Source organism: Tachyglossus aculeatus, chromosome X1 (assembly GCF_015852505.1).
Source record: "Tachyglossus aculeatus isolate mTacAcu1 chromosome X1, mTacAcu1.pri, whole genome shotgun sequence".
Classification (NCBI taxonomy): domain Eukaryota; kingdom Metazoa; phylum Chordata; class Mammalia; order Monotremata; family Tachyglossidae; genus Tachyglossus; species Tachyglossus aculeatus.
This window is the reverse complement of record NC_052101.1, coordinates 50,243,554-50,531,911: the sequence shown is the minus strand read 5'-3', so window position 1 is coordinate 50,531,911 and position 288,358 is coordinate 50,243,554. Positions and strand designations below refer to the sequence as shown.

The following is a 288,358-nucleotide window of genomic DNA, read 5'->3' as shown; positions in this document are numbered from 1 at the left end:
AAACCTTGTACATGAACAAATAGGAGACTCACACCCCAAACCCAGGCCTCTTTTTTTCTCCTCACACTGTCTCTGTGTGTTTCTCCATAGGGGTCCATTTTACTGTAACCACCTCCAGAAGCCCCAGGATTAATTCAGCACTTATTCAATCAAGGGATTGCTTCCAGTTCCCCTCAGAAGGGGGTTGTTACAGGATAAATGGGCTTTTCTCTAAGCCTGAGTCATCACCCTGGTCACTAAAACAATAATTTCCCAGAGCAGAATGGCTCTCACCCCCTCAAAAAGCCTACCTGAAGGGAACACCGGGAAATGATTAACGAGGCTGTGGATTCTGACACCCAATCTTAACTCGGTAAGATTCTAGGGAAAGGCATTTTTGGTTGGGCATGTGTTGATGCTGGAGATGTAAACAGTTGTCTCCGGTTGGCTACAGATAGGCTTACAGCCACAGAGGGGAGTACTCCCTTTCCAGACCCCCGATGGAAACCCAGGGAGACTAATCCACCTGGAGAAGCCCCTTCTGGTCTTTTCTTGGGGTTCCCAGGTGTTATCCTCTATAACACCCTCCATGGATACGGCAGGCACAACTAGAAAGGGTTAGGATATCTAGTGATGTGCCTTTAGTTAGCATGCTTATCGAACACTGGGGTAGATACAAGATCATCGGATCAGACACCATCCTGCTCCCAAGTATCTTAGCCACATATTAAAGATGAGGAAACTGAAGCCCAGAAATGTTTACAATAATAATATAACGATGGCATTTGTTAAGCGCTTACTGTGTGCAAAGCACTGTTCTAAATGCTGGGGAGGATATAAGGTGATCACGTTGTCCCACGTGGGGCTCACAGTCTTAATCCCCATTTTACAGATGAGGTAACTGAGGAACAGAGCAGTTAAGTGACTTACCCAAAGTCACACAACTGACAAGCAGTGGAGCTGGGATTAGAACCCCTGACCTCTGACTCCCAAGCCTGTGCTCTTTTCACTGAGCCACACTGCTTCCCAAGTTTAGTGACTTGTCCAAGATTACCCAGCAGTGGCAAAACTGGGACAAAAATCTAGGTTTCTTGGCTCCCAGCCCTGTGTTTTTTCCACTAGTCCATTCTGCCCTTCAACCATTAGGGGAGGCTTGCGTGGGTGTGTGGAGGCTAGGGTTGGGGGAAAGAGTAGTATCAGTCAAATGGTATGCCTCCATCCCAAAGCACCAGAGAGCAAACTGGAAAACTAAAATATCACACTTATGGTGACCTTTAACAGCCAACAGCCCTTTGAAAGGGGCCCAACAATCACAGAAAGCAAATGCAGAAGCAAGGAAATAATAATAATAAATAAATAATTATGGTATTTAAGTGCTTATTTTGTGCCAGGCACTGTACTGAGCGCTGGGGTGGATACAAGCAAATTGGGTTGGACACAGTCCCCTGTCCCACATGGAGCTCACAGTCTCGATCCCCATTTTACAGATGAGGTAACTGAGGCCCAGAGAAGTGAAGTGGCTTGCCCAAGGTCACTTATCATCATTATCATAATCCAAAGGAAAACCAAGGGATCAAGTACTATGTGTGGTGCCCTAATAAATTTGGATTGTAATCCATACAATCCGTTTTGTTGCTGAATTGTACTTTCCAAGCACTTAGTATAGTGCTTTACACAGTAAGCGCTCAATAAATATGATTGAATGAATGAGTTGTAATCCACTGACTGTAAAGTCCTTAAGGGCTGGAGTCATGACTACCAACACTATCGTATTCTACTCTCCCAAGTGTTTAGTGCAGTGCTCCCCGGACATTAAGCACTGATGTACATATCTGTAATTTTATTTATTTGTATTTTATGTCTCCTCACCTCTATTAATGATGGGATTTGTTCAATGCTTCCTGTGTGCCAGGCACAGTACTAAGCGCTGGGGTGGATACAAACAAATCGAGATGTACCCAGTCCCTATCCCATGTGGGGCTCACAGTCTCAACCCCCATTTTACAGATGAGGTAACTGAGGCCCAGGGAAGGGAAGTGACTTGCCCAAGGTCACACACCCGACAAGTGGTGGAGCCAGGGTTAGAACTCATGACCTTTTGACTCCCAAGCCTGTGCTCTATCCACTACACTATGCCGCTTCTCTAGACTGTAAGCTTGTTGCGGGTAGGGAATGTGTCTGTTTAGTGTTGTACTCTCCTAAGTGCTTAGTTCAGTGCTCTGCACACAGTAAGTGCTTCATAAATATGAATGAATAAATATAAGCACCCAATGTCATTGATTGACTGATTGATTGATTGGCCAGAGTACCACCTTGTGTTTTGTAAAAAATCACTAGTGGCACTAGAACAAAGGGGTCCTTATTTACTAATGGCATTCTACTAGGCAACTCAGTTATAGTGTACTCTCCCTAGTGCTTAGCACAGTGCTCTGCCCACAGTGAATACTCAATAAATACCACTGATTGATCGATTAATAGGCACACATTGTGAACGTAAGATATGGTTCTGCCCCTAAGGACCTTACCATCTAATGTCAACCGTATTAACTAGTTCATTCATTCATTCATTCAATCATATTTATCGAGCGCTTACTGTGTGCAGAGCACTATACTAAGAGCTTGGGAAGTACAAGTTGGCAACATATAGAGACGGTCCCTACCCAACAGTGGGCTCACAGTCTAGAAGGGGGAGACAGAGAACAAAACAAAACATATTAAACTAGTTAATATATTGGCAAAAGCACCTTCCATTGTTTTGGATTCTATGTCTTCCTGTTATTGCCCAGCACTCGGTTGACCCTTCGGGTTGCTACTGCCCATTGGACAGGTAATTTCATAAATTCATTTATTTATCTATTGGATTATTTCATAGTTTTAGTATTGCCTTCTACTCTCATTATATTGTATTCGGTTAATAAGAACAACAATAATAATAATAATAATTGTGGTATTCATTAAGCGCTTTCTCTGTGCCAAGCACTATACTAAATGAGGGGGTAGATAATCAGGTTGGACACAGTCCCTGTCCCACGTAGGGCTCACAGTCTTAATCCCCATTTTACAGATGAGGTAACTGAGGCCCAGAAAAGTGAAATGACTTGCTCAAGGTCACGCAGCAGGCCCTTCTCACTTCCAGGCCCGTACTCTTCCCTAGACCATGCTGCTTCTGTCTCCCCTATTAGACTGTAAGCTCCCTGAGATAAGGGACCATGTTTTTTACTTTTATTTTACTCTTTTTACTCTCTCGGGCACCTAGTATGGAAGCTGCATGGTGCAGTGGCTACAGCACAGGCCTGGGAGTCAGGTCATGGGTTCTAATCCTGACTCTGCCACTTGTCTGCTGTGTGACCTTGGGCAAGTCACTTCACTTTCCTGGGCCTCAGTTACGTCATCTGTAAAATGGGGATTGAGACTGTGAAACCCATATGGGACAGGAACTGTGTCCAGCGTGATTTGCTTGTACCCACCCCAGCGCTTAGTACAGTGCCTGGCACACAGTAAGCATAACTTACTTAGGCTTAACAAATACCATAATTCTTAGTAGTAGTAGTACAGTGCTTCATACCCAGTAGGTACCCACTAAATACTTTCGGAGAGAATGGAGGATGAGGAATGATGGAGATAATGGAGAGGAAGGCAGAATGGGGACCTTGGGAAAGTTGCTGGAGGATGGGGAGGATGGAGGATATGAGCGATAGAAGATAGGGAGGAAGAAGAGGATGGAGGGTGGAGAAGATGAAGATTGGGGAGGATGGACAAGATGGAGGATGGGGAGGCTGAGGGTGGGTAGAATGGAGGATGGAAAGGATGGAGAATGGGGAAGATAGAAGATAGAGAGGACGGAGGATGGAGAATGCGAGGATACTGAAGATGCTAAATGAGGATAAGCTTGCCCCCAGCCAATGATCTGTTGTGACAGTCTCCCTAGGTCTGAGGTTTCCTACCCCAACCAACCTCCCTGCTCTAACTCCATAGGTAGATGGAAAGAAGCATACGGCCTTTGCCAAGATTCCAAAGCCCAAGTCATCCATTCCTTATCCTTCTCCCAAATGGTACCCTAATTTTTCATTTAGAGGCTAGAATTGGGGACAGTGAAATGGGCAGCAGAATGTGGAGCCCCTCTATTAGTTCTTATCCAGAGAAACAGCGTGGCCTAGTGGAAAGAGCACGGGCTTGGGAATCAGAGGTCATTGGTTCTAATCCTGGCTCCACCACTTGTCAGCTGTGTGACCTTAGACAAATCACTTAACTTCTCTGTACCTCAGTTACCTCAACTGTAAAATGGGGATGAAGACTGTGAGCCCCACAGGAGACAACCTGATTACCTGTTTAGAGAAGCAGCGTGGCTTAGTGGAAAGAGGTCATGGGTTCAAATCCCAGCTCCACTGCTTGTCAGCTGTGTGACTTTGGGCAATTCACTTAACATCTCTGTGCCTCAGTTACCTCATCTGTAAAATAGGGATTAAGACTGTGAGCCCCCCCATGGAACAACCTGATCACCTTGTACCTCCCCAGCACTTAGAATAGTGCTTTGCACATAGTAAGCACTTAATAAATGTCATCATTATTATTATTGTTATCTTCTATCTACCCCAGCACTTAGAACAGTCTTTGGCACATCGTAAGCGCTTGACAAATACCGACATTATTATTATCATTATCCATGCCAGGTTCAGTGTGGTGGGAATGCCTACAGCACATTCAATCCTTTGTCTCCAAACAAAGGGAGTGCTCAAGTCCTTGAGTCTTGGAGACTCTCAATCGCCCTTCAAAGATGTATTAAACTGCCTTCCTTCTTTCCGAGTTCCCTAGACCACTATCCCAAATCCTGGCCCCAGCTCCCCGGACCCTGGAATGGTCTTGAGAGGGGCTATTTTCTCAACTGGAGAGGGAGTGAGGCTTAGTGGAATCAGTACAGTGTAGGAGGGAAGGGCTGTCGGGGAACCCAGAGTCCTAAACCCAGTCTGGCCTGCTGGGTGACCCAGGGTAGATTGCTGAATCTCTCTGGACCTCAGTCTTCTCATTCTTTAAGTGGGGATAAGATCCCTTCTCTCCCTGTGGTGAGCTCCTAGTGGGATGGGGGCTGTGCCCAATCTGATGATCTACCCCAGCGCTTAGTACAGTGCTTGCCACAGAGCAAGCACTTAAGAAATACTATTTCTGTAACAGTCCCAAGACCGTTCCAGGGCATTCACAGCTGGGGTAATTTAAAGGAGCCACCATGTTAAATTCCCCACTCAGAGACCCAAATACCACTCCCCTGGCTCATCACCACTCCCTCTTTTTGGGGGTTTCAGGTCTGTCATTTAAGAGGAACAAAGGACTTCTTCTTCACACTCCACCTGGGAAGGACTTGACCGCCAAGGGCTTGGACACCCAGGCCCCCACTATCTCCAAGGAAGCTGTCTGTTGGGACAGCGACATCCCACTGGTCATCCTGCCACCCCGTCTATTAGGCCGGCCCTCTGGGCTAGAAAGCTGAGCAAGTCCTCAGCATATATCTACTCCCACTCCTTGGCAAGACCTCCATTCAGTAGGAGGAGCTGAAATAATGAGGAAAGGGAGAAAGGTGGAGGGAGGTCAGACTGAGTTTCCTATAGGGCTGGACTTTTATCTTCCTCCAAACAAAGGTTAAATCCTCCTGCTCCTTTCTGTGGGGTCTCCTGCTGCTTGGGGATAAACCAGAGGGAACAAAGGACACTAAGGTTGAGTTGCATTTTAACTCAACTGCTGAGAATGGGGATCTATGAGGATGTGGATACAAATCTTTCAGTTGGTAAATTACAGTGACAATTGCAACAAACAACAGGATAAAGCTACCTAAGTTTTTAAAAATTCCCATTTTTTATGGTATTTGTTAAGCACTTACTATGTGCCAGGCACTGTAATAAGCACTGGAGTAGATATAAGATAATCAGGTTGGACCTAACCTATGTCCTACGTGAGGCTCACAGTCTTAATCCCCATTTTACAGTTGAGGTAACTGAGGCCCAGAGAAGTCACACAGCAGACAAGTGGCAGAGCCAGAATTAGAACCTAGGGCCTTCTGACTTCCAGGACTGAGTTCTATCCACTAGGCCATGCTGCTGTTTTTCATTTCCTGGGCCGCCATCAAATTTCTATTCATGAATCTGGAGTCCTTTGCTTCTGACAAATTAGTGAACTGCAGAGTTTTCACCTGATTCATTCATTCATTCATTCAATCGTATTTATTGAGCGCTTACTGTGTGCAGAGCACTGTACTAAGCGCTTGGGAAGTACAAGTTGGCAACATATAGAGACGGTCCCTACCCAACAGAGGGCTCACAGTCTAGAAGGGGGAGACAGAGAACAAAACAAAACATATTAACAAAATAAAATAAATAGAATAAATATGTACAAATAAAATAGAGTAATAAATACGTACAAACATATGTACATATATACAGATGCTGTGGGGAGGGGAAGGAGGTAAGGCAGGGGGATGGAGGGGGGAGGAGGGGGAGAGGAAGGAGGGGGCTCAGTCTGGGAAGGCCTACTTTTCATTCATTCAATCGTATTCATTGAGCACTTACTGTGTGCAGAGCACTGTCCTAAGAGCTTGGGAAGTACAAGTTGGCAACATAGAGAGCCGGTCCCTACCCAACAGTGGGCTCACAGTCTAGAAGGGGGAGACAGAGAACAAAACAAAACATATTAACAAAATAAAATAAATAGAAAAAATATGTACAAGTAAAATAGAGTAATAAATACGTACAAACATATATACATATATACAGGTGCTGTGGGGAACGGAAGGAGGTAAGGCGGAGGGGATGGAGAGGGGGAGGAGGGGGAGAGGAAGGACAGGGCTCAGTCTGGGAAGGCCTCCTGGAAGAGGTGAGCTCTCAGTAGGGCCTTGAAGGGAGGAAGAGAGCTAGCTTGGCGGATGTGCAGAGGGAGGGCATTCCAGGCCAGGGGGTTGACGTGGGCCGGGGGTCGACGGCGGGACAGGCAAGAACGAGGCAAGGTGAGGAGATTAGCAGCAGAGGAGTGGGGGGTGCGGGCTGGGCTGTAGAAGGAGAGAAGGGAGGTGAGGTGGGTGGTGGGGGGGGCGAGGTGATGGACAGCCTTGAAGCCTAGGGTGAGGAGTTTCTGCCTGATGCGTAGGTTGATTGGTAGCCACTGGAGATTTTTGAGGAGGGGAGTAACATGCCCAGAGCGTTTCTGGACAAAGATAATCTGGGCAGAGGTGTGAAGTATGGATTGAAGAGGGGAGAGACAGGAGGATGGGAGATTGGAGAGGAGGCTGATACAGTAATCCAGACGGGATAGGATGAGAGCTGGAACAAGCAGGGTAGCGGTTTGGATGGAGAGGAAAGGGCGGATCTTGGCAATGTTTCGGAGGTGAGACCGGCAGGTTTTGGTGACGGCTTGGATGTGAGGGGTGAACAAGAGAGCAGAGTCGAGGATGACACCAAGATTGCGGGCTTGTGAGACGGGAAGGATGGTAGTGCCGTCAACAGTGATGGGAAAGTCAGGGAGAGGGCAGGGTTTGGGAGGGAAGACAAGGAGTTCAGTCTTGGACATGTTGAGTTTTAGGTGGCGGGCAGACATCCAGATGGAGATGTCCTGAAGGCAGGAGGAGATGCGAGCCTGGTGAGGTCTAGGGGAGGGATCCTATGTAAGGGAGCCAAGAGATCTGGGTTCTAGTCCAAATCTGTCCCTGGCCTGCTAAATGGATTTGGGCAAGGCATATAGCCTCTTTGGGCCTCAGTTTCCTCAACTGTAAAATGGGTATAACATATTTGATCTCCCTACCTCTTAGCCTGGGACCCCCATGTGGGACAGGGACTGTGTCCACTCTGAATATCCTGTACCTACCCCAATACTTAGCTCAGTGTATGGTCTAGAATAAATGCTTATTAAATGTCATCATTATTAAGGCCAATAATCAACAAGCAAAATATTTTTCTAAAGAAGAATAATCAATCAGTGGTATTTATTGAGTGCTCACTATGTGCAGAGCTCAGTACTAAGCATTTGGGAGAGTACAATACAACAGAATTAGCAGACATGTTCCCTGCCTGTAATGAGCTTACAGTCTAGAGGGATAATAATAATAATAATAATAATAATAATAATAATGGCATTTGTTAAGCGCTTACTATGTGTGAAGCAGTATTCTAAGCACTGGGGGTGATACAAGGTAATCAGCTTGTCCCACGTGGGGCTCACAGTCTTAATCCCCATTTTACAGATGAGGGAACTGAGGCTCAGAGAAGTTAAGTGACTTGCCCTAGGTCACACAGCAGACATGTAGTGGAGCTGGGATTAGAACCCATGACCTCTGACTCCCAAGCCTGGGCTCTTTCCACTGAGCCATGCTGGATTAGTGAGTAGGTTGGCATTAGAGGAGTCAAGTGTGTGGGCTGGGTTGAATTTTTAGACCTAGAAATACCTTCACCTCACGTGAAAAATGAATAGGAGGACATCTGTATATATTTGTCCCTTGTACTCAAAGAAGATGCTTCCCATGGTGAAATTGACCTGTGGGTGCATTTGTGTCTGATAAAACAGGTGTGGGATCTGTAGTCCGCATCTCAGTGGATGTGTGCACAGTTGGTCATTTGCTCTGCTGACATGTTTATTGTTTATAACCCATCCTGTACAGGTGAGCTCCCTCTGAAAGATCTTCTATTTCATATACACACACATATGTATTCACACACACAAAATGAATGGCAACTGCAACTCAGTCTATGTTTGGACAGAGAAACAGATTCATTTCCCAATAACAAAGAGCCAATAACTCAATGTATTGTGATGAACAACCTACCTCCCAGTTTGATCATCTTCAGTGCTCTAGACCTCAGTTACCTCATCTGTAAAATGGGGATTAAGACTGTGAGCCCCATGTAGGACAGGGGCTGTGTCCAAACTGATTACTTTGTATCCACCCCAGTGCTCAGAACAGTGCTTGGAACAGAGTAAGTGCTTAACAAATACCACAATTATTATTATTATTATTTATTATCACCATAACACAGAGGGTGACAGCATTGATACCAGAGAGGGGCAAGGCCAGCTGAGTACCAGAGAATTGCTGCTCTGCGAGCTGCCCTTCCAAAGGGCACTGCCATCCTGGCCTTTAAGCACTAGGTACCAGGTGCCAAGCCCACAGCACCTCCAGATAGTCATTCATTCATTCGTATTTATTGAGCTCTTACTGTGTGCAGAGCACTGTACTAAGCACTTGGGAAGTACAAGTTGGCAACGTATAGAGACGGACGGTCCCTACCCAACAACGGGCTCACAGTCTAGAAGGGGGAGACCGACAACAAAACAAAACATGTGGACAGGTGTCAAGTCATCAGAACAAATAGAATTAAAGCTAAATGCACATCATTAACAAGATAAATAGAATAGTAAATATGTACAAGGAAAATAAATAGTAATAAATCTGTACAAACGTATATACAGGTGCTGTGGGGAGGGGAAGGAGGTTGGGGGGGGGGAGGGTGGGGAGGAGGAGAGGAAAAAAGGGGCTCAGTCTGGGATATTTTCCCCCCGCCTGGTGGAACCCTCCCCTCCTAGGTGACTGGTCAGATGGTTCTTGCTGCTAAAAGTCACTTTCTCTAGGTTTTGTCTCCCTCTATTGGACTGGGGGGTGGTCTGAGAGAGCAGGGACCCTGTCTCTCTGGCCTAGTAACTTGCCCATGGCTGGAAGCAGTGGAGCGGTTCCATCTATGCTGCCGCTGTTGATCATGATGATGGTGATAGCGGATCTTGTGCTAGTGGAGAAGTCACTCTGCCCAGGAAGGCGGGGGGCTCTTTCAGCTGGCAGGACATGGCCTCCAGACAGGTCCAAGGACCGGCAAGGCTTCCCTCGCCTACCCCAGGCTGCAGGACTGTAGTCTGGCCACCACTGCTGCTGCCATTTGAAATGCTTGTTTTACCAATCCTGGATGCCCTCCCCTACCAACACCCTGCTGCTCTCCAGTCGGGCAGTCTTCTTAAAATGCCCCAGTCCCTACCCCCGACCCGGTCTGGTATGAATCACAGGACCCTCAGCCTGGCTGCCTACTCTCTGGGTGTCAGGGAGGGAGCTGGGATTCAACGTTGGAGCTCCATGGCTGCCCATTCCCCCTTCTCCAGGGCCTGGGTTGTCTTACCTGGGAAGCCTCCAGGGAAGCCAGAGTACCACAGCCTGGAAGGGGCAGAACTGGGGCCTTCTTCCATATTTCCCGTTCACCACCACTAGGATCTCCTCCCTCAGCCCTGGAAAGAGCATGGGAGTGGGTGTCAGATGACCTGAGTTTCTAATCCCAGCTCTGCTCCTGGAACTGTTGTGAGCTTCCACACCCTGCTAGCCCTAAGCCCCATAGGATCAGCTCCATTTAGGTGGAAGGTTTGGAGTAGCAGAGAAACAGGAGAGGGGTGGCCTAGAAGGTAGAAAGAATGCCAAGAGCTGGGCAGAGAACATGTGCTTTGCTTCTCAGTTAGTCCATCAATGATATTTATTTAGCCCTTACTGCGTACTGAGATTGAGGTAGAATGAATAGGTTGGCATTAGATGAGAAAAGTATGCAAGTTGGGTTGCAATAGGAGTTCAGCAATTAAAGGAAAGAGAAGCAGCATAGCCTAGTGGATATAGCACGTGACTGGGAGTCAGAAGGACCAGAATTCTAATCCCAGTTCTGCCACTTGTCTGCTGGACAACTCACTTAACTTCTCTGTGTCTCAGTCCCCTCACTAATAAATGGAGATTAAGATTGTGAGCCCCATATGGGACATGGACTTCCTCCAAGCTGATTAGCTTGTATCTACCCCAGCACTTAGTACAGTGACTGGTACATAGGCAAGTTACTTAACAAATGCCATTAAAAAAAAGAGGTAAGCTGAATGAACGGTGTACACTTCTGGTGTACACTCCCAGAAGCTCTGCACAGAGTAGATGCTCAGACAATAACACTGAATGGTGCGTTGATGTGCCATTTCCCTGGGGGAGAAGCCCCAAACTGATGAACTCCTTAGAAAAGAAACACTTTCCCCGGAGCCTAGACACTCTCTGAGGACAAGCTGCTCCCAACCCTGCACCCTGAAGCCCTGGGCAGGAGGCCAGACTGAGGAAATGTGCCCTGGCCTCAAACACTTCCTCTAGTTTTCTCCCGGAGTTGCTGGGCACATGGGAAATTATGGGGTCCATTGCTCCCCCCCACTCTCAGCACTGCCCAGGGTAAGAGTTGCCCTCTGGAGAGGCGGAAAGGACTAGAGGGAAGAGCACGAGATAGGGAGCCAGCAGGCCTGAGTTCTTGTCCTATATCTGCCTACTAGACTGCTATGTCACCTAGCCTCTGCCTCGGTTTCCTCATCTGTAAATTCGGGATAAATTGCCTACTCTCCCTCCCTCTTAGACTGTGAGCCCCATGGGGGACAGGGACTGCATCCAATCCAATTGTTTTGTATCTATCCTAGCACTTACAACAGCACTTGAAATACCATAGTAACAATAATAACCTTCGTCGTCGACATCTCAATATAAGGAAATTCCTTCAAGCTGGCAGGACAGATGTGGGTCAGAAAGGTGACCGAGTGCAGGTCAGCAGTGGCCCTGTTGAGGGACATAAGAAAATCACCAGAGGAAGCGCAAACGTGGTCCCTCCGGCATCTTGTCACAAAACCCAGGGCCGGCAGCCGTTCCCCCTCCAGCCATGACGCATCAGATTAGCTGGCTCCAAATGATCCCATCTGCCTACTAGTTTCTCAGATTTTTTTTTCCAGCCAGGGAAGCGTCCCTCCCCCTTTCTCTTCTGGCATGGCCCAGGGGGGGTGCAGGGCATCCGAATAGGGGCCGAGCCCCCTCCCTCCACAGAGGCTTCCCAGGCAAACGGCGCTTGTATTACTTTTTGATGAGTTTTCAATTTGGGCCTCGCAGACAGAGGGGAGGAAGGGGACTTGAGAAAGAGGCCGGGAGAGAAATAAACGCAACAGATGGGGTCAATTGTGCTCGCTAGGCAAATTAAGGAAGACATCTGTAGCTCCCAAGTACTGGTGGTCTAAAAAGCAATTAGTCCTCTATGAAAAGGGGCCTCTCCGTGGCTCCCTCCTCCAATCCCCACCGAGGCCAGGCTGGGCTCACGTTACAATGGCCTTGACCACAATTCATTGAGCCAAAGGGGGAAAAAAAGAAGAAGAAGAAAGATTAATCCAGGAGGAGCTATGCAGCAAGGCTGGGTGTTGCTGGGCTCCAAAGGGGAAGGTTACTTAAGTTTCTTCCTTCCAGCCAATGAGCCCCTGAATGGGTCTGTTTTGGGCTCTGCTTAGGGAGGGGCTTGGTTTTGGTCACTGGTGTTTTGGGTGGGGGAGGAAGGGGTGGGAGTGGGGGACCTGCATTGTGCCCAGTTAGTAATCTGTAAATTATTCAGAGATGTCAATTTTCCACTGACTTGCTTGGAAAATAATAACTAAAGGCACCGGGCCTTGAGGTTGGAATTGTTGGCCTCCACCCACTCTCTGCACAAGGTAGAAAACAATAAAAAGAGAGAACGCTGTCACCGGATCAGGGCAAGCCCGCTTCTGTAGGTGCTAATTATAAGGATTGGTATGATTTGGGGATGCTGCCCCGGGTTATTTGGGCTAGGCATTCCAGCTGAGCTGATCCAGTAGTGTGGTCTCTGGATTTTGGTCCGGACTCCCGGGTCAGGGAACTGGAAGGGAAAAATTCAGATGGGATTTTGAGACCCGTACCTCAGGAGCCCACAGTCTCCCATCTTTATGCATATTAATTAGGGGTGAATAGTGGGGAGAGCTATGTCCCAGTGGTCAGGTACCTTCCTTTTTAACTACCCATCCAGATTGTGACCCCCATGTGAGTCAGGGACTGTGTCCAACCTCATAATCTTGTATCTACTCCAGTGCTTAATATGGTGCTTTGGCTTGTAGTAAGTGCTTAACAAGTCCCACCATCATCATCATTATTATTATTATTGCTGGCTAAGCTCAACACAGTGACACCAGATGATGGGAAGAGCCCTGTGCTCTCCATGAGAAGCAGTATAGCTCAGTGGGCAGAGCCTGGGCTTTGGAGTCAGAGGTCATGGGTTCAAATACCGGCTCCGCCAATTGTCAGCTGTGTGACTTTGGGCAAGTCACTTCACTTCTCTGTGCCTCAGTTACCTCATCTGTAAAATGGGGATTAAGACTGTGAGCCCCCTGTGGGACACCTGATCGCCTTGTAACCTCCCCAGTGCTTAGAACCATGCTTTGCACATAGTAAGCGCTTAATAAATGCCATCATCATCATTATGAGAGAGAGATGAAACCCCACCAGCATGATCTCTTATTGGAACATGTCCTTGGCCTTTATTTTAATCCGGGGTGGGTGGATCTTTGTGAGTGAAAGGAGGGGGCAGATTTCAGCCCCCAGCTCATCCTGAACGTGCAATCTTTACCCTCTGAGCTGCGCTCTGTGCATAAACAGAAAGCCCCAATCTAGGGAGAGATATGGGAGAGGCCACAGCCTTCACCATCTGCTGAAATCACTTCTGCAATCCAGGGGTCCTATATGTAAATGTGATATTAATGTAACTCATCAGTTTAAATGTCATTTTTCAGAGATGCTGGGTCTCTGCACACCTCCTGAGGAGGTAGGGAGAGTCAGGTATTATTATCCCATTTTATGGCTAAGGAAACTGAGGTCCAGAGATGTTGAGTGACTTGCCCAACGTCACACAGCAGACCAGATCAGAACTGGGAATAAATTCCAGGCCTCCTGATTCCTAATTCCATGTTCTCACCTTGAAGCTTCATTGCTCGAGTACAACAGTCTTCCCTGGGAATTGTATCAAAAAGCCATCAATCAATCATACTTATTGAGCACAACATGACAGTATAAAAGACACTTGCCCTGCCCAAGATGAGCTTACAGTCTAGAGGGGGAGACGGACCTTAATAAAAATGAATAAATTACAGATATGTACATAAGTGCTGTGAGTCTGGCAGGGAAGGAATGGTGAATAGAAGCAGTGTAGTCTAGTGGATAGAACTTGGGCCTGGGAGTCAGAAAGGCACGGGTTCTAATCTCTGCTCCACCGCTTGCCTGCTGTGTGATGTTGGGCAAGTCACTTCACTGCTCTGTGCCTCAGTTACCTCATCTGTAAAATCGGGATTAATAAGACTGTAAGATCTATGCGGGACAGGGACTTTGCCCAACCTGATTTGCCTGTATCCCTCCTAGCACTTAGGACAGTGCCTGGCACATAGTAAGCACTTAACAAATACCACAGTTATTATAATTATTATAAAGGGAGCGAGTCAAGGTGATGCAGAAGGGGATGGGAGAAAGGGAAATGAGGGCTTAGTCGGGGAAGGCCTCTTGGAAGAGATGTGCCTTCAGTAAGGCTTTGAAGGTAGGGAGAGTAGTTGTCTGACACATATGGAGAGGGAGGGAGGGAGGGAATTCCAGGCCAGAGGCATGACATGGGTGAGAAGTCAGCTGCGAGATAAATGAGACTGAGGTACAGTGAGTAGGTTGACATTAGAGGAGTGTAGTGTATGGGCTGGCTTGTAGGAGGGGAGCAGCGAGTTGAGGTAGGAAGAGTCAAGGTGATTGAGTGCTTTAAAGCCAATGGCAAGGAGATTCAGTTTAATGTGGAGGTGGATGGGTAAGCCCTGGAAGTTCCTGAGGAGTGGGGAAACATGGACTGAACATTTTTGTAGAAAAATGAAGTATGGACTGGAGTGGAGAGAGACAGGAGGCAGGGAGGTCAGCAAGGAGGCTGATAGAGTAATCAAGACGGCGTAAGATAAGTGATTGGATTAACGTGGCAGAAGTTTGGATGGAGAGGAAAGGGCAGATTTTAGCAATGTTGTGAAGGTCGAACCAACAGGTTTTAGTGATGGATTGAATATGTGCGTTGAAAGTGATAGAGAGGAGTGAAATAATGCCAAGTTCACAAGCCTGTGGAACAGGAAGGATGGTGGTGCTATGTACAGTGATGGGAAAGTGGGAGGACAACATTTGGGTGGAAAGATAAGGAGTTCTGTTTTGGACATCTTAAATTTGAGGTGACAGTAGGATATCCAAGTAGAGATGTCTTGAAGGCAAGAAGAAATGCAGGACTGCAGAGAGGGAGAGAAATCAGGGCTGAAGATGTCGATTTGGGAATCATCTGCATAGAGGTGACAGTTGGAGTCATGTGAGTGAATGAGTTCTCCAAGGGAGTGGGCGTAGATGGAAAATAGAAGGGGACCCAAAACTGAATTTTGAGAGACACCCACAGTTAGGGGGTGGGAGGCAGAAGAGGAGCTAGTGAAAGACACTGAGAATGAGTGGCCAGAGAGATAGGAGGAGAACCAGAAGAGGACAGTGTCAGTGAAGCAGAGGTTGGATAACGTTTCTAGAAGGGGGTGACCGACAGTGTAGAAGGCAGCTGAGGGCTCGAGGAGGATTAGGATGCAGTATAGGCTATTGGATTTGGCAAGGAGATTATTTGTAACCTCTGAGAGGGTGGTTTCTGTGGAGTGAAGGAGATGGAATCCAGATTGGAAGAGGTCAAGGAGAAAATTGGATGAGAGGAACTTGAGGCAGCGGGTGTGATAATAATACTACTAATAATAATGGCATTTGTTAAGCACTTACTTTGTGCCAGGCACTGTACTAAACACTGAGGTAGATACAAGGTAATTGGGTTGGATACTGTCCCTTTCCTACGTGGGGTTCACAGCTTTAATCCCCATTTTACAGATGAGGGAACTGAGGCACAGAGAGGCAAAGTGATTCGCCCAAGTTCACACAGCAGGCAGAGCTGGGATTAGAAACCCAGCTCCTTCTGACTCCCAACCCCATGCTCTATCCACTAGACCATTCTGCTTCTCAACTCATACAACTAAAAATCTCTCTCGATCACTGAGAGCTGAACACTATCACCAAATTCTACTATCTAGGCAGCACACACTCAGGCAAACAGTGTAAGGAAGGATGAGGAGGTGGAAAATGAAATTAAGAGAACTAGTTTGTCTTCCAGAAGACTTACAGAGTGTGGTATCAAGAATTAGACCAAATTGAAAGTTTATAGGATGAGTAAGGATCCAAACTTTTCCACCTTGCCATAGACCCAGACTTGCCATAAACACCACTTCTGTCACTTACAGAAATCAATTGCATTTAATGAGCACTTACTGAGTGCAGAGCACTGTACTAAGCTCTTGTGAAAGTACAATATAACTACATCAAATGACAGGTCAGGTTTACAAACAGCAAGGTTCTGGGATGCAGTTAGAACATCAGTTGGGCTCCCACATAGCACCTTCCCAGGGAGGAGCATGTGTGGAGAACAGAAGAACACACAAATACAGCTGCTCTATGTTGAGCTGAAAAGGGGACGCTATAAACTGGGAGGCCCAAAGAAAAATTCTAAAGCCATGAGGGCAGAGAAGCAGCATGGACTAGAGGAAAGAGTATGGGACTGGGAGTCAGAGGACCTGGATTCTAATCCCAGCTCTGTCAACTGCTTGTTGTGTGACCTGGGGCAAGCCACTTAACTCCTCTTTGCTTCAATTTCCTCGTCTGTAAAATGTGAATTAAGTATCTGTTCTCCCTCTCCTTAAACTGTGAGCCCCATGTGAGACAGGGACTGGGTTCGCCCTGATTAACCTATATCTGCCCAAGTGCTTAGAACAATGCTTGATACATACCATGAAAAAAAATTAAGCACACCTCCATTAGGCTGTGGCAGAGCTGCAGACAGGTGGGAGGTAGCAGCAGCAGTGGCAGCAGGCATCTTGGCCTGGTGTGCCACAGTCAGAGACATGGTGATTGTCTTGGAGCAGAGACTTCAGGAAGATGACAACACAGAGACAGCCCCAAGGCACTTTGAGTATCAAATGCAACAGTGTAGCAGGGGATGCTCTTTCCCTGCATAGAATGAGGAAGAGATTGTCAGTTATACATTGGTGTTTTCAACCACAGCAGTGCCTGCTGATAAAATGGTGTGACCTTGAGCAAGTCGCTTCCACTTCTCTTTGCCTCATTTTCCTCATCTGTAAAATGGGGGATTCAATACTGCTTCTCCCTCTGTCATAGGCTGTTAGCCCAGTGTGGGACAGGGACTGGTCCTGATCTCCATATATTGTATCTACCCCAGCACTGAGTACACAGTGCTTGGCACATAGTAAGTACTCAAAAAAAAATAATAAATGTATATATATACATATCTATCACCTTCTGTAGCAACATTTTTGAACCTGAAGACAGTTATTGATTTATTATTATTTATTACTAATCATTACCTAATTAAAAAATTTCCAATTGTACAGCTATGGGTGGTTTCATTTTGATTTGAGTATTTTAATAATATGCAAATACAATATGCAAATACTGAATTTCATGCTTCTGAAAACCTTCTAAAAATACTATTGGTTTATGGAAGAAACAGGATCCCCTCCTCACTTGGCAAGCATTATCTGGAAGGAATCTCTGTCTCAATCAATCAGTCATCAGGCAAGCAAGCAAGCAATTGTTCTTATGCGCTTACTGTATACAGTACTAACCACATGGGAGAGGATGCTACAATTTATTCTATGTGATCCCTGATCTCAAGGAGCTTATAATCTAATGGGAGACATATGCTAAATTAAATTGTGGTTAGGTGAAATTAATAGAGTAAAAAGATATGTGCATAGTACTCCAGGAGGTTTTGAATATTTAAGTGGTTGGGGGTGAAGGAGGGCTGAAGTGGCATTGGGGGATATAGGCTGTAGAGATGCGCAAGTAATCCAGGAAGGCCTCCTGGAGGAGATGTGATCTCAGCAAGGCTGAGGAGATGGGGAGAGCGGGGGAGTTCCAGGCAGGAGGGAGGTTTTGAGTGAGAGATTGTCTGTGGAAGAGATGAGAACAAAGTACAGTGGCAAGGTTGGTTATGGTCATGGTCTGGTAGATATGAAATGGTCCAAAGAATAGTGTCAAATCCTCAAATAATGTGATTTTTTTCTTCAGATACCTAACATGACTAAATTTTCCTTTCCATTTATCTGGATTACGGGGCTAGTGGTTTGTTGTTGTTGTTGTCTTATGCTGTCGAGTCACGTCCGACCCTTAGTGACGCCATGGACACATCTCTCCCAGAACGCCCCACCTCCATCTGCAATCGTTCTGGTAGTGGATCCAGAGAGTTTTCTTGGTAAATATACAGAAGTGGTTTACCATTGTCTCTTTCCACACAGTAAGCCTGAGTCTCCGCCCTCCACTCTCTCCTGTGCCACTGCTGCCCAGAACAGGTGAGTTTTGACTTGTAGCAGATTGCCTTTCATTCATTTAATCATATTTATTGAGCACTTACTGTGTGCAAAACATTGTACTAAGCGCTTGGGAAGTACAAGTCCACTCACTAGCCACTGCCAAGCTAAGAATGGAATGGACAGGCCTCTGCTTGACTCTCCCTCCCATAGTTGAGACTGGTAGAGTACTGGACACTCTCCAGGTGAGACCCTGAGAGGTGGCTAGTGGTTTGCCCAGCACTAATCAGCTCTCCTCTCCCCAACACCCCCAACCCCCCCCCCCCCCACTGGACTCCCACCAAGGCACAGAGAAACATAATAATTTAAAAAGATAATAATATTAATAATGGCATTTGTTAAGCATCTACTATGTGTCAAACACTGTTCTAAGTGCTGGGGTAGATAGATGACAATAAGGTCAGCACAGTCGCTGTCTCACATGGAGTTTACAGTACTTAGTCCTCAGGAGGGAGGCCAGTACTGAATCCCCATTTTACAGTCGAAGAATCTGAAGCACAGAGAAGTGACTTACTCAGTGTCACACAGCAAACAGGTACCAGAGCAGAGATTAGAACCCAGGGTCTCTGACTCCCAGGGCTGTGCTTTTTCCATTAGACCATGCTGCTTGAGTGATGAGTGAGAAGACGGGCAGCGCACTGCCCGAAAGTTCCTCAGGATTTTTTCTTAGATTGTAAACCTCTGAGGATCAGGAGGGACTTTGTCTAATTCTACCCCGTATGCTTTCTCATCCCCTCCCAAGGTCGCACCTGGAGAGTTTCCAGTTCTCTACCAAGTCTCGACTGTGGGAGGGAGAGTCAAGCAGAAGCATTTCCATTTTTAGCTTGGGCAGTGCCTAGCAAGTGGAAGGGAATCCGCTACAAGTCAAAACTCACCTGTGCTGGGCAGCAGTGGCATGGGAGAGAATCGAGGGTGGAGACTAAGGTTTACTGCGTGGAAGGTGGCAATGGTAAACCACTTCTGGATTTTTACCAAGCAAACTCTATGGATACACTACCAGAATGATTGCATATGGAGGTGGGGCATTCTGGGAGAGATGAGTCCAAGGCGTAGCTACCAGTCCGGAGACCACTCAATGGCAAAAGACAAGACAAATGCTTTCTCAGTGCTTAGTAGAGTTTTGCACACACACTATTACTCCTCCTTCTCCTCCTCAGTCAATCAATCAAGGGTATTTATTCAGCACTTGCTGAACTTAAGCATTTAAGTACTTAATGAACTAAGTGCTTTGGGGAGTACAATAAAACAGAGTTGGTAGGCTCTCACAACAGTTATAAGCTCCCTGCCCATAGTGAGCTTACAGTCTAGAAGGGCAGGCAGACATTAAAATAAATTATAGATATATTCATAAGTGCTATGGGGTTGAGGGTGGGATGAGTATCAAGTGCTTGAAGGGTACAGATCCGAGTGCATCGATGACTCAGGAGGGAGAGGAAGAAGGGGAAATGAGGGCTTAGCTGGGGAAGGCCTCTTGGAGGAAGTGTGATTTTAGTAAGGCTACTATTATTAATTCGCTGGACTCATTTATGGCCAAAGTGACCCCAGCCCGGTGCTGCTGCTGTGCAGAAGCACAGTTGCCAGGCAGTGCCTCTGTGGTCTGCCACCGTTAGCCAGCTCTTTTTCAGGATTCCTGTTGGGCCTTCCCCTTCATGGATCACTGTAGGTGGGTTTTGGGTCAGAAAACTGCACCACTAATAGTATATTCCCAGAAGACATCCCTTTCTTGTAGAGTTGGGGTCAGGACCCCTGTTTCCTGAGTCCCTGAGCCAGGGGATCTGACCAACTCCAAGTCTAGGCACGGGTAAGGAATCCCAAAATCCACTGAACAATCTTAGATCAGTAAGAATATATTAATTTCATCAGCTTATTCCAATAACAGGGGTCCAGATCCAACTCCTACAATGACTCACTGTTTGGGTGCTAGGGTTTTTCCATTTGTATAATGGGCAAAATAATACCTGTACTTTGGTCCCCTTAAGGCTAGATAGAGGAGCATGGGTCTTTCGTAGGGGTGCTCCATAATTGCCCTTGGAGAGAATACATCTCCTGTACAGTAGACCATCAAGAGCCATGGTGAGTCACCATTGCCTAAGTGGAAAGAATTCAGGACTGGGAGTCAGGAGACCTGGGGGCTATTCCCAGCTAGCTTCTTGGCTTGCAGCGTGAACTTGGGCAAGTCATTTGGGGAAACAGCGTGGCTCAGTGGAAAGAGCACGGGCTTTGGAGTCAAAGTTCATGGGTTCGAATCCCAGCTCCACCAATTGTCAGCTGTGTGACTTTGGGCAAGTCACTTAAATTCTCTGTGCCTGTTACCTCATCTGTAAAATGGGGATTAAGATTGTGATCCCCCCGTGGGACAACCTGATCACCTTGTAACCTCCCCAGCGCTTAGAACAGTGCTTTGCACATAGTAAGTGCTTAATAAATGCCATCATTATTATTGTTATTATTTAACCTCCCTAGGCCTCAGCTTCCTCTGGTTTGCCAGCCACATGTGCGTCAGGGACTGTATTCGATCTGTACCACATAAATATAGTCCAATATGATTTACCTATATCCACCTCAGAACTTTGCAAGGTGCTTGGCACAGAGTGCTTAATAAGCACCATAATCAAAGAGAGAGTGTGAGAGAACCATGGAGTCCTACAATGCTCAGAGGAGAACTCAGGAAGAAGCAGTGTGGCCTAGTGGAAAAATTATGAATCTGGAAGTCAGAGGAACTGGGTTCTAATCCCATTTAAGCCACTTGCCTGCTGTGTGACCCTGGGTAGGTCACTTTTAACTTTTCTGTGCTTCAGTTTCTTCATCTGTAAAGTGGGGATTAAATACTTCTTTCCCCCTCTTAGTCTGGAAGCCTCATGTAGAACAGAGACTGTGTCTGACCTGATTAGCTTGTATCTATACAGCGCTTAGTATAGTGCTTGGCACAGAGTAAGCAGTTAACAAATATCACAATTATTATTATAAGAAAAGTCATCCCAGTTTTCCCCTGGCTGCCAATTGTATAACAATGTCCCCTCTGGAACTCCCGTTTCCCATCCTTTGGAAGCCACCAGGCCCTGGATCTGGCAGCATGTGTAGTTTTGTAGCCTGCACAGAGGCCATGGAGGTCTGCCAGGACTGGGAGGCTGCAGCAGAGTCCTGGAGAGAGGACCACTGGCTGGTGCCCCTCCCCAATCCAATCACCCCTCCCCCTCTCCCCAGCATGTTCTCCACAGGTTGCTCTGAACCCGCTCTGCCCAGAGGCAAGCCTGGACTCGGTGGGCAGTGACTGTGTCTTAGGCTGCAGCACCACAGGTGGATTTTTTCTAGCCGATTAATGGCCAGTCTGGCCCCGGAAAGTCAATCAATAATTCATTCCAGCATCTTTCTCAGTGGGGCTACCCTGAACAGCTGCCTCTCCTGAGCAGGGCCGCCCCACCCCCAACCTGCGGGGCAAGCTGGGAAACTGGCCAGGCAAGCAGAAGCCTGGCCCAACAGATTTGCCTTCTGGACCAAGCCCAGGCCATTCACCCGGTCACCTGGAGGCCGGGACACTGGTGAAGTGGATGTGGAATCCCACCCTCTGTTCTCTGGGCACAGCACTCTGCAGAGGAACCCTAGCCCAGATCTTGGCCTGGACCCTCGGGATGCTAATCCACGGGCCAGCCAGCCTGCTCTGAGGCTCAGAGGTGGAGGAAGAGTGGCTCAGCCTCGCAGTTTGGGAGAAGTCAACTGTTGTAGGAGAGACTCCCTACTGGTGGAGCATGGAATCCAAATGCTGAGGAATCAGTACAATGGAACCTGGGACACAAACGTCCATTCTGAGACAATGTATAATTCATGCACCATCGTCATCTGTCTTGTGCTTCATGCATGCAGCCAGCTAGATCAGGTGGGTGCTCTCTCCCCACCCACAACTCTCTTTTCCCTCTCATTCTCTCCCCTTTTCCCCTCTTCCTTCCCCCTTCATCTTTCCCTGATTCTCTCTCCTCTCCTCTCCCCCTCTTCCTGCCTTCCTCTCTTTCCCTCTCCCCCTTCTCCCTCTCTCCCCTTTTTCCTCCTCTCTCCTTCCCTCTACCTCTCTACCTCTTCCTCTCCTGCTCCCCCTCTCCTCCTCTACCTCATCTTCCTCTCTCCCTGTCTCTCCTCTCCCCCCTTCCTTTCTTCCTCTCTCCCTTACTCCTTTTCTCCCCTTGTCTCCTCTCTTCCTCCTTTTCTCCCTCATTCTCCTCCTCTCCAACTCTCTCCCCTCTTCTTCTCTCCCCCTTGAGTACAGATAGGGGAAACAGTAGAGTTCAAGGGTCTGTACATGGGTAGTGTGGGAGTGCGGTTAACATCAAAGTGCTTAGGGAGTACACTGCCAAGTGCAAAGTCGACAGAGAGGGCGGATTAGGGAAATGAAGGGCTTAGCCTGGAAAGGTCTCTTGGAGATGTGATTTTAGGAGGGTTTTGAAGATGGGGAGAGTGGTGGACTATAGCTTATGAAGCGGGAGAGAGTTCCATATCGGAGGAAGAATGTGGGCAAGGAGTTAGTGGTGGGATCAAGGTGGGATCAAGTAAAAAAGATCAAGGTCCAGAGAGTAGGTTGGTATTAGAGGAGCAGAGTATGTGGATTGGGTTGTAATAGGAGATTCGCTGGGTAAGGTAGGAGGGAGAGGGTTGATGAAGTGCCTTAACAAGGAATGTGTCTACCAACTCTACAATAGTTTACAGCCCCAAACGCTTAGTACAGTGCTCTGTACTCAGTAATTGCTCAATAAATACAACTGGTTAATTGATTGATTCCTTAAAACTTATGTTAAGGAGTTGCTTTTGATGTGGAGTGTAACCACTGGAGGTTTTTGAGGAGTGGGGCAGCAGATTGAAGTGTGGACTGGAGAGGGGAGAGTCGGGTAACAGGGAAGTCAGCGAGAAGGCTGATGCAGTGGTTCTTTATTTCTATCTCCATTTTGAATGAACCCCGATGAGCCTCAAGAAAACCAGACACTCCTTTAATGTTCCTCTCTCCACACCAAGATCACGTTTTAGACATGCATGATTTCAAGGGAGAACCATGGGGACTGGGAGGCATTGGGACTGCCAGTTTGTGGGCCATACGCATATACATAATTCTGTTGTATGTAGTCTCCCAAGAGCTTAGTATAAGTGCTTTGCACATGGTAAGTGCTCAATAAATACCATTGATTGATTGATAGATCGATTGATACACACACACACACACACACACACACACACAAACTCTCACACAAGAAGCCGCTTGACCTAGTGGCAAGAGCATTGGCTTGGGAGTCAGAGGACATGGGTTCTAATCCCAGCTCCACCACTTGTCTGCTGTGTGACCTTGGGCAAGTCACTTAACTTCTCTGGGCCTCAGTTACCTCATCTGTAAAATGGGGATTAAGACTGTGAGCCCCGTGTGGGACAACCTGATTATCTTGTATCTACCCCAGCACTTAGAACAGTGCTTGGCATATAATAAGTGCCTAACAAATACTATAATTATTATAGTATATATATATATATATAATGATATAGTATATATCATCACACACACACACACGCACCGTTTGTTTTCACTCTACCTTTTGGCTAGAAGACAGTGGCAGAATTAGAGAACCTCTCCGACAACACAGGCTGTCTTGATATAGCAAGACACGATCTTGGAAGAAGTGGTTGCTTGCCTGTGTGTAGTGTTGGACTCAGTAACCCACTATTATGACAGACATAAAACCGTACGATTGTTTAACCTACCTCCTTTCTTATGAAGGGACGATTGCACAGCTCATGGGCATAAGTTGTTCTAGATCTCCAATCATCCCCCGTTTTCCTCTCCTCGCCCCCCACCCCCCACCCTACCTCCTTCCCCTCCCCACAGCACCTGTATATACGTTTGTACAGATTTATTACTCTATTTATTTTACTTGTACATATTTACTATTCTATTTATTTTGTTAATGATGTGTATCTAGCTTTATTTTTATTTATTCTGGTGACTTGACACCTGTCCACGTGTTTTGTTTTGTTGTCTGTCTCCCCCTTCTAGACTGTGAGCCCGTTGTTGAGTAGGGGCCTTCTCTATATGTTGCTGACTTGTACTTCCCAAGCACTTAGTACAGTGCTCTGCACACAGTAAGCGCTCAATAAATACCATTGAATGAATGAATGAATCCAGCCTAATCTTTCCTGTCTATATAGCTAAGATAAAGCAGACACAGTGCAGTTTCTGGGGGAATTTAGGGTGTAGAAGCAGCCATGATACATACACTGAGCCTAAGGATAGGTCTCAGCTAGTCATAGAACTAAGACAGGGCCAAATGTAGTCTAATTGAATTAGGTTACCAAGGCAGAGGTTGACAAGGTCAGGAGACTTTGGTGTTAATCCCAGCTCTTCCACTTGCCCTCTGTGTGACCGCGGGCAAGTCACGTAGCTTCTCTGGACTTCAGTTCCTTCATCTGTATGTATTATGTTGCCAACTTGTACTTCCCAAGCGCTTAGTACAGTGCTCTGCACACAGTAAGTGCTCAATAAGATTGATTGATTGATCTGTAAAGTGGAGATTCAATACCTGTTCTCCCTCCCCTTCACTGTGAGTGCCATGTCGGTCAGGTCCTGTGTTAGATCCGTTTGAATGGTCTCTCTCCCAATCCTTAACTTAATGCTTGGCACATCACAAGCACTTAATAAAACCACCATTATCATTGTTATTATAATTATTTTTTTAAAATCATCCATAGGAGAAACATAGACATTGTGATCTGCCAGTACCATGAAGATTATTCCTCCTGTGCCCTGAGAGTATACATCACCAACCCTCAACATGCCTTCATGGCGGTCTGAGGAAAGCAGCTGAGGAGAGACTCAGGGTGACCCCCTCCCTTTAACCCCCAGGCTGGGCCCTACATCTCTGCTGAGGGAAGCCGCGGGGCCTATTGGAAAGAGCACAGGCCTGAAAGTCAGAGAACCTGAGTTCTAGTCCCAGCTCTGCCTCTAGCCCACTGTGCGACCTTGGGCCAGTCATTTAACTTTTCCGTGCCTCAGTTTCTTCATCTGTAAAATGACAATAAAATACGTGTTCTCACCCCGTTAGACTGTGAGCCTCAGGGCCTGTGTGTGATTTGATTGTCTTACATCTTCCCCAGCACTTAGTTCAGTGCCTGGCACATAGTAAGCACTTAATAAATGCCTCAATTATTATTATCATTATTATGTATTGTACTCTCCCAAGTGCTTAGTCCAGTGCTTTACACACATTAAGTGCTCAATAAATATGATTGAATTAATGAATTAATTTATTATTATAATAATTATTATTATTTCAGCCTTCAGTCCATATTTTCACTCTGCTTCCCAGATCATTTTTCTCCAAAAATGTTCAGGTTATGTTTCTCCACTCCTCTGGAACCTCCAGTGGTTGCATCAGACAGAGACCCCTTAACATCGGCTTTAAGGCACATAATCACCTTGCTCCTTCCTACCTCAACTCGCTACTCTCATACTATAACTCAGCCCGCACACTAGCTCCTTTGACACTAACCTTCTCACTTTACCCCAATCTCATCTATCTCACCTCCAACCTCTCATCCACATCCCGCCTCTGGCCTGGAACGTTCTCCCTCTTCATATCCAGCAAACTCTCCCCACCTTCAAAGCCTTATTGAAGGCATATCTCCTCCAAGGGGCCTTCCCTGACTAAGCTCTCTTTTCCTCTACTCCCACTTCCTTCTGCACCATCATCATCATCATCAATCGTATTTATTGAGCGCTTACTATGTGCAGAGCACTGTACTAAGCGCTTGGGAAGTACAAATTGGCAACATATAGAGACAGTCCCTACCCAACAGTGGGCTCACAGTCTAAAAGGGGGAGACAGAGAACAAAACCAAACATACTAACAAAATAAAATAAATAGAATAGATATGTACAAATAAAATAAATAAATAGAGTAATAAATATGTACAAACATATATACATATATACAGGTGCTGTGGGGAAGGGAAGGAGGTAAGATGGGGGGGATGGAGAGGGGGACGAGGGGGAGAGGAAGGAAGGGGCTCAGTCTGGGAAGGCCTCCTGGAGGAGGTGAGCTCTCAGCAGGGCCTTGAAGGGAGGAAGAGAGCTAGCTTGGCGGATGGGCAGAGGGAGGGCATTCCAGGCCCGGGGGATGACGTGGGCCGGGGGTCGATGGCGGGACAGGCGAGAGCGAGGTACGGTGAGGAGATCAGCAGTGGAGGAGCAGAGGGTGTGGACTGAGCTGTAGAAGGAGAGAAGGGAGGTGAGGTAGGAGGGGGCGAGGTGATGGAGAGCCTTGAAGCCCAGGGTGAGGAGTTTCTGCCTGATGCACAGATTGATTGGTAGCCACTGGAGATTTTTGAGGAGAGGAGTGATATGCCCAGAGCGTTTCTGGACAAAGATAATCCGGGCAGCAGCATGAAGTATGGATTGAAGTGGAGAGAGACACGAGGATGGGAGATCAGAGAGAAGGTTGATGCAGTAGTCCAGACGGGATAGGATGAGAGCTTGAATGAGCAGGGTAGCGGTTGGGATGGAAAGGAAAGGGCGGATCTTGGCAATGTTGCGGAGCTGAGACCGGCAGGTTTTGGTCACGGCTTGGATGTGAGGGGTGAATGAGAGAGCAGAGTCGAGGATGACACCAAGGTTGCAGGCTTGTGAGACGGGAAGGATGGTAGTGCCGTCAACAGAGATGGGAAAGTCAGGAAGAGGGCAAGGTTTGGGAGGGAAGACAAGGAGTTCAGTCTTCGACATGTTGAGCTTTAGGTGGCAGGCAGACATCCAAATGGAGATGTCCTGAAGGCAGGAGGAGATGCGAGCCTGGAGAGAGGGGGAGAGAGCAGGGGCAGAGATGTAGATCTGGGTGTCATCAGCGTAGAGATGACAGTTGAAGCCGTGGGAGCGAATGAGGTCACCAAGGGAGTGCGTGTAGATCGAGAACAGAAGGGGACCGAGAACTGGACCTTGGGGAACCCCCACAGTGAGAGAATGGGAGGGGGAGGAGGAGCCTGCAAAAGAGACTGAGAAAGAACGACCGGAGAGCTAAGAGGAGAACCAGGAGAGGACGGAGTCTGTGAAGCCAAGGTCAGATAGCGTGTTGAGAAGAAGGGGGTGGTCCACAGTGTCAAAGGCAGCTGAGAGGTCGAGGAGGATTAGGACAGAGTAGGAGCCGTTGGATTTGGCAAGCAGGAGGTCATTGGTGACCTTTGAGAGGGCAGTTTCCATGGAATGTAGGGGACGGAAGCCAGACTGGAGGGGGTCGAGGAGAGAGTTGTTGTTGAGGAATTCTAGGCAGCGAGTGTAGACAACTCGTTCAAGGAGTTTGGAAAGGAATGGTAGGAGGGATATGGGATGATAACTAGAAGGTGAGGTGGGGTCAAGAGAGGGTTTTTTTAGGATGGGAGAGACATAGGCATGTTTGAAGGCAGAGGGGAAGGAACCAGTGGAGAGTGAGTGGTTGAAGATGGAAGTTAAGGAGGGGAGAAGGGATGGAGCGAGAGATTTCATGAGACGAGAGGGAATGGGGTCAGAAGCACAGGTGGCCGGAGTAGCACTTGAGAGGAGGGAGGAGAGCTCCTCTGAGGACACTGCTGGGAAGGATGGGAGAGTAGCAGAGAGTGTTGAGAGCCGGACTTGCTCCCTTCATTCAGCTCCCCTCCCAGTCCCACGGCACTTACATACACGTATCTGTAATTTTACTCATTTATATCAATGCCTGTCTTTCCCTCTAGACTGTAAGCTCATTGTGGACAGGGAATGTGTCTGTTACATTGTTACATTGTACTCTCCCAATTGCTTAGTACAGTGCTCTGCACACTGACTGACAAGGCTATGTCTACTCCCAGTCTCTTCCTCCCAACAGAGGGGCACCCCCACTTAAAGAGACACTCCTCTGTGGAGTCAGGAGGTATGCCACGGGGGTCTTGTCTACACCTCAGGCCTTAGCGCAGTGCTCAAAACAAAGTAAATGCTTACCCAACGCCACAATTCTCAGGATTATGACGATGATGATGGCGTTTTTAGGGCGCCTCGGCTCCCCACCCAGAGGGGCTGTGCTATTGGGCTGGTGCAGCAGGGTGGGGTGGGCTGTCTCTCTCCCTGCAGCATTAATGGAAACCAGTGATGGGTCCCCTGGGATCCAGAAGGAAATTGGAGGGGGACCCTGGCAAGTCTGAACTTAAACCTCCTGCCCAGAGCAAATGCAGCTTACCCTCTGGGAGAGGAGGTGTGAATTCAGTTCCCACTACCAGAAGGCACCTGTTCTGCCTTCTTCATCTGCTTTTAATGAGGCAGCTCAAAAACATGCACATACACACACACACGTGCACGCTCTCTCACACACACACACACATACACACACACACAAGCACGCACAGAAGCTCTTGAACTGTGGCTGTGGCACGATTTTCCAAGGGGACCGGACTGTAAGGGTACATTTTTAAAGGAGAGAGAGATGACATAAGCGTCCCTCTTTGTCATTTAAATTTCATGAAAATCGGCTATAGATGGTGTGTAATTGAGCACAGAATGGACCCCCTAAATATATTCCACAATAATAGAAGTCCTTTCATCAGGTAACATATGACCAAAAAATTCGGGAAAGAAAAGTCTCCCTGCAAAGTTTTTCAAATGAAAGGGACGGAAAGAGACAGAATGGAAGATGAAATCATGCTTAGTGCCTGCTTCAGAGAAGTGTGATTTCAGAAAGGAAGAGATAAGGGCCCTCTGTGGGGAAATGGGGACTACCAGTTGTTGGACACACACATACACACACACACACACACACACACACACACGCACACACACACACCCCACCACCACCCCGCCATTTGTTTTCACTATGCCTTTTGGCCAGAAGGCAATGGCAGAATTAGGGAACTTCTCTTCTGACAACATGTGTCTGACTGGATACCAACAAGTACAGCTGACCAACTGACTGACAACTTCAGAAGAAGTGGTTGCTTGCACTTGTGGTTGTCAGATACATAATAAAAATAAATGCTGTTGTATTTGTTAAGTTCTCACTTTGTGCCAAGCACTGTTAACTTCTGGGGTAGATACATTAAGGTTGGACAAAGTCCCTAACCCATTGGGGAATACAGCTGGGGAGAGAACAGGTGTTCAATCCCTATTTTACGAATGAAGAAACTGAGGCACAGAGAAATGAGGTGGCTCCAGGTCACACAGCAGGAAAGTGGAGGAGCTAGGATTAGAACCCTGGCCCACTAACTCTCAGGCCCGTGCTCTTTCCAATAGGCCATGCTGCTTGTACTTATGTTGCCAGCTCGTACTTCCCAAGTGCTTAGTACAGTGCCCTGTCCACAGTAAGCGCTCAATAAATATGACTGAATGAATGAATACTTCTCACAGACACGGGGTGAATATTACAACATGGGTTGTAATAATAATAATGGCATTTATTAAGTGCTTACTATGTGCAACCCCCACCTTCTCAGAGACCCAGATGTGTACCCCAGCCAGAACTGGCTAGCTCCCCTTCATATTCAAAGATGATGCTACTGACTGTAAGATCCTGTGTGTACTGGTGTGGCTGAGAAAACTGTTGTATGACTGATGGTCCTCCCGACTTGATGTGCATGAAAGGGTAGATCCTTGTCACGGTGATGAGCTTCCTCTGGGTTTGAACTTACCTCCTGGTCTCCCACTCTTCACAAAGCCTCTGCTCAAGAAGAGCAAGCTCTCTTCCATTTGCTGCTCATCCAGGTTGGCCTACAGGCAGCAGCGTGGCTCAGTGGAAAGAGCACGGGCTTTGGAGTCAGAGGTCATGGGTTCAAATCCCAGCTCCACCAATGGTCAGCTATGTGACTTTGGGCAAGTCACTTCACTGGGCCTCAGTTACCTCATCTGTAAAATGGGGATTAAGACTGTGAGCCTCCCATGGGACAACCTGATTACCTTGTAATCTCCCCAGCGCTACAAACAGTGCTTTGCACATAGTAAGCACTTAATAAATGCCATTATTATTATTATTATTATTATGGGATAAAGACAGAGCTGTGTGAAGGGAGGACATTCCTGAGAGCCACTGTTAGATCCCTGGCTGGAAGAGGTTAAGGTTAGGTGGCAAGGAGCAGCACCTGAAACATCCTTGGCAGCAAGGATGCCAATGAGGATGCCAATGATGCCTGAGCCTCGTCGTCACCCTAATGCCAAGACGTTCTGCCCAGCTTCCCCTACCTGAATCCAAGATCCTGGTTGATCCCATCTGGCCAAAGGGTGGGCTGTGGAGTTTAGTGGACCATTGTAAATGGAGGTGTGATTTACTCGGGAAATGCTGGCCAAATTTACTGGGAAGTGTGGGAAACCCTCCAATGTGTTCTCAGCTCTTCCCTCCTCCGTCTCTGCCCTGACCTCATCATGAGGGGGCAGAAAGGCTGAGTCTGTTTTGCCTGGAGGTTGAGTAGAGCAAACTGCAAATCTGCAGGGTGCCTTAGCGCTCCTACCCCTTGGCAGAGATTACAGAGAAAACAGCAGGATATGACATTACCCTGGGGAAAAGGCAGAGCCTTCCTAGAGATGTGATGAGAGAAACCTATTAACTATTGAGAGTGTTGAGAGTATATGGAGAGATAGGAACCACCTAAGCCATGCGCTAAGACAGCTACAGCTGCCGTGGCCAAGCACCTAAGACTTGAAACAGGACGTCGATGAGCTGCGGGCAGCCCACCTCTTTGAAACTCCTCCAACATGGGATCATCTACACCAAGACTTGAGGAAAACCAGGATGACGACGAGCTGAAGGCAGTCCGACTCCTTGAAACTATCATCTTCACCAAGACTTGGGGAAAATGAGTTGGACTGGTAATTATAGGTGTTGTGCACTGTGTGTGTGTGTTTGTGTTATGTGTGTGTATGCACCTAACCCCTGTTTTAGTATAAAATAAAGCTTTCCGCTGTAACGGTGGTGTTTGGTTTTACTTTTCGAACATGTCATTTGAGCACCTGAATTAAAAAGGGAGTCATCCCCAGTTAAGGGCTCATAGGTCGAGTGCCTGATATTGTGGGGGAGTAATCACTGGGAGGGGCTCATGACAGGTCAGGAGTTTGGGAAGGGGTTTAGGCACTGGGGTCCCCATAAAAAGTCCAAGATGTGTGTGTATATAAAACATGTGTGCCATCTTTGAGCACCCCTATACAAGTTCATCAAGTGCCACAAATCATAAACGTGTGTGTGTGTGTGTGTGTGTGTGTGTGTGTGTGTGTGCTTGCAAACAGTGCATTCTGGACTCTGTGTCCAGCATAGCCCTTTCCAGCCACACGCTCACCCAAAGATGCACCACGGGTAGTATCTTCTTTGAGTACAAGAGACAGGTGTTCCTGAAATTAGGGAGATCAGCTGTCTTATCCCTATTTTAAAATGAGGAAATGGAAGCCATATAGGTCAAGTGACTTACCCAAGGTCACACAGGAGGCCATCACTTGAAGTGCAAGCTAGACAGGACTGGAAGCTCCTTGTGGGCAGAGAATGAGTCTACCAATTCTGTTATATTGTACTCTCCCAAGCACTTAGTAATAAAAATCATAACAATTATAATAATGGCATTTATTAAGTGCTTACTATGTGCAAAGCACTGTTCTAAGCACTGGGGAAGTTACAAGGTGATCAGGTTGTCCCATGGGGGGCTCACAGTCTTAATCCCCATTTTACAGATGAGGTAACTGAGGCACAGAGAAGTTGTGACTTGCCCAAAGTCGCACAGCTGAAAAGGGGGCGAGCTGGGATTTGAACCCATGACCTCTGACTCCAAAGCCCCTGCTCTTTCCACTGAGCCACGCTGCTTCCCAGTACAGTAAGTGCCCAATAAATATGATTGATTGATTGATTGACTGATTGACTGTGTGAGTGAGTGAGGGGGTGAGACGGGCTTGTATGAGGTCAGTCATAGTGGAGATATGCAGCCTGGGGAGTGGTAGAGGAAGTGATAACTTCGAAGGAGGAGCAAACCTCTTCCTGGAATTCCCTTCTCCTACAAATCCCTCCTGGACTACCATGTCCAGGCCCGCTCAACCCAGGGACAGCTCTCCCAATGAATCCTACTAGTAAGTGCTCAGTAAGTAGCATTGATGATGATGAGGATGATGACAACGATTGATGATCCTACCAGCCCCAGCCTAGAGCACTAATACTTCACTCTGCTGCCCGGATTATCTCTGTACAGAAACGCTCCGTGCATGTCACTCCCCTCCTCAAAAATCTCCAATGGTTGTCAACCTATGAATCAAGCAAAAACTCCTCACTCTCGGCTTCAATAATAATAATAATGGCATTTATTAAGTGCTTACTATGTGCAAAGCACTGTTCTAAGCACTGGGGAGGTTACAAGGTGATCAGGTTGTCCCACAGGGGCTCACAATCTTAATCCCCATTTTACAGATGAGGTAACTGAGGCACAGAGAAGTGAAGTGACTTGCCCAAAGTCACACAGCTGACAATTGGCGGAGCCAGAATTTGAACCATGACCTCTGAATCCAAAGCCCTTTCCACTGAGCCACGCTGCTTCTCTGAGCCACACTGCTTCAAGACTCTCCATCACCTCGCCCCCTCCTACCTCACCTCCCTTCTCTCCTTCTACAGCCCAGCCCACACCCTCTGCTCCTCTGCCGCTAACCTCCTCACTGTGCCTCATTCTCTCCTGTCCCGCCGTCAACCCCAGGCCCATGTCCTTCCCCTGGCCTGGAATGCCCTCCCTCCACACATCCGCCAAACTAGCTCTCTTCCTCCCTTCAAAGCCCTACTGAGAACTCACCTCCTCCAGGAGGCCTTCCCAGACTGAGCCCCCTTTTTCCTCTCCTCCTCCCCTACCCATCGCCTCCCCCACCCTACCTCCTTCCCCTCCCCACAGCACTTGTATATATTTGTACATATGTATTACTCTATTTTACTTGTACGTATTTACTACTCTATTTTATTAATGATGTGCATTTAGCTATGATTCTATTTATTCTGACGGTTTTGACACCTGTCTACGTGTTTTGTTTTGTTGTCTGTCTCCCCCTTCTAGATTGTGAGCCTGTTGTTGGGTAGGGACCATCTCTATATGTTGCCGACTTGTACTTCCCAAGCTCTTAGTACAGTGCTCTGCACGCACATGAATGAATGAGACTGTTTCATGGAAAAAAATGAAAGAATTGAAAATGTTTTCCATTTATCAGACCTAGTTATGGTATGTGTATATATCTATATGTATATATATATATACAGATACATATGTATATATGTATATTTTTTTCCTCAGTTGCAATTTGCACCTTACACACTTGCTGAGCATATTACCACCAAATTATCCAATAGGGCAGGAGTCCTTGTGTGAACACAGTGGCCCAATTTTGAGCTTACTTCAGGAGCAGGGCAATCACTTATACGAGACAAGAAGCTCTGGGGGGATTGGGGAGGTTTATTCATTGTCAAAGATGGAAGTAAAATTTTGAAAAGAGAAATAGGGAAAGATCAATCAGTCAGTAATCAATGGCATTTATTGAGTGCTTAGTGAATGCAGAGCACAATACTAAGCATTTGGGAGAGTACAATAGAACAAAGTTGGTAGACAAAATCCCTTCCCACAAGGACCTTGCAGTCTACAGAGAGAGACAAACATTACAGTAAATTAGAGAAAGGGGAAATAGCAGAGTATAAATGAATATTTACATAAGTACTTTGTGGCTGGGGCAAATAAAGTGCTTTAAAGGAAAGATGTGTTGTAATAGAATCATGGCCACCTTCTCCCTAATGATAACTCCTCCTACAGTTGCTATATCTTTGGGAAAACAAAATGGTTCTAGAGGAGACAATATCTTATCCTGCCTTGATTACTTTATCAGCCTCCTTGCTGATCTCCTTGCCTCCTGTCTCTCCCCACTCCAGTCCATACTTCACTCTGCTGCCCAGATCTACAAAAACTTTCAGGCCACGTTTCCCTACTCCTCAAGAGCCTCCAGTGGTTCCCCAACCTCCTCATCAAACAGAAACTCCTTACCATCCACTTTAAAGCACTCAATCACCTTGCCCCCTCCTAATAATAATGATAATAACAGTGATGGTATTTGTTAAGTGGTTACTACATGTCAATCAATCAATCATATTTATTGAGCGCTTACTGTGTGCAGAGCACTGTACTAAGTGCTTGGGAAGTACAAGTTGGCAACATATAGAGACAGTCCCTACCCAACAGTGGGCTCACAGTCTAAAAGGGGGAGACAGAGAACAAAACCAAACACACTAACAAAATAAAATAAAATAAAATAGATATGTACAAGTAAAATAAATAGAGTAATAAATATATACAAACATATATACATATATACAGGTGCTGTGGGGAAGGGAAGGAGCACTGTTCTAAGTGCTGGGGTAGATACAAGCTAATCGGGTTGGACACAGTCCTTGTCCCACATGAGGCACACGGTCTTCATCCCCATTTTCCAGATGAGGGAACTGGGGCACAGAGAAGTTAAGTGACTTGTCCAAGGTCACACAGCTAAGTGGCAGAGCCGGAATTAGAACCCAGATCCTTCTGGCTTCCTGGCCCATGCTCAATCAACTGGTTTGTTCCTTGTTCATCTCGCTACTGTCCTACTACAACCCAGCTCTTCTAATGTGAACCTTCTCCCTGTATCTCAATCTCATCTATCTCACTGTCAACCTCTTGCCCACATCATCATCATCATCAATCATATTTATTGAGCGCTTACTGTGTGCAAAGCACTGTACTAAGCGCTTGGGAAGTACAAGTTGGCAACACATAGAGACAGTCCCTACCCAACAGTGGGCTCACAGTCTAAAAGGGGGAGACAGAGAACAAAACCAAACATATTAACAAAATAAAATAAATAGAATAGATATGTAAAAGTAAAATGGAGTAATAAATATGTACAAACATATATACATATATACAGGTGCTGTGGGGAAGGGAAGGAGGTAAGATGGGGGAAGGGGAGGGGGATGAGGGGGAGAGGAAGGAAGGGGCTCAGTCTGGGAAGGCCTCCTGGAGGAGGTGAGCTCTCAGTAGGGCCTTGAAGGGAGGAAGAGAGTTAGCTTGGCAGATGGGCAAAGGGAGGGCATTCCAGGCCCGGGGGATGACGTGGACCGGGGGTCGATGACGGGACAGGCGAGAACGAGGTACGGTGAGGAGATTAGCGGCAGAGGAGTGGAGGGTGCGGGGTGGGATGTAGAAGGAGAGAAGGGAGGTGAGGTAGGAGGGGGTGAGGTGATGGAGAGCCTTGAAGCCCAGGGTGAGGAGTTTCTGCCTGATGCACAGATTGATTGGTAGCCACTGGAGATTTTTGAGGAGGGGAGTAATATGCCCAGAGCGTTTCTGGACAAAGATAATCCGGGCAGCAGCATGAAGTATGGATTGAAGTGGGGCGAGACACGAGGATGGGAGATCAGAGAGAAGGCTGATGCAGTAGTTCAGATGGGATAGGATGAGAGCTTGAACGAGCAGGGTAGCGGTATGGATGGAGAGGAAAGGGCGGATCTTGGCAATGTTGCGAAGCTGAGACCGGCAGGTTTGGTGACGGCTTGGATGTGAGGGGTGAATGAGAGAGCAGAGTCAAGGATGACACCAAGGTTGCAGGCTAGTGAGACGGGAAGGATGGTAGTGCCGTCAGCAGAGATGGGAAAGTCAGGGAGAGGGCAGGGTTTGGGAGGGAAGACAAGGAGTTCCATCTTGGACATGTTGAGTTTTAGGTGGTGGGCAGACATCCAGATGGAGATGTCCTGAAGGCAGGAGGAGATGCAAGCCGGAGAGAGGGGGAGAGAGCAGGGGCAGAGATGTAGATCTGGGTGTCATCAGTGTAGAGATGATAGTTGAAGCCGTGGGAGTGAATGAGGTCACCAAGGGAGTGCGTGTAGATCGAGAACAGAAGGGGACCAAGCACTGAACCTTGGGGAACCCCCCCAGTAAGGGGATGGGAGGGGGAGGAGGAGCCTGCAAAAGAGACTGAGAATGAACGACCGGAGAGATAAGAGGAGAACCAGGAGAGGATGGAGTCAGTGAAGCCAAGGTCAGATAGCGTGTTGAGGAGAAGGGGGTGGTCCACAGTGTCAAAGGCAGCTGAGAGGTCGAGGAGGATTAGGACAGAGTATGAGCCGCTGGATTTGGCAAGCAGGAGGTCATTGGTGACCTTTGAGAGGGCAGTTTCCGTGGAATGTAGGGGACGGAAGCCAGACTGGAGGGGGTCGAGGAGAGAGTTGTTGTTGAGGAATTCTAGGCAGCGCGTTAGACAACTCGTTCAAGGAGTTTGGAAACATCCCGCTTCTGGCCTAGAAGACCCTCAGCATGGCCTAGTGGCCTGGGAGTCGGAAGGTCATGGGTTTTAATCCTGACTCCTCCACTTATCTGCTGTGTGACCTTAGGCAAGTCACTTTACTTCTCTGTGACTCAGTTACCTCATCTGTAAAATGAGGTTTGAGACTGTGAGCTCCACGAGGGAGAGGAGCTGTGTCCAACCTGATTTGCTTGTATCCATCCCAGCGCTTAGTACAGTGCCGGAAAATAGTAAGCACTTAATAACACAATTATGATTATTATTCATATCCAACACCTTCCCCCCAGCCAAACCTCATTGAAGGTACATCTCCTCCAAGAGGGCTTCCCTGACTAAGCCCGGCTTTCGTCTTCTACAACTTCCTTCTGCATTGTCCTGACTTGCTCCCTTCATTCATCCCCCTCCCAGACCCACAGCATTTATGTACATATTTTCAATTTTGTTGATTTTTCATTAATCTCTGTCTCCCTCTCTAGACTGTAAACTCATTGTGGGCAGGGAATGGGTCTATTGTATCATTACATTGTACTCTTCTAAGAGCCTAGTACAATGCTCTGTACACAGTAAGCTCAATTAATAGGATTGACTGACTATGAAAAAAATCATTCATTCATTTGATCATATTTATTGAACGCTTACTGTGTGCAGAGCACTGTACTAAGCGCTTGGGAAGTACAAGTTGGCAACATATAGAGACGGTCCCTACCCAACAGTGGGCTCACAGTCTAGAAGGGGGAGACAGACAACAAAACAAAACATATTAACAAAATAAAATAAATAGAATAGTAGAGGGGGTACAGATAGAAAATACCTTCTCTCACCAGCAAATGACGTCTGCTACAGCATTCACCATACAGGGGGTAATGATCGGCGAAGAACTGCCTTAATGATGGCATTTATTAAGCGCTTACGATGTGCAAAGCACTGTTCTAAGTGCTGAATTAAAAATATATTTGCAAGAAGCTGATAATGGTATTTGAGCACCTGTGTGCCGAGCACTGGGGAAAGTACAAAACAAGTTCATAGATGGACCCCTGTCCCAAGCATCCAGCAATTTAAGGTCACAAACTGGATGACCTGGATATTACAGTGGTCCACTACTATTAGGCAGGGATCTGGAAGCTCTTCGGGGGCAGGGTCCTACCACCTTTATTATATTGTACTCTCCCAAGCACTTAGTATACTGCTCTGCACATAGTAATTGCTCAATAAAATTATTTTCTTTATGAAGGGAGATGAAAAGCACAAGACTCCTCAGCCTGAAAATATACAGGCTAAGAGGAACAGGGTGAAAGTTCACAAAACTATTAAAGTTGTGGACAGGGCAACCCCAGAACTGTTATTCACCCAAATCCTTCCTGATAGCACAAGGGGCATCTACCAAAGTTTGAAGGCAGCAGGTTCTAAATCAACCAAATGAATCACTTCCTCATCCAGCATGTGGGAAACAGGGAATATATTCCTAAGGGAAGTTGTGCAGGGTGGAAAAACCAACAGGATGTTCAAGAAAGGTTTGGCTGCATTTGTGGACGAGTGAGCTCTCCTGGGTTTCTAAGAGAGAAAGTTAAGGATGGCGAGAGGAAAGTTAGGGGTGTTGGATGGTCCATTCCTATACACTAAGATTGGATTCCAGGAAGGCAACCATTCATTTCATTCATTCAACCGTATTTATTGAGCACTTACTGTGTGCAGAGCACTGTAGTAAGCGCTTGAGAAGTACAAGTCGGCAACATATAGAGACGGTCCCTACTCAACAGCGGGCTCACAGTCTAGAAGGGGGAGGCAGACAACAAAACAAAACATATTAACAAAATAAAATAAATAGAATAAATATGTACAAGTAAAATAGAGTAATAAATATGTACAAACATATACATATATACAGGTGCTGTGGGGAGGGGAAGAAGGTAAGGCAGAGGGGATGGGGAGGGGGAGGAGGGGGAGAGGAAGGAGAGGGCTCAGTCTGGGAAGGCCTCCTGGAGGAGGTGAGCTCTCAGTAGGGCTTTGAAGGGAGGAAGAGAGCTAGCTTGGTGGATGTGCGGAGGGAGGGCATTCCAGGCCAGGGGGACGATGTGGGCCGGGGTCGATGGCGGGACAGGCGAGAACGAGGCACGGTGAGGAGATTAGCGGCAGGGGAGTGGAGGGTGCGGACTGGGCTGTAGAAGGAGAGAAGGGAGGTGAGGTAGGAGGGGGCGAGGTGATGGAGAGCCTTGAAGCCGAGGGTGAGGAGTTTCTGCCTGATGCGCAGATTGATTGGTAGCCACTGGAGATTTTTGAGGAAGGGAGTAACATGCCCAGAGCGTTTGTGCACAAAAACGATCTGGGCAGTGGTGTGAAGTATGGATTGAAGTGGGGAGAGACAGGATGGGAGATCAGAGAGGAGGCTGATGCAGTAATCAACCACCATATGGTTCCTTCTGGTCCTGCTGTCAGAGACAGAGCCCTGTGCTGGATGGACCCTCAGCCTAATCACTCAATCAACCAATCAGTGGTATTTATTGAGCGCTTGTTGTCAGCAGAACTCTGTAGTGAGTGCTTGGAAGGGTACAATATAACAGACCTTGTAGATGTATTCCCTGCCCAGGGAGCTTACAATCTAGCAGCCTAACCCTGGAATGGCCTTGTTGATAGTGTTGTGTCTTTACTGTTTTCTGGCCTGCCATCCAGTTTCCCACATTGGACAGAGTCTTGTTTGGGGTTGCCACCTCCTGATGGCCTCACTGTACTGTCTCATGCCAGAAGATCACCTCCACCTCAGGGTACCCACAGTTCACATCAACCTTCAAGGCTTGGCCCAGGTCCTCTGGGGCTGACAAATCTTCCCCACCTCCCCACTCCTCCCACCACAGAACCAAGATGGTGGCTGTGGTCCAGAGAACGGTCTGAGCCACTGTGCTCATGCTGCGGTTGGGGGGAACAAGACACAGCTAAAGAGAAAAATGAGTTTAGGAAGCTGAAATTTGGGACACGTTAGTGGAGTCAGTGGTGGGAGAATGATGAATTCTTGAGCTAATCAATATAAAAAATATCGTCTCACTGTTTGTGCTGTCCAGAAAACCAAAACGAGGTAGGAAGAGATTGGAGAAAGAGGTGGATTGGCAGGTGATGTTGGGGTGGAGATTCTCAGAGAATCCTGGAGAGAGAAGGTTGTCCCTGCCCTTTAGAAATTAAGCCCTGACCTTAGAAAATGTCAGCAGTCTCTCTCCCTCTCTTCCTTTCTCTCTCTCATTTCCTTTCTTTCTCTTTCTCCCTCCCTCTCTCTCTCTCGCTAAACTGCTGCAGTGAGAGTATGGATTTCTCCTTGCTGCAGCATTCAAGAGTCGCCCATGTCCCGCGTCCTCCCCTGGGAGGATTTACATGACCGAAGGGAGGTTGAAATATGAGCATTTCCAACAGCTGCTCTCCAAGGGCTAGGCCAAGGAAGGAGCCAATTTCACAGAGTCAGAACACCATCTTGTGGCTCTGAAGGGGAAGGATAGTGTTTGCTGCCTGACCAGCTCAGACAGAGGGTTTAGGCCTGCTGTTCCAGTCGCTTGGGATTCTCCTCCACAACATCCGAACTTGTCGTTATGTTTACAATTCAGCTTCTCTATCACAGGACCCTATTATATGGCCAGCTTTACATACACAAGTTTGGTCATTCCTCAACCCCCGATCAGAGTCAGACACAACATGACTTAGTGGAAAGAGGAGGAACTGGGAGTCAGGAGACCTGGGTTCTAATCCCAGTTCTGCCATTTGCCTGCTGTGACTGTGGACAAGTTACTTAGCATCTCCGGGATTCAGTTCCTTCAGCTGTAGAATAGGGAGTAAATCCCTGTTCTCCCTCCCCTTGTGAGACCTATGTAGCACAGGGACTGTGTCTGATCTGATTATCTTGAATTTACCCTAATGCTTAGCACATGGTAAAGCACTTTAATACCATGATTATCATTATTATAGCTCTCAACCAGAAGTAGGGGAGATCTGCTGATCCATGCTGGAGATGTTCAAGTAGCCATTTCATTCATTCGTTCAATCGTATTTATTGAGCACTTACTGTGTTCAGAGCACTGTACTAAGCACTTGGAAAGTACAATTCAGCAACAAATAGAGACAATCCCTACCCAACAACGAGCTCACAGTCTACAAGGGGGGAGACAGAAAACAAAACAAAAAAACCCAAGTAGACAGGTATCAATAGCATCAATATAAATAGAATTATAGCTATATATACACATAATAAAATAAATAGAATAATAAATATGTACATATATTTTACCAACCACCGGTGGATCATCTTCACTCACCCTATAGTTCTCACTCAAGGCTTTGGGCTTTTGCTCCCAATTGACCCTGCTCCAATGGTCCCCCTACCCCTGCAGCTGAGATCCAGGGAAGGCACAGCAACTGACCCCACTTCTAGCTGCATCCTCAGAGCCAGCCTCAGCCCCAAACCAGTCCAAGAACCGGCAGGCATGTGCTCACCACTGTCTCTCACCACCATCACCCCAGTCTCAACAAATACTTGCTGTTGCAGTTACCATAACTCTCCATCATACTACATTTTTAGCTTGCAGCTCTTTGGTTGATTAGGCTGGGCCACTGCTGTGGCAGGTGGTCAGAAATAGTCATAGTATACACTAAATGCTTTCTCTGCCTGAAGAACCACATAGAACATTCAATCATACTTGTGCTTAGTGAGTGCAGAGTACTGTACTAAGTGCTTCAGGGAGCACAGTATAAAAGAAGTGGTAAACACGTTCCCTGCCCACAATGTCCTTATGATCAAAAGAGGGAGACAGGCATTAATATAAATAAATTACAGATCTATGTGGAAGTGTTGTGGGGTTGAGGGAGGGGTGAATGAAGAGTGAAAATTGAAGTGCAAAGGCAACTCAAAAGGGAGTGGGATCAGAGGAAATGAGGGCTTAGTCAGGGAAGATCTCTTGGAGGAGTTGTACTTTTAACAAGGCTTTAAAGAGGGGGGAGGGTGATCGTCTGTCGGATATGAAGAGGAAGGGTGTCCCAGGTCAGAGGCAAGATGTAGGTGAGGAGTCGGCAGCCAGAGAGACGAGGTAGAAGTATAGTGAGTAGGTTGGAATTAGAAGGGCAAAGCGTTCGGGTTGGGTTGTAGTAGAAAATCAGGGAGCTGAGTAGGAGGGGGTGAGCTGATTGAGTGCTTTAAAAGCCAGTGGTAAGGAGTTTCTGTTTGATACGGAGGTGGCTGGGCAACCACTGGAGGTTCTTGAGGTGTGGGGGAACATGTACTAAACATCTTTGTAGAAAAATGATCCAGGCAATAGAATGAAGTATGGACTAGTGTGGGGAGAGCCAGGAGGCAGGGAGGTCATCAAGGAGGCTGTTGGAGTAATTGAGGCGGGATAAGTGCTTTGGATTAACGTGGTAGCAGTTTCAATGGAGAGGAAAGGGTGGATTTTAGCCATGTTGTGAAGGGCATTCTATTAATTGGACTGGCTCAGGAGGAAGCCTGTAAAAGAGCTGGTGAACATGGACAATGAAGACCACAGCAGCTTCCAAGGTGGCTATCCTGGCAACTGCCTGTTTGTCTATGGCACGGCATTGATTGGCACTATGCTGTGGCCGTTTGGTGGTAGATGAGTTCGGTGCATACATTTCTTGAAGGCTCTTCTCAATGTGCCACACTCCTTTCGTTCCGCTCATTGCACTCCATTTCCCAGCAGCAGCATGACTGGCAGGAACTGCACAAACCACTAGTGCTATCATTACTTCCCTCACGCAAGTTTCTTGGTTCTGACATCTTTGTGACTCAACTGAAGCCGGTCTGTGATTCTGGAAGGGAGACTTCATCATCATCATCATATCTTCATCATCATCATGGTTATCATCATCAATACCTCAGCAATAAAACTGAAAATGCAATGGGAAAGAGCTGCCTTTTTTTTTCTTTTAGACCTATGGGACGGCCTAGAGCGCAACCCAATGTGGCTTCTTCTCCAACCTCTTCTGCATGTTGCCTCTGCTCTAGGTACTTCCTGTAAACAGTTCACTTGCGGTCAGGTGAGATTCCAATCTCCTCTGATGCCTCTGCCCTGCCCCATCTGAAGCTGCCTCCTGAGGCAATTGCTTATTTCATGTACAGCTGAAGTTGGCTAGGGACACAGGAAAACAGAGTGGAGTGGGAAAGAGAGAGATTCAGCTTAACTTATCAGCTGTGGGGGTGGAGCGGGTATCCAGGAGGGAAAGGAGATGGGGAGGGTCGGAAGGAGAAGCTAGAAGGAGGGGAGAGGGATGATGATGAATGAAGTACACGAATAAGGGAAGGAAGATGGATCTGGGAGAGGGAGGAGTTGTAACAGCATCTACTTAAGGGGGGTTTCCAAAAGCCTAGGGCAATCAACCAAAAAAGGAGGGTGGAAATTTCAGGCAAAGCAGGTCTGTTCTGCTAAGAATTCTAAGTATCATTTCCTTTACTGTGGCATTTGGAAGTGTTGAAAGGGAGGTGCAGGAATTCAACCAGCGAGCTCCTAATATTAATAATAATTGTGGTATTTATTAAACACTAACTAGGGGCCAAGCACTGTGCATATGCTAAGGTAGATGCAATAGAATCAGATCAAATGTAGTCACTGTCCCACAGGGGCTCACAGTCTAAAGGGAAAAGAGAAGAGGTACTGAATCCCCATTTTACTGATGAGGAAATCGAGGCACAGAGAAGTTATTAACTGATGTTCTCCAAATTACCCAAGCAGGATTAGAACCCAGGTCCACTTACTCCCATCCCTGGTCTCTTCCTACTTGCTTCTGTGGCAAATCAACAGAGATACTGACAGCCTTTCTTCTGGAAAACTCCCACTCAGCTCCTGGGTTTCCTCACCATTCCAGCAGGAGCCTGTGAAAATGATCTGGACAATGATTGTATGCTTGTTGCCATGGTGATGGACAGGCAGGAGGTGGAAAGGTCAGATGCTTTTAGGAAATATTTTTTTTCTCCCCTTCTTACAGATTTGAGAGTTCACACCACTATAAGAAGAGGGGGGAGGGTCTCATCATAAACATCCAGAGAACTGTAGAGCAATCTCTTTCATGAAAACTTGGAAGCAATTAGCACATAGAGAACAGACGTTGCAGCAGGCTGTATGTGGGGTTTTGCAGTAACAGACCACGTTTGCGTCCCACAAAATAATGGATGGGAAAAAGAGTGTTGAGAAATTATTCATGTCTAGACCTAGCAGTCATTTAGACCATTCTCCAGCTCATACTGGAGTCCAGCAGTCATTTTCTTGGTTCTATGCCAGACAGACCCTCTTTCAGTTCATCTTCTCCCTACCCCTGTCTGATGTGGAACAGCACCAGACAACTTTATGTCTGGTATTCTTATTTTAAGCTCCAGGCCCACGTTTACAAGAATCTGAGAAGGGAAAACAATGGCTCCGGAGCAAGGGAAGGGGCAAAGGATGCCCCTCCTACCTCTGTCTCTTCCCTTCTATCCCCCAGCCCCGACCAAAGAGATGCTCACTGCAAACTCAACAGCTTCCACAAAATGGCACATTTGACATTATCACTTGATGTCACGCGTGTGATGTCACTGAATCTGGGTGTCCAGTCTTGGGGAGAGTCATCTATGGCCACCCTATTGCATTTTTGCAGCAACTCTCTTCTGACCAGTACTGAAGACAGGTACCAGGCAGCTATGCCCAATTCAAATCTGTTTTATAACACAATTGGAAATGTCAGCACTTGTATATTAGCCTCTCTCAGGGGTGCCTTAAAGGAAAGTCACCTCCCCTGCCCCCCGCCATCAGGGAACCCTGAAGACAAGACTCCCCTTGGTAGAAGATACTGGTTTATGAAGTAACTCTAAGATGATCAGTGGATTGGGATGCATGTGGAGAGAAATGCTTCCACTTTGGACAGTTTAATAGAGAAGATGCAGTAGATTGTAAACTCCCTGAAGGCAGGGATTGTGTCTACCAACTCTATCATATTGTCCTCTCCCAAGCACTCAGTACAGTGCTCTGAACTATATACAGAGGCTCTAAATGGCCTCTCATCGATTCTAATCCTCCTTGACTTCTCAGCAGCCTTTAATACTGTCAACCACCCCCTTCTCCTGGAAAAATTATCCAACCTTGGCTTCACTGACACTGTCCTCTTCTGGTTCTCCTCCTATCTTCTGGCCATTTATTCTCAGTCTCTTTGGTGGGCTCCTCCTCTGCCTCCCACCCCACCCCAAAGGCTCAGTTCTATGTCCCCTTCTATGCTTAATTTATACTCACTCTCTTGGAGAACTGCTTTGCTCCCATGGCTTTACTACCATCTCTATACGGATGATTCCCAAATCTACATCTCCAGGATCTCGCTCCTTCTCTGCAGCCTCATATTTCCTCCTGCCTTCAAGACATCTCTTCTTGAATGTTCTGCCAACACCTGAAACTTAACACATCCAAAACAGAACTCCATATCTTCCCACCCAAACCCTGTCTTTCCCCTGACTTTCCCATCTCTGAAAACAGCACCACCAACCTTCCTGTCTCATAAGTCCATAACCTGGTGTTATCTTTGTCTCCTCTCTCTCATTCAACCCACATATTGAATCTATCACTAAATCTTGTCAGTTTAACCTTCACAACATCGCTAAAATCCACCCTTTCCTCTCCATCCTGCTACTATGTTAATTCAAGCACTTATCCTATCCCACCTTAATTACTGTATCAGCCTCCTTGCTGAGCATCCTGCTTCAGGCTCTTCACACTCCAGTCCACACTTCACTCTGCTTCTTGGGTCATTTTTCTACAAAAATGTCCAGCATAGTTCCCCACTCCTCAGAACCTCCAGTGGTCGCCCATCCACCTCCATGTCAAAGAGAAACTCCTCACCATTGGTTTTAAAGCACTCACTCACCTTGCCCCCTTCTACCTTACCTTACTGCTTTCCTACCTCAACCCAGCCCACTTTGCTCCTCTAATCCCAATCTACTCACTGAATCTTGATCTCAGCTATCTCACCACCAACCACTCTCCCAAGTCCTGACTCTGGCTTGGAATGCCCTCCCTCTTTATAAATGATAGATAATCACTATCTCCACCTTCAAAACCATTTTAAAAGCACATCTCTTCCAAGAGGCCTTCATTTCCTCTTTTCCCACTCTCTTCTTCATTGGACGTGAACCCTTTATTCAACTCTTCCTCAGTCCTACAGCACCTATGTACATTTACATTTAATTCATTTATTTATATTAATGTCTTCCTCCCCCTCTAGCCTCAGCTGGTTGTGGGCAAGTAACATGTCTATAGGTTCCTTAGAATTGTACTCCCCCAAGTGCTTAGTACAGAGCTCTGCTCACAGCAAGCTCTCAATGAACACCTTACAAGGGAAATGGACACTTGATAATTTACAGGTAGACAGAGTGGAAAGAGCACGGGCTTGGGAGTAAGAGGTCATGGGTTCTAATCCCAACTCTGCCACTTATCAGCTGTGTGACTTTGGGCAAGTCACTTAACGTCTCTGTGCCTCAGTTACCTCATCTGTAAAATGGAGATGAAGACTGTGAGCCCCACATGGGACAACCTGATTACCTTGTAAACCTTGTAATTTTGCAGATGAGGTAACTGAGGCCCAGAGAAGTGAAGTGATTTTCCCAGGGTCACACAGCAGACATGTGGTGGAGCTGGGATTAGAACCCGTGATCTGAATCCCAGGCCTGTGCTCTATCCATTAAGCCATGCTGCTTTTAAGCACGCTGCTCAAGTCTGCCTCTTCTAGATTTGCCTAATGTCTAGTCAGTTAAGAAAGTTGGTCAGGATGGAGCCATCAGTAGTAATATTGGTAGGTAACTTCTTTGAGGTCACCAATGACCGATTTGCCAAGCCAATGGCCTCTACTCCACCCTAATCCTTGACTTCTCAGCTGCCTTTGCTGTTGTGAACCATGCCCTTTCTCTTGGAAAAAAATATCCCTTCTAGACTGTGAGCCCACTGTTGGGTAGGGACTGTCTCTATATGTTGCCAACTTGTACTTCCCAAGCGCTTAGCACAGTGCTCTGCACACAGTAAGCACTCAATAAATACGATTGATTGATTGTAGCTACCCCAGTGCTTAAAACAGTGCTTGGCACATAGTAAGCACATAACAAATACCATCATCATCATCATTATTATTATTATTAAAGAGAGAAATGAACAATGAAGAAAGGAATAAGTAATAGCTTAGCTAAAAGTTATGTGATGCTATGGATGGCTGTGAATGCATAGGAGCTGAGGTAACCATTGGGAGGAAATGACCTGAGAAAAAGAAAAGTAATTGAGGAAGATCTCCTAGGGGAGATGGGATTTGGAGATGGGAGGAACTGTGGCTGGCAGACTTGAAGGGGAGAGAGTTCCAAGCAGGAGGCAAATCTTCCTACAAAGTCACCACCTCCTCTCTCACTCCCCAGTCTGGATGTCTCCAATGGTTTTTAATATGTGCTTATTGTGAGCAGAGCACTGTACTAAGCTCTTGGGAGAGGACAATGCAATAGAGCTAGTAAACACTATCCCTGCCTTCAAAGCATATAGAGGAGCTCCACGCTGGATTTCCTTGCACAGGATTCCTCTGAAAGATGGGAGTTGGCATTTTCCAACATTCCACAACTAATTCAGTGGGAATATTTTCTCTACTCCTCTCCTTGAGGTGCCCAGCTGGGAAGAATTTGGAGTCCCTTTGGAATTGTGCCCAAGCAAAGTTCTCCTCCACACTTCCATGACCTCAGGATTCTCTGAATTAAGCTCCCAGCTGTCTGTGGCCTGGATTCCAGCAGTTCTCTCTGTCTGTTCTCAGATCATTAAGCACAGTGGGGCTGAGGCTCAGGGGAAAACCGTAGGAGCAGATGTAGACTGTGGATATGGTCCCAGGATCAGCACTGGGGCCCTAGTCAGGAGAAGGCGGGCATGACAAAGCTAGGAGGTGTGGTATGCTTCTCTCTGGCACTTTCCCCCATGGAGGCTGATGTCCAACTTGTCAAAGTCAGGAGGGGGCTGTCCTATTCCTGATTTGAGTCCTGATGTACACTGAGCCTACAAGCCTCAGTGCCCTCCTCTGCAGAGAAGTTGTGATTTCCACATCTCTCAACTCAGGGCATAAATACCATTGTTTGATTGTTGATTGACTGACTGACTGACCACCAGCATCCAGGGTTTCTGTTCTGTCCTAAGAGGCTCAACAAACCATTGCCTTAATATCTCTTCCACCTATTCCACCAACTGCTCAAAGCCCTGGCTTCTCTTTCTTCAACCCTGTACCCCACTGGCAACTTGGCAGGCACCTTCCCTGGAATGGCAGAGACCCGCAGGCCTCAGCTCACCCCTCCTCTAACCTCTTTTTTCTGCACGTGTCTTCCTGACTACCACCTGGCCTCAAGTTCACGCACATCCATCCATAATTTATGAACCTAACTACTCTACTAGTCATACACTCATTTATTTCCTTTTTCCTCCTATGATAATAATTATGGTATTTTTTTAGTGTTTCTTGTGTGCCAAACACTGCATGAGGCACTGGGGTAGATATAATACAATCAGGCCAGACACAGTCCCTGACCCAAAAGGGGCCCAGAGTCTAGGGGGCAGGGAGAACAGGTATCAAATCCCCATCTTACAGGTGAGGAAATTGAGGCACAGAGTACTTACGGGACTTGCCCAAGGCCACTCAGTAGGCAAGTGGCAGAACCGGGATTAGAACCCTGGTCCTCTGACTCTCAAGCCTGCACTCATTTGGCCACACTGCTTCTTCTATCAGTATTGTGTTTTATGTCTGTCTCCTGTACTAACCTGTAAACTCCTTGAGGATAGGGATTGTGATTTTTTTATTTCTATTATATTCTCCCAAGCACTTTGTACATTGCTCTGCACAAGGCAGGCATTCAGTGAATATGATTGACTGATTATTGATTTGGTCTTTACACTTCACCTCTATCAAAGGCAGACCTCTTCCTCCTCTCAACTCTCCCCCCATTTGACTGACTCTGCTTCAGAAAAGCAAGAAAGGGCATCTGATAGGTCACTGAGGAGTGGAGGGCAAGAGTCATGATAGCTGCAGATAATAATAATAATTATCTCTGTTGAGCACTAACTACATGCCAAATATTGTGCTAAGTGCTGGGTTGTCCGACCTGATTATCTTGTGGGTACCCCAGTGCTTAATTCGGTGCCTGGGACATAGTAATTGCTTAATACCATAACAAAAAACCCTGAATTGCTTAGCTATCAAAGATTACCCTGTCTGCACCCCCTCAGGCCTGCTGTGCTACCTTGGGCAAGCCACTTAATTTCTCTGTGACATCTGTAAAATGGGGATTAAGACTGTGAGCCCCAAGTGGGACAACCTGATTACCTTGCATCTACCCCAGTGCTTAGAACAGTGTTTGGCACATAGTAAGCGCTTAACAAATACCATAACAATAGCCCAGATTCCTCCAGGGCCATCTGCTGGGGAGGGAAAAAAGAAGAGGCCTTACTTAAACAAGACAACACATTCCTGCAGGACAACCTCAGCCCCTCAATCAATCAAAAAATCAATGGTATCTGCTGTACTGCCAACCACTTAATGCTCTTAACCCTGTAGGAGGTTGTGATGCTCATTTCAATTGCCCCCACTGGCAGGAGCCAGAGGAGGAACCCAGAAGGGGACTCACTTCTAACTATCCCTCCCTGAGTGAAGGTTAGTTGGAGCAGGTACTAAAACCTTTCAGGGTATTGACTTAACAACAATAGTTGTGGTACTTGTTAAGCACTTACTATATGTTCAGCACTCTACTAAGTGCTGAGGTAGATACAAGATAATCAGATCAAACACAGTGTCACAGGGTGGAACCAGCAGCCAGGTAATTCGTGAGCTCGCCAATTGGAGGGTTGGAAATGGATTCACAGATGCGAGGGTTATGGTTAATAGAAACAAGTTTCTTAAGATGATAGCACAAAGAATCCATGATAGGTAACCCTCAGAAGCAAAGCTATTCCTAGGCTAATAAGTAATAAGTATACTGACCAGAGCGGTCCCCAGTGCCTAGCAGCTGGAAAAACCTGGAAGGAGACACGGGCTGCCGCCCAGGGGCTACCTTTCAAATCACCCCAACACAGGCTAACTTTCAAATCAGCAGAGTGACCTAGCGGAAAGAGGTTGGGCCTGAAAGAGGACGAACGTTCTAATTCTGGCTCTGCCACATGTTTGCTATGTGACTTTGGGCAAATCACAACTTCTCTGTGCCTCATTTCCCACATCTGTAAAATTGGGATTAAGACTGTGAGTCCATGTGGGATGGGAACTGTGTCTGATCTGATCAGCTTGTATTTACCCCACCGCTTAGTACAGTGTCTGGCACATAGTAAATGCTTGATATGTAGATATTATTAAATCACCCAGAGGCTACCTTTCAAATCACCCCCAACATGGACTATCTTTTCAAATCGCTCAGGGGCTACCTTTCAAATCACCCAAGAACCAAGTTCCCAAGGGGAAAGAAATACTCACTTCTTCTAGCTCCAGCAAGGTGGCCTGATAGGTCATTTGGCACCATTCAGGGTCCAGCCAAGTGGGCATCCCCAACTCTGGCAACTCACCACATCGGCTCCAACCTACTACCAAAAGTTTGTGGAGATCCTTCCCCAGATAGACCTTGCTACTCCCTGATCTTCTTTCTTTCCACTGGCCATATTTGGTAAGGGAAAGGGTCTGGAGACAAGACCCGTCAGAATTTACTCAATTTGGTCATTCCGGGGTCAGTAGTGCCGGGAGGTATGGGGTCTGTTTATTATTAATAATAATAGTAATAATTATGGTATATTTGTTTAGCACTCACTATGTGTCAAGCACTGTTCTAACTGCTGGCTTAGTTATAAACTAATCAGGTTAGACACGGTCCCTGTTCCACATGGGGCTCACAGTCAATCCCCATTTTAGAGATGAAATAACTGAGACATAGAGAATGAAGTGGCTTGCCCAAGCTCACGCAGCAGACAAGTGGCAGAGCCGGGGTTAGAACCCAGGTCCTTCTGACCCCCAGGCCCTTCTGACCCCCAGGCCATGCTGCTTCTCTGCCCATCAGTGGGAAGGCTTGGCTAAGAATACAGGGGGCACAGGTAATTGAAGAAGGAGTCTTTCAGCTATTTTATCAATCAATCATTTATTGAGCACTTACTGAATGCAGAGCACTGTACTAAGCACTCGTATTTTGGGGGCAGCCCAACCTGTGACATCATCACATTATGCTGCAAGTCCACCAGAGTGGGTGTGATGTCATGGACCACAGACCAGATTTTTTTTTTGTATTTTCACCCATTCTTGCAGGCACTCAGAATTGATGTTGCTTCTGGAAAACTAATTGGGAGAGGTGCATTCCAGCAGTTTTTTCATTTTCTCGTCACATTTCAACGGTTATGATATATTCTCCCGAGGGATGCTGGGAGGAGGGGTGAAACACTCGCAGTATTATATTGTGGTTCATATGGAAAAGGCATATCTACCAATATGTTTTCATCAGGATGAGAGTGAACATTTGTACAGCATATGGGGAAAATGGCTTGTGCAGTGAACGTGAAGCATTTGTTCTGAGTTCAGACTCTCTTCACAGACTATCACTGGGCAGCAGACTCAGGTTCAGAAGGAAGAATGCATGCTGACAATTTGGAATTGAACTTGGCTATCACAGAATGTTAATCAGAGCAATAGGATCCCCCTTTTGCCTTCTTGGCCTGAGCTCAATCTCTCAGGCTGGACTTTCTTGGTGAATCCATTAATTGATCAACCAATTGCATTTATTTAATGCTTACTTGTGGATAGTACTCGGGAGCATACAAGAGTTGGTAGATATGCTCCCTGTCCTCAAGGAACTTACAGTCTAGTGGGGGAGCGGTTCTGCTAGAATGCATCCTTCTTATGACCATTCTGATTTGCTCACAGCCTGATTTCTATGACAGCTGACCTCCTCAAACTTGCATGAAGTGGCTGCAGCCTCGGCTTCCCTAAATTGCCCAGGGACTACCTTTCAAAACATCCAAAACCTAAAACCTGGGATGTTCTGACTGTGTCAGAAGTCCACAGTCACATCAAGATGCCTGTGCTGGGAAAAAAGAAGGAACATTTCAAAGAGCCATCCTGTGCTCTGCCTGGTCACCATTAACAGGTTTTTGGAGTCTCCAACCTTCCCCTAATCTCTTCCTGCCAGCTGCCCAAAATCAACAGTTCCAGGGCCGCCTTCTGCAGTACACAACAGCACTGTCCATGACACTTCCCGATTCTCCCCACCCTCACAGTGGTAAGATTGCATCGTCAAAGTGAGTTTAGCAGAGTGTGAGTCTTCCTGGTTACATTGCTGTGCGTTTTAGCCTCTCAGCTGGTCTCCCTTTACACTCCTCCAGAGACTTTGACTACACTTCCCTCCCTGCATCCCCGCAATTTACCATTCTCCATCCCCCTGCCTTCATCCTCCCCCACTCTCCCCACATCTTATTTAGCGGATCCTCTGCCTTCTGAGGCTGCAGGGACCTGAGCCATACTTCAGCTCTTCAATGGAAAAGGTCACGACCCTGCCTCCTCCTTCTCTCCCCCTTGAGCCAAGGCCCTTTGGAGACATGAGCTTCATTTGGCCAAGGAAGTCAAGGAGGTCAAAGCTCACCACTAATTGCTCCTCTTTATCTGTCTTTCAGTTGGGGAAGCCCTGAAAGTGCTAGATAGCCCCACCTTCCTCCCTCCAACTCTCATTCCTTTACCCAAAGCCCTTTTCCCCAGGGACTGGGGTGGGATTCCTGGGTTGATGAGATTTATGGAAAAGCAGCCTGCTGGCACAAGGGATTTAAAGCTGTGATCTAACTGACATAAATCCCGAAAACCTGGGATGTAAAGTCATCCTAGAAGGATCACTTTCTGACCAGCCTCCAGGCAGGCAGAGCTATACCTGCTCCAGACAAATTGCAGCCCGATCTCATCTCTGGGAAAAGAGAGATGGGGCAGCAGCAACCACAACAGCAAGGACCCTACAGCGGTGTGGATGTGTTGCACTCTATCTCTCAGTAACCCCATAGCACCAATAAGCTGATGGAAGGGCGGTGGGTTTTCAAACAGCTGCAAGAGCCTTTCACATAGTGATCCCTGCACAAGTAGAAGGAATGTCGCGGAGATAACAACAATAATAATAATAAGCACTCTATCAGCTTACCCCATCCTAGCTCACAGTCACTGATCTCCAACTAAATCCCGGCCCACACACTTTGCTTCTCCAGTACCAGCCCGATCTTGTCTATTTCGCCATCAACCAATTTCTTATGGCTTCCCTTTGTCCTGAAACTCCCTCCCCTTCCACGTACACCAGACCACCACTCTCCCCACCTTGTAACATTTTTAAGGTCACATCTCTTCCAAGAGGCCTTTCCCGATTAAGACTTCTTTTCCAACTCCCTTGTGCGTCATCCATGCACTTGGATCTGTAACATTTGAACATCTGATATTCACCTCACCCTCAACCCTACAGCACTTATGTACCTATCTTTAAGTTATATATTATAAATTATTTATTTATACTAATCTCTGTCTGCCCCTCTAGACTGCAAGCTCATTGTGGTCAAGGAATGTGTCTGCCACCTCCCAATAGATTAGTATAGTGCTCTGCACATAGTAAGCACTGAATATCACTGATTGATAGATAATAATGATTATCCATGTGCTTAATAGAGTGTCCTGCACACAGTAAGTGCTCAATAAAGCAGCATGGCTTAGTGGAAAGAGCACGGGCTTGGGAGTCAGAGGACATGGGTTCTAATCCCAGCTCCGCCACTTGTCTGCTGTGTGACCTTGGGCAAACAACTTAACTTCTCTGTGCCTCAGTTACCTCATCTGTAAAACAGGGATTAGGATTGTGAGCTCCAGTTGGGACAACCTGATTACCTTGTATCTACCCCAGTGCTGAGAACAGTGCTTGGCAAGGAGTAAGCGCTTAATAAATGTGTAATTATTTATTATTACAATTGATTGATTGATAACAGTATTTGTTAAGCATTTACTTTATGCCTAGCAATGTACTAAAGCACTAGGGTAGACATAAGGTAATCAGGTTGGACACAGCCCCTGTCCCACACAGGATTTACAGTTTAAATTGGAGGGAGAAATGGTATTGAATTTCCATGAGGAAACTGAGACATAAAAGCAGTGACTTGTCCAAGGTCACACATCAGGCAAGTGGCAGAAGCAGCACTGGAAACCAAGACCTCTGACTCCCACCTTGTGCTCTTTCCACTAGGCCATGCAGCTGCCACTTATGTGTGTTATAAAGCATAACATATATAAATATATATATACACATGCGTGAGCCCCCGTGGGACAACCTGATCACCTTGTAACTTCCCCAGTGCTTAGAACAGTGTTTTGCACATAGTAAGCGCTTAATAAATGCCATCATTATTATTGTTGTTGTTATTATATGTAGCTATACACATATAACTGTCCATAGCCATCCAGGTAGAGAATAGCTGGGGCAAAAAGGTACCAGCAAGCACCACCTTTGTGCTGGGCCTTTTGGAACTGATGCCCCTGCCAACCCAGTTGCCCTGTAATGAACCGTCCAAGGGAATTCTTTGGATCAACCAACCAGCGCTATTTACTGAGAACCTACTGAGTGATAAGCATCTTGTAAATCCAGGCCACAATAACAAGACACCCGCTCCATGCCCTCAAGAAGCTTTCAGTCTAATGGAGGAGACTGGCAGGTAGAAATTAATCAGAATGGGAGGGTGATAAAGAACAAGGATAAAATAAGGAGTTGAGCCAAATATGTCCTGCTAAAAGATCATATGACATAATTGAATGAACAGTGAATCATCATCATCAATCGTATTTATTGAGCGCTTACTGTGTGCAGAGCACTGTACTAAGCGCTTGGGAAGTACAAGTTGGTAACATATAGAGACAGTCCCTACCCAACAGTGGGCTCACAGTCTAAAAGAATAAACACAAGCAGCCAGTTCTTCTATAATGGAAGGGTTGTGTTTTTGCTCAACTTCATGGTAAGGAAAATTCTTACTTTTGTGTACTCACTGCTGCATACAAGTCCATTCTTCACTAACAAGGCACACTAAGCTCCATCGGGCTCATGCTGTCCGAAGAACATTCACCACCTCCCTAGTCTTCTATAGCAATGAATAAATAATTGTATATTCAATTAGTTATTCTGACACCAGTATTTTTCAGTATTCCTATGTCCATCACCCTAGTTAGAGTGTAAGTCCCTTGTAGGCAGGGAACATTTGTCTTGGATTCGTATTGTTACTTTCTCAAGAACTGTACTCACTGAGAGCTCAGTTGATACCATTACTACTACTATAATAATGATGATAATGGTATTTATTAGTGCTAAACATAATGCCAAACACTAAGTGCTGCTGAAGCAGAACTACTAATCACATTGACCTCTAGGTCGTGCCCTCATGTATGGATTCCCTCTCCCCCTTCATATCTGACAGACCACCACTCTCCCCGGCTTCAAAGCTCGACCAAAATCATCTCTCTTCCCGGAAGCTTTCCTTAAATAGCCTCTCAATTCACCACCCTATTCTCTCCCATGTCAGCATCACCTATGTTTTTTTGTCCCTACTTGTGAAACACTTTGATACTTACCCCTCCCCCAGCCCCACAGCCTTTATGTCAATGTCCTTATACTTGTCTCCCCTACCTGCAATTTACTGTCATGTCTGTCTCCCTACCTAGACTTGAGGGCAGGGATCATGTCTGTCAACTCTATCATATTGGACTCTTCCAACCACTTAGTACAGTGCTCTGCTTACAGTCAGTGCTCACTAAATTCCATCGCTGGATTGATTGAAAGATTGTCAGCCCCCTCAGCCTAGTAGCTGAGTCTAGAGGCTTGGTAAGAGGGGCCTAGAATCTGCCCAGTGCTAAAGGTCTCCAAGATATTGGCCAGCTGCTCTTGAGTAATTTCACTGTTGAAAAAATAGGGCTGTTTTCTTAATAATAATAATAATGGCATTTATTAAGCACTTACTATGTGCAAAGCACTGTCTTTGAGAGAAGTGGTGTGGTGCCTGCAGTGTATAAACTGCTTACTATGAGCACAATGCTGTCCCAGGTGACCTCAATACAGAGGTCTGTACTGAGCTCCCATCCACAGTCCACAGAACACTGTACTGTGACCTAACCCACAGTGTGCACAACACTGTACTGAGCGCCAACCCGCAGTGTGCAGAGCACTGTACTGAACACCAAATCACAATCCACAGAGCACTGTACTGAGTGCCAACTTAGCATACAGAGCACTGACCTGAGCACCAATCCACAGTGCACAGAGCACTATACTGAATGCCAACCCTCAGTGCATAGAGCACCAAACCTAGCACCAATCCACAGCACACAGAGCACTGTACTGAGTGCCAGCTGGGTGCAATGTACTTGGGGAAGAACATTAAAATTAAAAGACAGAGTCCCTTCCCTTGAGGGGAATGGAAGACGCTGCTAGTAAGCTGTGTGGTGTCACTCCCACTTCTCAATGCCAATACTAAATTGGGGGTCCACCCTGTCCTGTTGAGGTGCTGATGATTTGGATCACATTTTGGAGTTCCAGAGCCCAGGAGGACTGCTGGGTGGCCGGTGGGAGTCTAAGGATTTTCTGTTACAAGCACATAGTACAGTGCTCTGCACACAGCAAGCGCTTAATAAATACGATTGAATGACTACTATTGGAAGAGCAGCAGTCTGGAGATTTAGTTCTCCTTGTCTCCTGCCCTAGTCCAGTCTGCCATTTCCTGATCACTCCCAGAGTGAGTCAGCTGGAGCCAAACAAGATATATCCCTTGCTTCTGAGCAAGACACTTGAGGATCATCATCATCATCAATCGTATTTATTGAGCGCTTACTATGTGCAGAGCACTGTACTAAGCGCTTGGGAAGTACAAATTGGCAACATATAGAGACAGTCCCTACCCAACAGTGGGCTCACAGTCTAAAAGGGGGAGACAGAGAACAAAACCAAACATACTAACAAAATAAAATAGAATAGATATGTACAAATAAATTAAATAAATAAATAAATAGAGTAAAAAAATATGTACAAACATATATACATATATACAGGTGCTGTGGGGAAGGGAGGGAGGTAAGATGGGGGGATGGAGAGGGGGACGAGGGGGAGAGGAAGGAAGGGGCTCAGTCTGGGAAGGCCTCCTGGAGGAGGTGAGCTCTCAGCAGGGCCTTGAAGGGAGGAAGAGAGCTAGCTTGGCGGATGGGCAGAGGGAGGGCATTCCAGGCCCGGGGGATGACGTGGGCCGGGGGTCGATGGCGGGACAGGCGAGAGCGAGGTACGGTGAGGAGATCAGCGGTGGAGGAGCGGAGGGTGCGGACTGGGCTGTAGAAGGAGAGAAGGGAGGTGAGGTAGGAGGGGGCGAAGTGATGGACAGCCTTGAAGCCCAGGGTGAGGAGTTTCTGCCTGATGCACAGATTGGTAGCCACTGGAGATTTTTGAGGAGGGGAGTGATATGCCCAGAGCGTTTCTGGACAAAGATAATCCGGGCAGCAGCATGAAGTATGGATTGAAGTGGAGAGAGACACGAGGATGGGAGATCAGAGAGAAGGCTGATGCAGTAGTCCAGACGGGATAGGATGAGAGCTTGAACGAGCAGGGTAGCGGTATGGATGGAGAGGAAAGGGCGGATCTTGGCAATGTTGTGGAGCTGAGACCGGCAGGTTTTGGTGACGGCTTGGATGTGAGGGGTGAATGAGAGAGTGGAGTCGAGGATGACACCAAGGTTGCGGGCTTGTGAGACAGGAAGGATGGTAGTGCCGTCAACAGAGATGGGAAAGTCAGGGAGAGGGCGAGGATCAAAGACAGCCTGCTGCCCAGGAGGCCTGCGTCCCAAGAATGGAATGAAATCCTGAGCCAAGGCCAGAGTATGGAAGGCTAATCCTACGGGAAGCCCCATCCACTGCAGGCAGGACCCAATCTTCCCCATCTTCGGGAGGCTCACCTCTGGAAAGACTGAAGATTCCCAGGACGGTAGGGAATGGGTGCAGGGTGTGGGCGGGAGGGAGGCAGTGGGAGGAGCAGGGAGTGTAATGGGAGCTGCACTTGGTTGTCTCCCTGCTGTCAGGTGTGTGTCATCACAATATTGGAGGAGAGGGGAAGGGGGACACACCCTCTGGCTTGTGGATCTCTCTGGAACCTGCTATAAATAGTGAAGACACTTGGGGACTGAACCCTGGGTTGGAGATTAAACCATCAGACAGTCAGACATCTTCCAACCACTGATTTCCTGACACCCTTCCCCCTACCTCCCACTGCTAGAGGGGAGATTTAGGGCGAGACAGAGCACCACCTTATGTGTGTCCCTGCAGAGAGACAGAGTCCTGAAGAAACCCACCAGGACTCATTTCCTCTCCCAGGGATGTCAATTGCACCCGTTTTGGCCAAGAACACTAAGGGCTCGGAATTGATCCCTTGGTCATAAAAAAACTTAATGGGTCACCCAATCCATCCCCCTGCCTCTGGATCTGCCTCCATTCAAACCACCCAATTAGGTGCCTCCCCTCTTTCTTCCTTTTTCCTCCCCCTCCCCATTCCTGCCCTTCTTTCCCAGCATCCTCCTCCATCTCCATCAGGCAGAAACTCCTCACCCTGGGCTTCAAGGCTCTCCATCACCTCGCCCCCTCCTACCTCACCTCCCTTCTCTCCTTCTACAGCCCAGTCCGCACCCTCCGCTCCTCCACCGCTGATCTCCTCACCGTACCTCGCTCTCACCTGTCCCGCCATCGACCCCCGGCCTACGTCATCCCCCGGGCCTGGAATGCCCTCCCTCTGCCCATCCGCCAAGCTAGCTCTCTTCCTCCCTTCAAGGCCCTGCTGAGAGCTCACCTCCTCCAGGAGGCCTTCCCAGACTGAGCCCCTTCCTTCCTCTCCCCCTCGTCCCCTTCTCCATCCCCCCCATCTTACCTCCTTCCCTTCCCCACAGCACCTGTATATACGTATATATGTTTGTACATATTTTTTACTCTATTTATTTATTTATTTATTTTATTTGTACATATCTATTCTATTTATTTTATTTTGTTAGTATGTTTGGTTTTGTTCTCTGTCTCCCCCTTTAAGACCGTGAGCCCACTGTTGGGTAGGGACTGTCTCCATATGTTGCCAATTTGTACTTCCCAAGCGCTTAGTACAGTGCTCTGCACATAGTAAGCGCTCAATAAATACGATTGATGATGATGATGATCCAACCCCTCCCCACTCATCATGCCATCCTATCCTCCCTCCCCCATCCAAACCCAGTGCCGCCCCATGCCCCCCTCCCTTTAGCACCAGGCCCCATCAGATCACTTCCAACCAACCTCTACCCACCCCTCTTGTAGTCCCATCTCCCTGAACCTCGCTCCTCAGATTCAGCCAAGTGCAGCCTGTGGAATCCCCCCTCCATCATGGGATAGCTCTCCTTCATCGTTGACCTGTTCCTGACCCAGTCACTGCTCCTCCTTACCATCACTGAAATCTGGCTTTCCCCAGATGACAATGTCTCTCCTGCACTCTCTCCAGAGGGGGCCTCATCTTCTCCCACTCCCCAGGACTCACTGGGAAGAGGAGAGGAATTAACTTCCCTCTTGCTCCTCAGTGTTGCTTTTGCACTATCCCACCTCCTCCATCCTTCTCTTCTTCTTTTGAATAATAACATTGGCATTTTTTAAGCGCTTACTATGTGCCAAGCACTGTTCTAAGCACTGGGGTAGATACAAGGTGATTAGGTTGTCCCACTTGGGGCTCACAGTTTTGATCCTCATTTTACAGATGAGGTAACAGGCACAGAGAAGTCAAGCCACTTGCCCAAAGTCACACAGCAAAGGGTGGAGTCAGGATTAGAGCCCACAACCTCTGACTCCCAAGCCCAGGCTCTTGCCACTGAGCCACACTGCTTCTCAGAGTGGTTAGAGCCTGGGCGCCGGGAGGTCATGGGTTCTAATCCCGGCTCCATCACTGGATGGCTGTGTGACCTTGGGCAAGTCGCTTCACCTCCCTGGGAAGTCTGTCATCCACTTCTACCACCCACCCCAGTTACTACTCATGATCATGTACTTCCCCTTCCACCCTTGCTGCTGCCGCCAGTCAAGCCCTCTATGAAATTTTCTGAACCATTTTGATCCCTTTCTCATATTATTTCTCTCTTTCTCCATTCTTACATTGATCCTTGGGGACTTCCATATCCATGTGGACTCTTATGCTACCCACCATCACTTCTCAACTCCACTGACCTCCTGCTGTACTTCACTTCACCCACTCTCCAACTTGAATACATGCTCCACCTCATCATCTCTAGTCTCTGTACAGTCGGTACCCTCACCAACTCTGAAATTCCTCTATCCAACTACAACCTCTTAATCTGCCTACTTTTCCATATACCCACTCCCCATAAATCTGTCCTGCTCTCCCACAGAGACCTCTTTTGACCCCCTCAAATAATCTAAAGTCATCATGCTCCACTCAGTCTCCATACCCAAACTACCTACTCTTGATGAACAAATTGATGCCCTCAACACCATCCTCTCCACTAAACTCAACTTCCTCACTCCCCTGTACCTCCTCCCATCTCATATCACTAACTTGCAACCCTGGATCACCTCTACAGTATACTTCCTCCATTTCTGTGCATTAGCTGCAGAGCACAGGTCATGAAAATTCAGACATTCTGCCAACCTCAGCCATCTCAATTTATCCTCACTTGCTTTAACTCTGCCCTCTCCTCCACCCAGCAACATTATTTCTCCATCCTTGTTGACTGATGCCCACTGCCCACCCGAGCTGTTACATACATTCAACACCCTCCTCAGACACCCTGTCTGCCTGTCCTTCCCAACCCTTAACCCTCTCGACCTGGTGACATACTTTTTTGAAAGAATGGAAACCATCCCACAGATCTCCTTAAAATCTCTCTTGCTCCTCTCCAGTCCCTCACTCCTGTCTCTTCTTCAACTCCCCCATCCTTCCCAGCCGGATCTCAAGAGGAGATCTCCGGCTTCCTCTCAAAATTTACTCCATCTACCTGTGCCTCCGATCCCAACCCTGCACATCTTATCACAACACTTGCTCTCTCTTCTCCCCTCCCTGGCACTATCTTCAACTCTCCAGTGGCTTCTTTCCCACTGTTTCCAAACATGCTCACATATCATCAAACCTAAAAAACCCTCTCTTAACCCTATGGCTCCCCTTAGTTATAGCACCACCTCCCAGCTACCATTCCTCTCCAAACTCCTTGAGCGTGTCATCTACACTCACTACATCCACTTCCTCTCCTCCAACTCTGTACTAGTCTCCCTCCAATTTGGCTTCTGCCTTCTTTACTCCATGGAAACTGCCCTCTCTAAGTTCACCAATGCCCTTCTTGCCCAAAGCAGCGTGGCTCAGAGGAAAGAGCACAGGCTTTGGAGTCAGAGGTCATGGGTTCAAAACCCGGCTCCGCCAACTGGAAGCTGTGTGACTTTGGGCAAGTCACATAACTTCTCTGGGCCTCAGTTACCGCATCTGTAAAATGGGGATTAAGACTGTGAGCCCCCCTTGGGACAACCTGATCACCTTGTAACCTCCCCAGGGCTTAGAACAGTGCTTTGCACATAGTAAGCGCTTAGTAAATGCCATTATTATTATTATTATTTCATTCTAATCCTACTTGACCTCTCAGCCAGGCAATGTCATTGGCCAATCCAGGGGGATCTTGGGTGTTGTAATACTGCCACCTCGCGGACACCGTGGTGAACAATTTTTGCCTGGAGAGGAAGGAATTGAGGCCAGCAAGAACATGCGAGGGAAATGGACAGCTGTGAGGAGAATGGATGAAGTGTGAGGAGAAGGGACAATCACAGGATCCTCAAGGGCCCGCTACAGGAGGAGCTGAAGTATCTAAAATGAACTCCTACTTCAGCTAGGGAATGATGCAGATATCAACAGTATGAACACATTTTTCTGCAATCTTTTTATCTTCTGAAAGCAGTGCTCAAAGACAATTCCTCACCTCTGGTTCATTGTCATACAACCTCGACACTTAGATACATTTGTATTTTTACTCGTAGGCTTATTTATTCACTTATTCCACCCTGATGGATTTGTCCAGCTTCCTCTTATGTCAATCAATCAATCGTATTTATTGAGCGCTTACTGTGTGCAGAGCACTGTACTAAGCGCTTGGGAAGTACAAGTTGGCAACATATAGAGACAGTCCCTACCCAACAGTGGGCTCACAGTCTAGAAGGGGGAGACAGAGAACAAAACCAAACATATTAACAAAATAAAATAAATAGAATAGACATGTACAAGTAAAATAGAGTAATAAATATGTACAAACATATATCCATATATATATGTCCTTGCTCTTTCTTCCACTCCCAGTATTTCCAAATCATTTTTTCTGTCTCCCCTTATCCAACTGTAATCTCCTTGAGGTCAGGGAATGTGTCTTGCTTCTGTCATGCTCTTCCCAATGCTTGGCACAGTGTCTAACACTCAGCAGGTACTTGATAAAGAGCACTGCTCAACTGATTAAGAGGTGGCTATTCTCCCCAGTTTTCAGGTGGGGAGACTGAGGCATACTTTGAAGATGTGACAAGTACAAAATCTCCTGGCATGTCAGGGGCAGATCCGGGGAAAGGTTCCAGACAGCCAAATCTGGGGTCTTTCAATTAGACCAACCTGTTCCTTCCTGCCCACAACGCTCGTTGTTCCTCGGCTGCATTTCCGGATGAACTTGTATCCACCATCCACCCTCACTCTGGATTTTTCGCATTTCCAGTTTCCACTTGAAGAGCTGGAGTCTGGACTGACGCATAACTAGGGAGGAGCAGGAGTTAGGGGCGTTTTCACATTTCCAGTTTCCACTTGAGCTGGAGTTTGGACTGACACATAGCTAGAGAGGAGCTATGGTAGGGGAGTTTTGTCGAGATTGAATTTTTTCCCCATGCCCTTAGCCCTCCCTCTTCCTTCAGGCATCTTTGTGCCAGAGCAGGAGGAAGACCAAGGCACACATTCCCATTGGGTTCAGGCTCCTAACTGGAGGGAAGGGGCGAGTTAAAAGTGAGCTTTGGACAGCAGCCCCCAGAGACAAACCCCTTCCCACACCCGCACAGCCCCTGTTGGAGGATTCTGGGCGTTTGTGGCCCAAGGCCAGGGCTCAGGCTCTGTCTAGAGAGGATTGGATTCAGATCCAGTAAAACCTGAAGGTTCTGTTCCCTGCTCCAGGGGCTCATGGGAAGACAGGCAGAGGCTCAACCTCACTTTGGGCCTCTCCACTGCTGGCTGCTCCATCCTGTCCAGGGATATTCTGGGTCAAAGGGGTCTCTACATTGGCCATTCAGAATCCTTAATTCTCAGCATTCATTCATTTCATGCAATCGTATTTATTAAGCGCTTACTATGTGCAGAGCACTGTACTAAGCGCTTGGGAAGTACAAGTCGGCACATATAGAGACGGTCCCTACCCAACGATGGGCTCACAGTCTAGAAGGGGGAGACAGACAACAAAACAAAACATGTAGACAGGTATCAAAATCGTCAGAACAGATAGAATTAAAGCTATATGCACATCACTAACAAAATAACTAGAATAGCCAATATGTACAAGTAAAATAGAGTAATAAACCTGTACAAATATATACAAGTGCCGTGGGGAGGGGAAGGAGGTAGGGCGGAGGGGATGGGGAGGAGGAGAGGAAAAAGGTGGCTCAGTCTGGGAGGGCCTCCTGGAGGAGGTGAGCTCTCAGTAGGGCTTTGAAGGGAGGAAGAGAGCTAGCTTGGCGGATGTGTGGGGGGAGGGCACTCCAGGCCAGGGGGAGGACATGGGCCGGGGGTCGATGGAGGGACAGGCGAGAACGAGGTACAGTGAGGAGGTTAGCGGCAGAGGAGTGGAAGGTGCAGGCTGGGCTGGAGAAGGAGAGAAGGGAGGTGAGGTAGGAGGGGGCGAGCTTCCTTTTTTGTATCTACAGCTCAACACTTAAGCACCCAGTCTGAATGCTCAGAAACATTTCAGGAAAAGGACCCCAGAAACTGCAGAGGTCATATCATCCAGCCCCCTGTCTCCAGGTAAGTTGACTCCTAACCCATCTGAGAGGACAATGAGCCCATCTTTGGTCAAATCTCACATGATGGGGGTTATTTTGGGGATCCATAAGCTCCAGGTGCCCTGTGAGTTCCCCTTGTGGATGCCTGGGCACTTTCAGGGGTGCATGTGACCCAGAACCACTCTGCAAATGCTTGAACTTCCTGGGTATGGCTAGGGACAATGGAAGTCCCCAGTGTTCGAGCCCTGAGCCCAGGGATCTTCTCCCCAGTCTCCTCGCTACATGGCCATGACTCCACAGCTGGTACAAGATTCAGGTACAAATTGCCAAAGATATGTTTAAGTAGATTAAGGCCATTCTCTAGGTACTGGTATCTAATCATCTTCCAACCGCTTGATGGGGTTCATTTACTATATGCTCATGAGCCATGTCCTCTGATGGGCTCAGCAGACAGGATCTGCTAATCTTCTGGTACAGTGAAATCATAGTAGGGCACAGGGGCTGTGAGAGAGACAGGGAAAATGTTTCTGAGAAAACAGCATCAGTACCCTTCTCCATCCCTAGTCCTGTTAACGCTCCTCCTGTTGTCTCCTCCTAGCCACACATGGAAAGGTGCAGGAGGTTTCTGGGGGTGTCATGTCTGTGGAGGGGGGCAGGGAAGTGGCTGCAGGTGGGGTAGGAGTGGGGCTCACAGGAATGTCTCACCTCCTCCTTCTCCCAATCCACTTGCTTGCCCTTCTGTCAGAAACTAATGTAGTTTAAACCATTTAGTGAATTATGCAACTAGATACCGTGGCAGCTAATCTGCTCAATTTGGAGGACTTTGCCAGATAAAAGGGTCAAAGTTCAAAATGATGCTAATCCTCCAGGGAACTGCCTCATCCCTGGCCTCAGCTGCCTCACTCAGACCTGAGGTAGGATCAATCACAGGGAAGAGGGAAGGGAAGAAGTTAGGAAGGGAAAGGGCAGTAGGGATGGTGGGACAATCAGACTAGGCAAAGATGGAAGGGAAGAAAGATGCCAGAAGGAAAGGAAAGTTGGAGAAGTTGGATGCATCTGTTGACTCCACCTGATGACCAGCCTCCCCACTTCCTAGCCTCTCCCTCTACCATCACTCACCCCGCCTTAAAATCCTCCACATCTCTCTCCCCATCAGTAAATCAATCAATGGTATTTATTGAGTGCTTACTCTGGGCAGAGCGCTGTACTGAGCACTTGAGAGAGTACAGTACCATTAGACATTATACCTGTCCTCAGAGAGCTGATGTCTATCAAGATCACAGCTTTTAAAATTGTTTCCCCACTTCCTCACAGCTCCCATGCCCACCCTCCCCCCACCCACCACCTGAGGCCCAGAGTTACTACTCTTGCAGTTTTGTAAAGTTGGAACAGATGGGTTTTGAAATCGAAACGGTTTAAATTTAGAAACAGTGTAAGCTGTCATTCGTCAGAATTGAAGATTTCTTACCTTTAGAGCTGTCTCTACAGTGCTCTGCATACAATAGATGCCCCGTAAAGTGTTCTGTGTACAGACACTCAGTGTAGAGTTCTGACTACAGTACGTGCCCAGTACAGGACTCTGTATGCAATAGATGCCCAGTACAGGGCTCTGCAGTTGCCACTCAAATCCTGATAGTGATGATGATGACAATGATGAAGATAATGATGAGGTCCAAATCAGTGGGAAAACAGAATCTTTGACATTAAATTCACCTTTGTGGAAGGAGCACTCTGAACCCATGGTCACCATGGGTGGCGCCCCTAGCCCCGCATCCTCTTTCGTTCATTCAATCATATTTATTGAGTGCTTACTCTGTGCAGAACACTGTACTAAGTGCTTGGAAAGTACAATTTGGCAACAGATAGAGACAATCCCTACCCAACAACAGACTCACAGTCTAGAAGGGGGAGACAGACAACAAAATAAGTAGACATGCATCAATAGCATCAAAATAGATAAATAGAATTATAGATCTATATACAGCATTAATAAAATAAGTAGAGTAATAAATATGTACAAAAATACACAAGTACTGTGGGGAGGGGAAGGGGGTAGAGCGGAGGGAGTAGGGGTGATGGGGAGGAGGAGCAGAGGAAAAGGGGAGGCTCAGTCTGGGAAGGCCTCCTGGAGGAGGTAAGCTCTCAGAAGGGCTTTGAAAAGGGGAAGAGGGCTAGTTTGGCAGATGTGAGGAGGGAGGGCATTCCAGGCCAAAGGTAGGACGTGGGCCAGGGGTCAATGGTGGGACAGGCAAGAACGAGGCACACATTCTCCCCAAAAGCAATTCCTGGAGCGGGGAGTCCAGTCGGCCTGAGTGACAGAAACAATCTGGAACTTTTCCCTCCTTCCCCCTGATGCCACCCAAAAGCTTCATGGCACTCCCAGAGCCAAGCAGACTGGCAACAGGAAGAAGAAAGCAGCCGAGAGCCCCACCCCTTCCTGCAGCAGATGTCAATCGGGTGAATCCCGGTGAATTGGGACGTACACACTCAATTATAATCCCACAGCCACACCCAACCCAGGCCAACACGCCTGGCATTCGTCCAATCTGTGACAATTGCAACAAGAGAAACTAAAGTTACAAATCCACCTCTGAAGCCACTGAAAACCCAGCTGCTTCCGTTTGCTCCATAAGGGGCTTATGACTTCTGGACCAGCTTTGTCCAAAAAACACTGGCTTTTCCCAGGACAAATTCACCCAAAGTACCTGAGGAGATGGTCATTGGTCTCCCCTGCCCTCTTGCGTAAGGAAGAAACTCTCACTCACTTCCACCCCCTGCTCTGAGTCAGATTCCACAAAGGTTACTATTTTCACATCCCTCATGGGCTTGGTGAGGAAATTTCTGAATTTCAACATGAAAGTACTCATAGGCAAAGTCCACCTCCCCTTGGTTTCCATTCCCCTTCTGGTTTTTGATCATTCAACTTCCAACCCCTGGACTGAAGGCATTGTTCTCTGCAACCAAAATCTAAACTCAACTACAGAGCTCCAAACCTCAACGTCAATCAGGACTCCCCCCACAGTGCAAACCTTCCAGAGAAATCAGCCAGATGCCTCGCTGGCTGTAAGGTAAGATCGTTTGCATTAGGGGAAGGGGGGAGGAGGAGGAGGAGGGGAAGGGGCTCAAAAGGAAATCCTGAACATATGGAGAACGTTTTTGAGAAAATGTCCTAATGAGAAGGTGTTTCCTTGGGCCGTTTACTAAAAAGAAAAAAAAAACCCAGATCTGGCATTCCTCTTCCCATCATTCCTAACATGGCTGTGGGGCATGTTGAGTTCGAAGCCTCACCCCACAGACAGCTGCAACTCACCAGAAAAGTGATTTGGACTTGATTGCTTTGTGTAGGTTTACTTTGGTCGATTTTAAAGTCTACAGCTTTTCCTAATGCCTATGAAATGCCTCAGCAGGAAGCAAGAGGGTGTACTTCCAGGTCCTTGGGAATTTTGTGGATAAACACTTCTCTGAAGGCCTGGCAAATCAGTTGGGAGAATGCCGTGTAGCAATAACCCTTTCTCTCATGTCTTTAGTATGACTGTGGTTTGTGTTTGCTTACCACCCGTGAGCTACTTGAGGGCAGAGACCCTGTCTTTCACTTCTACTGGCAAACAGCTAAAACAGTGATCTGCACAAATGCCTAACAACCATCTCTTCAGGAATGCCTGATGGAAAAAACATGGGACTGGGAAGCAGAGACCTGGGTTCTAATGACAATTCTGCCACTAACCTAACGTATGACCTTGGACAAGTCACTTAACTTCTCTGTCTCAGTTTCCTCATCTGGAAAAATGGGGCTTCTCCCTCAGACTGTGAGCCCCATATGGGACAGGGCCTGTGTTCAATCTATCTTGTATCTACTCCAGTGCCCAGTACAGTTCTTGACTCCTTAGCAAGTGCCTAATAAATGCCACAATTATCATTATATGCACACAGTAGGCACTCTCTATAGCACCTTGTTCATAGTGTTTGCCCAGTGCAGTGATCTGCATCCAGCAGACACCCAGTTCAGTGATCTGCACTCAGCAGGCACCAAGTTAATACTCATCATGATGATGAAATGAAAAGTTCCTGGGAGAGATTAGGCTGTTAACTTATGTCTTTCATATTTGAAGATGACTCCAGTGAATCTGCCTCAGCAGCCCCTCAACTCCACTTCGATAGCTCATCCGTGACTGTAGCTCAGCCTCCCTGCCACCCAACGTCTGAGGACTAGAACAGACCGTGTCCTATTTCTGCCTGCAGGTGAGTCTATCTGGACCTGGGCTGTCTGGCCTCCCACAGCTGGGCCTTATTTTTGACACTGAGCTACAGCTGGTCCTCGTAGCATTTGATCTGCCTCTCCCACTTCTGGGAAGTGCGAGAAAGACCATTGGGGAAGATAGAAAACATGTCACCAGGTAGGGATCCTCATCTGTGAAAATGGAAGCTGGGGAACTCAAAACAAATTTGCCAGTCATGTGCCCCAAATTCATTCATTCAATCGTATTTATTGAGCGCTTACTATGTGCAGAGCACTCTACTAAGCACTTGGGAAGTACAAGTTGGCAACATATAGAGATGGTCCCTACCCAACAACGCGCTCACAGTCTAGAAGGGAGAGACAGACAACAAAACATGAAGACAGGTGACAAAACATGTAGATAGGTGAGGTTATGGATGGAACGGAGAGGTGAATGGATTATTAGACAAGGGGCAATGAGGTTACACCTAGGCTGGCCATTTGTAACATTAATAATTAGTACAGTAGATTGTATCCAGCGTGGCTCAGTGGAAAGAGGACGGGCTTTGGAGTCAGAGGTCATGGGTTCAAATCCCTGCTGTGCCAATTGTCAGCTGTGTGACTTTGGGCAAGTCACTTAACTTCTCTTTGCCTCAGGTTCCTCATCTGTAAAATGGAGATGGACTGTGAGCCCCCGTGGGACAACCTGATCACCATGTAAACTCCCCAGCGCTTAGAACAGCGTTTTGTACATAGCACTTAATAAATGCCATTATTATTATTATTATCCACCCAGTGCTTAGTACAGTGCCTGGCATGCAGTAAAACACTTTAATGCCATCATTATTATAGTGCATATTGTTTACTAAGTACTATGCTAAGCCAAGAACTGTAATAAGTGCTGAGGAAGGTACAAAATAATCATATTGGACCCAGCCCCAAAACCTCTTTAGAGTTTATCATCTAAGAGGGAGGGAGACCAAGTATTTTAATTCCCGGTCAATAAATAGCATTCACTTATGTACTATTATTACTTATTGTTATTTATTTCTTTAGACTGTAAACTCATCGTGGGCAGGGAATGCATCTATGAACTCTATTATGGTGTAATAAATGATGGTATTTGTTAAGCGCTTACTATGTGCAAACTACTGTTCTAAGCGCTGGGGGGATACAAGGTGATCAGGTTGTCCCACGTGTGGCTCACAGTCTTCATCCCCATTTTACAGATGAGGGAACTGAGGCTCAGAGACATGAAGTGACTTGCCCAAAATCACATAGCAGACAAGTGGGGGAGCCGGGATTAGAATCCATGACCTCTGACTCTCAAGCCCAGGCTCTTTCCACTGAGCCACGCTGCTTCTCTATATAAGAACTTACTATGTGCCAAGTACTGTTCTAAGCGCTGGAGTAGATACAAGTTAATCAGATTGTCCCCTGTGGGGCTCAGTCTTCATCCCCATTTTACAAATGAGGGAACTGAGGTTCAGAGAAGTGAAGTGACTTGCCCAGGGCCACACAGCAGACAAGTGGCGGATCCAGGATTAGAACCCAGATCCTTCTGACTCTGAAGCCCGGGCTCTTTCCACTGAGCCTGTGTACTCTCCCAAATGCTTAGTACAATGCTCTGCCCATAATAGGCACTCAATAAATATGATTCATTTATTGTTTGATATTGAGGGCTTACTGTGGGCAGACCATTGGATTAAGCCCTAGGGAGAATACAATATAACAGAGTTAGTAGACACATTCTTTGCCCACAAGGAGTTTATAGCCTAGGCATTAAAATCAATTTCAGCTATATACATAAGTGTTCTGGGCCTGGGAGTTGGGTAAATAACAAGTGCTTACAGGGTACAGATTCAAATGCATGAGTGACACAGAAGGGAGAGGGAACAGGAGGAATAAGGACTTAATCAGGGAAGGCTTCTTGGAGGAGATATAATTTTAATAAGGCTTTGAAGATTGGCAGAGTGGTGGTCTGTTGTATATAAAGAAGCTCGGGGCCCTGCGGGAGGATTTCTACACATCCCTGTATGACTCTCAGGATATTGACTGTGTGCCCACCTCGGGTGAAATTGTCCAGATCTTGGAGCAGAGTGGCTTGTCCCTCAACGAGCTGGAAGAAGTGTCTGTGGACATGCTGTTTGGGGCCACCACGGAGTGGGAGGTCGTGTGTCATGACGGGACACTCCCTTCAAAGCCCTACTGAGAGCTCACCTCCTCCAGGAGGCCTTCCCAGACTGAGCCCCCTCCTTATCCCCCCACCTTACCTCCTTCCCCTCCCCACAGCACCTATATATATGTTTGTACAGATTTATTACTCTATTTTACTTGTACATATTTATTCTATTTATTTTATTTTGTTAATATGTTTTGTTTTGTTTTCTGTCTCCCCCTTCTAGACTGTGAGCCCGCTGTTGGGTAGGGACCATCTCTATATGTTGCCAACTTGTATTTCCCAAACTCTTAATACAGTGCTCTGCACACAGTAAGCGCTCAATAAGATTGATTGAATGAATGCATGAGTGAATAAAGGGGGAGGTAGTTCCAGGCCAGAAGAGGGACATAGACAAGGGGTCACTGGCAAGATAGATGAGATCAGGGTGCAATGAGTAGGGTGATGTTAGAGGACCGAAGTGGGAGGGCTGGGTTTTGGTATGAGGACAGCGAGGTAACATAATAGGGGGCAAGATGATTGAGTGCTTTAATGTTGGGGACAAAGAGTTTCTATTTGATCTAGAGGTGGATGGACAGCCACCAGAGGTTCTTAAGGAGTGAGGAGACAAGAGAAGCACCATGGCTCAGTGGAAAAAGTACAGGTTTTGGAGGCAGAGGTCATGGGTTCAAATCCCAGCTCTGCCAATTGTCAGTTGTGTGACTTTGGGAAAGTCACTTAACTTCTGAGTCTCACTTCCCTCATCTGTAAAATGGGGATTAAACTGTGAGCCCCACAGGGGATAACCTGATCACCTAGTACCCCCACCCAGTGCTTAGAACAATGCTTCACACATAGTAAGCACTTAACAAATGCCATCATTATTATTATTATGAGCCCCACCCAGCTCATACCAACCAGGATCTTCCTGGACCAGGGAAGCCTCGGTGATAATTAGTAAAGTCAAACCACCCCACTGATCACCAAGATTACTGTGGAAAGTTTTTTACTTAGTTTTACCAACATACAAGGGAGTGACACATTCACACACTCACTCCACCAAGAGTCCAATACCAGTCTGTTGGTCACGTGCTGCTCTCAGGGTGCTTCCTTCTTGGTTCAGTACAGCATAGCCCCTTTGGATGCCTCAGCATGCCCCCTTAAAAGTCAAAAGGACCACCTTTTCTCTGCTTTAGGCATTGCAGCTGGGACCCTACTTGTCAGTCATTGATTGGTCTAGGCCCATTACCTGGTAGAACAAGGAGAGAAAGCCCTGCCTCACTCCATGCTCCACCCCCACAGGCTGACAATCACCTGTCTCAGATAAAGCCCATTAGTGCCTCCTTGAGTCTCTTTCGTCTTGTTGTTCAGTGGAAAGAACACGGGCTTTGGAGTTAGAGATCAGGGGTTCAAATCCCAGCTCTGCCACTTGTCAGCTGTGTGACTTTGGGGAAGTCACTTAACTTCTCTGTGCCTCAGTTACCTCATCTGTAAAATGGGGATTAAGACTGTGAGCCCCCCGTGGGACAACCTGATCACCTTGTAACCTCCCCAGCACTTAGAACAGTACTTTGCACATAGTAAGCACTTAATAAATGCCATCATTATTATTATTATTATTCATGGGATCACAGTCATTAATAAGGCATCTGGTTGTGGACTCACCACAACAAAGACAGAACTTTTTTTAGAAAAAAAATCCCCATTTTTCAGATGAGGAAATTGAGACAAAGAGAGGTTAAGTGACTTATCCATGGTCACAAGGCAGACCAGTGGGCAAATTTATAACTAGAACTCGGGTCTCCTGGCTCCCAGTCCTTTGCTCTTCCTTCTAATTAATTAATTAATTAGTGATGGTATTTGTTAAGTGCTTACCATGTGCCAAGCATTCATTCATTCAATCATATTTATTGAGTGCTTAATGTGTGCAGAGCACTGGACTAAGTGCTTGAGAAGTACAAGCCCATTGTTGGGTAGGGATTGTCTCTATATGTTGCCAACTTGTAATTCCCAAGCACTTAGTCCAGTGCTCTGCACAGAGTAAGTGCTCAATAAATACGACTGAATGAATGAAAGTCAGCAAGATATAGAGATGGTCCCTACCTAACAATGGGCTCACAGTCTAGAAGGGGGAGACAGAAAACAAAACAAAACATGTAGACAGGTGTCAAGCACTGTTCTAAGTACTGGAGCAAATATGGGAGAATCACGTTGTCCCACATGGGGCTCACAGTTCTTAATCACCATTTTACAGATGAGGTAACTGAGGCACAGAGAACTTGTGACTTGCCCAAGGTCACGCAGCAGATAAGAGGTGGAGCCAGAATTAGAACTCACATCCTCTGACTCCCAAACCAGTGCTCTGGCCCCTAGACCACGCTGCTTCTCTAAGCCATCCTGCCTCCCCAGAGGACAACTGTGACCCTGGACAGTGTTGAGAGCAGGGTCAGCAATGGACCCCCACAAGTTCCCATGTGCCCAGGGGCCCCAGGAAAAAACTAGAGGAAGTGTTTGAGACCAGGGATTGAGGTTTCTCTCTCAGGAAACTTCCTCTGGCCTCTTACCTGGGGTCTCAGGGTGCAGACTGCAATGCTCTGTGCAAAACAGTCAGGAGAACCCAAGTAAAGCAAGAAACAAATTCCTTCCTCTCAATGAGCCTGCACCTTAATAGGGGAGGTGACAGATAAGATAGACATCCCCTGTGGCTTTGGACATGTGGTTAGTTTTATCACATGCCCCAAACCCTGGAAGGAGGGCTAGAGAGGGCTACCACCTGCTTTCTGTTGCTGGTGAAAAAATGAGAGTCAGGGCTGATGTGTTCCTTTAAGACCACTCCAGCAGGGTGAAACTTTCTACCCAGGACTTCATCCCCTCCACCCCCTCAGCCTACCCCAGGACTAGCATGAAACTGGGTAGTTTCAAGGGCCTGACATATAGTCAATATGGGGAGGCTGTCCACACTGACAGGAAACACATGCGTAGAACATAGACCAGCGTGGGTCTATGTTCACCACCTTTCTTTCGCTTTGCTCCAGGTGGCTGAGTGAACATTAGGCCCTTCTCTGAGCCTCTCCAAGAAAAGCTCATTTTTCTATGAGCTGCCCTAGGTAAGGAAGAAGTGGGTTGCAGGATTAAGGTTTCTGGAGTGGAAAGGATGAGGCATTGAATTATTACACTCTGCCTTTGCCTTAACTCCAGAATTTCCTTCTCCAGAAGAAAGAAAGCCAATACATTTCTCTCCCTAGTTCCTCCTTAGGAGTCAGGGTCTGGATTGAGGTCCCAGAGGTACTGCACCCTCTCTGTCCTGGAGATTGCTTTTCTTTTCAGTGGGCTGTTCAGGATTGCTCCCCCAGCTAGATTACTCTGAGGAGGTGGTGAAGACTAGACAGAATCTGGGTTTCACCTGCAGGGCTGCAGGAGACCTCTTTAACCACTGTTGAAGCATTTTCCACCTTACCCTCCTTGGGAAATCCCAGAGAACACCCTAAGAGCAAATTCCCACTCTCATGAGGGCCGAGTGACTTGTCGGAAAGACCACAGAGAAAGCCTCGAGGAAAACTTCCTCTTTGTCATCTTCCTTCCTCACTGGGTGTCATGAAAGGAAGAGAGTCCTAATAGAACATCAGGACCCAGAAACTGAGTCCAAGGCAAGACCCCATGGCAGCCATCCTGAGGGATGTGCTGATGACTCACTTTGTTTAGGGGGAGGGCAGTCAACCATCAGTGTTGTCTTTGAATGCAGAGGACAGTTTCTTCTCTCTCTCTTGCTCACTCTGTCTCTCTCCACATATATGCACCTCGAAACTGAGAAGCCCTCTGCAAAATGCTCAGGAGAACACAACCAAAGCAAGATATGTAACTGCTTCCCTCAAGGAGCTCGCACCCTAATAGGGTCAGATAGACTGGATAGACATCCAGTGTGACATCCATATATATATGGAGAGAGAGAGAGAGAGAGAGTACCTACTTTTTGCATAGCACTGTCCTTGGGAGAGGACAATAGAGATAAAGAACACAATCTCTGCCCTCAAGGAGTTTATAATATCATAGGAGAAAAAGACACAATTATTTGGTTTGCAGGAAAAAGGGAATGGAAAGATGAATAAGTGAATAAACAAGCGCTGAAATAGTTGCACGTGTAAACTGATCTATATGACAGTGCTATACAGGTGGCTAGAGAGCATGTGTGCTGAAGTGGTAATTGGAGAAACAGCATGCCCTAGTAGGTAAAACATGGACCTAAGAGTCAGGACACCCAAGTTCTAGTGTCAGCTCTGCTACTTGCCTTCTGTGTGACCTTGGACAAGTCACTTCACATCTTTGCATCTCAAGTTCCCCTTTGGTAAAATGGGGATTCAATACCTCTTCTTCCTCCCCCTTTGGCTCTGTGTCCCATGAGGAGCAGGGTCTGTGTCTGACCTGATTATTTTGTATTTACCCCAGAGCTTACCACAATGCTTGTCACATAGTAAATGTTTAACAGTTACCACAGTTATTAATGCTTCACTTTGGAAAGAAGGGTTGCTCCAGAACCTAGGGGACTGGTTTCCTTTGGAATTTGAGCCCCTGAGTGACTGGGTTTGTTCAGACAGATCCTGCACCTAGGAAGAAAAACGTTGGATAGGGCTACCCACAGGCAGTCAGTGTATATGGGAGGATATACTCAGAGAGGGAGTGGGGAGTAACAGCATTTCAGTACAACCCCTAAATCCCTCCCTCTAGTGAAGTCATAAAATGCCTCATCCAAAGGTTTCACCCTGGAATTCTGAGAATTTGCCCATCTGCAGAGGGCAGGTAGTCCAAGCCGGGTGGTGCTATCTGTTCTGGAGTTCACAAACCTCTCCTGCTACTTCTTCCTCCTCCCTGATGCTCCTGTCTCCCAGACTAGTATCCCACAGTCAGAACAGTGCACCCCAAGCAGCAGAGCCAGTGGCAACAGAAACCTAGGGTTCACTGGACGAAACTGTGCTGCTGAGTTTCTCCTTTTCCCCCGCATCCATCCCCCTGCGCCAGATCCACATCGGTCAGGTGTTCATTCTTAGTACTTTATGAAGCATCTGGCAGCTCTTATTTATATGGAAATACTGCATCTGCTGCAGTGCCCCTTCCCCTCAGTGGCTCTTAAAACTTTAATTCCTTACTTGCCCTTTCTGGAGGCAGTGTCATAAATTCTGTCCAAATAATGTCAACATGCTCTGGAAAAAATATTGTAGGCACAAACAAAATGGATAGGATGCACAAAAATAGGCAGGATATACAACAATGGGCCAGTTATACAATACTCAATCGATCAATCATATTTATCGAGAGCATACTGCATGTAGAGCACTGTACTAAGCACTTGGGAGACTACAGAATTAACAGAGTTGATAGACAAGTTCCCTGCCCACAATGGGATTACAGTCTAGGAGGGGAGACAGGAATTATTATTAGTAAATAAATTACGGATATGTCTGTAAGTGCTGTTGGGCCGAGGGAGAAGTAAATAAAAGGTGCAAATCCAAGGGCAATGCTGAAGAGAGTGGAAGAAGAATAATGAATAGAATGCACAATGATGGATAGCATACATAAAAAATGACAGGATACAAAATACCCTATGGGATACACAACAATAAGGAGAATACACAATAATGAATACAATTCATAATATTAGGTTACACACAATGTAGGATTCACCATAATGGACAGATTACACAAGAATATCTAGCACAGCCACTGAGGGACAGAATGCACAATAATGGACTGTGTACCTACTATGGTCAGAGCAGTGTACTGGAGACCTTCTACTACAGTGTTTGAAATAACACAATACATACTGGTAGTCCCTGCCATCAAGAAGTTTACAATCTATGGAGAAGGCAGACAGACATAAATTGTATACACCACGTGAGATCAGAAAGAGATATAGAGATACAATGATAACAGGAAGGATATGAAAAAATGAATAAATAAAATGGACTACATACATGAATCTATTTGTGGGTAGGGGGTGTATACATAAGCATATAAGTATGTGTAGTTATATGTAAAAGTAAGTATAACAAAAAATTGGTACCTCGCTTGGGTAATTGAAAGATCCATTTTTCCCACATGTGTTTGCATCCAAGAATGGGCCAAAAAGAAGGTTTTAATGGATTTAATGGATTATGATGATTCTCCATCTATAGCCCACTCCGTTGGAGAACCGATTCACTCCCATAGCTTCAACTACCATCTCTATGAGGACTGATTCCCTAATCTACATCACCAGCCCTGATCCCTCTTTTTTCTTTGCAGTCTAATATTTCCTCCTTCCGTCAGGACATCTCTACCTGGATTTCCAGCCTACACCTCAAACTAAACATTTTCAAAACAGAACTCTGTATCTTCCCTCCCAAACCCTGTCCTTCCCCTGACTTTCCTCTCACTGTCCCCCCGGTCTCACGAAGTCTGTAAACATGTTGTTTTCCTCGACTTGTCTCTCTCATTCAACCCACCTATTCAGTCTGTCACCAATTCCTATCAGTTCTACCTTCACAACATTGCTAAAATCTGTCCTTGCTTTTCCATCCAAACTGTTCTAACCATTTCTCCTATCCCACCTTAACTACTGCAACAGCCTCTCGCTGACCTCCCGGCCTCCTGCCTCTCCCCACTTCAGTCCGTACTTCACTCTGCTGCCCAGGTCATTTTTCTACAAAAACGTTTCCCCACTCCTCAAAAGCCTCCAGTTGTTGTCCATCCACCTCAACATTAAACAGAGGTCTTTACCATCAGCTTTAAAGCAATCAAGCCCCTTCCTACCTCAGCTCTCTCATTTCACACTACAACTTAGCCCACACACTTTGCTCATCTAATGCCATTGTACCTCGATATTGTCTATCTCACCATCAACCCCTCACCCGCATCCTGCCTCTGGCCTGGAACTCCCTACCTCCTCATGTCTGACAGACCACCCCATCTTCATAGTCTTATTAAAATCACATCTCTTTCAAGAGGCCTTCCCCTATTAAGCTCTCATTTCCTCTTCTCCCACTACTTTCTGCATTTCACTTGACCTTGGATTTGCACCCTTTGTTCACCCCACTCTCAACCCCACAGCACTCATGTACATATCCATAGTTTATTTGTTTATATTAATATCTGTCTCCCCCACTAGACTGTAAGCACCTGTAACTCTGTTGTAGTGTATTCTCCCAAGTGCTTAGCATAGTGCTGTGCACAGTAAGCATTCAATAATTATAATTGAATGATTTAATTAATGATGTAACTAATGTTTCACCAAAATGGGTGTGACGATGAGATAATGTCAAAATCAATTTTCACACACATTGCTCAAACCCTAAACTGGAAACAGATGTAATTTAGAAAGCTTGGTCTCCAGTGGGACTATTATTATTATTAGTTATAATAGCAATAATAATAATGCCACTGCATGCCAAAGACATGATCATCAGATCAGACCCAGCTGTACCCCCTACTAGAAGAGAAAATTGAGGAGAAAAGGGCCCAGAGGGAGAAAAAGAGGTCGAGAACTTGTGACACCCCAGGTCATACACCAGTCCCACTGTGGTAAAGCAGAAATTCAAACCCTAGTCTTCTGACTCTTATCCCCTTGCTCTTTCCCCTGGGCCATACTGCCTGAGTACCTACAACTCTAGGTGAATGTCGTCCTGTTGGCAGGACAGCAATCCGGAGGATGGGAATTCAAGAATATTCTGTCAATCTAAAACACTGATGAACAAGTCTATAAGAAGGTTCAGTGCTCCTCACACAGTGAGCACTTAGTAAATACTATTGCTACTCCTCCTACTACTCCTATTACTAATAATAGTAATAATGATAGCATTTATTAAGCACTTACTATGTGCAAAGCACTGTTCTAAGCGCTGGGGAGTTTACAAGGTGATCAGGTTGTCCCACAGGGGACTCACAGTCTTAATCCTCATTTTACAGATGAGGTAACTGAGGCACAGAGAAGTTAAGTGACTTGCCCAAAATCACACAGCTGACAATTGGCGGAGCCGGGATTTGAACCCATGAACTCTGACTCCAAAGCCCGTGCTCTTTCCACTGAGCCACGCTGCTTCTCCTTCTACTAAGGATCTAATCATCAAACTTGTTTCCTCAGGTTCACCACAGAGTCCTTTCCCTCTCAACCTCTTCTGTCATTTGTTGGAGATGGAGAAATCAGTGACGATCCTTCAAATACACCTCCATCATCCCCAGCAGGATTCTGGGATCTTCAGGGACATTCCACAACATTTGCACCATGACGACACTAATCTCCTCTTCGGGAGAGGGCACGACGCTCATCTGAAATTCCGGCTTCCGGGAATCTCCCGCCAGCACATGTGCTTGGAGCCATACCTAGAAAAAGGCAATGTCTCCCTGGGCTTCTGTCTGAAGATCCTGAGCAAAAACAGCAAAGTGTGGGTGAATGGGCTCAGTCTCAAATACCTGCAACAGGTCCCTCTGACGGACGTCTCCCAGATCATGTTTGCTGGGATCCAGATGGTGATCCGCATTGAGGCCGGCATTTCCAGGGAAGAGTTTGCTTGCCAACTTCATTTCAGCAGCTCACCTCTGATTTACCAGGCCAAGGCGGAAGAGACAGATGAATTGGAGGCAGTTCCAGAAGAGACGGAGCCAGGGGCCAGAGAGTTACATTGAATCCAAGTGCAGGGTCCATGAGATTGATGTTAAAACCATCTGTGCCTCTGAACACTTTGTCCTTAGATAAATAAAATTGTAGGCTCCTCAAGGTTAGGCACTGTGTCTTCTACTTTTATTGTATGCTCCCAACTATCAGGTACAGTGCTCTGCACACAGTTGGCTCCCAGTGCAGTGCTTTGTACATAGTAGGCACCCAACACAGGGGTATGCACTCAGCAGATTCTCAGATTTAGTTTGTAAGCTCTTTATGGATAGGGAATGTGGCATCTCTCTCTTTTGAACTGCCCAGGTGCTTAGTACAGAGCGTATACAACAAATATTATTATTAATAACAGTGTTCTGCACTCAATAGACCCTCAACACAGTGTTCTGCACAAAGAAAGCATTCGGTACAGTGTTCTGCCCACAGGAGAGACACTCAGAACAACTCTCTGCAGCTAGAAGGCACTCGATAAATACTGATGAGGAGGATGATGACGATGATGGCGATCATGATGATGATGGCGATCATGAAGAGGACAGTGACGAATCAAAGGCCAAGGTAGCTTCTAGAGAGTAAACTCATCTTGAACTATTAGGTAATAGGAAACATCTGCTTGTGCTGGAAAGTCAAAAGCCATTGGCTGAATGTGAATTGGACCAGTGCCCTCTTAGCATCCTTCTGCCCTGACCTGCCCTGAACTGACTCCTTATGGATTTTTCAGCTCTCCCCATCTCTGCCAGATCTGCAAGCGCAAGTGAGCGGGTGTGCGTCCGGTGGTTAGAGCTCCGCCTGATTGCACGAGAGAAAGGAGTGACTCTTTCTCTTGTCGCTTGGGAGAGCGGGGCTCAAGAATGGTTAATGGCCAATGGATGGAAGGCAGAGAATAGAGAGGGTGGTGTTCAGAGCATATGGAGGACTTACAGGCCTGACAATTCTACCAATACTTTGGCCCCCATCCCCTGCCTCCCAAACCTTCCTCCTCCTCCTCTGATTCGGATCCCCTGGGGAGCAGTTCCCTGATAGGGGTCTCTCAGCGACCTCAGACAGGGAATTGGGGAAGGGGTAGCTGTCTGTTTGCTATCACTTCTCTAGGGCACAGAGAGGGACCTGACGCCACTGTTGCCTCTGAGGTGGGGGCATTGCTGTAGCACACGGGGCCTGAGGCAGCGGTTTCCAGCTCCCTGGATTCTGCTTTCATCTACATTTGTCTCCTGACAATCATTCTAAGTTATCAAGCATTCAGTGGTCTTTATTAAGCAGTTACTGTGGGTAGAGCGTGGTTCTGAGCACTCGGAAGGGAACCGTGGAAGCAAATAACCTGGTCTCGGTCTTCAAAGTGCTTACTGGGAGAGACACACAGACAAATTATTTATGAAGAGTGGGAGCTGGAGGAAGAACAAGGATGTAATGGGCAGAAATATCAGAATGAAAAATAACCAAATAAATGATTGAATGTACAATTAAATATGTGTGTGCACTAGGCATAATTGTTGGGTTGATGTGACTTAGAGGGATAGGAATTCAGTGGGGGAAGCCTTCTGGGAGGAGGCAGAATTTCAGGAGGGCTTTGAAGATGGGCACAGCTGGGGGCTGGTGAAGCTTGGGAGGGAAGGGAAGGAGTTTTAAATCAGGGAAGAAGATGCGGACATCAAGGAACTTCCTGACCCCCACAGACACTGGCCTGGGGAAGCCAGATATAGTGGAGGACCTCTGAATGTCTTCTAATTCCTCAAAATTGGATCATTCCTTTGCAAATGTTTTTTTCTGCCTAAATGATCTGGGTGATTTACTTAGATGCCTGATTTCTAGGAAGAGATGTAATCTTTCGGGACGTGTGGTTAGGATATCACCAGTTTTTCACATCATTGAAGCAGCATGGCCTAGTGGAAAAAGCATGGTCCAGGGATCAATTGCTTGCTGAATAACTTTGGGCAAGTCACTTCACTTCTCTTCTCTTCACTTCACTTCTCTGTGCCTCATTTCCTTAACTGCAAAATGGGGATTCAATACTTGTTCTCCCTCCTACTTAGACTGTCCCATGTACCTTGCACTGGCAGGTATTAAGCACTTAACAAATACCATTAAGAAAAAGGACACTTGAACTAAGTGTTGGGGTACACACAGTAAGTGCTCAATAAATACGATTGAATGAACGAATGAATGAATGCAATATAATCAAATGAGGCGTGATCCTCAGCCCCACCAAGGGCTCACAGCCTAGGTGCGGGCGGACAGGTACAGAGAAGGAGAGTGAAGATAAGAAAAATAAGTCAACAAACCGTGACAACAATAGCTGCAATAACCACCTTACCACATTAGTACAATCACTCATCGTATCCCGACAGGATTACTGTATCAGCATCCTTACTGATCTTCCAACCTCCTTTCTCTTCCCCACTTCAGCCTATACTTCACTCTGCTGCCTGGATTATCTTTCTAAAGAAACGTTCTGGGCATGTCACCCAACTCCTCAAAAGATCTCCAGTGATTGGCAACCTCCATATTAAGCAAAAACTCCTCACTATTGGCTTCAAAGCTCTCCATCACCTTGCCCCCTCCTACCTCACTTCCCTCTCTTCTCCTACATCCCAGCCCACGAACTCTGCTCCTCTGGTGCCTCGTTCTCGCCTGTCCTGCCGTCGACATCTTACACATCTTACCTCTGGCCTGGAACACCCTCCCTCCTCAAATCCGCCAAACTAGCACACTTCCGCCCTTCAAAGCCCTACTGAAAGCTCACCTCCTCCCAGAGGCCTTCCCAGACTCCCCTTTTCCTCTGCTCCCCCTCCCCTCCCCATTGCCCTGACTCACTCCCTTTGCTCTACCCACCTTCTCCTCCCCAAAACACTTGTGTATATATGTACATATTTAAAATTATAATTCTATTTATTTTTATTAATGATGTGTATAAATCTATAATTCTATTTATTTATAATGATGCTACTGACGCCTGTTTACTTGTTTTGATGTCTGTCTCCCTGCTTTTAGACTGTGAGCCCATTGTGGGCAGGGATTGTCTCTGTTGCTGAATTGTACTTCCCAAGTGCTTAGTACAGTGCTCTGCACGCAGTAAGCGCTCAATAAATTTGACTGAGTGAATGAATTGAACGTATGAACCAAATCAGGAAAGCTTGGTTACAATAAGTTTTTGAAAAGAAGAGTCTCGGACTCCTCTCATGGCTTTAAGGTCTTCCTAAAATGAAGAAAAGAGCAGAGAAAGAACAGATGGGGCCAATATAGAAAATCGAACTAAGGTCCCACCAGAGAAGCAGTGTGGCCAAGTGGAAAGAACACAAGCCTGGGCCTAGTGAGCCTGGGAGTGAGCGGACCTGGGTTCTAATCCCAGCTCTACCACTTGTCTGCTGTGTGACCTTGGACAAGTCATTTCACTTCTCTGTGCCTCAGTTTCCTCATCTGTAAAATGGGGATTAAGACTGTAAGCCCCATGAGGGACAGGGACTGTGTCCAACCCCCCTATGTTGTACCTACCCCGGCACTTAGTATGGTGTCTGGCAGTCAGTAAATGCTTTACAAATACCACAGTTATTAACCCTGGCTCTACCACTTGTCTGCTGTGTGACCTTGAACAAGTCACTTAACTTCTCTGGGTCTCAGTTTCTCATCTGTAAAATGGAGATTCAGGGCCTGTTCTCCCTCCTACTTAGACTGTGAACCCCATGTGGGACCAGAACAGTGTCTGACCTGATTAGCTTGTATCTGCTCTAGCCCCTAGTATAGTGCTTGGCATAAAGTAAGCACTTAACACCCACCACATTTATTTTCACTGTAACTCTCTTGACTCTATTTTGGGGCAGATGATAGAGAACTGCTAGCAGGAACACCAGAAATATTTCAGGGTTCTATGTACATGGTATGTGCCCTTAAAAACAGGAGACTATAGCTCAAAGGACTGCTGTCTAATATTTCCTAACAGACTCCATGCAAATCCTATAAGCGCTATATAAACATTTACCAAGTGCCTGGAAGTTCCAGGGCAAAAATACATTGTTTCCAAAGATATGAGTTTTCATTATCTGCTAAATTTATATCCAGCCATCCCACCACAGCCAATGAAGGAGGCTGCTACCCGATCACTTCATTCAGGCTGAATATATATTTTACGGAATGTGTAAATACAGTAAAAGCTCACTTTCCATATCAAAGAATTGCTCCGGATGCTCAGGAGCAGAGAGCTGGTAGACAGGAGGAAACCGCAGCTTGGTGATTCAGTTTGGTGATAAAATGCTTTATATGGAAAGCTGGTTGCTCTCCTGATTGTTTGCATACCAGGGAATCTGTTTATATGCGCAAAAGCCCAGAGTATTTAAGCTTCTTCACATGCAGAGCAGCAGCCTGGCTGCCTTCCCCTGAAAAGTGAGCATTCTCTTGTATTCTACTTCCTCCTTCCATATTATTAATAATAATAATAATAATGAAAAGTTGCATTTGTTAGGCTCTTACCGTGTGCTAAGCACCATACTAAACTGTGGATTAGAATCAAAACAATCAGGTTGAATGTTGTCCCTGTCCAACGGGGGAGAGAAAGCAGTTATTAATTCCTATTTTGCAAATGAGGAAATGGAGGCTCAGAGAAGTTAAAAGAGACTTGCCCAAGGTCACATAGCAGGCAAGTGACAGAGCTGGAATTAGAACCCATTTCCTCTATCTCTCAGTCCTATGCTTTTCCCACTAGGCCACTCTGCTTTTCTTCCTTTCGCTCCTCATTCCTCCATCCTCCCTCCCTCCTCCCTTCCTCCATCCCTCAGCTCAGTCGTCCCTTCATCTATACCTCCACTCTTTCCTCCCTTCCTCCCTTCCCCTTCCTGCTAGCACGGGCATTCCTTATCCTGAGGGTCTCATTTGTTTACAGAGCCTGGTGCTCTCCTGGGGGGAGCTGCAGCCTCATAATTGTTTTTGTTTTCAGAGACAGGGAAATTCATTTCCTTTGTTTGTGGATTCAGTATCTGAAACATAAACCCACCATATGGAACTGTCTCGGGAGCTATCCGGATCCTTTTGATGAAAATTACAGTAATGTGGAACACAAGGCAAGAGAACCAGAAATGGAAGAGGAAGAGGTTAGCTTTTTTCCTTGCTTTTTCCTGCTTTTTCTGCCCCTCTTCCAGGACTTTTATTCAATATTCCTAGAGTTTAGTATATCTGACTCTCTGTGACTCTCCACCTCTCCCTTCCCTTACGTTTCAGGGTCTACATGGACAAAATGTGAGAACTTGAATAAATGGCCTAAGTAGCTCTTGTCCCAAACTCCCTTTTGCGGGCAACAATAACGATAATTATAGTGTTCATTAAAGTGCTTGCTATGTGTCAAGTGCTATGATCAATGCCTAATAATCAGATCTGGCACAGTCCCTGTTTCACAAGAGGCTCATCACCTAAAGGGTAGGAATAGCAGGTATCTTACCTCCATTTTAGAGACGAGAAATCGGACTTTCAGTCGTTCATTCAGTCACATTTATTGAATGCTGACTGTGTGCAGAGCACTGTACTATGTGCTTGGCAGAGTACAATACAATGATAAGCAGACGTATTCCTTGCCCACAATAAGCTTACAATTTAGAGTGGGGAAGGCAGACATTAATTATAAATAAATAAATTACAGATATGATCATAAGTGCTGTGGGGCTGGGAGGGGGGATGAACAAAGAGAGCAAGTCAGAGCAACAAAGAAGGGAGAGGAGAAGAGGAAAAGGGGGCTTAGTCAGGGAAGGCCTCTTGGAGGAGATGTGCCTTCAATAAAGCTTTTAAGTGGGGGAGAGTAATTGTCTGTCATATTTGAGGAGGGAGGGGGTTCCAGGCCAGAGGCAGGACTTGGGCAGGGGTCGGCGGCCAGTTAGATGGGAAATTCATTCATTCACTCAATCGTATTTATTGAGCGCTTACTGTGTGAAGAGCACTGTACTAAGCGCTTGGGAAGCACAAGTTGGCAACATGTAGAGATGGTCCCTACCCAACAGCGGGCTCAGGGAAATCACACAGAAGACCAGATTCAGAACCAGGACAACGCAAGCAGATAGACTAGTGGAGACACCGAGGGCCTAGGAGTAAGGATACACCACTGGTCTGCTGTGTGACCTTTAGGCAAGTCACTTAACTTCTCTCTACCTCAGTTTCTTCGTCTGTAAAACAGAGATCAAATCCTACTCCCTCCTATTTAGACTCTGAACTCTATACGGGACAGGGACTGCGTACAATCTGATTATCTTGCATGTACCCCAGTACAGTGCTTTGGTGCAAATGTGCTTAACAAGTACCATTAAAAAACAACAACAAAAAAACAGATGTTCTGACTCCTTTCCCTTAGGGCATGCTACCTCCTTGAATGTCTACTGTGTGCTGCCTGTTGTCTCAGCAGTCTACATTTTATGGAACTCTCCCCTGGTCATCACCTTAGTGCACAACACTGCTCTGGGTGTCTAATCAATCAATCAAGCAATCAGGAGTATGTACTGAGCATTAACTGTGTGAAGGGCACTGCATCAAGCACTTAGGAGAGTACAATATAACAATATAGCAGAGTTGTTAAACACATTCCTGCCCACAACTAGCTTACAGTCTAGAGAGGGAGACATTAATATAAATAGATAAATCACAGATAAATTACAGATAAATGCTGTGGGGCTGATAGAGGGGTGAATAAAGGGAACAAATCGGGGAGGTGCACAAGGGAATGGGAGAAGAGGAAAGGAGGGCTTAGTCAGGGAAGGTCTCTTGGAGGAGATGTATCTTCAGTAAGGCTTGGAAGGTGGGGAGAATACTTGTCTGTTGGATATGAAGAGGGAGGGCATTTCAGGCCAGAGGCAGGACATGGGTGAAAGGTTGGCTGTAAGAAAGACTAGGTTGATGTATAGTTAGTAGGTTGGCATCAGAGGAGCAAAACGTGTGAACCAAGTTGTAGTAGAAGAGCAGTGAGGTGAGATAAGAGGGGGCTAGGTGATTAAGTGCTTTAAAGCCAGTGGTAAGGAGTTTCTGTTGCAGGGCTGAATGAGCAACCGCTGGAGGGTCTTGAGTAGTGGGGAAACATGGATTGAATGATTTTGTAGAAAAATGATACAGGCAGCAGATGGACTGACCTGCAGCGGGGAGAGACAGGAGGCAGGGAGGTCAGCAAGGAGGCTGATACAGTAATCATGGTGGGATAGGATAAGTGCTTGGGTTAACGTGGTAGCAGTTTGGACGTGAGGAAAGGGAAGATTTTTTCAGCATTGTGAAGGTTGAAATGACAGAATTTAGTGATAGATTGAATACATGCTCTGCAGAACGCACTGAACTGGGCACCTACTGTATGCAGAGAACTATACTGTGGATTTCAATGTGCAGAGCACTGTACTGGACACCCAGTTTATGCAGAACACTATTTTACACACTTGGGATAGTTCACCAGAAGCAAAAGGTGGGATTCCTTCCTTCAAGGAGCTTGCACTATAGTGGTTTGCTTGTACAGACATAGCCAGAAGAGGTCATTTGTAACAGTCCTTCAAGTCTCTTTCTGCTTCCTACAACCTAAATTCCTTAGATATGGACAAACCTGATAATGGCCCCAAGAAAATGGATATTACCCAATGAAAGACTCAATGGTGTCTGTGGATCATTAAGCATCCCACAGGAGTCAAATTCCCACAGACCCAGTGATACACCATTTCTGTTCCTGAGGAACTATGTGTTTTTGTCTATTTGCATCAGCAAGCTACAATTTTCAAGGCTGCTTAGGGGGAAATTGGGCACAATCCCTGTCCTCTAAAACACCTTAAATGAACTCCCCCTTATTGAGAGATCCATTATCCATTTCAAGCATGGATAATCGTTCCAGCATGCTGGAAGCTAGAAGTTCCATTCTCTCACTTCCCAACCACTGGGGAGAGATGATAACATATCAAGGGAGACTCGGTAGCACTCTATAAATAGCTACAGTTGGGAAACTTCAAGAGGAGCAGAGAGACAGAGATAAAGAGAAAAGGATGGAGGGAGAGAAAGAGAGAGCGAGAGAGAGAGAAATTGGGTGGAAATTGAGGGACAGAGGGAGAAACATTCATTCATTCAATCATATTTATTGAGTGCTTACTGTGTGCAGAGCACTGTACTAAGCACTTGAAAAGTACAATTCAGCAACAGAGACAATCCCTGCCCACAACGGGCTCAGACACAAGGACAGAGAGAAGCAGGAACTGTTTAGTTTAGTACAAGCAAGTGACATGGGGACATGGTAGAAAGTTGAAGAAATGGAAAATTGTGAATGTATATTAGAGAAAGGCCTTCTGGATCATACCCAGTGGGATTCTGGAATGTTTATAGGTTGTTGACTACTTAAATATTCTGACTAGTCGTGCTATGTCCATCTTGAGTGAAGATTATTTTGAGGATGAGGTAGGGGGTGTCAACTTCCAAGATTTAATTAGCTCTGGTATTGATTCCACGCTATCATGGGCCAAGTGCTGGCCAACAACTAGAATAGATATGAGATAATCAGAGCAAACACAGTCTCTGTCCCAAATCTAAGATGGAGGAGCAGCAGGTAACTTATTCCCATTATATAGATGAAAAAAACTGAGGCCCAGAGAGGATAAATGACTTCCCCAAGGTTACATAGTATATCAGGGGCAAAGAAGGGATTTAGAACCCAGATTTTCTGACTCTCAGTTCTGTGCTCTTTCCATCAGGTCATGTCCCTGGAAAAAGGAATGGTTTCCCATTGGAGTGCTCACCAGAGACTGCCTGTCCAATGGTCGTATTTAATAATCATAATAGGAATTGTGCTATTTGTTCAGTACTTATTATGTGCCAAGCACTGAACAAGCATAGATAGAAGATAATCAGGTCAGACGCAGTCCCTGTCCCACATGGGGCTCACAGTCCAAGTAGGAGGGTGGACGGGTATTGAATCCCCATTTCACAGATATGGAAACCGAGGCTCAGAGATACTTGTTAAGCACTTACTCTGTGCTAAGCACCACTCTGGGGGAGATACAAGATCATCAGGTTGGATACAGTCCCTGTCCCACACGGGCCTCACAGTCCAAGTTGGATGGAGCAAGATTTAATCACTATTTTACAGAGGAGGTAACTGAGGTACAGAGATGTTAAGTGACTTGCCCAAGGTTACCCAGCAGACATGTGGCAGAGCCAGGACTAGAACCCAAGTCCTCTGACTCCCAAGCCCATACTCTTTTCACTTGGTCACACTGCATCACGCTGCAAAGACACACAAAGGGCAAGTGGCAGAACCAGGATCAGAATCCAGGTCTTCTGACTCTCAGTCCCTTGCGGCTTTACACTGGGCATATTCTGGAACTCCATCAGGGAAGAAAATGTGAAGACGTTAGACTGTGAACTCGTTGTGGGCAAGGAATTTGTCTGTTTTTGTAATATTGTTCTTTCCCAAGTGCTTTGTACAATACTTTGCACAGCACACAGCAAGCACTCAATAAATATGATTAAATGAATGAATGCAGACATCCTCGTTCTGACGTTTCCTTCCACTGTGGAATAATGGAGGACACACAGCTGCAGCAAGCACCTGGGAGACCTGGGATCCCTGGGATCCCACTCCCATTCCCTGCAGGCCATGTAGCACTTTCCCTACCCCTTGGCATCAGGAAGAGGCCACATCTTTCTGGATGCTGGGGAGAGTCTTCCTTCAGTTTCAGGATGGTGTTGCTGATAGTACAGTGGTTGAACACAACTCTCACTGAGGGCCAGGCCTATGTGAGATTCTCCTCCCACAATAATAATAGCAATGCTTGTTAAGCACTTACTCTGTGCCAAGCCCTGTTCTAAGCACTGGGCTAGGTACAAGTTAATCGGGTTGGACACATGGGGCTCACGGTCTTAATCCCCATTTTACAGATAATAATAATAATAATGATGGCATTTATTAAGCACTTACTATGTGCAAAGCACTGTTCTAAGCACTGGGGAGGTTACAAGGTGATCAGGTTGCCCCATGGGGGGCTCACAGTCTTAATCCCCATTTTACAGATAATAACAATAATAATGATGGCATTTATTAAGTGCTTACTATGTGCAAAACACTGTTCTAAGCGCTGGGGAGGTTACAAGGTGATCAGATTGCCCCACGGGGGGCTCACAGTCTTCATTTCCATTTTACAGATGAGGGAACTGAGGCAAAGAGAAGTGAAGTGACTTGCTGAAAGTCACACAGCTGACAATTGGTGGAGGCGGGATTTGAACCCATGACCTCTGACTCCAAAGCCCATGCTCTTTTCCACTGAGCCACGCTGCTTCTCTAATACAGATGAGGTAACTGAAGTGCAGAGTTAGATTTAGCAGACTCCAGTTGGAGGCCTGATGATGGTTCAGTGAGGAAGCCCTCTTGTGCTCTTTCTGAGATCGCCAGGAAGGCTCTCATTGTGTATGACTACCCATTTCCTTCACAAAACTTCATATATACCCAGATTTGTGTGGACTAGTGGAAAGCACTGGGAGTCAGAGCCTTGGGCTGTAATCTCGGTTCTGTTGTGTAACTGGGTAAGTCTGAGCCTCAGTGTCTTCAACTGTAAATTGGGGATAAGATAACTCTTCTTCTTCTTAGGCTGCGAGCCCCGTGTGGGATAGGGACTGGGTCTGATATGATCATTTTTCACCCAACTTGCAGTAATCACATCATGAAGACCAGTGCTATTATTATTATTATTGTTATTATTACTATTATTATTATTATTAATAAAGATCCTAAATAGCAGGAGACCTAGAGCTAGTAAGCTAGTAGTGGCTTCCAGAAAAGTTAAGGGGAATCTCTGCACATCCAAGAGGAATGGGGAGGTCTCTGTGTCCATGGTAGGAGGTGGCAAAGGGATGGAGATGGGCATCAAAGCTAAAGCAGCATCTCTGCTATCCTGGTCCTGGGCTCTGTTTAGTTTTTGTTTTGTTTTTTAAAAATCAAACGTCCAAGCCACTCCTCTGGACAGAGAAAAACTTCAGGGCAAGTGCAGGCTCTCTGCATATAGAAAAGGGGAAGAATTTCTTCTTGCACTGGGTACCCGGCCATCAATCAATCAATCAATACTATTTATTGAGTACTTACTGTGTGCAAAGCAAAATCATTCAGTCCATATTGCTCCACTCGTCAAGAATCTTTAGTGGTTGCCCATCCACCTCTACAACAAACAGAGAGTCCTTAGCATTGATTTTAAGGCACTCAATCAGTTTCCCTCCACCTACTTTAACTTACTGATATCCTCTACAACCCAGCCCTCTCACTTAACTCCTCCAACACCAACATACTCACTGTACCTTGAACTCGTCTAGCTTGCTGCCGACCCCTTCCTTGCTTACGTCCTCTCTCTGACCTGGAACTTTCTCCCCCTATATATCTATAAATCTATATATCTGACAGATCACCACTCTCCCCATCTTCAAAGCTGTATTAAAATCAAATCTCTGCCAAAAGGCCTTCCCCAACGAAGCCCTCCTTTCCCCGAATCCCTCTCCCTTCTATGTCACCTATATACTTGGGTCTGTATCCTTTAAATTGATACTCTCCCCACCCTCAGCCCCACAGCACTTCTGTACAGATCCATAATTAATTTTCATGTTTGTCTCCCCCTCTAGACTGTAAGCTCCTTGTGAGCAGGGATTGAGTCTACCAACCCTGTGGTAGTGCACTCTCCCAAGTGCTTAGCACAATGCTCTGTACACAGTCAGTACTCAATAAAAAACACTGATTGACTAACTGGAAGAGAACCATATAATAGAGTTGGTAACATGATCCTTGTCCACAGGGCACTTATAAGCCAGAGGGGAAGGCAGACATTGAAATAAATTAAAGAAGCAGTGTGGCTCCATGGAAAGAGCACAGACTTGGGAGTCAGAGGTCATGGGTTCTAATCCCATCTCTGCCACCTGTCAGCTGTGTGACTTTGGGCAAGTCACTGAACTTCTCTGAGCCTCAGTCACCTCATCTGTAAAATGGGGATTAAGACTGTGAGCCCCACGTGGGACAACCTGATCACCTTGTATCCCCCCAAGCGCTTAGAGCAGTGCTTCGCACATAGTAAGCGCTTAACAAATGCCATCATTATTATTATTTTATTTATTAAATTATAGATAGGGGAAATGGCAGGGTATAAGGATTTGTACAGCAGTGCTGTGAGGCTGAGGATGGGGCGGATATGGAACCGCAGCTTCTGAAGATGAGTTTATCCATTTATCCATTTACATCGTGATTGGACTGGGAACACCTTTTCAAGGGCCAGGACCATGTCTTCTGCTTTTATTGCAGTGCTCACAAGCACCTACGATAGGCCCCCAGTCAGGGAAAGGTGATAGCAAGGGCTCATGAGGCCTTAGGTTCTAGAGAGCCTTCTGGGGTTCCAGCATCTCTAGGAAGTTGTCAGTGGTGCCAATACCACACTTGCTGCCACCACCATCTTCCCACCCCTGGACATGGCCTGCTGCCACTGCCATCTTCCACCCCAACTGGGCCTCCGCCAGCATCTCCCAGTTTTCCGCTGTCACCGTCAGTACCCAAATTGCCACCCCCTCCACTGAAGTACCCGGAGTAATGGAGGAGGGGTGTGTGTGAGGAGGTATCTCCGTATGTATGTGTTTATTTTTTCAGAAAGATTTTAAAGTTGAAGAGATCTGCCGTCTGCAAGATTTGAAGGGAAAAGAAGAAGTCGGTCATGCTTTGATGACACAGCCACACCACACTGCATGACATCATGCAGAAGTGCGTACAAAGTAACTTATGTCATAGGTCAGATGAGGGCCTCACAAGGCAGACTAGCCCTGGGCCTAAACTTTCTTAGATTGTGAGCCCCACGTGGGACAACCTGATCACCTTCTAACCTCCCCAGTGCTTAGAACAGTGCTTTGCACATAGTGAGCGCTTAACAAATACTAAAATTATTATTATTATTATTATTATTATCTGGCTCTGCCCTGAATGCATTGCTCTGCATAAAATAGGTACCCAGTCTGGTGCTCTGCACATAGTAGGTGATCGCTCAGTACAGCTCTCTGAAGAGAGTAGGCACTCAAGACAGAGCTCTGTGCAAGGTAGGTGCCCAGTAAAGTCCGATGATGAAAATACCAAGAAAAGTAGGTGAATATGTGAATTAGGAACAATTTTGCCTGAATCATTTTTCTAAAAAATGTTCAGTTCCTGACTCCTCACTCCTCAAGGAAGCTCTAGTGGTTGCCCATCTTCCTCTGCATCAAACAGAAACTTCTTACCTTTGTCTTTAAAGCACTCAATCAGGTTGCCTCCTCCACACCTGATTTCCTGGGACAAACCAACCTGTACACTTCACTCCTCGAATGCCAACCTACTCACTGTACCTTGATTTCATCTTTCTTGCCACTGAACCCTTGCCCGTGTCCTCCCCCTGGCCTGAAACCCCCTCTCCCTTCATGCATGACAGACACGACCTTCCAAGCCTTATTAAAATCACATCTCCTCTGAGAGGCCTTCCCTAACTAATTGCTCATTTCCCCCACTCTATTTCCCTTCTGGGTAGCTTATGCACTTGAACCTGTTCCTTCAAACCAGTTGATATTCACCTCACCCTCCACCCCACAATACCTACGTCCATTGCAGTAATTTATTTTAATGTCTGTCTTCCTTATTGCTCCTTATTGGCAGAGAACATGTCTACCAACTCTCTTATATTGTCCTCCCAGTAAGACTCAATAAAACCCATGGATTGATTGATTAACTCAGCTCATTTGCTTTCAAGCCTTCTGCCCTCCCTGCTCTGGTGTGTGCCACTGGTGTGATCTTGATAGAGTTTCCCATCAGGAACGACCAACGAGTCTCACTCTTGAGACTTCAGGACCAAAAACCTGGGCAGAGAAATTGATTCTAGTGCGAATGGCTTGCTCAGTGCCACTCACACTGCCTCGGCCCTGCCAGTCATGTTCCCCCGAGGACACGGAGTATAACAAGCGAATAGATAGGCAGTCGTGGCACCTGGGTTGTAGTCCAGTTTTGCCCTCAGGTGGCTAATGCGGGTGAAGGCTGCACACGCACTTTGCAATGGGCTGCCCTTCCGCTGCACATCACTGATGTTCCGTACTCCAGGTACCCACTGGTCCCACTTGAAGGAATCCAGTCGCCAGCCCTTCATTGACAGATGTAGAATTTGATCGGCTCTGTTCTCTGGGTAGAGCCCCAAATCTCCCCTTCCCTTCCACATGAACTCACAGTTGGATTAAAGTGAAATAAAACCTACAATTGGAGTTGAATTCCCCACAGGTTGGAAGCATGTATTACCTTTCCTTGACCTGGCTGTGAGAAAGGAAGCTATTATCCTTCTTTGGAGAGTTTGTAAACTCTTTATGGCTTGGGGAGCTCCAATCCTGCAGAGAGAAAATTTGATCTGGGGAATAAATTGCTCTCGTTGACTTTGGTTTTACAATCGCCGGTTTCAAAGGGGAACAGACACCCTACGTGAGACTGCTCCAGGAGCCAGGTGAGGCTCCTGCTACAGAGCCTGGGGCCAGGCCATCATTCACCAGGCCCTTGCATCCAAAAAACCCCTTGAAGACGGAGGCCTCCTTACAAACAGTGGGTCGAGATGATGTGGACACAGAAAAATGTGTTCTATAGCAGGCTAGGGCAAGAGACTTTTACTTCTCTTTTTTCTGAGTTCCAGCAGTCCTGAAAAGGAGACTATTAGCTCATACATTCACTGGAAATGTTGTGCTCCTTTTTATCTCATTCAGGTGCTCCAGTCACAACTGCTGAACACTGCAAAGGATGCATTGGTGTGTCAGGTGGAGGGGGGGATTTATTGAGCATTTATAATCAATCAGTCAGTCCATGGTACTTATTGAGTGCTTACTCTGTGCAGGGCAGTAAACTTAACTTGGGAGGGTACGATGTAATAAGAGTTGGTGGAAACAATCCCTACTCTCAAGGAGCTTACACTCTAGAGGGGGAGACAGATAAGAAAATAGATTACATATAGGAGAAGCCAAGGGTACGAATATAAGTGGGGGTAGGGGCAGGATGAATATCAAATATCTGCCTCCATATGGCAAATGTGGTCCTGGTAGGACAGGCTTCAGGTTGCAGTCTGGTGGATTCCAGCCTCTCTCTTCCATTCAGTCCTTGCTCCATGCTGCTACCTTGATCATCCACTAGACTGTAAGCCCCTTGAGGACAATAATAATAATAATAATAACGGTATTTGTTAAACACTTACTACTACTGATAATAATAATAATGATGGTATTTGTTAAGCCCTTACACTCAATCAATTGATCATTGGCATTTATTGAGCACTTCCTGTGCTCAGGCTACTGTACTAAAGCTTAGGAGAGGACATTACTAGATAAGACTAATAATAATATTCATGCATTCATTCAATCATATTTATTGAGTACTTACTGTGTGCAAAGCACTGTTCTAAGTGCTGGGGGGAATACAAGGTGATTAGGTTGTCCCACGTGGTTATCACAGTCTTAATCCCCATTTTAGAAATGAGGTAACTGAGGCACAGAGAAGTCAAGTGACTTGCCCAAAGTCACACAGCAAACAAGTGGCAGAGTCGGGATTAGAATCCATGACCTCTGACTCCCAAGCCCGTGCTCTTTCCACTAAGCTCCGCATATCTACCAATTCTACTGCATTTTCAATCAATCAATCATATTTTATTGAGGGCTTATGGCATGCAGAGCACTGCACTAAGTACCTGGGGGAGTACAATATAACAGACTTGGTAGACATGTTCCCTGCCAACAAGGGGTCTAGCGGGAGAATTACCATCATATTATCTTAAGCTCTCCCTAGACTGTAAGCTCATTGTGAGTAGAGAATGTGTCTTTTTCTCATTGTAGTGTACTCTCCCAAGAACTTAGTATAGTGCTTTGCACACAGTAAGTACTCAATAAATATGACTGAATGAATGCATGAATATTATTATTAGTCTTATCTAGTAATGTCCTCTCCTAAGCTCTAGTACAGTAGCCTGAGCACAGGAAGTGCTCAATAAATACCAATGATCGATTGATTCAGTGACTGATCTTCCTGAAGCACCACTTGGCACAGGTCTGTCCCCTCTTCAAAGGGCTACCCACCTCCTTTCACCTCCTGCAGAAACTCCTGCCCATCAGCCTTGATTTTCTACTCGGCCTTTCTCCATATTGATTCTCCTTTCCCTGCTGCTCATCAGCTTGCCCTTCTCACTCCTCCTACATTCACCTCCCTGCTCTCAGCTTCTTCTATCTGAACCTGTTCTTCCTTCCTCCCGCTCCCACTATCTATAAATGCTGTGCCCATCCACCTCCTCCATTACAGTGTAAGCTTCCTGAGAGTGGGGCAAGCCTGATTGCTCTTGGAACAGAAATGGTTGTTCCGAAGAACTGGTGGGGGTTCACTGGGATACGTAGGGACTGTAAGCCCCTTGAGGGCAGGGATTGTGGTCTCCCAAATGTATTATACTTTTCTGAACATTTAGAACAGAGTTCTTCACAAGTAAGCCTCCAATAAATACCACTGAACAATTGATTGGCTAAGGATAAATGGCAAGTCTAAGCCATTAGCTGGCAGAAGATGGAATTTCCCCCCTTCCCCTGCAAACGATAGCTGACAACAACTGAGAAAAGGATCCACTTCTCATTTCTCAAAAGAGGTAATCAGCCAGATAGATTTCACCATACAAGTGTGGGGCGGGACTACTGATGGGCCCACACTTCTCAGAAGTCTCTGGCTGAAATTGTCAGAGGAGACCACAGCTCCGAGGCCAAGGAGTGACTTCCTCTTTCTCTCCTGGGGCTGCCGTCCACTCAACTTCCTCCTCCTCACTTGAGCAGGGCAGGAGGTGGTGGCCCTAACAGGCTGCATTTCAAGGCACTGGATCATGAGTCAAGAAAGATTCCCAACCCCTCATTTACAGGGGCCATCTATCAATCAATAGTTCTGGCAGAGTGCCTGCTGAGTGGCCAGCCCATTACTATTAAACATTTGGGAGAGTACAGTAGAAGCAAGACACATGTTCCCTGATTTCAAGGAGCTTGCAATCTAATGTGGGAGTCAGACAGGCAAGAATCATCGACCAAAAGTGGGAGGAGGGCAAAAGACAAGGCACAGTAAGAAGTAGTATATATATATATATCAGGATGAAATAGCTAAAAAAAAGAAAATATGCATCTATACATTACATATACATAGCCTATAAATTTAGACTATAAATACACATTTTACAAGCATACATATGGTATATATGACAGCATTTTACGATGGCATTTATTAAGCGCTTACTATGTGCAAAGCACTGTTCTAAGCACTGGGGAGGTTACAAGGTGATCAGGTTGTCCCACGGGGGGCTCACAGTCTTAATCCCCATTTTGCAGATGAGGTAACTGAGGCACAGAGAAGTTAAGTGATTTGCCCAAAGTCACACAGCTGACAATTGGCAGAGCCAATTGAACCCCTGACCTCTGACTCCCAAGCCCGTGCTTCTTCCACTGAGCCACGCTGCTTCTCCTATATATGCATATATGTCCACCAACTCTGTTGTACTGCACTCTCCAAACGCTGAGTACACTGACCTGCATGCAGTAAACACTCAGTAAATACCACTGATTGATTGATTGATATACCTAAGTGGTGATAATGGGTGCAAACACACAAGAATGGTAAGGCTTAGGGTGTTGGGGCCTCACTGGGGAAGATTACCTGGGAGAGATGGGATTTCAGGAGGATTCTGAAGGTGGGGAAAGCTTCCATCTGGTGGACTTGTTGGAGAGAGAGACCCCATGACCTTCTAGGTTTTAAACAATGGAAACCAGTGTGGAAAATTATTCTACATTTAGTGATCCCTCCCACTTTCCCCCTCAGGAGTCAAGGGGTTGATTCTGGTGGTACAGTGATCATCACTGGGTGTATTGGCTTTCATCTTGTCTTGCCTTATGCCATCGAGTCATCTCCGACCCATAGCGATCGATGCCATGGACATATCTCTCCCAGAATGCCCCACCTCCATTACAAGCCATTAATTCCCAGGGTAAAAGAAAGCTCATGGCCAATGGGTAGAAAAGTCTCTCTTTGGTCCTGGGAAATTGCAGCAAGTGATGAAAGCTTTCAGTTTTCCTGTGCCAGGATAAGTGCTTTTCCTCTCATGGCTATGCCCCCGATCCCATGCATGCCTTTCTCTTGTCTCATTCTGTAGCTTTTTCATTCATCTATGGCAGGGGGCTCAATGCAGTGGGATTGAAGCAACGAGAAGCAGAGTGGAAAAGCACAGGCCTGGGAGCCGGAGGACCTGTGTTTTATTCTCAGCTCTGCCACTTGTCTGCTGTGTGACCTTGCGCAAGTCACGTAAATTCTCCATGCCTCAGTTACCTCATCTGTAAAATGGGGATTAAGACCATGGGCCCCACGTAGGACTTGGACAGTGCCCAGCCTAATTATCTTGTAGCTATCTCAGTGCTTAGTACAGTGCCTGGCACTGTATGCACCTAACAAATAACATTAAAAATAAAAATAAATTAAAGATACCATGCACTGTGAACTCTGACCTTCCATCAAGCTGCACTAATAACAAATGTCCCACTTGCTCTACCCTAGGCAGAAATCCATTCTTTCAAAAACAAATGGCCATACAGCTGGACTCCCCCACTGCCAGCCAAGCCAGGGCCCAATTTTCAGCCTTGAATGGATCCTTTCCTAACTAGCCCTTACCTTTGGATCGAAACCACTGCGAGCATTTCCTCTCCTCCTCAGTGACCTCCAGCCTTCTGTTCTGACTGTGACGTGATGAGAGGAAAGGCCGAGGAATCAGGACTCCATTGTCTCTGCTTTGAGGTCAGTGGAGAAGCCAAGATTAAAGTGAATGAAAAGGGCAGCCTTTGACCCGGGTCTTGCTTGGATCACTGCGTCACAGATCCCTGCTCTTTCTTTATAGTTTCAAGTTTAAAAGGGAAAAAAGTCACACCTTGCGGCATAATTTCTCTCATTTCTCCCTGCCATTTGTTTTGAATTAAATATCAAACAGATGTGCGGCCAATTTTTAAAAATGTTTAATATTAGGGGCAGGCCGTCCTCTAAATACGGGACAGACTTTCCATCCCAGGAGGGTTCTGTGCTGGATGTGGGGACATCGTCCCGGAAGCAGGTCCCTCAAGCTATAAAGTGGAGAGTGGGAGGAGAAGGAAAGGAGAGGAGAGAGAAGATATACAGCCCAGGGACGGGTGGAGATGTGGGGCCCGAGAGGACTGGAGAAAATCCACCTGGTGAGGAAGTTCGTGGGATTAAAAAAAAAACCCTCTGCAAATGAACCTGTCTTGAGCTTGTTAACAAAGTCCAGGAAATATCCATAAGCTGAAAACTGCTGTGTGGGTGTACAACTCGGCAACTCTAATCCAGAAAGAAGCGGCTCTTTGTGAAGTGACGCTCGGAGAGGTGCGTGAGACCACGAGGCAAAACGGAAAGCCGCACCAGGCGCTGCAAGCGGCAAATACGATGACACCACAAGGCTCTGTCTGTGTATGTTCCCAGTGAAGTCAGGACTGTGGGGCTCACGCGGGCACACACACACAAGCATGCGCGTGCACCTGGGGTGGGGGGGATCCTTCGGTGTCAGAGGCATTCTCTTCAAGCCTGAAGACTCTGCAACCCTCTACTCCCCACCAAGCTTCTCTCCAGTTCCCACCAAAGAGGAGAGAATTGAAGCCATTCCCCAAATTCTTCAAACCCCATCTCCTCCCTCGGGTCCAGACTGAATCCCACTTAGATCTGGCCTCAAATGCCTCTGGGTCTGGGCCTCACCTAGCCAATTTTGACCAGGGACCGCTCCTTCTGGTCCCGTTCCCAAGGGAAAAGGCTAGCTGAGCCTCCAAGCCCCTAGAGCAGCTCTCCAATTCTGCAGACACATACGATGCCTGACAGGAGCCTGGGTAGCTCTTCCCAGCTAGCCTGGAGAAGCTAGCAGGCTGAAGTTCAGGCCTCCTTATGGTCAAAAGAAAATATCAATCAGATCAGGGAGAAAACTCCACCACCGGAGCCCTCACCACCCACCACCTGCCTCCCAGTGCCTGCAGTACACTATTAAATCCCCCAAATCCCCCAATATTTCCTGGTAGTGTATGCACTTAGAGTTCAATTCTGTCTGACCTGTCTCCTGTAATCTTTAACAGCCATGCCCTCCACCAGGGAAGGTTGAGATGAAAGCATTTCCATGTGGCTCCAGGAATTTCTTCCCTCGGCCTACCCGGAGACCCCAGATTGTGCGTCTCTGGTCCGAAGAGAGTCCAGTCCTGTTGGATGGCATTGACTTCTGGGCACTGTACTCCGGGGACACAGCATGATCTAGTGGAAAAAGCACTGGGCTGGGGTTCAGAAGACCCAGATTCCGGTCCTGGCTCTGCTACTGACCTGCTGTGCAAGCTAGGGTAAGTCACCTAATCTCTCTGGGCCTTGGTTTCTTCATCTATAAAATGGGGAAAGGGTATCTACTCTCCCTCCCCCTTAGATTGAGATCCCAAATTGGACAAGAACTGTGTCTCATCTGATCGTCCTTTATCTTCCCCAGAACTTAAGTTCATTCATTCTTTCATTCAATCGTATTTATTGAGTGTTTACTGTGTGCAGAGCACTGTACTAAGCACTTAGAAAATACAATTCAGTTGTTGTAAGCAATTATTATTGGTGTTGTTATTATCATTGTTACTATCATCATCATCATTATCATTATTGTTATTATTATGACCTGATAGTACCAGAACAGGCGACAGTGCCATCCGGATCCCAAACTGAGTAATAATAATAATAATAATAATAATAATAATAATAATAATAATAATGAGGGCATTTGTTAAGCATGTACTATGTGCCAAGCACTGTTCTAAGCGCTAGCGGGGATACAAGGTGATCAGGTTGTGCCGCGTGGGGCTTACAGTCTTAATCCCCATTTTACAGATGAGGTAACTGAGGCCCAGGGAAGTTAAGTGACTTGCCCAAAGTCACACAGCTGACAAGCGGCGGAGTCGGGATTAGAACCCATGAGCTCTGACTCCCAAGCCTGTGCGCTTTCCACTGAGCCATGCTGACTGGACCTTGTTCACTAAGATGCTATTGCTTGTAACTTCATTTACCTGGCAGTGACCCCACTCCCACCTGGACACAGACAGAACCCAAAGTGATGGCCCTCGGTGGATTTTAAGAGAGCGGCAGAAGGTCGAAGGGGAAGGGGCGCAGCCTTTGACGGGGCAGCTCAGCCCTAAATGGTGGCAGTTTTTTTTAGCAAACCCCTGGAAGGCAAGGGAAGGTGGGAGGGAGGGAGAAGGGTGGTCGAAAATTTTCCCCTCCCTCTCAAGCCCTGCCTTCTCCTGCTTTCCCAATCAGAAGCAACGAGAAGGCTGCCGTCACCCCAATATGCTGGATGGAGAGGTGTCCACGCCACAGGGGTGGTGAGGAGGATGGGCCCCATGACTGATCTGATTGTCTTGCCTCTACTCCAGTGCTTAGCACCGGGCTTGGTACCTAGTAAGCTCTTACGAATTCCATGATTATTATTATTATCATTATTGGAAGTACAGATTTTGGAGCTGAACTCTGAGTCTTGTCCATCCTAGGATCCTGACAATATGACAAGAGGTAAAACTTTCCCATCAGGGCAGAAAAGATCCCAAATGGCAGGTTTCCAATCTCTTACCTCTCTAAAGCTGGACCTACGCGGTCATCCCGGCTGCTCCCTGCGGATCTGACCTCACAATGAAACGCAGGAATCTTTGCCCAGAAGCCATGCATCGTCCCAACCCTGAGGAGCCAAATAGTGCAGATACGGTTGAAAATTCCTTCCAGGGGGAAGTGAGGTGGGATGAAGTGAAGAAAGGAAAAGGAAGGAATTCTTCCCAGTGTTTGGAGAAGTTGACTCAAAGCCCCAGCTTCTGAATCACCCCGGCTGTCTACATTACTTTGATCAATTGACTGAAAGCATCTGGAGCTTCTCTCACCGTAAGACAGCAATAACATTTAACCACCCATCACAGTGTTGGGAAGTTGTATGAATTACGATTCCAAAGTTGTCCTTTGGATGAAGCTGGCGGCACTGGATTTCCTCTTATCATCCGCTGCCTGAAAGATGCTTATCCAGGAGAGGATTGCAAAAGAAACTGTGACAGAGTATGAAATACAGGCCTCGAGATTGCTTCATCTGAGTCTTTCTCTAACTTCAGAGACCCGTCCCAGAATTCTGGCTGAGGGCAGGGGGCCAGGAGGCCAAAGGGTACAATGCAATCCTGGATGCTTAGGGCCTGCAGGAAGGACTACATTGGGTCACACAAGAGTCCTTTAGGTACTCAACATGCCGGAGGTCACAGTGGACTTAGCCTACAAGTAGCACGGCCTAGTGGGAAAAGCACGGCCCTGGGTTCTCGTCCCAGCTCTGCCACCCACCTGCTATGTGAATTGGGCAAGTGACAACTTCTCTGGGCTTCCTCAGCTGCAAAACAGGGATTCAATTCCCATTCTCCCTCTTACTAGACTGAGTCCCGTGTGGCACAAGGGCCTTGTCCGACCTGATTATCTTGCATCGGCCCCAGCACCTGGTGCAGTGCATGGCACCTAATGAGTGCTGAACAAATGACTTATTATTATTAGTCTTCCCCCTTTAGATTTTCCATCCAGACAGACTCACGCTCTAGTGCCATTCTTCTCCCTGCTCCCAGTGCATGTGAACAATGACTACCAGCCTGGCTGCCCCATTAGAACTGTAAGCTCCCTGAGGGCAGGGGATGAGGCCTCACTGGAGGTGCACTCTCCCATGTGCTTCAAAAAGAGCTTCACGCTTCGTAGGTGCTGGGTAAAGGCCACTGATTGATGGATGGTTGTGGGATCGCTGCCTCGGCTGGTGTCCAAGGGAGTTCCAGCCAGGTGGATGACCCAGCTAGGCTGGTGCGAACTGCCCTCACGCCATCGGCACCAAGAATACCTGAACCGGCTCCAGGAGTGACGCATAGCCCGGTCATGGAGAACGAGCTCATAAAATGGGCTTTTCACCCCTTTCTCGGGGCCTCGAATTAGAACAATGATATCATCCCTACTGCCCTGACCTGTTACCCAGCTCGGAGGGAATTTCCCCTCCTTTCCCCAGCACGACCCTCCCAGCAGCCAAGAACAGCAGTGTGAGGCACTGGGCAATAAACCGTCGTTCAGACGCTCAGACTTCCCCACCAGAACCCTCGCTCCCCACTCTCGCCATGCTATTCGCTGGCTAACTAGAAACACCTGGATACAAGGAATTTCCTGCTGCAATTCGGCCTTAATTTCCTCAGATAGTAAAACCCCGAGACTCATGCGGGTGAAAGAAAGCAGCAGTCAATCAAATAAATCACCACCCCCAGCACCACGGTGATAGGCCCTTCTAAATTAAATTTTAATTACCACCTGATGGTGGGGCCAGGAGAGACTTTTATTCAAACCATTCGGCTGACCCACCTCTGCCTTGCAGTCCATTCGGAGGGGTCTTTGGTGATATTAACACTCTTCCAGGGGCTGGGTGAAGTGGGGGCAGCTGCCCGGGGGCAGGGGGCAGGGATTCTGTCTTTGCAAGCAAAGAATGAAATGGGACTCCAAGAAGGAAAGGAAAGGAAAAATCCCCTCCCTGCTCTGCCCTTGTCTGGTGGCTGCAAGGGCTGTCCTGATTGATGACCTGACCACTCCCACATATTGTTTGAATTATTCACCTCTATTAGAGAGCAAAGCCAAGGATGCAGTTTGGGCTTGTTTATCCCCTACTACCCCCCCCCCCCACACACACACACAACCCCCCCACACACACACACACACCCTCTCCTCCTCAAAGAAAGCACAGAAGGATGACTGACATAATGGTGTAACGACCCAGCCCACAAGGCTGTAGCACAGCGGTCCTGGATTCTTTTCCCGACTCCAGGACTAATTGGAATAGGTTGGGTAAGAGGGTAGGCATGCAGAGAAATATTTTGTATTTGTCTGGGACATTTTCTCCAAAGAACCCAAACTGCTCTTGGGTTACCTTGCTTTGGAGGTGATCCCTAAATCCCTGGGAGGTAAGCAGGGAGGGAGGGAAATAGAGGAGAGGGGAGGGGAAAAGGAAAGAGAAGTGGGGAGAAAGGGAGAAGAAAGAGGGGAGAAGAGGGGGAAGGAAAGAGTGGGGAAATAGGAGAAAGAGAAGGGGAAGAGTAGAAGGATAAGGGGAAAGAGGGAGAGAGGGTAGAGGGAGGAGTGAAAAAGGAGGACTGGGATAGATGGGAGGAGAAAAGGAACGTGAAGGCAGGAGAAAAGATTGGAGGGAATTAGGACGGAAGGGTGAAACGATGTGGGGAGAGGAGAAGGAGGGGGAGAATTATTTTTTCTACTTAATAAATGAAGGAAGTCAGGTCCAGCAGATCAAATGATGTGTCTAAGGCAGAGATCGGAGACCTATCACCCTTGGACTGGATCTGGCTCTTATTGGAGTCAAATGAGGTCCTTGGGTGAAGGGCAGCCCTCGCAGAGCACTCACAGTGTCCAATTACTACTACAAATGGCTCAGCAGCCACAACTAACCTACAAGTCATGGCAGTTGTGTGGCACTGCCGCATTCTAAAGGGCCCACCCCCAGAAGGAACGAGAGCAAGGAAAGGAGGGAGGGAGCCACCGGCAGCCTCAGAGTCTCTATCTTCTCTGGGCCCTCTGCCAGGAGGAGCAGATGTGTATCTACTCCCAGAAGGCCAGGGACCCAAGACCCCAACTCAGGGCCCCTGGGGGATCATGAAGGCCTCAGGGGACCCTGGGGTCCAGCAGATGACACTCAGACCATCCACCCAGGGCCTCTGGAGCCAGGAATCCTCATTCCATTCCACTCAGGGAAGTTGGTCATGCTCTTTCATGGATGGGAGTCCCTGACCATGTTAGAGGCATCTACAGTCCTGTCAGGTCTTTAAAGCTGCAGGGAGGCGGAGCCAGGCCTGGGCTTCCCCTATCTGAATGTTGGGGGAATGGGAGGGCAGGGACAGCTATAGACAATAAGCGAGATGAGTGGCTACTTTAGGATGGTACAAGGCAAGAATGGCAAAATGCCTCTGGTACACCAAAGATAGCCACCTCTTGGAACAATCAAGATGAAGCCCATTTCAAACTTCCTTGTCAAGATGGCCACCGTGCACCTGAAGAGCCACCTCCATCCCCTCTCTCTGTGCATGTGCATGTGCAGTAGCCATATTTAGTTTGATTTTCACATAGATCTTCTGCTTCCCCATCCTTAGAGATGACTTAATTGCTTTAAAAGGTTTAACTTTTTTCCTTTATTTAAATGCTGGGGAACTATTCTCTCCATCGCCCCCCACCCACCTCCACTCCACCCCCAACCCCCTGACTTCATAATTCCCTGGGCTCCAGAGGTGGCAAGGAGCTACTTGATTTTGGAGCCCTGGAGCTTCTCCTTGTCCAGTCTGGGGACCTAGGGCTGAGGGTGGTGGGGGAGTACAAAGTAACAGACTTGGTAAACACATTCCCTGCCAACAAGGAGCTTACAGTCTAGAGGAGGAGACACACATTGAAGTAAATTACAGATATGTGCATAAATGCTGTAGGACTGAGAGTGGGGTGAATATCAAAATGCTTAGACTTACAAATCCAAGTGCAAGGGTGATACAGAAGAGAGAGGGAGTAGGGGGAATGAGGTCTCATTGTGGTCAGGGACTCTGTCTGTTTATTGTTATATCATCCCGGCTCCGCCACTTGTCTGCTGTGTGATCTGGGGCAAGCCACTTACTTCTCTGTGCCTCAGTTACCTCATCTGTAAAGGTGAGCCCCACGTGGGACAACCTGATTACCTTGTATCTACCCCAGTGCTTAGAACAGTGCTTGACACATAGTAAGTGCTTAGCAAGTACCATCATTATTGTTATTATATTGTACTCTCCCAAGCACTTAGTACAGTGCTTTACACACAGTAAGTGCTCAATAAATACAACTGAATGAATGAATGAATGAGAAGGCCTCTTAGAGAGGTAAGTTTTTAAGAAGGCTTTGAAAGTGGGGAGAGTGTGATCTGCTGTGTCTGAAGAACGAGAGTCCCAGTCCAGAGGGAGGATATGGGAAAGACAAGATCATCATCATCATCAATCGTATTTATTGAGCGCTTACTATGTGCAGAGCACTGTACTAAGCGCTTGGGAAGTACAAATTGGCAACATATAGAGACAGTCCCTACCCAACAGTTGGCTCACAGTCTAAAAGGGGGAGACAGAGAACAAAACCAAACATACTAACAAAATAAAATAAATAGAATAGATATGTACAAGTAAAATAAATAAATAAATAAATAGAGTAATAAATATATACAAACATATATACATATATACAGGTGCTGTGGGGAAGGGAAGGAGGTAAATGGGGGGGATGGAGAGGGAGACGAGGGGGAGAGGAAGGAAGGGGCTCAGTCTGGGAAGGCCTCCTGGAGGAGGTGAGCTCTCAGTAGGGCCTTGAAGGGAGGAAGAGAGCTAGCTTGGCGGATGGGCAGAGGGAGGGCATTCCAGGCCCGGGGGATGACGTGGGCCGGGGGTCGATGGCGGGACAGGCGAGAACAAGGTACGGTGAGGAGATTAGCGGCAGAGGAGTGGAGGGTGAGGGCTGGGCTGTAGAAGGAGAGAAGGGAGGTGAGGTAGGAGGGGGCAAGGGGATGGAGAGCCTTGAAGCCCAGGGTGAGGAGTTTCTGCCTGATGTGCAGATTGATTGGTAGCCACTGGAGATTATTGAGGAGGGGAGTAATATGCCCAGAGCATTTCTGGACAAAGATAATCCGGGCAGCAGCATGAAGTATGGATTGAAGTGGAGAGAGACACGAGGATGGGAGATCAGAGAGAAGGCTGATGCAGTAGTCCAGACGGGATAGGATGAGAGCTTGAATGAGCAGGGTAGCGGTATGGATGGAGAGGAAAGGGCGGATCTTGGCAATGTTGCGGAGCTGAGACCGGCAGGTTTTGGTGACGGCTTGGATGTGAGGGGTGAATGAGAGAGCGGAGGTGGAGATACAAGTGAGTCGGTTGGAAATAGAGGAGCAAAGTATACTAGAAAATCAGTGAGGTAAGATAAGAGGGGTCAAGCTGATTGAGTGTTTTAAAGCCAATGGTTAGGAGTTTCTGTTTGATGTGGACGTGGACGGGCAACCATTGAAGGTTCTTGAAGAATGCAGAAACATAGACTGAACTTTACTTAGAAAAATGATCCGGGCAACAGAGTAAAGTATGGACTAGAGAGGGGAGAGACAGGAGGCATGGAAGTCTACAGGAAGCTGATGCAGTAGTCAAGATGGGGTAGGCTACGTGCTCGGATCGACATAGAAGGTGGCGTGGAAAGGTTGGAGAACTGGTTTCAGGGCTGCCAGGTTCACTAAGACCCAGGAGGGAGTGAAGCTTCCAACAGAACGATGGGGTGGGGGGGCTACAATAAGCACTTAATAAATTCCATCACTCGATTATTCCATTTTCCTTTCTAAATATTTCCAAGGGATATCACAATGTCTCCTCTGGGATGCTGATTCCCAACTAAGTGCAGGCTATGAGCAATTTTGCTCCGCTGGTCGGATCCGGCAATCCCTATCCAAGCTGACCCTGGGCTACCGCACTGGGCACTTCCATCCCGTGATGCTTTTCTGCATAGTGGCTGGCTTGAAGGAATCCCACTCCCACTCACGTTTGCTTGTGGGGAGAGACTGAGTCAGCGAGGGAGTTGGGGAGCCCTCCACATGCAGGAAAGGTATCTGAGCTGGTGGGCTCAACTGCTCCCACGTGGCGCAGCATCATTGAAGGAGATTGTATGACTGGCTCATTGGACACCAACTGCTCAAAGTTTTCATTCTATTTGAGTGTTCTGTACAAAAAGGGTGCCGACCCCTCATCATGGTAATCCCCCAGAAGAGATAGGGCTAGGAAATATGTCTTCCGACTACCACCACAGCCTGCCTGCCTCTATGCAGAGAGCACAGGCGTAGGAGTCAGGAGACCAGGGTTCTAATTCTGCCTCTGCCACTTACCTGCTGTGTGTGACTTGAAGCAAGTCATTTAATTTCCATATGCCTCAGTTTCCTCATCTGTAAAATGGGGTTTCTATACCTGTTCTCCCCTTACCTTAGACTCTGAGCCTGGGACAGGGACTGTGTCTGACCTGATTATCTTGTATCTACCCCAATGCTTAGCACAATGCTTCACACATGGCAAACACCGAACAATGATTATTATTATAACATCTATATTATATGTATTATTTATACTTAATAAGCACATTAGTATTTGATACATATTTTACTATTACTAGATTTGATATAGTATTTATAGTATAGTATAGTATTTATTATTAATAATAAAAGCATTGTCTTGGCTGGGACCTCCTGGTCTTTCAGAAATGAGGCAATCACCACATAGTCCCCACGGCCCGGCTATCCACATGCCAATTCAGTTGACATTGAGGGGCAGGTCACGATCTATTTATTCTGATGGTATTGACACATGTCTACTTGTTCTGTTTTGCTGTCTGTCTCCCTCTTCTAGACTGTGAGCCCGTTGTTGGGTAGGGACTGTCTCTATATGTTGCCGAATTGTACTTTCCAAGTAGAGTGCTCTGCACACAGTAAGCGCTCAATAAATACGATTGAATGATTGATTGAATGAATGAATAAATGAAGACTGAGGATGTCAGCCTCCAACCGCCGCTGACTCAGCCTCTCTCCAGAAGCAGCCATGAGAGGGAGTGGGATTCCTTCTAGCTAGCCATTACGTGGAAAAGCATCACGGGATGGAAGTGCCCAGTGCGGTAGCCCAGGGTCAGCTCGGATAGGGATTGCCGGAGCCAACCCATGGAGCAAAATTTCACATAGCTTGCTCTTAGTTGGGAATGAGCATCCCAGAGGAGATGCTGTGATATCCCTCAGAAGTATTTGGAGAGGAAAATGGAATAATAGAGTGGTAGAATTGTATTAAGTGCTTATTATGTGCCAGTAAGCCAGGCTAAGAACTGGAGCTGACCCAAGATAGTCTGATTTGACACAGTCCCTGACTCACATGGGGTTCACCCTCTAAGAGTGAGGGAGAACCAGCATCTCATCCCTACTTAACAGGTGAGGAAACTAAGGTATGGAGAACTTAAGTGACTTGCCCAAGGCCAATGACTGACCAGTGGCAGAGCTAGGACCAGAACTCTGGCCACCTGACTCCGCATCCCAAACCTTTGTCCGTTGGCCAGGCCTTCTCCAGTTAGATTCAAGCCTAGTGTAACCTTCAAATTACATGCAAATTGTCAATGCATTAAGGAAGAATGTAACATCCTTCCCTCCTCCCACCTCATCAGTAGCCATCTCGAAAGCAAATCATAACAAATCTCTTTGAGTCTCTTTCGTAGTCACCTGGGAAGGTGTTTTAATCAGTAGTGTTTATTGAATGTTTACTCTGTCCTAATCGCTTATGAGAGTGCAATAGAGTTAGCTATGATCCCTGCCCTCATGGAGTTTGCAAGGCTAGAGAAGCAGCGTGACTCAGTGGAAAGAGCACAGGCTTGGGAGCCAGAGGTCATGGGTTCCAATCCCTGCTCCTCAAAAATCTCCAGTGGCTACCAGTCAACCTACACATCAGGCAAAAACTCCTCACTCTCGGCATCACCTCCTCCCCTCCTACCTCACCTCCCTTCTCTCCTTCTCCAGCCCAGCCCGCACCCTCCGCTCCTCTGCCTCTAACCTCCTCACTGGGCCTCGTTCTCGCCTGTCCCGCCGTCGACCCCCGGCCCACGTCCTTCCCCTGGCCTGGAATGCCCTCCCTCTGCACATCCGCCAAGCTAGCTCTCTTCCTCCCTTCAAAGCCCTACTAAGAGCTCACCTTCTCCAGGAGGCCTTCCCAGACTGAGCCCCCTCCTTCCTCTCCCCCTCCCCCCCCACCTTACCTCCTTCCCCTCCCCACAGCACCTGTATATATGTTTGTACAGATTTATTACTCTATTTATTTTACTTGTACATATTTACTATTCTATTTATTTTGTTAATGATGTGCATCTAGCTTTACTTCTATTTATTCTGATGACTTGACACCTGTCCACATGTTTTGTTTTGTTGTCTGTCTCCCCCTTCTAGACTGTGAGCCCGTTGTTGGGTAGGGACCGTCTCTATATGTTGCCAACATGTACTTCCCAAGCGCTTAGTACAGTGCTCTGCACACAGTATGCGCTCAATAAATACGATTGAATGAATGAATGAATAAATGCTCCGCCACTTGTCAGCTGTGTGACTTTGGGCAAGTCACTTCACTTCTCTGGGCCTCAGCCACCTCATCTGGAAAATGGGGATTAAGACTGTGAGCCCCACGTGGGACAACCTGATCACCTTGTATCCCCCCTCAGCTCTTAGAACAGTGCTTCGCACATAGTAAGCACTTAACAAATGCCATCATCATCATCATCATCCAAAGAGTCAGATCCTAAAATGAATTACGGATAGGTGGAAGCAAAAGATTGCAAACATCTGTCCATAAGGGTGATGGAGCAGGAGGAAGAATCTTGAGTATCCAAGTGCTCGGATGTCATGGAAGTGCTGAACTGGCACTGGCAGGGGAAATAGGATGGAGAGATGAGTGATTTGATTTTACTTACCCAAGACAGAGGGATTGGCAAGGAATTTCTAGTGGAGTTGATCCTCTCGGAGGGAAAGCAGTACAGGAGGCACCCGATACAGGCCCATATTGCCTAAGGTACATTTGATTGAATTATGGGAGTTTTTGGGTGCCCGTATATCTTATTGTCCTCCACCCAGTTGATAGGGTTGATTTACAACTTGCTTACAAGCCATATCCTCTGTTTGGGTCCTGCAGGCAGGACCTGGTTGATCGGAAGATCTGCCAATCATCGGACATAATGGATAATAATAATAATGACGGTATTTTTTAAGCACCTACTATGTGCCAAGCACTGTTCTAAGCGCTGGGGTGAATGCAAGGTAATCACGTTGTCCCACGTGGAGCTCACAGTCTTAATCCCCATTTTACAGATGAGGTAACTGAGGCACAGAGAAGCTAAGTGTCACCTAGCAGACAAGTGGCAGAGCCGGGATTAGAACCCACGACCTCTGAATCCCAAGCCTGTGCTCTTTCCACTGAGTCACGCTGCTTCTGATCTTCCAAACTCCTAACTCTCCCCACTTCAGTCTATACTTCACTCTGCTGCCCAGATTATCTTTCTACAGAAACGCTTTGGACATGCCACCACCCACCTCAAAAATCTCCAATGGTTGCCTATCAACCTTCGTATGAAGCAAAAACTCCTCATTATTGGCTTCAGAGCTCTCCATCACCTTGCCCCCTCCTACCTCATTTCCCTTCTCTCCTTCTGCAGCCCAGCCCGCACATTCCACTCCTTTGCCGCTAACCTCCTCACTATGCCTAGTTCTTTCCCGTCCTGCCATTGACCCCTGGCCCACATCCTACCTCTGGCCTGGAATGCCCTCCCTCCTCACATCCGCCAAACTAGCTCATTTCCCCTCTTCAAAGCCCTACTGAAAGCTCACCTCCTCCAGGAGGCCTTCCCAGATTGAGCCCCCCTTTTCCTCTGCTCCTCCTCTCCTCCCCATCATCCCTACTCCCTCCCAGCCCCACAGCACTTGTGTATATATGTACATATTAATTATTCTATTTATTTTATTAATAGTGTGTACATATCTATAATTCTATATATTTCTTCTGATGCTATTGATGCCTGTCTACTTGTTTTGTTTTGTTGTCTGTCTCCCCCCTTCTGGACTGTGAGCCCACTGTTGGGTAGGGACCGTCTCTAGATGTTGCCAACTTGTACTTCCCAAGTGCTTAGTACAGTGCTCTGCACACAGTAAGCACTCAATAAATACGATTGAATGAATGGGTGGGGACTGTCTCTATATGTTGCCAACTTGTACTTCCCAAGCACTTAGTACAGTGCTCTGCACACAGTAAGTGCTCAATAAATACGATTGAATGAGTGAATGAATGTGAGCCCATTGTTGTGGTAGGGATTGTCTCTATTTGTTGCCGAAGTGTATTTTCCAAGCACTTAGTACAGTGCTCTGCACACAGTAAGCACTCAATAAATACGACTGAATGAAGACATGAATGACACAGAGACTGAGAGAGACTGAGAGAATGGTTCTGCCAAATGAGAATCAGTATCCTTTCTTAACCCCAGCCCTGTTGCCCTGCCATGCTCTTTGCCGAGTGCAGAGAGGTGCTGCCGCTGCCACCACATCTGTGCCAATTTGTATTTCCCAAGCGCTTAGCACAGTGCTCTGCACACAGTAAGCGCTCAATAAATATGACTGAACAAATGAATGAACGAATCTGCGCAAAGATCATAATCCCCGCACCCAGTGAGTGGCAGCAACCGTGGGAGCAAAATCTCTCTCTGGGGAAAGGGGTGAGAAGGAGGGCTGTAAATGGGTCTCACTGGATTATTATTATTATCCATTATCCACTTCCCTCTTCCCCAGCTCTGCTCCCTTGCCACTTGGCTGACAATTGCTGTAGTTTAGACAGTGGATAAGGTGGCTGATAGTGCAGCAGCTTATCTGCTCATCTCGGAGGACTCTGACAGATAAATGATTAATCCTTCAGGCGACCACCTGGCTTTTGCTGAGGATGTCAGGAACTGAACCCTCTTCCTGCTTAACTCTATGGGGGAAGAAGGTTGTCAGTCATCCACTTTTATATCAATGGCACAGACCATTTGACATCTGGCCCGACCCTTGTCCGCTTCCAATATGGTACCAGGCTATTTCATGTATTTTTTTGTTGCCACCCAGCTTTCCACTGCTGCAGCTCCTGATGCTGACTTGCCTGGGTCAGAAGGTGCAGGACAGATAGACATTGGCCCACAGACAGGCACCCGGTGGGGGCAGCTGGGGAGAGGGGGTCCCTGGATGGAAGCTGCTCCTTCAAAGGTCAGTCCTGGTGACCGCTTGTGGGAATCCGGATACAAAATCCGACTTTCATTAGGACCAACCTTTCCACGAAGCCAACTGTGAATCCACTAGCACCGTTACCCCAGGAATCTGCACTCCTCCTGTCTCATTCCCATGAAGTACACTCCCTCCCGGTAAGGCTCAGCTATTTTGGATAAGCATCCTGGACTTTGGACAGTTACATTGGCTGCCTAGTGCAGGAGCAAAGTGGAATGTGCACTTGAACCATCATTATTGTGATTATGATTACTAGTATTTCTTGAGAGCCTGCTTGGGAGGTTGAACTGTACTGGGTTCCAATTTCCTATAAAACAAAAATAAAAACTGAAGGCAATCTCTGCCTGCAAGGAGCTGACAATCTAAGGAAGAAAGACAAATGACTAAAAATCTTAATTATCAAACATCAAGATTAACCGTAACCAACCCCCAGCTTGGAATCAGCACCTGCTTCACTGCCATCCACCCCAGGTGTCGGGGAGGAGTGAGTAGAGGGAGGGAGACAGGTGCCAAGCTGGCAGCCAGGGCCATGTGAGGGGGAGCCTGAAGTCACCAACCCCTGAATAATCTGGCGCTGTTCCATCCAGACTCCCTGTTCCATCCACCTTCCACCCACTGTGGGGGCAGGGGATCAGGGGAGTTTCTCCCCCTCTTCAGAGTATCAAATCGATTAAATTGAGTGTCTGAAAGTGGGTTCGGTTGACTCAGAGAGAAAGTTGAAAAAGACTTCTGAGCCTGTAGATGTTGCCAAGCAACCTAAGAAAGCTCACTGTGGCTTCGTGAACATGAGGACAAAAGAGTTGTAATTGTTCAGTGTTATTCCACTTACTGATAATTTTGCTAATTATGTTCCAGGAAATTCCTGACACTAAGAATACAGTAATTGCTTCTGCTTCTTCAGTCAGGAGGACAATTACCTTATTATAGTAACATTGAGATGCTACATGCACAATTACATCTGTGATGTGGGGAAGATTGGAGATATGCTTGGGTATATGAAAGGGCTAGAATTTTCATCATCCTCAATCAACCGATCGATCACTAGTTTTGACTGGGCACCAACTCGGTGCCAACACTCTACTAAGCATTTGGGGGAATGCAATGGAGAAAAAAGACCCACTCCTTTTCCTCAAGGACCTTACAGTGGAGCCAAACCCAGATGAACTCCCTCACAACTCAGCTTGTCAGGTCATTAAAAGCCACATCCTGCTATAGATTTATTGTGGAATGTCTTAAGTGCTTATTCTGTACCAGGTGCTGGGGTAGATAACATAAAAGTAGAACGGACACTACCCACCCACATGGGGCTCATAGTCTAAGGAGGGGAGGCAGAACAGGTATCGTATCCCCGTTTTTCAGATGAGGAAACTGAGCCACAGAGAAATGACTTGCTCAAGGTCACACAGCAGAAAAGTGGCAGAGCCAAAATTAGAAGCCAGATCACCTAATTCCCCAAGCCTCTCTTCTACCCATCAGGTCATGCTGCTTCTCATTTTTGCAACGTAAATTTCCCATTGGCTGTGTTGGGACCACCAAACTTCCAACAATGGTAGCCAGAATGGCACATAAGTCAGGATTGCAGGTAAAAGGAATAAAATGTTCCGAGAAGACGCATCTCCCTCAAGAGGCAACCCCCGTGTCCGAGCGGTCAAATAATGGAATGTTCCCTGGTAGAAGGATTGGGTAACAGCACTTAACAATGCCGTTATTATTATTATTATTATTATTATTATTATTATTATTACTGAGACCCTAAGCTCCTCTCTCTTGCATAAATGGGTCAAATTAGAAAGCTTCATGTTTTGAGAACATTGGTGTCCTTCCCATGTCAAAGCAATTGAAAAATTCCAGGCCTATGAGATTGTCAACTTTTCCCCTTCTCCTTCTATCAGGGTTGCCCATTAGTGAGCAAGACTGATCTAAACTAGCAGAATCAATCAATCAATCATATTTATTGAGCACTTACTGTGTGCAAAGCACTGTACTAGGCGCTTGGGAAGTACAAGTTGGCAACATATAGAGACAGTCCCTACCCAACAGTGGGCTCACAGTCTAAAAGGGGGGAAGCAGAAGCAAGCTAAAGTCAGGAAGTAGTATGGCCTGTGCTAAAGGACCTATGAGTCAGAGGACCAGGGTTCTAATTCCAGCTCTGTCACTTGTCTGCTGTGTGACCTTGGGCAGGTCATTTAACTTGCCCGTGCCTCAGTTACCTCATCTGTAAATTGGGGATTAAGACTGGGAGCACATTTTCTTTTAATGATATTTATTAAGCAGGAAAGCAGCATGGCTCAGTGGAAAGAGCCCAGGCTTGGTAGTCAGAGGTCATGGGTTCAAATCCCGGCTCCGCCAATTGTCAGCTGTGTGACTTTGGGCAAGTCACTTCACTTCTCTGGGCCTCAGTTCCCTCATCTGTAAAATGGGGATGAAGACTGTGAGCCCCACGTGGGACAACCTGATCACCTTGTATCCTCCCCAGCACTTAAAACAGTGCTTTGCACATAGTAAGCACTTAACAAATACCAAAATTGTTATTATTATTATTACTTTCTACGTGCCAGGCACTGTACTATGCTCTGGGGTAGATGCAAGATAATCAGTTTGGACACAGTCCATGTCCCCACATAGACTCCCAGTCTTAATCCCCATTTTACAGATGAGGTAACTGAGGCACAGAGAATTGAAATTTCTTGCTTGCAGAAGGTCACACAGCAGACAACTGGCAGAACTGTGATTAGAACCCAGGTCCTCTGGCTCCCAGACCATTGCTCTTCCACTAGACCACACTGCCCCATGTGGGACATGGACTGTTTCCAAGCTTGTATCTACCCCAGCACTTAGTACAGGCCTGGAACATAGTAAGAGTTTAAACAAATCCCATTAAAAAGAAAAACAAGGTCACCATTTGGTATTCTCAGAACTGATCTCTGGTTCCTCCTTTTCCTGAAAGCTAGAGCACTTGAGGAAATATGAATTACTGCTAGTGTTTCGTTTTATTTAGCAGTAACTCAAACACAAAAGACTTTGGAGAAGGAGAGAGAAAACACCATACAACTTTCCTTTCATCATAATAATTGTGGTATTTGTTAAACACTTACTATGTGCCAAGCACTGGGACTAAGTGCTGGGTTCCACATGGAGCTCACAGTCTAAATTCATTCTGAAAAGAACAGTGATATTTATGCCTTACGTGAATTAGGATGGTCCTAGGATGAAAGACGACTCTGCGGAATACCCTACTCCACAATGGTTTAACTAGTAGGTGAGGAGGGTACAGAATATTATGTTTCCACAAATGGTACCCATTATCTATACCTGCCATGATGCAATGCCTCCCTGTGAGAACAGGCGAACTGGGAAGGAGCTGTAGTAGCCATAATAGTAGTAGCATTCTTGAGTTCTCACTAGCGAGAAGCAGCATGGCCTGGTGGCTAGAGAACAGGACCTGGGTTCTAATCCTGGCTCTGCCATTTGTCTGCTGTGTGACCTTGGGGAAGCCACTTCACTTCTCTGTGCCTAGTTACCCCATCTGTAAAATAATAATAATATTGATGGCACTTATTAAGCGCTTACTATGTGCAGAGCACTGTTCTAAGCTCTGGGGAATTTACAAGGTGATCAGGTTGCCCCATGTGGGGCTCACAGTCTTCAACCCCATTTTACAGATAAGGTAACTGAGGCCCAGAGAAGTTAAGTGACTTGCCTAAAGTCACACAGCTGACGAGTGGCAGAGCCGGGATTTGAACCCATGACCTCTGACTCCAAAGCCCGGCTCTTTCAACTGAGCCATGCTGCTTCTCTAGTAGGGTTATAGTAGGGTTATAGGGATATAATCTAATAGGGTAGGTGATTCTTGTTTGTTCCCTGCCCTCCCCATTAGATCGTGAGCTCTTAGAGGGTAGGGGTATGGGTATCTTCTTTCTGTTGTATCATTCCAAGCATTTAGTACAGTGAGCCCACTGTTGGGTAGGGACTGTCCCTATATGTTGCCAATTTGTACTTCCCAAGCGCTTAGTACAGTGCTCTGCACATAGTAAGCGCTCAATAAATACGATTAAAAAAAAATAGGGATAAAATAGGGATATAGACTGTGAGCCCCAACTGGCACGGGGACTATGTACAACCTAATTATCTTATATCTACTTAGTGCTTGGTACAAAGCCTGGCACATTGTAAGCACTTAACAAATATGATTTAAAAAACCCCTAGGTGCAGTCCGCTGTTCTAGGTGCTTGGGAAATACGAATTAAACAAGTTTCCCACGAGGAGCTTACACTTTAGCCTGGAAGACAAACAAAAATATCTTCAACCAGCGAGGTCAAAAGAAAAAATTGAAGTCCATCTGGATACATGTACTGATGAGGGTGCAATCAATCAATCGATCAATCAATGGTATTTATTGAGCCTCTAGACCATAAGTTCATTACAGGCAGGGAGCTTGTCTGCTAATTCTGTTCTATTGTACTCTCCCAAGCGTTTAGTACAGTGTTCTGCACATAGTAAGCACTCAATAAATACTACTGATGGACTGATTATGCCCTTTCAGTGTGCAGACTCTCTACTAAGCACTTGGGAGAGTATAATATGATAGAGTTGGCAAGAGAGAGCAGATGACTTTAGTGCAAACCACCCCACCAACTGCAAAACCAACTCATAGTAAGGCTAAGAAATTAAAGAGCAAACAGGCTGTTTTCTTGAGGCAGTGTGAATCATTATGGCAAAGAGTAACTGTAAAGCAACAGAACCACAGTGACAATCTTCCTTGTGTCATGCACGTCTGACTACTTTCTCTACAAGAAACCCAGTTAAAAACTTCCACACTCAGAGCCCTCAGGGATGCTGGTAGCTGGTTTCCCCAGTTCTCTAATTACACTCAGAAACAATTTGGATTGAATGCTCAGTGCTTGCAGGTTTTAGATGGGGAAATGATGTACAAACGCAAAACAGTCAAGTTAATTATAATTACCATTATTTTAATTATTAGGTCCCAAATTACATTTCCAGAAAATTATTATGTTTAAAGGAAAAGGGAGAGATAATGCTAACACACTTGAAGAATGGCCTTTGATAGTACTCTCAGTTAGAGACAATAATAATAATTGTGGCATTCGTTAAACACTTCCTGGATACAAAGCACTGTAATAACCACTAGGGTAGAAACAAGATAATCAGATCAAACACAGTCCTGCCTCATATGCAGCTTGCTTCCAAGGGAGAGGAAGAACACATATTTTATCCCATTTTACAGATGAGGAAACTGAGGCACAAAGCTGTTAAGGGACTTGCCTGAGTTCACCCAGCAGAGCGGAGATAAAGACCCAGATTTTCCGCATCCCAGGCCCATGCTTTTTCGACTAGGTCCTGCTGCTGCAATAAATTACATTATGGGAGTGGGAGAAGAGGAGCTAGAGAACTCTTTGCCAACTCCTTCAGGAAGCCACCCTTGATTAATCCTGTACTCCTGTGCCTCATCAATCTAACAGCTACCATTAGCTTTTCCAGTGCTAAGAACAGTGCTCGGCACATAGTAAGCACTTAACAAATACCATAATTATCATTATTATATTTTCTTTTCATCCTCATCACGTCTATACACGTGTGTTGTCCACAGCATATTCACTGGTTGACTCATTTACATTGTATACCTTCTTTCTCCTGCTCTCACTCTTGGTAGGTGATTCTTGTTTGTTCCCTGCCCTCCCCATTAGATTGTGAGCTCTTAGAGGGTAGGTGAATGGGTATCTTGTTTCTGTTGTATCATTCCAAGCATTTAGTACAGTGCTTTGTGCTCAGCCAGTGTGCACGATGAATACTGTTCTTGGACCGATGGATTATGACTACCGGGCCCCTCTTCTTCCATGGTCCTGAATTCAGGGTCTCATAAATGTCTCTTTCAGAACTCCAAAGATGTATTAAGTTTTCCTTCTTCCCCAGCTCCAGAGAGGACTCACCCTGATGTGGAGAAATCAGAGTGAAGGTTTCCTCTGAATCTCTGGAGAGGACTAAAACTATTATTAAATTTTTAGTTTTATACTTTTATATTTTTATATATTTATATTTTATATTTTTATAGACTACTTACAACCAAGAGTGCTGAGTTCATTTTCCATGAGGACCTGAGGCCATGGATTTTCAGCTTCTTGGGTAACAAACTCAGAAAAGGATCCCAACCCAATTTAGCCCACAGAAAATGCTCACAATCCATCAATTGATGGTATTTATTGAGCACTATTTTTCAAGTGCTATGTGTTAAGCACTTTCTGTATGCCAAGCACTTCACTGAGTCCTGGGGTAAATACAAGATAAACAGGTTGGACACAGTCTCTGTCCCACATGGGGCTCAAATTCTTAATCCCAATTTTACAGATTAGGTCACTGAAGCTCTGAAGTTCAGAGAAGCTAAATAACTTGCCCAAGGTCACACAGCAGACAAGTGATGGAGACGGGATTAGAATCCAGATCCTCTTTCTCCCAGGCTCATTCTCTTTCCACTAGGCCATGCTGCTTCCCTGACCCTTACCATATGCAGAGCATTGGGAGAGTACAATACAAAAGAGATGATAGAAATGTTCCCTAACCTCAAACGTTTATAGTGCCTCCACTTAGGAATTGGCTTGACCTAAATAGAAGGGGATATAGGCCATATATCCCACCTGATTAATTTGTATGTACCCCAGTGCTCGAAACAGTGCTTGACACATAGTAAGTGCTTAACAAATAACTAACCAAATAAATACAGGTTATCCTATCTTGGAAACCCTATCAAATATCAAATACCCATATATGACGCCATATCAAAACAAAAATGCAGTTCGATTAACACATCTATAATTGATTGAGTAAATAGTTCTGGGTAGTTTGATTAATATAGGGTGCCCGACCTTGGTTCAGGAATCAGTTCCCCATTTTAGAACATTGTTCCAATGGGAAAATAGCTTCCAATTTACACCACTTCGACTTCAGACACAATTTTCAAGAAATTATTTTGCCGTGGGCGGGTGGCCTGTATTATCACTTTATCCTTCGATATCACCCCCCCAAGTAAAGTTTATGTATTAATGGTGAGATGAGGTGAAGAGTGAGATTAGGTGAGGATTCAAAAATCAAAGCATATTTCTGAGGATGTATAAGGAACGCCGTGATTAAACTGGCTTCTTGCTCCTACGCTCTCCTCTACCTAAGGAGAAACACAACACTTGTCTTCAAGAGAATTCGCCCCAAAAGGGCAAGGATAAAAGAAAGCTTCATGGACTACAGCCAACACTATTGAACTAGGAGAAAAGAGACTGGTTTCTCATCTGGGCTTCTCTGGTTCTAAGCTGTGTGACAGTGGTAAGTCTTAAATTCTCTGAACCTTAGTTTTATCTGCTGTAAAATGGAGACAGTGTCGGCCCTTCACTTCTTCCCTAGGCCATTTGTACCGAAACAATGAAAATTTCATCATCAAGGGCGATCACCACAAATTAATTAATTGGGCAGGGGAGTTCACACAGTGTGGAAGGGACTTAATGAAAGCATCAATCTTTGGAAATCCCTAGATTACTGTGAGGGTGGAGAAGGAGATGGAACAGAGCTTATTTACGGGCATAAGCAGAGAGAGGCGAGGCAGGGTAATAATAATAACTGTGGTATTTGTTAAGCACATACCATGTGCCAAGCACTATAATAATAATTGTGGTATTTGTTAACTCTTTACTATGTGTCAGGCACTGTACTAAGCTCTGGGGATGAATACAAGGTGATTAGGTTGGACACAGTCCCTGTCCCACATCAGGCTCACAGTCTTTATCCTCATTTTACTGATGAGATAACTGAGGCACCGAGAAGTGAACCGACTTGCCCAAGGTAGTACCGCAGACAAGTGGCAAAATTGTACCAAGTGCTGGGGTTGATATAGCTTAATCAGGTCAGAAACAGTCCCTGTCCCATCTCATAGTCTAAGTGGGAGGGAGAGTAGGTATTGGCAGATGAGGAAAGTGAGGTCCATAGAAGTTAAATGACTGGCCCAAGGTTACACAGCAGCCAAGCGGCGGAACTGGGATTAGAAACTCTCAAGCCCGTGCTCATTCCGATAAGCCATGGGTTTGTGGGGGCAGCCCTTGAAGAGCCGTAAAGGTCAGTAAAACCAGATTTAGGATCTATGAAGCTCAGCATAGAATCTCCTAGCTCCCTTAACAACCCTAGGATAAAAAGGCTGACAAACACAGCTCACCACAAACACACACAAACACACACACACACACACACATCTGGAAAACCCTGGGGTCTGCCCTTATAGAGTTGGCAGATAAGTGGAAAACTAAACTCATTTCATTTATTTTAACAACCTATGCCAAAAGGCAATAAACAGAATATGTGGAATAAAATTTAACATTATCTTTAATGGGCTGAACTTCTTCTCCTTCAAAGGAAACCGTCACCCTTAACACCCTCGGGCTAAGCATTAAAGAGGCCAGTTAGCACACTGCTTCTATAAAATCTTTAATAATAATTTATTAAATTATTAGGCAAGCACTATGGCCTAGTGGAAAGAGCGTGGGGCTGGGATTCAGAGGACCTGGTTTATAATCTCAGATCGGCTGCTGGTCTGTTGTGTGACCTTGGGCAAGTCACTTCCCTGTCTCAGATTCCTCATCTGTAAAATGGGGATTAATACCTGTTTGTCCTCCGACTTTGACTGTGAGCCCCATGTGGGACAGGGATTGCGTCTGACTGTATTTACTCCAGAGCCGAGTCAAATGTTTGGCACATAGTGAACACTAAGCAAATATAACAGTTATTATTATTTAAGATACATGAAATATTGAAATCATAGGTATGAAGTGCTTTGAGCTCTTCAACAGAATGGTCCATTTAACCTAGTGGCTAACCCCAAATTTTGTCCCTGCCTTTCCAATATTATGCCAATCAATGGGGACAGAGTCCTTGCTTCTAAACCAGCAGGGATTTGCAGCTTTTGAACTTTGCTCTGGAGCCTTATAACTGAAGCCAAAATTCTGCCAAGGTGGATTCTGCCTATGGAGAGATTTTTAAGAAATCCCATCTATTACTCCAAGACACTCTGAATCCAGGGAGATTTAGGTGACTGCTAACTGATGGAAGTGCATTTGGGGGTGTTTTATCTTGCCTCTACCTCTGTGCTTAGTACTAAGCACAGTGTGTACCTCAGTGTGTGTACTAAGCACAGAGCTTGGCACATATTAAGTGCTTAGCAAGTTCCATTATCATCAAAGATGCTAGGTTGCTGTGGAACTGCTAGATGGAGTTTCTTAAATACCAGTGATAGTATGGGTGTGGATTGAAAGCCTAGAGGTCATGCCTAATTACCACTTGTGTATCCTTTTCCAATGCTTAGTACAGTGCTCTGCTCAGGGTAAACGCTAAATACTAGGTAATAGTACAAGGGTGCACTTGGATATGCACCCTTTATTCACCCCTACCTCACCCCAGAGCACTTTTGTATATACCCCCAAATTTATTTATATTAATGTATCCTTCCCCCGCTAGACTGTAAACTTGTTGAAAGCAGGAAACAGGCCCACCAATTCTGTTACATTGTACTCTCCCACTTAGTGCAGTGTTCTGCACAAAGTCAATGCTCAATAAATATGATTGATCGATTTACTGATTGACTACCACTACTACTGAATGCAGTGCACTATACTAAATGCTTGAGAAGTACAACAAGAGTACAAAGACCTTACAATCTAACAGGGGCATATTTTTGATGTTGAATTAAGAGACAGTTTGGGAAGACATTTATCTATTGGTTGAAGGCTTGGTTCGGCATAAAACACTGAAAGGAATCCATGCTGATGATGACATTTTTGTCCTTTTATCCTTGGTGCCATGGAAATGAACATTTAAGGGGAATATAATAAAGCAATGGTGTTTTCCTAACCTCACCACAGGGGATTTTATTAGAAATATTCTTCTCATACATCTCTACTAGCTCGAGGTCTTTAAATTACAGTAGAAGAACAAATCCATTTTCCTGTTTCTCTATAGTATGTGAAGTCAGTGTGTATTATTACATCTGAAATGGCCTCAAACTGGGTCTTTATACTATGTAGAGGCAGTTACTTTCAAATGCCTTTTAAGAGGGGTGAGAGTATGTCAACGAAGGCAGGGCTGTATTTTGGAGGAAAGCAGCTTCGTGTATAACATTTTGTTCTCTTGATGCACAATAGATCTCCTATGCCTGATCTTATAAGATTGGTGAGAAAACCCAAAATATTTCTGTGAAATAAAATTACACTTTTTATGCTCTTATTTTCCCATCTTGTAGATTGAGTTTCACTTTATAATCTCTCCAAGGCTGGCCAGAAAGGAATGCTTGGCATTAAACTAGTTACTTGAACCTTTGGGGAATTGTGGGTGCAGCTGATTAGAAGAACATCAAAAAGATCAGGTGGAAGAATGATCTGAACTCTGGCTCTGGAGATGGATAAGGAAGCTGCATCCGCCATCAGTGAAATAACTCTGTCTGTCCCAGAAACACTCTATCAAATAATAATAATTATGGCATTCATTTAGCGCTTACTATGTGACAAGCCCTGTACTAAGCTCTGGAGTAGATTCAGGATGAGCAGGTCCCAGATGGCATTTATTGAGTGTCTACTGAAGGATAGACACTGTGCAAAGCACTTGGGAGAGTACTACAGTAGCAAGACATGTGATTCTTGCCCTCAAGATCTCAGAATCCAAAAAGGGAGACAGATTAATACGATTTACAAATCTTAATTGATGGAAGAATAAAGCAGGAAGCAGTTCAGCCCAACTGGACAAAATAGCTGTGCCAATCATTGTATATAGATATAAATGATAAATCAAAATATACAAAGGCACCTGAGTACTGAGGATAGGGTCAGGCCCATATACTCAGCCTAAATGACATTCTGTTGCTGCAGGAAAGTGAATAAGAGAGAGGAGTTAATTAATGGATGTAACATTTGGATTAGATGCTAAAGAACCCAGGAACCATTAAGATGTCTAAGTTCCATCCTCAAGCATCTTTCCTTGGGGTGAGGGAAATTTGAGGAAACATTTTCCAAAGACCATGTTTATGGTTTTTGTATTCCAAAAGCCAGTGAAATGACTGGGTATTTGTTTTCAATGATGAGCCAGCATTGTCGGCTGTATTCATTCGGTCGTATTTATTGAGCACTGATTGTGCACAGAGCACTGTACTAAGCGCTTGGGAAATACAAGTCAGCAACAAATAGAGACAATCCTTGCCCACAATGGGCTTACAGTCTAGAACTGTATAAAGTCTAGGCTGTATAAAGGAGTGGTCCTTCAGTTTGACAACAAAACTGCAGAAGGCGGCATGAGTCATTAGTGGAACTGGGGTCGAGAATTTCTTTTTCAATGAAAATTCAGTTGTGCCCCTTTTCTGGTCCTCGCCATTTGGGGTGAGCATTGAACAGACACAAATGGCATGTGAAAGTATGTCCTACTCCTAGCCAGCAGGCTATGCGCTTGAATTGTTTTTGCAGTAGTGGTGATAATTCACACTGAAGCTTCCGTACTGTCTCGCCTCCTGCTGCCTTCCAGTTGTGCTAAGTGGGGCCCCTGTCCCCAGTATTCCCTGTGCATGCAGGCAGGTGGGGGATTTGAGCTGCAGTCACTACAAATTTTTGAACACTGGGAAGTTCTGGTTGGGAAAGGACTCTGGAAGACCAGGGATGTTGCCCCCTGAGCGCCCTACTACCTGATCTGTAGAATTCTGAATTGTGTCTTTTATGTAGTTTTTGTGTTTATATTATTCCATCCATCCTATTGTGTCTGTCGCCCAACATTTCCCCACCTTACTCTTAGGTTGTGGGCCCTTAGGGAACCAAGGACAGTGTGGCCCAGTGGAAAGAGCACGGGCCTAAGAGTCAAGAGACCTGGGTTCTAATCCCGTTTCTACTGCTTGCCTGCTGTGTGACCTTGGGCCACTCACTTAACTTCTTTGGGTCTCAGTTTCCACATCTACGTAATAGGGATTCAAAATCTTTTCTCCCTTCTACTTAGACTGTGAGTCACATAATAATGATGGTATTTGTTAAGCGCTTACTATGTGCCAAGCACTGTTCTGAGCAACAGGTTAAATACAAGGTAATCAGGCACGTGAGGCTCACAGTCTCAATCCCCATTTTACAGATGAGGTAACTGAGGTACAGAGAAGTTAAGTGACTTGCCCAAGGTCACAGAGCAGACAAGTGGCAAAGCCGGGATTAGAACCCACGACCTCGGACTTCCAAGCCCGGGCTCTTGCCACTAGGCCACGCTGCTCCTCTGTGGGATGTGGGATAGGATCTGTGTCTGATAGGAACTGTGTCTGACCTGATGATGATCTTGCATCTAACCCAGCACTTAATATAGTGTCCGACACCTAGTGAGTGCTTATCTAACATCACAAATGCCACTTATTTATTACTTTCCCAGCACTTAATACAGTGTTGCACAGTAGGTACTTAATAAATACTATTACTACTACTACTACTACTACTTCTACCACTACGCACTTCACTGCTACACAGTGGATGGCATTGTGAAATGGATGGTAGTGAGAAGAGGTGCAGTCTGTGGTCACAGAACAGTCTCTCTGACTCTGCAGACTATGTCCTAAACCTTTGTGTAAATCAATGTTGAACATGACACCCAGAGAGGCTTAGTAAGGGTTGAGGGCTGTTTTCCACTTTCTCGTGAACACCAGGGGAAGCAAGAGAAGACAAAAATCAAGATATTAAGTCTGTCACAATGGAAATAAAGTTTTCCTACCCCTAATTCACATCTGTTTAATGTGACACCTATTTAGAATTAAAGTTCATAAACCTCGCCAAAATATTCTGACCAGAATATTCCTACCCTTGCCAAATTGGGTATCCTCTGTATAAATCAAAAACGCAATCGTAGTTAAATTGCATTAGACAAAAAAACTAATTCAGCCATAGCAGCACAAGTGGCAGCTTCTACGAAGAAATGTTTTCAGCAATTCCCAACCTCTTGAGCTGATAAGTGACACTGAAGGATGAACTCCATCTCACCCCTTAGATTTCTCAGAGAAGTCTTGAATGAGTGATGGGACCACTGCAATACTAAACCACAGCCTACGGGAGGGTCGTAGTAATGATATTTATTCAGTGTCGATTATGTGCAAAGCACTTCAGTAAGCTCTAGGGAGAAAACGCACAGGTAAGAAATCGTCTTCTAGAGAGGATCTTACAATCTAAAGATAAAGGCTGAATGGGGAGGGGGCACGGGACTGGTGACAGACGCATCAGGACAGTAAAAACCTCCAAACAACATAGAAGGCAAGGACTGCGATAAAAGAAAAAGAAGAAAGAAAATGCAAGCAGTGCCGCACTCTAGCTAGAGGAGCAGAGGCAGCCATGACCTCCCAATTCCCACCTGCATATTCTCTCCTTGCGCTAAGCTCTGTACACAGTAAAAGCTTAATAAATGCTATTGCTACTATTACTTGCAGCTCTGAAACCAATAATCCCAGCCATGATAACTACCAAACCAACTACTCCCGTGTTAGCAACATTCTATATTTTGTGGAGACCAGACTTTGTCGCAGCTGGGGTCCTTAGCACACCCTGACACAAGGCATGTTGGAAACAGAGCCTTAGCACGCTGGGGGAGTGGGGAGGTCAACATTACCCATACATGCAAAGCACTTTCTTTTATCCGTGAAGGAGATTTTGTCTGCCTCCTCCTTCGGATTACGAGTTCACTGTGGTCAGGGATCTTGCTTCCTTCCTTTATTGCTGTCCCCCAAGCACTTAGTGAATATTTGCTAGTAAATATTATTGATCGAATAACTCTTTTTCAGGAAGATGGACGTTTCCCCTTCCTGTTCCTGGCTAGAAATACTGAAGTTACCCTGGCAGGACCTGTTAGGGCCAGGGAAATGTTGGGAAAGGAAACACCTTACCGCCGGCTTGAAAGCACAAAGTCAGTCAGTTTGCCCCCTCCTACCTTTCCTCACTGATCTCCTATTACTGTCCAGCCCGCACACTTTTCTCCTCTAGCGCCAGCTTGCTCACTATGCCCTGATCTCACCTACTCGCCACTGACCCCTTTTCCAAATCCTCCCTCCCACTCCGTATATGCCAGATCACCACTCTCCCCACCTTCATAGCCTTATTAAAGTCACATCTCCTCCAAGAGGCTTTCCCCAATTAAGCCTTCTTTTCTCCAATTCCCCTCTCCCTTCTACACAGAAGACATAAATGTCACCTATGCACATGGATCTGTATCCTTTGATCACTTGATATTCACCCCAACTTCAGCCCCATGCCATTTATGTTCATATCCATTATATATTTCTTTATATTAATGTTTGTCTCCCCCTCTAGGCTGTAAGCTCATTGCTGGCCAGTAATGTATCTACCAAATCTATTGTAATGTACTCTCCCAAGAGCTTAATGCAGTGTTCTGAACTCAGTAAGCACTCAATAAATGCCACTCGATAAATCAATGATTGATTGATCTTATAGAAAATTATTTTCAACTAAATCCTTACCAAAACCCTCATCTCTCTTTCTTTAGAAACCCTCTCTTGACTCCCCTGGTCTCTGCACAACAAGCAAAAACTCCTCACAATCGGCTACAAGGCTCTCCTCCTTTTGAACCCACCTTACTTATCTGCTCTCTTCATCCACAATTCTCCAACTCGCTGTCTTCATGCTTCCCAAGCCAACCCCCTGGATGCACTTCACCCTCAACCTTCCTGCCTCCATCCCCTCACTCGAGCTATTCCCCTGGCTCAGAAATCCCTCCCTCCCCACATCAAACAGACCCCAGCTTTGCCCACATTCGAATTCCACCTAAAATCCCATATGAAGATAATAATAATAATGATGATGAGAATTTGATGCTTATTCACCCTCCTACTTAGACGGCGAGCCCCACGTGTGGCAGAGACTGTGCCCAACCTAACTGTCTTCTATCCCAGTGCTTAGTACAGTGCTTGGCATATACTAAGTGCTTAACCAGTACCAGAATAATTATTATTGAGCTGTTGTATTCTTGCTCACTGTTCACATTTCAGAGCCAGGTCACAGATTCTTGGGGCCATCATCCATCTCTGGTCCCTTCCAGGCTGGGGAAGGTGGCAGTCGCTCCGCTGAGGTGTCACCATACATGTAAGAAAAAGAAGCAGCATTACCTAGTGGATAGAGCTTAGGCGGCCTGGGAGCCAGAAGGACCTGGGTTCTAATCCCAGCTCTGCCACTCATCTGCTATGTGACCTTGGGCAAGTCACTGTGCTTCCCTGGGTCTCGCTTACCTCATTTATAATAATGATGGCATTTGTTAAGTGCTTACTATGTGCAAAGCACTGTTCTAAGCACTGGAAAATGGGGATTAAGACCGTGAGCTCTATATGGGACATGGCCTGAGTCCAACCTGAGTATTTTGTACCTATCCCAGTGCTTAGCACATAGTATAAGCATTTAGCAAATACCATAAAAAAAACACAGGCTTGGGAGTCAGATGCCCCGGGTTCTTAACCCACTTCTGCCATTTACCTGCTGAGTGACCTTGGGCAAATTACTTATGTTCTCAGTGCCTCAGTTTTCTTTTATCTGTAAATTGGGAATACAATACCTGCTCTCTCTCCTAATTAGATTGCAAGCCCATTATGGGACAGGAACTGTGTTCGACCTGATTGTGCGGTATCTAATAACAATAATAGTAACAACTGCGGTAGTTGCTTAGCACAAAGGAAGGACTTCACAAATACCACAATAATAACTATTATTGTTATCACCTCTGAGACCCAAGAGACCTGGGTAATTATCCAATCTCTGCCATTGTCATGCTAGGTAACCACCTGTAAATGGCTTAGCCTCTCCGACCTTCGGTTTCCTCATACACAAATTGGAGAAAATCATATTCGCCTCTTCCTAAATCTCAGAAATTTTATGAGGGTAAGGTAAGGTGATTAATATGCAAACACTTTAGGAAGGTTGCAATCATTATTATTTATAATGGCATTTATTGAGCATCCATTGAGTGCCATGCATTGTACCACCTGATTAAGAAAATAACAAAAAAGCTCGAGAAGTGCTTCCCACCCGCACGAGGATACAACCATAAAACTATGAGTAATCGGAATAATTGAATGTACAATTGAATATACATATTGACTTGAATTTACATTACAGATTGTGACCCCCTTAAGGGCTGGGGACTATGCCTCAGCCACCTATTCGTTTCCCTGTGCTTTGTACACAGTAAGCACATAATGATACTATTACTGCTATATATGAGGATGGACATAAAGTACATATGTTGAAGGTGCCGGTTTGGTGCCTATTTTTTAGAATGGAACAAAAGAAAGAAGTTCCTTTTGCTGTGGGAGCTGGTGTTCATGTGTCCTGTCCTCTGAGATTGAAAACCTTTGATTAACTAATTTGTTTATTCAACTTTATTTCCAAGTTCCCACATTAAAATGACATTTTACAGAATGCACTGCTCTAAAACGTAGTGGAAGGCAGTATTTTTGAATGGGGGTCACCTGCTTTAAAAGGAGGATGTTTACTTGGAATTTAAAACAGAGTTTCCCCACACATTGCCCTCTTTCCATAATGCCAATCATTTCATTCATTTGTTCAACCGCATTTATTGAGTGCTTACTGTGTGCAGAGGACTGTACTAAGCTCCGGGGAGAGGACAATACAATAATGAAAAGAACCATTCACGCAGTGTTTTTGTGCCATGAGAAACGTTTCATCCCAGCTCACAGATGCAAACAGTTAAAGAGTCAGTTTCAAAGGGACCACCATCAGTGGAGGGAGAGTTCTACCATCTTTGTCTGCACCTAACAGTACCTCTCTCCATGCCAGAACTTAGTGGACAAACCCCATCAGCAAACAGTATCAGGAGATTTATGCTATCCCTACGGGTGGAATTGCACTTTGTTCATTTCAAGAGAGGCGAGTTCATTTTCTCCTGGTCCTTTTAACTGTAACTTCTGGTGCCTTTCTGGCAGAAGAGAGAAGGACTTCCCCCTTTCTGCAGAAAAAGCAAGGTGGAGGTGTTCTGAGTTGCTAACTTGATTGAAAGTCTAGGTTTTCTGTTTTAGCAAGCTGGACGTTTGGGTCAAGCCTCCTCCCCATCCACAAAATAAATATCCTATCAAAATCATTTGATTTATAGTAAACCAAGAAAGTCAGATGTGTTAAAAGATACACATCTTCTAACCTGTGTATCTGGAGGAGATGCTTAGCCTTTTGGATCTCTTCATAGGTTGCTAGTTCTTAGCGTACTTCCTTTCTGCACAAACTCTTCCCCGCCGGACATCAATCACCTAATGGTCTTCATGGAGCACATACTGTGTGTCAAGCACTGTACTGAGTGTCTGGGAGAGCACAGTACAATACAGTTGATGGACAGGATCCCTGCCCATAAGGGATAGAGGGGAAGACAGGCATTAAGTTACAAACAAGGGGAAAACAATTACTTGGCACCCAGACACACTCATTCGGGGATGTACCCTAGTTTCTCAGTAGCGTTCTAGCCAGCGCGGTGGTGAGAAGGTGTATGCTATTCATCATCATCATCAATCGTATTTATTGAGCGCTTACTATGTGCAGAGCACTGTACTAAGTGCTTGGGAAGTACAAATTGGCAACATATAGAGACAGTTCCTACCCAACAGTGGGCTCACAGTCTTGACTGCATATCCTTAATGGGGGATAAACTGCCCCGCTGGAGGGGCTCCAGCTCACCCTGCAAGACACGGGGAACCGTCTGGTCCCTAACCCCGGGCTGGAGGATGCATCCCACCAACCGAAAGAGTGGGAACAGAGAGAATACTGGGCAACTTTGGGTGGCCGCTGCTCAATGTGGCCATGTGCCACGCTGGACACCGTGCGGGCCGTGCTGTCGGGTCTGGGGCCGGTGGGTCCCCTCCTAGGCACACATGCCAATGGGGCCAGCCCGGCCCTCGAGACTCCAGGGAGCCCCCCCGTCCCGTGGGCCACTCGGCTCAGCTTCCGAAGAAACCCTAATGCATCTGCTTTGAAACAATTCACACGGGAGCCGGGGCGATCCGGCTCTCTTTCTCGGTGCTCCCTTCTGGACTGTTCGGCTTGACTTCCCCCCTTTTTGTCCCAGGGCGCTGGTGGAGGGGAAGGATTGGGGTGATAGGGGCGAGCGGATGAAGAAAAATGGGCAGGCTCAGCCTCGCCCACTCAGGCCCTCGAACTCGCCCAAGGGCCCTGGGGCCAGTTGGGCCCTCTGCCCTAACATGCTTAGCCATAGCGTGGGAGGAGAAGAGAAGGAGGAGGTGGGAGCAACACCCTCATCGGACATAGGCGTCAGAGGGGCCCTTCTTCCAGCCCGCCTGGGGGCCATGTCCAGTGCTGTACTGGGGCGAAGACGGGGCTGCGGGATGGGGTAGTGGGATGCAAGGAGTGGAATGGACCCTGAGGCAGGAGACTTGCCAGAGGCTGGACCTGAGCAGGGGTGAGTGGGAAGGAGAAAGGGAAGGGGAAAGGGGGGAGAAGGGGAAAGGGGGAAGGAGGAGAAAGGGAAGGGGAAAGAGTAAGAAGGAGGAAAAAGGGAAGGGGAAAGGGGAAGAAGGGGGAGGGGGAGGGGGAAGGGGGGAAGGAGGAGAAAGGTAAGGGGAGAAGGGGAAAGGGGGAGAAGGGGAAGAAGGGGGGAGGGGGACGGGGAAGGGGGAGAAGGGGGAGTGGGAAGGAGGAGACTCACTCGCTCCCCTTTCCCTTTGCCGCTCTCGTACCACTAACCCACAGCCCTGGATCACTGCCACTGTCCGCCTCCTTCGCTCTTATGCTCGAGCTGCCGAACGCTGCTGGCGAAAGTCTAAACACCATGCCAACCTCGTTCACTTCAAGTTTATCCTTTCCTGCCTTAACTCAGCCCTCTCTTCTGCCAGACAAAACTATTTCTCCTCCCTTATTGACACCCTTGCCCATCACCCCCGCCAGCTCTTCCGCACATTCAACTCCCTTCTCAGGCCCCCGGTTCCTCCCCCTCCTCCTTCCCTCATCCCCAACGATCTGGCCTCCTACTTCATTAACAAAATTAAATCCATCAGGTTCGACCTCCCCAAAGTCTCTTCCCCCCCTTCTCCAACCCCCCGGCTCTCAACACTCTCCGCTACTCTCCCATCCTTCCCAGCAGTATCCTCAGAGGAGCTCTCCTCCCTCCTCTCAAGTGCTACTCCAGCCACCTGTGCTTCTGACCCCATTCCCTCTCATCTCATGAAATCTCTCGCTCCATCCCTTCTCCCCTCCTTAACTTCTATCTTCAACCGCTCACTCTCCACTGGTTTCTTCCCCTCTGCCTTCAAACATGCCCATGTCTCTCCCATCCTAAAAAAACCCTCTCTTGACCCCACCTCACCTTCTAGTTATCGCCCCATATCCCTCCTACCATTCCTTTCCAAACTCCTTGAACGAGTTGTCTACACGCGCTGCCTAGAATTCCTCAACAACAACTCTCTCCTCGACCCCCTCCAGTCTGGCTTCCGTCCCCTACATTCCACGGAAACTGCCCTCTCAAAGGTCACCAATGACCTCCTGCTTGCCAAATCCAACGGCTCATACTCTGTCCTAATCCTCCTCAACCTCTCAACTGCCTTTGACACTGTGGACCACCCCCTTCTCCTCAACACGCTATCTGACCTTGGCTTCACAGACTCCGTCCTCTCCTGGTTCTCCTCTTATCTCTCCGGTCGTTCTTTCTCAGTCTCTTTTGCAGGCTCCTCCTCCCCCTCCCATCCTCTTACTGTGGGGGTTCCCCAAGGTTCAGTGCTTGGTCCCCTTCTGTTCTCAATCTACACGCACTCCCTTGGTGACCTCATTCGCTCCCTCGGCTTTAGCTATAATCTCTACACTGATGACACCCAGATCTACATCTCTGCCCCTGCTCTCTCCCCCTCTCTCCAGGCTCGCATCTCCTCCTGCCTTCAGGACATCTCCATCTGGATGTCTGCCCGCCACCTAAAGCTCAACATGTCGAAGACTGAACTCCTTGTCTTCTCTCCCAAACCCTGCCCTCTCCCTGACTTTCCCATCTCTGTTGACGGCACTACCATCCTTCCCGTCTCACAGGCCCGCAACCTTGGTGTCATCCTCGACTCCGCTCTCTCATTCACCCCTCACATCCAAGCCGTCACCAAAACCTGCCGGTCTCAGCTCCGCAACATTACCAAGATCCGCCCTTTCCTCTCCATCCCAACCGCTACCCTGCTCATTCAAGCTCTCATCCTATCCCGTCTGGACTGCTGCATCAGCCTTCTCTCTGATCTCCCATCCTCGTGTCTCTCCCCACTTCAATCCATACTTCATGCTGCTGCCCGGATTATCCTTGTCCAGAAACGCTCTGGGCAAATTACTCCCCTCCTCAAAAATCTCCAGTGGCTACCAATCAATCTGCGCATGAGGCAGAAACTCCTCACCCTGGGCTTCAAGGCTGTCCATCACCTCGCCCCCTCCCACCTCACCTCCCTTCTCTCCTTCTCCAGCCCAGCCCGCACCCTCCGCTCCTCCGCCGCTAATCTCCTCACCGTACCTTGTTCTCGCCAGTCCCGTCATCGACCCCCGGCCCACGTCATCCCCCGGGCCTGGAATGCCCTCCCTCTGCCCATCTGCCAAGCTAGCTCTCTTCTTCCCTTCAAGGCCCTGCTGAGAGCTCACCTCCTCCAGGAGGCCTTCCCAGACTGAGCCCCTTCCTTCCTCTCCCCCTCGTCCCCCTCTCCATCCCCCCATCTTACATCCTTCCCTTCCCCTCAGCACCTGTATATATGTATATATGTTTGTACATATTTATTACTCTTTATTTATTTATTTATTTATTTATTTATTTATTTTACTTGTACATAGCTATTCTATTTATTTTATTTTGTTAGTATGTTTGGTTTTGTTCTCCGTCTCCCCCTTTTAGACTGTGAGCCCACTGTTGGGTAGGGACTGTCTCTATATGTTGCCAATTTGTACTTCCCAAGCGCTTAGTACAGTGCTCTGCCCATAGTAAGCGCTCAATAAATACGATTGATGATGATGATGATGATGAGAAAGGGAAGGGGGAGAAGGGGAAAGGGGGAGAAGGGGAAAAGGGGAGAAGGGGAAAGGGGGAGAAGGGGAAAGAGTAAGAAGGAGGAGAAAGGGAAGGGGAAAGGGGGAAGGGGAGGAAGGGGAGAAAGGGGGAGGGGGGAGGGGGAAGGGGGAGTGGGAAGGAGAAGAAAGGGAAGGGGGAAGGAGGAGAAAGGGAAGGGGAAAGGGGGACGGGGAAGGGGGAGAAGGGGGAGTGGGAAGGAGGAGAAAGGGAAGGGGAAAGGGGGAGAAGGGGGGAGGGGGAAGGGGCGGGGGAACCGTGTGTTGACGGGTCGCTCCGCAGGGGAGGGAGGAGAGGGAGAGGAGGAGGAGGGAGCGGGGGGAGGAGGAGGAGGGGGAGGAGGGGGAGGGGGAGGAGGAGGAGGAGGAGGAGGAGGAGGAGGAGGAGGGGGAGGAGTGACAGCGGCGGGGCCGGCCGCGGGCCGGGATGTGACGAGCGGCTCGCTGTGCATTGTGGGAATTCGCCCAGCCGGGAGACAGAGACAGGCAGAGACAGAGACCGAGACAGGCAGAGACCGAGAGACACCCAGGGCGCGGGGGGGGCGGGGGAACAGAGGGAGCCACCCAGCCACAGGCAGGAGACATATTGCTGCGGGAGCTGCGCTGTAAGTGCCTGACATGGCCGTGTCCCGGGTCTTCTCTGTCCTCCGTGCGGGGCCCCCGGCGGCTTTGGGCCGGCCGCCTCCCTTGCCGTTTGGCCGCCCAACCGGGATACGTTGTTTGGCTCGGTCTCTGTCTGCGGGAGCTGGGGCAGACGGGGCGGCGGCGGGCAGGCGGGGAGAGAGGAAGGGGTCGGAGCCGCTCTCCCCCCCCCCCCCCCTTTTCTTTTCTTGCAAGTGCATTTCACGGGGCGGGGGCGGGGAAACGCGCTGCGAAGCCGCTTGCTTTAAGAAACCGCAAATCAACTTCCGAAACAGAAACAACCCAAACAAAGCAAATAAGCCAAGCGGGGGGGGGGGGGGGGGAGCCTGGGTGTAGAGCCCCTCTTGTTTTTTTTTCCCGGCCGCGGGCAGCGCTATTAAGAGGGAGCCCCTGCAGGATTTCCCTTCCCCCCACCTTCCTTCCTATTCCTCATTCCCTCCACCCCCGTCCCGTCTTCCTCCTCCTCCTCCTCCTCCTCCTCCTCCCACCGTGGGCCGGAGAGCGGGTGGATCTCGCAGCGGTTTGTGCAGGGTGAGGCGCAAGGGCCGGCTCGTCCCGCCGGTCCCCAAGGCGCGGTGGGCAGAAAGAGGGAGCCGCCCGGGGGGTGGTTATTGTCCGTCGGGGTGTCAGAAAAGGGCCCAATGTTGGGTAGGGACTGTCTCTATATGTTGCCAATTTGTACTTCCCAAGCGCTTAGTCCAGTGCTCTGCACATAGCGCTCAATAAATATGATTGATTAAGTCTCACTCGGGGGATGCGGAGTTCATTTCTCCGCATTGTCTCCCCCTTTTTAGACTGTGAGCCCACTGCTGGGTAGGGGCCGGCTCTCGATGTTGCCAGCTTGGACTTCCCAAGCGCTTAGTACAGCGCTCTGCACACAGTAAGCGCTCAGTAAATACGATTGATTGATTGATTTCTCGGCGGAGCGAGCGATGGGGCGGGGGGAGCGGGCCCCGCCCGGCCCGCGCCACCTTTTGTTTGCAGCATGGCCGGGAGCTACCGGATTGTTTGCTTTTCTTTTGTTTTTAAAGGCAACTCCCGCCAAAGCCCCGGTGGGGCCGCGGGGGGAGCCGATCCGAGGTTTCGGGGGGCCCCGACGGCACGGGATGGGGGGAGCACGTGCTGTGGCTCGTCACCTAGCAACAGGTCGGAGGGGGCGACTCCCCCCCCCCCCCCACCTTGGACCCCCCCCTCCACCCGCTCACCCTTTTCTTCGGGGAGAAACGAGGCCGGGGGAGACCAGTGAAACTGCCCAAAGCGTCTGTAATTCGAGCTTCCCCTCCGAGTTGGGCCTTGTTGTTGCCGCAGAAAAAAGAAAACACTTTCCTCCCCCCGAAAGCCGAGCACCGAGGCTCCCATTGCATTTGAAAGTGATGCCATAAGGACGGTTATGGCATCGCACAGTAAGCGCTCAATAAATACGATGGATTGATGGATTGACGGTTCCCAGGAACGGAGAATTCCGGGGGCCTGCCCTCCCTCTGCCCATCCGCCAAGCTAGCTCTCTTCCTCCCTTCAAGGCCCTACTGAGAGCTCACCTCCTCCAGGAGGCCTTCCCAGACTGAGCCCCTTCCTTCCTCTCCCCCTCGTCCCCCCTCCCATCCCCCCATCTTACCTCCTTCCCTTCCCCACAGCACCTGTATATATGTATATATGTTTGTACATATTTATTACTCTATTTTACTTGTACATATCTATTCCATTTATTTTATTTTGTTAGTATGTTTGGTTTTGTTCTCTGTCTCCCCCTTTTAGACTGTGAGCCCACTGTTGGGTAGGGACTGTCTCTATATGTTGCCAACTTGTACTTCCCAAGCGCCTATTACAGTGCTCTGCACACAGTAAGCGCTCAATAAATACGATTGATTGATTGATTGATTGATTTTGGGGTTTGAGGGACTACAGTTAAAGCAGGCTTCTTACACAGGCACAGTTAGTTTTAGGACCACTTGGATGGTGGCCAAGGAACACGGTCACCTCAGGGCAAATTTAGAAATATGGTGCTCTTTTTTCATGGTATTTATTAAGCGCTTACTATGTGCCAAGCACTGTTCTAAGCACTGGGGGGATACAAAGTAATCAGGTTGTCCCACGGGGACTCACAGTCTTAATCTCCATTTTACAGATGAGGGAACTGAGGCACAGAGAAGTTAAGTGACTTGCCCAAAGTCACACAGCTGACAATTGGTGGAGCTGGGATTTGAACCCATGACCTCTGACTCCAAAGCCCATGCTCTTTCCACTGAGCCACACTGCTTCTCTGTCTTTTGCCCCCCCGCCCCCCCCCCCCCCCCCCCCCCCCCCCCCCCGTCTATCTTCAGTCAGTATATTTTGGAAACCCCAAGCACAGAGTACAGTCAGCGCTCAATCAGTGCAACTGATGGAAAGATTTTGCTGTGCAGAGTTTAATTACTTCCCATTGTATCCTCCTCCCACTGTCGATCCTTTCTCTCCATCTCCCCCATTAGATTGTGAACTCCTCCAGGCCAGGAAATGTATGTCTTGCTTCTTGTGCACTTGACTAGTGATGTATGTCTTGCTTCTTGTGCACTTGACTAGTGTTTGGTGCTCAAGCAATACCACTGAGTGATTGCCTTTGAAAGTTGTCTCCTTTAATTCCCTGAAATGGATCACTTTCCTTTTTTCCCCACTCCCTTAACAATGCATAGGAAACCCCATCACAGACTCCATGGAAACATTTCCTGAACATTTCGGCTCCCCGCAATCCTCCTCGCATTTTTACTCTGTCCAATTCCTCCAGCTGTGCTCAGTAGGTGCGTTAAAAAGAATGTTGCCATTCTCCAAATCGCTGCCCTGTTCTCCTTAATTCATCCGCTGTCTGCAGAAGCAGGTTTGCCCCACCCGGGATGCAGGTTTGTAGATATTGCCATCAGGTGCTATGCGGAGGAGGCTTTATTGTGACCGAAAAAAGGTTGAGACCAAGTTAAGGTTTCTCAGGTGTCAGAAAGGTCTAGTCAACCGGAAAAGATGGTCATTTTATTGATGGTATGGGGGAAAAAAAAAGAGGAACTGAACGCTATAGAATTGCAAATGCCAGAATGTGTAGGAACAAGTTATTTGGTAATGCTTTAAAAAGAAAATTGGGCAGGTTAACGTGCTGCTCGGTGTTTCTGTGGCCTCTGATCTTGCCTCCCTTATCCACCTTTAAAGGTCACAAATACCTGAAAACTTCCCTAAGAAAGACCGACTCTAAGGTACTTCTCTCTAGATCTGTCAATAATAGTATTCATCTTTCATTCTGAGTGTTACCCCTAAGCATGCTAAAGGAAGTTTTTCTTTTTTTTTTGTTGACTGTCAGTTCTCATCATTGTCAGAACTATGGAGCTATATTTGAATGTCTTACTAAGTATTTGGGGCGGTTTGCCAGAGCAGATAACTGTTATTGCCAGGATCCAGTCAGGGGCTAGTGCTTGCCTATCATCTGGTACCTGGGGAAATCAAAGTTGAGACAGTCATTCCAAAATATGTGCGACCTCCAAGTGTGAGACTCCCTTGTCACTAGCTCAGTGGATCACTTGACAGAGCCCCTTGCCTTGCATAATTTCAGGAAGGAACCTGATTTCTCTTAACTGAAGGGAGGGTAACAAATGAATCGAGCAGCTCTCTTTGGCGGGATTCCTCTTCTCTGATGAAACCCAGAAATCAAGTACGTAGGCATGAGAGGGCTTTCCCGCTGAGTTTTTCCTTTATTGTGCCTCCCTCTTAGGATCTGGTATCTGAGATAACCCTAGGGAAAGCTGATGGCACTTTCACTCAACATTCCTCTAGGAAGGATACTCTAAAGAGAATCCAGCGCACTTCCAAGTGGTGCTTTTATGAATGGGCCCAGATCACATTTCTGATTGGTTGCCCTCATCTGCCAATCAATCAAAATGCCTTTACCCCCAACAGCACAGTGAGAGATGGTTATTGTACCGTATCCTGCTACCTCCCGGGAGGTGACAGGAGTCACATTGTTAAACATTTGTAGGATGGAAATGAGTGGAAGAGAATGTTATTAATAGGATTAGCATCTCACGCTCTGGAATTAAAGGGCTCGGATTTGTTGTGGGGACTGGGATTGAGGGAAGACTGATGACGTGCTTGTGGGTCTCCCCCAACTTGAGACCATTATCCTGGGACAGCAATTCCTAATATATATTCTTCCCACCATTGGCCAAGAATCAGCCATCCCGGTTGGTGGGTTCAGGGAGGGGAGGGAGCGGGGCTATTGCCACCTGAATAATAATAATAATAATAATGATGGTATTTGTTAAGCACTTACTATGTGCAAAGAACACTGTTCTAAGCGCTTGGGGGATACAAGGTGATCAGGTTGTCCCACGTGGGGCTTACAGTCTTAATCTCCATTTTACAGATGAGGTAACTGAGGCACAGAGAAGTTAAGTGGCTTGCCCAAGGTCACACAGCTGACAAGTGGTGGAGCCAGGATTCGAACCTGTGACCTCTGACTCCCAAGCCCGCGCTCTTTCCACTGAGCCCCGCTGCTTCTCAATAGGTGCCGTGATTAGGCTTAAGGAGCTCTTTATTCATTACTAATATGTGATGGCTAACTGAAGTTCGCAATTGACCCTTTTGGGCTGTTAGAGCTCCGCAGTAGGGACTGCCCAGATCAAGGCGGTGCAATTCAAACCGGATGGGGGAGGTGAGCTATTGGATTCGGAAGACTGGGTTTATATAGGATAGCAGAGTGGTGAGAGACAGGGTGAGGTGTCTTGGCTGCGGCCGTTTCAGCCCACCTCCTTGACTGCCGTAAAGCCTGAAGTAGGCAGTCAGAAGCTAGAAACCTTTTCTGAATCTGCTGTTCATCATCGCGTGTGACCTTGGGCAAATCCTAAACCGTTCTGAGCCTCAGTGGCCTGCCTTTAGCAGAGGACAATTATGTTTGTGATTCCCAATCAATGAATGGTTTTTGTTGAGTGCTTGTTTTATGCAGAGCACTGTATTAAGAAGAATAATCTAATAATAATGGCATTTATTAAGCGTATACAATGTGCAGAGCACTGTTGTAAGCGCTCGGGAGGTTACAAGGTGATCAGGTTGTCCCACAGGGGGCTCACGATCCCCATTTTACAGATGAGGTAACTGAGGCCCAGAGAAGTTAAATGACTTACCCAAAGTCACACAGCTGACAAGTGGCGGAGCCAGGATTTCCATGACCTCTGACTCCAAAGCCCGGGCTCTTTCCACTGAGCCACGCTGCTTCAGTGTTTGAGTGCTTAAGTGTTTGAGGCAGTACAATAGCGTAGGTAGAGACGATCCCTGCTGCCCTAAAGGAGCTTACAATCTAGCTACCGATAAGGGAAGCCATGGAGCATAAGGATATGTACATAAGTGGGATAGAGGTTGGGATGGGGTCTTAACGTACTTAGGGGGTATGGCCTCAAGTGCGTAGGCCTCTCAGAAGGGAGGGAGAGTAGAGTGGGGAGATGAGAGATTAGCCAGGGAAGGCTTCCTGGTGGACATATGATTTTGGTAAGGCTTTAAAGATGGGGAGAGTTCTGGTCTCTTAGATATGAAGGGAAAAGGAGTTCCAGAAAGGAGGGAGGATTGTGTAGAAGCAGCATGGTGTAGTGGAGAGACCACGGGCTTGGGAGTCAGAGGGTCATGGGTTCTAATCCCAGTTCTGCCACTTGTCTGCTGTGGGACCTTGGGCAAGTCACCTCACTTCACTTCTCCGTACCTCTGCTACCTCATCTGTAAAATGGGGATTGAGACTGAGAGCCCCACATGGGACAGGGACTGTGTCCAACCCGATCTGCTTGTATCCATCCACCCTACCATTTAGTACAGTGCCTGGTACATAGTAAGCACTTAACTAGTACCACAGTTATTATTATTATTATTATTATGTAAGCAGTGGAGATGAAATTGTGGCCCAGTAGGTTATGAGTATGGAGTTATGAGTAGCAAAGCATAAAGGCTGTGTTATAGTGGAAGAGGGGTTAGGAGAGAGCTGATTGAATGCCTTCCATCAATAGTATTTATTAAGCGCTTTGTGCAGAGCACCGTACTAAGTGCTTTGGAGAATAATAGAAATGGTAGATGCAATCCTTGCCAACGATGAGCTTGCATAATAATAATAATTGTGGTTATGGGATAGAGTGGGAGAAGCCAGTAGTGAGGAGTTTCTGCTTTGTGCAGAGATGGATGGGCAACCATTGGAGATTTGTGAGAAGTGGGGAGATGTGTGCAGAGCTCTTTTTTTTTTAATCCTTCAAGTAGCAAAGAGAAGTAAGGAATGGAAAAGTTGGAGGCAGACTGATGCAGTAGTTGAGGTGGGGTCTGGTATAAGTGCTTGGACTAGTGTGGTGGTAGTTTGGAGGGGTTAGAATATGAAGATGTAAAAATAGAACTGACAGGATCTGGTGACTGAGTGAATGTTTTGAGTTGAAGGAGAGAGGTCAGTCAAGGATAATGCCAAGGTTGTGGTGAGAAGGAGAATGGTGCTGTCCACAGTGATGGGAAAGTCATGGAGAGGAGAGAGTTTGGGAGGGAAGATGAAGAGTTTTGTTTTGGACATGTTGAGTTTGAGTCGTCGGCAGGATGTCCAAGTAGAGATGTCCTGAAGGCAGGAGGAAATGCAAGACTGAAGAGAAGTCAGGGCTAGAGAGGTAGATTTAGGAATCGTCAGCATTGAGGTAGTAGTTGAAACAAATCCGTTCTCCAAGGGAGTGGATGTCGATGGAGAATAGAAAGGGCCACAGAGCTAAGCCCTGAGAGACTCCCACAGTTAGAGGATGGGAGGCAGGGGAGGAGCCAATGAAGGAGGCTTCGGAGGAGAACCGGGAGAGGGCAATGTCAGACCCAGATATCTGACAAGCCAGAAACCAGAGGAAAATACACCCAATTGTATACCACAGTGGCTACGTTCTTGTAGAACATTTTGTTAAGATTCACCGCGTAGCACTCACTCTGTCGCCAACTTGGATACACACTTGATCTCATTATTTCTAGTCACTGTTCAATCCCTATCCTCACCAACTCTGAAATCTCTCTTTCTGACCACAACCTCCTCCCCTGTCTTCTCTCCCACACACCTCCTCCCTGCAGTTCTGTCCCGTTCCCCCACAGAGACCTCTGATCTTTAGGCCCCATCCAATTTTTTCAAGTCATCACTCCCTAGTTAGCCTCCATCCCCAAACTACCTTCCCTTATGACCGAATTGACACCCTCAGTACCACCCTCCCTCCTGAACTCAATGCACTCGCTCCCCTGTCCTTTCGGCAGTCTTGTACCACTAACCCACAGCCCTGGATCACCTCCCCAGTCCGCCTCCCTCACTCTTGTGCATGAGCCGGATATCAGATATCTAGATATCAGGCCGACCTCATCCACCTGAAGTTCATCCTTGCATGCTTTAACTCTGCCCGGCAAAACTGACACCCATACCCATTACCCCCGCCCGTTGTTCCAGATATTTAACTCCCTCCTCAGATACCCTGTCTCCTGCCTTCCCCATTCCTTGCTCCTAATGACCTGGCTACCTACTTTATTGAAAAAAGCGAAACTTCAACTCTCCCATTCTTCCCAGAAATATTTCGAGAGGAGATCTCCTGCCTTCTCTCAAAATACACCCCTCCACCTATGCATCCAACCCCATCCCTTCATACCTTATCAAAACACTTGCCACTCCCTTCTTCCCTCCCTGACCACCATCTTCAACTGTTTGTTCTCCAGTGGCGTCTTCCACACCGGTTTCAAACATGCTTATGTCTCCCCTACCCTGAAAAAACCCTCCCTTGACCCCACAGCTCCCTCCAGGTATTGCCCCATCTCCCTCCTACCATTCCTCTCCAAACTCCTTGAGTTGTCTGCACCCGCCGTCTCAAGTTCTTCTCCTCCAATTCTCTCCTTGACCCCCTCCAATCTGGCTTTCGTCCCCTTCACTCCACAGAAACTGCCCTCCCAAAGGTCCCGGATGATCTCCTTCTGGGCAAATCCAATGTCTTCTACTCCATCTTAATCCTCCTTGACCTTTGAGTTGTCTTTGACATGAACTGTTAACCAACCCCTTCTTCTGGAAACCTTATTTAACCTCGGTTTTACTGACACCGTCCTCTCCTGGCCCTCCTATCTCTCTGGTCGATCAGTCTCAATCTCTTTCATAGGCTCCTCCTTTGCCTCCCACCCCCTAACTTTGGTGGTCCCTCAAGGTTCAGTTCTGGGTCCCCTTCTATTCTCTATCTACACCCATTCCCTTGGGGAACTCATTCGGTCCCATGGCTTCAACTACCACCTCTGTGCAGATGATACCCAAATCTACATCTCCAGCCCCGATCTCTCTCCCACTCTGCAGTCTCCCATTTCCTCCTGCCTTCAAAACATCTCTGCTTGGTTGTCCTGCTGTCACCTCAAACTTCACGTGTCTAAAACTGAACTTATCTTCCCACCCCAACCCTGTCCTCCCCTTGACTTTCCCATCACTGTAGATGGCACCACCATCCTTCCTGTCTCAGAAGCCTGTAACCTTGGCGTTATCCTTGACTCCCCTCTCTCATTCAACCCACGTATGCAGTCCATCACTAAATCCTGTCATTTCGACCTTCACGTCGCTGTAATCCTCCCTTTCCTCTCCATCCAAACTGCTACCACGTTAATGCAATCACTTATCGTATCCCACATTGATTACCGTATCAGCCTCCTTGTTGACCTCCCTGCCTCCTATTTCTCCCCTCTCCGGTTCTCTGTTGCTCGGATCATTTTTCTATAAAAACGTTCAGTTGGTATTTCCCCACTCCTGAAGAGCCTCCAGTGATTGTCCATCCACCTCCTCATCGACCAGAAACTCCTCACCATTGGCCTTAAAGCCCTCAATCACCTAGCCCCCTCCTACCTCACTTTACTACTCTCCTACTCCAACCCAGCCCGCACACTTCCCTCTCTAATGCCAACCTACTCACTATACTTCAGTCTCGTCTATCTCACCACCAGCCTCTTGCCCACGTCCTGCCTTTGTCCTGGAACACCCTCCCTCTTCATATCCACTAGACAGGTACTCTCCCAACCTTCAAAGCCTTACTGAAGGCACGTCTCCTCCAAGTGGGCTTCCTCGCCTAAACCCTCATTTCCTCTTCTAACTCCCTTTGCGTCACCCTGTCTTGCTCCCTTTACTCAACACGCCAGCCTCCAGCCCCACCGCACTTATGCATCGTACCCATAATGTATTCATTTAAAGTCTGTCTCCCCGTCTAGACTGTAAGGTTGTTGTGGGCAGGGAATGTGTCTGTTGTTGTGTTGTACTCTCCCAAGCGCTTAATACAGTGCCCTGCATGCAGTAAGCGCTGAATAAATGCTATTGATGGATTGATCGAAGCCACCTGCATGTGTGCGTGCAACCATGTTTCCAGACAGACAGAAGAATGTTCCCTCATTTTGCTGCCAAGTTCTGGACAAGACTCAGATAAAAGCACATGTTCTGCCTGAGTTGAGTATGTTTCCCTCGGCTCTTAGGGTTGTCCAATTCAACAGCCAGGAATTTCTGTCTCCTCAGACCAACGTGCTGCATGTAATTCCTGAAAACATCAGTCTTTGCTTTGCCTCAGCTCAGCCCTCACCCCCTTTTTTTTTTTTTTTTACCATACCCTCATTTCTTGGACTGCAAAGTCAGTCAGTCTTATTTACTGAGCACTTACTGTGTGCAGAGTACTATACTAAGTGCTTGGGAGAATACAATATAGTGCCTCCCATTCATAGAGATAATTTTGGTGTTCATTAAAGGTTCAAAATATGCCTACTATGTGCCGAGAACTGTACTAAGTGCTAGGGTAGATACAAAATTATCAGGTTGGACACAGTCCCTGTCCCACGTGGAGCTCATGGTCTAAGAGGAAAGGAAAACAGGTATTTTAATCCCCATTTTACAGATGAGGAAACTGAGGCACAGAGAAGTGGAAGGATTAACTAGAACCTTTTGAAAAGGTGGGAGTCAGCTGCTTGGTTTTGACCTCATCTGTGGGTTTAGAGTGAATTTTCCAGCAGATCAGGGTATCCAAGTGAAAAACCTGACCTGTAACTAAGTTAACTTCTCTGTTAGGGTTGTTCTGATCCATCAATATTTATTTATTCATTATTTAGTATTTATTGGCTGCTGACTGTGCACCGGCTGCTTTATAAACCCTGGAATACAGTCCGTCAGACATAAACTCCTTCTTCAGCATTAGGTCTTTTGAAATTTGGTAGTGTCCTAAGGGGCCCAGAGGCATCTATAATTCCCCGCCCCCAGGGTATAAATGAATTTTGCTGACCACAGTTAGTAGCTGTAAGAAAATGTCTCCTTGTCCATTGCTGATTGCTTGTGTTCAACATGCTGCAAAGGGTACATACACCCTCCCTTCATTCTAAATGCAGGGAAAGTCCAAGATTTTCCAGGTTCCTTGCAATAGCATCCTGGAGCTTCTAATTCCTGATTGTTGTGCCTACTTGCTGCCCTCGAGGTGACAGTAGCAGAGCTCGCCTACGGTCAGTCAGTGGTTCATAGCTACTGAACGCTTGGGAGAGTACAATGCAAAGAGTTGGTAGACGCGATCCCTGCCCACGACGAGTTTGCAGTCTACAGGGAAATAAGGAAATTTGCGGTCTTCCTCTAAGTATAGAAGTAGACATTCAGCCATGTTGGGTTGTGTAGAGCCAAGGAAAGCTAGAGCAGCGTTGTGATTTGTGTGTTTACAATGATGCTGCTGCCTTGAAGATTACCTAGTGCTTTCAGGTTACTTCTCCCATTTTTGTCGACACTCCATTCCAGTGAGATAGGATCGTTTTTCCCCATTTCCAGATGGGGAAACTGAGGCTCAGAAAGGGTAAGTCGTTTGCCCAGAGTCCCACAACAGGCCAGTGGCAAAGCCAGGACTGGACCCCAGATCCTCTGATGCCCAGACCCTATGTTCTTTCTCCTATTCCATGCTGCCGCCTTTCAAAAGATGTGGGAATTAAGACCTCCAAATTGAGGTTATTTTCCGAGACTGATTCAGTGCTCAAGACTTGTAGTGTAAGAGGAGAGGAACTGTGCAAAATATGAAGTTGCCTGTTGGCAGCCTCAGTTAACTCCTTTATTCATCGTTTCTTAAATTCAACCTCTGACCAGATGACATTTGAAATCGGAGCTGAGGGCTAATGTAGAATGAAAGATGCTGCGTCTTTTCCCCAAATGTGCAAAGTGTGTGTGTGTGTGTGTGTGTGTGTGTGTGTGTGTGTGTGTGTGTTTTGGAGGGGGTGGGGCTGGGGAGGGCGTTGAAGGGGAACTACAGGCTTTGGAGACATGGGACACCATGCGTGGAGCTTTTGGCAACATGAAAGAGTTCGGATTTGCATTTGGGTCATGCTTCTGGTACTCTGCTTCAGAGAGTTGAACGTGACATGAACGTTCCTTGTCATGCGGACAGTCTGTCTACTGATTCTGCTTTCTCTGCCATATGCCAACTAGAACCATTCGCTCCCGGCGACCAAGGAATTCCCTGCAGCTCAGTATCTTAAACATAGAGTGAGCTTTCCCATTTGTCTGTTTCGTATTGTACAGCTGTGAAGAATAGCTGGTGGCTATTTTGATGATGATGATGATGATGATAGCATTTGTTAAGCACTTACTATGTGCCAAGCACTGTTCTAAGAGCTGGGGAGGATACAGGGTGATCAGGTTGGCCCACATGAGGCTCAACAGCCTTAATCCCCATTTTACAGATGAGGTAACTGAGGCCCAGAGAAGTGAAGTGACTTGCCCAAAGCGGAGAAGCTGACAAGCGGAAGAGCCGGAATTAGAACCCACGACCTCTGACTCCCAAGCCTGGGCTCTTTGCACTGAGCCACGCTGCTTCTCTGCTGTGCTGTTTGAACCTGAGCACGTGATTCTAGGTTACAAGATCCAGAGACTACCCTGATCGGAGCATTTAAAGCCCTGCTCACTCTGTTTATAAATAATATTTACTCTAATATTATTTGTCCCTAATTTGTCTGCCCTCATTGTGGGCTGTTTTCTTCCATGTTTCACGTGTCTGGTTTTTGAAAAATGGTATTTAAAGGTTTACTATGTACCAGGCACTGTAATAAACTCTGGGGTAGAGAGAAGCTAATCAGGTTGGACACCGTCGCTGTCCCACATGGGGCTCACAGTCTTAATCCCCATTTTACAGATGAGGTAATTGAGGCACGGAGAAGTGAAGTGACTTGCCCAAAGTTGCACAGTGAACAAGTGGCAATGCTGGGATTAGAACCCAAGTCTTCTGGCTTCCAGGCCCGGGCTCTTTCTATTATGCCACCGTGCTTCTCAAGTATTGAATACAGTACATGACACTCAGTAGGTGCTCAATAACCACAATTAACATTGAACACTGGTAAATTCTGGGCATCACTATGTGGAGAAACATGAAAAGGTTGGAGGAATCCAGAGGAGAGTTTAGTACAGTGCTCTGCACACAGTAAGCACTCAGTAAATACGATTGAATGAATGAAAGAGCTGAGAGAGAGAGCAGACTGAAGGTTGAAATTAAGATGAATTTCAAATACAAGGATTTATTAGGTAGTTGATACTAGCCCCCTTGGAGAGGGAAGCTGATGGCTCTCTACAGTCATCACTGCTGGTTTTCCAGTAAAGTCAAGTCAACTGCATGGCCTGTTGACTGGGGGCTATCCTCTCCCCGAGGAAAGTCCTATGCCAATGGGTGGCTTTGGCCATTGATGGTTCGTTTGCGGATGAGGCAGCAATGGCCCATGCAATGTTCTGGGTGTCTGGGTGAAATAATAATAATTGTAGTATTTGTTATGCGTTTTCCGTGTGCCAAGCACTGTACTTAGAGCGGTGGGGGGATACAAGTCAATCAGGTTGGACGCAGTCGCTGTCCCACATGGGGCTCACAGTCTAAGTCAGAGGGAAGGCAAGTGTCGAATTCCCCTTGTCCAGATTAAGGAGACTGAGGCATGAAGATATTAAATGACTTGCCCAAAGTCACGCAACAGGCAAATGGCACTATTTGGTGAAGCACAGGTCACCCCAAGTAGGACGGAGACTAGAAGAGGTGCCCGAAGCCCAGCCCGCCTCACCATCAGTCAGTGGTATTTATTGAGCACTCACTGTGGGCAGAGCACTGTACTACTCCTCAAGCTTGGCGATGACCACGTCTGGGGAACCTCCATCATGTGGCACAAGAACAAAGAGCAGGAGGCTTTTCCGCCTCATCTCACAGTCAGGAGCATCGCCTCTGAGCAGAAAGATTGTTCTAGCTATGGCTGGCCTTGGTTTTCAGTCAGTCAATCAACAGTATTTATTGAGCCCTTACAGTGTGCAGAGCAATGTACTGACTGCCTGGGAGAGTACAATAGCAAAGAGGCAGGTGTTGATGATCCCTGCCCACAAGGAGCTTATAGACTAGAGAGGGCGGCAGACATTAAAATGAACTACCGATGGAGATTACATAAGCGTGCCGGGACTGGGGAAGGGGTGAAGCTTAAGGTGCTTTTGAAGATAGTTTGGAGAAGAGAAAGTTCAAGGGAGGGAAGTAGGGAGAATTTCTTGCCGTTCTGAGTTGAATTTACCAAGAAAGCATGAAATCAACGAAGGAGCCTTCTAAGGAGAACCATGGGTGAGCCCGATTTCTTCCATCTCCAGTGTCTTCTGAGATGCGTGGAGAGGCCGAGGCAAGAGGTCCCCAGGCGCCCGCAGCCCGTGTCCATGGTGGTGGATGCCGGTAGTTTGGCGTTAGTTAAAGCAGCTTTACCCTACAGATGATCCCTCTTTGCTACAGTAGTGCCCTTGTCCTCAAAAGACAGAGCGAGAGTAGCAGAGCCAGCTCGGGCTTCAAGAACCTAAGCACTCGGTGTCAGTGGAGCACGCTCCAGAGGTGGCTTGAGGGAAACGTATAAGAACGTACCTCTTCCTCTGCAGTGGGTTCCACTGCTGAGCTTTCCCTGAAAAGTCATCTTGAGACTCCTTCATTCTTTCATATGCTTCAGCTGACTGCACCATGAGAACTGAGCCCTGCCGGGCCACTGCTACAGCAGACCATAGATCTCTCCAGCTCAGGACTTTGTCTTCTCTGCCAGGGACAGTGGGATGATTGGAGGAACTGGGTGACGTTGCCCTGCTGGTGGGCATCCTGATATTTGGGGGGGGGGGGGTGTCACCATGCCCTCTCTAAGGTCACCGATGACCTTCTTGCCAAATCCAACGACCTCTAATCCATCCTGTGGACCGATCCCTTCTCCTGGAAACATTATCTAGCCTTGGCTTCATTGACACTGTCTTCTGCTGGTTCTCCTCCTATCTCTCTGACTGTTCCTTTTCGGTCTGTCTTGTGGGCTCCTTGTCTGCCTCCCACCTTGAACTGTTGGAATCCCTCCTGTTGGGTCCCCTTCTTATCCCCACTACCTTAGAGAACTCATTCACTCCCTCAGCTTCAATCAACTACCATCTCTACAGGCGTGATTCCCAAATCTTCCTCGCCAGTCCTGACCCCTCTTGTTTTCTGCAGTCTCACATTGCCTCCTGCCTTCAGGACAGGGGCGGTGGTACATTTTGCTCTACGAAATATTATTCAGGCAAAATCTATCAAGAGGATAGCTAATGACTGATCTTCTCGTAAGTTTAGCAGATCACCCGATCTAAGCAGGGGATGGTGCCGGGGAGAAGGGAGGTGGGACTTTTTGTGAAGCTCGGGAGGAGTGAATCGCGATGAAGCAGGGGCAAGGTTTCCACCAAAACATGTGCGGGTGAACCTGGAATTGACCCCCGTGGCAGGGGCAGGGGAGACCCCAGTCTGGGCCGCCTCAGCCAGTGGCTCTCCCTGCCAGCTGCTGCATCTACCACTAGTCATTCAGTCAGCCCTAGTTATTGAGAGCTTACTGTGTGCTCTACACTGTACTAAGCGCTTGAGAGAGTACAATAAAACAATGAACAGATATAGTCCCTGCTCACAGTGAGCTTATAGTCTAACTGGAACTGTGGGAGCCAGAGCTCTCCTCACTGGTCATAGAGAGCTGCTGTTGGTATTTCCGCCAGTCCAGGTAGGTGGAGGGAGATGCATCTGTACGCATCCATTGCTGGGCCAGGGGAAAGAGAAGGGGTCCCTTTTTGTGCAAACGGAAAGAGCAAGTTTGTATATATTTATTACTCTATTTATCTTACTTGTATATATTTTTCATTTTATTTTGTTAGTATGTTTGGTTTTGTTCTCTGTCTCCCCCTTCTAGACTGTGAGCCCGCTGTTGGGTAGGGACTGTCTCTATGTGTTGCCGACTTGTACTTCCCAAGCGCTTAGTACAGTGCTCTGCACACAGTAAGCGCTCAATAAATACGATTGATTGATTGACTCTGTATTGGCTCCTGGGGAGGGTTCATGCTGTCCGGGGGTTTATCCCACCTGAGGTCCGTCTCCCCGTTTGTCAGGCCGGAAAGCAGGAAAGCACCTGTAAGGCGCCTCTTGGGTGTTTTCGCTTTTATTCAAAAACTACATCCCCTAGGGCCAGCCGCAGGTGGATGCAGGGAATGCTGTGGCCACTGCCCAACCCAGTGTGGGTGGGCACAAGGCTGGCATCAGATCTCATCATGTGGCTGGCGGGAGGTGAGGGGTGGCACCATGTTGGATCGTGGTTCATCCCCCTTGGCCTCAGGATCAGTAGAATCGCCAGGCCGCCCAGGCAGATTTTAAGCCGATCAAATGCCTCATATGCACGTCGCACCCCTGTCACGGACCCTTCAGAACCTCTCCACTGGGATGTCTTGAGTGGTAATTTGAGCTGCTTCTTTCCAAGCCTCTCTAGTGAAGGCCATCATTGCATCATTTTTCTTTTCTGCAGTTGAATATTCTTGCGTTGGTCTTTTTGCATCCCTCTTCCCTCCACCCCATCTTCCCCACTTTGGGAAGATTGTTAAGTTCGATCAAGTTGTAGGATCCCTTTTGCGTGGTGACTCGATCAGGTTTTATCCCAACACTCTGTTCCACCCGACAATTCCTCAGAATTAAATCCATCACGTTCTTCTTTCCATGCTGGCTATTACATTTTTGTAAGTTTGGCCATTTATGTGTGCTTGTCTCCCCTGTTAGATTTTAAGCTCCTTGAGGGCAGAGCCACTCTTTTACTTGTATGTTCCCAATTTCCTGGAACAGTGCACATTAGGTGCTCAGTGAATGCTGTTGGTGACTACTTATACCAGTCAACCAATCAGTTGTGTTTATGGAACGCTTGCCATGCGTGTAGCACTGTACTAAGCACTTGGGAGAGTTCAGTACACTAGTTGGAAGACACAATCCTTGTCTTCAAAGAGCGTATAGTCTAGTCAGAGAAGCAGCGTGGCTCAATGGAAAGAGAACGGGCTTGGAAGTCAGAGGTCATGGGTTCAAATCCCTGCTCCACCAATTGTCAGCTGTGTGACCTTGGGCAAGTCATGTAACTTCTCTGTGCCTCAGTTACGTCATCTGTAAAATGGGGATTAAGACTGTGAGCCCCACATGGAACAACCTGATCACCCTGTATCCCCCTCCAGCGCTTTGAACAGTGCTTTGCACATAGTAAGTGCTTTACTGTGAGCCCGTTGTTGGGTAGGGACCGTCTCTATATGTTGCCGACTTGTACTTCCCAGGCGCTTAGTACAGTGCTCTGCACACAGTAAGTGCTCAATAAATACGATCGAATGAATGAATGAACAAATGCCATCATCATTATTATTATTAGTGTTCCAGAGTCCTAGTTCCTGTTTTCAGCATGGCTCAGTGGAAAGAGCACGAGCTTGGAGTCAGAGGTCATGGGTTCTAATTCCAGCTCCCCCCCACATGTCTGCTGTGTGACCTTGGGCAAGTCACTTAACTTCTCTGAGCCTCAGTTACCTCATCTGTAAAATGGGGATTAAGACTGTGAGCTCCACGTGGGACAGAGTGATCACCTTGTACCTTCCCCAGCGCTTAGAACAGTGCTTTGCACATAGTAAGCGCTTCACAAATGCTATTATTATTATTATTATTATTATTATTGACCCAAAAAACCAATATTTTATCCAAGGATCTGATTTCCATCTGTCTTATTCATCTTTCAGCCAGTGTGGGTGAGGATAATTGCAGTCTCTTGCTAATATTACCTGACCTAAATTTTACAGCTTTCCTGGTGTCAGCTACCAATTTTCTGGTCCGGCAGTATGTAGGACTCTGCAATTCTAAAATGTATATATATATATATCCCTTCAAAGCCCTACTGAGAGCTCACCTGCTCCAGGAGGCCTTCCCAGACTGAGCCCCCTCCTTCCTCTCCCCCTCCCCATCCCCCCCACCCTATCTCCTTCCCCTCCCCACAGCACCTGTATATATGTTTGTACAGATTTATTACTCTATTTATTTTACTTGTACATATTTACATATTCTATTTTTCTTATTTTGTTAATATGTTTTGTTGTCCGTCTCCCCCTTCTAGACTGTGAGCCCGCTGTTGGGTAGGGACCGTCTCTATATGTTGCCAACTTGTACTTCCCAAGCACTTAGTACAGTGTTCTGCACACAGTAAGTGCTCAATAAATACGATTGAATGAATGAATGAATATATATGTATGTATATACTATCCCCCTTCTAGACTGTGAGCCCGCTGTTGGGTAGGGACCATCTCTATATGTTGCCAACTTGTACTTCCCAAGTGCTTAGTACAGTGCTATGCACATGGTAAACGCTCAATAAATACGATTGAATGAATGAATGAATGGGTTTTTTAAAAAAGTTTCTACTCAAATGGATCCCAGGGTGCTTCTGTGACCTTCAGTAACCGTTATTCATTGGGAATATGCTTGGGAAGTACAGATTGGCAACATCTAGAGACAGTCCCTACCCAACAATGGGTTCACAGTCTAGAAGGGGGAGACAGACAACAAAATAAAAGTAGACAGGTATCAATACCATCAAATTAAATAGAATTATAGCTATATATATATACATCATTAATAAAATAGAGTAATACATGTGTACAAATATACACAAGTGCTGTGGGGAGGGGAGGTGGGGAGGGGGGCATATGGGGAGGGGAGGAGGAGGAGAGAAAAAGGGGGGTGCTCAGTCTGGGAAGGCTTCCTGGAGGAGGTGAGCTCTCAGTAGGGCTTTGAAGGGAGGAAGAGAGCTAGTTTGGGGGATTTGTGGAGGGAGGGCATTCCAGGCCAGGCCAGATATTAGCACCAGAGGAGCCGAGCATGTGGGCTAGGCTGGAAAAGGAGAGAAGGGAGGTTAGGTTATTGCAACTCCATTGTACCGCACTCACCCAAGTGCTCAGTACAGTGCTCTGCACCCCGTAAATGCTCAGTTCCATTCATTGATTGGTCTCTGTGTTGTTCTCCACCCCCTGACCCACAGTGCCTGCCGTACGCGCACTGTGTGTCACACTGTAGTAGTAGTGATGCATTTATTAAGTTACCAGAACACCTTGCCAAGCCACTGGGGTAACTCATTACAAGTGAATGAAGTGAGTGAGAAGCAGCGTGGCTCAGTGAAAATAGCACTGGCTTTGGAGTCCGAGGTCAGGGATTCAAATCCCGGCTCCGCCAATTGTCAGCTGTGTGACTTTGGGCAAGTCGCTTAACTTCTCTGGACCAGTTACCTCATCTGTAAAATGGGGATTAAGACTGTGAGCCCCCCGAGGGACAACCTGATCACCTTATAACCTCCCCAGTGCTTAGAACAGTGCTTTGCACATAGTAAGCACTTAATAAATGCCATTATTATTATTATTATTATTAAGTGAAACAGATTAGACATTGTCCCCATCCCCAACCTTCTAAATGGAGGTAAACAGACACTTGAGCAATACAGAACAACAACTTATGACCAAATCAACGTTGTAAAATTAAGTAACAAAACCCAGTTCTTGGTGGGAAGAGTAGTTGCGCTTCCATCACGGGCTTTGTTTCCATTTGGAGCAGTTTTGCAGGTTCCTCTGGGCCGGTAGGTGCTTCTGTCCCATACTGGTCTTGTGGGAGGGAGCGAGGCCGGATGGGGATTGAGTGATTCGTGCTTTTCCACCCTCACCTGGTCACCACAATCCCCAGCACGGCAGGATTTTGTTTGGTGGCTGCTCTAAGCCATGTTTGATGCCAGCACTCCGGTGTCATGTGGGGTAAGTTGATACCTGTTCCTGCTGTACCTCCAGGTACCGGTCATCACCCAGAATATCTCCAAACGCTAACTCTCACACCATAATCTTGTCCCACCATCGTGATCCTAGGCTTCTGGCCACCTTTGGGATCCTGAGGGTGGGACTGGTGGCATTTAAGAAGATGCTCTATAAATGGCATAATGTAAATTATTTATATTGTTTAATGTTTCCTCCTGAAGACTGTAAGCTTGTTTTGAGCAGGGAAAGTGTCTACCAACTCTGTTGTATCATACTTAACCAAGTGCTTAGTACCGGGCTTTGCACATGGTAAGCGCTCAGTAAATACCACTGCCCTGCTGATTGCTCCAGTGGTGGATCGTTCTACGTTGGCCCCGAGAAGCCCGTCGCTGATGAGGACAAGAGCCAGTAGATCTGCTACTATAAGAGGAGATGTTTTCAATTTGGCAGAGGGCTGAGCCCTGGGAGTAAGCGATGCGTAGGAGTCTTACAATCTCTATCCCTTGACAAATTTAAGTAGGGAGAGAATCCTCCCTGCTCTGGCTTCAGGGCAATCCTTCCTTAAGGCAGAGGAGTTCAATACCATAGCCTTGAGGACCCTCCTAGCCCAGTGATTGTGGGGTCCACTGAGATTACAGCCTCATTGCGGGCATCTGACACGCAAATCATTTTGTTCCCTTGGGGGAGCTGGGGAACCCCATAAAGGAAGTCCCTCACCACAGACCTGCTTGCCCATGGATCGTGCCGAAGAGCAATACCAGCCATACCACAGAAGTGGCTCAAAACCACTGCAACCGGCAGACAGTCTTTTGAGCCCAGATTCAGATTCTGCCATCCTTTTCAAAGTGAGGCAGATGCCCCCATTTGTAGCTGCAAGAGGGCACTAAAATGTTTGCATTTCCTCGTGGCCCCGTGATAGCTGATGATCAGGAAATCGCAACCGCGCATATCGGCTCCTGGCCGCTCTTGGCCAAATGGGACTCAATTGGAGAAACATGTGGGCATTCCAAAGCTGTTGGTTGGCTGTGTGGACAAAAGATGGCATAGAAGGGAAAATGCAGGTTAAATTAAATTTAATTTCTATTCATGGTTGTGTTTTAAAACCTGTTTTTACGGCTCTCATTACAACTTTTCGTTCTCATAAAGTGGTCATTGTAGAAGATTTTATAGGGCGGAGCAGAAGAATGCCACTTAGGTGCTGAAGGAGAGTTTTTGTATCTCTGAGGGTGTTAAGTCTCTGTTTAATGAAATGTTTTTAATGGAGATAGCTGTTGGAAAGCATTCATACATACACTGATACTCCTTTAGACTCTAAGCTCATTGTGGGGAGGGAATGTGTCTGCCAATTTTGCTGTACTGTACTCTCCCAAGCCCTTAGTGCAGTGCTCTCCACACAGTAAGTGCTCAGTAAATACCATTGAATAAATACCAATGAATACTGATGTATAGATACCTTCCAGCTGCACATCAATCAGTCAGTCAATCAGTCATATTTATTGAGTGCTTACTGTGTGCAGAGCACTGTACTAAGCGCTTGGGAAGTACAAGTTGGCAACATATAGAGACAGTCCCTACCCAACAGTGGGCTCACAGTCTAGAAGGGGGAGACAGAGAACAAAACCAAACATATTAACAAAATAAAATAAATAGAATAGATATGTACAAGTAAAATAAATAAATAAATGGAGTAATAAATATGTACAAACATATATACATATATACCTGTGTGGGTATATCTGTATATATACAGACACATACGTCTACATATATATATATTAATTACACCTAAGGCTAAGGGAGAAGGTAGGAAGCATACAGCAGCCCAATGTATCTGAGGCATTTAAATGTCTGTCTCCCCGACAAGATTGTAAGCTTCCTGATGGCAGGGATCACGTCTATCAGTTCAATGTATTGTACTTTCCCAAGCACTTAGTACAGTGTTCTGCACACAATGATTCCCCAGTTAATACCATTGATTGGTAGTAGTAACAATGGTATTTACTGAGCACCCCCAGAATCAATCAATAGTATTCATTAAGCTCTTACAGAACACTATACTAAATACTTGGGAGAGTACAATACAGTTAGTAGACAGGATCCCTACCTTCAAGGAGCTTACAGTCTAGCCAGGGGGACAGAAACTAAAATAAATGACAGATAAGGGAAGTAATCAAGGGTAAACATATGTACATAAGGGCTGTGGAGATGGGGAGTCCGGTGAGTTCCCAAGTGGTTGTAGAAGATTTTATAGGGAGGAACGTAAGAGTGCTGGTTAGTCACTGAAGAAGAGTTTTAGTATTTCTCTGAGGGTGGTAAGTCTCTGTTTAATGAAATATTTTAAATGTAGATAGCTGTTGGAAAGCATTCATGCATACGTAGTCTTCTCGACTCTAAGGTCATGATGGGAAGGGAACGGGTCTGCCATCTCTGGTAGTCTGCAAGGTAATTTCCTTGTATTGTACTCTCCTGGTACCTCCACAATGAACCCAAAATAGGGTGCCAAAGGAAGCTCAGCCCCAGGAGGGTCCAGGGTCAGGTGGGAGAGCTGGGAACACCTGGGTTCTTTCTGAGCATTCACCAATCCGAACAGGAGGGGATGTTTTTCAAATTTTTCCCTGCAGAGCTAAGTGGGGGCAAGGACTCAGATGCATAAGTGATGCAGTAGGGAGATGAGAAGAAGCGTGGGAGGTGTGTGAGTCAGAGGACCTGGGTTCTAATGCTACCATCGCCACTTGCCTGCTGTATAACCCTGGGAAAGTTACTTAGCTTCTTGGGCCTCAGTTATCTCATTTGTAAAATCGGGATTAAATACCTGTTCTCCCTCCCCTTTAGCCTGTGAGCCCCATGTGGGTCAGCAACTGTATCTTATCTGCTTATATTGTATCTATCTCCAGTGTTTACTAAAGAGCTTGGCACATAGTAAACACTTAATTATAATAATAATAATAATAATAATCATACAATAATAGCACTTGTTATTGTTATAGATTAGCTAGAGAAGGCTTCCTAGGAAAGATGTGGTTTTAATAGGGCTCTGAAAATAGGGAGGGGAGAGAGGTGATTAAATTAAATTTAAATAATAATAACGATGGTATTTAAGTGCTTACTATGTGCTAAGCACTGTTCCAAGTACTGGGGTAGATACAAGGTAATCAGGTTGTCCCATGTGGGGCTCACAGTCTTAGTCCCCATTTTACAGTTGAGATAACTGAGGCACAGAGAAGTGAAGTGACTTGCCCCAAGTCACACAGCTGACAAATGGTGGAGCCGGGATTAGAACCCACAACCTGTGACTCCCAAGCCTGGGCTCTTTCCACTAAGCCACACTGCTCCTCTTAAAGCCAATGGTGAGGAGTTTCTGCCTGATAAAGAAGTAGATGGGCAACCATGGGAGGTTTTTGAAGAGCAGGAAGATGAGCAGACTGTTGATTTCCCAGAAGCAGAGAGAAGTATGAACTGGAGAGGGGAGAGGTTTAGAAGCAGGGACGTCAGTCATCAAGACAGAATGTAATAAGCACTCGGAACAGCGTGATGGTAGCTTGGATGGAGAAGTCGGGATGGACTCAGGATATATTTGCATTACAGACTCCAGAGCACTGATCCAAATGAGCACTTGGGAAAAGATGAATGAAGCAAGACTCATTTTTCCCTGTAGGCTGCTGGCATCTTGTGGGCAGGGATCTTGTCTTCCAACTCTGTTGTACTGTTCTTTCCCAAGAGCTTAATTCAGTGGTCTGCACGCAGGAAGCACTCATTAAATACCATTGAGTGTTTTCCCACCCCCAAAAGCTTTGCCAACAGGAGGCCAACAGGATTCGTGAATTTGGGGAGCCGGAGGAAGAACAGGAACTTGGGCATCGGCTTGGGTGTGCTCAGTCATTTAAAAAAACAAACAAACCTGAGCATTTTCACTGAGTTACATGGACCAAAATAATCACGTCCACTGCTGCAACCCAATAATGCTAATGAAATAGAAGATGATGGCTATAACCCTTGAGGGCATTGGTGAGCCCAATGAAGGACGGGAGACAATGTCTGACCTGATTATCTTGCTTCTACCCCAGTGCTACGTACAGTGCTTGGCACATAGTAATAATAATGATAATGTGATTTGTTAAGCACTTACTATGTGCCAAGCACTGTTCTAAGTGCTGGGGTAGATACAGGATAATCAGGTTGTCCTTAGTGGGTTTCACAGTTTTAATCCCCATTTTAAAGATGCGGGAACTTAGGCACAGAGAAGTGAAGTGACTTGCCCAAGGCCACCCAGCAGGCAATTGGCGGAGCCAGGATTGGAACCCACGTCCTCTGACTCCCAAGCCACACTTTGTGACACCATCATAATGATGATAATAATAATGATGGCATTTGTTAAGCGCTTACTATGTGCCAAGCACTGTTTTAAGCACTGGGGAGGAAACAAGATTGCCAGGTTGTCCCTCGGGGGGCTCACAGTCTTCATCTCCATTTTACAGAGGAGGGAACTGAGGCACAGAGAAGTCAAGTGACTTGCCCAAGGTCACACAGCTGACAAGTGGCGGAGCCGGGATTAGAACCCATGACCTCTGACTCCCAAGCCTGGGCTCTTTCCACTGAGCCATGCTGCTTGTCTCCCAGCAAGTCACTCCCTGAATTTGAGTCTCCCTGAATCTGAAGGGAGGCTGTGCAGAGCACAGAGCTGTGTTCTAGATGCTGTGATGATTTTTGTGAACAGTCGTTCAACCAACGGTATCAATTGAGCCCTCAGTGGATGTGGAGCACTGTATTAAGCATTTGGAAGAGTACAGTAGACATAACAGATGTGATCCCTGCCCTATAGGAGCATACTATGTATAAGAGTTTGCTACATCTTTGTTCCTCAGGAATCTCTAGAGCAACCCTTAGAACTAGGAGGCAGTTGTCCCTTGCTTCTCAATGTAGTGATGCCTTCTGTTTTCTACCGCTGTTCAATCAATCAATCGTATTTATTGAGTGCTTACTGTGTGCAGAGCACTGTACTAAGCGCTGTTCTCCCTGCCCCTCCCCAGCTATTGCCCCTTTGTTTTTGAGCCAAGTCTTTCCTTTCCCATCTTGGGCCTCAGTCTTGGGCGAGGTCCTGGCCATATCCAGATATTCAGTTTGCTTTCTCCTTGCTTTCTCCTGGAATTCTGAGTGCCAGGACTGCAAAGGAAGGTTAGCAAACGAGCTCCAGATGGGTGCCAAACACTGCACCAGGCATTGGGAAAACAGCTTAGAGTTCGGCTACATCAATCAATCGATCACATATATTGAGCACTTGCTGTGTGCAGAGCACTGTACTAAGTGCCTGGGAGTGTACAATATAACAGATGGGTAGACATGTTCCCAGCCATTGGGGTAACTAATTAGTTACCCCAAGTAACACAAGTTACCCCAAGTGAAACAGATTAGACATTGTCCCTGTCCCCAACCATCTAAATGGAGATAAACAGACACTTGAACAATACAAAGTAACAACTAATGACCAAATCAACATTGTAAAATTCAGTAGCAAAACCCAGTTCTTGATGGGAAGAGTAGTTGCACTTCCATCACTGGCTTTGTTTCCATTTGGAGCAGTTTTGCAGGTTCCTCTGGGCCGGTAGGTGCTTCTGTCCCACACTGGTCTTGTGGGTGGGAGTGAGGCCGGATGGGGATTGAATGATTCGTGCTTTTCCACCCTCACCTGGTCACCACAATCCCCAGCATGGAGGGATTTTGTTTGGTGGCTGCTCTATGCCATGTTTGATGCCAGCACCCCAGTGCCATGTGGGTTAAGTGGGAGGGAGCAAGGACCGATGAGATTCCCACTGGCGTGGTGTGGTAAATCAGCTGTCTATAACCAGTTGCATCAGCAGTGGGGAATGACCCAGCTCTTACCCTCAAAGAGCTTACACTGTAATGGGGGAGGCAGGCAGACACAGATCAGTCACAAGGCGAGGGAGCGGAAGGAAAAAATGGATTTAATAGGGAGCGGTGCCAATCGGGATGAAATAGCTGAGTGCCCGATTGTACATTTGTCCATAAATGCTAAAGATGGGTGTAAATCTGTCAAGTGCTGGGAGAGGCTGATGGGTTGATAGCGTTAGGGATTAGTCTGAGAATACTTATGGCCTGGAGGAAAGAGCCTGGTCCTGGGAGTTGGAGGCCCTGCATTCTAATTCCAACTTTGCTACCTGTCTGCTGTGACCTTGGACAAGTCACTTAAGTTCTCAGTGCCTCAGTTTCCTCATCTATAAAATAGGGATCGAACACTTATTCTCCTTTTTATTTAAACTTTGATGCCCATGTGGGACAGGGACTGTATTTGACCTGATTATCCTGTACCTATGCCAATGCTTAGTATATTACCTGGCATGTAGTTAAGTATTTAACCGATCAGTGGTATTTATTGAGTGCTTACTATGTGCAGAACACTATACTAAGCATGTGGGAGAGTCTGTTAGACCCAGTCCCTGACATGAGGTGCGTACAACGTAGAGGGGGAGACGGACATTAATATAAATAAATTATGGATACGTATATAAGTGCCGAGGCGCTGAGGATGGGGTGACTATCCAGCATAAAGGGTACAGAGCCAAGTGCATAGGCATCTGGGAACAGGGCTTAATCTGGGAAGGGAGGAGATGTGAATTTTAATAAGGCTGTGAAGGTGGGAAAAGTGGTGATCTGACTGCTTTAAAGCCAGTGGCAAGGAGCTGCTGTTTGATGTGCAGGAGGCTGGACAACCACTGGAGGTTTTTGAGGAAAGGGTAGCTGTGGACCGAATGGGTTTTTTTAAGAAAAATGATCCCGGCAGCAGTGTGTAGTATGGGCTGGAGTGGGGAGAGACAGGAGGCAGGAAGGTCAGCCAGGAGGCTGATATAGTAATCAAGGTGGAATATGATAGGTGTTAGGGTCATCGTAGAGGCAATTTGGCTGGAAAGAAAAGGGCACAATTATTATTATTGTTAGCTGGGATTTCCTGGAGGGGGTTAGAGGTGGACTTTTCCTCCTAAATCCCCATGCTCCATCCACTGTGCTCTTGGGTAGCAAGCGAGGCAATCTTGAGGGGTGGCCATGGGTTTTGAGCTTTTAGAAGTCAAGTTCTGTTTAGATGAAAATTTCTTATTACTTCTCTGATCCATGGCTTTCCCTCGTACCTTTCTCCTTGTGGACTTCCTCTGGTCAGGAGTGAGACAAAGCGAACAATCCGTCCCTAGAATGATTGGTAGGAGGGCTTTGAGGTCAGGTGACCCCGTGGAGAACGCCTGCAGGATAGTATATTGGGCAGCTTCAAGTACAGCACGTTCCACCTTCACCTTAAATGAAACTGTAAACCACCTTCAGAACGCGTACTGGCCGCTGCGCAGTGGAAAGCAAAAAGCCAAACAAGTTGGCATTAGCCACTCTGTTTAGTATCTTAACGCTTTCCTTGGCTCTGAGAAGAGACGTGTAGAGGAGAATCTAAAAGTCAGTAAATACCCCTGCTGCAGGTGTCAGGTCTCTAACAGTGAGGCTTTTGGGTTCCCGGGAGACTACAGTTTTCTCTCCTGAGGTACGGCATCAAAAGGCAGGTAGGGCATCGTGGCCCAAGTGGTGTTTGAGTGACTGACCGTAGCTATTAGTGTGGCCAACGGTGGCTCCCGCAGAGACCGAAGAGGGGTGGCACTGAATGCCGTACACAGCATGACATCGGGTATGCAGCATGATGTGAAGCCTTCATCCGGGCCTTTTGCAGAAGAGCGTAGAGTTTATGCAACACTAGAGCATTCTCCGGGGTGGGAGAGGGGGATTCCCCAAACCCTTCACCTGCCTCAGACACACTGCATGGCCCCGCCTCCCCGCCACGTCGGCGTGAAGTCTGGCACAGGGTCTGAGGCCAGGAGCTCGGCAGCTGGGGGTGCCAAGGAAGGCCTGAAGGAACAGGCCTCAAAGCAAGTGACCCGACGTGGGTACCGGCAAGGTGTGGCCTGGCCGCAAACCAGACTGAACCGACGGGATGGCCACCCCGGTCAAACTGCAAGTTAAAAGCGTTGTGAAATAGAGTGGCGCTTCAGCCTGATTTAAAAGCTGTCTCCAAACGTCTGCCGATGAGCAATCCAAATGCTTTTATATAACCCCCATCCTTTCCCCCTCTCCCTTCTGTCTCTACAGAGAGCCCTTCTACACCCAGGACGAACAGAATGTCTAGTCGGGGCGGGAAAAAGAAGTCGACCAAAACCTCCCGCTCGGCGAAGGCCGGGGTCATCTTCCCGGTGGGTAGGATGCTGCGCTACATCAAGAAAGGACACCCCAAATACCGCATCGGGGTCGGTGCCCCGGTCTACATGGCCGCCGTGCTCGAGTATCTGACTGGTAAGTCTAGCGAGGGGAGGCGGAGGTGGCGTCTGCAGGCAGCTTTTCCGTCAGTGGTGGGACTTTCAGCTTGGAAAGCAGTGTGGCCTAGTGGGAAGAGCACAGGCTTGCGAATCAGTGGACCTGGGTTCTAATCCCAGCTCTGCCAATTGCTTGCTGGGTGACCTTGGGCAAGACACTTAACTTCTCTGTGCCTCAGTTTCTTCAACTGTAAAATGGGGATTCTCCCTCCTATTTAAACTGTGAGCCCCATGTGGAACAGGGATAGTATCCAGCCTGATGAACTTGTATCTACCCCAGTACTCAGAACAGTGTTTGGCACACAGTAGGCACTTAGCAAATACCATGAAAAAGACAAAAAACAAAACAATCATTAGTTGGACTTAATAGATATGTTACCTTGAGCAAGTCACTTAACCTCCCTGGGCTTCCATTTCCTTGTCTGTAAAATGGGAGTGAATTGCCAACTCTCACTATCTTTTAAACCAGGAGCATTGTGTGGGATAGCAACAAGTTCGCTCTGATTGTCTTAAGTCTACTCCGTCCCTGAGCCCTTGGCCCATAGTAAGCACTTGATAAATACCCACTTCATTCTCTCTTGGATGTTCTTAGCTCCCAGAGTCATTGCAAATCGGGGCTGGTTGCTGCCGCCAATTTTTTTTTCCACTTCCATGTAAATGTGAGGCTCACTAAGATACCAGGTAAACAAACTGTAAACAAAAATGATTTGTATACTGAGCTTCTTGAGGAAGAGTTGGAATCCTTCCAGTGTCCAGTTGGCCTTCTCCTGCACCCTTAATATACCCCTCAGCCAAACCAGGGGAAAGCATGAAGAACCTAAAGCAACCTCTCTGTGTTGGTATCAGGGGCCCACACTTCTGGACATTATGCTTTGGAAGCAGGAAGAGGCGGGCAGAAAGCCATCAGAGACTAGTCATTCAGGTAGGGTCATGTCTCTGCTGGCCGCCTAAAGGTGCTTTGGCAGCAAGGAATGCAGTGGCCCAATGGCCTGCCTAGATGTGGAAGGAGGGTTCTGGTCTCTACCGTCTCTTCCCCCTGCTCCTGAGCTAATCTTAGTCCTTTACACTCACTGCTTGACACATAGCAAGCGCTTAGCAAAGGAATGATGATGATAATAATAACAATAATAATAATAATAATGTAGGTACAGGCGCTATTTCACGCAAAATGAGGAAGGACAATTTACCATGATCTCACAAAACCCCAAAACCCCAAAACCTCACATTTCTTAGAAACACAAAAACAACCCCCAAAGGTGTTTTGTTGCCTTACTTTCTCCTAATCCGAACCCTTTCAGACGTCATATGACAGCTCGGTCACTGCAACTGAAGATGCCACTTTACTCTTTCTGTAAACACCCATCACTACCCTCCCCCCGGCCACGGGCTCTTTAGAGAGGTTCTCTTAATTAGCTACTGCATTGCACTGGGTTTACAAATGAGTCATGGTTAGTGATGCTGGGCTAGAGGGCACAAACAGCAGCTGCTAGGGAGGGAGAGATTCAGTTTAACTGGTTGTTAGCCTAGTTTAAGTCAGGCTGCACCACGCAGTCCATTTTCCTTAGACTGAAAGGCCCAAGGAGTATTAGTAGTAATTGCATTTATAAAGACCTGACTTTGTGCAGAGCAATGTTCTCAGTGCTGGAAAAGGATAGAGAGGTGGTAATTAGACATTGTCCATGGCCCTCAAGGGGCTCACAGAATGAGAGTGCCAGATACATAAGGAGAGAAGAAACAAAGCACAGACGACAAATACGATCTTGTGTGGGATGGCGGAGGACTGGGTTGGTGGTGGTGAGTCTTGGGGCAGCTCAGGTGGGAAAATTTGCCTCCTAAATAGGAGGGGAAGAAGTTCCAAAGGCCTCAAGGAGTCCGAAGGAGTGTTTCCTCTCCCGCTTTGTGTTGTTTTTTTCCTTTTGTTTCCAGCACTTAAAATTTTCCTCTCACATTTGTCTCAAAACATTTCACTCACATTCTCCCAGTCCCCTGGTGAAGGTCAGTAGGCCTCACTCCCTACTTAATTTCACCTCAGAAAACCAAAAGGAAGAGCCAAGTGGAGATGAAGGTCCCGAAATGCCTCAAGGTGACAGGCCTTGAGTCATGGTGTCCCGATTTACTTCCCCCTGCATGCCAGGCTGCTCTGCTCTAATTTGAGGATACACATCCAGTTCTCAAGGGCAGCAGGGTTGCATTCTCACACAATGCCACGGTCAAGAAAACTCACACTGGTCTCCTCTTCCACCACTGTTTACTCATACTTGTACACAAGCAATTCTTTCCAGTATCACTGTCTGCATTGCATTCTCACACAACGCCACGGTCAAGAAAACTCACACTGGTCTCCTCTTCCACCACTGTTTACTCATATTTGTACACAAGCAATTCTTTCCAGTATCACCGTCTGCGTAGGTGGAGAAGGGTCCCCGATTCCTTTACGGCGTGCTCGCCAGTCTCCTGGTGAAAACACGCTCCTGGCAGAACCGAGCAGACCCTGTGAGCGTTTCTCTGATTGTCCTACGAGCGCCGTGAGGACTGGTTCCCCAGAGGCCTCCTCGATACTTCGCACCCCCACCCCTGCCTTGTGAGAGGCCGGCCTCTGCCGAGGATTGTCCTTAACTTCGGAGCGGGTCCCCGAGTGCCACCTGGGCCCTGCTCAGCTCTACCAATATGGCTAAGAGAGCCCTCCCTCCTGCAGGAGAATACCTGCTGAGCATTGCTTGGCCACAGCAGAGGTTGAGGGGCAGAGCAGTGGGGCAGGACCCTCCCCCCACAGGAAGAGGTGGTGATCCCCAGCCAGTCCTAGCCCTCAGGGGCAGGACAGAAGGAGGAGAGGGGTGTTGGGCTGCTCCTCATGTGTCGTGGGCTTCCCTAATCAGCACACTGTGGCAGGCTTCCCCATTGGCCCCGTCCGGCCTGGCCTAGAGCAGCAAATCTAAACTGGGTCAAGGAAGGGGGATCCACAGTTTGTCTAGAGAAACGAACAAGCAAAAATGCCAAAGATGTCTCTAGCAAGAACGCATGATCTCTGCAGGATGGGACACAGGGACTCAGTTCTAAATCCTGGCTGAAACCACCCAGCTGTGACTGGGAAGGTTCCCCCACCCCTGACCGGGCCTGACAGCTCTCCAGGTCTTCCCATAATAGTAGTAGTAGAGGTAATAGTGTTTATTAATCACTTAATATGTGCAGAACATTATACTAAGCGGTAGGAAAAAGTAAACAAGTGGGAATAAGACACGGCCCCTCAAGTGGCTCCGGGTCTATTAGGGAAGCAGCATGGCCTAATGGGTAGAGCCAAGGCCGGAGAGTCAGAAGGACCTGGGTTCTAATCCTGGCTCCGCTGCTTGTCTGATGTGTGCACTTGGGCAAGTCACTTTGCTTGTCTATGCCTCAGTTACCTCTTCTGTGAAATGGGGATTAAGACTGAGACCCATGTGGGACAGGGAAGGTGTCCAGCTTGATTAGCTTGTATCTATCCCGGCGCTCGACACGTAGTAAGTGCTTAATAACTACCATCACCATCAATGTGACTATAGAAGGTCTGGAAGAGGGCTGGGATAGACTGTAAGCTCATTATGGGCAGGGACCAGATCTACCAAATTTGTTGTACTCTCCCAAGTGCCAAGTACAGTGCTGTGCACACCGTAAGTGCTCAGTAAATGTAACTGGAGACAGACACATCAGGAGCAAGTCTGGTCTTGAGAGCCTGTGTGAAGGGATTTGTGTGCTAGTGGTTTGTGCAGTGCCACTGGCTCACTCCAGTTATGTTCCCACTTGGGAAGTGGTGCACAAGTCCGTTGGCGGGTGGCACATTGCAAAGCCCTCGCAAGAATTATATGCTCAGAATCTATTTGCAACTGAAGTATCCACAACAAGACACCAGAAGCTCCAGTTTAGCACTGTAAATTAGCAGCTGTTTGCTCAGGTAGCTGCTTCAGTAGTCACCGTGGGCTTCGCTGCCCACATCAGCCCGCTCTTTTTCAATATTCCTCCTGGGCCTGCCCACCTCATGGAATGCTCTAGATGTTTCTAACCACAGACTCTCCCCAAATCGCAGTAAGTGTGGGTCAGACGGGGTGGGCGCCTATTAACCACTTAATAGGTATAACCATCATTAAGTTTAGTTTCTGTGGACAGCAAAATGGCCAGCCTGTCCCTGACAGCCCCCTGTTCTACTGTAGCCTAAAGTCCACCTACTTCCCTAAACTCTGAATCCTCCCTGTAATGCTTTGAAACTGGCCCTTCAGATTAAACAGCTTCAGGAAGCAGCAAGTCTAGTGGAAAGATCACAGGCCTGGGTGTCAGAGGGTCTGGGTTCTAATCCCAAATGTGCCACTTGCCTGTAGTGTGATCTTTGACAAGACACTTTACTTTTCTGGGCTTCAGTTTCCTCATCGGTAAAATGGGGATTAAATATCTGTTATCCCTCTACTTAAAATGCTGAGCCCCATGAGGGGCAGGGACTATGTTCGACCTGATTATCTTGTATCTACCCCCGCACTAAATAGATTCTTGGCACCTAGTAAGTGCTTAACGAAAACCAGTAGCAGCTATGTCCAACATGTTAGTTCCCATCTATCAGTGTTTGTTGTGTCTGTTGAGCACTTTTGTGCAAAACAACGCTCAGTAAATACTATTGAATGAATGAGAGGGAGGGGAAGTCTCTGGGAGTTTATTTTTTCCTTAGTGCCTGAAAGGAGTTAGTGGCATTTCCTCCACTCTTCATATATACCTCAGTCTTCTGAGCTGTAAGCAATTGGATTTTACGTTCCACTTATTATATTCAGACAGTTCCCTTGTCGTCTTTCCTCTCCCCAGGGATTCCCTCCAAAAAGGAATTCTTTTCTCTCCTTTCCCTCTGCCTGATTAGAGTCTGGCGAAGTCTTCATCTCACACCATAGAGGTCTTTTAAAGCCCTTCTCTGAGTGCTTTTGTCCCCTAATCAAGAAGTTAAAGTCATTGAAACCTCTCTTAATAACCTTACTTCTCCCCATCACCCAATTCATTCATTCATTCATTCATTCAGTTGTATTTATTGAGCGCTTACTGTGTGCAGAGCACTGTACGAAGCACTTGGGAAGTACAAGTTGGCAACATATGGAGACGGTCCCTACCCGACAACGGGCTCACAGTCTAGAAGGGGGAGACAGACAACAAAACAAAACATGTGGACAGGTGTCAAGTCATCAGAATAAATAGAAGTAAAGCTAGATGCACATCATTAACAAAATAAATAGAATAGTAAATATGTACAAGTAAAATAGAGTAATAAATCTGTACAAATATATATACAGGTGCTGTAGGGAGGGGAAGGAGGTAGGGCTGGGGAGGAGGAGAGGAAAAAGGAGGCTCAGTCTGGGAAGGCCTCCTGGAGGAGGTGAGCTCTCAGTAGGGCTTTGAAGGGAGGAAGAGAGCTAGCTTGGCGGATGTGTGGAGGGGGGCATACCAGGCCAGGGGGAGGATGTGAGCCGGGGGTCGACGGCGGGACAGGCGAGAGCGAGGCACAGTGAGGAGGTTAGCGGCAGAGGAGCAGAGGGTGCGGGCTGGGCTGTAGAAGGAGAGAAGGGAGGTGAGGTAGGAGGGAGCGAGGTGATGGAGAGCCTTGAAGCTGAGAGTGAGGAGTTTTTGCTTGATTGCTGCGTAGGTTGACTGGTAGCCACTGGAGATTTTTGAGGAGGGGAGGAACATGCCCAGAGTGTTTCTGCACAAAGATGATCCGGGCAGCAGTGTGAAGTATAGACTGAAGTGGGGAGAGACAGGAGGATGGGAGATCAGAGAGGAGGCTGATGCAGTAATCCAGTCGGGATAGGATGAGAGCTTGAACCAGCAAGGTAGCGATTTGGATGGAGAGGAAAGGGCGGATCTTGGTGATGTTGCGGAGGTGAGACCGGCAGGTTTTGGTGACGGATTAGATGTGAGGGGTGAACGAGAGAGCGGAGTCGAGGATGACTCCAAGGTTGCTCGCTTGTGAGACCCAATAAGACAGGGACAGCATGGCTTAGTGGAAAGAGCACAGGCTTGGGAGTCAGAGGTCCTGGGTTCTAATCCCGGCTCCGCCACTTGTCAGCTGTGTGACTTTGGGCAAGACACTTCACTTCTCTAGGCCTCAGTTCCCTCATCTGTAAAATAAGGATTAAAACTGTGAGCCCCACGTGGGACAACCTGATTATCTTATATCTACCCCAGTGCTTAGAACAGTGCTTGACACAGAGTAAGCATTTAACAAATATCATCATCATCATTATTATTATTGTTTGTATAGCCACTCAAGGCCATCTGAAGCCTGGAGAAGGGAGTCCACAGTGCTGCTGAGCAGGGGAGAGGAGAGGAGAAGCACATTTGCTTGGAGATTGGGCCATAGACTGGGGCCTTGTGGAAGGGGTGAAGAATGGAAGGGGAAAATGCAGTTCAGCCATTCATGGGGAAGGGGACAGGAAGGAGGATCTCTGCCAGGACCAGGGTGGACAGGGAACTCCTGAGTAGCCAAGAGGACCACTGGGGAAAAGTACGCAGAGAGCCGGCCTGAGTTGAGCTTGGGAAACCCTGGCTCCTGATCCGGTCTGGAGGGAAATGTACAGGGTGGTAGCTGCCAACCACTTGAATTCTTCCTTGGGAAGGATATTATTAGGAGGAAGGGAGGGGATGGGGGGAAGAAGAGATGGTTCTGCAGGAACCAGGAATGCTGGGAAAAGTGGCCCAGAATGATAAAATCCTGAGGGTCAGCAGTGGCTTTTGGGTTGTCTGTGTCCTTCTGCAATTTGATTCTGAGTGCAAGTCATCCGTATCCCATGAAAGAATTAGGGGACGTCTGGAATAAGCGTGTGAAGGATCACCAGAACATGGCCCTTCTGACAGCCTTGTCTGGATCCTTGAACGCCAAGTGTCCCGTACTCTCACACTTCCCCTAAATCAGGAGCCACTCTGTCAAGTGAAGGGTTTAGGACCAGGAGTTGGGAGACCTGGGTTCTAATCTCAGCTCTCCTCCTGGCCTGCTTGGGCAAGTCACTTGACCTCTCTAGTCCTCGGCATCATCATCATCTGTAAAATGGGCGTGATACCCACTCTCCCTCTTACATCATGACACTTGTAAAGACCCAATTCCGACCAGATGATTTCTGAAATTGCTTATATCCCATGTACTCCTGCAGTCTAGTAGTAGTAGTGATAATAGTATTTGGGGAACACCTACTTGGGGCGCTGCACTGTTCTTAGGAAATACATAATAAAGAAGTGACCCATTCCTTGCCTACAAAGATATTACACCCTAATGGGCATGATAAACAAAACATATTTACAGAAGTCAAAATAAATAATTTAATGTATAACTGACTAGATCTGTAAGAGTGCTGAGGATGGTTATAAATAGGTTCATAACAATTAGGGTTGGCCGAAAGGGCGATGTGGCTTGGGGTGTTGGAAAATTATTTGGGAAACCATGTCAGGAGGTGGAGTTTCAGTAGGGTTTTGAATGTGATTAGAGATTTGGAAAAGGAGGGTGTTCCAAGTCAGGGTAAGAGCATGAACAAGTGATGGAGGTGGGATGGTCAAGAGGGGGAACGGCTCAAAGGTTGCCTTAGGAGAAGTAAAGAGCAAGTTGAGAAATAGCATGAGAGAGCAGATAAGTAAGGCAGGGCCAGGTGACGGAGAGCCTTGAAGCTGACTGTGAGGAGTTTTAGTTTGATGTAGGGAGACACGAGAAACCTCCCGATCGACCAGTCAGCAATATTTATGAAAAGATTACTGTGTGCAGAGCACTTAGCTAAGTGCTTGGGAGAGTCCAATAAAATGAATATGCCTGATCTCTGCCCTTATTTACAATATGCCAGAGGGAAAGTTGCATATAGGAGGAAGTAATACAGGGTATAAGGTGTATGCAAGTACTACACGGGGTTCTGAGTTCTTTAGTGCTTTGTGGGTAGTGTGTCCTGAAATGGGAGTTAATTGGGAAAGACCTGGAGGAGATGGGATTTCAGAAGGGCTTTGCTGAGGGGAAAGCTGGGGTCTTTTGGTTGGTTGGGGGAGGGTGTGAGCAAGTAGTCTGCAGTGGGGAAGAAATAGATTAGCTTGAGGGAACGAAAAATGTAAGCTGGGAAAAGAGTGCATAAGTAGGAGGAAGAGAGCCAATTGAGTGCCTTAAAGCCAGGAAACCCAAAAGCTGGAATCCCCCCCACGTGCCTGCTTTCTTCCAAAACAAATATGTGTAGAGGTTGCCGTTGAATGAGGGTCATGGGCTCGGATCTCCTTCCACCAGAATCTCTGCCCCATGCCCCCCAGGGTAGCCGACTAGGAGGACATTTATTTGTAAAGCGTCTGGAAAGTCTTCGAAGAAAGAGTGTGGTTCCTGATGCTTTTTATGGACATTTGCAGAAACTGGCCTTGTGCCAGCAAAATGCGGCAGTGGAAGGCAAAATGCAAGAGAGCCCCGAGGAGGGAAGGTATCGTGTGTTAGCTTTGTCGCCTAAGCTTCTGAACAAACTCCATTTTGCCCCTCAGTCGAAATGAAGCAAATTTGGGGGAGTTGATGATTTTCAGCGTACTTAACCTTTTATTGATCCCATGGCTTTCTATGGTAAAAGCGTAGGGGGTCAGAATTCCATAAAATAGTGAGGCGAGCTGAAGAGGAAGAGGATCAGGAGCCTCTGGAAACAAGGGAGCACTCTGTGGAGCAGGGATGTTGGTTTATCCTTGGTGCCTTCCTTTCATAATAAGGAGGGTATTTGTTAAGTGCTTACTATGTGCCAGGCACTGTAGAGAAGCAGAGTGGCTCAATGGAAAGAGCAGGGGCTGTGGAGTCAGAGGTCATGGGTTCGAATCCCGACTCCACCACTTGTCAGCTGTGTGACTTTAGGCAAGTCACTTTGCTTCTCTGGGCCTCAGTGACCCTCACCTGTAAAATGGGGATTAAGACTGTGAGCCCCACGGGGGACAACCTGATCACTTTGTAACCTCCCCAGCACTTAGAACAGTGCTTTGCACATAGTAAGTGCTTAACAAATGCCATCATCATTATTATTATTATTATTATTACTAAGCCCTGGGGTGGAAACAAGCAAATCGAGTTGGACACAGTTCCAGTCCCATGTGGGGCTCACAGTCTCAATCTCCATTTTACAGAGCAAGTGAAGTGACCTTCCCAAGGTCACACAGCAGACAAGGGTAGAAGCAGAATTAGAACCCATGACCTTCTGACTCCTAGGCCATGCTGCTTCTCCAGGTTGATCCCTCAGGCCCACCTTGTTGACCCACGTGTAGTTGGGAAACCTATCTAGGAACACCCTTTCGAGTTCCACAACCGTAATTTCAACCTGGGACTCAGATGACTCCAGTGATTCTCCACAAGCCACAGCTGCCTGTAGTTTAGGCTGTTCATTCACTGGACACCTCAGGGCCCGCTTGGGCTCGGCTCTGAACCGGCAGGCGGGACATCGTTGGAGCCGTTGGCCGCCGCCGACCCCTAGAAGGGTCAAAATGTTTCACGTTCAGGGCCACTCACCTCTGAGAGTAAATGGGCCTTGTCTGGGAGGACTGAAAACTTGAGACTTTTCCAACCTCAAAATGGTCTGGCTTCTTCCTCTTCTGGGATTTTCTGTTTCACAGGCAGGTCAAATCTTCCCAGACATCCTGGCGACGCAAGGAAGAGATGTGTCAGTATGGAGGGTTTGGGGAGCAACTGGGTGGGCGGGACCCTGGTCGGGCCTGCAGAGCCGGGCATTTGCCCCATGGGCGTTCCTCTGCAGTGACCGAAGTACTTCCCTGAGCGGAGAGAAGGTGGGACTTCGATCGGTCTCCCCTCCCAACTTGCTGGGTCACCTTGAATGAGCTTCTTCACTGTCCTCGGCCTCAGCTTGCCTCTCTGACAAATGGGGAGAATACCTGCCTGCCCCACTTTCTTCCCAGAGAGCAAGAGCCTGGGTGCAGGTGCTAGCACTCAATGAATGCCAGCAATTGATTGATTAAGTGGAAGTGGTGATGTGCAAACTCAGGGGTTTTTTGTGTCCCCTTGTTGCTTTTCTCAGGGAGAGCTGCCTTTTCTAAGCAACTGCCTGTGACATTTCTAATTAAGACATTACCAGGCCTTCCGCCTTTGCATAACTGTAACAAAGCTGAGCACCTGCTAAAGTGTTAGACCAGAGGACCTCCATGAGGGCCAAACTACCTGGAGAGGAATCGGGGATTTTAGATGCTTCTGGTGATGCGTCGTGGGCACCACTGTTTCTATCAGCTCTGTTGTATTAATTGTACGTAGGACAGGTGCTTAGTACAGGTCTCTGCACACAGCACTCAATAAATGATTGATTGATTGCTTGATGGGCTCCTGCCTCTGCCAGAGAATCTGGTGAGGCTTCACTAGTGAGTTATGTTTATAAAAGACAAGAGAAGCAAAGGTGTAAAGTGCAGTGTTATTTCGGGGTGGGGTGATGTGGGGTGCTGGGTTGCTTTCCTGGGGCGTGGAGTTTGGCCAGAAAGGAATTTGGGGGGCATTCCTGAGTCTCCCTTACAATAGTAAGACTCTGGGGAGGCATTACTGCATGTTGTTTTTATTGAAACTGCCATGAACACGGAGGAGGAAAGGGACCGGGGAGTAACAAATGGAAGTTCTGTAAAAACACTCTCTCCAAATCTTTTTCCATAAAAGTACCGAGATCCCATAAAGCAGTTTTACAATCTCCCGCTCAGTGTAGATCTATTTAGGCAGGAGAGAAGCTTGTCCGTCTGAACTGACATGGAATAAGCTGAAAGACAAAAATTGCCATATAAACATGGACTCAAATCCAAGTGGAGAGACCCCCCTGAAGCAGAATCAGTCCAACTGGATTCAAGAACTTCAGCCTCCCCAAAGACACTTCTGTCTGTCAGTCTGGTGAAACATAACCATCTCCAGACTTGCTCAGATGAGTCTATGGGGTTGGTCTTTTTCCTTTCCTCTCTCTGGCAAGCGATTCGACGGAGGGGTGGCCAGGCCTTCCTTCCTGGAGGAGACATGAGCGACCTGTAACCTTTCTTTTTCTCCTCCTCTGCCCCTCTCACTCCACCCCTCTCTCCACCCTGTCTCTTGCCCTAACTCTTGCTCCGAGCCCCTCTCGCTCGCTCCAATGTGCTCTCCATGTCACATACTTGCTCTCCTATGCTACATCATGTGCTCACTCCATGCCTTTCACACTCCACACCTCACTCCTGCTCAAGATTTCACCCCAGTCACACATTCACACCTAGTCTTTTGCTCCCACCTTCTGCCTTCTCCCCCCACCCTCTTTTAAAGGTGCTGTTTCCCTCAGGAATGAGTAATGTTATCAATTAAGCACAGCACAGTCTTTCTTGTCAGCTGTAACTTGTATAAACTCTCAGCCAGCAGGCCTGCGTAAAGGAGTCCCTTCCTGCTCCTTCCTCCCTCCCCCACCATCTCACAGCCTGGCCCTCCTCCATCTCAACATCTCAATCAAATGGCAATTTTACTACAAAGGAGACGGTTTGCCTTAATTAAAGCCCTGTGGCTGTCCACTTACAAAGTGCAGAATGCCCACGAGGCTGCACTTCAAACGGAACTGGGAGGGAGCAGGCCTGAGATTCACAGTGTAAGGAAATGGGTGATTGGAGGCACACTGACTGCTGTTTCCAGTTGATGTTCCTGTTTACTGTTACCACGTGGACATTATTAGCCTAGGTTATTCATTATTAACTTGCATTTCCTGAGCCTGTTGATCTTTGTGTTGACTCTGGCAGAAGTTATTTCTCCTTTGAACAATGGATGCTGTCAGACTCTTGCCTCCTTGTCCTGGATATGAAATTTAGGTGGTGGCTTAATTATAGCATTTATTAAAGACTTATTATATACCAAGCACTGTGGTGAATGATAGGGTACAGTCAAGATAATCAAATGAGATAAAGTCCCTATCCCCACCGTGGCACCCAATCTAAGAGGGAGAGGAAGCAGGAATCGAATCCCCATTTTACAGATGAGGAGACTGAGGCCCAGAAAGGGCCCAAGATCACACAGTTTAGCTGGGAGTAAAACCTGTTCTTTCCACTCAGTTGTGCTGCATAATTGTAATAATAATGGTATTTGTTAAATGCTTACTATCTGCCAAGAACAGTACTAAGTACTGGGGAAAATACAAGAATAATCAGGTCCCAAATGAGGCTTACAGTCCAAGTAGAAGAGATAACAGGTATTGAATCCCCATTTGCCGGTGAGGTAATTGAGGCACGTAGAACTGACCTGCCCACGGTCAAGCAACAGGAAAGTGGCAGAGCCGGAATTAGAACTCAGGTCCTCTGGTCCCCCAAACCGTGCTTTTTCCACTGGACAACACTGTTTCTCTGGCTGTTAGGCTGCTTGATTGACTAGCTGTTTCGTTTAACATCTCATCTTCAAGATGACACTTCAAGATCATCATTTAGAAGCATTGCTCAATACACATCCCTTGTTCCTCAAAATCCTCCTTGGTCATTTCCGTCTGCTTGAAGCCCCTGCTCACTCCTCTTTAGCTTTAAGGCTTTTAACTTTTTCCCCATGTCACATTTTGGGTTTTCACCTGCTACACACCATTTTGTTTGCTTCATTCCTACCAAGCGCACTGCTAAATGTACCTCACTCTCAACTCCCCTTCCTTCAATCTGTTCAATCTGTTCTCCCTTCTTGGAACTTCCTGCTCCCCTAAATCTGGCTGCCCACAGACCTCTCCAAATTCAAAGCCCTCCTAAAATCCCATCTCTTCCAACAAGTCTTCCTTGAATAATTCCAAACTCCCAAGTTCTATCTTCCCAGCAGCCACTTCTAACACCTCTGTATTTGTTTTCTCCCTTTCTCAGTGTAGAGGATCTAGGTGTAATCAATTGTATGGCCAACCACTTAGTTTGATTACTCTATTCGTAAATATTTTTGTCAGTCTCCCCTGCTAGAATCTAAGTTCACAATGGTCAGGGAACATATCTCTTGCTTCTTTGGAACTATCTCAATGGGCTTAATACAGGGTGCAGTGTTCCAAGTGGGCACTCTGTGCATTCCATTACTACCACCACCGCAGCGTGATTCGGTGGAAAGAGCACGGGCTTTGGAGTCAGAGGTCGTGGGTTCAAATGCCGGCTCCGCCAATTGCCAGCTGTGTGACTTTGGGCAAGTCACTTAACTTCTCTGTGCCTCAGTTACCTCATCTGTAAAATGGGGATGAAGACTGTGAGCCCCACGTGGGACAACCTGATCACCTTGTATCCCCCCAGCGCTTAGAACAGTGCTTTGCACAGAGTAAGCACTTAACAGATACCATCATTATTATTATTATTATGGGGGTTAAGACTGTGAGCCCCCTGTGGGATAACCTGATCACCTTGTTAGCTCCCCAGTGCTTAGAATACTGCTTTGCACATAGTAAGCGCTTAATAAATGCTATTATTATTATTATTAGTAGTAGTAGTAGTACTCCTTCCATGCTGTGGGGACGAGACCCTGTTCTTCTGAGCAAGGAGGCTTTGGATCAGAGGCAGTAATAATAACAGTAATAATTATGGTATCTGTTAAGCGTGTACTCTGTGCCAAGCACTGTTCTAAGCACTGGGGTAGATACAAGGTCATCAGGTTGTCCCATGCGAGGCTCACAGTCTTAATCTCCATTTTACAGATGAGGTAACAGAGGCACAGAGAAGTGAAATGACTTGTGACACAGCTGACAAGTGGTGGAGCCGGGATTAGAACCCATGACCTCTGACTCCAAAGCCCAGACCCTTTCCACTAAGCCACGCTGCTTCAGCAGAAATGTTGTCTGAGGCAGGCCCAGGCCAGGGGAGTGGGCCGACTAGCTCAGTGAGCTGGGTTGAAGAAGAGGAATAAACCTCTCTGGTGTAGAATTGAAGGCATTGTAGCCAAGGGGCAGGGAGTGCAAGGAGCTTTAATTTGGGAATTGCATCTCTGTGCCTTGCCATCAGTCTGGAGTCCCAGGATTTAGCCCCTTTCCTCCACCAGGCCCGGTGGCCCCTTTGTCCAAGCTGGGCTCAGACCTCTCCACTCCCTCCCCCCACAACCCCAGCCCCTGGGCACTGATCACACCCACATCCCGTTGGCTCACATTGGCTCCTATTTGCTCTCTCCTCACTCCATCTACCTCTGTAGCTGCTGTTACCTTGGTCCGCATTTGTATTTTGGGGTCATCCCGCCTGGGTTCATCTCGTTCCTCTTTCCTAGTGTAGAGCGGTGTTTTCTACTTCGGCAGAAATCCCTGACTGGACCCATTCCACTACTCCACACCGAGGGGTTCCGCTCGCTTGCTCATTCAGTCACGTATCCTGGGCACCGCTACTGGATTCTAGTTCCTTAGGAACATATGATAAAAGTAGATGTTATTAATGCCTTGAGGGGCTTCTGCTCCAATGGGAGCACGAGGAAGAGTTTAGCTAGAACCAGAGCCTGCAACAACAGACAGATGAGTGATCCTGGAAGGCCTATGGAGACACACCAGGTCCGTCCAGAACTTGTATGGAAAGGTCTGTCTTCACCCCTTCCTGCTTGCGAGGAACATAGATTCCAGAGCGTGCCTTCTGTGAGCAACAGCTTTCTATTTGATTTCTAAATCTGCAAGCAAGCAGAATGCCTGCTGCATTTAAGATACCAAAATGCTAGAAGAATCCCAACAGCTGAGTCAGTGGGTTTAAGTCGCATCCTTCGTCCTGTTCCCCCCTCTCCTGTTTAGAGTTGGTTGGGTTCAGCAAAGTGGGAATCCAAGAGCAGGCCCTTCTCTGGAACCTCCCCCGCCCGCCCCTGGTCTTCACCACAGAGCCTGAGGAAGGGAGGAGCCGTAGGAAGTCTTGGAGAAGCAGCATGCCCTAGGGGCCTGGGAATCAGAAGGATCTAGGTTCTAATCCTGGCTCTGCCACTTGTCTATTGTGTGACTTTGAGCAAGTCACTTCCTTTCTCTGGGCCTCAGTTACCTCATCTGTAAAATGGGGATTAAGACTTTGAGCCGCATGTGGGACATGGACTGTGTTCAACCTGATTAGCTTGTATCTACCTCAGTACTTAGTACAGTGCCTGGCACACAGTAAGCCCTAAAAAAAACCATTAAAAAAGGGGGGAGCAAGTGGTCAGTTGATCAATCAGTGATATTTATCAAACACTTACAGTGTATATAGCACCGTATTAAGTGTTTGGAATAGTACAACAGAGTTGGGAGATGTATTCCCTGCCCACAGGAGCTTACAGTATAGAGTGGGAGACATTGATGTAAGTAAATAAATTACGGATATGTGCAGAAGTCCTGTGGGGCTGCGGTGTGGTGAATACCAAATGCTTAATGGGCACAGATCCAAGTGCATGGGTGACACAGAAGGGAGAGGGAATAGGAGAGAGGAGAGCTAGTCAGGGAAGGCCTCTTGGAGGAGATGTTACTTTAATATGGATTTGAAGGTGGGGAGAGTGATTGTCAGATACAAAGTGTGAAGGAGTTCCAGGACTTTGGGCAAGTCACTTAACTTCTCTGTGCCTCAGTTACCTCATCTGTAAAATGGGGATGAAGACTGTGAGCCCCCCATTGGACAACCTGGTCACCTTGTAACCTCCCCAGCGCTTAGAACAGTGCTTTGCACATAGTAAGCGCTTAATAAATGCCATTATTATAATTATTATTATTATAAATGCCATTATATATGGAAGACATCGGCAAAGGATCAGTGGGGAGAAAGACAAGATTGAGGTTGGCTTTATTAGAAACCGAGGGGTGAATTGATTGAATGCTTAAAAGTTGAAGGCAAGAGGATACCGTTTGCTGAGGTGGATGGGCAATCATAGGAGGTTCTTGAGGAGTGGGGAGAGTGATGAATATGAATGTCAAGGGTTGGCTCTTCTGCTAGATTGCAAGTCTAAGAAGGTAGGGATTATGTCTTCTAAATCTTTTGTGCCCTTCCAAGCACTTAGTATGGCACTCTCCACACAGTAAGTGCTCAATAAATACTGTTGATGTCGGTGATGGGAATGATGATGTGAGCCCCATGTGGACCAAAGGTTGCATCTGGTTTTCATCCTTGATTATTTACCCCACCCCAGTGCTTGGGCTTTGTTCTCAGTAGGCATTTAATAAGTACTACTGGTTGAATGAAGGGTCCTTATAAGGAACTGAGATCAGATGATTCCCAATCTACATCTCCAGCTCTGACCTCTCTCCTCTGCAGTCTCATTTTCTTCCTGCCTTTAAGACAGCTCTACCTGGATGTTCTGCTAACGCATCAAACTAAACATGTCCAAAACAGAACTCCTCATCTTCCCACCCAAACTCTGTCCTCCCTATGATTTTCCCATCACTGTAAACAGCACCACTATCCTCCCTGTCACACAAGTCTGGAACCTTGGCATTATCCTTCTGCAACACCCTGACTTGCTCCCTTTGCTCTTCCCCCCTCCCAGCCCCAAAGCATTTATGTGCATATCTGTCATTTTATTTATTTGTATTGATGTCTGTCTCCCCCACTCTAGACTGTGAGCTCATTTTGGGCAGGGAGTGTCACTGTTCATAGTTGTACTTTCCCAAGAGCTCAGTACAGTGCTCTGCACATAGTAAGCGCTAAATAAATACGATTGAATGAATGAATGAATGCTGATTACTGCACCAGCCTCCTCTCTGATCTCCCATCCTCCTGTCTCTCCCCGCTTCAGTCTATACTTCAGTCTGCTGCACGGATTTTCTTTGTACAGAAATGCTCTGGGCATGTTACTGCCCTCCTCAAAAATCTCCAGTGGCTGCCTGTCAACCTAGGAATCAAGCAAAAACTCCGCATTCTCGGCTTCAAGGCTCTCCAACACCTCGCCCCCTCCTACCTCACCTCCCTTCTCTCCTTCTACAGCCCAGCCCGCACCCTCTGCTCCTCTGCCGCTAACCTCCTCACTGTGCCTCATTCTCGCCTGTCCCGCCATCGACCCCCGGCCCACGTCCTCCCCCTGGCCTGGAATGTCCTCCCTCCGCACATCCGCCAAGCTGGCTCTCTTCCTCCCTTCAAAGCCCTACTGAGAGCTCACCTCCTCCAGGAGGCCTTCCCAGACTGAGCCCCCTTTTTCCTCTCCTCCTCCCCATCCCCCCGACCCTACCACCTTCCCCTCCCCACAGCACTTATATATATTTTTACAGATTTATCTGTATTTTACTTGTACATATTTACCATTCTATTTATTTTGTTAATGATGTGCATGCAGCTATAATTCTATTTGTTCTGACGATTTTGACACCTGCCTACATGTTTTGTTTTTTTGTCTGTCTCCCCCTTCTAGACTGTGAGCCCAATGTTGGGTAGGGACCGTCTCTATATGTTGCCGACTTGTACTTCCCAAGCGCTTAGTACAGTGCTCTGCACACAGTAAGCGCTCAATAAATACGATTGAATGAATGAATCCCTCAACTCATCTCTCGCATTCAACCCACGTTTTCAATCTGTCACCAAATCCCATTGGTTCTAGCTTCAGAACATTGCTAAAAATCCTTGTTTTTCTTTCCATCCAAAACTGTTACTGTGCTGATCCAAGCACCAGCCTCCTCACTGACCCCCCTATCTCCTGTCTCCCCACTCCAGTCCATATTCACTCTGCTGCCTGAATCATTGGTCTAAAAAACCTTTCAGTCCATGTTTCCTCACTCATCAAGAACTCCAGCGATCTGTCTCTGCCTCAAACAGGTATTCCTTCCATTGGCTTTAAAGCACTGAGTTACCTTGCCCCCTCCTATCTTACTTTGCTGATTTCCTGAGAAAACCCAGCCTGCTCACTTTGCTCTTCTAATGCCAACCTATTCACTGTACCTCGATCTCACCTATCTCTCCACTGACCCGTTGCCCACATTCTCCCTCTTGTCTAGAATTCCCTTCCCCTGCATTTATGCCAAATGACCACTCTCTCCACCGTCAAAGCCTTATTCAAATCACATCTCCTCCCAGAGGCCTTCCTCTTGGAAAAGGAAGTAGCATGGCCTAGTGGAAAGAGCATGAGCCTGGGAGTAAGAGGATCTGGGTTCTAACCCAGGCTCCACTGCTTACCTGCTGTGTGACTTTGGGCAAGTCACTTCATTCATTCATTCAATCGTATTTATTGAGTGCTTACTATGTGCAGAGCACCGTACTAAGCACTTGGGAAGTACAAATCGGCAGCATATAGAGACGGTCCCTACCCAACAATGGGCTTACAGTCTAGAAGGGGGGGACAGGTGACAAAACAAGTACTCTGTGCCTCAGTTCCCTCATCTGGGACCTGATTGTTTTGTATCTACCCCACTGCTATAGTACAGTACTTGGCACCTAGTAAGCCTTAAGAAATATGACAGTATTGTTCCCCAACTACACCCTCATTTCCCTTACTCCCTCTCATTTCTGTGTCACCCTTGCGCTTGGATCTGTACCCTTCAAGCACTTTATATTCACTTCACCCTCAACCCCACAGCACTTTTATACAGAGCCCAACTTTATTTTAATGCCTGTCTTTTCCTCTAGACTGTAAGCTCCTTGTGGGCAGGGAACACATCTACCAATTTCATTATATTGCACTCTCCCAAGCACTGGTTCAGTGCTCTGCACACAGTAAGAAATCAATCAATCAATGGTATTTATAATATGCAGAGCACTGTACTAAACTCTTGGGAGAGTGTAGAACAACAGAGTTAGCGGACATGTTCTCTGCCCACAAGAAGCTCAATACATACTGTTGATTGATTGATAAGAGATGTAGGTAGAGTGGGATAGATTCAAGCAGCTCTCCCCATCCTCAGAGCCCTCCTAGAATCCCACCTTCTCCAGAATGCCTTTCCCAATTCATTTCCAACAACCCAAGTTATATCAAGTCAAAAGCCAATCCCTAAAGCAAATACTGATGGGCTTCCAGTTTCAGCATTTAGGTATAGTCAATTCGCCCAATTTCTGCATATTTGCTCAATGGCCTATCTGCTCGTACTGCTCCCACTGTTTGTAAATATTTTTATGATTTTAAGCTCAGCAGGGACTGGGGTCCAGCGCTTAGAACAGTGCTTGGCACATAGTAAGCGCTTAACAACTATAAATACCATTATTAATGGGCCTGGACTTTCCCAAGCACTTAGTCCAGTGCATCCCACTCCAATCAATATCCTCTGGGTGCGAGGTGGGCCTGAGGCCTCAGGATGGACTAGTCAACGAGGGGAAATAGCCGAAACGGATGTCACAGTAGTACGGGGTCAAGGTGAGTGTGAACCGAGGACTTGTGAAAATGCGGTTCAGACCCCAGCAAGGGGAGCAGGTAGAGGAGCGGTGAGCATGGTGGGGTCTGAATGTGGGCTACTGTGTCTGTTGTCCACTGAACCCCCATCCAGAAATATTTTTCAATTAATTAGTGGTGTTTGTTGAGTGCTTACTGTGGGTTGAGCACTCTACTGTACTTCCTGCTCCCAAGGAATCTACAGTCTAGGTCCAATCCTGACCTGGCTGGGATTGGAGCTTTGGTTTTGAATATTTTTCCTCTCCCCAAGCCCCACACCCCTGCTGCCTTGGGCAAGGCACCAAGGTCAGTCATTCCTTGGTGTGAGCAGCCTGGGGTGGGCCACTGTCAACGCTGCTCCCGGCTCAGCACGGACAGGTTTGGATGGAAGTACTTAACCTTCAGCTGAGTGACCTCCTCTGTGTGTGTGTTTGTTTGTAAAACACAAATCCAGGGTCTGCAAAATAGAGTCCTCCCCTCACCACCTCTCCACCTCCCCAATTCAGACATTCCCTTGGAAAGGCAAAGTTCCCACTGGGGGAAGACCAAAATGCCATTCTTTGTCCCACAGGCTCTTCTGTCTCACTGCCAGCCTCTCCCCCACATCCTGCCTCTGGCCTGGGATGCCCTCCCCCTTCATCTCCAACCTACAGTTGCTCTCCCTACCTTCAAACCCTTATTGAAGGCACGTCTCCTCCAAGAGGCCTTCCCTGACAAAGCCCTCCTTGCCCTTCTGCATCACCCTGATAGATTCCCTTTATTCATCCCCATCTCCCAGATATGTACATATCTATAACCTTATATTAATGTCCATCTCCCCCTCTAGACTATAAGCTTGTTGTGGGCAGGTAATGCGTCTGTTATATTGTTATATTGTACTCTCCTATGCGCTTAGTACAGTGCTCTGATAGAGTAACTGCTCAATTAATAAGATTGACTGACTGGCTGCTCCTAGGAAGACTCTTGCGTAAAACAAAGCCAAGGTGCTGATTAAACCATGATGTGTCTATCTCTCTTTGTGGCAGAGGGAAGGGATGGGCTGGAAAGGAGCAACATTTGATTAGTTCCCAAAGCCCCAGAAAGGTGACACATTGGGTGAATGCTAAAGACCATCTTCCACGTGCTTCAAGGGAAGCAATGTCCTTGTGCTTCTTGATAATTGTACAGCCAAAGGGGTAACTTGGTATTCCACAGATTAACTTTCCAATTGTCATTTGCTCTTAAAGTCCATTTTTTCCAAAACCCAATTATTGCCATCAACAGCTAGGACCTCGGCGCTGGGCTCCGGGCCCCAGACCCACCCTCATCACGTCCCCACCTGCCCCCGGAGCCACCTCTGTCGAGCACGGGCTTTGGAGTCAGAGGTTGTGGGTTCAAATCCCGGCTCTGCCACTTGTCAGCTGTGCGACTTTGGGCAAGTCACTTCACTTCTCTGGGCCTCAGTTCCCTCACCTGTAAAATGGGGACGAAGAGTGTGAGTCCCACGTGGGACAACCTGATTACCTTGTATCTACCCCAGCGCTTAGAACAGTGCTTTGCACGTAGTAAGCGCTTAACGAATACCAACATTATTATTATTATTATTATTATTTATCGCCCCCCGGCCCCCAGATCCACCCTTGTCGTGCCCTGACCTACCCCTGGAACTCCACCAATCCCAGCCCAGCAGCTGCCCCTGAGCCATCCTTTGCTCCGCAGCCCCCACCTCCCCCCGCCCCCCAGCCTCAGTCTTCCTCCTGGCCGAGCTGATGTCCAGGCAGTAGTGGCATTGAGATCTCCACTTGCTTTATTTCAAGATTCTTGTTGTTGGCTGTGGCGGGCTCAAGGAAGGCATCGCCTGGGGCAGGCATTGAGCACTGACTTTCCTTTATTTCCTCCACACCCCCAAGCAGGGTCCTGACATGGGGTATCTCCTACCTCTTATCCATCCTCTCTCTAATGGCCCAGGATCCTCCTTCAGTCAATCAATGGTATGAGTTGAGCTCCTGCTGGGTGCAGAGCTCTGTACTAAGCACTTGGGAGAGTAAAGTAGAAACTAACCTCCTCCCTCCTGAGCCCAGGAATTGCCCACCCCTCTATATCATCAGTGTTTGGCACGCAGTAAGCACTTAACAAAAACTATTATTATTATTATTGTTATTATCATTATTCGCATCGGGCCCTAGCCCAGGCTGGCTAACAGACCAAACCCCAAGACTCAGCCCGCTTGCCGGGCTGAGCCCCACTGCACTCAATCAAGCACCGTCTGGCAGCAGTTAGGTTCGTCGGGTTCAAGTGCGTTTTTGGGGGAAACATCTGTAAGCCGTTAAGTGTAACAGGGACGTGTAAACCATCGGGGGAGGAAACACCAGGTTCTCTGTAGCCTGAGAAGGGGAGAAAAAAAGAAGTTAATTTGAATTAAGTGCCAGGAGAGCAGGTTGAAGGGAGGAAAGTGTCGTTTTCCTCCTTTGGAAAATCAAGTCAGCCAGCCCCGGTGAACTCTGCAGCGCAGTCTGCGGTTATGCTGGCATCCATTAGCCGTACCTGGTGGGCGGGAGCGGAGGGGAGTGGAGGGGAAAGGGCTTAGTTGAAGGATTGTTTAAAATGAGAAAGGCCTGAGGCTTTTACAGTGCACAGTTTCACTTACATGGGGTGGCTTAGAGGCCCGAGACTGGAATGGACCCTGAACAGGTCACCTCATACAGGGGTGTGGGACCAAAGGTGCGTGATTATTAACGACATCCCCGAGTATCCACAGTGCTCTCTTTGTCGTCTATCATTGTTATCAGTCATCTTGTTTTATTCTCTGGACTGTACCTTCACTGTGGGCAGAGGATGTCCTCTCCCAAGTGCTTAGTACAGTGCTGTTGCACACGGTAAATGCTTAATACAGTCAATTTAGTGATCCTCGCAACATTCCTAGGTGGGGAGGGTGAGGCAGGGTTCATCCTCCCCATTTGGCAGATGAGGAAATGGAGACCCAGAGAGGTTAAGTGACTTGCTCCGGGTCACACAGCAGGCAGTGACAAAGCTGGGAAAGGCTGTTTCTTGCCACAGCAACGACTGCTGCTCTTCCAAGGGTCCGTGGGGTTAAGGGAGCTGCACTGCTGGAGTCTGCGTGTGGCCGGGGCAGGGGTCTCTGTTCCAGTTAGAGCGTGCTTTTTCTGTTTCTTTTTGCGGGGTGCTTCCAGGGGACAGTGTGTTGTTTCTACTGGGTGAAGAGAAAAAACTTGGAAAAGTCTGATGTGGTCCCTCCCCAGAACTGGGCTGGAGGGTCTGATTTCTAAGGCCTGCCACACTCTGGGAAAGAATATCTTGCAGTTCCCTTCAGCCACCATTTACAGCTCTGACTATTAAAGAGATTCTCCCCTTTGTCCCTAGACCATGTGGCCTAGAGGAAAGAGCTTCGTCCTGGGACTCAACCCAAGATAATAATAATAACAATAATGATGGCATTTGTTAAGCGCTTACTATGTGCAAAGCACTGTTCTAAGCGCTGGGGAGGATACAAGGTGATCAGGTTGTCCCACTTGGGGCTCACAGTCTTAATCCCCATTTTACAGATGAGGTAACTGAGGCCCAGAGAAGTTAAGTGACTTGCCCAAAGTCACACAGCTGACAATTGGCAGAGCCGGGATTTGAACCCATGACTTCTGACTCCAAAGCCCGGGCTCTATCCAATGAGCCACGCTGCTTCTCTACTACCAAGATGTAGTAGTGGCTCTGCGACTGGCCTGCTGGGTCACCGTGGGCGAGTCTCTTAGCCATCTGTGCCTCACTGCCCCCACCTGTAAAATGGGGATGGGATCTCCACTCTCCCTGTCTGTTTGGTTATGTCTGTTTCCAGTCTGATGATCCTGTATTCAGCACTATCCTGGGCTTGTAAATACATTCCCTAAAGGGTAACGATGATCCGGGGAGTGAACTAGAACGGGAAGCATGGCAGATACCCTAGGCCCATCCTTCTAGGGGGCTCCAAATGGGTACCCAGATCAATCAAGCAGTGGTATTTATTGAGCCCTTACTATATGCAGAGCACTCTACTGAGCTCTTGAGAGCATACAGTACAACAGAATTATTAGACATGTTTCCTTCCCGTAACAAGCTTACAGTCTAGAGGGATCCCTCCCGAGGGACCGAGCCCCTGGATCGGTGGGCCAGTTGACTGCCAGAACCCCCGAAGTGCGATGCTTGGGGTACTTTGTGCGGGCCTCTCTGGGCAGGCAGGGTAGTGACCCAAAGGCCTCATCTGCCCCAAAGGCTTCATACAGGAGCTGCATGGCTTTCCCCTGGCCTGAGAGTGGGAGGCTTGGGGGCAGCTGGGGAAATGTGTTCTTGGAACCAAAACAAGTCCTCCGCCCGGCACCCACCCTGGCACTTTTGTTTGACCTCCAGGGGAGAGATCCCCCTCCAAATAGGACCCCTTCTCATGCTTGGAAACTGGATCATCAGCTCCCTGAGGGTAGGGACCTTGGCTGCTACTCTTAGAGGATGCTCTCAAAGTCTCAGAATAATGTTCCACCCACGGTAGTTGCTCAGAGAATCGATCGGTGGTGTTTATTCGGTGCCTCCTGCATGCAGGGCACCATGCTGGGGGCCTGCCGTGTCTAGAGCATTGTGCTAAGCATTTGGAAGACTACCCTTGAGCAGTAGACATGAGCCCTGTTCTTCAGGTATGTACAGCCACAAGGAGTCTGACACACACGAGCCGTTGATGTCATTGTTCTCAGTGGGGACGTGAGGGGCCCTGCTGGAAGGTCGGAAAACCAGGGGTTATCATTATTAGTAGTGATAATCATCATACTATTAATTGTGGTATTTTAGTGCTTACTCTGTGCCAAACACTGCACTGTGCGCTGGGGTAGATATAAACTAATTAGGTCCCACATGGACTCACAGTTTTTAGTAGGAGGGAGAACAGGTTAGACTGGGAATGATTCCAGGTCACCAGTGAGTTCAGCTCCAGTGGAGGGGATCGGGCCCAAGCCAGAGAGCCACCTGGTCCCATTTCCGCCCAGAAAATGGAGCTTGTTTGGATCAGCGTGGAGCCAAGAGATGTAGTAGGGACTGTTTTCCGGGCTCCGTGGGGAAGGCCACTGGGGGTGAGCATCATTGGCCCAAGTTCTCAGAGGTTCCCCAGCCTCGGCTCCCCATGGCCCTGCCTGGGCTGGGGTCGGCTCAAGGGGAGATGGCGGGAGCCGGACCGTCGGACGGAGGTGGTCCCGGGGGCCTAGTCGGGGGCCGCCCTGGCCTGCCACATTCTGGCAGCTCTTCAGAGTCGCACAGGGATTGAGGTTGATGGGGTTAAAGCCTTCCGGAATCGGGTAAAGCGGTTCTGAACTCAAAAAGCTGCCAGGAGCAGGGGAATTCATCGAAAGGGATACACTAAGCAGGTCTCCTGTCCCGCTGCCGGCTCTGTAGCCAGCACGTTTTCTCCGCAGGATTGCCCTAGCGTTCATTTCTCTTTGATTTCTGGGGGGGTGTTCCCCATGTTTCTCATGTGAGTGGAGATGCTTCAAACAGCTCTGGAAAGGGCCCTGATTTTCTTTCGAGTGGAAGGTCTCCTTTGAGAAATTGGCGCTGTCTCAGCTCACCACCTGTTAGCTGTTAGGCGCCTCGATGTGTAAGTCATGACTTCATCTCCCTCAAGGGCCAACAGACACAAAGAGCCTCCATGCAGCAGATATGGTTTAGTTCAAGACGCTGAAAGAAAGCATTGGCCTTTGGTCCGTGGATGAACTCGGAAAGCAGACCTGTCACGGGCCCTCGCGTTTTAACAGCGGGCCCGCCGTGAGGAACCGTTGCCGATTCCCACTGTTATTCAAGGCAGCGCGAGCTCTGTCACGTGGCTCCAAGGAGATCCCTGTTCTGGGAGGCTCAAGGAAGGCTGGCCCGCCGATGGCCACGGGGAAGCCATTCTCCCACCGGGAGGGGCAGGGACGTGCATTGAGGGATGATGCCCCCTGTCAGGCACCTGAGACTGGACCGGGCCCTCTAATGTCTTAGGATCGAGAAACAGCGTGGCATAATGGATAGCGCCCGGGCCTAGGAGTCAGAAGGACGTGGGTTCTAATCTTTGCTTTTCCACGTGCCTGCTGTGTGACCTTGGACAAGTCACTTCCATTCTCTGTGCCTCGGTTACCTCTGCTGTAAAGTGGTTGCGACTGTGAACCCCATGTAGGACATGGACTGTGTCCAACCCGATTCTCTTGTATTTACCCCAGCGCTTAGTACAGTGCCTGGCACATAGCAAATACTTAGATGCCATTTAAACAAAAAAAAAAATCACGGCTCCGAGTGATTCTAAAGCACAGTGGCCTAGCAGCAGTGGGGTCTACCGAGAAAAGTATGGGCCCTGGGGGCCAGAGCTCTAATCCCGGCTCTGCCACTTACCACCCATGTGATCTTGGGCAAGTCACTTCTCTGAGCCTCATCTGTAAAACGACGACTCATTACCTGTTCTCCCTCCCACTTAGATTGTGAGTCCCGTGTGGGACAGGGCCTGTTACTGGCCTGATTATCTTGTATCTGCCCCAGCACAGTGCTTGACACAGAGCAAGCGCTTAGCAAATACCACAATTATTACTGGTATTATTATTAGGAAGAACGAGGCAGACAGGGGGACCCTATCCAAGGTCAGGATAGTTGGTTAGTGAAAGAAGGGCTAGCTGGGGGTAGTGAGCCCATCTTATTGTCCACTGCAGTTTCTCTTTGCAAATCAAAGAGCACTGCCCCACCTTGATTCATCCAAGTTCTAGACTGGTTGAAAATGTTGGCTCTTTGAAGGCAGAAACTCTGTCTTTTTTTCCCCTTTCTGTGTATCGCACCCCATTTGGGTCTGCGCAGCCTTGGGTGAAATGGAGGGCCGAACACTTGTCTGGGTGGATTTGCTTCATGTAGACAGACCAGCTGGGAAATTCAGGCCAAGAAAATCCAGAATGATCCAGCTGAGCAGCCTACCGGACCAAATCCCGGGCCCAGTAGTCCAGCCCTTCATTGCAATTGGGTGAATTCATTCATTCATTCATTCAATCGTATTTATTGAGCGCTTACTGCGTGCAGAGCACTGTACTTAGCGCTTGGGAAGTACAAGTCAGCAGCATATAGAGACAGTCCCTACCCAACAACGGGCTCACAGTCTAGAAAGGGGCGACAGACAGCAAAACAAAACATGTAGACAGGTGTCAGAATCATCAGAAGAAATAGAATTCTAGTTATATGCACATCATTAACAAAATAAATAGAATAGTAAATATGTACAAGAATGTAATTCGAGCACTTTCCTGGGAGGTGAGAAATTTACACCGGAAAATACTGCTCTGGAGTAGAAGTACAAGGAAGGAAAAATACAGATCCATAAAACAAGGCACACCATCCAGCAGAGGGCTGGGATTGAAAGCCTCTTGTAAAATGTGATTTGTAATAATAATGATGACGGTGTTTCTTAAACGTTTACGGTGTACCGAACACTATATTAAGCACTGGGACAGATGCAAGATAATTAGGTTGGACCTATTCCCCGTCCCACATGGGGAGGGGCGCACCTGAATGCTTAGGTGAAACATATGACTTAGAACAAAGCAGCATGGCCTAGTGGCAATAGCGGGGCTTGGGAGTCAGAGGATTTGGGTTCTAATCCCAGCTCCGTGACTTGTCTGCTGTGTGACCTTGGGCAAGGCACTTAACTTCTCTGTGCCTCAGTTCCCTCATCTGGAAAATGAGGATTAAGATGGTGAGCCCCAATGTGGGACGGGGACTGTATCCAACCTGATTAACTTGTATCCACCCTAAGCTTAGAACAGTGTTTGGCACATAGTGCTTAACACCATTATTATTATTGTTATTAGTAGACTGTAAAGTGGTTGTGGACAGAGAACGTGCCCGCTAATCCAGTTGTTATGTCCCCTCCCAGGCGTTTAATACAGTGCTCTGCACACAGCAAGTGCTCAATAAGCAGCACTGATTGAATGGAACAGGGAGAGGTTAGAGGCAGGGAGGTTCATTCATTCATTCATTCAATCATATTTATTGAGCGCTTACTGTGTGCAGAGCACTGTACCAAGCGCTTGGGAAGTACAAGTTGGCAACATATAGAGACGGTCCCTACCCAACAGCGGGCTCACAGTGTAGAAGGGGAAGACGGACAACAAAACAAAACATATTAACAAAATAAAATAAATAGAATAGTAAATATGTACAAGTAAAATAAATAGAGTAATAAATATGTACAAAAGGTTAGTGAGGAGGCATGGCATAGTGGATAGAGCTCGGGCCTGGGATCTGAAGATTATGGATTCCAGTCCCGTGTGACCTTGGGCAAGACACGTTAGTTCAGTTCCCTCATCTGTAAAATGTGAGACCGTGAGTTCCACGTGGGACAGAGACTTATATCCACCCCGATTTACTTGTATCTACCCCAGCGCTTAGTACAGAGACTGGCACACAGTAAGCGCTTAACTAGGGCTACTATTATTATTATTATTATTCTCTGGCCCTCAGTACCCTCATTTGTAGAAGGAGGATTGAGGCCATGAGCCTCACATGGGGCAGGGATGGTCTCCAACCCGACTTGCTTGTATCTACCCCAGCGCTTAGCACAGTGCCTGGCACATAATAAGTGCTTAACAAATGCCATTATTATTCTCTGGTCATCAGTACTCTCATCTTTAAAATGGGGATTGAGACCGTGAGCTTCACATGGGACAAGGTCTGTGTCCAACCCGGTTTGCTTGTATCTACCTCAGCGCTTAGTACAGTGCCTGGCACATAATAAGCGCTTAACAAATCCCATTATTATTATTATTACCTGGGCAACAGTACCCTCATCTTTAAAATGGGGACTGAGACTGTGAGCCTCACATGGGACAAGGTCTGTGTCCAATCCGGTTTGCTCATATCTACCCCGGTGCTTAGTACAGTGCCCGGCACACAGTAAGCCCTTATAATAATAATAATGCTGGTATTTAAGCGCTTACTATGTGCCAAAGACTGTTCTAAGCGCTGGGGTAGATACAAGGTAATCAGGTTGTCCCACATAGGGCTCACAGTCTTCATCCCCTTAGAGAAGCAGCGTGACTCAGTGGAAGGAGCCCGGGCTTGGGAGTCAGAGGTCATGGGTTCTACTCCCGACTCTGTCACTTGTCAGCTGGGTGACTTTGGGCAAGTCACTTGACTTCTCTGTGCCTCAGTTCCCCCATCTGTAAATTGGGGATTATTTGCTCAAGCCTAAATTGGTGATGGACATAGATTTTTACCAAAGTGGACTTGCATGGCTGAACCAGGAAGCAACGACTATCTGAGTTCCACCAGGGGAACTTAATTGCGTTTGGAAGTTTTGTTACCAACACCCCACCCCCTCTAAATTCAGTAGATTTTAAAAATAGTACTTGTTAAGCACTTACTATGAGCCAAGCACCGTATTAAGTGCTGGGGGAGAGACAAGATAATCAAGTTTGACACACCCCCTGTCCCACATGGGGCTTGCAGTCTGTCTGAGGGGGGAGAATTTAATCCCCATTTTACAGGTGAAGAAGCTAAAGTACGGAGAAGTTAAGTAACTTACCCGAGGTCACACAGCAGAGGAATGGCAAAGCTGGGTCCTCTGTCTCCCAGGCCTACGTTTCTTTTCACCAGCCTGCACTGCTTTTGTTGGGACTAGAGTTATTTCAGCTTTGGCTTTCAAAAAATCCCATTTCAGGGACCAAAGGTCCCAATGCTTTTCCTCAAATCAAGCAGTCAGTGGTATTTATTGAGCAGTTTCTGTAGGCAGAGCACTGCACTAAGCGCTTCGGAGAGGACAGGGCACAGAGTTGGTAGCAAGATCCCTGCCCACAAGGAGCTGACAGTCTAGGTCCAATCATGCTGGAAACCCTCATGGAATGAAGATTCTGGTCTTGGGCTCTCAGACCACCCTGGCTCAACCCAGCCACTTTGGAAGTTCAGAACATCTCAGAGTCCCTCTGAAATCCCCAGCTCTGCCCCTTCAATGTCCTGAATTAAGACAAACAAAATAAACCCTTCCAGACAAATTTAAGTTCAGTTCGTTTTTAAAGAAGGCTAAATAGCTGGTTCCAATTTAAGAGAAAACAGTGCACCTATTTTGAGAAATCTTGCCTAGTAGATGCAACCGGTACATAAAATTATCATGGACACGGGAGCTTGGCTGTTTGCAATTTAGCATGCATCTCGGTGACTAAAATCCTCCCTGACCTTCTGTCTTCGGACAGCCTTGACTTTCAAAAGCGCATGGATTAGTTAGGCGCAGAGTCAGGAAACAGCCTAAGTACGGGCAGGGCTGAGCTGTTGCTGTTGCACCATAGTTCTTGAAGGATGAGAAATTACTTCTTTCTTCCCCCGGCCCCCCTCACCACTCCCCGTTAAACGTTGCCTTTCCGGAACACAAAGTAAATATGTCACTCCGTGTTGTAATCTACAGGAAGCCCAACTGTCCCTTCTTCCCTGCTCTCTCCTCCGCTGTGGCCTTGACATTTCTCCTTCTCTGTGAGACAGAGAGTCGAGGATCAGGTTTCTGAAGAGAAGGAGAGAAAGAGTATATGTTTGAAAACCTTGAACTGAGGTGTGCATGCTTGTGTGGGACAGAATTCAGTCCACCTTAGGTATTTATCTAGTGCTTACTATATGCAGAGCACTGTAATAAGCACTTGGGAGAGTACAAGATTTGGCAGACATGTTCTCTGCCTACAGCGAGCTTACAGTCTAGAGACTGTGCTACAGTAAAAAGCCACAGCCGTTTACAGCGTGTATGTCAGGGGTGGAGGGACGGGGTAAATGTGTTTCTTTTAAAGGTGGACCTGAGAGGTGCTTTAGCTTGTGTGTCCCTTGGTGCTGGGTTGCTATGGTAACTATCCATCTGGAAGAAAACGTGTGCGGAAACAGAAGCAAACGCCATTACTCAACTAGCTGGAGTGTGAAGCCGCCCTTCTGGCTTGAGCAAGAGCTCGATTTGCAAATTCAGGCCAGGAAAACCCCAAATAATCCAGCTGGACCAAATCACGGTAGTCTTGCGTGAATACTCAGGACTAAACTGGGCCAATCCAAGAAGTCCTGTTGAGTGGCCAGTGACCAACATTGATTTTTATCAAAAATGGACTTGTGTGGCTAAACCAGGAAGCAGTGACCAACCAAATGACCACAGAGGGAATTTACGAAGTGAGTTTGGAAGCTTTAGTTACCAATACCCAACATGCTCTAAATCCAGTGTTGTTGTTTTTTAATAGTATTTTCTAAGCACTTACTATGTACCAAGCACTGTATTAAGTGCTGGGGGAGATACAAGATAGTCAAGTTAGACACAGCCCCTGCCTACCACGGGGCTTGCAGTCTGATGGAGGGAGGAGAATTTTTGAATCCCCATGCAGAGCCAGTACTAAGTGCTTGGGAGGGTACAATACAATACAACAGAGTTGGCAGACACGTTCTCTGCCTACAACGAGTTTACAGACTAGAGATTGTGCTACAATAAAAAGCCACAGCCATTCACAATGTCGGGGGTAGAGGGATGGGGTCTGAAGTCTGAGCCTCTGCCCGTGGTCCATCTTGAGCTGCCCGGGCTGCAGCCTCATGAACTCGGAACGATTCGGACTGGTCCCGCTCCCACCAGAGGCAATAGGGTTGGAGTCCTAAGGGATGGGACAACTCACCGTTCACAGGGGAGACACCCCAAGCCGTCGTCATCAACTAGTTATTACGGTAATGGTGGGGTCAATTGGTACATTGTGAGGTTCCCTGCTGAGTCCCAGACATCATGGCGGTGCCCCTTGACCCGGCACAGTCTGGCCTGAGGATCCCAGGGAAAGCTTGGGAATGGACTCCATTCAGCCTAGATGAGGAGAAGCCCTCTCCTTCATTTCCTTCCACTTAGGCTCCCCTCTCCCCCTGGGGCACCACTCCCAGAAGCCCTTGCCCTGGCATCTATTCCTTCCTGAGCAGCCCCTCGAGCCTCGCTGAGACGATGCAGTGAGTCCGAAGATCGCCTCCGAGGAGCAGGCGCTTAGGGTTCTGTCGGACAAGGCCTCAGACAGTCCTGCTTCCCAGCTCCCTCAGACAGACAGACCAAAGTGGCACCCTGGGCTCCAAGAGCGAGCTGTCAAGCGCTTAGTACAGTGCTCTGCACACAGTAAGCACTCAATAAATACAATTGAATTGAATGAATGAATGAATGGAGCAGGAACTACGAACAGATTGGGAGACAGGGAGGCCAGAGCCAAAAGAGCACCAGGGGCTGCACCCAAAAGACATGACAACTCGGCAAAAGGCAGGATGGTGTCGGGTCAGGGTGTCCCATGCTGATTTTTTCAGCCACACATACACCCCTTACGTCAGCTTCGTTATCGGTGGGTGGTCTTGGAGCGTGAAGGAATAAATTTTCACCTATAACAATTATGCATTATATGAGTATAGATATATAAATCTCCATCTGAATCCGAAAGGGTTGTGGAAGAAGTGTCTGGTCATGATGGCAGAGTGGTGGCAGCCCTTGCCAGGGCTGAAGTGCTCTTTGCTGGGTGCCACAGTGTAATGGAGCCCTAATAATAATAATCATATTTATGGTATTTGTTAAGGGCTCACTGTATGCCAAGCACTGTACTAAGCTCTGGGGTAGATACAAGATAATCAGGTCAGACTCAATCCCTGTCCCACATGGGGCTTATGGCCTAAGTGGTAGGGAGAACACATTTTGAATCCCCCTTTTACAGATGAGTAAACGGAGGCAAATAAAGTGTCGTGCAAGTATAGCTTCGTAGAGCCAGGCTGGGGGCATCCTGATGGACTTGCCTGATTAGGAACTCAGTTTTCACCAGCAGGGCTACCCCCAAATCTGGAGGGACTAAATCTTTGAACACAAAAACTGCAAACAGAGAACCCTTGCTATTTGGGGAGCGACTTCATCTCTGGACTGGGGCTGCACGAACTCCAGCCCCACCCCTGTCACTGCTGCCACCCCAGGGCCTTGGTCAGTTTGCTTCGGGCAATTGGCACAATCTCGACCCCTTACCAATAGCGGGCGAGGCTCTAGACAAGATCCTTGCTGCCCTTTCACAAAAAAAAAATGCATTCTTCCACCTACAGCTGTGCACAAAGTGCCTGCTGCATTGTAAAAGATTGGGGGAGGATTCTGGCCATTTCTTTGGGGCGTCAGTAGTCTGTGCTGACGCGACATTGCACATGTACGTCACTTTATGTGCGTTGTGCAGGTTGTGCAACCTACCCTGATGGCGTAACATGGAGCGCTCTGCTGAAATAAACAGAACCTAGAGTGTGTCTCTGGGGGTTCCCGTGACGCTTCCCGCAACCCTTTGCTCCATAGCCTTTGTGCTCCCCTCCCCGGTCCCTGAAGACACAGGTGCCACTTCCAACCTGTGAGGCTCAGCAGCAAGACTTGAGGTCGAGGGAGGCTGGGAGTTAAAAAAAAAAATATTGGACAAGGGACAGATCAGCTGAAAATAGACCTGGGCCTGCCCTATAAATCCTGACAAACACCCTCCCTAGTGGCACATTTCACTGCCATGCTTTTCAAGTGAAAACCACAGGGTCTGTCGGTCTTTCCCCTTTTCCCTTCTAATCCTCAGCCTACTTCTGTTTTTTGGCCATCCTATCTGGTTTTGGAGGGAGTTTATGGAGCTGATCCTGGGTCACTGAATGTTTCTAAAACTGGAGTAACTAGAAACCTAGAGCCTGAACTCCCGCTGTCACCCAGGTCCTCCCTCAGGCCAAACTTCCCTACTCCCATTCCCAGAAGAGACTGGGAATTCCCAGAAGAGACGGCCCATTCCCCAGGGCTGGCAGAGACTTGCCTTCCAAGGCGGCCCATCCCCTGTCCAGTTGCTATCTGCCAGTGGACACATTTTATGGCTCTGAACATTCTGCTGATGCCACATCAGACTTCCCACTGTTCTCGGATTGGGACAGAAAGGTTTTGGAGCAAGAGGGGTCTTGAAAGGCTCAGGGGTCCCTGGGAGAAACACCAGAAGAATGTGCAAAAACGGCTTGGTTCTGCAAAATGGTGGCTTTGCAGCTATCACAGTATGCTGCCTGGCTGGCATGACACAAGTGACTTTGTGTCTGGGAGTCAGGAAGATGGTGATTAGCCACCATTGCCTGGCACCTGGGGGTCTTTCAGAAGCTCTGCTGTACCATCCCTGGGGTTCAAGGCATACCAGAGCCTCAGTCTCAAAGGATGACCATCCAGCTCCAGATTCCAGATGGGCAGGTCTCCTTGCCTCACCCATGGAGAAATACGGATGGAGTCATGCACCCCTTCCCTCCCTTCAACCCCCACGTCCTCCCTTTCCTTCATCCCTGGCTGTGGGTTCTCTCTTGGAATCCTCCCACAGAGAATTTCCCCTCGCTGGTGCAGGAAGAAGAAATAGGGCACTGCAACTTCCTGAGAAGACTGCAAGAAAGCTATAATTTCTAATGGAATTTCCGGCCCCGGGAATGGTGCGGAGCACTTAGCAGAACAGGCATTCACTGTACAAGGAACAGCACTTTCTTTTTACAAGGAGCAAGCGGCACCCACAGTCAGGCCCCGGGGTGGCTATGGGTTCCCAGACCTGCCTCATTTCCCTCACAACCCAGCTAGGCACAGTGGATGCAGTGACCGTGTGACCTAGCTGTGCCCAATATTGTTGTCAGCACTGCGAGTTTTTGTAGAGCTTTTACTATGCACAGAGATATTGAGTGGGGAGGAGGGTGAAGGTGAGTGGGGGCCCTGGGAAGGGGTGAAAGACATAAAGCACCGAGGCTTTGATCGCCTCCCTGTTTTCCTACAGTCCCAGGACAGGTAGACACTCTGAAATGGGTCCTACATTAATCATTCCCAAGGGGGAAGCGTTGCAGTCAAAGTTCAAACTCCAACCAGTCTCTCGGGCAGGTGGATGGGAAATGTGCCCAGAGTACAGGGACCAGCGGGCCAGCTCAGGGTGTCAAATGGTTTTATGATTGTGGTTTGTCTGAAGTCATTAAAAGACAAATGTTCTTTCTCTGTGCTTCCCTCAACTGAGATCAATTGCTCCTCACTTAGCATAAAGGTTAGTAGATAAGAGGTTTCAAGTGACTCTTTGAAAACATCAAGGAAGTACATCCACCATGGGCTTCCCCTCCCTCTTCAGCCCTATGGAGAAAATCCCTCTAAAGTCACTCTGCCGAAAAAATGTAAACTGAATAGTTTGGGGGTTTTAAAGAGATTTTTACCAAGTGCCCCAATACAGGAAGGTAGGGGATATGAGCTTTGATTTTTCTTTACCTTCTTCGTTTTTCTGTTTCCAAGATCATATTTTTATTCACTTCCATTTGCCTGATCAACCGAAGCTTAGGTAAGACATCTCAGTGTTTTTTGGGGATGGACTCAGCCACTCAGATAATGATCAAGCTCCTGGGTTATCCAGCAATCAGTGATATTTATTGAGTGCCTACGGTGTGCGGAGCATTGTACTAAGCACTTGGGAAAGTACAGTACAACAGAGTTGGTAGTCATGATCCCTGCCCACAAGGAGCTTACAGCCTACTGGGCAGAAAGACATTAAAATCGATTAGTTATGGTATAGGTGTAGTATAAGACTATATAAATATAAGAATATTTAAGTATCATGGGACTGGGGTGAGCATCACCCCAAGTTCATAGTAGGTAGTCATGGAGAGTTTAGGACAGAGAACCTGCCTGGAGGAATTGGTTATAGGGCCAGTGGTTTGTAAACTCCTTACTCTTGGCTTCAAGGCTCTCCATCACCTCGCCCCCTCCTACCTCACCTCCCTTCTCTCCTTCTCCAGCCCAGCCCGCACCCTCCGCTCCTCTGCCACTAACCTCCTCACCGTACCTCGTTCTCGCCTGTTCCGCCGTCGATCCCCAGCCCACGTCCTTCCGCTGGCTTGGAATGCCCTCCCTCCGCACACCCGCCAAGCTAGCTCTCTTCCTCCCTTCAAAGCCCTAGTGAGAGCTCACCTCCTCCAGGAGGCCTTTCCAGACTGAGCCCCCCTTTTTCCTCTCCTCCTCCCCATCCCCCCTGCCCTACCTCCTTCCCCTCCCCATAGCACTTATATATATATTTGTACAGATTTATTACTCTATTTTACTTGTACATATTTACTATTCTATTTATTTTGTTAATGATGTGCATATAGCTTTAATTCTATTTGTTCTGACGATTTTGACACCTGTCTACATGTTTTGTTTTGTTGTCTGTCTCCACCTTCTAGACTGCGAGCCCGTTGTTGGGTAGGGACCGTCTCTATATGTTGCCGACTTGTACTTCGCAAATGCTTGGTACAGTGCTGTGCACACAGTAAGCGCTCAGTAAATACGATCGAATGAATGAATGAAATGCAGTGCCACATTACAGTCTCTCATCCCCTCCAGGTGTATTCTCACCAGGGCAGTGCATGCCATGAGCACAGAAGCCAGCAAGGGTACGCCCCGTGGTCAAGCACATGCATATTTTACGTGCAAGACCCACTTCTGGCCAAAACAACTGCAGCGTAACACCACTTTTCTAATAATTGTGGCATTTGTTGGGTGCTTCCTATGTGCTAGGCACTGTACTAAGCGCCAGGGTGAATACAATCGAATCGGGTTGGACACAGTCCCTTCCCACAGGGGGCTCACAGTTTCAATCCCCATTTTACATGATGTAACTGAGGCACAGAGAAGTGAAGTGACTTGCCCGAGATCACAGCAGACAAGTGGCAGAGGCAGAATTAGAACCCATGACCTCCTGACTATCCACTGTGCCATGCTGCTTCTCTCAGTAGGGGCCTAGACCAGTAAGTGGTGGCTAGGGTATTTGACTTGGTAGCCACTGCAGGCTTCATCACCCATGTCAGCTGGCTATTTTCAGGATTCCTGCTGAGCCTGCCCACCACATAATCAATCAATCAATCAATCATATTTATTGAGCGCTTACTGTGTGCAGAGCACTGTACTAAGCGCTTGGGAAGTACAAGTTGGCAACATATAGAGACAGTCCCTACCCAACAGTGGGCTCACAGTCTAAAATGGGGAGACAGAGAACAAAACCAAACATACTACAAAATAAAATAAATAGAATAGATATGTACAAGTAAAATAAATAAATAAATAGAGTAATAAATATGTACAAATATGTACATAAGGCACCCTAGGTGGTTCTTGGGTCAGAAGTCCTCAACCCTTAGAAGCAGAATGGCCTAGAAGAAAGAGCTCGAACCTGGGAGGCAAAGGACCTGGGTTCTAGTCCCAGCTCCGCTACTTGACTGCTGAGTGACCCTGGGAGAGTCCCATGGTTTCTCCGTCTCTCAGTTGCATCATCTGTAAAATGGGGATTAAGATTGTGAGCCCTATGTGGCATAGGGACTATGTCCAACCCGATTCTTCTGTCTACCCCCAGTGTTCAGTACAATGCGTGTCTCATGGTAAGCGCTTAACAAATACCATAAAACAAATGCCGATGGCATAGCCCCATAGGCAAGCCTTCCCCTGCTTCTGGCTGGGTCACTTTTCCTCTCCCAACAAGGAGGAGGTGTCAGTTACTCTTTGGGAGGAGGGGAAGCCTGTTAGAGGTCATGGGGCCGATAAGGAGTGGAGGTCGGTTGGAACTAATCCTTCCCGTCCGCTGATTTCTCTCACTTTCATCCCATGCCATCTCAAGGTCTCTCCCACAGGGTCTGCAGATTATTCTGTGCTCTGAATTTGTGAGACAGATTGTCCTTCCCGTCCGCTGATTTCTCTCACTTTCATCCCATGCCATTTCAAGGTCTCTCCCACAGGGTCTTCAGATTATTCTGTGCTCTGAATTTGTGAGACAGATTGCTAGGTTTTGGGACAGCAAGTGTCTTCACTCTGCCCCAGTTTTTGTTGCAAATGGGAGAATCAGTGTTGAAATATACATATTTTTTTATCATCTCCTCACCTTTCAACAAACATGTTGCACCCAATAATAATAATGCTTAAAAAAATTGTGGTTTTTGTTAAGCACTTACTAGGTGCCAGGCACTGTACTAAGTGATGAGATGGATACAGAATAATAGCCCCTGCTGCTTAATATCTGCTTCAGCTGCTCTAGGAAATGTTCTTCCTAGATACATGGATATTTTTCAGCCATTTTTAGTTTCCCGATTTATTATGGCAGAGAGGGTTGCAGGGAGGGGCTGTATTCTCCAAGGAGTGCTTCTCTATTGCCTTCATTACGGCCTGTATGTGAATTGAAAGTTCAGTTGTGAAAAAGAAGCTAGAAAAGCATTTGGGCTTGTGCTTTGCATGCTTTATTTTCAGTTCTTTCTTGCACAGGTCCTACAAGTGGTTTCACAGAACTCTTCCCTCTTAATCACATGTGTCTGAGCAGGACTCACCCCGATGCCCCTGGGCCAGAATCAGTTGCACCACTGGATTTTCGTGGCCACAGCTCCCTTTGCTCTACCCCACTCCCTGCCCCACAGTACTTGTGTTTATATGTACATATCTATAATTCTATTTATTTATATCGGTGCCTGTTTAACTGGTTTTTATGTGTATATGTCTGTAATTCTATTTATTTATATTGATGCCTGTTGACTTGTTTTGATGTCTGTCTCCCCCCTTCTAGACTGTAAGCCCGTTGTGGGCAGGGATTGTCTCTATCACTGAACTGTACTTTCCAAGCACTTAGTACAGTGCTCTGCACACAGTAAGCGCTCAATCAATACGATTGAGTGAATGAATACTAAAGATTCTTGCTCAGAGATGCTCAAGCTCATAGATGCAGGCAGCCTCACCACCAGGCACTGTCCTTTTCAAACCAGAGGACAGCTCTTCTTCTGTGATGCAGATCTGGGGGTTTTGAGCTAAAAGGGAAGGGGAAATGGGTGTTTTCACCTTCTGAATGGTTTTGTGTAGTTTTGGTTCAGGATCTTCCAGAATTCAGTCGGTCCATTGGTGGTGTTTATTCAATCAATCATTCAATCGATTGTATTTATTGAGTACTTCCTGTGTGCAGGGCACTATATTAAGCACTTTGGAGAGTACAATATAACAGAGTTGGTAGACAGGTTCCCTGCCCACAGAGAGCTGACAGTCTAGAGGGACCTTGATTGAGCATCTCCCGAGTGCAAAGCATGGGATTAAGCTCTTAAGAGTGTGTAACAGGAGGAGGCCTCAAAATCCCCGTTCTCAAGGAATTTACAGTTTAATGGAGAAGGCAGAAAAATCTTTTGGAAATGGAAGTGGAGGAAGAACAAGGATTGAGCAGGAAATAATAGGAGTGTATCAATCAGCAGTATTTATTGAGTGCTTACTGTGTGCAGAGCACTGTACTACATACTAGGGAGAAGCAATGTGGCTTAGTGGATAGAGCACGGGCCTGGCAATTCAGAAGGACTTGTATTTTAATCCCGGCTCTGCCACGTGTCTGTTGTGTGACCTTGGGAAATTCACTTAACTTCTCTGGGCTTCATTTACCTCATCTGTAAAATAGAGATTAAGAGTGTGAGCCCCATCTGCCTTACCTCCTTCCCTTCCCCAAAGCACCTGTATATCTGTTTGTACAGATTTATTACTCTATTTTACTTGTACATATTTACTATTCTATTTGTTTTGTTAATGATGTCTATCTAGCTTTATTTTTATTTATTCTGGTGACTTGACACCTGTCCACATGTTTTGTTTTGTTGTCTGTCCCCCCCTTCTAGACTGTGAGGTGGTTGTTGGGTAGGGACTGTCTCTATATGTTGCCAACTTGTTCTTCCCAAGCACTTAGTACAGTTATCTGCACACAGTAAGTGCTCAATAAATGTGATTGAATGAATGAATGAATGTGGGACAGGGACCGTGTCCAACCTGATTAACTTTATATCAACCCCAGCACTTAGAACAGTGGCACAGAGTAAGCACTTAACAAGAACTATTAGTAGTAGTAGTAGTAGTAGTAGTAGTAGTAGTAGTAAAACAGAATTAGACACGTTCCCTGCCCATAACAAGCATAGCTGAATAAATGATTGAATACGCAAATTTAAAAAATCTGAGTTTTCCAAAGTGCTAAGGGTAGGTGTGGGGATGAAGTGACAGGTTTTGGGAATTTGAGGAAAGAAGGCTTCCTGAGAGAGTACAGTACAGTATCTCTCCCAAACACTTAGGACAGTGCTCTGCACACAGTAAATGCTCAATAAATACCATTGATTGATTGATTGGAGGAGCTGGAATTTTAGGAGGGCCATAAAGATCTGAGGCAGAAGCCCAGTTCAAGTGTAATGGCAGTCTTTGACGTGATGAGAAGAGCTCAGTCACCAGGAGACTGAACAAGAGAATTGCTGTCTCTTTGGAGACCACAATCTTTCCCTGTGAAACTAGGTTGGAAACCAAAGCCCAGGGGAAAATGGAACAACCTGGTGAATATTCAATACCCACAAAGCCAATTTCTCCCTACTTAATAAATATTTATCATTTCCTCTTTTTTATGGTAGTTGTTATGTACTTACTGTGTGTCAGACATTATACTAAGCACTGAGGTAGATACAAGCTAATCAGGTTGTCCCACATGGGGCTAATGGTATTAATTCCCATTTTACAGATAAGTGAGGCACAGAGAAGTTAAGTGACTTGCCCAAGGTCACACAGCAGACAGGTGGTAGAGCTGGGATTAGGACCCAGGTCCTTCTAACTCCCACGCCCATACTCTATCCACTAGGCCAAGCTGCTTCTCATTAAGCGCTTCTCAATTCAAAATTCTCCTATTGATAACAAGCAAGCATCAGCAAAACATGAGTAAAATTTGCCAAGAACACTCAATCAATGGTATTTATGGAGTGGTTACCGTTTGCAGAGCGTAAGAGTGTGCCATGTGACGAGAGTTGGAAGACATGTTCCCTGCCCACAAGGAGAACAGGACAAAGTGATACACAAGTACGCACGCTGCGTCTCCACTCCCGTATGCTTGTTCACAGTTGGTCCCCACATATGTGCATTCGTTTGAGGAGCCTAAGCAACAGCCATATTTCACGGAATGCAAGAACTCTCCAAATAGTCGCGTTCACACTTCCTGCATTCCCCTCAGACACCCAGCCCTGAATGCCCCCAAAATGTGTTTCAGTTACAACACTTAAAATATTTGCTGCTTTTTGGAATCATATCATTCTTTCAATACTATGTATTATGGGCAGAGTGCTGTATTGGGTACCTACTGTGTGCAGGACACTGTACTACCTACCTACTGTGTTCAGTCTATGAATGGTATTCATTGATTCATTTAGACTGTGAGCCCACTGGTGGGTAGGGACTGTCTCTATATGTTGCCAACTTGTACTTCCCAAGCGTTTAATACAGTGCTCTGCACAAAGTAAGCACTCAATAAATACGATTGATTGATTGATTGAACACTTATTGAGAACAGAGCTCATAGAAGAGTAGAGTCGATTTTGTAGGCATGAACCCTGTCCTTAAAGAGTTTACAAAGTTAAAGCACTGAACTGTGTGTCTATTGTGATCGGGGCACAGTACCGGATACCTACCATGTGCAGAGCACTGTACTGGACATTTACCATGTGCAGATCGCTGTACTGGGCACCTGTCACGTACCATGGTACTGCAGACTCTCTGTCTCCTTCAGCTCTGCTTCTCCAACCCCTCCATTACAGATTGCCCCCAAATCTCAGATCTGTAGAGGGGCTGTCCACCTCTGGTTTCTATGGAGCAACAGGTGTCCATAACTCACCTCTCAAAGCTGTTCTCAGACCCGGGAGAGAGATATACATATGCAGTTACTTATTCTTCATTAAGTTGGTATATAGTCAGTTGTTTGTGCGGTTGTTTAATCCCCTTGTGTTTGTGCTGCTTCTTGGGTTATCCTTGTTTTTCTTTCTGGCTTTTTAAATCTGTAAATAATTTTTTATTTGTCATCCTCATTAAATTCAGTCTCTTTGAGGGCAGGGAATGGGTGCACTCAGAAGGGGCTCAAATAAATGCCATTGATTAATTGGGCACTTGGGAGCATGCAATAGAAATAAAAGGCACAGTCCCTTCCCTTCAGGAGCTAGCATTTGCCACTGAAAGTCAATATTTTTCTTTGGGGAGGAAGTGTTTTGACTGTTGAGACATTACCTAATCACACAGAAATACCATGACCATCATCAGCACCACCAAACATATGTAGTAGACACAACATCAAGCAAAAGCGGTCCCTCTCTTTGGCCACAGCCTCCTAACCTGCCTCCTTTCTCTCAAATTCCCTGCCAAAGCAGTTCTGGCCCTCCACAGAGATCTTTGATCTCTAGAGCTCACCAACTTGTCCCAGATCATCATGCCCCACTTGAACCCTTGTGACCCAGCCTCCCCTCTCTGATGCACAAATCCCCGCCTTCAACACCGCTCTCTCTGCCAAACTCACCTTCCTCGCCCCCCACCCCCCAATCCCTCCATCGACCTCGCCCCACCGACCCTTAGCCCAGGATCACCTCTACAGTACGCTTCCTCTGTTCCTGCTCGGTGACTCTGTTGGTGGAAATCTAAGTATCAGGATGATTTTGGCCACTTCAGTTTCATCCCTACCTGCTATAGCTACAGCAGCATTGGAAGCTCCTTGAGGGCAGGGATCATATTTGCCGACTCTGTTGTACTGTGTTCTTCCAAGAGCTTAGTACAGTGCTCTGCATTCAATAAGCTTAGATTAATAATTGTGGCATTTGTTAAGTCTCACTATATGCCAGGCACTGTATTTAGTTCTGGGATAGATAAAAGATAATCAGGTCCCACATGGGGCTCACAGTCTAAATAGGAGGGATAACAGGTATTGAATTCCCAACATTCAGATGAGGGAACAGAGGAATAGAGAAGTTAAGTGACTTGCCCAAGGTCACGTAGCAAAGTGGTGGAGCTGGGAATAAATCCCTAGTCTTATGATTCTCAGGCCCATGCTCTTTCCACTAGGCCGTACTGCTGAATGCACTCATGGCCTCACTCAGTCAATCAGTGGTATTTAATGACCACTTACCATGTGCAGAAACCTCTCAGGGTCGCACCTGGAGAGTTTCCAGCACTCTACCAGTCTCGACTATGGGAGGGAGAGTCAAGCAGAGGCCTGTCCATTCCATTCCTAGCTTGGGCAGTGGCTAGCAAGTGGAAGGCAATCTGCTAAAGTCAAAACTCCCCTGTGCTGGGAGAGAGTCGAGGGTGGAGACTCAGGTTTACCGGGCGGAAGGAAGCAATGGTAAACCGCTTCCATATTTTTACTAAGAAAACTCTATGGATACACTACCAGAACAATTGTAGATGGAGGTGGGGTGTTTCGGGAGAGATGTGGTCTGTGGCGTCGCTATGGGTCTGACACAACTTGACAGCATAAGGCAACAACAAGAAGTATGTGCAGAGCATTATACTAAACCCCCACTTCCTCATCTCCAGGGACTGTCTTTACCATCTGCAATCCTGGTTCCACTGTCTTCACTGACTTTGCCCTCTTCAAGACACAGTGACCTCCTTCTTGCCAAATCTAATCTACTCTAATCTAATCTACTCTACTCTTCCCTAACCCTCCTCAACTCCTTGGGTTTCTTTGGTACCATGGACCACTCCCTTCTCCTGGAAACAGTCACACCTTTATTTTACTGACAGTTCTCTCCTGGTTCTCCTTGAGCTTCTCTAGCCAGTCCTTTTTTATGTTTTTAAATGGTATCTGTTAAGTGCTTACTATGTGCCAGGCACTGTACTAAGTACTGGGGTAGGTACAACCTATCCTCAAAAATCTTCGGTGGCTACCAATCAGCCTACGCATCAGGCAAAAACTCCTCACCCTGGGCTTCAAGGCTGTCCATCACCTCGCCCCCTCCTACCTCACCTCCCTTCTCTCCTTCTACAGCCCAGCCCGCACCCTCTGCTCCTCTGCCGCTCATCTCCTCACCATGCCTCGTTCTTGCCTGTCCTGCTGTCGACCCCCAGCCCACGTCATCCCCCTGGCCTGGAATGCCCTCCCTCCGCACATCCGCCAAACTAGCTCTCTTCCTCCATTCAAAGCCCTACTGAGAGCTCACCTCCTCCAGGAGGCCTTCCCAGACTGAGCCCCCTCCTTCCTCTCCCCCTCCCCCCCCCCCCATCCCCCCGCCTTACCTCCTTCCCCTCCCCACAGCAGCTGTATATATGTATATATGTTTGTGCATATTTATTACTCTATTTTATTTGTACATATTTATTCTATTTATTTTATTTTGTTAATATGTTTTGTTCTCTGTCTCCCCCTTCTAGACTGTGAGCCCACTGTTGGGTAGGGACCGTCTCTATATGTTGCCAACTTGTACTTCCCAAGTGCTTAATACAGTGCTCTGCACACAGTAAGCACTCAATAAATATGATTGAAGCTAATCAGATTGGTCACAAGCCATGTGGGACATGGGGCTCACAGTCAATCCCCCATTTTACAGTTGAGGTAACTGAGTCTCAGAGAAGTGAAGTGACTTTCCCAAGGTCACACAGCAGACAAGTAGTGGAGCCGGGATTAGAATCCAGGTCTTTCTAACTCCCAGGCCTGTGCTCTATCCATTAGGCCATGCTGCTTCTCAGTCTTCAATTCCTTTGGCATCTCTTCTTCTGCCCTCTACTCTCCAACTGTCTAAAGCTCTGTTCTGGATTCTCCTCTCCTCTCCTTCCTCCCTCGTCCCAGCCCCTCTCTCTTTCTGCAATCTCACATTTCCACTTGCCTCCAGGACACTCTTTATGGGGATGTCCCACCAGCACTTTGCTCTCAATTTGGCCAAAAGTGAACTCCTCACCTTCCCTCCCAAATCCTCTCCCCTCACTTAACTTTCCCATCACAGTAGACAATCTTACCATCCCTCCCTGACTCTGAGCCCCACAACCGTGACATTATCTTTACCTCCTGCCACTCTTTCAACCCCCATATTCAGTCTTTGGTCAAATCCTCTTGGCTTTTCCCCAGCACTACCCTTCTTTTCCTTCCAAAAAGCCTCTTTCTGGTCCAGGTACTTGTCACATCCTGGCTTGACTACAGCATCAGTCTCTCTACTGAGATCCCTGCCTTCAATCTCTTCCCTCTCCAGGCCATTCTTCACTCCACTTCTTGGATCATTCTTCTAAAATGTCATTCTACATGTATGTTCAACACCTCTCTCTCTGCCAAACTCCACTTCCTTGCCCCACCAATCCTCAGCCTGGGATCACCACCACGGTACGCTCCCTCCACTCCTGCTGGGGAACTCTGTTGGTGGAAGTCTAAGTACCAGGCTGATTTTGGTCACTTCAGATTTACCCTTACCTGCTATAGCTGTAGCAAGATTGTAAGTTCCTTGAGGGCTTCTCAAAAACCTCCAATGGTTGGTTACCCATCCTCTTCGCATCACATAAAAACTCCTGACCATTGTCTAAAGGCTCTCTCTCTCTGTCTGTCTCTCTCTCTCTCCCCCCTTCCTTTATCTCCTTCTCTCTTTCTCTTCTCCCACTACAGCCCAGCTCACGCCCTTTGTTCTTTTCAAGCTAACTTATTCACTGGCCTCATTTCCACATCTTGCTCACACCTGACTGCCTATCTTCAAAGACCTTCTGAAATTGCATCTCCTCCAGGAGGCCTTCCTGATGAATCCCTCATCTGCCCACCCTGTTTCCCTTGTACTGCCACTTCAACCCATCTGCATCTAAGCACTTAAGTACTAACAATCTCCTTTGACACTCATGTACATATTTTACCATGTCACCTCAATGTATTTCCCCTCCCTCTGCCCTACCTCCTTCCCCTCCCCACAGCACTTGTATATATTTGTACAGATTTATTACTCTTATTTATTTTACTTGTACATATGTACTGTTCTATTTATTTTGTTAATGATGTGCATATAGCTATAAATCTGTTCTGACGATTTTGACGCCTGTCTACATGTTTGGTTTTGTTGTCTTTCTCCCCCTTCTAGACTCTGAGCCCGTTGTTGGATAGGGACCGTCTCTATATGTTGCCGACTTGTACTTCCCAAGCGCTTAGTACAGTGCTCTGCACACAGTAAGCGCTCAATAAATACGATTGAATGAATTTATTTTGACAACATTGTAAGTATGTTTATATTTATCTCCTCGTTTAGAGTGTAAGCTCCTTGTGGGCAGGGACTGAGTTGGTTATTCTGTATTTCCCAACCACTTAATATTCCAGTGCTTAGAACAGTGCTTTGCACATAGTAAGCACTTAACAAATACCATTATTATTATTATTATTATAAGTTGTACCACACCAAGTGGGCACTCAGTAAATGCTACTACTACTTGTACTTCATTCATTGTCGTATTTATTCTTCCTCTAGTCTGTTGTGATCTATCAAGTGCTTAGTAAATATAGTAATCTGTTTACAGTAGATGATCAGTAAGTACTACTGATTGATCTTTTTCTAATGGAATAAGAATCTGATTTTTTTAAGTTGGATTTTCTGAGATCCATCCTTATGAATGTAATTTTAGAGGCTGAAAACCTATTTTCTCTGTTGAGTATCTCTGCTATGGCTTGGGGCCATGATATTGGGCATTACCCACCCACTTCCTAAAATATAAAGATCAGTAATCATAGTATTCAGTGCTTACTCTATGCCAAGTACTAAGGTAATTGAATCAAATATAACCGCTGTACCACAGTGGGCTCACACTCTAAGAGGGAGTGAGAGTGGCATGGTTTAGTGGACAGAGCACAGTACTGGGAGTCAAGGGACCTGGGTGCTAATCTCGGCTCCAATACTTGACTGCTGTGGGACCTTGGGCAAGTCACTTAACTTCTTGCTTCTTCCCCACAGTTTACAAGCGAGCTCGTGTAACCCCTACCTATAAAACCCTCCCTTTAACTCCCTGCCCCCTCCAGTTATCGCCCCATTTCCCCCCTACCATTCCTCTCCAAACTTCTTGAATGAGTTGTCTACACCTGCTGCCTCCACTTCCTCTCCTTGAATTTGCTCCTTGACACCCTCTGATCTGGTTTCTACCTTCTTCACTCCACGGTAACTGCCCTCTCAGAGGTCACCAATGATCTCCTCCTTGCCAGATCTAATTGGCGTCTATTTCATCTTAATTGTCTTCCACCTATCAGCTGCCTTCCAAACTGTGGACCACCCCCTTCTCCTGGAAACATTATCCAACCTGACCCGGACACTGTCCTCGCCTGGCTCTCCTCTTATTTCTCCTCTTTATTCCTTCTCAGTCTCTTTTGCAAGCTCCGTGACTGCTTCCCACTTTATAACTCTTGGAGACCATCAAAGCTCAGTTCTGGGTCCCCTTCTGTTCTTCATCTACATGCACTGCCTTGGAGAACTCATTCACTCCCACGGCTTCAACTACCCTCTTTCCGCGGATGATTCCCAAATCCACCTCTCCAGTCACGACATCTCTCCTTTGCATTCTTGCACTTCCTCCTGTCTTCAGTTCTTCTCTACTTGGATATCCCACCAACACCTCAAGCTTATCATCTCTCAAACAAAACTCCTCATCTTCCCACCCAAACCCTGTCCACCCCTGTTTTTCCCATCACTGTAGACAACACCACTATCCTCCATCTCCCAAGCATGTACTGCTGGCATTATTCTCGTCTCATAACTGTCATTCAGACCATATATTCATTCAGTCACTAAATCCCGTCAGTTCTGCCTTTATAAAATTATTAAAATATGCCTTTTCCTCTCCATCCAAATTGCTGTTACACTGATCCAAGTCCTTATCCCATCCTAACTACTGCATCAACCTCTTCGCTGGCCTCCCTACCTCCTCTCCCCACTCCAATCCTTACATCACTCTACTTCCCAAACCGTTTTTCTGAAACAGATTCAGTCTATGTCTCCCCCACTCTTCAAGAACCCCCAGTGGTCCTCCTAGCTTATCTCCTACAACAACCCATCCCACACACTCTTTCCTCTAACGCCAACCTACTCACTGTACATCGATCCCATCTATCTCGCCATCAACCCTGTGCCCACATCCTCCCCCTCTTGCCTGGAACTCCCTCCCACTTCATATATGACAGACCACCACCCTCCCCACTTCCAAAGCCTTGTTAAAATCACAACTTGTCAAAGAGGCCTTCCCCAACTGAACCCGCATTTCTTCTTCTCCCTTACCCTTTTTGTGTCATCTGTGTACTTGGATCTATACCCTTTAAGCTCTTAATATTCATCCCACCCTCGCACCTCGGCACTTTTGTACACTTCGACAGTGTACATTATTGTCTGTCTCCCCCTCTAGACTATAAACTCCTTATGGACAGGGAGTGTGTCTGGCAACTCTGTTGTATAGTATTCTCCCAAGTGCTTAGTACAGTGTTCTGCCCAGTGTAAACCCTCAGTAAAAACCATTGATTGATTCTCTGTTTCCTCATCTGTAAAATGGGGATTCAATACCTGTTTTCCCTCCACCTTAGACTGTAAGCCGCATGTGGAACAAGGACCCTGCCTCACTTGCTTATCTTGTATCTACCCCATTATTACTACAGTGCTTCACAGATACCACAATTTCTTAATCTAGCAGCTATCTAATCCCATTTACCGCATGAGGAAGCTGAAGCCCAGGGAGATTCAGTGACTTGCTCAAGAGTAAAACAGCAGGCCAAGGGCCTATAATTGAGCTACCATTGAGGCCTTGAATATAGGTGTGAATGGCCCTGTCCCAGGGCCCTGGAGCTTGCTACCTCAGCTTTGGGAAAGAGATCGGTGAGAGAGTACTGGACTGGATTCCAGGGGGCCGCTGGACAGAGCACTTCCCCAACAATGTCATTCCTGCAGGTGGGCGGGTGGATTGTCACCTACCCTGGATCATGAGGGGATCTCTAACTTTCCAAGAGGGAGGGAGAATATTGCAGAAGGACAGGCAAGTGGCCTACTCTCCGCTAACTGGACACTGGGGGTTCTCCCAGCTGGGGCCATGAACACCCAAAGGTCACATCTCTCTCCTCCTCTTCCCACAGCGGAAATTCTGGAATTGGCTGGAAACGCAGCAAGGGACAACAAGAAGGGGCGAGTCACTCCCAGACACATCCTGCTGGCTGTAGCGAATGATGAAGAATTGAATCAGGTATAAGGGGCGTGGGGGACATGGTGGCTGCAATGGGCTGGGGACTCACTGGATGACTAGGGGCCCGGAGAGGGATTCTCAGGTTCTCCGCTCCCCTCACTCCTGCAGCGATCCCAGCAGGGAGTGGGCGATGCTTGCTTATTGGTCGGCCTCTAAGAGGGGCTAGTGCAGGTGGGGGTCAGGTATGGAGCAAGCCTGCAGACATCACTGCCACCGTGGTGGTGTGACCACAGCCCCGACCACCACACCCAGGACCTGGGCCACCTTTTTCCTGGCCTGGGCGGCTTCTCTTAGGACTTCCGCCCTCCTCTTATCAACTCCGATGCGGCGGGGGTCGAGGAGTGGATTACAGAGGGCTGCAAGGAGTCTGGCAGCAGAGGGAGATCTGCCAGGCAACATGATCACACAGCTCATCTTCCAAATAGGGTCAGGAACAGCTGTGTCCTCCTTCCCCACTCTGGTTCCCTTTCGTGGCTCAGACAACCTTGATCCAGTCCCCTTTGAGGATGAGGTAGCCATAAGGGCAGCACTAAATTTGAGAATGGGAGTGTTACATTGACCGTCTTCCTTGCCCTCCACCTGATTTCTTTTTATCCCAGTCTAATTATTTTCAGGATGCATGAGCCTATGACAACTTTCAAACCTGGTTGCTCAGCTGGGATCTCTTCCAAAAAGATTGTTGCACTTGGGTGCCTTCTGCTGCCTACTGCCAAGGTGCTTGGAAACACACACGTGTGTGTTGTTTTGCTGGCCCACTTCAATTTTGTGCTTGCGTTTGCTCCTTTGTGAGGATATTGGGATGTAAATTTGAGCTTTTGGAGAACAGCAATGGAAAAAATAATATACCGTGATGGATTTGCTTGTTTTTTCAGGCAGTGTGGTCTGGGAGAAAGAACACTGAAGTGGGGAGTCAGGGGACCTGGGTTCCAGTCTCAGCTCTGCCTGTGGCTGCTGTGTGACCCTAGACAAGTCACTTAACTCCTCTGGGCCTCAGTTTCCCCATCTGTAAAATGGGAGTGAGGATACCTGCCTTTCCTTGCCTTGCAGGGATGTTGGGGAATGAGCTATGGAAAAATAAGAGGCCAGTACCAGTTTAAGGTGTTGTCACAAGTATTGCCATCATGTTTGTCTGGGCTGCCTGGGATGGAAGAGTTTGCAAGTGAAATGTTAAGTGGTCCCCAGGAACATGGAGGTCACTGATCCTCACCGTGTGCTGTCGCTTTGTTCACAGCTATTAAAAGGGGTGACCATTGCCAGCGGGGGTGTATTACCCAACATCCATCCGGAGTTGCTAGCCAAGAAGCGGGGCTCCAAGGGCAAGCTGGAGGCCATCATTACAGCCCCACCCGCCAAAAAGGCCAAGTCTCCACCCCAGAAGAAACCTGTCTCGAAGAAAGCCGGGGGCAAGAAGGGAGCACGGAAATCTAAGGTACTTTTGCGGTGAAGCTGGTGTGGGCGGTGGTACATTCTAAGGCCAAGCCTGGGTGGGTGAGTCCCGGGTGGTTGTTAAATCTGTGGCAAAGCTGGTATAGGTGAGTCTGGCATGGGGGAGTCTGGTGAGGGTGAGCCTGACTTGGGGTAGAATCCAACGCAGCTGAGCCAAGCACTGGTGAGCCCTAAAATGCCCCATCAGAGGCTGCTCTTTAAGAGCTCTATCCATCTTTAAGAACACATCTTGGCCATTCACCTGTACTCCAAGGTCAGACCTACAGCAAATCGGGAGAGACTGGGGGCAGATTAGTGAAGAGAAACTTCTAATCCTCCTCTCAGGAAAGCTTTCATGCTGCCTTTCTCAGACACAGTGAAGGGATTCCATAAGGCCTCTAGCTGTTGCTCACAAGGAGAGAAAAGACAAATCCTGCCCTGCCACCTCCCACCGCGTCCTCCCATGGGGTGTAATGACCGTGGCTGAGTTCATAGTATGGGCTCATGTGGGATGAGTTTTCCAGGAGCAGGCATGGCTTTCTCTTCAGAACCACGTAAGTGCCGTTCTAAAAAGTGCAAGCTCCTCTCTTCCTACGGGTAGATGTGATCAGGTTGCCACAGAAGTGCCACAGAAATGAGTCTGCCGTCAACCAGACTCAGACCAGTAAGAAAGCCAGCTAATTCCGGGAAAACCTTGGATCTGGCCTGCACTAGCTCTCCAGAGGAACGGCAGTGTGGCTGGCACTGAGCTTCTCCAGAAGGGGATTTGGATCAAAGCCCAGGGTGCTTTTTCCTGCAGAGCTAGAACCAAGGGTCCATGTTGTTTCCCTCGAAGAAAAGTCTGTGGGGGCTAATAAACCCATTATATTTCTTAGGCACCCACTGTGGGCGGAATACTGCACAAAGCACTTGGAAGAGTTTACAGTCAAGGCAAAAGTCTCACCCCCTGCATATCTGAGGAACCTCTAATGCTGAAGAAACCTGGAACTAATTTTGAAGCCCACCCAGGTTCTCTAACTTTAAGTGTACCAGAGGCCTGACTCTTTTTGCATTTTGAAAGATCTGTTACAGAATCCACCCATCCACAGAGTCAACATGGTCTTCCCAATGTCCATTTAAAACTCTCCTGCAGTGAGAGTGAGTAATAATAATAATTATGGTATTTGTTAAGCGCTTACTGTGCGCCGGGGTGGATACAAGCAAATAAGGTTGAACACAGTCCCGGTCCCCCACGGCATGGGGCTGACAGCCGTAATCCTCATTTTACAGATGAGGAAACTGAGGCACAGAGAAGTGAAGTGATTTGCCCAAGTCTCACAGCAGGCAGGTGGCAGAGCCAGGATTAGAACCCACTAACTTCTGATTCCCAAACCTGTGCTCTCTATACTACACCATGCTGCTCCTCAGTAGTAGGCGTAATCCCGAGCATTAGGAGGACTGTGCTTCTGTCAATCAGTCAATCAATCAATCATATATATTTAGCATTTACATGTGCCCAGCACTTGGGAGAGTAGAGTAAGTAGACATCCCTGTCCTCAAGGAGCTTACAATTTAACAGAGGAGACACATGTCACAATAAATTACAAGAAGGAGAGGCAACTATGAGGGGATGGATAAACATGTTGAGAAGGTTGAGAGTGGTGAGTACTTAAATGCTGATGGGCTGTGGACTCAACTGCAAAATTAGGGCGGTATGGAGGGAAAATTGGGTGTGGCTCCTAGAAATTCCTTCATGTTCCACCTCAAGCAAGTTTCCCACTTCTTTTGCTCAGCAAAGAGACACAGTTACAATATTTAAGCGGTCTTTCCCTTCAAATTCTCGTCCTCCCACCCGCCCTCCCGCCCCCTAATAGACACATACACAAATTCCAATCTGCTATGGCCATTTGAGTCTCCTGTAGAGACTGATCAGTCAAATCAGTGGTATTTATTCAGTGCTAACTGCGTGTAGAGCCCTGAATTTAGCATCCGTACCCCTACACTATCCACCTCCCCTTCCACAAACCCACAGAAAATGCCTTTGGCCCACCTCTCCCCTTTATTGCCGGGCAGGACCAGGTGACTGGTGGCAGGGGCGGGTCTCTGGGCTAGTCAGCCCGAAGATAGCAACTCCAATAATAGCACCCTCCCAGTCCTCCCCTCCCCACCCATCTCAGATTCTCACCACTGTTCAGTAGAGAGCTACAGTATTGAACAAACACCTTGGAAGTTATTTCCACACTTCGCCAAGGTTTCATTCAATCCGAATTCCACATCCAGGAACCCACAGGGATTTCACCAAATGGTCCACTGCTCGTTTTTGAAGTGGATGAAAATGCTTCTCTCTTCCCCGCTACGTTCCCTGTTCGTAAAGGCTGTGTGGTTTAGGGGAAGTTCTGTGGTGGGTGTGTACTGGATGGGGAAGAAGGGACCAATGGGGTGTGTTTGTAAAACTTAAGAAGAGAGGAGGCTGCACAGCCCTACTGAGGATTCCCTGACCTCGGCGACATCCTGAAATCTACCCAGTGGAACTAAAATCCTTCCTCTAGGATTCTCGACCTCCATCAGCCCACGTCTCTGACCCTATTTAGCAGTTTAAATCCACCTTAAACCCAAACATAGCTGTTTGGATTTCCCATTCTATTCCCTCCTGGCTAGTTATTATTCCTCCTAGAAGAAACTTTCTTAGCTGCTCAAAACTTGGTTAGCTCCAGCCCACACCTCTAAAAATCAGAGTATGTAGAAGAATGCACTGTTCAGAAGGGCACTCAGTAAATACCTTTGCTATTACTGGTACTTCATTTCTGATCCTCTGGTGTTTCCAATGTTCCAGTGACTTTCTGAATGTTCCAGTGACTTTCTGAACTCGTGACCCTGACCTCCCTCCGGGCTTTATTTTTTTGGGACACCTAGTAGCTGGATTCAGTGCCCAGAGTTTCTAAATAGCTGTCCTCCAATCATTGCCCCCACCCCCAAACTCAACTTTTCCCCTTGATTATAAAAGCAGGAAGTCTGTTGTGGTGGTCTGTTTTTTCTCCACACAATCAAATATATTGTCTGCTTACTGTACTCACATTCGGCTAACATCAAACCCTGGGGGGATTGAAATTGGACCCACAAAAGTCTGATTTTCCAAACATTTGTTTAATGTAAATTGTGGTTTCGACTCCTGCAAGACAGATGAGAGTCCTGCTGTTCTGATTGTCTTAGTTCAGAAAAGTCTTAAAAGGTCTTTGAATGTGATTTATGTGTGGCTCGTTTTAAGTCTGCTGGGGACTGTCCTCTTCGAAAACGCAGTATTCTTTTTCGGTTCTGTACCATTGGGTTTGTTTGCATCATTTGGACTATTGCACGATTTATATCAGAGCATTTGGATCCAGTGAGGGGATCCGTCAGGGTTCATTAAACCTGATTTGGGAAAGACTCAATGGGAACACTGTTCATTTATGGGTCTGGGTAGGCCGAAATCACCAATATTGACATCCCCAGATGACCTTCCCTTCTCCTCATGGGGCTTGATGAGCTGCAGAGGGTTTTTGGGGCAGAGTAATAAATATTTATGTAACAAAGTAAGTGATGAATACATACTTACAGCACTTACGTATATCAATTGATGTACTCTACTGCTACTAATAATTGTTTTATTTGTTAAGCACTTACTATGTGTCAAGTCCCGTTCTAAACTCTGGGGTAAATATAAAATAATCAGATTGGACATAGTCCCTTCCCACATCGAGTTCACAGTCTATGGGAGAGAGAGAATCGGTATTGAATCCCATTTTACAGTTGAGGAAACTGAGGTACAGAGAAGTGAAGTGACTTGTCCAATATAATTCAACACTCACCATGAGGACTCAGGATTAAAACCTGAGTCTTCTGTCTCCCAGGACTGAACTCTTTTCATCAGGCCCCACTATTTCTCATTAGGCCCTGGTCATTCATTTCTTCCTTTGAATTTTACAGCTTTCTCTCCTACTATATTGTAAAGTTTTTGAGGGCAGGGACTGTATCTTCTAACTCTCTTGGGCTCTCCCAGGCAGTGAGTGCAGTGCTCTGCAGCCAGTAGGCACTTGATAAATACCACTGGTCTGTGATAACCATTCTGGTCAGGAGGGCCAGGGTGGAAAGAACTCTTTTTTTAAAGCTGCCCCTGGTGCACCAGTTGCTCGAGTCTCTGGAATTCCTTTTGTCCCAGCCCCGCCCTGACCCAGGAAAGGTCCTGGAGAAAACCTGGGATGCCATGACCGCCACCGCCATCTCTTAAAAGTTCATCCTCAATTGACCCTAACCTCGCAATTGAACATTACATGAGACCTGCACACCAAATTTGTGGTAGGTTTCATCCAGAGCCAGGGAGCTGGCCTAGTCCTACAACAGAATTCCAGACCCCTACAACGTTTGGCTGGTTCCCCTCTCTTACAAGCTGATCGTGGCATTCAGCGGTCCCCAACTGAGTAGCTCCCAGAGGCCGGGCCCCCATGTACTGCCCTTTATATGTTCTCTGGGTCTCCAGCTCATGGGTTGAATTCCACCACAGTGACGTCCGCAAGTGCCTCCACCAGGGGAGGTCAACTAACCCACTCTGTTTTTGCAAGAAGAAGCAGGGTGAAGTCAGCAAGGCAGCCAGTGCAGACAGCACAACGGAAGGCACACCTGCAGATGGCTTCACCGTGCTCTCGACCAAAAGCCTCTTCCTTGGCCAGAAGGTATGTTAGTACACCTCCAAAAACTGCCATTCGTCTGAGAGCCACTCTCCTGGGATTTGAAAATGGAAATCTGGGCTCTTGGGGGAGGATGGGGGTGGGAGGGTGTCTTCAGTACTAAAAGCAACCAGCCACGGAGTGGAAGAGGGTGTGAATGAGGGGCAAGAGATTGGGAGATGAGAGATGAAAGGGGAATGGAAATGAGAACTGGAGTGAATTCTGGGAATGCTTGAGGAAGAGAAAGAAAAAGGGCTGGAAATGCAAGCCTAGGGAAACGGCAGGGAATTGAATTACTGGTGGGGGCTGGTGGAGGGGAAAGGCCATAAGTCTGGGATATTGAAAGGCTAAAGACACAGGGACTGGAAGGTGTGAGGGCAGGAAAGGCTCGTATATAATATATTGTCAACAGATAATATTACGTTCCCTCCTGTGCATGGTGTGTGTTAGGAGCTCTATAGATGAAGATAGACCATGAAATTAGCCAGATGCCAAAGGAGCCCTTGGCAGAAAACAAGTGGGAACAGCTGGCAGGTCACTTACCACATCTGGAAGAATTTCATTTTCGTTTTTTGATAGAAATTTCCCTGATCCTCAGAGTGTTTTTATATACCCATACACAATTTGAAAGTGAAGAGTATTTAGCAAGTCTATGTTTACTACATTGTACTTACTGCATCGCTTTCACTTTCTGAGAAACCAGACTACTTCTCAAACTTTTTTTTCATTCCTGGCCAGGATAGTTTTGAGCTGCCCCAGGATGTAAAGGAGACCTAGGGTTTTGGAAAAGCCAATTGTACTTCATTGGGAGCACGTAGACTTTTATTAAAGTCCCCAAATGTGTATGAATGTTCATGAATGTTCACCATTAATGAACAGCCCTTTCAAACCACAGTCGAATATACAGTACAGATATCAAGTGCCTGGATCAGCCGGGTGGCCGTTTGGATGGAAAGGAAGGGGTAGGGCCTGGAAATGCTGTGGAGGAGAAATGTCCAGGTTTATGTAACTGCTAACTGAACATGGGAGTTAAAAGAGAGGGAGGAGTCACGGACAGTGCCGAGGATATGGGTTTGTGAGCCTTGATGGTTGGGGATGGGTCGATTGTGATGGGGAAGTTGGTGGAGGAGAGGATTTGGGAGGAAGGTGAGAAGTTCAGTTTTAGATATATTGAGCTTGAGGTGCCAGTGGGATATTCAGGTAGCGATATCCTGTAGGCAGGAGGAGATGCCAGACTGTAAAAAAGGAGAGAGATCGGGTCCAGTGATGTAGATTTGGGATGTCATCTGCATAAGAGGTGGTAATTGAAGCTGTGGGAGCGAATGAGATCCCAAAAGGAGTGACTTAAAGGGAGAAGAGAGGAAGGTGCAGAAAAGAGCCGTGAGTGATACCCACAGTTAGGCCAGAGGCAGAATTGGCAATAGGGACCGAGAAAGCCAGGCCATAGAGGTACCAGTAGAGAACTGTGTCAGTCAAATCAAGGTGGGATAGTGTTTCCAGGAGCAGGGGGCGGCTAACAATGTTGAGGGGAATAAGAGCATAAGGAGACTCGGGATGTAGTGGAGTCTTAGATTTGGCAAGCAGTAGGTCATTGTGATCTTGTAGAGAGTGGTCTCAGTGGAGTGCAGAGGGAAGAAACTGTATTGTAGAAGTTCAAGAAGGGAATTGGAGAAGAGGAAGTTGAGGCGGCAGGTGTATCCAACCCTTTCAAGGAGTTTGGCTGGAATGGAAGGAGGAAGAAGGGATGGGAGTTGGAGAGTGCAGTGGGGTCAAGAGAGATCTGGAAGGATAGGGGAGATGTTAGTGTATTTGATGGCAGAGGGGAATGAGCCCAGAGAGTGAGCAGTTGAAGATGTTGGTCAGGGAGGGAAGAAGAGTTAAAGTCCTGGTCCTTAGAGGCTACAGCTTCCCGATGTGTTAAGGCCAGGAAGACACAGACTGTTGCCCTCATTTCTGAGCTGGCGTGGGAGCCTGAGTCAGTAGATCTAAATGGGAGCACTGGTTGCCTGGGTAGCCCCTGTAGCAACCTTTGCCACCCACTTTAACCAGCTATTTTTGCAGGGTCCCAGATGATCAGGATTCCCACCTAATCAGATCAGATACAATCCCTGTCCCACTCGGAGGGAGGATGGACACACACAGAAAGATAAACTACAGACAAAAAGTAATGACAAATTCAGCTTTCCAGTATAACACTGTTAGTTCGGACTGGAACAATATTACATTCAATAGCTGAAAAGTGTGTAGGGGTGGGAATGGGGGAGGACAGTCCTCAAACCTCCCTCCTCCCAGGCAACAAACAGTCCTTGGTTGCAAACTGCTGTAGCCTTCCTAGCATCATTAGTGCTAGGAAGGTGAGCAGATTTCTCTCTCAGTGGTTGGTGGGTTGCGAGCAGGAGCCTGTTCCCAAGATTGGGTAAACCCCCAGTGGCCTGGGATCTCTGGACTTCATCAGTGGAGAGCTCCATGGAGGTGTTGGACTACCTCCTGAGAGAGGGTGGCGACTACTCCAGGAACAGTTTCTTGGGGAGGGAGAAGAGAAAATGAGAGGGATCTGAGGCCAGGTAGCTGAGGGAGCTCAGCTCAGCCAGGTAGCTGCTACCCACCGTGTATCTGAAGAGAGGCTCAGCCTGGGTTGGGAGTCAGCTGGTTGATTGTGGCCCTCAGTACCTGTGGGAAAGGGAAGAGGAAGCAATTACTGCCTCTCTCTAGGCTGCTCAGTTCTGACCAAGAAATCCTCTCCGGGGCCTGAGTCAGCTGGTGGTCCTAGCAACACAGAGCAAATGGATCAGGTAGTTGCCCAGTTGGTTTTCTGTCAGTCAATCATATTTATTGAGCGCAAAGCACTGCAGTATAACAATATAACCAATGTATTCCCTGCCCCCAGTGAGCTTACAGTTGAGAGAGGGAGGCAAACATTAATATAAATAAATTACAGATATGTTCATAAGTGCTGTGGGGCTGGGAGGGTTGGAATGAATAAAGGGAGCAAGTGAAGGCAACATAGAAGGGAGTGGGAGAAGAGCAAAAGAGGCCTTGGGCAGGGACGCCCTCTTGGAGGAATGTCTTCATTAAGGCTTTCAAGGAGGAGAGAGTAATTGTCTGTTGGATATGAAGAGGGAGGGCATTCCAGGCCAAGGCAGGATGTGGGTGAGAGATTGGCAGCAAAATAGATGAGATCGAGGTACAGTGAGAAGGTTTTGACTGGACTGTGTACACCCTCACATTTCCACTTTAGTAACTGCATCAGCAGTCCCCCTTCAGTATTACAGCTTAGAATAGCTGTGGTGTCTAGCACAAGGCTCTGCTTTCATCAGTAGGTAGTAAATACAGGGCATCCCTCTCTCCATTGCACTGCACAATAGCTGGGGGGGAGGAGGGGTTTCCTTTCCCCAGGGAATGGGGCCTCTTCTCGCCCCTAAGTGGTGGATTCATTATCCTCCTATTCAGATTATCGCCCATCAGAAAGGGGTAATGATCGAGGTTAGAAGAGGTGTTGCCAGCACATAAGAGCCTCTCTAATTTACATGCCATAACAGGGCTCCACAGAAATCACTGTTGGGGAAATAAATGGATTTTTGAAAGCTCAATGCTAATTACCCGCTATTTGTAGGTAGTCAGAAAAATCATAAAGAATGAATGTCAACAGATCACCATGTGACTTAGAAAATGGTATGATGATTTACACTCTTTAGAGCCATTTAATTTGATGAAATTTTACTAAAATGTAAGAGGCTGACAGTGTATATAATGAATTGAATAACCCTGTCAGACTATTAATTCTTAGAAAGCAGTGACCCAGAACCCACGATTCTGTCTTTCTATGTGTATTCCAGTGCTTATGAGGCATTTAGGCTAGTCCAGTACCCAAATCCTCTTCACATCATAAAATAATTGACGATCTGAAACACATAAAGAGTACAATGCAAAAAACAGTAGAAAAATGTGGTCTCCAGTGAAAGTGGGCATTTTGTTGACAAAAGGTAGACCTACAGGCCTCACAAGGAAACCTCAGAACACCACAAAATGCATCAGAGTTTCAATCCAGCCTGTTGTCATGTATAACAAGTAAGCATTTTGGTCTTAGAGAATTTTAGCTTAAGAATGTACTTTACACAAGTTCAGTGGTTCATCTAATTAGAGTCAGAAAATCTGTTTCATCTTGTGTTGTGAATAGTCATGGAATTAACCCCATCATTATTTTTACAGAAAAATAGACAATGGAGGGTTCCTGCTCCAGAATTTTGTGGTTCCCTTTAAATCTGCGAAATTGAGAAGCTTAAACCAGATAGGAGTTTGCTTTTGGCTAAGAAAAAAGTTTTGTTAGCACTCCCAGAATCATCTCTTGGCTCACCTCTTTATAACCCAAAGTCTCACTTTTCAGGTGGGCATTGGCATCTCCCATCCTGGCGTAGGAGAGACCAAATGCCTGGGGGGCTCCAACCCAGTGGGTGGAAAGGATGCAATCTGTTGGCTCCCTAAGTTCTGAATGTTGGTTGCTAAGCTACTTGCAGGAAAGAAGTGGATTTAGCAAACTGGACATCTTGCTAATGATGTTACACCTGACATATTAATATCGCCAGAATAATTGCTTTTATGATTCTGGAACTTCTTGCCAGGTGCAAATAAATAGCGAGCTGTTAAATTGCTCGAAGACCTGAAATGGTGCTGTGAATTGGAATCAGTTAACATTTTTGCTTTGTCATTGTTGCGTGCAAGTGCTGCAAAAAAAAGGACACCCTTTTTGCAGAACATTTTTAATCTGACAGTCTTTTCAAAACACATCTAAGTGTGTTCCTAGGAATCTGTGGCAAACACTGCAAATTCATTTTAGTCATTTGTTTTTTTCTTGGCACCATCAGTGCCTCGCTTAGCCCTGGAAAGGGAAAAGCCCTAGAAAATTCATAGTAAATCCTCACAAGCAGATTAGTCCATCAGTGGTATTTATTGAGCATTTAATGAGTTCTTGGAAGAGGGAAAATACAATGGAGTTGGGCAGTACGTTACCTGCGCACAAGGAGTTTCAGATAACCAACACAGTGGCCAAGCAAAGGCGAGCACACTGGGCTTTGCTTCCCATCTTCATGGCTGTGGGAATTGCGACACTTGCTATAGGCAGAAGATTTCTCAAGAAGCACGAAGGAGCCCAGTTGGTCCGTCCGAAGACACAGTATTTTCTTCTCCATCCTGGCTCAGGAAGTGACGAAGGTGGGGTCTGTTACTGCTACCTACTAGGGCGCAATTCAGATGGGGTTGAAAAGCCCTCTCTGGGTGCTCATCGGCCACCAGTGCAGCGGGCAACTCAGAGATTATCGGCATCCCCCGATTTCTCTACAAAGGTGCCGTCTGTGGGATCTTCCAGTGTTTCTTTGCACCTTACTGGCCCAGCCTGTAGAGAAATTGGAGAAAAAGAGAATAGGTGCAATTATACATGTTGAAAGAGCAGTACCCTGTCCAGAGAGCACCAAATCTGGAGAGCAGGGCCTCCTCACCCATTGCTCTCGAAGCCCCATCCAAATAGCCCTCCATCCTGGAAGCCACTCAGTTTATGGACTTGGGGAAAGTCTTAGTAATCCAAAGCATCCCTTCCAGGTCCTGGCTGGTGACAGGGTTTGGTCCCTGTGAGGTGTTTTTGCTTTGTTATTAGGGCAAGGAACATGTGGGACATCCCCAAGGGGCTGAAGACTCAACAGGCTTCTGGAGATTCTTTGTTTTCCAGACAGAGAACGTGAGAGGCCAGAAATCACATCCCACTTTTAGGAGATTTGAGTATTTAGGTCAAAGAAGAAACAAAGACAATCCTTGACTGGAAAGGAAAGTTTCCTGTCCCCAGGTTCTGCGCCTTCCCTCCAACAGGACACACATGGGTTGAGAATTGATCCCATTTTCCTAGAATCCCGTAGAATGAGAGTCCACACTCCCCTTAAACATCTCCTTATGAGGCTGAGCAGCAGCATCTGAAAACGCTTCCCTAGATCTGATTTACATCCCCCGTATGGGCACTTAAACCCATTTCCTGCCACCCTGTTCTCAGCCTTCCCTTGCACACATGGGCTGATGGATCCCCACTTCCCCAGATCTCGTCTTCAAATCCTTCAGCGTGTGACTCTCCTACAAGCCCTACTGAGTTTCTCTGATGGGCTTTCCCCAATTGTGGCCCCAGGACTGGATGCAGTATCGCTGAAGGGTCTCACCTGTGTTGAGTCCAATGGGAGGGTTTCATCGAGGGTCCTACATGCTGAGATCACAGTATCCTCCCCAACCTGTGTCTGCCAACTGGCTCCTTAACGCCAGTGCTTCACTTCTGACGCTTTCTCACTTTGCCATTCACTTTGGCCTGAATTGAAAGATGGGGGTGGGACAAATGAGGAGTTTTTCGGCAGGATCATTTGCCCGACTTCAAGGATCCCTGGCCCTCACTGAACGTCAGCCCCTGTGTGTACTGACTGCAGTTCCAATCACCAATGTCCCATTCAGGTCAGGCCCCATCGGCCGAGGGGCTAGCCAACCGCATGCGGGATCGCTCTCTCTCTGCCAGCATTCAGGTTGTCGATGGAGGTGTCAGGCCCAAGACAGTTCGCTGCACGTTGTCAATGACAAGCCCCTGGTGGGGGAAAAAAGGGCCACCTGCTCACTGGAGAACAGGAGACCAGGACCAAGCCATTCAGATGTCAGAGCAATAAACCCACCGGGAGAGTTGGTGATTTGTGTTTGAAGCAGATCTAATTCTAGCAGTGCCGAGAGTCAGGCCCCCCTCAGCTCCATAATCTCATCACCAGCTGTCCGGTTTGACCATATGTAGGCATTCACCTGCCCAAGGACAGACATGGCCAATTTTGTGGAATTGAGTTGTACAGTAAAAATAACCGAGCGTCTTTCTGGTTCCCACATCAGAACAGTGAGAGGATAGGGGAGGGAAGAATTGGGCGTCTTAGAGGGATCGAGTCTGGACAATTTTAAATGGAACCTGTAATAATCATTTGGAACAAATTCCAGTTCATATTGCTCAACCCTTGTCAACCTGTTACTCCTCTCGCCCTCAAACGGTTCTGTTGCTATTGTCTTAATTTGAGTTTTTAAACATCATTTGCATGAAATCAAATGCAAGACTCAAATGATATTATTCCTTTTCATCCACACATAACTCAAAAGTCTCTTGTCTGAAGAGGCCATTTGCCTCATCCTGAAAAGAATGGTTTCTGCAACTGTAAGTCCTGTTGATTTAACAAACACCTGGGCAGAACTACAGTTCCCTGGGCCCTGACTATTACCCTGAGCCCTCTGAAAACAGTTCATTTGTTTACCTTGAAGTGTGCCCCTCCTGGGTGGATGAGAACTGAAAACATATAATAATAATAATAATAATAATTGGCATTTATTAAGCGCTTACTATGTGCAAAGCACTGTTCTAAGCGCTGGGGAGGATACAGGGTGATCAGGTTGTCCCACGTGGGGCTAACAGTCTTAATCCCCATTTTACAGATGAGGTAACTGATAGGATCCAAATTGCAAATATGGCAGCCGAGTTCACTTGCTGACATTCCGCACCAAATCAGCCTCTACTGGAATATTCACCACCTCTACTCAGCCAGAAATTAAACATGATCATTCATGTGCCTCTGGCATTCAGACCCTGACTTTGACCCAGTGACTAAGTCTCTTTCCACTAACCATCTCCCTAAGAGAGGATTCCTCGTGCTTCCAGTAAGGCCCCCGATTTTGAGAAAGAGCTATTTCTGAGACTCGGAAACTAGGGTCTGTGGAGGGTTCTGAGCTTGTCTGTGTTGGAGAGTGGTTTTTAAATCTGGTGTCCCACTCCAGAAATTCAGGGGGCTGAATGTGAATTATAATAGAGACTGGCGTTGCTACCACCTCTACCCTCAACTTTTCTCGGGAGGATCAGAGTCCTGAATAAAACCTCTGTGGCCTCCATGGCTGTGCAGGCTTGCTGGCTGGAGCTGAGAAGCAGCAGATTCTCACTTGCACCCTGGCTGCTTTCGAGGAGACCAGGAGCCTTGCCTGTGCTGGCCTGGGGTCACCTGCGAGGGGCCAATTGGAATTTGTTTTTTAAAAAATCCTTACTGGAACAATGTTGATGAGTTACTTTCCAAGCATAAGGCTTGGAAAAATCGTGGCAAAGGCTTTAAAAATCTGCATTTGCTAATACCCAACTGGTAGGGCCTTGGGCCTCAGCACGGCCCCCGACACTGAAACCAAACCAGGCTGAGTCTTGTGAACCCCTCACTGAATGCAGAATGTGCGGCCCTGTGCTGTTTTCACACATCTCATTGTTCCCAGGGATACTGTGGAGGACTGAGGCAGAGCTGCTGCACAGTTGCCTTCAAACAGAAGCCTATTTTTTGGTTAGAAGGGAACCTAACTGAAGACCACGCCCATTCAGTTCCAGAACAGCTCTACCCAATGAGTTTAGAAAAATGCCACAGATGCAAAGATGGCCCAAGGGTCTGTGTTGTTTTGTCCCTGCAGGTGCCCCTGAGGGATTCTGAGACTTAACGATGGGTGTTGCTAGGCAACAGGCCATTATAACTGCTCCCCCCTGCCTCCTCCTGACTAAACCACAGAGGTCTTCCTTCTTTGGGATTGCTGGGCATGTCATCACTCATCTATAATCTGCCCCCATTCTATAGCACCGCCTACCTCAGATTTAACAAACCAGGTGGGCCCTGACACCTTGCAGTACTCCAAATGGGAACGAGTGCTCAATCCTTCCTGGGCTACTCCCTCACACCAAGCCTGGATGCCGGAGGCTGCCCTGTGGGTAGACCTGCCTAACAACTGAAGGAAGACTGGAACCTGGTTCCCCGGGGCTGCCCCATCCATCACCGCTGCCTCCTCTGGTTTGCCCAGGTTCAGCCTGCCCAGCTGCAATCACACCTACTTCTAGAACTCCAAGAAGCATTTGAGTCTTGGGTTTGAAAGTGCTCCATTTTGGCAAATCACACTTCTGTGCCCTGCGCCTCCCCAGCACCCCCAGCCCGTCTTGTGTGGCAAGCTTACGTTTCTGCGACTTTTCTGTGATTTCCCAGCCGTCCGGTTATTTCCCACCTCATGCTTTTCTTTTCAGCTGAACCTAATTCACAGTGAGATCAGTAATTTAGCCGGCTTTGAGGTGGAGGCCATTATCAATCCTACCAATGCCGACATTGACCTTAAAGATGACCTAGGTAAATGGGGTTGGGGTCGGCACGACCGGCAGTCGGACGAGAACTATGGCAACCGGAATTTGGGCCTCTGCACACCCTCCATCTCCAAACTTCTCAAACCTCGATTTACATCTGGGCCCAGGGGGCTGGGGAGAGCCTTCAGTAAGTTCAGCGCCACTGTTCGGGCCAAGGCATATTTCGTTCTTTGGGACTGGCCCCCTTCCATTGGCTGTGAATACATCAACACCTAAATTCTTTTCCATAGCGATCGTCAACTGACTGCCGGCTTGGGGTGGGGGAAATTTATTTCTCTATTGATTTCTTTAGGCCTGAAACTTGGGCTACTTCAAATAAGAGCTTCTCCATTTGGATCTTTATTCTAAACATCATCAAAGTAAGCAGGTGGGAGGGAACCATAAAACACTGGCTCGGAACATCGAACTGCATCCAGTAAATGGATTATCCTTATATTTATTACTTACCTGGGCAGCAGCATTTATGTCTCCCAGTGAAAACAGTATCATAATAATTGCTCCAGCAAGGTAAGCTTGAATGTGCCTATACGTGATTTAGCTTTGTCTGTGGCTTTTATCCAGTCCAGCGATATTTTGCTATGGAAATCATCTTATTAATAAATATCCACTTAGCCTCTGGAATTCCTCTGCCCGTATATTTAGCATCCTCCACCGGAACAAGTGCAAGAAACACCAGGTGATCTGTCTGCCTCTATCTGAAACTCTCCCGCCAGGACGCTATATTGGTGGATGGGAGAGATCGCTTCTGATTCAAGTGCAAAACAACCTCGGAGAGAAGCAGTGTGGCCTACTGGATAGAGAAAGGGCCTGGGAATCAGAGGACCCTAGTTCTAATCCCAGCTCCACTCCGCCTGCTGTGTGACCTTGGGCAAGTCACTTATCTTCTCTATGCCTCAGTTACCTCATCTGTAAAATGGAGATTAAGACTGTGAGCCCCATGTGGGACGTGATTAGCTTGTATCCTCCCCAGGGCTTAGTACAGTGCCTGGCTTATAGTAAGCACTTAACAATGCCGTTAAAAAACAATCAAACAAAAAGAAAACCCAAAGACCAAATTTAAACAAAGTGCTAGATCTGGAATATATATTTCTCTCTGGTTTAAAAAAGCACACCCCACACTTCCCACTCAAAAATACTGTTTTCTCTGTTTAAAGGAGGCAACTCTTTAAGGCAGACAAAATGATGACTGTCACAAGTTTTAAAAGAAAACCTGCTAGCTCTTTGCTGATGACAAAATGGAGAAACTACTTATTTGGATTGGGCCACTGATGCAGAATTTCTCTCTTCCACCAGATGCCATATTTTAGTTTCCTTCCGTGCAGGGTGCCAGCGAGTAGGTTTCTGCAAAGACAAACAGGCATGAATTGGTAGCAGTGATCTCATGTGATTTTTTTTTCAGACCTGTCATTCAACTGTTTTCATTTCAACTTGTCCCGTTTGATCTTCCTCTTCCCATCTTTCCCGAACCTGTCCCCCAACCCCCACCCACCTGGGAACACACCCCTGGGATTCCCGTCTGGGCTCGTAAACTGGAATCCAGCAGGTAGGCTCACCTGGACTCTGGCACAGCCGTGAACGTAGAGAGCCTGGGCGGAAGGTCTCTCGGACCAACATGGTTGATACCCGTCTGTTTACCCGTTATAGTTGCAAGTTGTTCAGGCTGACATTGCCACGATCGACAGTGACGCTGTCGTGCACCCGACAAACTCTGACTTCTACACCGGTGGTGAAGTAGGTAATGGAAAGTCCAGTACTGCGGAGTTTGTGTGTGTGCATGGTCGGTCGGCCGCAGGGAGCTTGGTCCTTCGGAGAGCCGGGCAGGGCGGCGTTCGATTCTCGCTTCCAGCAGTCCAGTGCCGCTGGTGGGGTTGGAGCCAAGTCTGGTGGCGTTGAAGGGCCTCGAAGCAGTTCCGCTCTGAAATTGAGCCTATGCAATCCAAACGCCAGTGGCAAGCCAGTAGCTGGCCAGTGACAGCCGCATGGTCATTTGAGGATTGTTTTCCACGGGGGGCCACTAGATGTGGTCCTCTGGCAGAAAGTGCACAAAAGGTAAATCATTCAATCTTGTCTTGAGTCCCGCTGGACAGTGGCCTGAGGAAATTGAAAGAACTTCCAGCACCCCCGCCCCAATCTGGAAAAAACTGGAGATGCTATCTCTCCTGACCTGGGTCCTGGGGACCAGATAATGCAAATGTCCTTCCTAGCTTCTCCGTAAGCTGCACACAGCCATGAATGGGCTCACGAGCCTCACGTCGCAAACAATTCATATAGAACTCCGGTGGGTTTGCCAAGCAACCCTCAGCCACAAATGTTAAAATCTAAATCCTCTCTCTGCACCTGCCCCAACTGTGCATCATTTCATTTAAGGGTGGTGCAGTCCAAAAAAAAATTTTTAAATGCTTTTTTCCCAGGTGGGCTTCCCAAATAAGATGCAGCCCTTCTGCCCAGGACTATTTTGGTATGAGACCAGAGTCCTCTTTGATGGGAAAAGAAAAAACAGACCAGAGTGCCTTGAGTCTGGGGAGCGCTTTTATTATCTTCCTATACTAACGATCTCAAGTTCCCTGAGATAGGGAGAGACACATAGCATTCACCTCATTGTACAGAGGAAGGAAACTGAGGGGCCCAGAGAGGTTAAGTGGCTTGCCTGAGGTCCCGCAGAGCTGAAGAACTGGGTTTCACGCGCCCATGCCTCCTGTCTCCCCCCCCCCCCCCCGATCTTTATTCATTCCACTAACTCTGCACTGCCCCTCAAATAAAAGCTTGTCAGTCAGTGATTCGAGTTTGTTATGGTGACTCATTACTGCCAGAGCCATTTCAGCCACAGCTTCGGTGCTGGAGAGCAAAACCCAAGGAAAGTAGCTCACAGTATGGGTTGTAGGGAGATAACAATGAGACCCCAATAAAATAAACCGCCACCGATCTTTTTGGAGGGAGGGGGAGCTAGACCTCCCTCGGGATGGCATCGTTTAAATGAGCAATGGTCCCCAGGTGGGTCAAGCTGAAATTCCCACCCAACTCACAAGAACAGCCAGTGGGCTCTCGTTCTACATTTCCACCCCACGCAGTCTGGCCCACGAGTCTCCGGAAGGCCCCCGGCCACCCTCCTGAGATTCGCTCCGATCCAGTCCAGTTGGACGGACGCCGGAGAGGCCCATCAGCTTCCCGGATCATGTGCCGGGGCGGCCAGCCAGGGGTACTTAGAGAGAGAAATTCACCTTCCAATAGGTGCGGGCTCAGCCTGCTTCTCTCTCCCCAAGCATCAGTGCCCCAGGCAGAAAGACTGCTGAGCAGGGCTGACTCTGAAATGATCTTGTGTTTAAAGAGGAAAGAACGCCCTGCCTCGTAAATTTCCATTCTTTGGGACTGCTGGAAGGGAGAAAGAAAGCACCCAGAGGCTTAGCTGCTTCCAATGATTAACTTTTACCTGTATCCAGTTTTCCCTCTAACAATGACATTCGGCACAGGTGTATCCTGAATTTCCTCCAAACCTACGTCCCTGCTTAGGCTGTTTGGAACATCGTGATACTGATCCCGCTTGGTCAGCATGAGCTAATGCTCTGACTTTCCTGGGGGTAGCACATATTTATGCTGGTGTACCAGATAAGCCTATTGTCTTGTCACTAACATGGAAGTGATTCCCAGAACAACTTCCTTAACTCAGAATGGCAGTAAAGCAGTAGAAAAGAAATCTGTTTCTTCAAAGGACTGTCCGTGATTCAATTCAGATGTCTGCAACTCAAGGTTGAACTGGGATCTGGTGAATATCAAGTGCAGTTTAATCTTACAATGAACTTTTCTGTTTAAAAATGTGGAAGAGAAACTTAATAATAATGGTATTTGTTAAGCACTTATGTGCAAAGCACTGTTCTAAGCACTGGGGAGGTTACAAGGTGATCAGGTTGTCCCCGGGGGGTGCTCACAGTTTTAATCCCCATTTTACAGATGAGGTAACTGAGGCTCAGAGAAGTTAAGTGACTTGCCCAAAGTCACACAGCTGACAGTTGGCAGAGCCGGGATTTGAACCCATGACCTCTGACTCCAAAGCCTTTCCACTGAGCCACGCTGCTTCAGTTAAGGTGCTCAACTCAAAAGACTGGATTGTGTTTTGTTAGTGATAGTATTTATTTCCCCTCCCCACCAGACGGTGAGCCCCATGTGGGCTGGGGACTCTGTCTGACCAGATTATCTTATATTTACCCCAGTGCTTGGCACATGGTGAATACTGAACAAATACTAGTTTTTTAAAATATATCAAGCACTTACTCTGTGCTAAGCCCTGGGACAGATGATCAGACATGGTCCCTTTCCCATTGTGGGCACCTAGTCAAAGTGGGAGGGACAATAGATACCTTACCCTCCCTTGGCCTCGGTTTCCTTATCTATAAAATGGGGATTAGTGACTTGCCCAAGTTTACCCAGCAAGACAACAGCAGCGCTGTGGTTTCAATGCGGTTCTCCCGACGGCTGGCCCTGAGCTATCTCCACAACATCCTGCTGCTGCTCTAGATTCTCATTTATAACCCAGCAGATTTGCAGAGGGGAAAAAAAAAACCAACAGCTTTTTATCTCTGGTGTTAAAAATGGGAGAAAGGCATCAACCCCTTGGCTATTTGCTTGATTTTAGTTTTCTGCATTCTACATTTCTTTGGAAGAAAGCAAGGATTTTGCCAAGCTGCTCCAGTCCAGGGGTGGACTGGTTAGGGCTGTAGACGTGTGAAGATGGTCCACTCGACAGCAGTCCCATGGGCCTCTCAAATGGGGTTCCCCTCCCCGACTGGAGTCTTTGGCCTTTTGGCTTGAGCAGGACAAGTCTGTTCTGAGGTGGAAGTTAATACATTTACTGCATTGAGTGACTTCTGCCAAGACCGTGAGTCAGTCACACTGAGACCAGAAACCCGTAGGACAGATGGAGGAAGACAACTGCAGTAGTCCCTCTCCTACCCGACTTGCGCTAAATGCCAGCCTCAGTCCGGGCTTTCTCCCTCCAGTTACTATCCCCTATCCGGTAGCCAGCCTTCCCACCTCAGATCAGGCTCTAGTGTCCACGTAGCCAAAAGATTTTATTCACCTTACAGAGCTCCCTGGGGCTTTCCCAGCTGTTGGAACACATCCCATTTCTTTCATTTGGCAAATTCCAGCCAGCAGTCCCTCCCCTCTATCTGCGATGCAGGTGAGGGTTCACCCAGGCAGAGAAAATGTTGGAAGGTTGTAGGCTTGTAAATAAAGCTCATATGCATATAGCTTGCTTGCATAGTGTTGACCCAGAACGATTGTCAGAAACGTGCTGGGGCATTTAGATGAGTCAGAATTGAATTAGGCTTTACATTTTACCCATAATCCATCTGAAAAGGAAGTTCCAGATGGGCAAAATTTTCAGGAGGCAAAGATTAAAAATAAAAAAAACACCCTAAAACGATGCGTCAGATCGTTTGAACCCATTGAACTGCCATTCATTTTAACGCCCCCAGATCCCAAACATTGGCCATTTCCAGTGTTGGGTAAAAAATCTGGCTCTCCAGGATGTTGGCTCTGGACTTGGGAGTCTGCTTCACTGAGCATATAGTATGTGTACTTCCATAAGAAAACACAGTGTTTCCCCCATTGGAAAAAATGAGTGTTTTACCAAGTAAATGTCCAGGTCTTGAGTTTTCCATCCTCTGACCATGAACTTTTGAGAATTCTGTTTTTGCTGTCCTGTACATGATATAGAAACTTAGTCACCGCTTCTTGGGGAAAACACTGGGGAAAACATTTGGTCCATTTCGTACATTTGACAGTGACATAATAGTTGCAAAATAAGAACTAAACCATTTTGCCCTTGGGATTGCGAGGTTGGGCAACCCTGTTCCCCACACCTGGCCCAGTATGACTCTTCTTTCTGGATGAGGGTCTGGGCCTGGGAGTGGAAATAAGGAGGAGAATAAGTTCCTTTCAGATTCTCCTGGGATATGAAGTTTCGGCCTTCATAAAGGCGTGGAAAAACTAATGGGAGATGATCATTTCAGGGCTAAGAGGCAGAGGGACAAAACATTCGGTTTCCCCTAAAATCGGTGAGGATGGGATTCCCGGTAAAGCGTGATTCTATAGCTATGAGGTGAAAACACGGCCAGGTCCCCTGAATTTAGAGAAGCAGCTGGATCTGGGGCTGCCCTATGACAAACAGGGATGCTGAACAGTCAGCAAAACCAAGGGCATCATTGGAAAAAGGAGGGGTGATTTTATTCTTTCTTTTACTAAGTTTTCATAAGGCATTTTCCAAAGGTTTGGTTCCTATTTTGCAATTCTCCCGGGAACTTTGCTGATCAGGCCACTGAAGTAGCGTGATCAGTGGATGGGATGAAATGGTTGTGTGGCGAGAGCGGGAAAGACTGGGAAGCTCACGCAGTTCTGTCCTCGCCTAGGGAGCACCCTGGAGAAGAAGGGGGGCAAGGAGTTTGTGGAAGCGGTGATTGAACTTCGGAAAAAGAACGGGCCCTTGGACGTGGCTGGAGGTGAGAACGGTGTCTCTGGGTGGTTTCTGGGTCCTTTATCTTGTTAGTCTCAATTGGGTCCTAGCCACTAATTCTGATAATAATAATTATGGTTTTTAGTAAGAGCTCAATACATGTCAGAGTGCAGATACAAAATAATCCTCATACCTCATGTGGGGGGAGGGGGAGAGAGCAGGCATCTCATCCTTTCTCTCAATCCCTTCTGTGTTGCCCTCACTTGCTTCCTTTGTTCTACTCCCCTCCCAGCCCACAGCACTTAGGTACACATCTGTAATTTATTTATTTATAGTAATGTCTGTCTACCCCCATCTAGACTGTAAGCTCGTTATGGGCAGGGAATGTGTCTGTTTATTGTTGTATTTTACTGTCCCAAGCACTTAGGACAGTGCTCTGAACAAAGAAAGCGCTCAATATATATGATTGAATGAATCCCCTTGTCACAGATGAGGAAACTGAGGCCTTTAGAGGTTAACTGACTTGCCCATGGTCACAGCTGGGACTCAAGCCACGATCTGACACCCAGGCCTGTGCTCTTTCCACTAGACTGTATTGCCTCAAGCCTGGTTAATATGAAGACTTTTCTAGGGTCGTGGAAGAATTCAAAAGTAAGGCAAAATCTACATCATCCAGTGATAAAGTGAAGAGAGTTTATGGCTTTACAAATGAGAATTTCTTTTCCATGCCTTTGCTGATCGAGTTTACAGATTTGGTAGCTGCATACAGGTTGGCAGTTTTAGATTCCCAAACCTTGAATTTTAAGGAAGGTTTCCAATACAAAGAAAGCAAATATAAACCTAGGGCTTGATAAAACTCAAATGGTAAGATGAAGCTATATGTAAAATTGCTGATTGAATGGGAAAAATTAATTGTTCTAATCGGGATGGATAATGGAAGGAAAGAGGAGCATAATTTCTCATTTCATAGCAAAAGGAGGGGAAGAAGTATACAGTTTAATGTAGTTCCTAACTGGGGTGGCCCCGATGGCTCCCTTCTTCCTCCCCACCTCCACCCCACCCCTCCCAGAACACTGGACAGGGGATAGACCAGCTCAAAGCCTGACCGAGGGTCACCCTATGCATTTATTTCTCATTTGTTATTTTTGGCCATTTGGCAGTTTCTGGCCCCACCCATGCTGCTCCAAACTTGAAAGGAGAAAGTGAGTTCACTTTTAGAAGCCAATTCAATTACCTAAAATTAGGGAACAAGACTTTCTCTTCTCCTGGCCCCGATACTACCCGGGAAACAAAGTGGATGCAATCATGATGTGGAGACATCTGCGTGGCAGAACTCACTGTGTGCTGATGTCAGACGTTGGAGAATCCACCTTGTTCAGGGACTGAGTAAACGGAAGTTCTGGACAAATGATGAGAATCAGGGCTTTCTTCTCATTCTGAGCCAACTGAATGTCTTTGCCAGGCAAGCCTGTTTGAGAGAGACTCTATCAGTGGAATGCTTAAATAGGGGTACAGCACTCCAGCACCACCCCAATACCAATGGGGTGATATCATAAATCTTTCAGGCTTCACTAGTCACTCTTTCCCCCCCCAGCTCCCTCCCGCCGCACTCTGAGAGTCCCTGCAGTGGCTCATACCCTTGCTGGCAAGGAAGGGGACGCAAAGCTTTTTCTGGCTTGTTGTCCCTGGGCCGGACTTGCTGGAGGGCAGATGATTACGTTACTTCTTTCCAATTCTGAGCTGCAGCCCGGGCGGGGCAGACACACCACGGGCCTGGCAGGACCTTCCGTTTTCTGGAGAGTCTGTGCCTGAATGACGAGGCATTTTGTGCCACGACATCAGTGTGGGTATGGGGGTTAATTTCTCTGGGTCTCCTGGGGCGAGACGAGACTCTCCATGGAATAAAAAGGTTCGCGGTATCCTGCCCGTTGCCTCTTACTTCCTTGCTGCCTCTCCCAGGATCGCCACGCTCATTCCTGGAGTTCTGGCTTGGAAGGGCAAGAGGTGAGCCAGCTAACTCAGAAGTTAGAGCAGTTTTAAAGGTACCCCATCTCTGTGTACCAGCCCTGGCTCTCCCATTCTGGGGGCTCTCAGTAATAACAATAACAGTAATGAGAAAAATGTGCCAAGCACTGGGGTAGGTACAAGTTAATTAGCTTGGGCACCATCCTTGTCTCACTAGGGGCTTACAGTTTAAGTAGGAGGGACAGCAGGTTTTGAATCCCCATTTTACAGATGAGGAAACTGAAGCACAGAGAAGAGGAATGATTTGCCCAAGGTGACACAGCAGGAAGTGGTGGAACCCAGGTCCCCTGACTTTCAGGCCTGTGCTCTTTCCGCTAGAACACAGTGCTTCCCAGGATGATGGCCACTGACTACTGCTCTCTGCTGCCTGGGTTCACTTATCCTTCAGTCAGTGGTATTTGTTGAGTGTTTACTGAGTCGGACCATGGCACTCTGAGCTTTGGCAAGTGCGGCAGTGTTGTGCTCCTGCCCGTCCCCTTCCCCCAGGAGCTTATAATTTAATGGATTTATTCCAACTTCTTGGATGTAGGATTCCACCAGCGCAGTATGCCTGGAGCAGGGCAAATCCAGTGCCTAGGGAAGCAGCAAACCTCACTGGCCCAGGAAGTGAGCCCACAACATTAACTTGGAATCTGCCATCCGGAGGGCCTGTGTCTCCAGGCTCTGAGCACAACCATATGCACAAACAGGGCTAAGGAGACCACGTGCACTGATAACCTTAATGTTTCTTCTCAAAAACCAGCACCAACCAGCCTCACTAGAAAATACTCTGTAGATAATTCAGGTTCCACAAATGCTCAATGAAATAGCTGGGTGATCTGGGGTAGATTAGGTTTTTTTATTTTTTTGATGGCCTGAAATATCTGTTTCTTTCAGTCGATGTTGGCTCATTCACCCTTCAATTTCCTTACACTTGAAAGGTTCCCTTAAGCCTCTGCCTAGACATTGTTTCAAACATTTGTATGGCACTATTCTATTTCCCCTTAGCATTTCACATTAACTTTCTCATTTTGTCCTCATCACATCCCTGTGAGGAAGGGAGAGGTGCATATTATTATCTCCATTTCACAGCTGAGAAAACTGAGGCCAAGAGAGGTGAAGCGACTAGCCTCAGGTCACACAGTATAGCCATCTGCATAGCTGAGACTCAAACCTGAAGGCGAGACTCCCAAATCTGGGCTGTTCCCCCCTGCTTATTGTGCAGTTCATCCTTTCAGTCCAAAACCTCCACTAAATGGTCTGTGATATCCCATATCCTCCTAATTATCAGCATTATCATTATTATTGTTATTATTCTTGTCATTGCCAGCGTGAGCCTTTATGGGGTGGGTCTATTTAGACAATGGCATAATGCACCTCAGTCATCTGTCATTAACTCTGTTCACCAGGATGTCCCCTTTGGTTTATTTGGCAATCAATTCTCAGCTCCAATTTAATATTCAGTCACCCAGAGATGTGTCATCTCTTTGAGCCAGCGACAGTCACATCTTAATATCAGAGACCCATCACATCTCCAGAGATGTTAGCAGAACGGCTGCAGCTAGAAGAGTCAAATCCGGCCGACAGACGGCTAAGAGACCACCACAGGCTGGGGGATTTAACTGAAGGTGGCCTGTTTTCAATCAAAAAAATTAGCAATTTCCCCCAAAATTAACTCCATCAAAATCCAATAGGATCAAATAGTCATATAAGCCATTAGAGCATTATTTAATGAGAAGCCTGTGTGACAGAACAAGATATCAGAGGGAATTATTTTCAGCTACTAAACAAAAAAAGGTTGCTTCCCTAAGGTATTTGTTTACACCGTGGCTTTTCGGGCTGAAGTAGAGCCATCTACCTCCTTCTAGTTTTGCTCACATACCCATCGAGGGTACGTGCATGGCTGGCAGTGGCGGGAATAACCCACTCACGTAATGCCGCAGTAAATCCCTGAGCGGGCGAAGGCTAAGGAGGGTTTGAACACGAGGTAGCCAGCAAGTTGGCCTGGTCAGTCAAATTAAACAGCCACGGTTCTGTAGCAGGACAAACTCCAGGCTCCACAACCTCTCTTGCAAGTTTTAGCTCTAATCAGGTAATAGTTCAATGGTATTTACTGAGTGCTTACGTTGGGCAGAGCACTTCAGTAGACGCTTAAGAAAGTCCAATACAAAAGAGTAGGCAAAAGTTGTTTCAACCCAGGAGCAAACCATATATCATTGAACTACTGAAGACACGATCATGACACTGAACAGTAACGTTGGATATTGAGTACAATCATATTCCCCCCTGAAACACTTTGGCAAAGATTAATCAATAGTATTTACTGAAAGCGTTCTGTGAGCTGGATGCTGTACTGTACGACTGCACCTCGCTCCTCTAAGTTACTTTCCCTTCACAGTTCACAATAGCACCACTCTCTCTGTTTGCGAAGTCCACAAATTTGTTATTATCCTTGATTTTTCACTCCCTTTCACCTCTCAAATTCACTCTGTCACTAAGTCCCCCAGGGTTTTCCTCCACTGCATTTCCCGGATCTGCCCCTTTCCACCCAAAGGGCCACCAACATGGTCCAGGTACTCATCAGATCTCAAATGAACAACTGCATCAGCCTCTTCACTGGTCTCCCAGCCTCCAGTCTCTTTCCCACTCCAATCCATACATTGCTGTACTGCCCACAGCATCTTTCTAAATATGTCATTCTGCACACCTTACTCCAGTCCTCAAAAACCCTCTAGGTTGTCCATTCTTCTCCCCATCACCTGACACTCAATCAGCTCTCTCCCTCTTACTAATCTATTATCTGCTCTCTTCTCCCACTACACTCCATTTCATCCTCTGTTCCATTCAAGCCAAATTACTTACCGTGCCTCACTCTGATCTCTCCTGCCTTAGATGCCTTGCTCTCACCTTTCCTCCTGCCCAGAACTTCCTCCTACTTTAAATCCACCAGAACTCAGTTCTCTCCATCTCCAAACCCCCTCAGAACTCCCACCTCATCAGAGGGGCTCCCCCTGTATACTTATGATCATTCTCCTGCTCTTTAAGGACTAAGTTATCCACGTATCGAACTTTCCATTCTCTTCTGCCTATCTGTAATTTTTTCCGTTTCCAACTCCCTCACTAGACTGTAAGCTCGTCGAGGTCAGGGAGCATATCTTCTAATTCTATTGTGCTCTCCCACGTGCTTAGTACAGTGCTCTACAACCAGTAAAAACATCCATAAAAGCTTCAGACAGATTGATTGATTTCTGGGTGTAAAGTCCTGGACTAAGTGATTGAAGAGAAGTACAATAAAATCACAGTCTCTACCCTCAAGGAGCTCCCAGTCTTGTATTGGAATGCACAACCCAGTGAAGCCATTGAGGTTATAAAACCTGCTTGTGCAGGTAAATGCTCTTTGACTTTTAGGCTTAATTTGACAGAGATGTGCACTAAACTTAGTGTCTGTTTCTTTCTAGCTGCTGTCAGCGCAGGCCACGGCTTGCCCGCCAAGTTTGTGATCCATTGTAACAGCCCCGGGTGGGGCTCAGACAAGTGTGAGGAACTTCTGGAAAAGACCGTGAAGAACTGCTTGGCTTTGGCAGATGAGAAGAAGCTGAAATCAATTGCATTTCCATCGATTGGCAGTGGCAGGTAGGAGGGCTCAGAGAATCTTGTCCCCCTGTGAAACAATCCTGTCTCTTCTGTCCCTGTTAATCTGTTAAAGGACTGACCCCTAAAGAGACAGACCTCTAAATCCTATAAGGCTCTTTGGGTCTTTCCCACCTGGAAGTATGGCCAAAGTTATGGGATCTGCTGGGAGAAATTGCAGATTGTTTTTTGAGTGTTTTACTTGGTATTTCAGAATCCTCCTGTGGCCTATCTCATGGCAGTATGAAATACAATAAGCAGGGTAGCCAAAAGCCTCAACCTGTTCTTCTGTGAGCCACTACTGAGTTCTAGACCTCTCCCTTCTTGGAGGAGAATCATTGTAATTAATCAGGGACTGGTGGGCTAGGAAACCTGCACAGTTTTTCACTCAGCCCTCTCTGCTCCCTCTTCAGCTAAGCTGAAAAAGGCTGCTAAGGTATAGGAAGGGAGGGAGGGAGACCGGGGCAGATGAGTGTCATTCATCCCAGCCCTGACCTTTGGAGTCATGAAACAGGTGGTTAGAGGTGCACTTAGCTTCAGGAAGGGGCTAGTACAGCATGGTGCAATGAGAAGAGGATGGTCTTGGGAGTCAGAGATCTTGGCTCTGCAGCTGGGATTAGAAAAGGAGAGAAAGAGAGGAACACTTCCCTTTTTTTGTGCCTATCTTCCAACCCCCACCCCTCCTGTCTATCTGCCTGTGGCAGAGAGATCTCCCCCTCTTTACTCTTTTTCCTTTCTCTGTCTCACTAATCTCAGACTGGACAAGCTGGTCTAGATCCTTAGTTCCTTGTGGGCTGGACTGATTAAAGCTTGCAAAAAGTTTCATGATCCTCAGATGGAGGATTTAGGAGAACATGGTTTAGCTTTCCTCCCTGGGAGAGAGGGCCTGAGACCTGTCCACAGAACTCTTTTTCCTGCCTAGCCTTGCTTCCCACTGTCTCCTCAGCCTCTCAACCCTCCAGTCCCCCTGCTCCTCAGCACCCCAGTCAGTACCCAGCCTCTAAGGCTCCTAGCTCCCTGCCCCACAGCCCCCCAGCATCTCAGCAGCCCAGTCCAGCAGTTCCAGCTCTTCAGCCGCCAGCACCCCAACTACTCAGACCTCAGCTCTTCATTCTTTGCCCCTGAGACCCCTGCTCATCAGCCCTTGTACTCTACCCCCCACCCCCCCAGCCTCCTTCAGTTCCCAGCCCTCCAGGCACTCAGCATCTCAGCACCCCAACTTCTCAATTCCCAGCCCCTCAGCCCCCCCAACCCTCAGCCTCCAGCACCCCAGCTCCTCAGCTCCCAGCTCCTCCCACTTCCCCAGCCCCTCAGCACTCACTTTTGGACTCGTCAGGGTTCTCGCCAAAGCATTTACTTACCCACATCTCCTTCTTCTTCCTCTCAGCCATTTATTTTGTGTCTGTCTTCCCCATTGGAGTGTATGATCCCTGAGGACCTTTTAATCAAGTAAAAATTAATCAATCATTCATCCTATCTATTGAATGCTTACTGTGTGCAGAACACTATACTAAGTGCTTGGGAAAGTACAATTTAACACAGCTGGTAGACACATTCCCTGCCCGAAATGAGCTCACAGTCTAGAAGGGGAGACAGACATGAATATAAATAAATGAAATCTGAAAACAGATATGTACATAAGTGCTGTGGGGCTGGGAGGGGTGAATAAAGGGAGCAAATCAGGGTGACGCAGAAGGGAGTGGGAAAAGAGGAAACGAGGGCTTAGTCAGGGAAGGCTTCTCGAAGGAGATATGCCTTCTATAAAGTTTTGAAGGTGAGAAGAGTAATTGTTTGTCGGGTATGAAGAGGGAGGATGTTTCAGGCCAAAGGCAGGATGTGGGCATGAGGTTGATGGCAAGATAGATGAGATCAAGGTACAGTGAGTAGGTTGGTATTAGAGGGATGAAGTTGGGTTATAGCAGGAGAGTAGCTAGGTGAGGTAGGAGGGGACAGAGTGCTTTAAAGCCAATGGCAAGGAGTTTCTGTTTGATGCCAAAGTGGATGGGTAACCACTGGAGGTTCTTGAGGAGTTGGGGTATATGGACTGAACATTTTTGTAGAAAAATGATCCTGGAAACAGAGTGAAGAATGGACTGGAGTTGGGAGAGACAGGAGGCAGGGAGGTCAGCAAGAAGGCTGATACAGTAATCATGGCGGTATAGGTTAAATCTTTGTATTAACATGGTAGTAGTTGGATGGAGAGGAAAGGGTGGATTTTAGTGACAATGTGAAGGTGGAACTGGTAGGATTTAGCGATAGACTGAATATGAGGGTTGAATGAGAGAGATGAGTGTAAGGATAATGGAAAAGTTACGGGTTTGGGAGACAGGAAGGATGGTGGTGCTGTCTACAGTAACAGGAAATCGGGGGAGGACAGGTTTGGGTGAGAAAATAAGGAGTTCTGTTTTGGACACGTTAAGTTTGAAGTGTTGCCCGGACATCCAAGTATAGATGTCTTGAAGGCAGGAGGAAATATGAGACTGCAGAGAGGGAGAAAGATCAGGGTTGGATATGTAGATATTGGGAATCATCTGCATAGAGGTGGTAGTTGAAGCCAAGAGACCATATAAGTTCTCCAAGGGAGTGGGTGTAGATGGAGAATAGAAGGGTTCCCTGAAATGAACCTTGAGGGGTGGGAGGCAGAGGAGGAGCCCACAAAAGAGACAGAATGAATGGCTGGAGAGATAAGAGGAGAATGAGGTGTTGTCAGTGAAGCTGAGGTTGGATAATGTTTCCAGGAGGAGGTGGTAGTTGACAGTGTCAAAGACAGCTGAGGGGTCGAGAAGATTTAGGATGGATTAGAGGCCACTGGATTTGGCCAGAAGGAGATTACTTGTGACCTGTGAGGGGGCAGTTTCTGTGGAGTGAAGGGGGTGGAAGCCAGATTGGAAGGGGCCGAGGAGAGGAACTGGAGACAGAGTGTAGACAACTCACTCAAGGAGTTTGGAGAGGAATGGTAGAGCTAATGGGGGAGATACCCAAAAATAATTTTACATTTAGTGAAAGCTAGAGGAAAGACATAGAAGGCAGTGGAAACCCATCAAGTCATTTAATGCAGTTGCTAATTAGCAATCATTTTTTGTTCATTAGTTCAGTAAGTTGAAACCCGAATTTTTCAATGTGTAATCATTTCAATATCTACTTTTAACAATGTACAACATAAATGTAATATTTAATTTTTAATTGATGACTGGTTAATGATATTTAATAGTAAATAATGCAAGAGTATAAGCACAGCCAAAAGTTATTACTGATCAGTACTTTATAATGAAGTGACCATTAACAATTTGATACTTTAAATATTTTAAAGGATTAAAAACAGCCAATAACAATTATATTTAATAATAATAAATAATGCTCATTTCATTTTAAAAATATGAAAACAGTGAAACAGCAGCATGACCTAGTGGATAGAGCACAGGCCTGGGAATCAGAAGGACCTGAGTTCTAATCTTGGCTCCACTACTTTTCTGCTGTGTGACCTTGGGCACGTCACTTAACTTCTCTGTGCTTCAGTTACCTCATCTGTAAAATGGGGATTAAGACTGTGAGCCCATTTGGGACATGGACTGTGTCCAACCTGATTAGCTTGGGTCTACCCCAGTGCTTAGTACAGTGTCTGGCACATAGCATTTAACAAATACCATAAAAAAACCACTAAATTTAGAGAGAGTAAGTGCACACAATGCTAGAAAAGCAGTGTGGCCTAGTGGAAGGAGCCCAGGCCTGAGTCAGAGGACCGGGTTCTAATTCCGACTTCACCCCTTGTCTGCTGTGTGACCTTGGGCAAGTCACTTAACTTCTCTGAGCCTCAGTTACCTCATCTGTAAAATGAGGTGTTAAGATTAAGACAGCCCCATGTAGGACATGGATTATGTCCAAACTGATTAGCTTGTATCTACCCCAGCGCTTAAAACAGTGCTTGGCACAAAGTAAGTGCTCAACAAGACCATAATAACTATTATTATTATTATTACCTACCCCAGCATTTAGTATAGTTCCTGGCACATAATAAGCACTTAAAATTCCATTAAAAAACACTCTTTAATAATTAATATTTTGTAATCAAATATGTGTTCAGTAAGGATTAAGTACCAAGTATTCCCATTTTAGTACGTTAAATAATTTAATTTAAAATCTGCCATTATTAGCATTTATTGAATGCCTATTGTGCACAACACACTGAGCTAAATACTTGGAGGATTACACTAAAATGAGTATGCGTTATCCTTGCCGTCAAGGAGTTTGCAGTCTAGCAGATTAGAGACAGTAATAGTTAATATAAGAGAAGCAGCGTGGCTCAGTGGAAAGAGCCCGGGCTTTGGAGTCAGAGGTCATGGGTTCAAATCCCAGCTCTGCCACTTGTCAGCTGTGTGACTTTGGGCAAGTCACTTAACTTCTCTGGGCCTCAGTTCCCTCATCTGTAAAATGGGGATTAAGATTGTGAGCCCCCCGTGGGGCAACGTCATCACCTTGTAACCTCCCCAGCGCTTAGAACAGTGCTTTGCACATAGTAAGCGCTTAATAAATGCTATCATTATTATTATTATTATTATAAGGAAAGCGTACACGTGGGGAAGAAGGACTAAAATGGCAGTTAGAGAAAATAAGGTGCGGAGATGAGAGAGAGTAATCAGGGAAGGTCTCCTGGAGAAGATATGACTTCATTCATTCAATCAGATTTATTGAGCGCTTACTGTGTGCAGAGCACTGTACTAAGCGCTTGCTTCAGAAACGCTTTGAAGATAGGGAGAGCAGTGGTTGGGCAGATGTGAAGGAGGAGAGAGTCCCAAACAGTGGAGAAAGAGTTAGCAAGACGTTGGCAGAGGGAGAGACAAAATGAGGCACAGTAGATAGGTGAGCATGAGAGGAACAAAGAGTGCAAGCTGGGGTGTAGTCGGAGAAGAGAGCAGATAAGTAGGAGGGAGAATGAGCTGACTGAGGCTTATAAAGCTAGTGGACATCTCTACCTGGATGTTCTGCCAGCACCTCAAACTAAACACGACCAAAACAGAACTCACTTCACAAAAACTCTATCCTCCCCGTGTCTTTTCCATCACTGTAGACAGCACCACCATTCTCCCTGTCTCCCAAGTCCTTTACCTTGGCGTTACCCTCAACACTTTCAATGTCATCAAATTCTGCTAGGTCTACCTACATATCAATAAAATCCACCATTTCCTCTGCATCCAAACTGCTACCACATTAATCCAAGCATTTATCCTATCCTTCCTTGATTACTGCATTAGCCTCCTCACTGACCTCTCTGCCTCCTGCCTCTCCCCACTCCAGTCCATATGTCGGTCTGCTGCCCAGATCATTTTTCTAAAAAAAGTTCGGTCCACATTGCCCCACTTTTTAAAGCCCTCCATTGGTTGCCTGTTCAATCATTCATTCAGTCGTATTTATTGAGCACTTACTGTGTGCAGAGCACTGTACTATTCACTTCTGCATCAAGCAAAAATTCCTTACCATATGTTTTAAAGCACTCAATCAATTTCCTCCTTCCTATTTTACCTCACTAACTTCCCAGTACAACCCAGCCTGCACACTTGGCTCTTCTAACGTCAGTTTATTCACTGTACTTCAATCTTGTCTATCTCGCCACCAGTCCCTTTCTCACATCCTTCCTTTGGCCTGGAATTTCCTCCAAAGTACAACGCAGCCTGCACACTTTGCTCTTCTAACGTCAACTTATTCACTGTACTTCAATCTTGTCTATCTCACCACCAATCCCTTTCTCACGTCCTTCCTCTGGCCTGGAATTTCCTCCCTCTCCATATATGACAGACCCACCTCTCTCCCCACCTTCAAAACCTTATTAAAATCACATCTCCTCCGAGAGTCTTTCCCCAATTCTTTTTTTTTTCCCTACTTCCTCTCCTTTCTGTGTCACTTGGATTCTGCACTTGGATCTGTACCCTTTAAGCACTTGATATTCACCCCCTTCTCAGCCCCACAACACTTACGAACATATTCGTAATTCATTCATTTATATTAATGAATATAAGCAGAAAGCACTGAGGCCTAGTGGAATGAGTATGGACCTCATAGCCACAGGACATGGGTTCTAATACCAGCTCAGCCACATGTCTGCTCTGTGACCTTGGGCAAGTCACTTAACTTCTCCATGCCTCAGTTATCTCATCTGAAAATGGGGATTAAATCCTAATCCCTTCTGCTTAAATTGTGAGCCCCATATGGGGCAGAGACTATATCCAGCCTGATTACCTTGTATCTCCCATACCATTTAGTACAATGCTTAGCACATGGTAAGCACTTAACAAGTACAATTATAATCATTATTATTATTAGACTCTAGAATGTAAACTCACCGTGGGCAGGGGATATGTCATATTATATTGTAGTAATAATAAATAATAATGGCATTTATTAAGCACTTACTATGTGCAAAACACTGTTCTAAGCGCTGGGGAGGTTACAAGATGATCAGGTTGTCCCACGTGGGGCTCACAGTCTTAATCCCCATTTTACAGATGAGGTAACTGAGGCACAGAGAAGTTAAGTGACTTGCCCAAAGTCACACAGCCGACAAGTGGCGGAGCCGGGATTTGAACCCATGACCTCTGACTCCAAAGCCCGTGCTCTTTCCACTGAGCCATGCCACTTCTCTGAGCCACGCTACTCTCCCTGGTGCTTAGCAGAGTGTTCTGCTCACGATAAGCACTCAATAAATATGATTGACTGATTGGCAGACAGACTAATGATAACAATATCTGCCTTCCCCTCTAGAGTGTGAGCTTTTTTGGGGCAGGGAATGTGTCCACCAACTCTGTTGTAATGGACTCTCCCAAGCGCTTAGAATAGTGCTCTGCACACTTTTAGACTGTGAGCCCACTCTTGGGTAGGGCCTGTCTCTATATGTTGCAAACTTGTACTTCCCAAGCGCTTAGTACAGTGCTCTGCACACAGTAAGCGCTCAGTAAATACGATTGATGATGAATAAGTGCTCGATAAATACCACTGATTGATTGATCAGGAGTTACAGCTTGGTTACCCATTGCTTTCCATGTTGCACAGAAACTTGTGCTCGAGAGATGTAAGACATCCAATCAGCTAGTTACACCCCAATTCATCTTGGCTTTTCCCATCACAACCACCCAGTTCAGATAACAATGATAATAATGATAATGATCGTGGTATTTGTTAAACTTAACGTGTGCCAGGCACTGTACTAAGCGCTGAGGAAGAGACAAGATAATCGGATTGGACAAGGGTCTTAATTCCCATTTTACAGGAGATGTGATTTTAGGAGGGTCTTTGAAGATGGGGCAAGTGGTGGCCTATTGGATATGAAGGGGGGGCGGGGGGGTCCAGGCTAGAGGTAGTCAGCCAGTACAGTGCTTTGCACATAGTAAGCGCGTAATAAATGCCATCATCCTCATCATCACCCAAGGAACCTTCAGGACAGTGCTCTGCCCCCAGAGGCTCATGGTTCGGTGCTCTGGACCCAGCAGGCCACTCAATACAGTGCTGGGCACACAGCAAGGCACTCAGTAAGTACCACCGCTTTCCTTCTGGTTTCTCTGCTGCAGGAATGGCTTCCCGAAACAGACGGCCGCCCAGCTGATCCTGAAAGCCATCTCCAGCTACTTCGTGTCAACAATGTCCTCTTCGATCAAAACGGTTTATTTTGTGCTGTTTGACAGCGAGAGTATAGGGATCTACGTCCAGGAAATGGCCAAGCTTGATGCCAACTGAGGCACCGGAGCTACGCAACCGCCCTACTCCCAATTTGCTTCCTCCCCCTCCCCACCCGCCCATCCCCTACAAAAAAAGTCCCAAACTCCTTCCTGTGAGGCAACCCCCTCCCTTTTCAATTTTGCTCATCTAGGGAAATTACGATTCTTGGTTTTCAGTTTGGGTTTTGGTTTTTTTCGACCTTCTAAAAATGTTTGGTTAGCACTGATAGTTGGCATTACTGCTGTTAATGCACTGTATCCCAAGCCTTGTCCGAATTCTGTGTAATCTAGGAGATTTTATAGTTTTATTTTAATGAATTCCAGAATGATCCAGAGCATAGTCGGAAGTATGTTGTCTTTTCCATGTGAGAGAAACCGGGAAGCTCTATTTTGTAACTGTGTTGTGGTGCTTGATTGTCCATCTGGTGGCGTTCCATTCATTTTTTTACAAAAGAAAAAACAAAAAAACAAATGCTACAGACCTAATTTGTGTTTACTTACTGTCTTACTGATGGAACTGGGGAAAGAAAAAACTGTGGTCCTTAATTATATTTGCAATTTGGAATTTGTGTGAATTGATTTAGTAAAATGTCCAACTGTTGGTGCTGGTGTCTTTGTGTTTCTGCATCCTTCCTCATGGCTGTCTTGCTGATCTTTTTTTGTTGGTGGTGGTGGGTTCTTTATGGTATTTAATAGGCACTTTCTATGTGCCAGTTGGTGTCGTTAAGCACTGGGGTAGAGACAAGCTCATCAGGTTGGACACAATCCACGTCCCACATGGGGGTTCGAGTCTTAATCCCCATTTGCAGATGAGGTAACTGAGGTACAGATAAGGGAAGTGACCTACACAACAGACAAGTGGCGGAGCCCAGATCCTCCGATTCCCAGGCCCGTGTTCAACCCAATAGGCCGAGCTCCTCCCCATCCTGTGCCTTTTGTTCTTCGGGAAGCCCCCTCGCCCCCGGGAAACGCCCAGAACCCCGCTCAGTTCAGTCAGTCGGTTTACAAAAATGGCATCCCCTCCTCCCCCTACAGATGCTCAGCAGTGGAAGGGACGGCCTGGTGAGCGGGAGAGGCTTTGCTCTCCCCGAGCACAGGCACGGTGAAGTTCTGGATGCCAAGAGGCAGGCTCACACACTGAGGCAGGCCCCCGGAGGGCTTGGGGCGGTAGGGATGGGGCTTTGGGGGAAGGGGGAAATGAACTCATCAGCGCAGTCAGGATCTTTTCTTTCATGTGAGGCATCCCCTCCGCGTCACACTGGTCTTTTCTGCCACATTCCCACCCGCATGGGATCTTACCTTCAGTAGTAGCATCATCTTCAAACCCTGGGGACAGCTACGGCCAGTATTTCAATGTATATTGCATGTATATATGAAAAAATTGTATATGAAGTATTTCAGTATTTCCACTGAACCTAAACCAAGTATACATATACTAAGTATACATATAAGTGAACAGGGAAACAGCATGGTGTGATGGATAGAAGCCAGGCCTGAGAGTCAGACGGTCATGGGTTCTAATCCTGGCTCCACCACTTTTCTGCTGTGTGACTTCGGGCAAGTCACTTCACTTCTCTGTGTTTTAGTTTCCTCATCTGTAAAATGGGGATTGAGACTGTGAGTCCCACATGGGACAGGGACTATGATCAACCCGATTTGCTTGTATCCACCGGCGCGCTTAGTACAGTGACTGGCACACAAAGCGGTTAACAAATACCAGAATGATTAATATTATATTGAGGTACAAATGCATACACACACATATATAACTGAACCTCAAAAAGTCCAATGAATTGAATGTATTTATTGAGTGCTTACTGTATGCTGTGCACTAAGCACCCGGGAGAGTACAACTAATACAACAGAGTTGGTAGATACATTCCCTGCCCACAGCGAGCTTGCAGTCTAGAGAGAGTCAGCAGAACAGCAGGCAGCCCCAGGGTCTACGTGTCTTACACCTTGGTGGGCGCCTGGGCAGTGAGTGGTGGGATCCTTGCACTGTGATGCCAAACCACTGGCTGACCCTGGGACCCAGTGCCAAAAAGCTTCATGTGGAAAGTCACCCGAGAAAGCAGCCTTGGTTTGGTCCCCATAGCCTGTCGCCAATAACAATAGCAATGATCATGACAGTAATAATAATAATGTGATTACTATGCAGCAAGCACAGTGGTAGATACCAGATAATCAGGTCGGAAACAGTTTCTGTCCAACGTGTGGCTCACAGTCTGAATAGGAGGGAGAACAGGGTGTTTGAATGAACGGGAATTGGCAGGGCAAGAAGTAAGCCTCCCATTGATGAGCGTCTCCCCAACAGAAACAACAGGTGAATCTTTGCCCCGTCCCTTCTGGTGCATTAATGGGGTGTGTGGAGTGACCGACACCAGGCACCTGGTTGCCTGCAAACCGTGCGTGGGAAGGTGGACACGGGAGATTGTACGGGACTGAAAGCTGCCCTCTGTCTTGTGCATTTTTCCTCAGCAGCAAGATCAATATCGATAGTAATAGTAAAAATGCAGCAATGCATCAGTCCTCGTTGGCACCTCTGCCAGGGGGCTCACCATCTCAATCCCCATTTTTTGAGGTAACCGAGGCACCGAGAAGTGAAGTGACTTGCCCAAGGTGACTCAGCAGTCATGTGGAGGAGGCAGGATTAGAACCCATGATCTTCTGACTCCTAGGCTCTATCCACTATGCCATGGGACCAAGTACCAAGTAGCTTCCACCCCAGAAACAAGCCCTTGATTTGATCACCGTAGACTACTACTACTGATAAAAATGATAATAATTAGGTATTTGTTAAGCAATATGGACCAAACCCTAGACAAAGGACTGGTGTAGGTCGAAGATAATGAAATCGGACACAGTCCCTGTCCCACATGCTGCAGACGTGCTGCTAAGGGGGTGGGAGAGCAGGTATTTAGTCCCCATTTTATAGATGAAGAGACTGATGCACAGAGAAGTCAAGTCACTTGCCCAAGATCACACAGCAGGGAAATGACGGAGCCGGAATTAAAACTCAGGTTTTCTGACTCCCAGGGCTGCGCTCTTTCCACCAGGCCATGCTCCTTTTCATTATTGGTTCTCATTCCATTCCACTTCCTACAGTAAACGTGAGGACGATGTGGTCCGTTATCTCTCTCCCACTGAGAATTGAACACAGGGAACTGAACTCACTTCTCGAAGGACAATGCTGGGCACAATCTATGGTATTTATGGAGCGTTTACTCTGTGCAGAGCACTGAACTAAGTGCTTGGGAGAGTAAAACTGGACAGAACGGAAGCCACAGCCCAGCCCCGAACTGGGCCACCGACCCCGTGGACAGTGGAGGACTGACCAGCTACTCACCTGGTGTTATGGACACTCATAGATTGCGCCAGCCCTACCATGAGGGAATCGGTTGGCACTGGGCTGCTTCCCCCTGGCCACCGCTGCTGCCCTCTGGACCCTCCCATCCCCCTGGTCCCTCAGCCCGCAACTGTATCCCCTCCTTCCAGACAATGCCATTTCCTTTGGGGGTCAAGGGTCAAACACTGCATCGTGGGTGCCAAACCAGGCTCTTGCAACTCCAGGAGGTGATGGAGTTCATTCTTGGTCTCCGCAGGCTCCTCGTCCCCCTCCCATCCCCTTACTGTAGGGGTTCCTCAAGGGTCAGTTCTTGGTCCCCTTCTGTTCTCTATCCTTACTCACTCCCTTGGTGAACTCATTTGCTCCCATGGTTTCAACTATCATCTCTATGCTGATGACACACAAATCTATATCTCCACCCCTGCTCTCTCCCCCTCCCTCCAGGATCATATCTCCTCCTGCCCTCAGGACATCTCCATTTGGATGTCTGCCCGCCATTTAAAACTGAACATGTCCAAGACTGAGCTCCTTATCTTCCCTCCCAAACCCTGTCCTCTCCCTGACTTTCCCATCACTGTAGACGGCACTACCACCCTTCCCGTCTCACAAGCCCACAACCTTGGTGTCATCCTTGACTCCTCTCTCTCATTCAACCCACACATCCAATCCGTCACCAAAACCTGCCAGTCTCACCTCCACAACATCGCCAAGATCCGCCCTTTCCTCTCCATCCAAACCACTACCTTGCTGGTTCAATCTCTCATCCTATCCTGACTGGATTACTGCATCAGCCTCCTTTCTGATCTCCCATCCTTCTGTCTCTCCCCACTTCAGTCTTTACTTCACGCTGCTGCCCGGATTATCTTTGTACATAAACGCTCTGGGCATGTCACTTCCCTCCTCAATAATCTCCAGTAGTTAACTGTCAACCTATGAATCAAACAAAAACTCCTCACGCTCAGCCTTCAAGGCTGTCCATCACCTCACCCCCTCGTACCTCACCTCCCGTCTCTCCTTCTACAGCCCAGCCCGCACCCTCTGCTCCTCTGCCACTAACCTCCTCATTGTGCCTGGCTCTTGCCTGTCCCGCTGTCGACCCCTGGCCCACATCCTTCCCCTGGCCTGGAATGCCCTCGCTCCACACATCCGCCACACTAGCTCTCTTCCTCCCTTCAAAGCCCTACTGAGAGCTCACCACCTCCAGGAGGCCTTCCCAGACTGAGCCCCCTCCTTCCTCTCCCCCTCCCCATCCCCCTGCCCTACCTCCTTCCCCTCCCCACAGCACTTGTATATATTTGTACATATTCACTACTCTATTTTATTAATGATGTGCATATAGCTATAATTCTATATATTCTGAGGGTTTTGACACTTGTCTACTTGTTTTGTTTTGTTGTCTGTCTCTCCCTTCTAGACTGTGATCCCATTGTTGGATAGGGACCGTCTCTATATGTTGCCGACGTGTACTTCCCAAGCGTTTAGTACAGTGCTCTGCATGCAGTAAGCTCTCAATAAATACAATTGAATGAACGAATGAATAAAATACAGTAGATTCTCACAAGGAATTCCCAGTCAAGAGGGGGAGGTAGATGTTTAAATAAATAAATAACAAATATGTACATTAATTCAATCGTATTTATTGAGCGCTTACTGTGTGCAGAGCACTGTACTAAGCGCTTGGGAAGCACAAGTTGGCAACATATAGAGACGGTCTCTACCCAACAGCGGGCTCACAGTCTAGAATAAGTGCTGGGGGGATGAGGGTGGGGTAAACAGCTTTGTGGCAAATCAGGCTGCTACAATCTTTGATTCTAATTCCATCTGGGGTAAATGGGAGAATGCTGTAAAACGCACCCTGTGAAAGAAGGGTGTCAGCTGTGTGACTTTGGGCAAGCCACTGAACTGCTCTGTGCCTCCGTTCCCTCATCTGTAAAATGGGGGTTGACTGTGAGCCCCCAGTGGGGCACCCTGATCACCCTGTAACCTCCCCAGCGCTTCGAACAGCGCATTTGCGCATGGTAAGCGCTTAATAAATGCCATTATTATTATTTTATGAAAGAAGGTGAAGCGGGTGGCGGAGTAAATCGAAGCCTGCATTTCTCCGTGGGACCACTAGGTGCCGCTGCAAGGATTGAAAAATAGGGTTTTAACGCCCACGACGGGACCTTGTCCTTTGTGTGAAACGAACACATGGCACAAAAGTTCAACTCTTCCGTGCGGTTTGTCCTAATTGTGAGCTGGAATCAAACGAAGCACTTCCAAAATCTGACAGCTGGATGAGGAGAGGGTATTTTCGAGGACAGACGCCGTGAAGGAGAGAAAGAGCCTTCCAGCTGTAGAAAAGGCCAGGGACATTCGTTACTTCCCAAACCCTATCTGTCATTTTGGGTAGGGGACATGGCTGATAGTTCTGTTGAACTGTACTCTCCCAAGCGCTTGTCACAGTGCTCTATTCGTAGTAAATAAATAAATGCAGATCAATGAATAAGTAAAGTCAGAGGTCGTGGGTTCTAATCCTATCTCCATCACTTGTCTGCTGTGTGACCTTGGGCAAGGTCTCTGTGCCTCAGTTACATCATCTGTAAAATGGGAATTGAGACTGTGAGCCCCATGTGGGGCAGGGATTCTTTCATTCAATCGTATTTATTGAGCGCTTTGCTGTGTGCAGAGCACCGGGCTGAGCGCTTGGGAAGTACAAGTTGGCAGCATATAGAGACGGTCCCTACCCAACAGTAGGCTCACAGTCTAGAAGGGGGAGACGGAGAACAAAACATATTAACAAAATAAAATAGAATAAATATGTACAAACATATATACATATATACAGGTGCTGTGGGGAGGGGAAGGAGGTAAGGCAGGAGGGATGGGGAGGGGGAGGAGGGGGAGAGGAAGGAGGGGGCATTTGTCCAACATGCTTACGTTCTATCTACCCCAGTGCTTAGAACAGTGCTTGGCACATAGTAAGTGCTTAAAAAATACCATAATAAAATAAATAAATGCCATTGATTGATTGATTGATTGGAGAGTCTCCTAACAAGCAGAGTTCAAAATTCCTTCTCTAACATCAAACTAAAGGTTTGAGGAAACTATTTAATCCAATGTAAACATCCAAGGAAACTAATATATCTTTATCCTGAGCTTGGCATCAAAGAAAAAATAATGTGGCTTTTACAAAAAAAAAAAAAAATGAAGATCGTTTCAAGTGAAACACAAACATTCTGTTCATTTTTGAAAGTGAATGGATAGAATTAAGCAGATTAAATGAGTGAGCTTCCCTTATCTCCAGACGGGTTTACTATGAGTTAGCCTTCTTAAGACTTGAATTGGCCAATATCAAGATGGTATGCACCATATGGCTCCTGGGATGCTTCTTCAGTGGGGCTGACGTGGCTCCACACGGAGCCAACCGGCTGGGCCTTCCCAAGCCAAGGACGTGAGGACCTGTGCCAGTAGCCTGGGAGTTGAACCAATGTAGAATCAACGCAGACTGCCGCACCGGGGTTCGGTGGGAAAAAGCAGCAGCATGGTCTAATGGATAGAAGATCAAAAGGACCTGAGTTCTAATTCCTGCTCTGCCACTTGTGTGCTGTAGGACTGGGGCAATTCGCTTCACTTCTATTTGCCTCAGTTACCTCATCTGTAAAATGGGGCTTAAGACGGTGAGCCCCGTGTGGGAAATAGACTGTATCCAACCTCATTACCTTGTATCTGTAGTTTGTAGTGCAGTGCCTGGCACATAGTATGGGCTTCACAAATAAGATGCTGCCCTCGATGGCAATATCTGCATAGCAGCCTCAATTATATGACTTTCTTTGCCTATTCAGACAATCCAGGTCTTCATGAGGACCTGTCTCAGACCATAATCACCCAGTAGGAGGGTAAGGTTTGACTCTATTCATTGTTCAGTTCAAATGTGGCTGACCTGAATGATTTAAAGGGCTCCAGCTGTAACTCAGAATGCCCCTCTGCTCCACCCAAACCAATTCTCACCAGGGCAAGAAGCAAAGGTAGATCCTGGGCCAGGGGTGTCACCCCCAGAAAACCCAATCTCATTTCCTTTCCATTGGCACCTCCCCACCCCCCTGGATGCATTGGTTCCCGCAGGCTTCAGATCGGGCAGACTCCAACAGATGGAAAAATAATTGGCCGAATCCACTTTTCTTAAAGGTCGTCACATAATTCACCTCATTAGTGACATCACAATATGGGTAATATACGACAATGCAACAAGGAAGGACTTCTTTAAGGCTGAGGCTGAACAGACAGGGATTTTTCCTTGAAAATTACAGCCTCCTGCTTGCTCCCAATTGGCTCAGGTGTCCACTTGGTTGACAGTTACTACTCGGGAACTCAGGTGACTCTGGGCTCCTCCCCTACGCTCTCATCAACTGCTTGGACCCCGGAGATTGTCCTGAACTCCCCATGGTGGTGACAGGGATAGAGGGACCGGGCTGGGGATCAGTCAGTCAGTCAGTTGTATTTATTGAGCACTTACTGTGTGGGGAGCACTGTACTTAGCTTCTGGAAGAGTACAACAGACACATTCACTTCCTACAAGCTTACAGTCTGGCGGGGGCGGGAGGGAGACAGTCATTAATATACATTAATAAGCATGACATAGTGGGCAGAGCCCAGGCCTGGGAGAAGGTCATGGGTTCTAATCCTGGCTCTGCCCCTTGCCTGCTGTGTGACCTTGGGCAAGTCACTTCACTAATCTATGCCTCAGTTACCTCATCTGTAAAATGGGGATCGAGGCTGTGAGCCCCACTGGGACAGGGACTGTGTCCAACCCAATTTTGCTTGTATCCACTCCAGCGCTTAGTACAGTGACTGGCACACTTTACAAATACCATAATAATCATGATTATGATTATTATTATTAATAATAATAAAATTACAGATATGTGCATAAGTGCTGTGGGGCTGGGATGGGGGATGAATAAAGGGAGCAAGTCAAGGCAACACAGAGGGAGTAGAAGAGGAAAGGAAGGCTTAGCCAGGGAAGGCTTTTTGGAGGAGATGTGCCTTCAATAAGGCTGTGAAGAGGGGGAGAGTAATTGTCAGATATGATACGGGGGTACTCTCTGCCAATCAGGCATCTGTGCTAATGGTGGAATGGCCAAGAATAGGGACAATCAGTGCTATTTATTGAGTGCCTATTTTGTGTAGAGCTTTGTACTCTTGGGAGAGTAAAGTTCAATAGAGTTATTAATCAATCAATGGAATTTATTGAGGGATTACTGTAGGCAGAGCACTGTATTAAGTGCTTAGGAGAGTACAGTTCAACAGAGTTGAACACAGTTTCCACCATGGCCCTTAAGGAACTTACAAGCCAGTGGAATGGTTCCAGAATACTGGCCTTATTTGCACCAGGCAAATACGCTAGGGCTCAAAGTTGGCTTTCCCCTAGGCAGAGTCAGGACCAAAGTGGGAATTTGTAACTGGAAATCCTTTCATTCAAAGGATTGATTCATGGGGGTCAAAATAGTGAGTATTTCTAGGATAGAAAGGCATAATATAGGGGTTTTTCTGATGTTGCAGCGTGACCTAGTAGAAAGAGCATAGGCCTGGGAATCAGAGGACCTGAATTCTAATCCCACCTCTGCCACTTGCCTGCTGTGTGACCCATGGCAAATCACTTGACTCATCAATACCTATGCTCCCTCCTCCTCCTATGGGAGCCCCATTTGGGAACTGATTATCTTACATCTACCCCAAAGCTTAGTACAGTGCTTGGCACATAAGTACTTTACAGATATCCCAAATATTACTATTACTATTATTATTACCCTCATGCTTCTGGGAAATTACACTATAGGAACCATTGATTCACTGGAAATGAACGGGTCGGGGTAGAAGGCTTAAAGAAGCTACCATAACTGACATTTTTTGGATCAAAATTCCACTATGATTAGGGCCACCACTTATGAGAATGCCATGCATCCTTGCCACTCCTTGCTATTTATATTAAACACAGTACTTCCATGGCTGTCCATCCATCTCCACATCAAGCAGAAACTCTTCACCATCAGTTTTAAAGCCCTCAGTCAGCTTTCTCCCTCCTTCCAAACCTCAATGCTCTTCCACTTCCAACCTCTTTACTATCCTTTGCTTCACTTGTCCTTCAGTTGTCCATCTGTCTCCTGGTCAATCTCTTGTCTCCTCTCTCCTCCCCACCCTCCAGCCTGGAATGTCCTCCCCATTAATATTCTACAGATGACCTCAAAACCCTACTCAAATCACATCTCCTCCAGGAGGCTTTCTTTGATTAATCTCCCCACCCTACTTCCCCTCCACCCCGCGACAGAAGCCCCTATGCACTTGAGCCCTCATTCCTCAAGCTCTTAGGTACTCACCCCACTCCCAACCACCACAGAATTTATGTCTTGTCTCGTTTTATGCTGTCGAGTCGTCTCTGACCCATAGTGACTCCACGGACACATCGCTCCTAGAATGCCCTACTCTCCATCTGCAATCATTCTGGTAGTGTATCAGTGGAGTTTTCTTGATAAAAACATGGAAGTGGTTTACCGCTGCCTTCTCCCATGCAGTAAACTTGAATCTCTGCCCTCGACTCTCTCCCGTGCTGCTGCTTCCCAGCATAGGTACATAGCTTTAATCACTGGGGTGTCCTCGTACCTGTAATTTATTTTACTGCCTGTCTCTCCCACTAGACCGTAAGCTCCTTGGGGACAGAAATTTTGTCTACCAACTCTACTGTACCCTCGCAAGCACTTCGTACAGTGCTCTGCTCAAAATAAGCACTTAAAAAACCCTTTGATGGATCAAAAAACTCAAGGAAAAGCAAAGTACCATATGATACTGCGTAGTTGAGTAAGGCTGAGGCAGAGGCTAGGAAGTATAGCAGGATCAAGCTTTAGCATACATACAACTATTTCCCCATTCCCCCACTCTACTAGCTGGGAGGGGAGATTGTGTTTTTTTATTTTATTTACTTTATTTTATGGTATCTGTTAAGAGCTTACTACTTGCCAGGCACAGTACTAACTGCCGGAATAGATAAAAGCTAATCAGGTTGAAGACAGTCCATGTCCTATATGGAGCTCACAGTCTTAATCCCCATTTTACAGATGAGGTAACGGAGGCACAGAGAAATAAAGAGACTTGCCCAAGGTCACACAGCAGACAAGTGGCAGAGGAGGGATTAGAACCCAAGTCCTCTGACTCCTTGATATGTGCTCTAGCCACTAGGCCATGCTGCTTCTTCTTATACAGCTCGGACATGTGCTATAGGATGAACAATACGCAATACTTCCAACATATTCTGTCCAGTGTGGACTACTGGACAAAGCACAGACCTGGGGTTCAGAGGTCCTGGATTCTAATCCTGACTCTGCCACTTGTCTTCTGTGTGACCTTGGGCAAGTCACTTAACTTTCCCGTGCCTCAGTCTCCTCATCTGTACCATGAGGATAAAATACCTATTCTGTCAATTCCCTATAAGCCCCACCATAAGTCAAGGGATCATTTCTGACATATATCTACCCAAGCGCTTAGTATGAAGCATGTAACACATTCCACAGTTATTATCCAAATAGCATAATGAAAGCACATATTAAAGCAGAACGGATGTACAAAGAAGGATTTTTTGGGTCAGGCTCAATCTTTCCCCAGTCCCTCTATCCCAGCAGCCCAAGCGGGGCATCTCCGGGAAAGCTCCACTTCTATGAGGTTTTGGGGTACGCTTAGAACAGTGCTCGGCATGTAGCAAGTGCTTAACAATTACCATAATTATTATTATTACCTTGCACCACTCTGCTGTGGGCGAGCCTGGCCGGACTCCGGGCCACCACCCCTCGAGCCCTGAAATCTGAGCTGGGCCGCGCATCAGCAGGACACCTCTCTAGTTGCAAGCCGACTGGCTATGCAGTCTATTCAGTCCAGCAGTGTGACGCCATCCTGTTCTTGTGTAGGCCACCACCGCGGGAGGTGAGCACTGCAACTCTACATTGCAGGGAAGAGAAAAATGATAATAATGATGATAATAATGATAGCATTTGTTAACCACTTACTATGTGCCAAGCACTGCTGTAAGAGCTGGGGTAGATACAAAGTAATCAGGTTGTCCCACAGGGGGCTCACAATCTTAATCCCCATTTTACGGATGAGGTAACTGAGGCCCAGAGAAGTGAAGTGACTTGCCTAAAGTCACACAGCTGATAAGTGGCAGAGCCAGGATTAGAACCCGTGACCTCTGACTCCCAAACCCCTGCTCTTTCCACTAGGCCACGGAGGGTTGGGCCCATCAGTCCCAGAGCACCCAGACAACAGAAACACGTCCTGCCAACCCAACCCACCGGACCACTCTCTGCCCAGGGCAGAGCTGGCTTCAGGCTCCTGGCTGCCCTGAGAAGAGGAAAAACCTCCCTCTCTCACTTCCATTCTGACATACAACAAATGGAAGTCTACCTGAACCCCCAAAGCTAGAATGTGTCTCTGAGGGAGGACCCTGACCACCCCACTTGCCCCATGGCCACCATGTTCCCCTTTGAGGCTCCAGTTCACACGGGCACTGCGTGGCCTAATTAAAAAAAGAACTGGACTGGGTCACTTCCCTGCTAGTGTGACCTCTGGCAAATCGCTTCACTTTGCTGGGCCTCAGTTTTTTAATCTGTAAATAGGGGCTTCAATACCTGTCCTCCCTCCTATTTTGACTCTGAGCCCTGTGTTGAAACAGGGACTGTGTCTGCTCTGATTGTATTGTATCTACCCCCAAGTACCCCAGGGCTTAGCGCATATTAAGTGCTTAATAAATGTCATAATAATTCTTTTTATTCCTCCTAGGGCAGAGGGAGGCTGGGCACATATCCACCACCATTCCAGTGATGGGGTGCCCTCTTGTCAACCCCATGAAGCAGTGCTGCATGGGGAACTCTGAGATTTTCCTCAGGTGGGAAGGCAGGGCAGGGCTCTTAGCTGAACACCACAGCCCTCCCCTTCTGCTCTCCGGGGGACCCTTGGCCTTTGGTGAAATTGGCAAACCCCTATCGTGTTCAGCCCCTCACCTGAGCCAAGTGGGGACTTCCAAGAGCCGGTCACTCATCATCAATCGTATTTATTGAGAGCTTACTGTGTGCAGAGCACTCCCAACGGCCAGCAGTGGGTCTCCAGTAAGGAACAGAGTTCCCTCTGCTCTCCCGCATTCCCAAACCACCCCTTGCTCCGGCAACCCAATGACCAGCCACATGCTCCCACACGGCCCCTCCCCAAGTCCCCAATCAGGTCTGAGCCAAGACGCGGCGCAAAGGGACGCATCCTGCCCCGGTGCGGGCAAGCACGCGGCTGATCCACCTCACACCTCTGGTACGTTGGTGGGGACGTGCCACCTACTCCAGAGTTCCTGGGGGGAGAGGCTCCTGGGGAGAGGGAGAAAAAGGGAAAACACCAAAGCTGAATGGAACCAGAGGAGCTATGATTCCTTTGTTTCCTCTTCCATTCCTAGGGCTAACCGGTTTGGTGTGCGGCCTGGTGCAAACACTGAGATAATACCACCCGGACCACTGACAGGCGTCTCAATAAATGGGTGCATTAATCCCCCATCGGCCTGCCCACCGCGGCCCTCCCAACCTCCTCAGGCAAAGGTGTGTAAACACACTGCCCTTTCCCTGACCCCGAAAGATCAACGTCCCCACCCTTTGTTGAACTCGGCGAATTCTGGAGTCTCCGAAACACCCTCTGTGGAAGCCATGGCGACACAGCGGCCAGCCCGGATCCCGCTCAGGTGTCCCCATGCCCTGGGAAACCTCATTGGCCTTTGGCTGCTGGGGGAGAGAGGGCTAGACTGGGGCAAAGAAGGGTCATTCTTAGCTAAAGCTACCCTCCTGCAGTAGTTCTCCATGGCACAGGAGATGGGAGAGAGGGGTCACCCTCTAGAACCTAAGATAAAGAGCCCCTTCGAGCAATTGCTCTAACAATCATAATAATTATTGTGGCATTTGTTAAGCGCTTACTCTGTTTCAAGCATTGCCCTAAGCACTGGGCTACATACGGGATAAACCCCATGCAAGCACAGCACATGCTAAGTGCTCAATTAATACAATTGATTGATGGATGCCTTCACGTTTGGTATTTTTATTGTATAACCAATTGCAAACTTCTTGAGGGTGGAGGAAGGAGAGCACTTAGTATGGTGGTCTGCACATAGTGGGTGCTCAATAAATACTATTGACTGATAGATCCAACCTCAGACTGCCTTGGCTCCCATGGCCAAGTTCTGCTGCTCAGAATTTAAGCCCTCTTTCAGAAGGACTTGAGTGTGTGGGACATGGGAGACTCAAAAGATCCCCCTGCCCCCACAGAGGAACCCTCCTGGCTCAGATGGCCTTGAAAACACTGGCAAAACGGTGCATGTGACATCATCACATCACACTGCAGCATAGTCTTTTAGGAGGCATTTGTGAGGGCCACTGGTGGGTGGCCACTCTGACTCTATCCAGGGTGGTCCGATGGCACTCAGGAACCCTGGACACTTCTTTACCACCCTACCACCACAGCACACACACCTCTCACACATTCCCGGTCAGGGACCAGACTGGATGGCCAATGGACTGTCTAGTCTAAAACCAAACAAATGGCCAGCCTAGTAGAGGTCTTGAGGTTGACCTATTCCCCCACCACCACCTCTTGCCCAACCACATGTGGGGAAATGGTAAAACCGAATGACCCTTTCCAGTGGTGGTGGTGGTGGTGGTGGTGACTGATGCCGCCCAATGCCCCCACCCCGTGGAGTTCCTGACGGCGGCTGCCGGGATCAGCGTGTCGAGCTCCTCTCGCCCCAGGAGCAAGGCCCCCTGGGTTTTGTCGGCATCAAAATTCCTGGGCCCCAGAATCGGCAGGGTGAGGGCTGTACTGCTCAAGAATGGTGGGCTGGATGTCATTGCTGGAAGACTGGTGCGGGTAAGTCTGAGGATGGCAGACGTCACAGATAGGAAACCTGGTGGGGAACAGGTGGGCAGACCCCCTCTCAAAGTGATATTTGTTAGTTAAGCGCTTACTATCTGCCAAGCACTATGCTAAGTGCTGGAGGAAGATACAAATGAACTAATCAAGTCTGATCCAGTCCCCGTCCCCATCCCACACACAGCTCACGGTCTAACAGGGAGGGAAAACAAGTACTGAATCCCCATTTCATAGATGAGGAGACTGAGGCACAGAGAAGATAAGTGACTTGACCAAGGTCCCAAAACCAGTAAGTGGCAGAGCCAGGACTAAGACTCGGATCCTCTGGTTCCCTGGCCTGTGTTCCTTCCACTGGAAACAGACTCCAATTCCTCTGGGTCTCAGGTCCTTTGGAGATTTCCTTCCTTCTTCCCCAGAATCCAAGCTCCTATCTCCACCACTCGTGTTGAAGATGGATCCCAGACAATCTTCTTGTTGGGCCACCCCCACCCCTCAGGAGTTGGTCGGTCCTGGGGACCCCTTTCTCCAGCCTCCGAGCTGCCCACTTCCAGAGCCCTCTCCTGCTCCCCGACATAACCAGGGAAACGCGATCTTTCTGTACCTTGGAAGGACAGCCCCCCCCGCCCCCACGTTCAGGCTTAGGAGAATAAATTAAAATGCGGCCACAGTATGGCTCAGCTGCAGTGGATGGTCAAATTGGTTTGCTTTCCATCTGGGAGATTAAATTTCCCAGCCAAAATATGGCACCAGCGTAATTAGCTGTCAGTCAAGTTGCAAAGAGACAGTCTGTGGAGCATAACTGAAAGGCCTGCAGCTCCTCATTATGTACTACAGGAGTCGTAGCGGCAAATTTCCACCTTGAGGAGGTTCTCAGAACCTTGACAGAAATTGTCCTTAGACCTGCTGGCACATTCTTCTGGGGAAAAGCAGGGCTACTGTACAAGAGCTGCATCAATTTGACGTAACTTTCACTTAATGTGGTTGCAATAGATTTGTTAACAGCCTCTGACAGCTTCACCGGGATTTAATTATGGGCAAATCCAAGGCTGGGAAGGAAGTGCAAGGCCTTGTGCTGTGGGTTGGGCTACTAGAAGCCCTTTCCCACCCATAAGAGTCTCTTTTCACCTCCCCACTCACACCCAAACTTCCCAGTTCATGGGTACCTCTAACCAAGTGCCATTCACTCTGACGGTTGGAGGGAAGCCAGCCCTGGGCAGGATGCTCCTCTCATTTGGACCCATGGGGCCCTTCTCCCATAAAGCCACAGCCTTGTTTGTCAGAGAAGTTTACACTTCAGTGCCCTCGGGAGACACAACCAAGATACAGCCCAGTGGCCATCCAGTCAGGTCCCTGACAGGGAATGTGCCAGTTAACTGTTACATTGTACTCTCTCAAGCACTTAGTACAGCGCTCAATAAATATGACTGACTGACCAACTGACTGGCCTAGTGGAAAGAGAACAGATCTGAGTTCCAATCCCGGCTCCTCCAGTTGCCTGCAACATGATTCTAGGCAAATCAGCGGTACTTATTGAGTGCTTACTATGTACAGAGCACTTTAACAAGCACTTAAGTGTATAATACAATAGAGTTGGTAGACATGATCCCGGCCCTCAAAAACCTTACAGTGCAGTGGGGAAGACAGAAGATGTCTTGAGTTGATTTCTCTTGTGCCTCGGATTCCTCGTCTGCAAAATGGGAATGAAATAGCTGACTTCCCTCCCCCTTAGACCGTGAAGCCCCTGTGGGACTGGGACTCATAGGGTTACTTGCATCTACCCCTGGGCTTAGGGTAGTCCTTGGCCTGTAGTGAGCATTTATCAAATACCACCATTATTATTATTACCATTTTTATTATTACTATTACTACCCTGATTCCCTTTTCCAAGTGGGAGGGGCATGGGAGCAGTGAAGTCATCCCTAATTCCAGGAACCACACTAATTCTGTTGTATTTTACTCTCCCAAGTGCTTAGTTCAGTGCTCTGCACATAGTAAGTGCTCAGTGAATGCCACTGATTGAATGAACCACGATACGGTCTCTCCCGACCACCCGACAGCTTCATCTGAAACGTGGCACTCGATCCAGCCGGATCCAGGGGATCGAGGTTCGATGTCCCTTGAGGAGGCCAGTAGTTAGGAGGCAGGAAACAGTCAATCCCGCTTACCTCGCTGCCTGTGCTCTGCCCGCCGGGCACACATCCCAAGCCTCACTGGCTAATTAGCGTGCCCTGGGAACGCCCCAAGGAGAGAGGTTTCCCCATGGCCTTCTTGTGTTTGTGTTCCTGGTTGGGCCCTGGCTTACCCTCCAGACTCCACTCACCCTGCTCTATAAATTCCCGCTCCCCCTCCTCTTCAGAGCCTCCCGCTTCACAGTTCGGCCGGCCCCGAAACCCTCTCCTGTGTACGACGCCGGGTCTCTCCCCGCAGCCCGGCCGGCCCTTCTGGAGCGAAAGCTCAGACGTGAGCTCATTTCTGCCGGTGTCCGGGAGGAAAGCCCAGCGGGGCCCGCAGCGAGCGGCCGACGACGCAGACACAGTGCAGCCATTGTGGACGCTGAGCGGGTGGCACTTGGTCCCCCCGCCTGGAGTAGCCCTCCCCCACACCCCCGGCTCCTGACTCCTGCGAACGTCTCCCTCTCCCCCTCTGATTCCCTCCCAGTCAACGACCGCTGTTTCTCCCCTTCCTTTGTGGTTTGAGCGACAACTGTGACCTCGTGGAAAAGGCACAGTACTGGGAGTCGGGAGACTTGCTTTCTAATCCCGGCTCAGCCACTGGCCCGCTGGTTGACTTTGGGCAACTTGCATAACCTCTCTGGACATCATCCATAAAATGGGGATGATATCCCTCTCCGCTCACTCTCCCCCGAGACCGTGAGGTCCGTGTGGGACAGGAACTGGATCCGATCGGATTCTCATCTATCTACCCTACCGCTTAGAACTGTGCTTGACACATAGAGAGGGTTTAATAATTAATGATAATTACTATTATCATTACCCACTTAAAAATACCACTCAAATTAGAGAAGGAAAAAAGATCTGTTCTGCAACAATAATTCTTGGATGACTTCTTGCTAAGTCTGCCAAATTCCAAGAATGACACTAGTTCTTCAAGCTCTCTATCTATCTGTAGGTGCATAAGTACATAGTTCATCTCTATGGTGCTGGCCCTTCTGCACTGGGGAAAGAAAGGGGTTTGTGTGTGGTCAGTCTTCTACCACACACTCAAATCCTTTTGACTGAGGTTCCAGGAAGACAGTGAGGCAGCAAGTCAAACAGTCAGTCAATCAATTTCATCTTTAAAGCACCTAATATGCGTAGGGAGAGTACCACAGTAGCCAAAATACCATTCCCTGCTCCCTGGGAGTTTAGAATCTCATGGGGGAGCCAGAAGAGAATCATTTGCCAACAGCAGAAGAGTGTGTTGCAGGGGATAATATGTCATACAGCAGTCTTTGCAGGCAGACCTGTAGGAATCAGCTTCACAAGTATGAAAGCACACTTACGTACATGTCTTTGCGCACACAGTTCTACACACACACACACACACTCACCTCTAAACAGGGTCCCCACTTGATAACTGTGGCCTAATGGGAAGAGCACAGGCTTGGGAGTCTGAGGACCTGGGCTCTAATCCTGGCTTTGACACCTCCTGGCTGTGTGGCCTTGGGCAAGTCATTTAACTTCTCTGTTTCTCAGTTCCCTCATCTGCAAAACGGGGATCCAATACCTGTTCTCCCTCCTACTTAGAGTGCAAGCCCCATGTGAGACCTTGTATCTTGTATCTACCCCACTGCTTAGTACAGTACTTGGGTCATAGTAAGCACTAAACAAATACCACAATTATTATCATTATGTAACAGCAAAGAGCACATTTCCTTCCAGGTCCTCCTGGGAAGAGACTCACAGTTATATTGCTCATGATGGTCTCTTTGGTGACTGGGATAGTAATAAGAATAATATTTGTTAAGTGCTGACTATATTCCAAGCACTGGAGTAAATACAATACAATCAGGTCAGACCCAATATTGACTTTGAAGCACTCAATCAGCTCATCCCCTGCTACTTCATCTCACTGAAATTTATACTATTACCCTACTACTTCATCTGTAAAATGGGGATTAAGACTGTGAACCCCACAAGGGACAACGTGATTGCCTTGTATCCCCCCAGTGCTTAGAACTGTGCTTTGCACATAGTAAGCACTTAACAAAAGCCATTATTATTATTACAACTTCACCGCTCTAATGCCAAACTACTCACTGTACCTCTATCTCATCTATCCAACCCTAACCTATGTCCTCCCTCTGGCCTGAAACTCCTTCCTTCTTCACTCTCCCCACTGTCAAAGCCTTAACATATCTCCTCCGAGAGGCCTTCCCTGACTAAGCCCTCTTTTCCCCTATTCCCTCTCCCTTCTGCATCACCTCTGCACTTGGATCTGTACCCTTTAAGCACTTGATATTCACCCCACCCTCGACCCCACAGAGCTGATGTAAATATTTGTTATTCATTTTCATGTCAGTCTCCTCCCTAGACTGAAAGCTCCTTGTGCTCAGGGAACGTGCTACCAACTCTACTGTATTTTTCTCTCCCGAACGTTTAGCATAGTGCTCTGCACAGAGTAAGTACTCAATAAATATCATTGGTTGATTGGGACTCACAGTCTAAGGGGTAAGGAGAACAGGCATCTAATCTCCATCTTACAGATGAGGAACCTGAGGCACAGAACAGCTGACTAGCCCAAGGGCACCCAGGAGATAAGTAGAAGAGTAACTGGTGTGTCATCTTAGGTGCTCCTGTGCAACCTCTTGCTGGACTCCGAGAAGAAACTGGAACACCCAGAGGCTCATCAAGAAGCAGAGGAACCGGCACTGGAGCAGCGATAAACAGAAACTGCCATGGCAATAATAATAATAGTATTCGTTAAGGGCTTACTATGTGCCAGGCACTGGACTAAGCACTGGGGTAGGTAGAAGATGATGGGGTTGGACACAGCTCCTGTCCCACATGGGGCTCACAGTCTTAATCCCCGTGTTCTAGATGAGGCAAATGAGGACCAGAGAAGCGAAGGGACTTGCCCAAGGTACCAGAGTGGCAAATGGCAGAGCCAGAATTAGAACCCAGGCCCATGCTCCATCCACAAGGCCAGGCTTTTCCTCATGAGTGTTTAACGTGTGCCAGACCTCACCACCAGGTTTCAACCTGGGAAGTCAGGATGCCGGGGGGAGGGGGTGTCCCTGTGCCCCCTGAGTTTTCCCCTTCCCATAGGGCTTTCCTCCATGTCTCCATCTCCCCCTCTCCCGACCCAAGGGCCAGCTTCAGACATTTGGAAAAATGCTGAGATTCCCCTCTCTAGGTGTGGAGACTGGCTGCCCAGGTGCTCATCACCCTGCAAGTGTCACACTGCACTCCAGAAGCCCACAGTGGAGCCAGATGACCGAAAATACAGAATCCCACCCACATCCTCACAAGCCCAGCACATATCTCTGGGGGTGTCCAGACCCCCCGGCTCCCATCCCTCACTCCACAGCCACTGCTTCCCCACTTGAGGATCTGTTCACCTCTGAGCCAGGGGTCTCCAGAGAAGCAAATGTCTCGAACTGTCGGTCTGTAAGGCCAGTGGGCTCAGAGGCAGCAGTTTGCTTCTCTTTGTTACGGTTGAAGCCAGCCCTGCCCCACCCACTTGGGGATATCCACAAGAAACAGAGCCCCAGATGCCAATGGAGAGGCCAGATCAGAGCAACAAGGGCAATTCCCTGGTACTGAGCAGTGCTCATCACCACACAAGCACCCCAGGGGTCCCAGGAGGGCAGCCACCAACAGCAAAACCCCCACAGATGCCACCTGGGGAGCAGAGCTGGGTTAACCAGAAGCAAGGGAGGGCAAAGAAGTATGGCCTAGTGGATACAGCATGGGCCTTGGGTTCTAATCCCGACTCCACCACTTTCCCGCTGTGTGACCTCGGGCAAGTTTCTTCACTTCTCTGTGCCTCCGTTACCTCATCTGTAAAATGGAGATTAAAACGGTGAGCCCCATGTGGCTTGTATGTACTTGTATGTGCCCCAGTGCTTAGAATAGTGGCTGGTACCTAGTAAGCGCTTAACCAAAACCATAAAAAAAGAGCCGATGACTCAGAGCCCCAGGCAAGCCGAAGCTCCCAAGCTGAGTCTATGCTGAGGATTTCCGAGCATAGGCAGGTTCTGTGGGGCAACGGACAACAGAGTGATTTCTTCGCATCAGGGGATTGTGAGGGATCAGGTGCAGAGATTGGGTGGAATAGCTTTCAAATGGTTGTCTTTATGGGAGAGCAGCAAGGCAGGAGGTTCGAGCTTCCATCCAACTTTTAGCACAGGGCCTGGCACATAAGTGAGTGTGCCCACATGCACATAAGTTAGTTCCCTCTAAAGTGTAAGTTCCCTGTGGGTATGGAATGTATCTTTGATCTCTATTGTTCTCTCTCAAATACCTGGTACAGTATTTGGCACACAAGCGTTTAATAAATACCACTGATTTATTTTTTTTATTGGTATTTGTTAAGCACTTACTATGTGCCAGGCACTGTACTAAGCTCTGGGGTAGTAATCAGGTTGGACACAGGCTGTGTCCCAATAGGGCTCATAGTCTTAATCTCTATTTTATAGGTGAGGGAACTGAGGCACAGAGAAGTGAAGGGACTTGCCCAAGCTCTGTTCTCTCTCCCCCTTAGAATGCAACCAGTCCAATTATCTTGTTTCTAACCCAACACTTGGCACATAGTAAGCACTTAACCAACAACAATTATTGTTACTGAGTCCCCCGCCACACACAAAAACATAAGTGCTCAATAAAAATCCCAAAAAGAATAATGATCCATGGGCAAACTGGCCTTTTTGACCCCATTCCCATCCATGGTTAAAATTTCCCAGCAGCAGTAGCAGAAGCAGCATCACTGCAGATCCACAGGGCAGCCATAACTCATTGTAGACATCCATCTCCCTGTGCCTTTAGTCCCAAGCAAACCATCTCTTACAACTGTCACCATACTTCCCGTCTCACAAGTCCATAATCTTGGCATTATCCCTGACTCCTCTCTCTCATTCAACCCACATATTCAATCCATCACCAAATCCTGTCAGTCCCACCTCCATGACATCGCTAAAATCCGCCCTTTCTTCTCCATCCAAACTGCTACCACATTAATACAGTCACTCATCCTATCCCTCCTAGATTACTACATCAGCCTCCTTACTGACCTCCCAACCTCCTGCTTCTCCCCATTGCTCCATACTTCATTTTGATGTCCAGATTATCGTTCTATAAAAACGTTCAGGACATGTCAACCCCTCCTCAAAAAATCTCTAGTGGTTGCCTAACCACCTCCGTATCAAAAAACCCTCCAGAACATTGGCTTTAAAGCACTTATCACCTTGCCCCCTCCTGCCTCACCTCACTTCTCTCCTTCTACAACCCAGCCCACGTACTTTGTTCCTCTAGTGCTAACCTTCTCACTGGGTCTTGATCTCACCTGCCTCGTTTCTGACTCCTGGCCCACATCCTTCCTCTGGCCTAGAACGCCCTCCCTTCTCAAATCCAACAGACAATTATTCTTACCCCGTTTAAAGCCTTACTGAAAGCACATCTCCTCCAAGAGGCCTTCACAGACTAAACCCCACTTTTCCTCATCTCCCACTCCCTTCTGCGTCACCCCAACTTGCTCCCTTTGCTCTCCCCCCACCCCACAGCCCAACAGAAATTATGTATATATCTGTAGATATATTTATTTGTATTGATGTCTGTCTCCCGCCACTTCTAGACTGTGAGCTCACTGTGGGCAGGGAATGTCACTTTTCATAATGCATTGTACTTTCCCCAGAGCTTAGTATAGTGCTCTGCACACAGTAAGTTGCTTCATAAATACAAATGAATGAACTGTCTCACCTTGGACCCCTCACTCACACTTTAATCCCTTCCTGGAATCCCCTCCCCGACCAAATCCCCCAGGCCACAGCTCCTCCCACACCCTCCTAAAATCCTACCATTCTGGGAAGCCTTCCCTAATTACTTCATAAAAGCTGAGGACCTCCAATCCAACGCCCATCCTTAGAACCTATATATTTCATTTCCATCTTCAACATTTAGGTAAATATACATATTTTTCTTTATTGGTTTGCTTGATTATATCCAATTATATCCAGATTTTGAGCATCGTTCAAGGTCCTATTCAGAGATAGTCATTCAAGAATTACTTTATGCAGATGGTTAATAATAATACTAATAATAATAACTGCATTTATTAAGCACTTACTATGTGCAAAGCACTGTTCTAAGGGCTGGGGAGGTTACAAGGTGATCAGGTTGTCCCACGGGGGGCTCAGAGCCTTCATCCCCATTTGACAGATGAGGGAACTGAGGCCCAGAGAAGTGAAGTGACTTGCCCAAAGTCACACAGCTGACAATTGGCGGAGCCGGGATTTGAACCCATGACCTCTGACTACAAAGCCCAGGCTCTTTCCACTGAGCCACGCTGCTTCTCCTGCAAGATGATTGCACTTTAGAGGCCCACATTCAGGAAGTCAGGCAAATAATTGGAAACTGCTTCACCATCTCAGCCAGACTGATGATTATATCTAAAGAAAACTGAGGTGATCACGATCTCAGCCAGACTGATGGTTATATCTAAAGAAAACTGAGGTGATATAGCAACCTACACCAGGGAAGCCATTCACACAGCCAAAACCCCTTCTTGTCAATACGCAGCTAAAACCTGTGACAGAATTCTGCTACCTAGGTAGCATACTGGTCAGGGATGCAATGACAGATAAGGCCAACACATCCTCTGTGAAACTAAGAAGAGTGTGGCAGCACTAAAGTTGTACAGAGCTGTAGTGTTATCCAAGCTTCTCCATGACTGAGAGACCTGGACCACACACACAACACAACCAGCTCCTTGAGCAGTTCCTCCTACCAGCATCACTTACAGGCCATGCTCAATACCAATATCAAATGGCAAGATGAGATCATGAACAAGTTCTGAAACATAGTCAGACATGAAGACAGTGTCAATGAGCAGCTGTGAAGTTGCTCATCTTAACACAGCTAAACTGGGTGGGATGTATGAGGAGAATGAGTGATAGCAAAATACCCAAACAGAAACTGGAAAACCAAAAACAAAGAGGGCAGAGGAACCCATTTTAAGGACATGGTAAAACAAAGCCTCTGACAATGTTGCATCCCAAGTGAACACTGGGAGATAATTGCTGAGGATAAGCCAGCAAGGTGCATTGCCATCAAGAAGGATGGGGCTCTCTCTGAGAAACATGTAAGGAAAACAGAAAACAGCATCAGGACCTGCAAACATTAAGCAGAACATCATAACAAAGGATGGCTTTTTGTGTGCACAAAATGGCTGGGATGTTGATCCCACACTGGCCTTTTCAGCCACATACACTCATAGGTGAACTTCACCATTAGTGTTGTTGTGAGCAGGAACGTGTCTGTTTATTGTTATACTGTACTCTCCCAAGTGCTTGGTTCAGTGCTCTGCACACACTTAGCACTCAATAAATATGATTGACTGACTGGTGTCTTCTTTTAATACAAAACACAACTATACACAAGTATTTATTTCGCTATTACATCCTGATGTATTTGTATCACTTCCAGTTCTATCCTTCCCCTTCCCTCATTCCCACTATTTGTAAATAATATTTGTCCATCTTTCCCCTTAGGTAGTAAGTTCCTCAAGGGCAAAGGGCAAGCATCAACTGATGCTATTTATCAAGCACTTATTGTATTCAGAGCACTGCAGTAATACCTCTTGCTTCTGTTGTACTCTCCCAGGGGCCCAGTACAGTGCTTCCTACTTAATATGCACTCAGGAAGTCCTCTTAAGTGACCCATTGACTGACTGATTTACTGTAAGGCCATTCTGATAATGTGTAGCCTACTGACTTAGGCAACTTAGGCAATACTTACTTTGTGACCTTGGGCAAGTCACTTCACTTCTCTGTGTCTCAGTTCCCCTGTTCTCCCTTCTACTTAGACTGTGAGCCCCATGCGGGACAGGGACTGTGTCCAACCTAATTCACTTGCAACTACCCCAGAGCATAGAACAGTGTTTGACACATAATAAGGGCTTAACAAATACCATAACAAAAAAGGGAGACTGTGGAGACATCAAAGGAGGGCTGAGTCTCAGTGTAGATCCTCCAGGCTCTTTCAGCCTAACAGAGGGATTGGTTCCTACTCACCCCTCCAAGAGGTATGAAGCCCAATCCAGAAGAACTCTGATAGAAATGAAGCCCAAGAACACAAAATTCTGGGCATGACGAGCTCCATAACTTACGGTTCTGTACGTGCTGTGAGGTTACCATGGGGGTAGAAGTGACTGGACTCTTAGCCTTGAAGCCATGGTCACCACCACATAGGGTGTCCAATTGACCCTCCCCTTAGAAAGCCCCTGATCTCATCACCCCCAAACTCCCCTTGTCTTTACTCCTTGGCCCTCCCCTAATTGGGTCAGTTGTCAGCCTTCTACTCCTTTCCTTTTCCATGTTCACAGCAGAAGGTAAGTTGCAGACTCCCACATATTCTGGACTTGGACTCACAGCCTCATGGTGGGCGCAAGAAACCTATTCAAGGTTTCACTTACGAACTTTACTATTTCAACACAGATCCATTCAACTTTCCATTTACCATTCTCCTCTCCTCCTATCCGTAAACATTCTTGTGCCCTTCTCCCCTGTTAGATCACTAGCCCTTTGAGGGCAGGGATCTTAATAATGATGATAATTGTGTTATTTATCAGGTGCTCTCTATGTGTCAGGTACTTAACTAAGGGCTGGGGTAGAAACAAGATAACCAACTCAGCCCACTTGGGGCTCACGGTCTAAGTCGGAGAGAAAACAGATAAGGAAACTGAGGTACAGAGAATAATAAGAATAGTGGTATTTGTTAAGCAATTACTCTATGCCAACCACTGTGCTAAGTGCTGGAGTGGACACAAGATAATCAGCTGCCACATAGGGCCCAGAGTCTAAGTAGGAGGGAGAATAAAAGACTATAAGCTTCTCTCTGGGCTGTAAATTCACTATGGACAAGGAATGTGTCTTTTGACCCTGCTGGACTGTATCTTCTCAAGTGCTTAGTTCAGAGCTCTACACACAGTACATGCTCAATAAATACCATGGGTTGATTGATTATCCCAGGCGGCCCCACTGCACGTCTGGCTGTCATTCCCCTGGGTGGTGCTCTGGGGTTGAAAGAGAGATCAACCATTCTAGCAAGGAGCCAGGTGTCCTCAGCTCCCAGCATGTCTCTCTGTCCTCTAAGGGACTGCCCTGCTAGAAATGCTAAGGTCCAGGCTGGTGACATCCCTGTGCTGCTCCAGAAACCCACCCAGATGCCCTATGAGGCCCAGTCCCACTGATAAACCAACCATAGCTTTCCCACACCCCACCACACCTCCTGTAAGATCTGGAGCAATAGAGTGCTCCCCCCAACTCTTTCCACCCCATTTCCTGGACATCACTGTGACCCCCTCAGTCACATAAAGTCAGGCCAAGTCTCCAAGCTAAAGCCCCCTATTAACATTTCCCACACTTGAGCGGCTAATCCAGAGGAAAGCACTGTGCCTTGATAACCCATCGTCATTTGTCTCGTTGAAACCCTACGACTCCGGTTTAAGAGCCTTTTTTATAGACTCCTGTAATGGAGAAAGTGGACTCATAACGCATTGGCACTCTACTAAGTCAATAGCCATAAAGACAACTAGGGTTCCTAGAGGCATCCAGGGCCCGGCAAGTGCTAAGCTAGTAAAGAGGTGCCAGAGCTGCAGTTATCCAGAGGATGGCCTCTTAATTGAATTTTCTCTTTCCTGGCAAAGCCAAGCAAGGAGGGCTTCTGGCATTCAGGCAAGGCACTGACCAAGTGTGTTTGCCTTTCTGTGGGATGTCAATGGCCTCTTGGGTTCTCAAAGACACTTTTCTTTCACCTGAAGGAGGGGAGATGGGGATGAGGGGCTCCTGGCTGGGCTGGGAACTGGGAAACCCAGGAGGCTGGAATATGGGAGGGGTCACTGGGCTGAAGATCACTTTCCTTCATGGGGCTTCCACGGAGCACATTTGTGCCCCTAGCTCTGCACAATCTCTCCCTGTCCCTCAGCCAGGCCTGGTGGATCTAAGCTCAGCCAGTTTCCAACGGAGGGGTTGGAGTCTCCTGTGGAGAACAACGGACAAGCTTCAAGGCTCAGGCTTTGGGGCCAAGAACCGGCCCGGAGGGTTTGGCGACAGCAGCCTAGTGGTTGTTTTACACTGGGCTGCTAGCACTGTCCACCCCCAGTCACCATCCCACTGGAGTATGAAGTTCAATGAGGGGAGAGGCAGGCAGGAAGGGTCACACTGCAAAGTGCCTGTGCAGGCTTTCCACAAGGAGAACCCCAAATCCAGCAGTCTTGTGGCTGCTGTGGTCTTCGACACCCAAACTCATCGGCTGCTGATCCTGTCGACCTTAATGGGGTGGTTGTTGGTCAGAAACCTGATGGCCCAGCCCCAGCTGGCTTGCCCCTCCGTGCGTAACTGGGATGAGAACCCAGGTTGGCAGGGCCCCCGGCTCCACCCTCTTTCCACTGGACCCCCAGCAGAGGAAGAAGAGGCCAGGCAGAGTGGGGGCAAAATTCCAGTGCCAGTGCCCCTGAGAAGAGTTGCCCTTTGGCCCAGTGGGCCTGCCCCAGCTCTGCCCCAGGGGATGCAGGCCTTTCCCACTGGCATGGGTAGAAGCCGGCTGGCAGTCCTGCTGAACTCCCACTCTAAGAAGTCCCCAGAGAGACATGCTGGTTCTAAAATAAAGCCCCCTAGAAGGATGGAGGGAGGAAATGGACATAGTTTTCCTGACAGTCACAACCGCACCTCCTCTGCCCCACAAACTGCTTTTGCGGCTCAAATAGCAGCTCCTCCTCCAACCCCTCCACACCTCAAGTGAACACATATGATCACTCGGATTCCTTGTGCTTACAGGAGTCAGCTGGGTATGGGAGGGTAGGGGGGAGCTGGAAGGGAGGCCTGACAAAGGTGAAGGGCTGGAGCAGAAATATGAAATTGGATGAGAAGATGCAGCCAGAGGTACCTCATGGCCGAGGATTTTACCCGCTGAACAGTTTCCACTCTTCTCTGCTCTGTGAACAAGAATCGATCCATCAATGGTATTTATTAAGTGCAGAGCATGGTACTAAGTATTTGGGAGCGTACAATGCAATAGAATTAGCAGATACATTCCCTACCCATGATGAGTTTACAGTCTAGAGGGAAGACAGATATTAATATGAATAAATAACATATAATTTAAAGATATGTGCATAAGTGTTGTGGGGTTGGGAGTGGGGCAAATATCAAATATCCAAAGGTCACAGATCAAAGTGCATAGATGACACAGAAGAGAGAGCAAGTCTGGGAAAAGAAGGCTTAATTCGGCAAGGCCTCTTAGAGAAGATGTGATAATGCTTGAAGGTGGTGAGAATGATGGTCTGGTGTATATGGAAAGGGACAGAGTTCCATGCCGGGGGAGGAGTGGGGGGACGACATGGTAAAGGGGGTCGGCAGTGAGATAGACGAGATTGGGGCACAGTGAGTAAACTAGTGCTAGAGGAGGTGAGGTGAGATAGGGTGGGACAAGGTGATTGAGTGCATTAATGCCAATGGTAAGGAGTTTCTGTTTCATGTGGAGGTGGATGGGCAACCACAGGAGGTTCTTGAGGAGTGGGGAGACACAGCCTGAATATTTTTGTAAATAAATGATCCATGCAGCAGAGAAGGTAAGGAGTTTAGTTTTAGACATGTTTAATTTGAGGTGTTGGGAGGACATCCAAGTAGATATGTCTTGGAGGCAAGAGGAAGTGCGAGGTTGCAGGGAAGAAGATAGGTCTGGGCTGGAGATGTCGATTAGGAAACCATCTACCTAGAGCTGGTAATTGAAGCCACGGGAATGAATGAGTTCTCCAAGGAGGTGGGTGTAGAGGGAGGATAGAAAGCAACCTAGAACTGAGCCTTGAGGGACCCAGAACATCAGAGTGTGGAAGGCATAGGAGGAGAAAGGTATAAAGGAAAGTAGGAGCTTTCAAAGAGGTAGGGGCAGAGTCAAGAGGGGGCAATGTCAGTGAATCCAAGGAAAGAAATAGTTTCAAAGAGAAGGGGGTGGTCTACAGTGTCAAAGGCAGCTGAGTGGTCTAAAAGGATTAGGATTGAGTAGAGGCTGTCAGATTTGGCAAGAAGGTGGTCACTGGTTACCTTAGAGAGGGCTGTTTCTGTGCAGTGAAGTTTGGGGGAAGATAGATTGGAGGGAATCTAGGAGAGAACTTGAGGATAGGAAGTGGAGACAGTGGGTTTAAACATCTTTCAAGGAGTTTGGAGAGGAATGGTAGGAGGGATTGATGTCTGTCTTCCCCCCCTCTAGATTATGAGCTTGTTGTGGGCAGGGATTGTGACAGTTTATTGTTGTATTGTATTTTCCCAAGAGCATAGTACAGTGCACTGCACACAGTAAGTGCTTAATAAATACGATTGATTGAATGAATAAATGAGGGAGATGGGGTGACAATTGGAGGGAGCTGTGAGGTCAAGGGAGGAGCTTTAGGTTTGTGCTAGTACTAATGGCATTCATCTAATACCCCCTTAAGTGGCACACTGTACTAGGCAATAGGGAAGTACAAAATAAGATGACCCATTCTTTGCTCACAAGGAGATGACACACTAATGACAGAGGCAAACATAAAAATATCTACAAATTGAGTGGTAAAATAGATAAATTGAGTAGATAAGAGTGCTGGCCTGGGGCTGTTCCACAACAGCAAATAGAGCTGTTAAACAATCAGTCACATTTACTGATTGCTTACTTTGTACAGACCATACTCCTAAACACTTGAGAGAGTATATTAGAGTTAGACATGATCCCTGCCCTCAAGGAGTTTACAGTCTACCAGAGGAGACAGACATCATTATCAATCAATGGCATTTATTGAGTGCTTACTGTGTGCAGAGCCATAAGACATAGTGAGAAGGTCACGGGTTCTAATCCTGGGTGTGCCACATGTCTGTTGTGTGATCTTGGGCAAGTCACTTAACTTCTCTGTGCCTCAGTTACCTCATTTGTAAAAAAATGGGGATTAAGAGTGGGAGTCCAATGTGGGACAGGGACTGTGTCCAATTGATTAATTTGTACTACTCCAGTGCTTAGAACAGTGCTTAGCTCATAGTAAGCACTTAACAAGTACCATAATTATTATTACTATTATTATAGAAGCAGCATGGCTTAGTGGAAAGAGTACGGGCTTGGGAGTCCGAGGTCGTAGGTTCTAATCCTGGCTCTGCCACTTAGTTGTGTGACTTTGGGCAAGTCACAACTTCTCTGTGCCTCAGTTACCTCATCTGTAAAATGGGGATTAAGACTGTGAGCCCCACGTGGGACAACCTGATTACCTTGTATCTATCCCGGTACTTAGAACAGTGCTTGGCACATAGTAAGCACTTAAATACCATTATTATTATTATTTATTATGTGCTTGGGAGAGTACAATACAATTACAGATAAGGAAAATATAAGGCTAATGTACACCCACTAATGTGATCACTGACAGGAATAGAGGAGACCAGACACCCCATTGCCAACATGGAAGCAACAGACATACTTTTCATTTCTTGTGTGGCATTGATCACTTCACATAATATAGTGGTGTTGTGGGGACATATGGGAAGGTTCTTTGCAGAAATCCACAGGATCTTTATTGAGTGGCATAGGGGGATATCTAAACCCTTTAACTTATTCCAGAGCCATTGCATTCCTCACCCAGGTCCCCAGGATCGTGGGTGCCACTTCTGAGCCCAGAAACCTGGAGGCAGGGTCTTGAGGAAGCTTGATGCTTAAAATCTAAATGCTGCACAAGGCGGCATTGGGTGCTGTTGGCATACCGCCAGATAGGGGACAGACCAGCCAAGAATCTGACTCACCATACTCTATGAAACAGAGCAAATGGCCAACCTACCTCCTGTTCTCATCTCTGCTGCAGCTGCACCACCCGGGTTTAGATAACTCTGACCACAACTGGATGGAAAGCAGTTTCCCCTGGGGCTAAAGGAAGGAGAAGGAGGGGTTGGGGCCGGAGTTGGCCTCAACTCCTCCCAGATATCTCATCTGCCCATCCATCTATCTCACTTAAAAAACGTCCACACCCCACCCAGGAAAATTCCCATCTCCTAGCCAGAAAGGTGAGCTCAAAAGCCAGTCATTTGGGACTTTCCGCTGAAAATCCCAGTACTAATCAATCAATCATTGTTACTTATTGAGTGCTTACTGTGTGTAGAGCACTGTACTAAGCCATTGTGAGAGTACCATATAACAGTAGTACCGTGTAACAGTTCATTCATTCATTCAATCGTATTTATTGAGCGCTTACTGCGTGCAGAGCACTGTACTAAGCGCTTGGGAAGTACAAGTTGGCAACATATAGAGACAATCCCTACCCAACAACGGGCTCACAGTCTAGAAGGGGGAGACAGACAACAAAATAAAATATATTAACAAAATAAATAGAATAGTAAATATGTACAAGTAAAATAGAGTAATAAATCTGTGCAAACATATATACAGGTGCTCTGGGGAGGGGAAGGAGGTAGGGCGGGGGGGATGGGGAGGGAGGGGAAGGAGGTAGGGCGGGGGGATGGGGAGGGGGAGGAAGGGGAGAGGAAGGAGGGGGCTCAGTGTGGGAAGGCCTCCTGGAGGAGGTGAGCTCTCAGTAGGGCTTTGAAGGGAGGAAGAGAGCTAGCTTGGTGGATGTGCGGACGGAGGGCATTCCAGGCCAGGGGGAGGACATGGGCCAGGGGTCGATGGCGGGACAGGCGAGAACGAGGCACGGTGAGGAGATTAGCGGCAGAGGAGCTGAGGGTGCGGGCTGGGCTGTAGAAGGAAAGAAGGGAGGTGAGGTAGGAGGGGGCAAGGTGATGGAGAGCCTTGAAGCCTTGAACAGTTGGTAATCATGTTCCCTGCCCACAAGGAGCTTGCAGTTTAAAAGAGTATGTGCTGAGTGGCTGAGAATGTGAGTTGAATTGAGGGTTATAAAACAATGACTGCCCCATCCAGTGCTGACTTGGAGCCATGAGGATCTCTTTCAACATCACCTACCTTGAAGCCACATGTCTCAGCCTTCCCTGCTCCCCACTGAAAAACCCAGTTGCCCCAGCTAAAAACAAAGATGACCTCCTTCCTAGGGGTAGGAGTAAATCCCTCCTGATAATGTCCTCTTTCCTGGCTGCTCTCTTCTCCTCTTCCTCCACCTCCTCCTCATCTCCTCTTTTTATCTTCCTCTAGTTACTCCCCATAACCGTCAGTGACCTTGTTGTCTCGAGTCACCGATGGTCCAGGGCTGGGCTTATCGGTTCACCTGCGAAAGGAACGGAGGGGCCGAGCATGGAGTTGGTTGTTCATCAGATCCTGGCTGGAGTCTGGGACTACCGGCCTTCACGAACCTTTAAGGGAAATAGCACTGGCGAGGGAGTCAGAGGATCAGGGGTTCAATCCTGGCTCCACCGTATATCGGATGTTTGACTTTGGGCAAGTCACTTAAGTTCTTGGTGCCTCGGTTCCCTCATCTGAAAAATAGAAGTGCAATACCTGTTCTCCCTCCTACTCAGACTGGGAACCCCATGTGGGATTGTAGCAATCAATCAAATTTATTGAGTGCTTACTGTGTCCAGAGCACTGTATTTAGTGCTTGGGAAAGTACCATTTTACGAAGCTGGTAGACACATTCCCTACCAACCCTTAGTAAAGAAGCAGTAGAGGCCCACAGCCGAGGCCAAACCACTCAGAAAACTGGCTTGATTTTTCCTTCCAGCTTTCAAACCATTAATCACCTCATGTTCTTCCTAATACTATTGCTGACAGACCTGCTCTCCCTTGGCCTCCAGTGCCAAAGAGAACCATGTCATTAGAAACTGCTGGCAGCTGCAGCTATGATTTTGGTTTTCTACATGGGCTGTAGCAGGTGGAAAATTGGAGGCAATTTGCTCCCTAACCCCCTGCATTCTACCCTACCTATTTAATTTGCTTTACCAATTGGCAAGCACCGTGGTGACGGAGGCAGCAAATGATTCTATCCTGACCTCTCGGCACTGCTACATTCTCCCCTGCAGGGCCAGTTCGCACTGCCATCTGCCATCACCCTCTGACAGACTTAATGGCCTGGAGCAACCTGGGAGTCAAACCTCTTTCAAATGAGCCCCTACAATGAAAACTCCATGGGACACTGTTTACCATTGGCCCTGAAGATTCACTGCATAACTGGATATGTGGATATCTAGTACATCTCCGTTAGTGAACAAGCGCCCTGAGAGCGGGAAAGTGTCTTGCTTCTGCTGGACTCGCAGGAGCACCTAGTCTGGTGACTGCCCGACTTACCCAGGGCCTCTTTACAAAGAACTCCCATGGACTGGAACCCGGCCCGCTGTAAGTTTCTAAATAAAGCAAATTGGCTGTAATTGCCTTGAACAAAATTCCAAGCTAAGGGCAACCCCTCCAGTTTGTTGATTTACAGATTCACACCCATATGCTTCCTTTACTTTGGGGTTTGAGTCAGAGAAACACCACCCCCGACCCAACCCGCCATCCTTCCCCATTCCTCACAAACCCTAGCCCTCCAGTGACTCCCCTATCCCTCCATCTTCTGGGGTTTGCCCCACAGCAATCCAGCAACGCCACTGTGACAATTCCCCAGTAACAACCCACCCAGCCTTTTTCTGTGTTTCTTGCTGTGGGCTTCTGACCCTTTAAGAGGCAAGCCGTGGCCATTCCTCCGCAGTCTGGGAAGGCTGGAGGAAATGCCTCGGGTTGTTGTTCTAAGCCCCCTCCATTGGGCTCCTAACATGTCCACCAGGAAGATCTCCTACCCGGTTAAGTAAACAGGCCAAAACATGGCCATGATTACAGACAGACAATGAGGATGGGATCCCCAGAGCATTCTTCTCAAAACACAAGCTTTAGCTGTTGTCTTATTATTTCAGCTGGCCAGTGGGTCAGAGCGGCTACCAGCTGCCAAGCAGCAGAACATTCATTCATTCAATCGTATTTATTGAGCGCTTACTGTGTGCAGAGCACTGTACTAAGCGTTTGGGAAGTACAAGTTGGCAACATATAGAAACGGTCCCTACCCAACAGTGGGCTCACAGTCTAGAACATGTCCTGGACATCTCTGCTTACCACGCAGCTTCCAATAGCTGAGAAGCAGCGTGGCTTAGTAGATGGAACGTGGGCCTGGGAGTTGGAAGGATCTGGGTTTTAATTCAGGCTCTGCCCCATGTCTGCTGGGTGACCTCGGGCAAGTCACTTAACCTCTCTGTGCTTCATGTGTACTTTTACCTCAACTGTAAAATGGGGATTAATAATAATGATGGTATTTTTTTAAGCACTATGTGCAAAGCATTGTTCTAAACGCTGGGGGGATACAAGGTGATCGGGTTGTCCCACATGGGGCTCACAGTCTTCACCCCCATTTTACAGATGAGGGAACTGAGGCCCAGAGAAGTGAAGTGACTTGCCCAAAGTCACACAGCTAAGTGGCAGAGCCGGGATTAGAACCCAGGACCTCTGACTCCCAAGCCTGGGCTCTTTCCACTGAGCTATGCTGCTTCTCCTTGAGTCCCATGTGGGACAGGTACTGTGTCCAACCTGATTGATTTGTATCTACTCCAGCATTTAGAACAGTGCTTGGCATATAGTAGTAAGTACTTAATGAGTACCATAATAACGATTATTATAGTGAGCTCCGGCTCCTCACTGGCTTCTCCCCGACCAAGTGGTCTGGCAGCCATTTGCTCTTTGCTACGGAGCCCAGTTTTTTGAAAGATGTAATTCCCGCCAGCTCCGGAAATCAAGAGGCCCTGGGTACTAGCCCTGCTTCAGCTGCTGGGGTTACGCCATCAGCAGTGTAAGATCCTGACTAGGGAATCTCATGTATGGTGGACAGGCTCCGCGGGACTGCCAGAAGACAACTAGCTAATGTGGGTGGCAAAGACAGCGGCAGTCTCAGAGGCAACCCGCTGCTGGCGCTGGGCTACAGTCACTTCAGCTGCTCTGGGAAAATCCCATGGGGGCATTTGGCAATGTGTGGCACCCCTGCCCCAGCAGGAAAATGACTGGCAAGAGAGCAAGTGACACTGCACAAGACACCACCAAGTTGTCAGTCCTTTGTGCAAGTTCTCAGCCCCAAAGACTCAGGACTGAGGCTTGACTGTCACCTTTGATTGGAGACTCAATAACAGTAATAATAATAATGGTAAATAATAATGATCACCATGGCATTTTACACTACTAGTTTAGTTGTTTCTCGGGGGCATGGTGGGCAATAATACCCAGCCCTTTGAAATGGGGCCTGCTGCAGATTCCTTGGAGTTCATTTGCCCAATCTGTGACTGTCCCATCATCATAATCATCACAAGAAGCAAAAGATCACAAGGAGCAGAAGATAATGGGAGTAGTGTAACCTAATGGGAAGAACCCAGGCCTGAAGGGCAGAAGATCTGGGTTCTAATTCCAGCTCTGCCACTTACCTGCTATGTGACTTTGGGCAAGTCACCTGACTCCTCTGGGCCACTGTTTCCTCATCTTAAAATGGAGATTCAGTATTCATTCTCACTCCTTCTTAGACTGTGAGCCTCTTGTAGGACAGGGACTGGGCCCAACCTAATTATGTTATATCTACCCCAGTGCTTAATACAAATAGTAAGACTTGAGCAAATACTACAGTTATCATCATCACCTACAAATCACTGATTGGCCAGGTATGGATGATGCTATTTTATCAAAATTAACCGACCCGCAGAGTCCTGGATGAAGATCTTTGAGATCTCTCAGATCACTGAGTGAAAGGAAGAATCACAAAATCAACAAGTCCATCACCCTGATTCCAGGGAAACTCCACCCAGTCCATCCAAAACAGATGGGTGCCTGCTTGGTTCTTAAAGAGCTGCAAGGAAGCATTAGTGATCAATTCCATGATTTAATTCATTTGGCTATTTCTTCTGTAGACCATAAGCTTCCTTTGGGCAGGGATCACATCTACCAGCTCTGTTGTATTGCACTTTACCAAGTGCTCAGTAGAGTGTTCTGCACACAGCTCTCAGTAAATCACTATTGATTGATTCTTCTTCATTGCTAACCTGAAGCCCTCACACTGCAGTTGATTCACTATTTCCACTTGTCCGGGCATAAGCTGAATCAGAGTGGAGGTGGGGAAGGGGTCACTTTCCCCATATACCGTGCTCTCACCTGGCCCCACTCCATCTTCGGATAATCTACAGTCCCGTGCTCACCATCCTCTGTCAAGGATGACCCCATTCCTCCAATACTGTGAGATTTGTTTAGAGCCCTGCCGTTCTAGGTTTGGAGCTGGAAGTCAAAGGGCTGGGATTCCCAGGCCCACCCGGGAATCCGGCCCCCGCGCCACCCCCTACCCCTCCCAGACCCAAGAAAAGGGGACCTCAGGCAGCAGCTCTTTCTGCTCCAGGGAGAAACTGCCTGCAGGTACTCTGAGTAGATGGAGCTAGAGCAGGGCAACCTCCAATCAAGCAATCATTCAGTCGGGGGTAAGCTCCTCCTCTAGACTGTAAGCTTGCTGCGGGTAGGGAATGTGTCTGTTTATTGTAGCATTGTACTCTCCCACTTAGTACAGTGCTCTCCACAAAGTAAGCATTCAATAAATACAACTGATTGAATGAATGAATGGCATTTCCCAAGTGCCTGCTGAATGTGCTTCATTAAGCGCTTAGGAGGGTACACCAGACACAAATGCCCTCAAGCCTCAAGGAACTTACAGTCTAATAGAGGAGACAGACACATTATTTACAAATAGTGAGAGCACAAGAGAAAATAAGAACCAATCAATCAATCAACGGTATTTGTTGAGTGATTACTCAATAAATGCCTTATAACATGTAGTATGACCTGCTCCATGGGATCCTGTCTGAAACATGAACATTAATCCCAGATAGAGTTCTGTGTCTGAGGAACAAGGCAGGTGACAACTCATGGACAGGAGACTTTCCCCTCAGGGGCTGCTTTGAGAGTATTGTCTCAGTCCTGCCAAAGGCCTGCTGTGTGGCCTTGGACAACTCACTGCCTCCATGGGCTTCATTCAGCTTCCTCCTCTGTAAAGTGGGAATAAAATTCCTGCTCTCTGTCCCTCTGGGATTGTGAGGCCCATGTGGGCAGAGACTGTGTCCATTCTGATCCAACTCAAACCCACCCCCCGACTTTTAGCCCTGTGCCAGGTTCATAGTAGGTATCGAAGAAGCACCACTGATTGGGAAGCAGTGTGGCCCTGTGGACAGGCCACGGGAATGGGAGTCAGGAGCCCTGGGTTTTAATCTTGGCTCCTCCATCTGCCTGCTGGGTGATCCTGGGCAAGTCACAACTTCTCTGTGCCTCAGTTTCCTCATCTATAAAATGCAGATTCAATACTTGTTCTTCCTCCCCATTAAATTGTGGGCCTCGAGTGGGCCAGGGATTGTGGACGATCTGATTTTTCTTAGCAGAGTGCTTGCCATTCAGTAAGCACTCCCTTCCAAAGTCATTTTTATCATTCATTGTTATTGGTGTGTAGTGAGTGTACTCTTGTTCTCTTTCTTGTCACCCCTGGACAATTTCTTCCACTGCCTCCATCCATTGGCTGTCCAGGAGCTGGAACAGCAGTCTGCATGGGCAGGTCAAGCAAGTCCACTCAGAAATGCAAACTGTGTGGGGAAATGTGATGTCCCCAGTCAGATAGTCGGAGCAGATGCTTACATTGCAATTACATGAGCAAGGAAACAGGACCCCTAGCATGCGGCATGCAAATTCACCCCGTGTTCATACTGTGTGCCCTGGAGAAACTCCCTTGCGGAGGCCCCTGACCAAGGCACCAAACCCTGGGTCGACCATTCCTCCTGGATCATCCATTTTGTCCTGGACGAAATCCTAATCCTTTGAGTAGGCTCAGCTCACTTTCCATTCAGGACCCAAAGCATACTGGAATTTGGAGTGCTGGCGGCCTGGAATTCTGGGGAATTCTCACCTCTCATTACCTCCCCCTAATCTGCACTTCTGGTGACCAGGAGGATGAGTCCCTGACGTTCCACTTTTTAACCAAATCGATAGGGTCCAACTGACTCTCTACAATGCCACCCTATGGAAACACTAAATAGGATTTAGAAGGGTGTGGACAGGACTGGTGAAGCAGGACTAGAGAAGCAGCATGGAGTAGTAGATAGAGCCCAGGCCTGCAAGTCAGAAGGTCAGGGGTTCTTATCCCGGCTCCACCACTTGTCTGCTGTGTGACCTTGGGCAAGTCACTTCACTTCTCTGGGCCTCAGTTATCTCGTCTGTAAAATGGGGATAAAAACTATAAGCCCCATGTGGGACAGGGACTGTGTCCAACCTAATTATCTTATATCAACTCCAGCGCTTAGAACAGTGCTTGGTATATAGTAAGCCCTTAACAAATACTATTACGATTATAGTTACATGGGTATTTGGAGAGCAGAGCTGGAATGGGGAAGGATAGGGCAGAGTTGAGGCCTGGATGGCAGTGCTGAGGTGGAAGGCCGAGTTGAGAGGGGGAGAGGACAGGGTTTTGTGATGGAGTAGGAGAGGGCAAGGTTGAGTGTGGACAGGTGGGGAAAGGGGATGGGGAAAGATCCAAAATACCACATCAATTCGACAGGCAGGCAGGCATGGTTACTAAGGTGGGCTGAGCCTCAGATTAGCAGTTCATGGACTTGAAACACATTCATCCTGTCCACAGGGCACAATTCCACCTGACATCTAGTTGCCCTGAATGAATACAAGGTACATTCCTTTCCAAAAGTAAAAGCTTATTTTGTACAGGGATGGTTACTGTGGGTAAGTTGATATGTAAAATGTGTTGGTTTCTACCCAGTACATGCATTCCTGCAGACTTTGAGGTCAGTATGTGATTGTAGCCATTGGAAAAAGTTGATTTTCATCTCAACATCACTCTCAAACAGTCCTGCTGTGGTTTGCATGAAAGACACAAGGTTGTAGCCAAAACAGAGTTGTGAACAACAGAGCAAAACCTGTAGCTACATCTGTATTTCACTGAAATTTTGAATGTGGGTACATGAATCTGGAGTAGTAATAGCATCACTTTCAGTTTATTAAAAGGGAAGCACTGTGGCCTAGTGGACAGAGCCCAGGCCTGGGAGTTAAAGAACCTTCTCCATCTACACTCACTCCTTTGGTGAACTCATTTGCTCCCATGGCTTCAACTATCATCTCTATGCAGATGACACCCAATTCTGTATCTCCTTCCCTGTTCTCTCTCCCTCCCTCCAGGCTCGCATCTTCTCCTGCCTTCAGGACATCTCTACTTGGATACCCTCCCGCCACCTCAAACTCAACAGGTCCAAGACAGAGATCCTAATCTTCCCTCCCAAACCCTGACATCTCTCTGACTTCCCCATCACTGTGGACAGCACTAATTAATTAATGATGATATTTGTTAAGCGCTTACTATGTGCCAAGCACTGTTCTAAGCACTGGGGGGTATACAAGGTAATCAAGGTTGTCCCACGTGGGGCTCACAGTCTTAACCCCCATTTTACAGATGAGGGAATTGAGGCACAGAGAGGTTAAATGACTTGCCCAAAGTCACACATCTGACAAGTAGCAGAGCCGGGATTAGAACCCATGAACTCTGACTCCCAAGCCCAGGCTCTTTCCACTGAGCCACACTGCTTCTCTGCTTCACTACCATCCTTCCCATCTCACAAGCCCATAACCTTGGTGTCATCCTTGACTCCGCTCTCTCATTCACCCAAATATCCAGTCCATCACCAATGCCTGCCAGTCTCACCTTCACATCGCCAAGATCCACCCTTTCCTCTCCATTCAAACCACTTCCATGTTAGTACAATCAGTTGTCCTTTCCCAACTGGATTAATGCATCAGTCTCCTTTCTGACCTCCCAACCATCTGTCTCTGCCACTTCAGTCCATACTTCACTCTGCTGCCTGAATTGTCTTTCTACAGAAACGTTCTGGACATGTCACCCTTCTCTTCAAAAATTTCCAGTGGTTGCCTCTGTATCAAGCAAAAACTCCTCACTATTGGCTTCAAAGCTCTCCATCACCTTGCCCCCTCTTACCTCACCTCCCTTCTCTCCTTCTACATCCCGGCCCACACACTCGATTCCTCTGGCGCTAACCTTCTCACTGTGCCTTGTTCTTGCCTGTCCCGCTGTCGACCCCTGACCCATGTCCTACCTCTAGCCTGGAACACCCTCCTTCCTCAAATCCGCCAAACAACCACACTTCCCCACTTTGGGCCTACTGAAGGCTCACCTCCTCCAAGGGGCCTTCCCAGCCTAAGCCCCCCCCTTTCCTCAGCTCCCCCTCCCCTCCCCACTGCCCTGACTCACTCCCTTGGCTCTAATCCCCTCCACCCCACAGCACTTGTGTGTGTGTATATATATATATATATATATATATATACATATATATACATAATTCTATTTATTTATATTATTGCCTGTTTACTTTTTTTGATGTATATACATCTATATTTCTATTTATTTATACTGATGCCTGTTTACTTGTTTTGATGTCTGTCTCCCCCTTTCTAGACTGTGAGCCCAGTGTGGGCAGGGATTGTTTCTCTTTATTGCTGAATTGTACTTTCTAGGTGCTTAGTACAGTGTGCTGCACACAGTAAGCACTCAGTAAATATCATTGAATGAATAATCCTGGCTCTGTCACTTGCCTACTATGTTACTGTAGCCAAGTCATTGAATTTCTCAATGCCTCAGATTCCTCATTTGTAAAATGTGGATGAAATACCTGTTCTGTTTCCTATGTAGAGTATGAGAACCAAGTGGGACAGGGACTGTGTCCAACCTGATTAACTTGTATTTCCCCCAGTGCTTAGTACAGTGCCTGGCACATAGTAAGCACTTAATAAGTACCACATCTAGTATCATTACCATTAAATAACAGCATGCTATGGAGGGACTGCACATAAATAGCAGTAGTAGTAATAGCAGTAATGGTTTATGTGAATAATTCTGGTCATCAGTAAGCACTTACTCTGTGCCAGGCACTGTGCTAAGCACTGGGGTGGACACAAGCAAATCTGGTTGAACGCGGTCCCTGTCCCACATGGGGCTCACAGTCTCAATCCCCATTCTATAGATGAGGTAACTGAGACACAGAGAAGTGAAGTGACTTGCCCAAGGTCACACAACAGAAAAGTGGTGAAGCCAGGATTAGAACCCATGACCTTTTGACTCCCAAACCCATGCTCTATCCACTACGAAGAGTTCACTGGATGTAGTACACTTTACAAAGTACTTGGTAAAATACCATAGAAGTACTAGATGTGTTCTCTACCCTCAAGGAATTCATCCCCTAAAAGGGGAAACAAACTTAAAAAGATTTACAAACAGAAGGAGCACAAGAATTGATTGAACAATGGAATATACATATGTACACATGTGTTAATGAAGGGGTATGAACACATCAATCAGTCAGTAGTATTTATTGAGCGTCTACCATGTGCAGAGCACTGAAATAAATACTTGGGAAAGTACAATATAACAGAGTTGGTAGACATGATCCCTACCTTCAACCTACAAGGGGAGATGAATTGTACATTTGTAAGAATAAATGAAACCTGAAAACTGTCTATTCAGAGCTGTTGTCTCTTTGATTGGGGTCAAAAGAAATTCACAGTGAGAAAGTCATATCTACACTTCTGATCATTAAGGTCCGGGGAGTACACTTCCACCTGAATTGCACAGATATTCCACACAGGTTGGGTTTTGGGGATTGAAATAGGCAGATTGAGTCCACTTGTCAGCTCATTTAAAGTCACAGAACCAATTGGATAAAGCTGCTAAAAGACTGCATGGATTGATTTCCCATAGTACTTATTGAGCACCTGCAGTGTACTGTACTGGATACCTACTGTGTGCAGAGTACCTGACTGGGCTCCTACTGGTGTGGTGTGCTGATCACTGCCCTGGGTGCCCTGCTCGGAAAAGCCCAGTCCCCGCTCATAGGATGCATATGATGTCAAACCAGTTCCGTATGCCAACAAAGGGGAATTACCACTTGGGTCTATCCATAACTCTCGGGGAGAAATTTGGGCCAGGGCACTTGTCGGTACAGACGGCTGCCCTCCGCCTGGCAAAAAGTCACATTGCTTTGGAAGATTTGCAGAGAGGCTGATGCCCTGCAGAGACCAAGGCTGAGCTAAGTCCTCCCTGACAGAGCCTACCATGGTCGCGTGTATCCAGAGGTTCCCCCATTAGATCACGAGCAGACCTATCCTCGGTGGGGGGTCCCGACCCACTGCTCCCTCCCCTTCATGCCGAGGGGTGACTGGAAGAATCTCACGCCTGGGGGCGGGGGAGAGGGGACAGATGAAGGAATTCGGCCGGCGGACATCAGGAACGCACACAAGATTCACCTTCAGACACGGAGCTGATGCGGGGTTAATGGGCGCTGGGCATTAATATTCCTTCCCCTTTTGTCTGTGCTCAGTGAAATCGAAACCTCTGTCTAGACTGAATGGCTACCCCAAGTAATCCCAGTAATATCCAGTAAAATCACTCTGAAATGGGATAGCTAGAGTTATCAAGGGCACGCGGATTAGTTTGATTGATTGAACAATGGACTTCGGGTTTTTAACATGATCTATGAATGCCCCCAAACCATGCAAGAATGGACCCACGGGGTGGCAAAACCAGTAACTGAGGGCAACGTCCCATAGGGAGTGGATACAACAGTCTACCTCCGCAGGTGAAACTTAGTAACTTTGTTAGGGACAGGCTCCTGTCCAAGCATTCTAGGAATATTTTGTCACTTAAAAAGCGCAACTTCTCTAAGGACAGTGTCAATCAAAACAGCTACCATCAGCACTGGGTGCTAAGTTGGAGCTTGCTCGAACTCTCAGAAGAAATTCCTGCATCTAAGTCTCCCTTGAGGAGATGACTAAGGCAGATCCTTTGGAGCCTTTCTCCATCAATCAATCAATCAATTAATAATATTTATTGAGCGCTTACCACAAGAAGAGTAAGCTCTTGAGCCAATACGATATAGTTAGTAGACACGATTCCAGCCCTCAACATTGCCTGAGCACTGTCCTGGGAGTCGGAGGACCTGTTCCTAAACCCAGCTCCACACTTGTCTCCTGTGTGACCTTAGGCAAATCACTTCACTGGGTCTCAGTTTCCTTAACTGTAAAATGGAGATAAAATACCTGTTCTTCCTCTTACTTAAACTGTGAACCCCATGTGTCTGACCTGATTAATTTGTATCTACCCCGGCTCTTAGAAAAGTGCTTGACAGACAGTAAGCACTTAACACATCATAATTATTAGAACAGGTGTGATAAGCAGTCTGGCCTGGTGGAAAAAGCATGGGAGTCTTAAGACCTGGATTCTAATTCCATCTCCTCCAATAACCTGCTGTGTGACCTACGCAAGTCACAACTTCCCTGTGTCTCCGTTTTCTCACCTCTAACATAGAGAAAAATACCCCTTTCTCCATCCTTCTTCGGCTGCGAACATCATGTGGGATAAGGACTGTATCTGACCCAGTTATCTTGTATCTCCCAGAGCGTACAGTGCTTGGCACATAGTAGATTGTATAGATTGTATAAACTTGTTAGGGACAGGGAACATGCCCATTAATTCTGTTGTATTATTCTTTCCCAAAAGCTTAATAGAGTGCTCTGCTCACAGTAAGTGCTCAATAAATAATATTGATTGATTAATTAATTAACAAACACTATAATCATTATTACTGGAAAACAGTCTGACAATGGGTCCAGTGGGTTTTAGTCTCAGCTCTCTAAATAGGGCAATGTCTGCTGGGACTACATCATCAGTGGATTTTCTGACTGACGAACCCTCTAAAGCAACCCAAAAGGTGGGCAGATCCAGCAAAAGTCCGAGAAAATAGCTGGCCAACGAGGGCAGTGGAGACCGCAGTGGAGGCTGCCCAACCAATCTCCTTGCAGTTTATGATGCCACAGCAAAGCACTGGCACAATGCTGCAGTCATTTTAGCTATAAATGGGTCAGTCCTGCTGGTTAAAAACCTGTCGTTCTGGACTCCTGCCCTCCTGCCCTCCTTGCCCCAATAGACCCCTGACTGGCAAGTCCCTGGGCCAACCACTAGCACGACAATCAATGCCTTCCTGCAGGGCTTTCATCATTCTGATGGCAGATATTATCACCATTATACCAAAAGGAGCAAGTCTTCTTCTGTGGCCAATTAGCTTTCGAAGAGTCTCAATTCACAAGGGTCCAACGGTCCAAACTTCAGCAGAATCCAATCCATCTCCTACCAGAGAAACACGGAACCAGTCCTCCAAAGCTCAACTCATCCATCCCCCTGTTTTCACACAGATTTTTAAAAAATCTGTCATGAGGCGGTCTCGTCAGTGGTCACTCTGGGAAAGGTGTCCTCAAAATCCACTTCTAAGCTCACTACTTTACCTGCAACCCATGAAGGAATGGGAAAACATGCTCCCTTCCAAGCTCCATGGTCCGGTTTCCATGTGCCTGCCATGTCATCGCAGGCAATCAATATTGCCTGCTGGGCCTCCTTTATTACAACACCACACTTCAAAGTAGGCCAGAATGTATCACTTGCAGACAGCTCCAGATATGCCTTAAGGATTTAGACATCTTGGGAGTGTGCTGTTGGCTTCCAGGTTTATCTAAAGAGACAACCTGAGACACAGGGCAGGGCTATTAGGGATTCAGTGAGTTACCTAAAGCTTATTCATTCATTCATTCATTCATTCAATCGTATTTATTGAGCGCTTACTGTGTGAAGAGCACTGTACTAAGCTCTTGGGAAGTACAAGTTGGCAGCATATAGAGACAGTTAACCTGAGTGGCCTAATGGAAACAATACAGGGCTTAGAGACCTGGGATCTACTTCAGCTCTGTCACTGGCCTGCTATGTGACCTTGGCACAAGACTTTTAACCTCTCTGGGCTCAATTTCCTCCTCTGTAAAATAGGGGTAAGATCCCTGCTGTCTCTCTCTCGCTCTCTTATACTGTGAGTCCCATGTGGGATGGGAAAAGTGACTGATCCTTCCTGTCTCACAAGCCCATAACCTCAGCTTTATCCTTGACTCCCTTCTCCCATTCAATCAATCAATCAATCAATCGTATTTATTGAGCGCTTACTATGTGCAGAGCAC

At 47.2% G+C, this 288,358-nt stretch overlaps 2 protein-coding genes and 1 non-coding gene across 6 annotated transcripts; all 3 read left to right on the top strand.

The window, feature by feature from the left end:
- The first annotated feature begins 78,066 nt into the window (after positions 1 to 78,066).
- On the top strand, positions 78,067 to 78,509 carry TIFAB (TIFA inhibitor). Its single transcript, XM_038771856.1, is given in 2 exon segments — positions 78,067 to 78,420; positions 78,422 to 78,509. Coding segments are annotated over 2 exon segments (408 nt in total). The 3' UTR covers positions 78,476 to 78,509.
- A 54,523-nt stretch (positions 78,510 to 133,032) lies between these two features.
- On the top strand, positions 133,033 to 244,463 carry LOC119950012 (core histone macro-H2A.1). 4 transcript variants are annotated; one of them, XM_038771893.1, is made up of 9 exons: positions 133,033 to 133,135; positions 160,393 to 160,593; positions 208,668 to 208,774; positions 210,006 to 210,203; positions 214,774 to 214,884; positions 223,964 to 224,063; positions 230,482 to 230,571; positions 235,988 to 236,162; positions 243,716 to 244,463. In XM_038771893.1, exons 2-9 carry the CDS (start codon positions 160,422 to 160,424, stop codon positions 243,879 to 243,881), a joined length of 1,119 nt encoding a protein of 372 aa, XP_038627821.1. In that variant the 5' UTR covers positions 133,033 to 133,135; positions 160,393 to 160,421; the 3' UTR covers positions 243,882 to 244,463. The 4 variants fall into 4 exon arrangements, with proteins under 4 accessions (XP_038627821.1, XP_038627820.1, XP_038627817.1 ...); XM_038771892.1 differs by lacking the exons at positions 133,033 to 133,135; positions 223,964 to 224,063 and adding an exon at positions 225,722 to 225,812 and having other exon boundaries at positions 214,777 to 214,884; XM_038771889.1 differs by lacking the exon at positions 133,033 to 133,135 and having other exon boundaries at positions 214,777 to 214,884.
- On the top strand, positions 202,741 to 202,878 carry LOC119920226. The gene has a single exon (XR_005447984.1). It is a non-coding gene; the product is annotated as a small nucleolar RNA SNORA7 (small nucleolar RNA).
- Positions 244,464 to 288,358: the final 43,895 nt, after the last annotated feature.

Excerpts from the sequence above, each read along its gene's own strand:
- LOC119950012 (XM_038771893.1), top strand. The coding sequence starts at position 160,422 with ATGTCTAGTCGGGGCGGGAAAAAGAAGTCGACCAAAACCTCCCGCTCG. Across the intron at positions 214,885-223,963 it reads GCCTCTTCCTTGGCCAGAAG|CTGAACCTAATTCACAGTGA; the intron begins GTATGTTAGTAC and ends TTTTCTTTTCAG. Across the intron at positions 236,163-243,715 it reads CCATCGATTGGCAGTGGCAG|GAATGGCTTCCCGAAACAGA; the intron begins GTAGGAGGGCTC and ends TCTCTGCTGCAG.